Here is a 243,793-nt window from a genome sequence, read left to right on the forward strand (position 1 = left end):
TGTCTGGAGGTATTTTCCAAAACCACAGCACAGGGAAGTGAGTCCCTAACCGAGCCCAGAGACATCAATGCATTGAGAAGGCAGAGATCAGAGTCCTGGGAGGCGAAAGCAGCTAATTTTGTAAGATAGGAGTCAGCTGCACAGAGGGAGAGCAGCCATCAGCGATCAGAAGAAGGATTTCCTGAACTTTCTAGCTGAGAACTGATCTGAACATGTATGTGAAGAAACTACTGACACATAGCTTGGGGAAAAAACTATCAGAAAACAATAAACCAAACAATTCCTGGGGTTCTCATAGAGCTAGGAATAGTTTGTGTTCCCAACAGCCAGAGTGAAAAAAGCCTTCTATTACACAGTTATTGGGTAGAATCCTCAGGAAGAGATCACCTTAATAGTGGAGATAACATAGACTTAGAATAAAGGCTGCTCTCTATGTATCTTAACAAAGTTAAAAGCAAGCTTGAAAGAATCAAACTACTTCCAAGTAAATTAACTGTTCTCAAATTTCTATATGATTTACAGGAGTACAATAAAATATAGCACCCAACAGTATAAAATTCACAATCTTCAGCAGTCAAGCAAAATTTACTAGGCTTACAAAGAAACAGGAAAATATGACCCATAGCCAGGAGAACACTCAATCAATAGAAACAGACCTAGAAATTATAGAGATGATAGTATTAGGAGATAAGGACATTAAAAGAGCTGCTATATGGTCTATATGTTCAAGAAGGTAAAAGAAAACAAGAATATGATGCAGAGAGAAATGGAAGACACACAAAAGATTCAAAAACACCTCTGGAGATTAAAAACACAGTATCTTAAATTAAAAATACACTAGATGTGATTAATTGCAGATTACACACTGCAGAAAAGATCAGTGAACTTGAAGACACAGGAATAAAAACTATCCAAAATGAAAAACTGAGAAAAAAATTAGAAAAAAAATGAACAGAGTATCATGACATGAAGATTAGTATCAGTATTCCAACATATATTTAGATGGGGGTCCCAAATGGGAAGAGAAGCACAGAAAACTATTTATGGAAGCATTGGCTGAAATTTTTCCAAATTTAATGAAAAATATAAATCTATGAAACAAAAAATATCAACACACCCCAAGCAAAATAAAGATGAAACCCTCCAAAGCACATCATAAATGCATTGCTGAATCAGATACAACAAAGGTGACATCACAGCCAATCCCACAGAAATACAAAACATCCTCAGAGACTATGATGAACACCTCTATACACACAAACTAAAAATTCTAGAGGAAATGGATAAATTCCTAGAAACACATTACCTCCCAAAATTGAAAAAGGAAGAAATTGAAACCCTGAAGAGACCAATCCTGAGTTCCAAAATTGAATCAGTAATAAAAAAAACAACCAATCAAAAAAAGCCCTGGACCAGATGGGTTTACAGCCAAATTCTACCAGATATACAAAGAAGAGCTGGTACCAGTCCTACTGAAACTATTCCAAAAAATTGAGGAAGAAGGATTCCTCCCTAACTCATTCTGCAAACCTAGTCAATACCAAAATGTGGCAAAGACACAACAAAAAAGAAAACTACAGCCCAATATCCCTGCTGAACACAAATGCAAATATCCTCAACAAAATACTAGCAAAGCAAATCCAGCAGCACACCAAAAAGTTAATTCACCACAGTCAAGTGGGCTTTATTCCTAGGATGCAAAGTTGTTTAAACATACACAAATCAATAGATGTGTATTAAAAAACAGAATTAAAAACAAAAAACATGTGATCATCTCAATAGATGCAGAAAAAGAATTCAATAAAATCCAATATCTCTTCATAATAATAACAAAGTAGGCATTGAAGGAGCATACCTCAAAATAACAAGACATGGGGTCTTGTTATTCAAACCCAGTTCAAACTCACAGCCAACATCATACTTAATGGGTGAAAGCTGGAAGCATTTGCCCTAAGAACTGGAACAAGACAAGGGTTTCCCATTCAGCATAGTACTGGAAGTCCTAGCAAAAGCAATCAGGCAAAAGAAGGAAAGAAAAGGTATCCAAATTGGAAAAGAAGAAGTCAAATTATCTCTCTTCACTGATGATATGATTCTATACTTAGAAAACCCTAAAGACTTCTTTAAAAGACTCCTAGACTTGATAAACAACTTCAGTAAAGTCTCAGGATACAAAATCCACATAAAAATCATTAGCATTTTACACAGCAATAATATTCAAGTTAACAGCCAAATCATGAATACAATCCCATTTGCAATAGCCACACACAAAAAATAAAATACATAGAAATATGTCTAACCAAAGAGATGAAAGATCTCTACAAGGAGAACTACAAAACACTGATGAAAGAAATCATAAATGACACAAACAAATGGAATAGTATCTGATGCTGATGGATTGGAAGAATTAATATCATTAAAATGTCCACATTGCACAAAGCTGTCTACAGATTCAATGCAATTCCTAACAAAATACCAGTGTCGTTTTTCACAGAAGTAGAAAAAAAAGATCCTAAATTTGGAAACAAAATGGGGCCTGAATAGCCAAAGCAATCCTAAGCAAAAAGAACAAATCTGGAGGCATCACATTGCTCCTCTTCAAATTATACCACAGGGCTATGATAACTAAAATAGCATGGCACTAGTACAAAAATAGACACATAGATCAATGGAACACAATAGAAAATCCAGAAATAAAGCCACACACCTACAACCAAATGATCTTCAACAGATTTGACAAAAATAAACATCCCCAAAAAGGCACCTTATTCACAAAATGGTGCCGGGGAAACTGGGTAGACACAAACAGAAGGACAAAACTGAACCCCTATCTCTCACCATATACAAAAATTAACTCAAGATGGATTAAAGATTTAAATGTAAAACCTTAAAGTATAAAAATTTTAGAAGAAAACACAGAAAATACTCTTCTGGACTTCAGTCTAAGTGAAGAATTTATGATCATGACCCCAAAAGCAAATGCAATAAAACAAAAAATGACAATTGGAACCTAATTAATCTAAAGAATATATGCAGGCCAGGCACGATGGCTCACACCTCTAATCCCAGCATTTTGGGAGGCCAAGGCAGGAGGATCGCTTGAGGCCAGGAGTTCAAGACCAGCCTAGGCAAAATAATGAGATCCTATCTATAAAAAAATTTAAAAATTAGCTGGGCATGGTGGCATTTGTCTGTAGTCCCAACTACTAAGGGGGCTGAGGTGAAAGGATCACTGAGCCTAGGAGTTTGAGGCTGCAGTGAGCCATCGTCTTACCACTACACTCTAGCCTGGGCAACAAAGTGAGACCCTGTCTCAGAAAAAAAGAGACAATAATATATACACAGCAAAAGAAGCTATCAACAGAGTAAACAGACAGCCTACAGAATGGGAGAAAATATTTGCAAAGCACGTATTTGACAAAGGACTAATATCCAGAATTAACAAGTAATTTAAACAAACCAACGAGAACGAGAGAGAAAAAAAAAAAAAAAAACAGCTCCATTAAAAACTAGGCAAAGGGCTGAGCACAGTGGCTCATGCCTAATCCCACCACTTTAGGAGGCTGAAGTGGGTGATCACTTGAGGCCAGGAGTTTGAGACCAGCCTGGCCAACATAGCAAAACCCCATCTCTACTAAAAATACAAAAATTAGCTGGGTGTGATGGTTTACACCTGCAGTCCCAGCTACTCAGGAGGCAGAGGCAGGAGAATCGCTTGAACACGGGTGATGGAAGTTGCAGTGAACCAAGATTGCTCCACTACACTCCAGCCTGGATGACAGAGCGAGACTCCATCTCAAAAAGACAAAACAAAACAGGTCAAAGGACATGAACAGACAATTCTCAAAAGAAGACATACATGTAGCCAACAAGCATGCAAAATGCTGAACATCATTAAGCATCAGAGAAATGCAAATTAAAACCACAATGAGATACCATCTCACACCCGTCAGAATGGCTATTATTAAAAAGTCAAAAAGCAATAAATGTTGGCATGGATGTGGAGAAAAGGGAATGCTTATATGCTGTTGGTGAGAGTGTAAGTTAGTTAAATCTCTATGGAAAACAGTTTCGGTATTTCTCAAAAGACTAAAATTAGGACTATCATTTGGCTCAGCAATCCCATTACTGGGTATATATCCAAAGGAAAATAAACTATTCTACCAAAAACACAACTGTAGTTATATGATTATGATTTACACAATTATATATGCACTATTTATGCTAGCAATGACAGGAATCAACCTAGATGCCCATCAATGGTAGATTGGATAAAGAAAATGTGGTAGATACACACTATGGAAAACTACACAGCCATAAAAAGCAAAATCATGTTCTTTGCAGTAGAATATCCTAAGTGATTTAACACAGAATCAAAAACCAAATATTGCATATTCTCACTTATAAGCAGGAACTACTCATTGGGTACAACAGACATGAGGATGGGAATAAGACACTGGGGGCTCCAAAAGCAGGGAGCCAGGGAGGGAGAAAGGATTGAAAAACTTCCTAATGGATACTGTGCTTGCTATTTGGGTGATGGGATCAATAGAAGCCCAACCCTCAGCATCACACAACATACACTTGTAACAAATCTGCACATGCACCCCATGAATCTAAAATGAAATAATAAATAAATAAATGTATTACTGAAAACTACTGATGAAGACAAAAATCTTAAAGGTAGCCTGAGTGAAAAAAAATACAAGGGTACAAAGATAAGAATAACATCAGACTTCTTGTCAGAAACTGTATAAGCCAGAAGACATGGAACAGCATCCGTAAAGTACTGAAAAGGAAAACAACGAAAACAAAATAAAATCTGCCAATCTAGGATTCATACTGAGTGTAAATATCTTTCAAAAATGAAGATGAGCTGGGCATAGTGGCACACACCTGTAGTCCCAGCTGCTTGGGAGGCTGAGGTTGGAGGATAGCTTGAGCCCAGGAGTGTGAGTCCAGCCTAAGCATAAAGTAAGACCCTGTCTTTTGAAGAAAACAAAATGGAAGATAAATAAAGACTTTTTTAGGCAAATAAAAGCCAAGCCACCTTAACACCAACAGACCCACCTTAAAAAAAAGACATTAGAGGAAGTTTATCAGGCAAGAAGAAAATGATACCAGATGGAAATTTGTTTCTACACAAAGAATGATGCCTCCCTGATCCAAGCAATGGTTAAAATAACAGGATGTTATTGAGATGGAGTCTGACTATGTTGCCCAGGCTGATCTCAAACTCCTGGGCTCAAGCAATCCTCCACCTCAGCCTCCTGAGTAGCTGTGATTACAGGTGCATGCCACTGTGCCTGGCTGGAAATCCTTTTAAACTTAATTAAAGATGATTGGCTAAATTGTGGTGTTTATAATACATGTGAAGTATTGCATAGGACAAAAATAGCACAAAGATGATGGGAAATGGAAGACTATTGTTATCTATTTTAATATTATGTGTGAAGCAATATTACATTATTTGAATAAATACTGTGTAGTGTCTCATGCCTGTAATCCCAGCACTTTGGGAGGCAGAGTTGGAAGGATTGCTTGAGCCCAGGAGTTGAAGACCAGCCTAGACAACAAAGTGAGACTCTGTCTCTACAAAAAATTAAAAATTAGTCAGGTGTGGTTGTGCACACCATAGTCCCATCTACTTGGGAGGCTGAGGTCGGGCGATAGCCTGAGCCCAGAAGGTTGAAGCTACAGTGAGCCATGATCTCACCACTGCACTCCAGCCTGGGCAACAGAGCGAGAACTTGTCTCAACAAAAGTATATTGTAGATCTTTGGAGAAACCAAGAAAAAAATAAAACAAAGAGCTGAAGCTAATACACTATTAGTGGAGACAAAATGAAATACTAAATGTAATTAAACCAGAAGAATGCAGGAAAATAGGCCAAAAAAGGAGCAGAAAACAGATGGGAGAAATAGAAAATAAATAATAAGATGGTAGATTTAAACTCAACCCTGCAATCCTACTTCTTAATTCACACAAAAACTCATAAGCAAACTTATGTAAACTATAAACAAATATCAATCAACTGGTGAATGGATGGACAAAATGTGGGATAGTCGTACAATGAAATATTACACAGCAATAAAAAGGAACAAACTACATATACACACAAGACAGGGATGAATCTCAAAATTATTATGTGAAGGTAAAGAAGCCATCCACAAAACTCTTGTGATTCCATTTACGTGAAGTTGTAGAAAAGGCAAAACTACAGCAACAGACAGATCAGCAGTCGCCAGAATCTGAGTGTGTGTGTGTTAGGGAGAGAGGATTAACTACAAAGGGGCAATGAAGAAACTCTTTGGGGTGATGGAATTGTTCTATTTCTTGACTATGAGGGGAGTTGCACAGCTGTATACATTTGTCAAGACTCATTGAATTGTACATTTAAAATTACCCTTCAATAAAGCTGACATTAAAATGAATTAATGATTTAATAATCACATCTTTAAAAATAGCAAGTTGACATTATAAGTGAGCTAGTAAACACCCTTGAAATAAGACCCCAGTATGGGGAGATAAAGGGTAATTCATTGGAAGAATGTGAGGGAAAAAAAATCAGTAGAATAGCCCATGTTCCAGGAATCCCAGGACTGAGTATATTAATAGAGACCCTAATCCCTTCTCTATAGGAGTCTGTGAAAGTGTCCCTGAGAGCTTTGGCTACTGTCTTATCTAAACAGAAAGAGTGACTTCATTACAGCCACTGTGCTAACTGATTTCATGTTGAAGGCATCAGGTAATATGGCAAGTTGAAATACCCTTGTATTTGCTACCTAGTTCCAAAGAGCAAACAAACAGGCCTCATTGAGCTAATCAAGGCCAACTGGTTTGGGTCTGAAGCAGTCACTGGATTAGGGACAGATGACAAATGCTTTTGAGAGAGATGTGTATAAACCATTTTAGAGCCTGAGGCAGGGCATATCATACTACAAGTGGAGCTGTGTAAAGCATAGCTGGGAAAATGAAGCAAACTTTAAACTAAGGAACAAGTTGGAGTTTATGTCAAATGTAAAGTTAGAAGGAAGCTCTGAAGACACACTTGTCTTCTTGTAAGGCTCATGAAAGAGTTTAGAGGTTAGATAGTTTTAAAACCAGTAAAGCAGGTAAATGCAGTTGACTTTTCATTCTATCTGCTTTTATAGGATCTCTCATTTAACTTATTAATTCTTACTACCTTGTAATTTGTATATTGAATTTTTAAAATAAGAGTAATTCATAAACAAGATAACAATCCTATCTGCTTACATAACATCTCTCATTTAACTATTAATTCTTATTACCTTGTTATCGCTACATTAAAACATTTTTAAATGAAAGTGATGCATGAACAAAATTTTTAAAGACTTGAACAGGCACTGAAATGTATAAGAAGGAAAAGTTAAAGCATCTCTGCCCACACTTATCCCCCTTCTAGAAACATGAATAATATTAAAGTCTCCTGACATTTGCATAAATGTGATCTTTATGTTGTAGCACCTAAAATTTTGACATTTCTTATTGAGTTTTTATATATGTTTATATCATCAGGCATCACTCTGCTTTTCTCTTAGAAACCTTTGCTCTCTCATTTGCCTTGATTGCTATCTACATTCCAGTAAATGACACCCCATTCATTCATATGCTCAAGGCCAAAATGTTGGCATCATTCCTGGTTCTTCTTTTTGTTTTAATTACTCTCTACACTTAAGCCATCAGCAACTCTTTTCAAATCAACTCACAAAATATTTGCAATATTCTACAGCTTCTTACCATATCTGATGCTACCACAGCTAGATCAGAGCCACCATCCCTCTCCTAACTGATCTCTCTGATTCCACTTTTGCCTTTTAAAGCCTTCCTATATGAAATTATGTCCTACTCATGTCAAAAACCCTCTAATAACTTTCTGTTGCACTAGAGTGAAATTCAAGGACTTTTTCATAGTCTACAAAGCCCGCAATCATCTGGCCTTTGTCTACTTCTCTGACTTCCAACTTTTCTCTAGTTCGTTTTAGCAAAACCTGCCTCTGTACTATACTAAAAACAGCTTCAATACATTTGCTTCTCAAGATATTTTTTAGCTTTTGTTTGTTTTTTGCTTTTTATTCTGCCTGAAGTGCTCTTCCTCAAATTCTTGCGAAGCTCACTCTTTTATATCACTCAGTAGTCTGCTTAAATGTCACCTCCTCAGAAATCTCTTGCCCTAAATGTCATCTCATCCCATCACACGATTACTCACGATTCCCTTGCCGTGCTTTATCAGTCTTTCTAGCATTTATCATCACTCGAAAATAATGTATATACGTGTTTTATTGCCTGTGATACACATCAAAATGTTAACTTACTGAGGGCAAGGACATTTTTTAAATCACTAGAGTCACATTCCTAAAGCAGCGCTGGGGTTGGGTGTGGTGGCTCATCCCTGTAGTCCCAGCACTTTGGGAGGCAGAAGCCAGAGGATCATTTGAGCCCAAGAGTTTCAGACCTGGTCTCTACAGAAAGTTTAAAACTTAGCTGAGCATGGCAGCATGTGTCTGTAGTCCCAGCTACATAGGAGGCTGGGAGGCAGAGGTTGCAGTGAACCAAGATCGTATCACTGCACTTCAGCAGCCTGAGTAACAGGGTGAGACGCTATCTCAAGACAAATAAACAAACAACACAATGCCTATCATAAAGCAGGTGCTTAATAAATATTTTTTGAATGAATGAAGCTTGAGCATCTCTACCTATCTAGATAATTTAACGAAGTGTTTCCTACCATTCGTTTTCCTATAATCCTTCTAGACCCTATTACGCTTAACTACCAATAGTCAAATGTTTGGAGACACCCATTGTTTTTCCCTAGCAGAGGCACAAAGAAAGAGCTAATCAGAAATAATTGGACTAGCTCTAGTACTGGTTTTTAAAATATTGCCAACAATCTAACACACTAGAATAGGTGCTTAATTATGTGTTGTAAAAACTTTATCTCGATGTAGGTAAAGAGAAAAACAAAACAAAATATTGTTAATATTTGTATTGTTTGATGTATTCTTTTTAGATGCACAATGCTTTTCTTTCTTTCTCTCTCTCTCTCTTTTTTTTTTTTTCTTTTTTTTTTGAGACAGAGTCTCACTCTGTCACCCAGGCAAGAGTGCAGTGGTAAAATCATAGCTCACTACAACCTTGACCTCACTGGCTTAGGTGATTTTCTCACCTTAGCCCCGCAGATAGCAGTGACTATGGTGCATGCCACTACACCCAGCTAATTTTTTGTGTTTTTAGTAGAAATTGGGGTCTTGCTATATTGGCTAGACTGGTCTTGAACTCCTGGGCTCAAATCATCTGCCCACCTCAGCCTCCCAAAGTGCTGGTATTACAGGCGTGAGCCACCTCTCCCAGCAGTACAACTCATTTCTAAGGAAATCCTGACAAGTGTCTCCCAGTGGAAGGCTGGGCCTATTTGTATTAACCACACATTTGGTTGCTCCAGACAATATCATGGCTTTCACGACTTCAGGGCTGCGGCATTATGGATTAAGTGGGATCACTCTGATCCACTGGATCGCTCGGCTGCTTCTGGAACACTGACAAAGCTACAAACATCTTCAAAGGCCTTTTTAAAATTACAAGGTGAAACCATTTTCTGAGTGCTTATTCATGTTTTTCATGATATAAATGATGATCTTTTCTTCAGACATTATTGCTAATAGATCATTTCAATCCATTTGCATCTGTAAGAATCCATCATACAACCCTTAGAGAAAAATCTTAACCACTTTTTACATTCTCCAATGTGAGCAAATAAGATATGAGATTCAAAATCACCCTTAAGATATTCCATCTTTCTCCCAGGGTTATGTGACAATTTAATTCATTGCCCTGGCCCCATCATTTATTTGGCTTGATGATACCTAGTAATCAAGTAAGACAGCTAATTAAGAAAAAAAAATGTTTCAAGACCATCCTGACTGACACGGTGAAACCCCGTCTCTACTAAAAAATAGAAAAAATTAGCCGGGTGTGGTGGTCAGCACCCATAGTCCCAGCTGCTCGAGAGGCTGAGGCAGGAGAAGGGCATGAACCCGGGAGGCGGAGCTTGCGGTGAGCCGAGATGGCATCAGGGCATTCCAGCCTGGGTGACAAAGTGAGACTCCGTCTCACAAAAAAAAAAAAAGAAAAAAAAAAAAAAAAAGAAAAAAAATGCTACTCTGTTCATGGTTTCCACTGAAATATAGACAATTTAAAAGAATTTAGGACTTCAGTTAAAATATCTATAAGATTTGGGGTTAACAAAATATATGTTAATTTGGATGTTGCTTGCAGGTTTCACACAATAAAGTGATTCTCACTTAACAAGGAAGACAACATAAATTCCTACAAATATTGTAGTAATTTAATTCTAGTAATCACATCTTTACATATAATGCATAATATGCAATATTTTGAAATGCCTGGGTAAAAAGGGGCTAGGACAGCAAGAATGGACACACCAAAGCTGAGTTGTAAACTTCTGCCTTAAGTTTAAAGCATAATGAAATCTGCCTAAAATTGCAATCGCAATAGTACTGGAAGGAAGCAAAAGTGACGCAGTTGAGAATTCATGGAGATTATTTGTAATAGGTTTAAAACCTAATAAAAAAAAAAAACCCAGACTATTTTATTCATATACCTGTTATATCTGGAGACTTGTCAACCGATCCATGTCAAAATTCATGTAATAAATAGGACTTATTAAAGCTAAGCTCTAATGTACTTATGCAATACTCTCATTTGATGTGAGATTAGCTTGGATGTCTGCTTTAATCCTTCTTTCTCCTGGTTGTGGCCCATGCAGACCACTCCTTAAGCCTGAGAGTGTTCTGGGAGCTTGCTGAAACTGTGTGATAAAACTAGGGGCTTCCTTCTGAGCTAGGTACACAACAGGGACTCTATAAATCCTATTCTCTTTCATTATAAATCCCATTCTCTTTCATTTTATATGCCATATAATTCTGTTTCTGAAGTCATGCTTGCATTCAAATTTGGGTGCGGTATTGTCTAATAGTTACTAGAAAGTGCCTTGAGATAAACAGAACATAGCCAGGTTCAGTGGCTCACACCTGTAATCCTGGCACTTTGGGAGGCTGAGGTGGGCAGATCACTTGAGCCCAGGAGTTCAAGACCAGCCTGGGCAACATTGTAAAACCCTGTCTCCACTAAAAATACAAAAAAAAAAAAAAATTAGCCTGACATGGTTCTAGACACCTGTAGTCTCAGCTACTCAGGAGGTTGAGGTGGGAGGATTGCTTGAGCCTGGGAGGTAGAGGCTGCAGTGAGCCAAGGTTGCGCCACTGCACTCCAGCCTGGACAATAGAGCAAAACCCTGTCTCAAAAATAAATAAATAAATAATTTAATTTAAAAAATAGAGCAGATAGAAAAGTTTCTACCCTTGGGTATTTCTTTTGCCTCATGTATATTATAGCTTTCATTAAGAACTTGTTTTTAACTTTCAAAGGAAATAGGGAAAAGTAGTGAGTAGTGGAATAAAAAGATTCTTGGCAACATTATTTTGAAGAACGAATAATTCCATACTAAAAATTCATCAGGTTTGGCCAAATATATAGCTTCTTTCCACTATATAGCACATTACTTCTCTTTCAATAAGGTTCTATTGTTTTTCTTATGTTAAGGGATTTCACAGTTTAGAGAGATTAAGTAGTGAGTCCCACTTGTAATTCTTGGACAGGCCCCAAAAGAAGTAATCTATCTGAAGGAAAAAGAAAAGTTTTGTTTTGTTGATCCATGATTGTATTTATTTAACATTTATTTAAGGATCTATGGGCAAATGTAAACATCACTTCTCTCCTTTTATAAATAAATGTAATTGCACTATATCCCCTCTTATTACTTCGTTCCCTATTTTTCTTTGCACTCTTAGGAAAAATAAACATCAAAAATATCATTTATCTCTTTGAATGTACAGAAATACAGACACCATTTTAAATACTTAGGTAGATGATATATGAAAATGGGAAAGAGAGGTTTGAAATCTTTGGCTTTTACCCATAGACATAAAAGCCAAAGTGCTTGCTATGGTTTGAATGTGTCCTCTAAAACAGAGGTGCCCACCCCCCTAGCCTCTGACGGATACCAATCAGAGGTGTATTGGAGCCAGGCCACAGAGCAGGAGGTAAGGGGAGGCCAGAGAGCATTACCACCTGAGCTCTGCCTCCTTTCAGATCAGCAGCAACATTAGATTCTCACAGAAACACAATCCCTATCATGAACTGAGCATGCAAAGGATATAGGTTGCATGCTCCTTATGAGAATCTATCTAATGCCTGATGATCTGAGGAGGAAGAGTTTCATTGGAAACCATCCCTCCCCTCATTCTACTCCACCCCATCCCCATACCCTCCTCACCACTGCCCCCACTCAACCCTCACTGTCTGTGGAAAAATTATCTTCCATGAAATGGGTCCCTGGTGCCAAAAAGGTTGGGGACTGCTCCTCTAAAAAGCATATTTTGAAAACTTAATCCCCAGTGCAAAAGTGTTCAAAGGTAGGACCTTTAAGAAATGATTAGGGCATGAGGGCTCTACCCTCATGAATGATTAGTGTCACTATCAAGGGACTGCGTTCATTATCCAAACAGTAGATTTGTTATAACTGTGAGTTAGACCCTCTCTTGCACTCTCTCTTTGCCCGTCCACTATGGCGTGATGCAGCACAAAGGCCCTCAGAAGGCCCTCAGCAGATGTGGCCCCACTTCTTGGACTTCACAGCCTCCAAAACCATAAGCCAAATACATTCCTATTTAATCTAAATGACCCAGTCTCAGGTATTCTGTTACAGCAGTAGAAAATGGACTAAGACAGTGCTATAGTTGGAATCTGTAACACAGGAGTCAAAATGAAAGAGTTTGACTCTGAGTGATTATACGGTAAAGTGGTGGTTTCATTTTCCTACCTTTTATCCAGTATGAAAAGACAGGAGAGATTACTCTTTGAATAAAGAAAACTATATTTTTCTTGCATTTAGAAAATTTCCTAAATTCCTACAGCAATCAAACTCCAGTCACTAGTCAGGTAACCTTGGATAAATTACCTAATCTTCCTAAACTTCAGTGTTCTCATTTGTAAGTATGAACAAAATGTATAGCTACTTCATAGGCTTATTGTGAGAATACACATGTAAAACACCTAGCCTAGTGTATTGGACAGAGTAGGTATACAATGAAGAGGACTATTATTCTTTATTATTTCTCTTAAGCCGGCTATGCGAAAGCTTATGTAGTTACCCTGAGAAACACATATGTTTGCTTATTACATAAATATTTAGTGAATACCTACCACGTGTCCATCACTTCCTGATGCTGGGGACATATTAGTGAACAAGACAAACAAATTCTGCCTTCACAGTGCTTATGATCTGAAAGGTAACTTGACATTAAACGATAATTACTCAAATTACCATGTATTTACTAACATAACAAGGGCTGTGAAGGAAAAGTGCAGGTGCTATAAAAGTATAAATACAGTGTGTGGAAATAAGTTTTTCTGAAAACTCAGAGAAGCCTGCCACAGGGAAATGACATTTATACTAAGATCTAAGATCAACAAGACAAATTTATAGGGGTGGCACTGATGGAATATAGTGAAGTAATTAAAATGTATAAATAAAACCACACAAAGGATCTGATTTTCCTGAAGACATTTTTATTTTTTGAAAATGGTAAGGATTATTTGTAAAAATTTCTAAGGGTTCTTACAGATTGAAACTATTATAGGAGTTACTGAGTTGTTAGATTCAATATAAAAATTTTAAAAATTAATCTTACTAAACTTTAGCTTCAATGATGTAATTTACGATATGGAAATGGATAAGGTATTACTTTCTTTGGAGAGTTTTTAAAATTCATTTATATTTTTAGGCATCGTTGTGAAGTGGAAAGAGCATTGAATCACATGTCAGGAGGTCTGGGTTCTATTTTTGACTGTCATTGGTTCACTGGGAAACCACAGGCAAGGCATTTAAACTACAGTTTCCTGTTTCATAAAAGAGGGTATTACTTTCAAAAGCCTGACTTACAGAAGCTAGGTAGAGAAGCACTGACTGCTTAGGTGACAACAGAGTGGGTTGGGGTCAGAGGGTTCCTGATACCTCATTCTTTCACCTAAATATTTGTTTGCTCTTCTTTTCCGGTTTTGTGACAGAAAAAGGACCAGGAGTCTCATTAAGATTGAAAAGAAAGAAAAGAAAAGAAAAGATCAGTAACTTTTTGTTGATAATAATGGGACAAATTAAAACCAAAATGAACAAAACAACCAAAGCAAAGATCTATCATAATAAAAGCCTTAAAAATAGCCTTAAAATTGTAATCAGTTGTTATAACAATGTAGTGCAATAGCAAATTTACCAACAAATAACACCCAGAGTTTCTTCCTCATGTCAGTTAGTACTACTTGCAGGGTTTCATTTGTTAGAAAGTAATATGCTAACCACTCAGATGTTTGTACTTACAATTTTTTCAATGGAAACATTATAAAGAATGATAAGCATTGCATATATGTTCAATGTGTAGGCCACTCTGAGCTAAATATATCATGCTATGATATTGTCAGATAATTTTATTGTCACTTTGTAGGTGGGCTCTACGAAGAAAGTACTTTTCAATTGACTTAGCCAAAGAATTCATGACTAAGACCCCAAAAGCAAGGGCAACAAAAAAATAAATAAATGGGACCTAATTAAACTTAAAAGCTTCTGCACAACAAAAGAAATAATCAGCAGAGTAAACAGAGAACCCACAGAGTGTGAGAAAATCTTCGCAAACTATGCATCCAACAAAGGACTAATATCCAGAATCTACAGGGAACTCAAATCATCAAGCAAAAAACAAATAATCTCATCAAAAAGTGGGCAAAGGACATGAACAGACAATTCTCAAAAGAAGATATATAAACAGCCAACAAACACATTTAAAAATGCTCAACATCATTAATTATCAGGGAAATGCAAATTAAAACCACAATGAGATACCACCTTACTTCTGCAAGAATGGCCACAATTTAAAAGTCAACAAACACTAGATGTTGGCATGGATATGGTGAAAAGGGAACACTTTTACACTGCTGATGAGAATGTAAACTGTTATAACCACTATGGAAAACAGTATGGAGATTCCTTAAAGAACTAAAAGTAGATCTACCATTTGATCCAGGAACTGTACTACTGGGTATCTACCCAAAGGAAAGAAGTCTTTATATGAAAAAGATACAGGCACATGCATGTTTATAGCAGCACAATTCACAATTGCAAAGATATAGAACCAACCTAAGTGCCCATCAACCAACAAGTGGATAAAGAAAATGTTATGTATACACACACACACACACACACACACACCCACCATGGAATACTACTCAGCCACAAAAACAAATGAAATAATGTATTTTGCAGCAACATGGATAGAGCTGGAGGCCATTATTCTATGTGAAGTAACTCGGGAATGGAAAACCAAATATCGTATGTTCTTACTTTTAAGTGGGAGCTAAGCTATTAGGATCCAAAGGCATAAGAATGATATAATGGACTTGGGGACTCGGGGAAGAGGAAGAGGTTGGGGGGTAAGGAATAAAAAAGTTACATATTGAGTACAGTGCACACTGCTCGGCTGAGGGGTGCATCAAAATCTCAGAAACCATCACTAAAGAATTTATTCATGTCTAACATTTAAGTCTCTAATCCATCTTGAATTAATTTTCGTATAAGGAGTAAGGAAAGGATCCAGTTTCAGCTTTCTACTTATGGCTAGCCAATTTTCCCAGCACCATTTATTAAATAGGGAATCCTTTCCCCATTTCTTGTTTCTCTCAGGTTTGTCAAAGATCAGATGGCTGTAGATGTGTGGTATTATTTCTGAGGACTCTGTTCTGTTCCATTGGTCTATATCTCTGTTTTGGTACCAGTACCATGCTGTTTTGGTTACTGTAGTCTTGTAGTATAGTTTTAAGTCAGGTAGCGTGATGCCTCCAGCTTTGTCCTTTTGACTTAGGATTGTCTTGGAGATGCGGGCTCTTTTTTGGTTCCATACCATAAAAATCCTAGAGGAAAACCTAGGTAGTACCATTCAGGACATAGGCATGGGCAAAGACTTCATGTCTAAAACACCAAAAGCAACGGCAGCAAAAGCCAAAATTGACAAATGGGATCTCATTAAACTAAAGAGCTTCTGCACAGCAAAAGAAACTACCATCAGAGTGAACAGGCAACCTACAGAATGGGAGAAAATTTTTGCAATCTACTCATCTGACAAAGGGCTAATATCCAGAACCTACAAAGAACTCAAACAAATTTACAAGAAAAAAACAAACAACCCCATCAAAAAGTGGGCAAAGGATATGAACAGACATTTCTCAAAAGAAGACATTCATACAGCCAACAGACACATGAAAAAATGCTCATCATCACTGGCCATCAGAGAAATGCAAATCAAAACCACAATGAGATACCATCTCACACCAGTTAGAATGGCAATCATTAAAAAGTCAGGAAACAACAGGTGCTGGAGAGGATGTGGAGAAATAGGAACACTTTTACACTGTTGGTGGGATTGTAAACTAGTTCAACCATTATGGAAAACAGTATGGCGATTCCTCAAGGATCTAGAACTAGATGTACCATATGACCCAGCCATCCCATTACTGGGTATATACCCAAAGGATTATAAATTATGCTGCTACAAAGACACATGCACACATATATTTATTGCAGCACTATTCACAATAGCAAAGACTTGGAATCAACCCAAATGTCCATCAGTGACAGATTGGAATAAGAAAATGTGGCACATATACACCATGGAATACTATGCAGCCATCAAAAAGGATGAGTTTGTGTCCTTTGTAGGAACATGGATGCAGCTGGAAACCATCATTCTTAGCAAACTATCACAAGAACAGAAAACCAAACACCGCATGTTCTCACTCATAGGTGGGAACTGAACAATGAGATCACTTGGACTCAGGAAGTGGAACATCACACACTGGGGCCTATCATGGGGAGGGGGGTGGGGGGAGGGATTGCATTGGGAGTTATACCTGATGTAAATGACGAGTTGATGGGTGCAGCACACCAACATGGCACAAGTATACATATGTAACAAACCTGCACGTTATGCACATGTACCCTACTACTTAAAGTATAATAATAATAAATAAAATAAAATAAAATAAAATAAAATAAAATAAAATAAAATAAAAAGAATTTATTCATGTAACCAGGCTGGGCACAGTGGCTCACATCTGTAATCCCACCACTTTGGGAGGCCGAAGTGGGCAGATCATTTGAGGTCAGGAGTTTGAGACCAGCCTGGCCAACATGGTGAGACCTCTATCTCTACTAAAAATACAAAAATTAGCTGGGCATGATGGCACATGCCTGTCGTCCCAGCTACTCAAGAGGTAGGAGAATTGCTTGCCGAGATTGTGCTGCTGCACTCCAGCCTTGGTGGCAGAATGAGACTCCATCTAAAAAAAAAGAACTTATCCATGTAACCAAAACCACCTTCTTTAACCCCAAAATCTGTTGAAATAAACATAAAAGATTAATTATAAAAGAAGGAAGTACTTGTCAATCCATAATGATAGTTATTATGTAGATAAGAAAACAGGCCCAGCAGGGTGGCTTACACCTGTAATCACAACACTTTGGGAGGCCAAGGTGGAATAACTGGAAGGATGTCCTGAGTACAGGAGTTTGAGACCAGCCTGCACATGGTAGCGAGAACTAGTCTCTCTCAAAAGAAAAGAAAAGAAAAGAAAAGAAAAGAAAAAAAATTAGCTGGACAGGATGGCCATACCTGTAATCTCAGCTATTAGGCGGAAGAGTGAGGGGTTAGGGAAAGGGTATTAAGACTGGAGGATCTCTTTGAGCCCAGGAGATTAGGGCTGCAGTAGCTGTAATATCACCACTCTGCTCCAGTCTGGGTGACAGAGCAAGACCCTATATCAATCAATCAATCAGTCAATCAACCAACAAACAAACAGGTAAATCAGAATTTAAAAAAAAGAAGATTGCTAATCTCAGTCTATTTTGTGCTGCTTTTATAACATATACTTATAGATATATAATATAATAACAGAATATCTGAGACTGAGTAATTTATACTGAACAGATATTTATTTGGCTCACAGTTCTCGAGGCTGAGAACTCTAAGACTGGAGGGCCAGATCTAGTGAGAGCCTTCTTGCTGCATCATCACATGGCTGAAAGCAGAAGGGCAAGAGAGCTCACGAGAGAAAGAGAAGGGAAGGGAATCATGCTCATCTTTTTATCAGGAACCCAGTCCCTTGATAATAATATTAATTCATTCATAAGAGCAGAGCCCTCATGACTTAATAATCTACGTCCCACCTCTCAGCACTGCTGGATTGGGCATTGTTTCAACATTTGGACTTCAGGGAACACATTGAAACCATAGCAATTGCCTTAGAATTTGTGGAACTAACCAGTGGATTTTTTAACTTCAAAGCTAAAAAGTGAATTATTTTTGGTGAGATTATTTATTTCCAACATTATATTTGTAAATAAGATAACCAAATGTCATTATTTCAGAGATGTTACTAATACCTAAATTCTACAGCAAGAAAATTCTTCCACACCCCCACCATTCTGTCACTACATAGTCTTCAGTCAACTGTCTTGGAACACACAAGCAGAAGAGGAAGCTATTCTTTACAAATGCGAGAATCAAAATGCGTTGGCAATCAATAAGGGTATAATAAAATGATCTCTAGTATTATTCCTTTGGATAAAATTAATTTTTAAGAATTTGTGTTAGTAGACAGTGATGGAGTTCAAGACACAGTATCCCAGTATATGACACCTTGGCATTTAAGAAAGCAGCAGAAGCAGGAAGGACTCCTTGATCTTCTCCACACTCTTCTCCCATGAAGCAAGCCATAAAAGAATTATCTGACCTTCCTCTGAAGCAGGTTATAAGACCCTTTTGTGAGACGTGCCCTCCCTAAACCTAGAGGAAAGGAATGTCCTTATCTCTGAAGACACAGGGACACAGAGAAGAATCTGAACAAACAGGCCTTGCTAAGTTTCCCCCAGTTTATTACCATTGTATCATACCCCCTTTGTGCAGTCATCCTTCTCTACAACTATCCACTCTTTCATCAAACTTATCAAAAAAATATACTGATTTCCCTTTTTCTTTGGTTCTTCATTTCTGAAGGCTCTTGAGTCACGTAAAACTTAAATAAATTTGAATGCTTCTCTCTTGACAATTTGCTTTTTGTTATAGGTGCTTCAGTCATATTTTAGCCACTGGTGGGAAAAGAAATCTTTTCTCCTTCAGAACAGAGTGGTTGATCAGGTCAAATTCTTATGAATTGGTGAGGGTTTGGCTAGAAAGGAAGCCACATAGAACAAATGAAGGAAGTCATGAAACCTCCAGGCCTGTTGAAAGCTTCTCATTTATTCCTGTTCACAGTATGAGAGAGACCTAATGAAACAGAAATTTTAATACTATGAGAAGTCTTGAAATTGTTTCAATTTTCAATCCTTTGATAAAGAAAAGCTAATACATAATAATAAATTGATAACATACGCATGCACAAAGGAAAGACAGAATCTGTTTTTTTAATCTTACAGAGAAACAAATATTAATAGAGTCAACAAGCCCGGAAAAGATGAAAATGTGTTTTTCTGGTGTTCAACCTGAAAATCTAAGGAAGAACTTTGATTCTTTGGGAAGCCATCCCTTAGAAATTGGGTTACAGCCTAGTCTTTCTTTAACCATCTCATTAAAAACAAACAATCAAACAACTGTGATCTTTTCTCTGAAATCTGGAAAAACAGGAAAAATCTGCGTTTGTGTTTTGCCAGTGTTCAAATCTAAATGACCTGAGGTGTGGTAGATAGCACACCAGAGAGTCAATAGTTGCTCAGTCGGTTGCTTCCTAACCTTCAGCAAGGGGCCTGGGAGTTTCCCTGAAGATGGACGACATTAATTTAAAATGCTACTCGTGTAGGTAAGCTACAACCTTGGAAATGGTATCTCTGGCGGGGCGCGGAGGTTCATGCCTGTAAGCACAGTACTTTGGAAGGCCGAGGCGGATCACGAGGTCAGGAGATGGAAACCATCCTGGCTAACACGGTGAAACCCCGTGTCTACTAAAACTACAGAAATTAGCCAGGCGTGGTGGCGGGCGCCTGTAGTCCCAGCTACTCGGGAGGCTGAGGCAGGAGAATGGAGTGAACCCGGGAGGCGGAGGTTGCAGTGAGCCGAGATGGCGCCACTGTACTCCAGCCTGGGAGACAAAGCAAGACTCTGTCTCACAAAAAAAGAAAAGAAAAAGAAATGGTATCTCTTCACAATAAGGTGTTTTATTAATAGAAAGAAATAGAAATTAGGCATTTCGACAAGGAAGAGTTTGAAACAGCCCTTGTTAGTGTTCTCCAACTGCAGCCTGTGGAAGGTGTGTTAGCAGCATCCTAAATCACTTGCTGAAGTCATCACCCTACAAGGGAATAGTCTATTTGGTTATCCAATGGGATGAGGCTTCTCCTTAACTTCTTGCGCCTCCTTTTACTCTGATTCTATACTCACCGAGCAAACTTCTGACCTAAATTTTAGTTTTCAACTAGACTTCCCTCCTGGAAGTAAAATGACATGAAGATTCAGATTGCTTCACAGGTAACCTTTTAGTGTAAATTAACAAATTCAACTTCTGGGTTTTGTTGTTGTTGTTGTTGTGACAGAGCCTTGCTCTGTCAGCCAGGCTGGAGTGCAGTGGTGTGATCTCGGCTCACTGCAACCTCCGCCTCTCGGGCTCAAGAAATTCTCCTGCCTCAGCCTCCCCAGCAGCTGGGATTACAGGCGTGTGCCATGACGCCTGGCTAATTTTCGTATTTTTAGTAGAGACAGGGTTTCACTATGTTGGCCAGGCTGGTCTCGAACTCCTGACCTCAGGTAATCCTCCTGCCTCAGCCACCCAATATTCTGGGATTACAGGCGTGAGCCACCGCGCCTAACCATCTCTGGGTTTTTTACAAGCTTCTATCTAGCAAGTTTGATTTTTAACATAAATGAGTCCCTGAACATCTGTCTATTTAGTAGTTGGACTAATAAAAGTGAATTTCTGAGCATACTCAGTTTTAAACTGATGGAACTTCACCAAGATTTACTTGCCCTGAGAGTTTCCATTTGGAAAAAAAAAAAAAACAACCTGCCAAACATTTTTTTTAAAACCAACTTTTGAACTTCAATATGGATGAACTGAAACTCACATTCTTTCATTTAACCTGAAAAATAGTTTGTGAAATCTTGACATGTGTAATACTTACGTTTGTTTAAAACTATGTTTAAAACTTTAGTTTAAAGTAATACCAGCACGATCACTTGAAGCCAGGAGTCTGAGAGTAGCCTGGGCAACATAGTGAGACCTTGTCTCAACAACAAAAAATAAATAAAACAAAAATAGCTGGGTGTGGTGTTCCATGCCTGCAATTCTAGCTACTTGGGAGTCTGAGGTGGGAGGATCATTTGACCCCAGGAGATCGAGGCTGCAGTGAGCTATGATCACACCATTGCACTCCAGCCAGGGTGATAGAGCAAGATCCTGTCTCAAAAAAAAAAAAAGAAAAGAAACCAAACAACAATAACAAAAACCCAAAAGTAAATTATATTAATGATGGTAATTATTGAGGCTATTCATTATATTATTCTTGAGTGTTCATTATATTATTCTATTTTGTGTACTTTTGAAAATTTAAAAGGTAAAACCAAAACAAAAAACAAACAAGAAGACATACCAGGAGACTTAAAATCCATCTTCAAAATACTTTCTAAAATGGAGGTAATGTGATTTGTTCTCTGCCTGGATTTTCGGTGTATTTGTCTCCACAACAAGTAAAACTTTAGCTCCAGTTACTTGGGTAATGCTATCAGGTGTCCACCAGCTCTGCCTCTGGCTCTGAGTTCTTTCTGTGCCAGAAGGCACTATATTTGGATCTGGGTATAACAGTTGATACTTTGGCTCCAGTTGTAATGAACCAACTCATTTCTTTTCTAGGAGGGATTGTTACTCATTTGCCCTTGCTAATCATATTGAAGTATTTTTAAAGAGATAGCATTTTTATTTTCCTAGGGGGAATGTGTTTCTGCTGTATTGATGAAAGAATAAGAAGCTGGAATTTTTTTTTTTTTTTTTTTTTTAATGCAAGGTCTGTATCCCCTTGCATGCCAAGGGGATCTCTTGTTCAAAATTTATATATATTTCCATCTTTGGGCTAGAAACACTTTAGTGTTACAGGGTCTAAGTTCCAAAATGATAACACACTGATTTAATTGCCACTATATATATACATTTAATAATACATTTCTAAATAACAAATTTACTAAATAATATAAATTATAAATAATATAAAACTATCTTAAATATAACAAGACAACAAGAATTTGTCAAGCAATCTGACCAGATAAATATAAGGAAAACTAGAAATGTCTTTAGTTTTTTTCCCCCCTAAAGATTAAATCTTCCAGAGAGACTTATCAGTCCAATACATGTTTCAATTGATGTTAATTTGGAAAATGTGGTATTTATTTTGCCTATGTTTTTCACAGTACTCTTTTTGTATTACTTTAACTGGTGTGTTCAGGGTGTTTGTTTAAAAAATTATCAAAATTATCTTTTACCATTTAATATAACTGATTAAGACTGATCTATGAAGACTAATTAAGGTGTGTCTATATCAAGTACTCGGGTTAAATTTTAAAATAAAATAAAATTACATAATTAAAATGTCTTGTAGTTTGGTTTTACCTAGACCAAACTTGTAAATATTTTATTTTTTAGATTTAATTCGGATGATTGGTATTAATGGAACAACCATATATATGTCCTCGTATTTTCCTTCCTAGAAGAAATTCATAGAGAAAACCAAACATTCTGTGAAGATTTAAATTTGGTTTTCCTGCTTTTTCACATACTGAAAAATAAGTTATTATTATCAAGAGCCCCCTTTCTGTAGGAAAGGCTATAAATCTTAAAAGAAATAATGATTTCAGCTTAAACTATTTGAGGAAATATTTTTCACAATCAGGTTTGGGGATTTATCTCCCAATCCTGAAGTGACTTTTATTATAATTAATCATTTTACCCTATTTTAGTTTACCTAATGCTGTGTGTCACTTATGCAAAACATAAAAACAGTCAAGAAAGTTTATGATCCTGAATTAGATCCTGAATCAACTACTCGGGAGGATGAGGCAGGAGAATCGCTTGAACCCGGGAAGCAGAGGTTGCAGTGAACTGTGATAGCGCCACTGCATTCGGGCCTGGTGACAGAGCGAGACTGCGTCTAAAAAAAAAAAAAAAAAGAGAGAGAGAGAATTCCAGAGATACAAACTTCCATAATATACTCTGTAACAGCAGCCATGTATTTTAGTTAAGTTCATATTCATATAGGCAGATTGTCTGGTTTTAAAACCTGGCTTTGCCTATACTAGCTAGATGTACAACTGTGGGCAAGTTACATTAACCCTGTGTCTTCATTTTCTTATCTGAAGAAACTTTAATAGTAAGTACCTAGGTTGCTGTGAGGTTGAAATAAGTCAATATATATGAAGGCTTCGGAAGAGTGTTTAGCTTTTATTAAATGTTATAAGAAATTGTTATGATTCAAAATTCCCATTTGTTCCACAGGTATTTGTTATGTGTATATGAATGTATATAACCAAAGTATGTGTATAAAACAACATTATGTGTATTGATATGTACTAATACTGCTACTCCTAATTTTTAGTTTATTATAAAAGTAAAATATTTTCATAGAAAATTTGGAAAGTATAAAAAGCAAATAGAAGTATAATAAAATGACAGCAAGTTTCACCAACTACAGGACAACTATTGATAACATTTATAGTTGCATTTTTCCATGAATTTTAAAATATAAGCATTAATGAGTAAGATAATATTTAACTGAAAATGGTTATATTTTGTTATTCATACCTAGTAAAACTCCTGTTATTTTGTTCATACCTTTAAATTCTGAGAAGAAGCAGGCATCAAACTTTGGCTAGAGTATTGCTTAGAAAACATTTTGTCATGTGGAATAATCAGATCGTGAAAATATTTAGATTCCAGTTTCATATCCCATAGTTTAAAAAATTGTCTTGCTTACTTCCTTCATCTGTTAACCTTTTCACAGTTGAGAGAAAGTGGCTTTGAGAATATTCCCAGAATTAATTTTACGAAATTAAATGTTGATAGGTATGTGCATATTGCACAGACTGGCAGAATTTGCTGTGATGTGTAAATTAAATCTTATCAGTGGGATAGTCTAGTTTTAGTATATGTTATTGATCCACAATCATTCTTTCATAGTATTCCTGATTTTAGAAACAATTCTATGCTTTAATCAGATTTTTAATGCATTGATTCATCACTCTTAGGACTATATCCCTTACATTTTGGCTAGGAATGACATGCCTTAATGCATTCCACTATGACTATAAATGTGGGTACCTTCCAACCAAAATATTGGTTTCCTTGCTTTCCCAGAGTATATAAATGGATTTTAAAACCAAAAATAGTAGAGGTACTATTTTTCAGGTAGAGAGATTTTCCTGTAAATAAAGCATGTTAAGATTAGGTTTCTCCAAGGATCTTTCTAATCCAAAATGCCACTTTCTTTAAGACCTCATTTGTACATTTGTCTTGTTAATGATGATGTCCTCATAGCCCTGCTATTGATGGAAAGATTCACGGAAAAGCTTCAGAAATTCTAAACCCAGACATGAGAAAGACTATCTAATGAATCAGCAGAGATTAGATCAGTAGTTCAGGACCAAATACCAAATTGAGATTTAAAAGCCAATTAATGGCTGGACGTGTGGTACCTCACGCCTTTAATCCCAGCACTTTGGGAGGGTGAGGCAGACAGATCACAAGGTCAAGAGATCAAGACCATCCTGGCCAACATGGTGAAACCCTGTCTCTACTAAAAATAGAAAAATTAGCTGGGCGTGGTGGCACACATCTGTAGTCACAGCTACTTGGAAGGCTGAGGCAGGAGAATTGCTTGAACCCGGGAGGTGGAGGTTGCAGTGAGCTGAGATTGCGCCACTGCACTCCAGTCTGGCGGCAGATTGAGACTGTCTCAAAAAAACAAATTTGCGATTCAGAATATTCACAGTCGGTACTAGCTCTTTTATTGGTTAGAAAGTTGATGATGCAAAAAAAGAGAAGACATTTATTTCAAGATTTTAAATGATGGTGGCTTATACCATACCACTTTAATGAAAACGCTTCTAAAAACAATAAAGTGCCTAATTTTAAAAGTCAGCCATTTAAAAAATCCAAAAAGCAAAAATTTCAATATTTTTCCAAAAGATGAATTTGCTTTTGACATCACTTATATCTTTGGTGCATGATAGACATTAAATGAGAGTGCATAGCATTTTAGTGATTTATGAAAAGGTGTTGATAATTAAAAGAATCACCCATAATGTGTTAGTCACGGTCTTCAGAGGAAAGCAATGGTATACTCAAATGTGTTTAATTGAAAATAATTTAATAAAGGACTCTGTATAGTGGTATGGGCAGGGTGTTTTCTATTACTACCTTTTATGAGTAAGATCTTTCTAACTGAGCATTATCACAGTGAGCATTCTCTCTGGCCTTTTCTTTCACGTTTTCCTTAACTCCTTAGTAGAAATGTCCAAGGCATTATGATGAGTACATAATGCTAATGAGATAAATGAAAAGCTAATGATCTTCTCATTTGTCTCTTTTTGATATACTAATACAGTGCTTCTCAACTCTTTTCACACCAAGGCAAACTTGGAAACTGGGGAAATGGATGAGGCTTCCAATTCCAGTCTGCCCCACCTCCCAGGTTGAGAAGATTAATTTCTTGGCACAACCAACTAATTGGGAAATTCTGCTCCAGGTCCATTTCTTACTTTAACGTTCTTAAAATACAGTAGTCCCCCCTTATCCGTGTTTTTACTTTCTGCAGTTTCAGTTACTCAGAGTCAACTGCAGTCCAAAAATATTCAATGGAAAAATTCCATTAGAAAAATTCATGTTTTAAATTGCATGCTGTTCTGCGTAGTGTGATGAAATCTCACACCGTCCTGCTCCATCCCACCCAGGACATGAATCATTCCTTTGTCCAGCATATTCATGCTGCATAGACTACCCACGCTGTTAGTCACTTAGCAGCCATCTTGGTTATTAGTTCTACTGTCCCTGTATGGCAGTGCTTATGTTCAAGTAATCCTTATTTTACTTCACAGTGGCCCCAAAGCATAAGAGCAGTGATGCTGGCATTTCAGACATACCAAAGAGAAACCATAAACCACTTTCTTCAAGTGAAAAGGTGAAAATTCCCGACTTAATAAGGAAATAAAAAAATTGTGTGCTGATGTTACTAAGACGCATGAAATTATGAAGGAAAAGGAAATTCATGCATAGTATATGTAGGGTTAGGTACTATTCTGGTTATACGTGTCTACTGGGGGTCTTGAAATGTGTCTTCTGAAGATAAGGGAGGGGTTACTGTAATGTCTTCACATAACAGATTTTTACAATTATTGACACGCATGTTAGTTTCCATCTCATCTCCAAAATTACTCCCACATATTCTCTATCCTCTCAGCCACTCACCAGACTCCTCAGTGAACTGACTTTATTTGAGTAAAACATCTTATGAGGAATATTCCTTTACTTCTGAAATCTCAAGTTTGGGACTCTCTGATACCTTTTTTCAGTGTCCACCCTATCTATCCTTCTTTATTTATACCCCTCACTAACCAACCAATTGCCTTTTTTTTTTCTTACTAGAAACTGCCAGTAAAATGCATAGTTCCTTGCTCCTCTTCATTCAATCAATATCAGTTATGAATACCACCCACCAAACTGAGACTTGAATCCCTGAGGCTAGTTTAAACTTTGCCTTCTTCCTCAATTACACATTTACTCAGTTGCCCTAGGCTTCATGGATCTGCTCTTACAGTCTTTCTCATCCATTTCTCCTTTCCACTCTCTCCGTGCCTGATTTAGTTCTGCCCTTCTCCCAGGTTTCTTTAGTAAACTTTAGAATGACACTGTGCCTTCTATCTTTTCTCCCTAAATTATGAAATGTTTCTTTAGTTATTAGAATAGTTAATGCTTCCTTTCCATTCTAGATTTTAAACTTTAAATGCTCATGAGTGGTTTATTTACCTTCCAGGATTAGGACTTAAAAGATAAATTGACTTAGTAATATAGGAACTTTAAAAAGACTGGCACTTTATAGTTTATTGGGTGCAACTGTAAAAACTTGTCACAGCCATGCCATGTTGTAATTAAGTTTCTGTTATTTCTGAAGTGCTACAAGAGGTTCTGAGTCATAGATTGGATAATAAAATGTTAGAGAAAACATTTATGTGCTTAGGTAAATACTGTGTTTAGATGGAATATTCTTAAAAACTCTTTTTGCTAAATAAGTTAATCTTTTGATCTCCTCCCGCCCGCTCCCCACCCCCAGATTTTCTTTTCCTGGTTATGATAAAATGAAACTTTTCATATGGTTTCCTTTGTGTTCAGTGCCTCATTACTTAGCCCTGTAGCGTTAATGAGGCCAAGGACATTGGTTTGATTTCCCAATGAACCAGTAACTTCTGATCGTCTGTAGTCACAGGCTGTCCTTCAAACATGGCCTACCATTTCATAAATGTTAGTTATGAAGGAAACAGACAAGGGGAGTCAGAATGGCCCCGTGGCAATTTGTTATAAAACAAGTTAAGGCACATGCCCTCCTGGAAGTGGCTCAGGAGTTTCATCTTCCCTTATATACAAATTACTCAGCAGTTATTTTATTTCCATAATTTGGTATGGCTTACACCTCTGTGGCCCTCAGCAGTGTTAGTTTCGAAAACATTCCATCTTCCTCAGGTCTTTGAGCTGGATGGCTTACTGAATTTACCAAGAGACAGTGTGTTGCGATGAAAATAACATGGTTTTTGGACTCAGACCTTTTGCTCTGCTACCATCACTGATTAGTTGTGTGCCCTTGGTTAAATTTCTTAATCTCCAAGTTTCTATTTCTTCCTTTGAAAAAACATCTACTTTATATAGTTGTAAGAATTAAGTAGAATAATGTACATAGGACACTAAGAACATAGTACTTGCATAATGAATGTCAAAGTTCTCTACTTGTTTTTTATAATACATAAATAAATCTAATCAATTGGTTAGGGAAGTTTTCATATGGCTACCATTTATTTAATCCTTACTTGGTGCCAAGCATGCTGTGCAGTGTTTTATATATATTATCTCTATTCCTCATGATAATCTCACAAGGTTATTTACAATTATCATTTCCTTTAAGATGAGGAAACTGAGATAAGTTGCTGCCATCTGTAATGCATGGTTCTTACCTGAGCACAGTTCACAGTAAACCAGAGACACAGCACTATCTCTAGGGAAGTAGTTTTTAAGCATTGCAGTTTAATAATTACCTGGAGGTGGGGAGGGAGTGTTTGTTAAAAATATTCCAAGGGCTCATCTACAAGGATTCTGAGTCCAGAGGGGACCCAGGAAAATGCAATTTTAACCAGCTGTCCATGTCATTTTTATGCAATCGGTCCTTTAGAGGACACTTGGATAAATATCAGTCTACGAAAGACACCTTAATTTGGTTAATTTACTGTATAGCCCAGGATTTAAACTGCAGTAGTAGGAGGAGTTTCAGAGACAGGCTAGCAATTGTGGGGTAAAGTAGAATTTGCATAAGTAAGCAACAGTCTGCCCATTCTCAACTCTTCCTCATCACCTCAAGAGGCTTTTCCTCCGGTGATAACTCCATAGGCTATCTGCAGTTGATGTATTTAAATTAATCTTTTTTGATCCAAGCTCAATTTAACTGTATCAACAGCAAACAGAAGAGGAGGGGCAGAGTTGGGACTCCTAGAGGTTAACTCGAGCCATGGCCCTGTGGAACTGGTGCAAGCTGTAATTGCTTGCAACCTAAATTTTATTATCTATAAATGAGGATGGCATTCATTTTATAAAGTTATTGTAAGGACTACCACATTTCATAGCACATGGTAGGTATTTGTAAATGTTAGCTATTGTTTTTTTTTTTATTTTTGGGTGAGATGTCAAACATGATAACATATATGAGACTCCCTAAATCAGCTCTCACACTAGGAAATACTTTTCCCCAAAGCCATCTTTTGAAAAATGTGGTGAAAGCTATGGACTGGTGCTGTCCAATGAAAATATAATGTAAAGCACATATGTAATTTTACTTATTTTTTTTTTTAGAGACAGGATCTTGCTTTGTCACCCAGGCTGGAGTGCAAAGGCAAGATCATAGTTCATTGCAGCCTTGAACTTCTGGGCTCAGCAATATGAATAGCTGGGACGTGGGACTACAGGCGTATGCCCAGCTAATTTTTTGAATTTTTTGTAGAGATGGGTCTTGCTATGTTGCCCAGGGTAACCTCAAACTCCTGCCCTCAAGCCATCCTCTCCCCTCAGCCTCCCAAAGGCTGATTATAGGTGTCAGCCACTGCACCCTGCTCACATAAGTAATTTTAAATTATCTAGTAGTCACATTTTTTAAAAAAAGGTGAAATTAATTTTAATCAAATCTTATTATTATTACTTTTTTTTTTTGGATGCAGAGTCTTGCTCTGTTGCCCAGGCTGGAGTGCAGTGGCACAGTCTCAGCTCACTGCAATCTCCACCTCCCAGGTTCAAGTGATTCTCCTGCCTCAGCCTCCCAAGTAGCTGGGATAACAGGCATGCACCACCGCCCAGCTAATTTTTGTATTTTTCGTAGAGACAGGGTTTCACCATGTTGGTCAGGCTGATCTCGAACTACTGCCCTCAGCTGACCCACCCGCGTCAGCCTCCCAAAGTGCTGGGATTATAGGCGATAGCCACCGAGCCGGGTCATAATCATGTATCATTTAACCAAACGTAAAATATGATGATTTCAGCATATAATCAATATAAAAATTATTGAGGCATTTTACATTTTTTTTCATACCAAGTCTTCGAAATCCAGTGTGCATTTTATACTTTCAATGTATTTCAATTTGGGCATTACATTTTCAACGGTAAAGTGAAATGTAGTCCTACATTTCACTTCACTTTAGTCCTTAAATGTAGTGCTTAAAAGAAATGTTAACGGCCTGGCGCGGTGGCTTACGCCCCTAATCCGAGCACTTTGGGGGGCCGAGGCAGGTTGGTCACGTGAGGTCAGGAGTTCGAGATCAGGCTGGCCAACATGGTGAAACCCCATCTCTACTAAAAATACAAAAAATTGGCCGGGCTTGGTGGCGCACGCCTGTAATCCCAGCTACTCAGGAGGCTGAGGCAGGGGAATCGCTTGAACCCGGGAGGTGGAGTGGGGCCGAGATCGCACCACTGACTCCAGCCTGGGAGACAGAGCAAGAGTCCATCTCAAAAAAAAAAAAAAAAAAAAAAGTAAAGAAATGTTACCCTGCTTCAGTTTTAAATGTTAAATTACTTAAAATTACGTAAAACAAAAAAATTCATGGTCTCAGTTACGGTAGCTACATTTCAACTGTTTGATAGCCACATGTGGCCAGTGGCTACCGTTAGGGAAAGAGCAGCTTTGGATCTTCACCTTTAGAATTTTGCTTGCACTTCCGGGGGCCGGGGGACTCACAGACCTCATTAAGTTCATCCTTGCTTTATATGCTCCTTGGTTAAGAATTGTCCTTTTCACGTTTTATAAGCCAATTCATAGTGTAAGAGTCTAGTTACTTTCCGTATGTTCACTGAACATTATTCAAGTTTTCTGATGAATGAATTCCTCAGGCGTATCAAGCAACCCTATAGAAGGCTGGAAGGTGGACTATTGATTTGGATTTAGAAAAATAAACTGAAGATACAGTGGTTGAATCACTTTTGGCCGCTGTTATCACTGTCTTCTGGTGTGATGTGTTAACTTCCATCTGTTAGGGTTACCGGTTTTCATCTTCCTGACAGGTAAACTTCTGGGTCTGCACTTTTCAGAGCATGTAAAGCTCTTTCAAAAATAAATAAATAAATAAATAAATAAACAAACAAACAAACGCAGGCAGTAACCACTGAACTTGCATAGATAGAGATTTATCCAAAGTCCCCTTCTATTTTTAGGCAGAACAACTGCTTGCCAATTCAAATTTCTGGAGAGAAAAATGCACCCACTACAAAACGGACGCGCGGAGCCTTAGACCTTTGCCAGGTGGCGCTCAAAATCCGCTAGGACTACTCCCACCGAAACTCGGTAGCGCAATTGTCTTTCCGCAGCTGCTTCAGCCAGCCCCAGCAAGCCCGTGCGCCCGGCTCCGCCGCCGCCTTCCCCGCCCTGGCGCGGCTCTGCTAGGAAGGGCCCAGAGGCGTGACCGGGAGCCGAGGGGCGTGTCCCGGGCCGGGGGTGGGGCGAGGGAGAGCCAGGAGGCGGAAGTTCCCGCGGGCGGTGGGGACGGCGCCCGCACCGCGAGTCACTTGTCAGCCCTTGTCTGAGGCGGAGGCAGCTCCGCGCCGGACCCGAGGTGAGTGGCGGCCGGCCGGCGATGCGCCTCTCGGATCTCGGGAGGGAAGAGGGAAAGAACCGGCAGCTGTGCGCCGAGCGCGAGGAGGGAAGCCAGGTTGGGGACGAGAAGGGAGCGCTCCTCGCGCAGGGATGGCTCCTCAGGTGCTTTCTGGGCGCGGAGCGGTTGAGGTGGGAGAGCGGCTTGGGAAAAGGAGCGCCCGGGAAAGGGCAGCGCTGGAGTCCGCGTGAGGCCAGAGGGCGAGCCCTGGGGTCCCCGCAGCCTGGGCCGACCAGGACCAGCGTAGCGGAGACGGGGACGCGGGAGGGCGCCCGGGGGTAGTGAGGGCCGGCGAGGACTGGCTCCCGGGCACTGCCGCTCCCACCCACCCGGCTGCCGGCGTCGCCGGGCACCACCGTGGCGTCTGGGTGCCCCGTCCTGCGCCAGGCTCTTGGAGGGTAGGAAGCGGGACTCAACGGAAAAGGCGTGTTAGTTTTTCTTTGCTCTCAGGCTACTGAGAAGCATTTATTTCTCTCCCAGATATTTACAGTTTTGTGTAACCTGTTTGGAGGAAACTTCTGCGCGTCCAGAAATAAAGCTTGTTTAAAAAACACATCTGTCATGAACACGAGTTTTGTTAACACTTGAGTACTTGTTGGGGCTTTTGTAAGACTGTGCCTTCGGTGCGTTTGACAATAAGTGGAAAAAGGAAGGGCGTGTGGACAGGGCAGAGCTTGGAAAGAAAATTCGTGGCGGCGCTGGGCAGGGCAGATTTAGGGTGTGATCGCCAGATCCTATCCCAAGTCCGCCTTCCTGACGGGGAGGACGTCTGAACCCGCCTGCCACGGAAACGGCCCGTTCGGTAGCCTTATTTGGCAAACAAGGCTAGGCGTGAATCGCTCCTGGAAAACTGTCCTGTCGGCTGCTTTCATCCTGTGCCTGTGGCTTTAGTTCTTCAGCTCTACCTACATTCTCTCTCCATTGCGGGGAAAGAGAATCTCAAGATATTTCTCTTTAATTTCAGGCCTTTTTTTGGTCACTCTCTGTAGTTCATCTTGAGTTCTCCTCCCCCCCCCCCCCCCCACTAAAGGAGCTGAGATACAAGTATGGGAAATACCAAGCTTCCTTCCCTAGTACTAGAGCAAAGACATTGTTTAGACTTTTCCTAAAAGAAAATCCATAACTATAGAGAAATTCCAACCTTTTCTACGTGTTTGAAAGAGTATGCTGCTATTTCCTGCCTGCTTGGTATTTGAGGAAGGGCTTGGGCACTAATAACCAGATGGAGGAGTCTTGGAAAGGCCAATAAAAATATTGCCATTGCTTGGGGCACAGACTGTTTTAAGCCAAATGAATTCCAAATGAAGCTAGCAGAAGAAGGATCTAGAAATGAACGAACAGTGACTAAAAATGAAATGACACTGGTTTTGTAGTGTGGCTGTGACCTTGCCAGTGCTAGGAATTTTAATAACAAATGAGAGAAGTTAGGAAGGGAATTCCCAAGTAAAGGGAAGTTGCATGTACATGGGTTGATAATCTAAATGAAATACATTTTCTCGTAGGGAAGAATGGGGTCAGAGGAAGTTGAGCCTAACTTTCATATCCTTCCCCAGACACAAGTTAAAGATTAATAAAGGAGGGCAGGTTGGCTGTGAAATATCAGTGGTTTTACACGCTTCTGATTTGTATTATGTCAATATCAGGACAGTCCTTCTATTAGTTTTCTGAAAATCTTCTCTTTTTATAGCGGGAAAGCAATTGAATGATGTGTGGCTCATTATTAGCTTCCCACTAGTAGTTTTTCACCTATATATACAGTTTGACTTCCGGTTTGGCCTTTGGATCTTTTTTAGTGCTCTGTGCCTGTTACTTCAATGCTTGAGTAATGTGTTGTTGCCTTGTAGTTCAGTATACTACCACGCCAATAGAAAAGCTGTTTCGGTTTCTGATACAATTTTCTGTAATTTTTATTTTCCCTGACATAATTTTTCTTTAAAAACCAGGTTTATTTGAAAGTTTTGCCCCATTTTCCCTTTGTGAGAAGAAGGAATGTTTGCTTTAAATATACCTATGGCTCAAATATCTATATCTGCGACTATGAATTTGGGGTGATGGGCTAGAAATCTGAATGGGTTGAAAAAATTTTAAGACAGGTAATATTAGGTGGTGATTTGGTTGAATAGCTTAGATTTTTCCAAGGAAGCATGTTTTTAAAATTATAAAATTACATATCTGTTATGTTTTTAATATTTCTTAAAGAGAGAGAATTATTGTTTCTTAGTATTCCATTAAAACAAAATAAAGCTTCATTCCTCTCCTGCCATTATAACAACCAATAGGAAACTCGCAGTTTTTTTTTTTTTTTTTGCTTTTTAAAAATTATATGAAAGTGCTACTAGGAGAGTCATCACGCACACACAGCAAAACAGGCAAAAGAAAGCACCGAAGCACTGGTTCTTTTCTAAACTGCCAATTCCATTTGAATGCATTAAGCTTAACCCTGCACTTCTGCCGTATTTAGTCATAATCTTATTCACAGAGTAGCAAATGCTTACTCTCTGCCTGGTGAGGTGTGTGTATAAAATAAAAAGCAGATTGTGACTGACATATCACTGTACTAGAGTATTGCCTATCTTTGACTATCTGAAGGAAAAGTAGATATCACTTTAAGTGTGGAAAATACCATGTCCCTATAAGAGGAAATACAAGTTGTAGTTCTTGATTGGAGAGAATAGTTTTGTGCATTGAAAAACAGCTTCTCATTGTAAATAATTTAGTATTTGGAAAGCATGAATGGGAGCCTACTGGTTTGCAGTCTCTTTCACATGTTGGAGTAACTTAGAATTTAAGTAAGTGCGGTTGAAAGACTCTTGTCAATTGCAGACACAAGAATACATGAAGTGGAGGGAAGGAGAAAATAATTTTGAATTCAACCTGAAATAAAATCTTGCTACATTAGTGAAGTATTATAAAGTACTTTGAGTTAAAGTTTGCAGGCAAGAAGCTGCAAAATTGGATTGTAGCAAGTTGTGAAACAGGTTAAGTATCTAGAAATGTATTCTGATACGGAATTTTTAGACCATGGAAATTGCCATGAGTGTAGAAATTTTAATATTAGCTCACAGATTGCTGTTCTTAAACTGAAATTAATGAAGAACTTAATTGAGACTTATTTTCTATATCCTCTCAGCCCCCCAACAAAATACTAAACATAATTTATGTTCTAGGGTTTCAAGTAAACATTTTTGCTAATCATCTGATTTTCTTTCACAGTATATTTCATTTTCTGTCATTGGACTTTGAGCCATTAGAACCATGAGCAACTACAGTGTGTCACTTGTTGGCCCAGCTCCTTGGGGTTTCCGGCTGCAAGGCGGCAAGGATTTCAACATGCCTCTGACAATCTCTAGTGTAAGTAAACTTTACAGATTTTGTTATAGATGTTCATTCAGTGCTTAGTCCTCGGGCTGAGTTGTTTAGTTCTCCGTTGACCTGTACTCTACTTACTGTCATTGTTCCTGGGATGTGATCTTGGCAAATTTGGTTATCTATAATAAAGGATGAGGGGAGTGGATTTAGCAAGGATAACATTTCAATTTAACTTCTTTTCTGTTTTCCCCCATGTTATCAATAATACAATGGAAAAAGCATTTAACTAGGAACAGACTGTAAATTTTTGAGCTGTCCCTAATTTGGGGAATTCTCTGAATCTTAGTTTTTTCATATATAATTTTCGAAGGTCGTGCTATGGGATTTTAATAATCTCTTTCAGTTCCAAAAGCTGTTTATTAAAAACTGTTGATCAAAATTGAATAAAATGATTGTTTTGGAATTATTTCTTCAGCTCACTTTCTAGTGGAGGTGAGAGCCAACGGTAAGTTGGCCAAAAGCTACTTACCCTTGAAGAGGAAATGAAGGACTTAGAGCTCCAACTAGATAGTCAGCCTATGAATAATTGAGATTTGTTTTTTTACCTCATGGATTTAGTTTGAATGTATTCTGTGTATATATTTTAAGGATGTGTTTTCATGATGATGATAGCACTAATGAGAGGAGTAATTACAGCTTCTATTTATTGAGACTTGACTGTATGTCAGGTACTGTTTCGCTTTCATCACCAGTAGGTAATTATTACTATTAATTACTTATATAAGTTTCTAAAAGGTTTGTTTTTGCAGATTCACATAAATATGAATTTCCACTCTTCTTTTACTCAAATGGTAGCATATTATACACACTGTTTTTTTTTGTTTTTTTTTTTGAGATGAAGTTTTGCTGTGTTGCCCAGGGTGGAGTACAATGACTTAATCTCGGGTCACCACAACTTCTACCTCCCGGGTTCAAGCAGTTCTCCTGCCTCAGCCTCCTGAGTAGCTGGGATTACAGGCATGTGCCACCACACCTGGCTAATTTTGTATTTTTGATAGAGACAAGGTTTCTCTATGTTGGTCAGGCTGGTCTCGAACTCCTGACCTCAGGTAATCTGCCCACCTCGGCCTCCCAAAGTGCTAGGATTACAGGCGTGAGCCACCACACCTGGCCCACACTGTTTTATACTTTGCTTTTTTTGCAATAATTCACCCTGGAGATCATTCTCTATTAATATATAAGGAGGTGTGTGTGTGTTTTTAAACAACTGTATAGTTTTCTTTTATAGGGAAAGTGACATTTAACCAATCCCCTACTGAAGAGTATTTATGTCATTTCCATATTACTGTTACAGTGGTGCAGTGAATACCAAATATAAGTACATACATATATATGTGAATATATGTATCTATATCATTTTGAAAGGTTGTGCCAGTTTACACTTTTGTGCAATGCATGAAAATACTATTTTCGTGCCAGTCTTACCAACAGACTTTTGGATTTTTATCAAGTGTTATGAATGCATCATCTCATTTAATTACCATACCAACCTACAAAATAGTGATATTATTCCCATTGTATATAACTGTGCTGTGAGCTCACATGGCTGGTATGGAAGAGCTGGCTTTCCAGCAGTTATGCTGTGCTGCCTCTTTAATAATTCACTTTACCTTAAATTTAGTTAGGTTGTTTCTTTAATCAGATATTTAGAAGATTGTCATTTTGGTTAATAATATACATGTATGTATAAATATATATACACACACATACTTCTGCATCTTATATGTGTATCCAACTTCATTTTGAAAGATTAAAAATAAGTTTTTAATGCCTAACTATCCTCATTAAAATACTGCAGATCCCATTTTACTAATGGAGTTTCCTTTGTTTCTTGGCTATGGATTTTTTGAAGATATCTTTAATTTATCATCAATTTCTGCCTTGATTTCAGTTAATTAGATTTTATAAGGAAATATGTATGTATAATCCAGCCTGCAAGTTTTAACACCTTTCATGGTTGGATGAAATTTTAAATGTAAAGCATCCATGCGAAAATGTGTCATGTGATTTATTCCTGTTTGAGTGAGCTGGTATTTTATTCCTTCTACTGATGATCTATTATGGGAACAGAAGCAATCTTTATTATTGGTTTTTATGTTTTGTTAGCATTTTATATTTTAAATATTCTACTTTAGTTATCTAAATCAAGTTATTATTTAGTTTAAATGCTTACTTTTTAGCAGAAAAAAAAGTTCAGAAACAAATTGACACCTAAATGAGCCAAACTTAATTATCACTTTGTTGTGTGGTAATAGAAATGCAAATAGAGTATGTATGTGAATTTTGTGGTACCGTGCCTTTAAAAAAGTTTCATGTGCTTCAGTTTCCTGGCAGACAGTTTGAGGTACTAGCTCCATGTTGTGATGCTGATACAACAGAACACTGTGTACATACATACGTGCCCTCCCCTGGCACAGAAGAAATGCTTTCCTTGTGTAGACAGAGTGCTAATTAAAGGATTTTGAACATACTGATTAAAAGAGACTATGGTAACAAAGCTGCTGAGTTATTTCTGTTCTCTTACAAAAGTCTCTGCCATCTACTGTGACCTTTTTGGGCCTTGTGCAGTGGGGCATGCAATTCATTCTGGACTGGAGAGGATTGGAAGGGGAGGGGGAGGAGAGAAGGGAATGTTGGCTCAATTGGGCTGCTAGGCTCTTGGCCTTTCATTATAGTTATTTTTAACCCCTTGTGTGGTTTAAATATGCCTGGTAACATTGCCTAATAAAGGTTTGTGTTTAATAACTAATTTATATTGTGGTAAGATTGTTAATGTTATAAATTTTTAACTTACTCTCATCTTAATTAGTTCTTTGGTTATACTTTTTCTGCCTTAATTATGTAAAATTACTGGGATATTACTGGTCATTGGGTTATTTAATTAATAGTATCAAGACACAATTAAAACCTGAAAGTGTGCTTAAAACATGTAATTTAATGATTCACTTACTTTAATAATGCATATGAAATTCCTAGCAAGGTCTGGCAGTCTCTCAATTATCTTTTATAATAATCTTATAAACTTTAAAAAGAAAACTATTTAGAGACTTAAAACATTAAGTATTTAACCCCCATAGTTGTAGGGAACATAGCAGTTATGTTTTTTTTTTTTAACTTACTGTCCATTAAAATTAAGAAAGGAAAAAAAAATCAGAAGTTTGTACTTAGCTAGGAATCTGCATCTTTAGAGTTCAAAACTACAATTTGTCCTCTGATTAGGTATTATTATGTTGAACTCCAAAGGGTCATTTACATTCCTTTGTAACATTGGAGCTCTGGTGTATCGAATTGTGTTTTGAGATAAATAAGCCACTAGCAGGGACTTGAACATTCCATTTTCTTTAGATTTTGTTGTATCAGCACGTGAATATGCTGAATACAACTTGTGTCCTAAAACATTACAAGCTATAACATTTTCACGTTGTACTCAAATTTCTTCATCATCTGTATTGTATGAATTTTGTGTACTGTTTTGTGGGTGGATTTCTAAGATAAGATTGGCAGTTCCTACTAGCTTTTTAAAAAGATCCTCAGGTTGCTGTAGCTGGATGATCACATGTCATTTAATTTCCGATCCTTAAAATGGAGTGCTGGCTACATAAGTTTGCAGACTGTCTTTTTATGACCCTGTATTTATGGAATTGCCCTGAAGCCATGGAATGTGAGGATGGGTTTCATTGTAGCAGTGTGGGTTTGTTGAGTTTTGCCAGTGTATTTTATAACAAGAAATAGGAGACTTGTTGGATAATTCAAGGCTACATTTTGGCCAGTTGATACTCTTCATGATGGAATTATAAGAAAGATTATATATTTGTGAGTAACATCTTTTAAGTTGTTATATCCTAAAGTTGAAATACTCTGCTGTGTGTTACTTTCTCATTATGTTTGGTCTCTTTTCTTCACTGTCAATATTTGGATTACCTGAAGATGGTCTCCCAATTCTCTGTAAACACATTTTAGATGTTTCTTTAAGAGATAAGAATTAGGTCAAACTTTTTAACATCTAAATAACAATGACTTTGATTCTCAAGAGTTAGGGGAGGATAAATTGTTATAAGCTTGGACAAAATTCTAATTGGATTTGAAAAGCAGAAGAAACTTATCATTGCTTGGATTATGGAGCCCTGTTTGGGAGTCTAACACAGAACAAAGAAAGACAGAATTGTGAAACACTTTGCTGTGAATTCATTGATTCAGTAGTTATAGTAATACTTCCTAGAAGCCACTGAAGAAGATACAAAGTGGGGAGTACAAAGGTTGGATGGAAAAGAAATAAGCACAGTGCGGTAGAACTAGACAGTGTTGTAAGACCTGTCACAAGTCAATATTCTATGAAATGACAGATTCTGATAAGTGTTTCTCAGTTTCAGTGGGTGTAAATCTATTGTTCATGGGGGTTGGTTTCCTCTAGGAGAAGTTAATTGAACTGATGCTCAAAGGATGAAATTTAAACACCTCAAAGTCAGCATTTCTCCGTGTTGTCCAGTGCATAGTGAAGATGAAGACTTTTCTTGCCATCGCTTGACTCCAAGTAAAGCTGTGAATATAGTTGAGTGATTCTCCAGACCTGCCAGCTGCAGAGTTTCCCTCCTAGAGGAAGACAGAAAGACTTTCAGTCCTTTCAAGCTGAAATGAGAGAGCCATCCTACCTTGAATAAATGGGCCCATTGTTAATTTTAAGCCCGAGTATTTTCTTTTATATTCCCTCCCAGCTACCCTGTCATTATGCCAAGTTAGAAAATTAGTTTGTATGACTATATGATGTATATTTCATATGTGTGTTCACTTTGCTTTAAAAATATTAATTACTTTTTGTGTAAGGTTCAGAGACCTGTCTTTTCCCATGTGGTAGTTTTATATGTTTTGTGGTCACAAATGCTAGGAATCTCAATATAATTCTGGATAAATTTTTCCGCTCTATGATTTGTAAAGAAATGAAAATCTTATATTTTTTAAATTGAAAATTAGTAGTTTTAGAAAATAGGGGCTTATTTGATTTTAGTAAATGTTGGGCATTTTGAAAAGTTATTAAGAGAAATGTTACTGGTAGGCAGGACTTTTGTATCTTGATGGAGAAAACCGCTGTAGGGTTAGGATAAAATAAGACTAGCAGGCTGGGTGCAGTGGCTCACACCTGTAATCTCAGCATTTGGGGAGGACAAGGTGGGAGGATTACTTGATACCAAGAGTTCAAGGTTACAGTGAGCTGTAATCATGCCATTGTACTCCGGTGTGTGCGACAGAACCAGACCCTGTCTCAAAAAAAAAAAAAAAAAAAAAGAAAGAAAGAAAGAAAAAAAATAGCACTTTAGACCTTGGGAAAGAACATTTTCGTATAACCTATTCATCTACTCATGAGTTAGATATATCTACCTACTTAAATTAATAATAGATGGACAATAGATAATGTACAGCTATATATTGGAATGACCTGGATTTAAATATTAGCTTGAAAATCAGTTCATTAATTTGAGCTTCTGATTTTCTTTGATGTATGGGAATGCTTCTTAAATTAAAAAGTATTATATAGGTAGATATGATTGTTATTAATAATTTGGAGCCTATGAGCTTTCAATTTTTTTTAGAATTTTTGAGGCAAAGAGCTTTTCTTTATGATAGTTGCTAGTCACACTACATTTGAATACACAGTTGAGCAGTGGTCTTTCTCTGTGACATCCTGTTAGCAGTAGTTCTTACCCAGATTTCCCTGTACCACAGGACCAGTTATGTCTTTTTCCCCCAGTTACAACTGTATGGAGGACAAATCAGTTATTATTAAGTTATTTCTAGAAGCAAACGTTGCTTTAGACAAAAAAGGAGTTATTACTTTGACATCTTATGAGAGATAATTATGTTTCAGCTTTGGTAGATGAGACTCTAGGCCTTTATTTCAGTATCTGAGATGCAAAATATATTGAGTATTTGATATAAAATTTGACAAAACTAGATATTAGCATGTGAAATAACAATATGTGGATCTATTTGCAAATAAATGACCTAATGGGAATGAAAAGAGAAAACACTAAATAACTAAAGAGCAGTGACCATAGTGTCTACTGATTCTTTAGGTATTCTGTGTGTTGGGCCACTGTGTAGTCTTGTTGAGAATGCAGGTTTGGTTCCTTAATTAACAGAGAGGGAAAAATCACTTTTCTAGCATACTTTGTTTTTATTAAGAGGTTTTTTAAAAAGGTAATAAACTAAGAATGAACAAAGCAGAGAATATTGAATGAGTATTCCCTTATTCCTTCACCTTCTTTCTTATTTTTTTCTTTCCCGTTGTTTAACTGTAGTTATCTACCCTTCTGTAAATACTTAGATTTCTTTTATAGCTGATGTTGTCACCCATTTTTTATGATAATTACTAAAACAAAGTTCACCAACCTTGTTGACATTTAGTAACCGGGCTCCCAACTGGGCTAAGCAGTTGTAGTAAATGTCCCTAATAGGTATAAATAGAGGAGAGTAAAATGAACTGGAAAAGTTAATAGGAGGGAATGAGAAAGAAAAAGATGAGAGAAGAAAATAAGAAGGACATTTTTAAAAGTCTGCAGCGTTTCAGATTTGTTACTTAAGAAATCTTGATTAAGCCTTCACAAGCTCTCTTCCCTTTAAAGTTTCTTTACTTTTTCTTTTTCTTTTCTTTTTTTTTTTTTTTGAGATGTAGTCTCACTGTCGGCCAGGCTGGAGTGTAGTGGCGTGATCTTGGCTCACTGCAACCTCCACCTCCTGGGTTCAAGCAATTCTCTGCCTCAGCCTCCTGAGTAGCTGGAATTACACGCATTCGCCACCACGCCTGGCTAATTTTTTCATATTTTTAGTAGAGATGGGGTTTCACCATGTTGGCCAGGCTGGTCTCGAACTCCTGACCTTGTGATCCATCTACTTCAGCCTCCCAAAGTGCTGGGATTATAGGCATGAGTCACTGTACCCGGCCTAATTTTCTTTAGGTAAGACATTCATATGGTTCGAAATTTAAAAGATACACGAGCATATAGGGGGAAATGTCTCCTGGTGCCCTACTGTTCATTTCCTCTTCCTGGAAGCAACCTGTGTTAGTAGTATACTTCCAGAGATAATCTGTATAGGTATATCTCCTCCACACCCTCCTTTTAACACAAATAGTATGCTTAACAGAAATACTTATTTTTTTGGCGTTTTGTTCACTGAACCCAACATCAGTAAATATATCTTCATTCCTATTCTACTGCCTCACTGTGTTTGGATTTGTCATAATTTTTTAAATCAGTTCCTATTGATAGACAGTTAGATTTTTTCTAGTCTTGTGACACCGAAGTGTAAGTTTTGCCCGTGTGTGTGTGTATATATATATGTAAACATTTAGATTTTTTTCTAGTCTTTTTGCTTTTACTGACGTTGAATTTAAGTTTTGCCGATATGTGTGTGTATGTATGTATATTTGTCACATAAATTGCTTGAAATGGAATTGCTGAGTCAGAGTGTGTACATTTGTAATTTTGACTGATATTGCCATCTTTATAGAGACACTCGTGCTCACAGTATGCTAGCCTGAGTTTCAACAGACCTTGATCATTTCCAATCAGATGGGCCGGTTTCCACCTGTTTTCTTTTTACAGGGCTCGGTCACAAGTATTTTACAAAGGATTTTTTGTGTTTTTAAGTGGTTTGTTTTCCATTTTGCAAGGGAATCTAGGAAATAAAAACATGCTGCTCTTCTTTAAATGATACCATTTAATTTCTTAGAGATGCCATTTTCTGAATTCTTTCATCCAGAGCTTTTATTAGTAATTATCTCTATCATTTGTTTCCCATTTCCAAACTAACTTCCTCTGTATCTTAACCTGTTACTCCCAATTACGTGGCAAAAGATTTTGTGTTTTTGGCATAGTGCCCCGTCGTAGACTTTTTGGAAAATTAAGCAAATCACATTTAATAGATTCAAAGTTGTTACCTTTGGAGTCTGCTCAGTAGGCTGATACACAGTCGACCCTTGAACAACACAGGGTTTAGGGGCACCAACCCCCTGTGCAGTCAAAAATCCATGTTATAACTTTTGACTTCCCCAGAACTTAGCTACTGATAGCCTACTGTTGACCAGAAGCCTTACCCATAATATAAACAATTGATTAAGGCAAATTTTGTGTGTTATACATATTAAATACTGTATTCTTACAATAAAATAAGCTAGAGAAAACATTATTTAAAAATCATAAGGAAGAGAAAATACATGTACTATTCATTAAGTGGAAGGGAGTCGTCATAAAGGTCTTCATTCTTGTCATCTTCACTTTGAGTAGGCTGAGAAAGAAGAAGAAGAGGAAGGGTTGTTCTTGCTGTCTCAGGGGATGGCAGAGGTAGAATAGGTGGAGGTGGAAGGGAAGCAGGAGAAAGCAGGAGAGGTGGGCACACTTGGTGTAACTTTTATTGAAAAAAAATCTGCCCGTAAGTAGACCCGTGCAGTTCAAATCTGTGTTGTTCAAGGGTCAACTGTATGTATGGTTTTGAATTCCAGTCTTCTCTAGCTCCTTTTATATGATGTGACAAGGAGACTGACCATTATGAGGTGTTCACTATGGTCCGAGGAATGACAAATTTCACCCTTATGAGCCTCAGTGTGTTTTTATTATCAACCTTTATTAGCTAATGGAAGTTAACTGAAATCAGGTAGGTTTATAGAGTATTCTGTAGCATGATGAGTCAGGCATTGCGAAGGTATACTAATGTGTGGCACAAGGTAGTTACTCATTTTAGCCCAGTGTGAGCAGTAGAGTGTATGTGTTGGTAACTATAATAACAAAAAGAGTAAGGATGCCAGGGATGTTTATATTTTTTGTGGTAAAGGTGCGGGAAGGAGGAATTTCCCTTTAGTGTGTTGCTGTAAATGTTAAATATGATGAGAAGAGTTCTGAATTAGAGAAGAATTTGCAACACTTGTTATTTGAATTCTGTGAATTGTTAAGCATTTTTTTCCCCAAAGTCCAGAAATTGATTTAACAATGGCCACTGTACTTCATGATAATTGTCCTGGCTAAATTTTAATCGAAGAAAAGAGAAAGTAGTTATTGTAATGACATTAACAATTCAATGCTGTTTACCATTGATTGGAAGGGATTTAAGTGTTGTGATTCAGTTCCATTGAGATCTAATTAACAGCCCAATATTTTTCAAATGATTTCTGGGATATTAACTTTTGGAAGTGGTAAAATTAAGAGATTTAGTAAGGTTGTATAACACTAGCCAGAGCAGACTATTAGTATGTTTGTTCTGAAAGTATTTTTCTTCTGAGAAAACAGTAGTGGAGGACAAATGTCCTTTAGAAAACAAATGTTTTGTCCCTTAACTAGGACCCCTTAGAAATGTTCTGGAGAAAGAAATTGTATCTAGCTAGCTAGCTATCGTGTTACATGTGTAATTTTCATGATTTTGGTCATTCCTTTGAAGTATCTTTATGCTACTCACTTGCAAATATCCTACAAATGGTTGTTTTGATCTTTTTAGGGTAGACGTCTCTGTTTTGTTTATCTGTACCTCTATCTATTCTGGAAGATTCTGTTTATTTGGTGTCCAGTTCTCTGAATGATTCTTTGATATTTTAGCAGATGAAAGTGTTTCCAAAATTCTTGAATGGCTTATCTTCCTTCAGACTGGTTCCTTATCCTCAGGCTAGCATCTTGACTAGGCAATAATTTTAGAAACCGCTATTTAATATATTACTGCCTTATTTAAGAACTGTATGAGCTTCCCATTATCTTTTGAATTATTACTTAATTTCTCTGGTTGGTTTTCAAGTTGCATATAAATGGGCTCATTTATTATAACTTAAGTTTATAGTCCAGAATGCCAATTTTGAACCCTGAAGTCCTTAGTCTTTTTTTCTTTTTGCATACTACTTTTGTTTATTCTTACCATCCCTGAAGCCCTATCTCTCCCTCAAGGAACACTCATGTATCCTTTGCTCTTTGAAATGTTTGACTATTCCAGTTCAGTTCTGTCTCCTTTCTTTCCTGTATTAAATAATAACAATGATAATAATGAAAATATGCTAATGTTTATTGAACCCTTGTTACTGTTTAAGTCCTGTTCTAGATGTTTTGTACATGTTCAATTATTTAGTTCTCATAACAGCCCCATGGGGAAGTATGATTTTATTTTATTTTATTTTTGTTTTTTTTTTTTTTGAGATGGAGTCTCGCTCTGTCACCAAGGCTATAGTGCAGTGGCATGATCTCGGCTCACTGTAACCTCCACGTCCCGAGTTCAAGCGGTTCTCCTGCCTCAGCCTCCCAAGTAGCTGGGACTACAGGCATGTGCCACCACACCTGGCTAATTTTTGTATTTTTTTTTAGTAGACACGAGGTTTCACCATGTTGGCCAGGATGGTCTCAACCTCCTGACTCCCGCCTCAGCTTATCAAAGTGCTGGGATTACAGGCATGAGCCACCTTGTCTGGCTAGGAAGTATGATTTTAAATCTCTGATTTAGAGATGAAGAAACTGAGGGGCAGAGAGGTTAAGTAACATGCCCAAAGTTACACAGCTAGTAATTGGTTAGGCTCAAGATTTGAAATCAGCCAAACTGAGTAGTAATAATGCATTTACTATTATGCTCTTATTTCCGAGGAATAGATGACAGCTTTCACTAGGGATAGCCAAATTTGTGTGTGTGTGGGTGTGTGTCTGTCTTTTTTTATCCCCCCTTTGTTTTAGAGATGGGGTCTTGCCCTGTCGCATGGCCTGGAGTGCAGTGGCACTATCACAGCTTACTACATCCTTGACCTTCTGGGCTCAAGTGATCTTCCTACCTCTACCTCAGCCTCCCAAGTAGCTGGGACTGCAGGTGCATGCCACCATGCCTGGCTAAATTTTTAACTTTCTGTGGAAACAGGGTCTCATTATGTTGCCCAGGCAACGAACTCCTGACCTCAAGTGATCCTCCCATCTCAGCCTCCCAAAGTGTTGGTATTATAGGCCTGAGCCACTGGGCCAGGTCTGTGTGTTTCTTAACCAGAGAATAGATCCTAGAGAATCGAAAACTTGTATGTATGGGGGTAACTGAGATTATTAACAAACAAACAAACAAAAAAAACTGGTTTCCAGACTGACGTAGTCAGAATCATCAGTGAGACTTTAAAAGTGCAGATTATAGGACTTTGACCCAGACTTTGAATTTAGGATAATTAGGGATTCATTAGTTTCCACATTTTTAACTTGCTTTCTAGATGTTTCTCCTACACCAGTTGGGCTCCATTTTGTGTACTTATGTTTGAGAACCATATATAGCTTTGTTTTTGTAAAAGCAAACAAAACAATTTTATTATAGAGCTTTTGTTACTTAGATCATTTCAGCAAAAAAGTTAAGGGTAAGTTACTTGCAGTCTGAACTGGAGTTGAATAAATAATGTGACAGATCTGCTTTTCTCCAACTGCCAGCCTCTTCCTGGTTTTTCAGAGTTCAGTCACCATAGGTCAAATCTGTTTTAGAAGTAAATGGCAGTTTTAATAATATATGACATCAGGTGTTATGTTTATGATGCTGTAAACACCTTTATGACAAATCAAAGATCTGGAGGACTTTGAAATTGGCATGCTATTTATAATATTTTAATGCTTTAACACTTAATACTGAATGTTAGATTTACCAAAGACTTACAGAGAAATCCTTGGCTATACTAGGTTTTGTTTTATACCTAATGATAAAGTAGTTACATTAAAGTTAAACAAGTTACAGTCTTTTAAGGCCATTGCCAGAGAGAGCAATTCAAATATTTGTACTCCATATTATATTTCACAGCAGTACAGTTTAAATATAATTAATAGTTCATGTATTTTGTTAGATCATGAGCCTCTCTTATCACTCAAGAAAACCCCCGAGTCTTATTTATTTGAGATTACTTTAGAATTCCTAGTACATGTTCAGTAACTATTGATTACTGATCACAGTGGTAATAGAGGACGAATGGGAAGCTGGATTGTGGTTGCAATCAAGTTTCTTCTAGATTTGTTAAGGTGCCTGATTGATAGAATTACCTGATGAAAGTTGTGGGGTTTTTTTTGTTTTTTTGTTTTTTTTTTTTTTGAGATGAGGTCTTGCTCTGTTGCCCAGGTTGGAGTGTGGTGGTGCAATGTTGGCTCACTGCAACCTCCGCTTCCCGGGTTCAAGCAGTTCTCTGCCTCAGCCTCCTGAGTAGCTGGGATTACAGGCACCCACCACCACGCCTGGCTAATTTTTGTATTTTTAGTAGAGACAGAGTTTCATCATCTTGGCCACGCTGGTCTTGAACTCCTGACCTTGTGATCCACCCACGTCAGCCTCCCAAAGTGCTGGGTTTATAGACGTGAGCCACCGCGCCTGGCCTGATGAAACGTTTTAATGAAATGTTTTGGTTTTCCTTGCTTTCAATCCTAATCAGGATTTTAAGTTTCTAGGAAATACCCTAGAGGTTACATTATGTGATAGACCCTCACTTCCCAAGGTAGTCTTCCCATGTGTCAGCCAGGATTTGTTTTTTGTCTTTCTGACCCAACAGTTCTGCTTCTGTTCTTTAGTGCCCTGCACAATAAACATACATGTTTGCATATTACAGCCTTTCAAATAGGTGAATGAGTTATATTTCCCTTTGAGTCTTGTGGATATTCTTTAAGAAGCCATTTCTTCAGATGTTTCTCTCATGACAGGTTCCCTATCTTCACATCCCTTAGCATTTACCTTTAAAAGTAGTTTAGGTTTTAATTGTCTCTTTAAGTCAGCTCCCAGAACTGAACCTAATAACTCAGATATGTTAAGACCAATGCAAAGTTTTAGTGATAAAGTAAGGAAACTGATTTTTGTATGATTCGGTAAGTGGGATTTAGAAGCTGTTCTGAACAATGGGCTTGATGGAACTTTCACTTTTTTCCCTCTGTGCACTTTTTTTTTTTGGTGATAGGGTCTTGCTCTGCCACTCAGGTTGGAGTGCAGTGGCACAATCAGAGCTCCATGCAGCCTTGAACTCTTGGTCTCCAGTGATCCTTCTGCCTTAGCCTCCCAAGTAGCTGGAGCTACAAATGCGCGCCACTGTGCCCAGCTAATGTTTTACATTTTTTTTGTAGAGATGAGCTCTCACTTTGTTGCCCAGGCTGGTCTCAAACACCTGGGCTCAAGTAATCCTCTGGGATTACAGGAATGAACTATGGTATCTGGCATCTGTGCACTTTTGTACTGCTTGAAATTTTTACTATTTCTATGTCTTTTGTTTAAGAGAAGACATGAAAAGAGAAAGAAAACTAAACCTAGTTTATGCTCTGTACATGTGCATATTGAGGCTTGTCTGGATATAATATGGAGATTAGGAGAGCCTAAGAGAAGCAGGTGTTTTTGTTTGTTTTGTTTTTAGGTATGTATGTGTGTGTGGTGTGTGTTTGGATGAGAAATCAAAGGCTCATGAGAATAAATTTAGGAAAAAGATAATTGAAGTATAGTCAAACTTAGTCCTTGCAGATTTTACTGTTACTGCTTACTATCTTTTAGGAGAAGTGGGTAAATTCTCAGTATGGCAGGTTATGTCCTGTTGGTATGGTTTTCTGAATGACCCATGTCAGAGCCTTAAGAAGGGGTGTTAGTCAACATGTATTTATTGATCTCTTACCATGTTCTGGGCCTTGGATATAGAGTATGCTTTTCTATTTTCTGACAAAGGCCACATGGAACATGATATGAAATGTAGGAAGGAGACTGGGCATAGGAGAGGACATAAATGTCATCAGATCTAGGAAAGGAAAAGATGAGCGTTGACCACACAGCCTATGTCGAGATTGCTGGGAACTTCTAGACTAGGATTTATAGAACCCATAGGGCAGACACAGAAGTAGTAGTGGCAGACAGAATCATTTATTCTGTGTCTTTATTGAGTGTCAGCTATGTGCTCTGTATTGTTGTATACACTGAAAATACAGCGATAAACAAAACAAAGTTATGTACCTTATAGTCTAGTAAGGGGGAGTGGTAACTCACAAGTAAAAAAGAAAACACACAAGCAATGTAATTTAATAAGGTGATGTGCCAGAGAATAACTGGAGGAAAGGGATGGGTGTTTAGGGGTAAGAGTTTCATTTTAGATTGGTCAGTCAAGACAGGCCCTCTGACGAGGCAGCATTGACCTAAGAATGAGAACTAATCATGCAAAGAGCTGGGAAAACACATTGCAGGCGTAGAGATTAGCAAGTGCAGGGGCCTTGAGACAGGGAAGAGCTGAGTGTGTTCAAGAAATAGAAAGGAAGCTAGTGTGGCAGCAATGCCGTGAGCAAGGAGGAAAGTGGAGTGAGAATAGGAAGTATGTCCGGTGCCAGGATGAGAGATAAAGAGGTTCCTGGTAATGAGGAGGATAACACTGGAGGCCATGGTAGGACAACTCCTGGGGTTTTTAGATAGATTTTGATTCCTCTGGATTTGAGCTGGGCTAGAGAGAGTGGGTTGCTATTATTGTGATCTTACCATATCTCCAAGGGGCATGTTTCATAAATTGCTTTTGATAGAAATTCCAGGTCAAGAATTAAAAAATTTTTTTTTGAGCAAAGGAATAATTGTATAGCCTTCTGAGGTGACTATTTGGAAGTGAAACACTCATTTTAATATATGTTTGTCTTGAAAATTGTTATAGTTCTAATACATACATGATTATTTGTTGATTAGTTGCACACTGATTACATTTTTCCTATTTTGTGTTCTTTTAATTTTTTTCCTTTTTTTTTTTTTTTTTTTATGAGACAGCGTCTCACTCTGTCACCCAGGCTAGAGTGCAGTGGCGTGATCTCGGCTCACTGCAACCTCCACCTCTTGGGTTCAAGCAATTGTCCTGCCTCAGCCTCCCGAGTAGCTGGTACTACAGGCACATGCCACCGCGCCCGGCTGATTTTTTTGTATTTTTAGTAGGGACAGGGTTTCCCCGTGTTAGCCAGGATGGTTTTGATCTCCTGACCTTGTGATCCACCTGCCTTGGCCTCCCAAAGTGCTGGGATTATATGCATGAGCCACTGCGCCTGGCCTAAATTGTGTTATTTTTATTGTAAGATGCAGCTTGTCTCCCAGATGGCTTCTGTTTTCATTTCCTTGTGATGTTATGACCTTTTCTACTTTAATAAAGAAATGTTGCATACACATTCAGGAGTTGTTTACAAATTATGCTGGTAACACATTTATTAGAATTTGCCTCAAAGATAAAGTGAGTGTTAGGGTATTTATTCTAGGTCAGATCTGTTGAGCTGAAAAAAGTTTTACAATATACCTATTTTTAAAAAAAATATTTTAGCCAATTGGTTGGTTAATATAGCCAATGCCAAGAGTTACATTTTGTATCTGTTTTATTATTTCTAGTGGAGGGTGTGTATAAGTTTTAATACGTTTTTCATTTCTGAACTTTCAGAGAGATCACTTGCTTAGAGTTAATGTCTAGTTTCAGTAAATTCAGATTTTCAGCCTGAAACATATTGTAATTGACAAAAATGTCATCAATATCATATAGTTCTAGGTCCTCAGTAGTAGATAATAATGTCTACATTATGAAGTAGTAAATTATATAACTTCATACTTCATATTTGTATTGGTCTGTTCTCACACTGCTAATAATGTACGAGAGAGTGGGTAATTTATAAAGGAAAGAGGTTTAATTGACTCACAGTTCCACATGGCTGGGGAGGCCTCACAATCATGGTGGAAATGAAGGAGGAGCAAAGTCACATCTTAACATGGCAGCAGTCAAGAGAAGAGATTATGTGCAGGGGAACTCCCCTGTATAACCCCATCAGATTTCATGAGACTTATTCACTGTCATGAGAACAGCATGGCAAAGAACCGCCCCCATCATTTGGTTACCTCCCACTGGGTCCCTCCCGTGACATGTGGGAATTACGGGAGCTACAATTCAAGATTTGGGTGAGAACACAGCCAAGCCATATCAATATTCAAGATCAGCTTTTTATAAATTCAGGGTAGCAAGTTTTTCTGTGAGTTTTGGAGTATAGTTGCAAAATACTACTTTAAAACCAACTTATAAATTACATGTTACATTAAACATAACATAATACACCATAAAGTCTACTTGAGCGATAGTTTTGTAAAAGATTTTATCAGATTTAGAGTAATCTAATAGTGCTTAACTTTCTAGCCTAAAAAAAAAAAAAAACTTCAGTTAACCATGATTATATAGTGATGAATGGTCAAATATCTATAAACATTATATTATCAAAGCTCATATATTAGTATTGTATTTTGTATTGCTTTTTTCATAGCAGTCTTTTAGGATTTATACTTTCTTTCAACATACCACTTTAGGATTACATTTTTAGTGAACTATATTCTACATGCTGTTGATTGTAGTTATTACAAGTGCCAGCCCTGGAACAGAATGCCTGTGTGTGTGCATTGTGCCTCTGTAATTTACCAGCTGTAATACCACTGATCAAATTATTGAACAGTGCCCCAAGTTCTTTACCTGTCAAATAAGGGTAAAAATATTTGCACCATAGGATTGTTGAGAAAATTAAATAAATTAACACTTGTAAGGTTTTTAGAAGTGCCTGGTACATGGTAAGTATTCAGTTAAGGTTACCTAATAACAATGTAAGTTACCTTAAAAGTATTTACTTATAAAGTCCTTATAAGTGCTTATACTTATAAAGACCTTATAAGTATTTACTAGTAATATGTAGTTGAAACAGTTTTGAAACTATTATTGAAATAATATTTCTAGATGCCTCGCTTCTTAGATAATACCATCTTCAAAAATCAATTCTGCTCTTCTTTTTTGAATGTTTTTATGTAGGATTTTCTAGAACCAATTTTTTAAACACACACACACACACACACACACACACACACACACACACACACACCCTGTACTTTCAATTGAATTAATTAGGAAGTCTCTTCTTTATAGTCAGTACATAGTAAATATTTGTTGAATGAGTGGTCCATTTCCTTCTTCCATCTGTCATGGTCTGGCATAAACTCTCAAAGAGATTTGAAGGAGAGTTGGCACCAGTAGTACCTCCAATTAGACATTCTTTCCACAGTGATTGCCATTCAGTGTAGTGTTTTTTTTGTTTGTTTTTTTAGATTCTTTTAAAGTAGCATTATATACAATATTGCTGGTGTTAGGCAGTTGTTGTAGGGAACAGTTTTCTTCTGTAGTGAAGGATGAATTCACAAGAGAGAATATGTAAGTGGAATGAGTGTAGACTAGATGAACTAAGCAATGGATCTGCCATTTGTACTATTGCATTCTAGGTGTTTTTGCAATATCAGCTGCCTCTGGGTAGAGGTCACCATGCTCCTTATCTTGCCATCTTGTATCCCTGGTGGTGGCCAGCTGGACTAGGATGAGTGCCTCCCTAAATGCAGCCTTTATAGATAAAGTTGGGAGATTTGTATGTTGTCACACTAGTTACAACCTCTGTGAATTTTATGAAATAAATTATAAAATTTAGCAACTCTGAGCTTCAGTCATACAAATGTAAATTATTATTGCTCGCTCATTGATTTATTTACTCATTCCGCAAATATTTTTTGAACATTTATTATATGCAGGACATTGTCCTAGGAACTAAAGATACAGCAGTGAATAAAACAAAGTCTGTATCCTCTCAAATCTATGTTTTAGGGAGGTGAAGAAAAGAAAATAAACAAATGGTGATAAAATGGTATGGAGCAAAACAAAGAGGTATAGGGAAAGAGTGACAGTTGCATGGAGGTTACATAATTTGCAGAAGGTGAGCAAATAAGGTCTCACAGATAAGGTGACATTTGAGCAGAGATCTGGATAAAGTCTAGGAATAGTATTCAGGGCAAAGGGTAAAGACCTTGAGGTGAGCATTTGCTTGGCTTGTTCAAGGAACAACAAGGCTCCAATGGCTGGAGTAGACAGAATGAGGGTGAGAATGGCAAGAGATGATTTTATTTTTTGAGACGGAGTCTCACTCTGTCACCCAGGCTGTAGTGCAATGGCGCAGTCTTGGCTCACTGCAAGTTCCGCCTCCCGGGTTCAAGCAATTCTCCTCCCTCAGCCTCCCGAGTAGCTGAGATTACAGGTGTGCGCCACCACGCCAGGCTAATTTTTGTATTTTTAGTAGAGACGGGGTTTCATCATGTTGGTCAAGCTGGTCTCGAACTCCTGACCTCGTGATCCGCCCGCCTCAGCCTCCCAGAGTGCTGGGATTACAGGCATGAGCCCACACCCGGCCCAGATGATTTTAGAGAGCTGAAGGTAGTTACTTCTCAAAATTAGTTGTGTTAAAATCCTGCGCTATGGTTAGTGGATGGGACAGAAGCACTTTTTCCTTGGATTAAAATAAGGTCTTGTCAACATAGTGAGTGTTTTGTTTGTTTTTGGTAAGCGGTAAATATTTTCTCTCAAGTTTGAAGTGTCTGCTGATTGCAATGTTGTTTTATTAAGGACTGATGTTATTAATAGTATTTGAAGTTTTAAAAGATAGTCAGTGGTGATACTTCCATTCTTGGTACTGTTTGATATGTAGGAAGAGTGATTATGAATGAGAAGTGGAGTCACATTAAATACATAGTTCAGTGATAATTTTTATGGAGTGGTGACTAATTTATTTTAATTGCCATCATCCTAACAATAATACTTTAAAAATTAAGGTGAAATAAAATTATTTTTGTCTTTACACCAAGATTTCAGCTTGAAAATGGAGGCTGAGAAATTTTACTATCTTTTGGGTAATCACCAAAGTAACAGGCAGATTATTCTAAGCATATTAGCATGCCGAATGTTTTAGTCTGTTTAGGGATTTGTCAAATAACATTTGAAATTGCTTTTTAAATTTTTCTTTCAGAAGCCTTTCTTGGGAAACTTTGGTGTCATTCAATGGATGATCATTAAAACATTTCATTTACACTTTTTTTATTGTTGTTTTTCTTTTTGTTTGAGACAGAATCTTGCTCTGTCGCCCAAGGTGGAGTGCAGTGGTGTGATCACGGCTCACTGCTACCTCTGCCTCCTGGGTTCAAGTGATTCTCCTGCCTCAGCCTCCCGAGCGGCTGGGATTACAGGCATGCGCCACCACGCCTGACTAATTTTTGTATTTTTAGTAGAGATGGGGTTTCACCATGTTGGCCAGGCTAGTCTCAAACTCCTGACCTCAGGTGATCTGCCCACCTTGGCCTCCCAAAGTGCTGGGATTGCAGGTGTGAGCCACCATGCCTGGCCCATTTACACCTTTTGAAGACAGCTGATTTGTCTGGTGAACTGGTAGCCACAGACCAATTGTCTTGACTTCTGTGGTAGTCATTAGACTATTTTTATTAAAATTTTATTTCTTATTTTTATTTTTTAGAGACAGGGTCTTGCTCTGTCACCAAGGCAGTCATGACCACAGCTCACTGTAATCTCCATCTCTTGGACTCAAGGGATCCTCCCACCTCAGCCTCCCAGGTAGCTGGGATTACAGGCACATGCCACCAGGCGCGGCTAATTTTTTGAAATTTTTTGTAGAGATAGGGTCTTGGTATTTTGACCAGGCTGGTATTGAACTGTTGGACTCAGGCTATTCTCCTGCTTTGGCCTCTCAGAGTGCTGGGATTACAGGCATGAGCCACCAAAGCCAACTGACATTTTCAGTAAAAATAGCTAAGTATTTTCTTGGGAAGGGGCAGTTTTTCCAAATTATTTTTCTTATCAACTTTGATTCCTTAAGTTTTATTATTATTAGACAATTATCTAAGTTATCCCATTGAAAAGTTTTATAATCAACTTTATTACTCTTTGGGTCAATGAAACTTCTGCCCTCCCTTGACCTTTTTTTTTTTTTTACCTAAAAGAGGGGCAAGAAATGCAAGAAATTTTCTCCTCAAAGGAGGTTGCTGTATAAAGGAGGGATTTATTCTAATGGAGAAGTACTTTCTAAATTCAGTTTAATGGTAATGCTCTGAATGCCATGCAGATGATATGCCTCTCTAGAGTTGGTAACAGTTTTAAAACTTAATTTTCAATAATTCTGTTAAAGAAGTACTTTCTTTTTTTTTTTTTTTTTTTAAAGAAGTACTTTCTTCAACACAATTTGGGAGTTGATTTAGCAGGCTTTTTAAGGTCTTGCATTGGGTTTTTAGATAATTCAGGTTTTTTGCAAATAAACAATGGACTCTTGAGTTTCATGGTCAATATGCCCTTCCCTAGAAATGATGATGAGTATTTGCATTAGGGTTAATTCTTTTCAACTTCAAGTTATAATCTTTCTTTAAATGATAATAAAAATAAAAAGTAGTAGGAAAAATGTAGAATGGCGGTTACCAGGGTTAAGGGGCAGGGGGACACAGGGAGTTGTTTAATGAGTATAGTTTCAGTTTTGCAAGATAAAAAGTTCTGGAGTTCTTTTGCACAACAATATGAATATACTTAACATTACTAACTACACATTTTAAAATGGCGTACATCTAAAAATGGTTAAGATGGTTTAAAAAATAGGAGAAAAAATGGTGTCATATTTACCTGGAATTTTACAAATTACCTCGGGGATTTGTTTAATTATGGTAGTATGGTTTCTTAACTAAATTGAACAGATTTACTAGGACATAGCCTCTATATTGCAAGACAGTGTAAAGTTTGTCAGAATTGGCAAATCACCTCCCAGTTCAATAACTATGAGGCAGTTGTGTTATGCCTTCTCTTAAAACATACACAATCACTGTAAAGATTTGGTATAGATTGCTGTTAGGTCGTTTCAGCTGTTAGGTAACTCTTAAAGTTGTATCGTTTCTAAACTAAAAACAAATATGTCATAAATATAATTCATGCCTACATGTCTCATGAGAATAAAGTATGGATGCACTTGATAATTTAGTACTAACTGTTGAACACCCTGAAACCTGATTCTGCACACCCATTATTTCTGATTGTGTATTATTTATAATTACGTACTTTGAATATTTTATCTTGGGTGGATAAGAATGTGACTTTGTTTTTAGTTAACCCAAACCTTTCTGGCCACCTAACAGTAAAGCCTAAAGAATTGTTTTATTTTTATTAAGAGTTAGTTGCTTTCTCTTGCTGTCTTTTTTTGTAAATAATAATTTCTAACTAGAGGAAGAAAATGTAAATTTACTTTTTGATTATAAAAAATTATACATGTATATATTCCAGTTGAAACTGCATAGGAAACAGTGACAACAAAAATGCTAAAAACAAAACAATAAAACTCCCTGCCAAACCTGAAATCCAACTACTGAAAAAACTACTGTGGACATTTTTGTGAATATTTGTGAAAACACTTTTCTGACGTTCTTTATGTAACAGTACACCTTGGATCTTCCTCCATCATGAGTATATAACGACCTTTATCATCCCTTTTTTGGTTGTATGTTGTTCTACAGTGTTGGTTTCATACCTAAATTTTTCCTGCTTATATGTTGATAGTTTAGAGGAGAGGTAACAAATACAGTGATACAAAGGCAGGATATCCCAACTCTTGAGAGTTTGGATTCTGGAGCCAGCCATTGTGGGTTCAAATTGCAGTGATGACACTTTCTTGCTGTGTAACCCAGAGTAAGTTATAAAACTCAAGGTCTCAGTTTTCTTATTTCTTATTTGTTAATAGTTATTAATGGTATGCCTATATTATAGAGTTCCGAACATTATCTGACAGACTATGCAATGTAAATATAAACTGCTGTTAATGTTATTATGGATTCTGTGATTGTTAATATTTTAAGATAGAGATTTAGTGTTTGCTTCAAGCATCTATACATGCCCCTTCCCAGCTTCTGTGTCTTCAAAAGTTTGTGCATGATATTTTTTTTGTGTCTGTTGGAAGGAGATGGGGTGAGGGAAGAGTGGTAGAAAGGAAGTATTAGGTTTAGTGATCTGGGTGGAGTTACTGTTGGCAGTTATCCATTCTTTTCTGGCCATATTGCCGTTGGGGTATCTTGGGTGGCCTTTGACTATAGCTGCTCTCAGTAGAGCCAGCCTTGCTATATCCTGGTGTTTAGGAAATAGTTTTAAAGGTTTTCAACCCAGAGGCAGTAAAAGGGCAATTTAAGTTAATATGAGTTTGTAAATTTTGGCATGCAGTCCAGCTTGGAGATACACTTCTGTAACGTTACAGAACATTTTCTTGATTTGTGTGTTTAAATGTTCTTCAAGTATTGAAAGTGACCTGTGTTATCTGGAGAGACACTTCCTTTTTTTGGAATTGGCCTTTTTGACTTCTCTCCATGGTTTTCTTTAAAAGTTGAAACTTGGAGGAAAAGAGTAAGACTGTGGCTTTTATTTTAAAATAGTTTTTAAAATGGTCAGTAATACAAGAAATGTAATGAAACAAAAAAGTTAAGAAATTTTGGCTTATGGTTTTATATATACAGCTGACTCCTGAGCCACGTGGGTTTGAACTACATGGGTCCATTTATATGAGGATTTTTTACAATAAAAGTTACACCTGCTGTGTTTGCCTGTCCTGCCTCCCCTTCCACCTCCTCCACCTCTTTTGCCTCTGCTACCCCTGAGACAGTAAGACCAATCCCTCCTTTCCTCCTTAGCCTACTTCACATGAAGAAAGATGACAAGGATGAAGATCTTTTTGATGATCCAGTTCCACTTAATGAATAGTGAATATTTCTTCTCTTCCTTATGATTTTTTAAAAATAGAATGATTTCTTTAGCTTACTTTAAGAATATAGTATCAGCTGGGCACAGTGGCTCACGCCTGTAATCCCAGAACTTTGGGAGGCTGAGGCGAGCGGATCATGAGCTCAGGAGTAGACCAGACTGACCAACATGGTGAAACCCTGTCTCTACTAAAAATACAAAAGTTAACCAGGCATGGTGGCTGGCGCCTGTAATCCCAGCTACTTAGGAAGCTGAGGCAGGAGTATTGCTTGAACCCGGGAGGCAGAGTTTGCAGTGAGCCAAGGTCATACCATTGCACTCCAGCCTGGGCAACAGAGCAAGACTCTGTCTCAAAAAAAAAAAGTGTTTGTATATGTAATACAAAATACATGTTAATTGACTGTTTGTGTTACCAGTAAGGCTTCTGGTCAGCAGTAGGTCATTAGTGGTTAAGTTTTTAGGGAGTCAAAAGTTATACATGAATTTTCAACTGCATGGGATTGGGGGTCAGCACATCCAATCCCCACATTGTTCAAGAGTCAACTGTATTTATAAAGTTTTATTTTAGTATAGTCTTTCATGAACCTCCTTAAAAGTCAATGTAAAGTTATTAATCAAGGAAATCTATATTCTACTTATGGCATCAATTCTTTTGTAGTATAATTTAAAATAATATTTGATTTTGTGACTGCTAATTTTTATGTCTACTTATTTTACTTTTGATACCAAGTTAGGCACATAAGCTAAGGGAAGTTATTGTGACCAGCAGAAAATGGTTTTTTAAACTACTATTAGAAATGTACAGGTCATGGCTCAGTTATGCTTGAATTAGGTTATTAAGCAGAAATGGTAGGCCACTTGCTGAAATATATAGAATCAGTGATTTTTTAAGACAGTGCTATTTTTCATTAAAATTATTTTTTTGGTTTAAATGAATCTGGGTTCTGTCCAAAAGAAGGTAGGTGTGCTTGATGTTTTGTTTTTGTTTTTGTTTTTGTTTTTTTTAAGACAGGATCTTGCTCTGTCACACAGGCTGGAGTGCATTGGCGCTTTCACAGCTCATTGCAGCCTTAACCTCCTGAGCTCAAGTGATTTTCCCTCCTCCGCCTTATGAGTAGCTGGGACCACAGGCATGTGCCACCAGGGCTGGATAATTTTTTTTTTTTTTTTGTAAAGATGGGGGTCTCACCGTGTTGCCCAGGCTGGCCTCAAACTCCTGGGCTCAAGCAATCCTCCCACCTCGGCCTTCCAAAGTGTTAGGATTATAGGCATGAGCCGCTGTGCCCAGCCAGTTTTTCATTTTGTTAAACACACCAAAATCACTATTTCAGTATTTTTTTTTCTTGCTCAATTTATTTCCTATTATTGGTTAGACAAAATGGCCCTTTTAGGAATTTTTGTAAGGAGATCTTTGAGATTTCTTTTTTTCTTTTTTTTTTTTGAGACAGGGTCTCACTCTTGTCCAGACTGGAGTGCAGTGGCACAATCATGGCTCACTGCAGCCTCTACCTTCCAGGGCTCAAGTAATCTTCCCACTTTAGCCTCTCAAGTAATTGGGACTACAGGCACATGCCACCATGCCCAGCTGATTTTTATATATTTTTTGTAGGGCTGGCATTTTGCCATGTTGCCCAGGCTGGTCTCAAACTGCTGAGCTCCAGCGATCTGCCTGTTTTGGCCTCCCAAAGTGCTAAGATTACAGGCATGAGCCACTGCACCTGGCCAGAGATCTTTGTATATTGGATTGTTTTAAGGCAAACCATGATGAGAAACGAAACCATTCTTTGATTATTCCATTTTAAGATATACGTGAAATATGGACATAGGTAAAATATTCTATCATATCTTGTGATTTTTTTACATGCTGCTTATTTATCTCTTCTCACCCATATTGTCATCATTTTATGTCTTTGCTTCAATCCTGATTTTTAATCTTGGCAGAAGTATACTGGCAAAAGTTGATGTAAATCTAAGTTTCAAAGTTCTGTGTAACATTTTCCACCGCCTTTCACCAGCTTTCAATTATTTTTGCTCCTGAAGAAAATATCACTAGGGGAAGGAGAGAGAAGGAAAAAGTTAAGGGTTTGAGAGGAACCTAGAGCTAAAGCTTATTTAATAGAAGATCACTAAATCAGCAGCTGTCTTTTTTTGATTCTTTGAAAAAATGTTTTAAATATGACTTCTTTTACCATGATTCCTTTTTAGATAAATGTGGACCATAGAGAATATACATAAGATGGTTAGCGTTAAGTAATTCTAGATCATGGTAATTTACATATCTTAATTTTCTTATTTTTTTCTAAAAAATAAGATGTGGAAAACATTACTTGAGTTACCTGTATTTTCTATTGAAATTTTTATAAGGAGATCTTTGAGACTTTTTCCAAATCAAGGACTTTTCCCAAACCATTAAGGTCTTGATTTGGAAATTAAATGAGTCAGAGTCCAGTTAGGAAAACAAAAACACTAGATGTTTTTAACAGGAAATTTTATTACAAGGCATTGGTAAAATTGGTTTTGGTAGAACAGAGAAATCAAACAGGATATATGGGTATATGGTGGGGCAATCTAGAGATGAGCAACAGCAGGTAACCACTGCCACCCTTAGGGACCCAAAGAGACGATGGGAAGAAGTGGTGTTCCCAGAGCCCAAATGCTGGGTCTTTCTGGCAGGAGTGAAAACTGCAGAGAAGGCATGGGTCTGGAACTGGGTCTACAGAGCCAGGGGCTGATAGACAGGAGGTGAAACCTTGGGGAAGATACCAAAAGGGAGAGAAATATCAAGGCTTTCCCCCTCCTTCTACCCTTCAGACCTCTGCCGTTGCCTCTTATTGGTGGGATGTATCCACAAACCAGAGAGAGGAAGGGAGCCTGAGGAATGTAGTTCTCTGTCATACAGAGAGGGCAGAGAAAAGCAGGGAAAACATGCGAGTGAGGAGACAACTGCCAGCACAGACAATACAAAAAAGGTTTCCTTCCCCCAACCCCAAAACCGATCGGCTTAGTGCTTTTATTTATATCTTCTCTCATGGCTCAAGATCCCTTGTGTAAGAAGGAAATAATTATAATATATGTGGTTTTGGTTTTTATGAACCTTGATATTAAATGATATTAAGCTGTTATTATGTAGTATTTGCTGTGCATATTTCTGCTGGTATCTGCATTTTTGTTGTTTATGTATTTTTGGATATGCAAAAATTTATTGTTTTCATTTGTTCAAATCTTTTCCTTTACATTTTAAAATATCTTAAAAGATTAGGTAGTCATTTCCATTGAAATAATACCCTGTCATTTGCTTTTTCTAACTTTTCAATATTTTCAAACTCTGGAATTCATCTGGAATTAATTTTTATGTGGGGTTTGATGCATTATCTTGATGCTGATAAAGACAGCTTATTCCTTTTTTTTTTTTTGATACGGAGTCTTTCTCTGTTGGTAGGCTGGAGTGCAGTGGCAGGATCTCAGCTCACCGCAACCTCCGCCTCCCTGGTTCAAGCAATCTGACTGCCTCAGCCTCCCGAGTAGCTGGGATTAAAGGCATATGCCACCATGCCCAGCTAATTTTTGTATTTTTAATAGAGATGGGGTATCACCATGTTGGCCAGGCTGGTCTTGATCTCCTGACCTTGTGATCGCCTCCAAAAGCACTGGGATTATAGACATGAGTCCCTGTGCCTGGCCATTATTCTAGTTGTTGTTGTTGTTGTTGTTGTTGTTGAGGCAGAGTCTGTCTCTGTCGCCCAGGCTGGAGTGCAGTGCACTCTATTTTTAATAGAGATGGGGTTTCACCGTGTTAGCCAGGATGGTCTCGATCTCCAATCTCCTAACCTCGTGATCCGCCCACCTTGGCCTCTCGTGATCTGCCTACCTTGGGCACAGGCGTGAGCCACTGTGCCCAGCCCATTATTCCAGTTTTTAAAGCTTACTTATGGTTTGAGATATCTTGGTCTTTTCTCCGTAATGCCTTGTCTGTGCTGGATTTCTTTAAATTTGGTACCAATCTATAGTAATATTCTAAATTTTATTTAAAGTGTTACATTTTCTACTTCCTTAATAGGGTACTTCTATTTTTAATAATCTGTGAAGTGGCTATCCTAAGATATTTTACCTCTCTTTTTTTTTTTTTTTTTTTAAATTAAAAAGTCTAGCATGTCATGTTGTGATTTGGGTTATTTTTTATTTTTTTAAGGAGACAAGATCTTGTTCTGTCACTCAGGCTGGAGTGCAGTGGTGGGATTATAGCTCACTGTAGCTTTGAACTTCTGGGGCTCAAGTGATCCTTCTGCTTCAGCCCCAAAGTGCTGGGATTACAGGTGTGAGCCACTGCACCCAGCCCAGTTTTAGTGACATTTAAGGCCTTTTGAGATTAACTAATAAACGTCTCTGAGTTCAATATTGGTTCGTGCATCTCTGTTATTTGCTTTTTATGTGCAAGTCTGCAAAGAGCTGTCATCATTTTCGCTTTATTTACTTTAGTTTTGGGAGAATGAAATGACTGTTGAATAATGAGTATCTAATAATGAGTTTTGGACTTTGCCTTTTAAAATTAGTTACTGTAATTATATTAACCTGGTAATTGTGGTGTGGATCATTGTCTAAATTTAGTAGATGGGCTGGGCATAGTGGCTTGTTCCTGTAGTTCCTTGCACTTTAGAAGGCCGAGGCAAGAGAACTGCTTGAGTTTGAGACCAGCCTGAGCAACATAGTGAGACCCTGCTTCTAAAAAAAGTTAAAAATTTTTTTGTAGAAGCTGAGCATGGTAGTGTGCGCCTATAGTCCCAGCTACTCAGGAAGCTGAGGCGGGAGGATCACTTGAGCCCAGGAGGTCAAGGCTGCAGTGAGCCATGACCGTGCCACTGCACTCGAGCCTGGGTGACAGACCAAGACCCTGTCACTAAAATGAAATAAAAGAAAGAAAGAAAAAATGTACTAGACAGGGAAGTGAAAGCCAAAATGTTAAGATTAAAAATTATTAATTCTTTTTTATTCCTTGGTGAATTTATTGACTTGTGTTGAGGGTGTTAGAACTCTGAAAGTATCTAAATTAGAGAGGAAATCACTTTTATTTCCTTCTAAAGTGTAGTATATTGTTATAACAGAATGGTTAACTTAGCCCTTTTAAAAAGTTGAGTTGTGTGGGAGGGTGAGTGAGGAGAGAGGAGGTGTTTAAAAATGGCTTATTTATCACAAAAAGTAGCCCCTCAAAATTAGTTTCAAAATAAGAGACTTGTTTTTAATTTCCTTCTGATCATAATTTTAAATTTTAGTATAATTAGTATTAATTAAAAACATACTAAAACAAGCTTAAAAATTTTAATGTGGAAATTTTCAACATTATATAAATAATATATAATAAACCCAATGTACCTATCACTGAGGTTCGAAAGTGCATGGCCAGTTTTATTTTCCAACATAAGATACTCAGTGTTCTCATTTCCCTGATTGTCATTCATAAGTATATACATGTATATGTTTATAATTATTTTTAAAAGTTTGTTTGAATCAGGACCCAAATAAGGTCCATACTTTTGGATGGTTTGTTTCTTAAATCCATTTTAATCTATAAATTTCTCTTCCATAGTACTTTATTTCTTGCAGTTTTATGTTAAAGAAACAGTCATTTGAATTAGGTAAAATAATTTTCTGAGGGATAATTTTAATGTAGAAAAATAGAGATGGTTCGACATCATGTTTTATAGATTTGTCTTTTGTTTACTCCGTTCATGATTATTGCCATATCCCAGATATGTCATTTGCTTAGCTTACTACTTTCATGATTATTACCCTGCTTTTAAAGTTAAAATTCATACTTGATTATCTTCTAATCTTCACATTTGCAGAATCATGGATTTGATGTCTTTGTTATATTTATCTTAGTACAATTCTTCATTCATGTACCATCTAAAATAATCCTGACCACAAATTAGGATACACTGATTTAATGTTAATGTCTCCTCTTCTTTTTATTCCCTCCACTTACCTCTCATGTTGAAATTTAATCAGTTACCCCAAGAGAGACCAATTTGAAACCTTAGATACGTTTCCTGCATGTCTCCAGAAACAAGGTACATTCTGTGCAAAGTATGGTTTTACTAGCACCCTGTTAGTGAAGTGTGTTGCCAATCTGAGATCATGGTTCGGCCAGCTCAGCATTTTTATCTTTCAGGTTCAAATTCCATTACATGTGACATGTAATTTTACAGGGGAACAAGTAAAAACAGGACCCTGCTTCTGGATTCCCATTGAAATAATCAGTTTTTTGTTGATAAATGGAATTAAGTAATAGCTGGAAACATTTTTCTTTCTTTTTTAGAGAAAGTTAAATTTGAAGATGATAAAATTAAGAAGCCAGTGAATTTCTAAGAAGTTTTTAAGAATTTGTGAGGAAGGCATTAAGTTAAATAATTTGAAAATATGAACTTTGGAGGCAAATAGAATTATTAATTTTCATGGATCACTATATATAACTATGTAACGTATGGATTATCTTTGTTTATATGTCAAAATAAATATACTGAAAATAAGAAAACTCTTTTACTTGCATTCTTGGTTGTATCTCATATCACTCTACAAGGAACGATCATCTTCATTTTACAAACTAGGAAACTGAGGGAAGCCCAGAGAAATCATGTGATTTGTCCATAGGTATACAGCCAGTCAGAGGAGATATTAAGAACCATGTAGGGGTTTGTCTTATACTGTAGTAAAAGGACACTGGGTTTGAAGTTGGATGTTCTGGACCTAGTGCTATTTACTACCTTAGCTATATAAGCTTGGATAATTTATTTCAAATCACTGGGCTTCTGTTATGGAAATGCTATAATAAAGGATAATAGAGTACCATGGAAGTTTTGAGGAGAGTAGTTACAATTGTTTGATATTATATACAGAACAAGACCATATTCCTAATATTTATCTTGACATGCGGAGCCTCTATATTGGAGTAATTGGACAATAAGTTGTCTTGGGTAGCTTTATTGAAACCTCATGTGATTAGTCACATGACTACATAAAAGAGAGTGTAGGTGGGTATGAAGGGACTTTCCTCTATCACGTGTGTTTCTGGTATTAAGAGGAGGGGTGTTGGGAAGGAAAGGAGAGGAAGGGGGAAAGAGAAACTGATGTCTTGAGAACAGAGTCACAAGTCAAATACATGCCTAATGGGTATCTGTTACTTGATAGACACTAATGGCAATAGTCTTTATAAGAACAGAAGAAAGTACAGATCTCTACTTTTGTCTGTTTGGCTCTTGCCAAATTCTTCTTTCCTGTTCACCCACCCCTTCTAGTTTCTAAGTTCATTTCTTTTATGCTTTCACCATTTACTCATGTTAGCACTGTAGGAGTCTGACTACAGTATGTCTCTCTTTGGTTATATATTATTATTGTGCTGCAGCTATGTCATCAAGCAATATGATTAGTCTATAAATGAAAGTATTTCACACACTGCATGGCCAATGTAATATATATATAGTTAAGAAATTATGTGAAGTGAGTGAACCACATGGAGTTCTGTTTAGTTCATAAACCTTGTCCATAAGAAATACTATCGGCTGGGCACGGTGGCTCACGCCTATAATCCCAGCATTTGGGAGGCCAAGGCAGGCGGAACACAAGGTCAGGAATTCAAGACCAGCCTGGCCAATGTGGTGAAACCCTGTCTCTACTAAAAATACAAAAATACAAACAAACAAACAAACACCCACTAGCCGGGCATGGTGGCATGTGCCTGTAATCCCAGCTACTCAGGAGTGAGATAGAAGAATCGCTTGAACCTGGGAGGTGGAAGTTGCAGTGAGCCAATATTGCACCACTGCACTGCAGCCTGGGTGACAGAGTGAGACTCTGTCTCAAAAAAAAAAAAAAAATCTAATTTCTGCCACCAGGATATTAGTTAAAATTCTTACATTCCAACCACTCAGTACAGACCTGTAGGTTATCGTCTGCAGACATCTAGCTTAGTATTAGCATTTCTTTCCTCAAAATAGTGTACACATTTTTTTTTTTTTTAATTTGGAGATATAACCAAATAATAAAGGATACTATTAAAAATCCTTTAGCTTTTGGTAAGTTAGGCAAGGTTTTATATGTAGCCTCTACATAAACACTCTCTTCTTATTTATAGGTTTAAGTCTGAGGAGATAAGATAAAGATCTTTCGTGAGTAGGATACATTGAAGTATTAGACTATAAGTGAGCTCTGTAGACTGAAATGCTGAAATGGCTTTTCTCATAAGAAAGTTTTGTGTGACAAACACTGCAATTTGCCTATCAGATACTTTTTATCCCCTTTTTTCTTACTAGAAGTACTGTACTTTTTTGAGCGTGGCAGTGTGCCAGCCTAGGAGATTTGCCTTTGTAGACTCCTTGAGTGCAGTCTTAAGTGGTATTTACTAAGGAATATTTCTATTTCCCTGAGTCAAGTGTTCTTCCATTCCCTTTTGATTTCCTTCTTCCTTTCTGGGAAGTGAACGTGATGCTTGGAATTTCTTGCTACCATATGTGAAAATAAAAAAATAGATGGGGCCAGGCGTGATGGCTCACGCCTGCAATCCCAGCACTTTGGGAGGCTGATTCAGGAGAATTGCTTGGGGCCAGGAATTTGAGACCAACCTGGTCAACAGAGCAAGACCCTATCTCTACAAAAAAAATTTAAAAATTAGCCAGGTGTGGTGATTTATGCCTGTAGTCCCAGCTGCTTGTGAGGCTGAGACAGGAGGATCACTTGAGCCCAGGAGTTCAAGGCTGCAGTGAGCTATAATCATGCCATTGTGCTCCAGCCTGGGCAACAGAGTAAGACCCTCTCTCTCTCTTTTTTTTAATTAATTAATTTATTTATTATACTTTAAGTTCTAGGGTACATGTGCACAACGTGCAGGTTTGTTACATATGTATAGCTGTGCCATGTTGGTGTGCTGCACCCATTAACTCGTCATTTACATTAGGTATATCTCCTAATGCTATCCCTTCCCCCTCCCCCTCCTCACAATAGGACCCGGTGTGTGTCCAAGTGATCTCATTGTTCCCCTTCCTGTGTCCAAGTGATCTCATTGTTCAGTTCCCATCTGTGAGTGAGAACATGCAGTATTTGGTTTTCTGTTCTTGCGATAGTTTGCTGAGAATGATGGTTTCCAGCTGCATCCATGTCCCTACAAAGGACACAAACTCATCCTTTTTTATGGCTGCATAGTATTCCATGGTGTATATGTGCCACATTTTCTTAATCCAGTCTGTCACTGATGGACATTTGAGTTGATTCCAAGTCTTTGCTATTGTGAATAGTGTCGCAATAAACATACGTGTGCATGTGTCTTTATAGCAGCATGACTTATAATCCTTTGGGTATATCCCCAGTAATGGGATGGCTGGGTCAAATGGTATTTCTAGTTCTAGATCCTTGAGGCATCGCCACACTGTTTTCCACAATGGTTGAACTAGTTTACAGTCCCACCAACGGTGTCAAAGTGTTCCTATTTCTCCACATCCTCTCCACCACCTGTTGTTTCCTGATTTTTTTAATGATTGCCATTCTAACTGGTGTGAGATGGTATCTCATTGTGGTTTTGATTTGCATTTCTCTAATGGCAAGTGATGATGAGCATTTTTTCATGTGTCTGTTGGCTGTATGAATGTCTTCTTTTGAGAAGTGTCTGTTCATATCCTTTGCCCACTTTTTGATGAACCGGGTTGTTTGTTTTTTTCTTGTAAATTTGATTGAGTTCTTTGTAGGTTCTGGATATTAGCCCTTTGTCAGATGAGTAGATTGCAAAAATTTTCTCCCATTCTGTAGGTTGCCTGTTCACTCTGATGGTAGTTTCTTTTGCTGTGCAGAAGCTCTTTAGTTTAATTAGATACTATTTGTCAATTTTGGCTTTTGTTGCTGTTGCTTTTGGTGTATTAGACATGAAATCCTTGCCCATGCCTATGTCCTGAATGGTATTACCTAGGTTTTCTTCTAGGGTTTTTATGGTTTTAGGTTTAACATTTAAGTCTCTAATCCATCTTGAATTAATGTTCGTGTAAGAAGTAAGGAAAGGATCCAGTTTCAGCTTTCTACTTATGGCTAGCCAATTTTCCCAGCACCGTTTATTAAATAGGGAATCCTTTCCCCATTTCTTGTCTTTGTCAGGTTTGTCAAAGATCAGATGGCTGTAGATGACCCTCTCTCTTAAAAAAATAAAATAAAATAAAAAGTAGATGAAATCTATGTACATGGGTGGCTGAATAGAAAGAAGGGAGTCTGTGACAATAATGTCATTATGGAGGTGCCCTGAGCTGGTTTCTTTTATTTATACTTCTCTTTACTTGAAGAAAATAACAACTATTCTTTTTTTGGGTTTTTTTGCTATGGGCAGCTGAATGTAGCCCTAATTTTGCTGCCTAAAAAAATTTTGTTACATTATCTCATATCACAGCCTTGTTATTAAAAGGTATCAGTACTGCCCCTCAGCCCCCAATATAGATTTTGTCAGTAGACTTGACCAGTGAAGAACTTGACCAGCTGGAATGAAGAAGTTATGAGAAAAACGCATAATTTCAATGTAATCTGAGCATAAGATATCATCAAGAATCAAGTGATTCAAGACCTCTGTCCTCCTGAGCAGTAAGTTGAAGAAAACCTTGCATCCAGATATGTTCTTACATTTACAGTTAGGTTTCTGTGTATAGTTAGCAACTTTCACACCTATTGCAGCCTGGCCATTCCTTAAGAGATGAAAGGCATTGAGAAAGATGGCATATACATATATCCAAAAAGTCGCTGTGTTTCTCCTTGACAGTGTTAGCGTCCCTGTACTCCCTGTAAAATATTCATTAGGAATGGAGACTCCATTGTGCTTATTGGTAACATGTTACAAGTGTTCAAGAACTGCTTTCTTGACTTGTGTAGCACAGAATCATTCCTACAGTGGTGGTGGGAGTATTCAGGCATTTGTGTGCTTGTGGATAGGCCATTTGTGTTTCTTATGAAACCTGAGAAGGTGTAGAGGAGTCTCTGCAACAGCGTTGCTTGGTTTACCTGTATCGGAATTACCTGAATATCTTAGTAAAAACACAGATTCTTGTGTCTTATTCAAGATTTACCTAATTAGCATATTAGGACTAGGGAGTGGGTCTTAACAAGCAGTACACATGATTTAAGGACAAATGTTTGAGAAATACTGTTTTTGAGCCTTCCTAGATTCCCTCAACTTCCCACTGAAGTTCTTTAAGTTGTGTGTTTGTGTTAATATTATGGTGTTGAATTAACCTATTCCTTTTGGTGAGTGCATCTTTCACTACAGGCATTTGTTGTTGACACTGATGCAGTCTAGCTTGCTGAATGGCGGTTCTGCTTGTGAAATCAACATTTAGATTGATTTTATGTGAGTGTTTAATGTTTGTGGAAAGTACTTTTCTTGCATTAGTTAATATTGTTGAATTGAAATGATCTGTTTTTTAATAAATAGCCAAAGAGCTGTTGTTCCCTTAATGGTGCTTATGTGACTTATAAGATTCATATTCAAGCTCTCCAGCAATTTTTGTTATTTCCATTTTATTGGGAAAATCTTTTTTTCTCCTTTCATTGGTGTTAATTTTTTAGTCACACTTTCCTAAAGTTCTTTATAAATGGAAAAATAATTTTTGAAAGTAAACTATGATATTCTTAAAATAACTTCTACTTTGAATAGATTTTAAAAAATGAGTGTCACTTCTAAACCATACCTTTGTGTTTAAATGCATACCGTAAGTAGCCATGGAACAAACATCGTTTGTTATTTTTTGTTACAAAAATTTCACTTCCAAGTAAAATACATGAGAAAACACATATTTATATTAGCCTAATTCTGTACCTATTTAAAATAGAACACTTAACACATTTTAAAGTGTTTCTACTTTTCGAGTCAGTTCTTTAGCAATGCCAGTTGCAGTTTAGCCTGAAGGTGTTTTTGAGGGTTCCTGGTTGAGCATGTGTTTTGCATTTTCCCTCTCCACCCTCTTTGTTTATTGGACTATTTTAGTCATCATAAAGTGCTTCAATCTTTACTAAAGCAAATGCCATAAAGGATCTGCCTTACAGGCAATTATTTCTCCATGAGTAAGGTGAGGTAGCAGTACTACGGAAGTGAAGTCATTGGGGAGTACAGCTCATCTCCTTTTATGGAAGGTAATTTTGCAGGAAGAATTACTTTGTACGCCACCCATTAACAGGCATTCCAGAAGATACTCCTTTTGGAATGGTCATAAAGGTGTGTTTTCTTCTTTTGATGAACTATAAGTAGCCCTAGAAGATTTGGCACTTCTTCATTCTTGGGTAGTATATGGGCCCTCTTTAATAGTATATTGTCCCTCTTTAGTCGTGGGGGAATAGAATGGCTAACTGAGACAAGTAGCTGTCTTAGCAGCTGTGAACCAGGCCTGTGTCAGTCTGGAACACTCTGTCTCCGGTTCTGGAACTTTATAGGGTATGGGAATGTCTGATGAATTATCTTAGGTTACACAATATGCAGTTCTTTTGAATGCATATACATGTATATTATAAATACTTTGGATAGACACTTGTATTTGAATACTGAGTAGTATATAAATGATGAAGTCATTTTAGAGTTTGACTGCCAGGCAGTTAAAATTTGTTGCTTTATGGTTTTGTCATAATATGATCCTTATTAATTAGGTACGGAATATTCAGAATATTGAGTAGTATCTGGTAACATCTCTTTTATGACATATATATAAATATAAAAATATTTATCTAAAACTTAAGGTTTAATGATATTTATACAATATTAAAACAGTATAGGAGTATACAAAATACAAGGCCTGGCACAGTGGCTCACACTTATAAACCAAGCACTTTGGAAGGCCGAAGTGGAAGAATTGCTTGAGCCCAGGAGTTCAAGAACAGCCTGGGCAACATAGGGAGACCCCATCTCTACAAAATTAAAAAAATAAAATAAAACAAAAACAAAAAATAAAATTTCCTCAGCCTCTTCCAGCCTTCTTCCTTCCCGTATGTAATCTTTCCAGCATTTTTGTCTTCATTTGGATGCTCTAATGTGCACCAACTTCCCCCACAAATACCTGTTGTTCTGCAGCTTTCTTTTTTTTTCTTGAATATATATCATGGGTATGTGTCCAAGTCAGTATATATAGACATTTATCATATTGATGTAACATATTTTATACATCAGAATTTCTACTGATATTGTAATTATTCTTTATATCCAGAAATTTTTAAATGAATGTTTTTGTGGGGTTTTTTTTGCCTAATATATATCTTTATGTGGCTGTAAATAAAAAATCAAATATGAACTGTGGTATAATCTTATTGAGTGTAATAATTTATCTGTAAATTTTAGTTAAAATTAATAAACAATTTGAAAATAACCTAAACATTTTTGTCAACAGTGACTAAAATATTGTAAACTCTGTTTATGAATTTTTTTATATACTTGTTTCTGTATAAAATAATATTCTAATGATTTTAGATTGCATTATAAATATTTTAACCCTTGACATCTGTAAATGTGCTTTCTATTCAATTCTTCTCAAAGTTAAAATAAAAATAAGCTTATTAAAGACTTATAAGTAAAAGAACTAGAATTATATTCCATATACTATATATTATTTATTCATATTACTGAAAATTACTGACTATATCCTTCCATATAACAGTGGAAAAAGAATTGGTTTGGTGACTCAAAGGACTTCATGGTCAAATTAATTGATTTTGGATATTGCATGTATTACCATTTTAAAACTTTAGTTTCTTATTTATTATCCTGTTTTATGTAGACTGATATTAAAATAAGTCAGCATTTCTGATGATTATGTAAATGTTAAATGATAGCAGAAGCCAATTTAGGATTAAACAAAAGTTGTTGTGGCTGATCTGCTAATCACATAATCCAAATGTGAATTGAGAGATGATTCAAGAAGTGATGATTCAAGAAGTTAAATAATACTTTTAAATGATGATTTTTATAAATTGCATTGTTAAGTAATTCAATAAATTAACTTGGGTTTACCCAGAAGAGAGTAGGAGTGCTTTCTTAATATGCCTTTCGGTTCCATGACTGGTTATTTTTATACTGTTATGTGAATGTGAATTTTATACTATAATATAAAATGACTGTATACCATTGTTTCTTATAAACTTTATTTGTCAAAAAGCTCATTATACCCTACCTCTATCATAAAGCAACATATCTATTCCCACTGGGAATTCTCATATGCTAGTGTGGACCTTGTTTGTGTTTACTAACAGAGGGAATCAGGAAGCTCATTGTGGTGGGTGTGCAGCTCAGCGCTTAGATAAGATTCCTCAGAGGTTTTAGTTGCTCTTCATTTATTTTAATCTTTGATATATTAATTGAGAGATACAGTCACTGTTTCATTGTGGGAAAACTGGTGATCATCACCTTATGCAGAGCAAAGCCAAACACTGATTCTGACTGCTAAGGGGATTGATTTAACTGGCACCTAACATTTGTACTTTAGAGAAGAAACTTAACCTTCTTCTAAGCTTTTGAGGTATTCAGGTGTTTGATTAAATCATTTCTTTACAGAGATTTTTATCTCTGACATTGATTATCCTTATCTAATGTTTTAGAGTTGACATTATCATATTATAGAACCTTTACTATTTCCAGTTCTATTTAAATCCCGGGACAGTTTCCTTTTCTTTTTGGACTGAGAACAAATTGAATAGTGAATAATCTCTTTGGAATGTATCTTTAGGGCCTTGTTAACTTGATGAATTCATCACTTTCATATTATATTGCTATTCTTTCATGCCTTTGGAGATTTTCAGTGAAAAGTAAGTTTCACAACCTTTACAACTGAGAAGCGTCAGCTGTGTTTATTTTTTTTTACAGCATTGGTAAGGTGAATGTGCATTTTATCACCTCTGACTCATTGAAGTTAGGGGTTTCTTGTGCCAGAATCAGATAAAGGAAGGAATATCATTTTTATAATAGGATAGAAATCTTTAGCCTACTATAAAATATTCTCACTTTATTTTTAAATAATATTTTTAATTGAGATATCATAATTCTATACTTATGGGGTACAATGTGATGTTTTGATATATGTAAACAATCTGGAATGATTAATGCAATCTAATTAACATATGCCTCTACCTCAATTACTTTTTTTTGTGGCGAAACATTTGAAGTTTATTTTAGTTTTTTCAAATGTACATTATTAATATTGTAGTCATCCTGCTGTGCTATAGGTCTCAAACTTAGTTCTCCTGTCTGTCTGAAACTGTATCCTTTGACCAATAACTTCCTATTCTCTCCCCTCAATGTCCTCCTTTAAATGTAATTTGTATGATAGTCAATGCTGATACACTGTTTTCAGCTTTAAAATTTGTTTTTCTTTTCCTATTTCCCATTAGTTAATGGATAAGAGAGAGGACAAATTTAAATTTATGAAGCAGGATCTTCAATGTGTTTGCTAGCTTGAAAGGTACTCCATATTTTTATTATAAGAGAATGTGTTGGAATTAACTGAGTTTGTGTTGAATTATGCTTTCTCTCTTTTTTTTCTGTCTCCCCATCCTACTTTCTCTCTCTCTCTTTTTTTTTTTTAATTATTATTATACTTTAAGTTCTAGGGTACATGTGCATAACGTGCAGGTTTGTTACATATGTATACTTGTGCCATGTTGGTGTGCTGCACCCATCAACTCGTCAGCACCGATCAACTCGTCATTTAAATCAGGTATAACTCCCAATGCAATCCCTCCCTCCTCTCCCCTCCCCATGATAGGCCCCGGTGTGTGATGTTCCCCTTCCCATGTCCAAGTGATCTCATTGTTCAATTCCCACCTACGAGTGAGAACATGCGGTGTTTGGTTTTCTGTTCTTGCGATAGTTTGCTGAGAATGATGGTTTCCAGCTGCATCCATGTCCCTACAAAGGACACAAACTCATCCTTTTTTATGGCTGCATAGTATTCCATGGTGTATATGTGCTACATTTTCTTAATCCAGTCTGTCACTGGTGGACATTTGGGTTGATTCCAAGTCTTTGCTATTGTGAATAGTGTCGCAATAAACATACGTGTGCATGTGTCTTTATAGCAGCATGACTTATAACCCTTTGGGTATATCCCCAGTAATGGGATGACTGGGTCGTATGGTACTTCTAGTTCTAGATCCTTGAGGAATCGCCATACTGTTTTCCATAATGGTCGAACTAGTTTACAATCCCACCAACCGTGTAAAAGTGTTCCTATTTCTCCACATCCTCTCCACTCTCTCTTGTTGATTGAAATGAATTTATTAGGATCTTCCACATGCAGTGTGTACGCATTGTGGTAGTTTTTAAAATTTAGGTGAAGTTTACATAACATAAAATTAACCATTTTAGTGTGTATAATTCGGTGGCATTTTGGGATTTTCAGTATTGTGCGACCACCTCTATCTAATTACAAAACATTTTCATTACTCCAAGAAGAAACTTGGTACCTATTGAGCATTTACTCCCCATTTCTTCTGGCAAACATCAATCTGTTTTCTGTCTTTATGGATTTACCTATTCTGGGTATTTTGTGTAGATGGAATGGTAGGTGTCCTTTTATGTCTGGCCTTTTTCACTTGCCATAAGGTTTTTGCGGTTCATCTTTATTACAGCATAATACCAGTTTCTTACTCCTTTTTATTGCAGAATAATTTTCCATTGTGTTATCATATGTTTATTAATTCATCAGTTGGTGGTCATTTAGGTAGTTTCCACTTTTTTCCTGCTGCCATGAACATTTGTGCACAATTTTTTGTGTGGACAGATATTTTCATTGCTCTTAGGTATAGACCTAGGAGAATTATTGGGTCATATGGTAATTCTATATTTAACTATTTGAGGAACTGTGAGACTGTTTTGCAAAGTGGATGCACCATTTTACTTCCCACCAGCAGTCTATGAGGATTGCACTTTCTCCATATAAAATGGCAACACTTGTTATGTCTGTAGTCATCTTGGTGAGCATGAAGTGGTATCATTGTGTTTTTGTTTGCATTTTCCTGATGGCTAATGATATTGAGCATCTTTTTATGTGCTTATTGAACATTTGTATATCTTGTTTGGAGAAATTGCTATTCGGATCTTTTGCCTATTTAAAAATTATGATTTTTTTTATTATAGAGTGGTTTTTAAAAACTGTATTCTAGATATAAGTCCCTTTTCATGTACGTGATTTTCTTTCATCCTATGGGTTATCTTTTCATTTTCTTGATGGATTTTTTTTTTTTTTTTTTTTTTTTGAGGTACAGTCTCTCTCTGTCACCCAGGCTAGAGTACAGTGGCAAGATCTCGGCTCACTGCAACCTCCGTCTCTGGGCTTACGTGATCCTGCCACCTCAGCCTGCCGAGTAGCTGGGACTACAGGTGTGTACCACCATGCCTGGATAATTTTTTTTTTTTAACTTTTTGGTGGTGATAGAGTTTCGTCATGTTGCCCAGGTTAGTCTCAATGATCCTTTTAATCACTGAATAATAATTTCTTGAATGTATGATAATTTTTAAAACTCTATACCATAAAGATGATAATTTAGTATTATAAAAGCTGCTGCTTTAGGTATTCTGCAGTCTTATTTGTTAATTTCCTTAGGGTAAACCAAGTGGTATAACTATTGGGGCCAAAAGTTTATGTATTTTTATGTTTTTTGATAATTATTGCTAAAATGCCCTCAAGAAAGATTATACTCCAACAGTGGGAGCATTTGAGAGTCAGAAAAATGTTTAGAAGTATACATTTTTCATAGACTACTGTAATCTGCTTTCTCACTGTATACATTAGGTTTTGACTACATACTTGACTCCAGACTACTTTTTTTTTTTTTTTTGAGACGGGGTCTTGCTCTATCGCCCAGGCTGGAGTGCAGTGGCGCAATCTCGGCTCACTGCAAGCTCCGCCTCCCAGGTTCACGCCATCCTCCTGCCTCAGCCTTCTGAGTAGCTGCGACTACAGGCGCCCACCACCACGCCCGGCTAATTTTTTTGTATTTTTAGTAGAGACGGGGTTTCACCATGTTAGCCAGGATGGTCTCTATCTCCTGACCTTGTGATCTGCCCACTCGGCCTCCCGAAGTGCTGGGATTACAGGCATTGAGCCACCGTGCCCGGCCACACTACTTTCAAATCTTGCAGGTTGGTGTAATTTTTCTCTCCCTGTAATACATGTTCCTTGTGTATTGCTAAGCCTTTTTTTTTCCTTTTCGCAGACAGGATCTCACTGTGTCACCCAGGCTGGAGTGCAGTGGTGTAATTGTAGCTCACTGTAGCCTCTACTTCCTGGGTTCAAGTGATCCTCCCACTTCAGCCTCCCGAGCAGTAGGGACTATCGGCATGCACCACCATGCGTGGTTAATTTTTGTTTTTGTTATTTTTTGGTGGAGATGGGGTCTTGCTCTGTTAGCCAGGCTGGTCTCCAACTCCCAGCCTCAAGCACTCCTCCCATTTCAGCCTCCCAAAGTGTTGGCATTATGGGCTTGAGGCGCTGTGCCCAGCCAAGACTTCTATAGCTGCATTTCTTCATGCTTTTCTGCACATATACCTTGAAATTTCTATTTATTTTTTAAGGCTTCAATCAATATGGCCCTTGTGAATGAAATCTTTCTCAATTTCAACATCTAAATACAAGTTTATCCTGAGCATTCACGAATTTTTTCTTTTTTTTTTTTGTTTGTTTTTTGAGATGGAGTTTCACTCTGGTCGCCCAGCTTGGAGTGCAATGGTATGATCTTGGCTCACTGCAACCCCTTCCTTCTGGGTTCAAGCGATTCTCCTTCCTCAGCTTCTTGAGTAGCTTTGATTACAGGCTCCTGCCAGCATGTCAGGCTAATTTTTGTATTTTTAATAGAGATAGGGTTTTACCATGTTGGCCAGGCTAGTCTCAAACTCCTGACCTCAAGTGATCCACCTGCTTCGGCCTCTCAAAGTGCTGGGATTACAGGTGTGAGCCACCGTGCCTGACCACATTTTTTTTTGTCGTTGTTTTTTGAGGTGGAGTCTCATTCTCTCACCTAGGCTGGAGTGCAGTGGTGCAATCTTGGCTCACTGCAACCTCCACTTTCCTAGTTCAAGCGATTCTCCTGGCTCAGTCTCCCGAGTAGCTGGGATTACAGGTGCACGTCTCCACGCCTGGATAATTTTTTTTGTATTTTGGTACAGATGAGGTTTCACTGCGTTGCCCAGGCTGGTCTTGAACTCCTGAGCAATCCACCCGCATTGGCCTCCCAAAATGTTAGGATTACAGGTGTGAGCCACCGTGCCCTGCCAGACCACATTTTATATATTCGTCACTGAATTCTAGAACTGACCACTGTTTCTGACATATAATAGTGGTTCTCCTTAACACTGACTTAATTATGCTTGGACCTAATCAGATTTCCCGTCAGTATTATATTCTACAGTATATCTTTCATAGTAATACTGTATTAAACTATTAAAAGCTTATTAATTAAAAGCTTATTAAAAGCTTAATAATTAATTAATTAATTATTAAATATAATCCTACTAGGATTATATTAAAGGTTCTACTTATGTTTGTGATTGTACATGACAACAACACACATATTAAAATAATTTATTTGTTTCCGAGTTTTATAATATCTAATGACACAACTGTATAAGCATGGTATTTTACTGTTTAAAATTGTAAAGTATCCTGTTAAACTTTACTTTTAAATTTTTCTTAAGAATTCTTAAGTTGCAGTAACTGTCTATCATAAATTGACCTTAACAACATCTCCTGTTAGGTAGAATGACAAAATTAAAATGGAGCTTAGTTAAAAAGAAAAAAAGGTTTGGCCACTTTGAAGATGAAGTTGCATATGCTAGGAACAGGGATGGTATACTCTATGGTCAGGAAAGGCCTCCCTGCAGAAGTGACTTTTGAGCTATAACTGGAATGGTAAGAAGATCATGATGCATATTACTAAGGACAGAGTCCCACTCCCTAATTCCAGGAAGGGAGGAGGTCCTCAGTGTGGAATGGTTCATGCTTTCCAGGGGGGTACACCCCAGAAGCAAGGCTTGCAGGTGCAGAAGTTCCTCACCTCATATGTGATGTAGTTGCAGAGAATTTCCAATTTTCCTGGAGCTGTGTGAGCTTGAAAGATGACAGTCAATTTGAAAGATGACCATGGACCAATTGCCAGAGGGGTCTTCCTGAATAGCCTGCTATGCGGAGAAACTTCAGGATTTTTGCCTGTCCTGGGGAGAGGGAAGAGAGGAAAGAAAACTCTAACAATGGCTAAAATTGAATTTCCCTCAATTCAGAGGAATGGGGATTTCAGTCAGCTTCATTAAAGAATATGTGATATTTCTTGCCAAAAAACAAAAAAAAGGTTTGGCATTGTAGTTATTTGTCTGTCTACCCTAGGTTTACAGATTCATTCATCAAGCAGCAAAAACAGATGATTTACATATAACCAGTTGTCTAGGAAATTTTTAAAAATTTGAGTCATTTGGACTGTTAAGTAGAAATGAGGTGAATGTATTACTTACTTTGTAGGTAAAAACAAAAATAATTTTGGAATTCTTCTGGAAGTCTTATTAAATTGATGAATATATTAGAGGTCATTTTAATGATGATCAGTACAACTTTTTTTCCAAGTGAAATCTGGGGATTGCTTTATTCCTCTTGCACCTTGAATAGCACTAATACATTAGGTTGAATCATTTAGGGGCTGCTTTGGCTGGCAGACTAATGCCCAGGAAATATCTGGGTGAACAGTTTGCCAGATGCACACTTTATTTATTTATTTGGAGACACGGTCTCACTCTGTTGCCCAGGCTTCGGTGCAGTGGTAGATCTCTGTTCACTGCAGCCTCTGCCGCCCAGGCTCAAGCAGTCCTCCCACCTCTACCTCCCAAGTAGCTGGGACCACAGGTGTGTACTACCATGCCTGGCTAATTTTTATATTTTTTGTAGAGACAGGGTTTTGCCATGTTTCCCAGGCTGGCCTAGAACTCCCAGGCTCACGTTCCAATCTGCTCGCCTTGGCCTTCCAAAGTGCTGGGATTACAGGCATGAGCCTCCCCGCCCAGCCCAGATGCACATTTGACCTAATGAACTGATAATTCACTGCCAGTTTTAGGTTCCATTTGACTTAATCCTAAAAATGAGAGCGTAAGTAGATAACAGCTTGTACACTGAAGTAGTTCCAGAAATATTGGATTTATCTAAAGTTATTTTTTATCATAGTGTAGTTGCCCTGTAAATTTTTATTGATGATAGTACATAAAAAGGCATTAAAGTTTGAGACTTACTGATTTTAGAAGGTTTATGCCAAGCAAGTTTGACACTTTTAAGCTCATACCAAGTGGGTGAATTGTAATGTAAGAATTGCTTAAGACTGTACTTGGGTGCAGTTTTCATTTTTTGTAGGCTGCTTTATGTATGATTCTTTGTCCTATGTATTGTCTATCTCAAAAGAAGGCATTGTAAATGGATGGAATTAAATTAACACTTTTCCTTGATGGCTTTTGTATCCCTAATGATGTTGCTCAGCATTATGAGGGCATGTCTTAACAGTAATATACTTACGATCAGTAAAATCTTTCTGCTTAGTATTTTAATTTTTTTTTTTTTTTTTTTGAGACGGAGTCTCGCTCTGTCGCCCAGGCTGGAGTGCAGTGGCCGGATCTCAGCTCACTGCAAGCTCCGCTTCCTGGGTTTACGCCATTCTCCTGCCTCAGCCTCCCGAGTAGCTGGGACTACAGGCGCCGCCACCTCGCCCGGCTAGTTTTTTGTATTATTTTTAGTAGACACGGGGTTTCACCGTGTTAGCCAGGATGGTCTCGATCTCCTGACCTTGTGATCCGCCTGTCTCGGCCTCCCAAAGTGCTGGGATTACAGGCTTGAGCCACCGCGCCCGGCCCTCTGCTTAGTATTTTAAAGTTGAGAAGATAATTAATTGGTTTTTCATCCTAATAATAATGACTACTTTTTATTTAAAGAGGTGAAAATAATAATTCAGACACCTAATATAAGTATCCTAATAGAGGTAAAAAGTAGAGGAAGGACTTATACTCACTGAACTATATAAAACATGATATAATTATTGATTTTATAATACAAAATTCATTTCCGAAAAGTAAATTGATTATGCTCATCTTTTAAGATATCTTTTTGAGGCTTCCTTGACATTGCTATTGCAGAGAGAAAGGGAAAAAACATCTACATGAAATATTCTATCTTAAAGCCTGTTTGTAGTTTGGTTTGTCTTATGTGCATATCATCAAAAAGATTTATATAGACAGAGTGAAACAGCTTCATTTAAAAAACTGAAATGTTTTGTGTTGACTGTGTGTGAACAATATATTGCCTATTAGAATGTATATCTATCTAATGGGCCATCCTGTAGTTCAAATCTTAGAAGATTTTGGGCCACTGTGAGCTACCAACATTTTTCTCTTTAAAACTACGAGATCAAATGGGTAGCTACGTGCTGGACAGCATCCTTTCTCATCCAAAGCTGAGAAAGCTTTGGATGCTGAGAGAAGGAACTCAGGATACCTGTTTGTAAGGGAAGTTTTAACTTGTTCTGTGTCCTGAGAGGAAAAGCTACACTGTTACATTTGTTGTTGGAAAATCCTTTCTGAAGAACCAAAAGAGTTATTTTCCCACTCCTTAGCTAAACCTAGATATTCAACCAGTAATCCAAATGAGGAAAAGCAGGCTCCTTTGGATTGTACCTGCTGAGGGACACAGGTGTAACATTTATTCCTCATTCAAATTCAGTGGCTAAATTTACATATACTTCCCCAGGAGTGATTGCAGAAGTCTTTCACCCATGGCTGAAAATGAAAAATAAATATATTTAATAGAGATGCTTTTGTGTTTTCATATATTTCATTTACAAAAATTTTCCTGTCATAATGACATATTCACAATTCAGGACCTTCACACATATGTATCTTCTTTTTGAAATTCTTTCTACCTAGCTAACACTTGGACTTTCTGAGGAACTAGACTGGTTGACTCCTAGACTAATTGAGATATACATGTCACTTCTCAAAATACCTTGCATTAAAGAAGTAGCACATTTATGAGAATTGTATTTATATACTGAAATTTTATTATTTCTTTCATTTACTAGTGTTATCACAGTCTAATAGAAAAGTATTTTAGTATTTTCTTTTGAAAATAAGTTTATTATTCATTTTAATAATATAAATCCAGGCTCCTATTAACTAGATTGAAGCTCACATTTCATTTTATAGCATTTTTCACCAAAAAGCAAAAAAATGTTTGTGATCTGATTGAAATCACTATGATGTGTAATGAGAATCAGAACTTCACGGTTGTACGACTTTTGTTGTTGTTTTTTTTGAGACAGAGTGTCACTCTGTCATCAGGCTGGCGTGCAGGCTCACTGCAACCTCCGCCTCCCGGGTTCAAGCAGTTCTCCTGCCTCAGCCTTCCGAGTAGCTGGAATTACAGGTGTGCACCACCATGCCCGGCTAATTTTTGTATTTTTAGTAGGGATGGGGTTTCGCCTTGTTGGCCAGAATGGTCTCCATCTCTTGACCTCGTGATCTGCCTGTCTCAACCTCCCAAAGTGCTGGGATTACAGGCGTGAGCCACTGCGCCCGGCCCGTTATACTGTTTTCATGGAGTAAGACTACCATACATAGTTGAAATTGTGTAATGGTGCTCTTGTGTCTGGTCATTTGTGCACCAGTAACTTGTTAAGTACGTAATCTGTTTCTCATTTTCAGATTCATATGTCTCCTATTCAGTACTCAGGGCTTGTGGTTGTCTGCCTTGTGTTTAGACATACCCAGTAATCTCATTACTTTACAGTGAAGACATTTTATTTTTGGAATGTTCTGAATGTTTCCACACTCTGAACTGTGCTGAGTATTGACATCTTCCTTTCTGGAACTTGCACTCATGGACCATTGTTCTTACCTAGAGGATTATTAGATTCCTGGATCCTCACTGAGACTTTCTAAACCAGGATTCTTGCAATGAGTTTGCATATCCATTTTATAACAGTGCCCTGAGAGATTTTAAAGAGATGGGCAGTGGGGTGGTGGGGACAAAAGCAAAATGTTTTTCCTATTTTCACACCATTCAGCACAACACTTCTGACACTAGATGTGTGGGATATTTCCCCACACACCAAGCAGTCATTTCTCCAGTGGACACCAGCTGGGTGTGCTGCAATTCAATTCTGACACTGCCTACCTGGGGATAGCTTTAGATCTTACATATTGAGGGTTCAGTTCCACAAGACTGCTCCACATTTCAGATGCCAGTCTTAAGTCACTTCTATTTTTTCCTTTTGGAAACAATCTTGCTCCGTCACCCAGGCTGGAGTGCAGTGGCGTGATCTCAGCTCACTGCAACCCCTACCTCCTGGGTTCAGGCGATTCTCGTGCCTCAACCACCCAAGTAGCTGGGATTACAGTTGTGCGCCACCACCATGCCCAGCTAATTTTTGAATTTTTAGTAGAAATAGGGTTTTGTCCTATTGGCCAGGTTGATCTCGAACTCCTAGCCTCAAGTGATCTGCCCACGTCAGCTTCCCAAAGTGCTGGGATTACAGACAGGCATGAGCCATCATGCATGACTGGAAGTCACCTATATTTCTGATCAACTGGCTATCAACTGGTGGATCCCACGACTCCTTCCTTGGGTTCGATTAATTTTCTAGAGATGCTTACAAAACTCAGGGCAACACTTTGTTTACATTTACCGGTTTATTGTAAAAGATATTACAAAACAGTACAGACGAACAGCCAGATGGGAGAGATGCACGGGGCAAGGCACATGAAAAGGGGAACAGCTCTTCTATGCCCTTTCTGGGAGCCACCCTCCAGGTACCTCCATGTGTTCAGCTGTCCAAAAGATCTCCAAATCTAGTCCTTGTGGGTTTTTAAGGAGGCTTCATTATGTAGTTATGATTGCTTAGATCATTGGCCATTGGTGATCAACTCAAACTTCAGTCCCCTTCCCTTCCTGGAGGTTGGAGGTGGGGCTGAAAGTCCCAATCGTCTCATCATACCTTGGTCTTTCTGGTGACCAGCCCCCATCCTGAAGCTACCTGGGGCCCCTAGCCACTATCATCTCATTAGCATACAAAAGACACTTATCATTAAGGGATTTCAAGGATTTTAGGAGCTGTAAGCTAGGAAAGTGGACCAAACATAGTATCACAAATTTTGATCAGCCAAATGTGGGAAGTACTGCTCTGTAAAACACAGTATTTCAGTCTTTTCAACACCATCATATTTAAAGTAATTCCTAGTATGATATAATTTATGGATCTTTCTGTGTTTTGATGGTGATTGCTCCTCTGGTACTGAATTGCAGATAGTATTCTTGATGTCTCAGCTAAATGATTGACAAAATACCTTAGACTGGGTAATTTATACATGACATTATTTTATGGCTCACAGTTCTGGACACTGGGAACTCCAAGATCAATTTGCCAGCAGATTCAGTGTCTCATGAGGGCTCACTTTGCTTCAAGATGGTACCTGTTAGCTGTGCCTCACATGGAGGAAGGGCAAAGAGGCTAACAAGCTTCCTCAGGCCTCTTTTATAAAAATTACTAATTTTATTCATGGGGATGGAGCCCTCATGACCTGATCACCTCCTAAAGGTCCCATGTCTAAATACCAAATTTAAGATTAAGTTTGAATTATGAATTTTGGGGGGAATAAACATTCAGAACATAGCATTCTGTCCCTGTGTGATAGTTAATATTAGGTGTCAACTTGATAGGATTGAAGGATGCCTAGATAGCTGGTAAAGCATTGTTTCTGCATATGTTTGTGAGGGTGTTGGCCAGAGGAGACTGACATTTGAATCAGTGGACTGGAAGAGGAAGATCCACCCTCATTGTAGGTGGGCACCATCCAGTAGGCTGCCAGCACCACTAGAACAAAGCAGGCAGAAGAAGACGGGATTACCTGTCTTGCTGAGGCTTCTGGCTTTCATCTTTCTCCCATGCTGGATGCTTCCTTCTGTTCCTCCTGCCCTTGGACCTCAGACTTCAGGTTCTTGGACCTTTGGACTCTTGGACTTAACACCAGTGGTTTGCTGGGGCTCTTGGGCTTTTGGCCACAGACTGAAGGCTGCTCTGTAGGCTTCTCTGCTTTTGAGGCTTTTGAACTCTGACTGAGCCACTACTGGCCTCTTTCTTCCCCAGCTTTCAGATGGCCTATCGTGGGACTTCATCTTGTGGTCATGTGAGCCAGTTCTCCCCAGTAAACTCCCTTTCACACACACATATGTGTGTGTGTGTGTGTGTGTATATATATATATATTTTTTTTTTTTTCCTGTCCCTCTGGAGAACCCTGACTAACACACCCTCGTCTCCCAAAATTCATGTCCTTGTCACATGCAAAATACATTCATTTCATCCTGGTAGCCCCAAAAGTCTTAACTTGTTCCAGCATCAACTCAAAAATCTGAAATGCAGTCTCATTTAAATATCTAAATCGGGTATGGGTGAGACTCAAGGTATGATTCACCTTGAGGCAAATTGCTCTCCAGCTGTGAACCTGTGAGATCAAACAGGTAATATGCTCGTATATATAATGCAGTCATTATAACCATTTGCTGAAAGAATGGAACCTCATGGCAAACTAATCTAATTCAGACTTTTAAGATTACAGTAAAATATTGGTCTCAGTGTTCAATAATTATCAATAGTTGGTAGTACTGATCATTTTTGGTATACACAAGGAAAGCCCTATATGGATTCTAGATTTACCTGCAACTTCTGGTAGCCATTCTAACAGAAATGGCTTTAGCCTTATCGTTACATTTGAGTGCTTCTGGGCTGTTACTTTGAAGGGCAGAGGTGATTTGATTCATCAAAGCACTAACGTAATGAGTGGGAGAGGATGAATCAGCAGACAGTGTGCTGGAGAAATACTCTGCCAGGCAAACCAAAATCTTGCTCCTCTGCTCCATCACTCCCTCCTTGGTATGAACTTTGCTCAACTGGAAACAGTGACATTGCTTAATAGATTTTCCCTAACTGCTGTCAGCACCCTGCCCTCTGCCAAGCCTAGCATTACCCAGAGCACAGGAACACATGGTCCACCACTTCAGTAGAACAAGAATCTTCAGTATTGCTTCAATTTATTTTACTCTTCGTTTTAAAAAAGAAAAATTAAAAAAAGGGGCACTGACATAAGAACATTTCCTTTCCATTTCTAGCTGCTGTTTGTGATTGTGCATTTGGTTTCTGTAGGGGAAGTAAAACAGCTAGAGTTAAATCAATGCTTTGTGGCAAGAGACCAGAGAGCTAGAAGTGATCTACTAACATTTGGTGCTGTCTTGATAAAAGCCAATTGTGTAGGCTGGCTTATTGGGCAAAAAATAAATAAACTTAGGATTGCAAAAAAAGGTACAGGAAACTTATAAGTGGTATTGGTGGAAGTTCTAAGCTAAACAAAGAGCTGGAAGGAAAAGGCTTCCTTGGAGGTGAGAAACTTGGCTCCTTGGGTCAAGTGATGATGAACCTTGGTTTTGAAAGGCTACAGCTATATAAAGGAGTCTGATGCCATACGTCCTGGGGCTGGAATGGGCTGAAGACTTCCTCATCTTCTCTAAGGGCTAGAACACACTTAGTAGAAAATGCACTGATAGGAGGAACCAGAAGTTGGCAAGCACGGATTTCTTGGAAACAACCTGGCATCCAGGAGTAATAGCACATAATATATACAATCTGTTGTAAAGAATAAAATCACACTAGTTGATGTGGAAGCAGATTATAAACTTAGATTGTTCAGAAGTTATTTATCGTCCTATACTGTGCTCTTTATCATTACTTTAATTGGCAAAAACTGGTTACTTTTGCACCAACCTAATATGACTTTTGGCAGCCTTGCTATCCTTGACTTTCAGTTTTCTTGTTACTTTCTCCCTATGCTGTAGACAGCTTTAATTGCCTGCCATTCCCTGGAAATGGTAGTGTTTTCATATTGACATGTCTTTCACATGGTTTTTGTTTTTGCTTATAGTACATACTTCTTTCCTTTTTTGTTTCTTCAAATTCCAACCCATATTTTATTACTCAAAGCAGTTGTCATCATCTCTTGAGAAACCGTCTTCATGCCTCCAAAGTATATTAGTTGTTCCAGTCTTTGTGTTGATAGCTTGTATACATTTCATCATTATATCATAATGGCCCAGGTTATCTTTTCTCTTTGCTTGTCCCTCTGCCTGGAATGCCTTCTTTCTGGATATCTGCGTTGCACTCTCCTTTACTTTGTTTTGGTCTCTGGTCTCTGTTCAAATGTCACCCCTGCCAGAAGTCTTCCCTGACTACCCAAACTTAAAATAGCATTTCTTGGCATTTTCAGTACCCTTTCTCTGCTCTATTTTTCTTCTGTAGTACATCTTTTACTTCCAGACATTTTATTACATATTTATGTTTATTTGTTGATTTTCTCTTTCCCCCTACTGAATTTAGGTTCCATGAATGCAAGGACCTCATTTTGTTCATTGCTGTATGACGCCATGCCTAGAACAGCCTAGCACATAGTAGATACTTAGCAAGTATTTGTTGAATGATAGAATGAATGAATATTTTATTTCTCCATGTATTAGGTTCTCTAGAGGGACAGAACTAATGGAATATAAATATAAATATAAATATATATATACACACATATATATAAAGGCGAGTGTATTAAGTATTAACTCACACGATCACAAGATCCCACAATAGGCTGTCTACAAGCTGAGGAGCAAGGAGAGCCAGTCCGAGTCCCAAAAATGAAGAACTTGGAGTCTGATGTTTGAGCGCAGGAAGCATCCAGCATGGGAGAAAGATGTAGGCTGGAAGGCTAGGCCAGTCTCTCCTTTTCACGTTTTTCTAGCTGTGCTGGCAGCTGATTAGATGGTGCCCAGCCAGATGAAGCGTGAGTCTGCCTTTACTGTACCACTGACTCAAATGTTAATCTCCTTTGGCAACACCCTCACAGATACACCTAGGATCAATACTTTGAATACTCTGTATCCTTCAGTCCAATGAAGTTGACACCCAGTATTAACCATCACACCCCACTAGTCTAATAGATCATTCTTATAGTCATCAGCATCTGGTACTTATGTAATCACTCAGTAAATATATAGTAAATGAATAAATGTGTAGTTCAGTATTACATGTAAGAGGGCTCAACTGCTACCAGTGGAAAGAAGATTCTTGCCCTTTAGATGAATTCTTTCTAAAGAAAAAATAAGGTCTGAAAAAGTAGGAAAGCTAGATTATTTCCACTCCTGGTTTTATCTGGAATTTTCCACTCCAGTTTTTGGGTTTCTACTGGTGATGTGGTTTTACGTTTTTGAGAAATACCCATGTTTGCTGGAAAAGACAAGAGGAAATTATTTGTAAGATCTGTGTAAGTATTTGCACACCATGGTTTTTTTTTTTTTTTTCCAAATAAATTCTTTGATGACATCCTAGATTTTTTTTTTGTCTGTCTTCATGTGTTTGGAATGGTTCCCCAATCTGCATTCTTAGTGATGTCTGTCTGAAACGTAGTTTACCATGCCCTTTTTTTTTCCTTCCTGTGTATTAGATTATTATACCAAAACCTAGACCTTTTAGTAGTTTTCAGTTTTACTTCTGTATGTTCAAATTTGATTATTGTTCATCTGATAGTCCTAATTTTGTTGCTGTTTTAATCAGTTTTGCAATGATCTTGTCTTTTTCATGTTAGACCTAGAACTGATTTTAACCATTTAATGCTAATCTCAAGAATTCTCTCAGTTATTTTAATATTTTAAAATAAAATAGGGAAATAGGCCGGCCGCGGTGGCTCACACCTGTAATCCTAGCACTTTGGGAGACTGAGGGAGGTGGCTCACTTGAGGTCAGGAGTTCGAGACCAGCCTGACCAACATGGTGAAACCCCATCTCTACTAAAAAAATACAAAAATTAACTGGGCGTGGTGGTGCAAATAAAATAAAATAAGGAAATAAAAATAATATATCTGTAGCAACTGGAGAAGAGTACAAATTTATTGCCCATATGAAAAATGAGTTAGTGTTAATAACTGTTTAGACTAATGAAAAATTGTAAAGTCTATGTAAATATTTATCACCTCTTAGAATTGAAAAGGACGCTAGAAACATTTGATCTAACCATCTTGTACAGCTAAGCAGAATGAGGCCACAGATATAAATGGCTTGCCCAAAGTCACTAGGTTTGTTAGTGGTAATAGTGCTAGAATTGCCCTTAGGTTTCCTTTATAATACTAAGGGTTGCAAGGGCATGGACTGTCAGGCACTTGCATACATAGTTTGTGAAACTATAAATGGCCACAAATATTCTGGCTAGCCACCTAGTATCATAGAACAGAAATTTTAGTGTGCATACCTTTTTATTTTTTTATTTTTTAATTTTTGTGGGTACATAGTAGGTGTATATATTTATCAAGTACCTGAGATGTTTTCGTACAGGCATGAAATGTATAATATTCATATCATGGAGAATCGGGTCTCCATCTCCTGAAGCATTTACCCTTTGTGTTACAAACAATCCAGGAACACTCTTATTTTAAAATGTACAATTATTAACTATAGCTACCCTGTTGTACTATGAAGTTGTCTCATACATTCATTTAAACTGTTTACCCATCAACCATCCCCCCCAACACACACACACACACACACACACACACACACACACACACACACACACTCACTCTCTCACTCCTCTACTACCTTTCCCAGCTGCTGGTAACCATCCTTCTACTCTCTCTGTCAATGAATTCAATTATTTTGGCTTTTTTATTCCACAGGTAAGTGAAAATGTGTTTAGCTTTCTGTGCCTGGTTTTTTAAAACTTAACATAATGATCTCTACTTCCATTCATGTGGTTGCAAATGACAGGATCTCATTCCTTTTTATGGCTGAATAGTACTCCAAAATGTGTATGTATCACATTTTCTTTGTCCATTCACCTGTTGATGGACACTTAGGTTGCCTCCAAATCTTGGCTGTTGTGAATACTGCTGCAACAAACATGAAAGAGTAGATATCTCTTCAATATACTGATTTCCTTTCTTTTAAGTATATACCCAGCAGTGGGATTGCTGGATCATATAGTGGCTCTATTTTTTTTTTTTTTTTTTTAAGATGGAGTCTTGCTGTGTCACCCAGGCTGAAGTGCAGTGGTGCGATCTCAGCTCACTGCAGCCTCCACCTCCCAGGTTCAAGCGATTCTCCTGTCTCAGCCTCCTGAGTAGCTGGGACTACAGGCATGCCCCACCACACCCGGCTAATTTTTGTAATTTTAGTAGAGATGGGGTTTCACCATGTTGGCCCAGATGGTCTCAATCTCCTGACCTCATGATCCACCTGCCTTGGCCTCCCAAAGTTCTGGGATTACAGGCGTGACCCACTGTGCCTGGCCAGTAGCTCTATTTGTAATTTTGAGGAGCCTTTGAACTGTTCTCCATAGTGTTGTACTAATTTACATTCCCACCAACAGTGTACAAGGGTTCCCTTTTCTTGTATTTTGAAGCGTTTGTTATTGCCTGTATTTTGGATAAAAGCCATTTTAACTGGGATGAGATGATATCTCATAGTTTTGATTTGCCTTTCTCTGATGATCAGTGTTGAGCACCTTTTCATATGCTTGTTTGCCATTTGAGAAATGTCTATTCAAATCTTTTGCCAGTTTTTTAATTGGATTTTTAGATTTTTTTTTCCATACAGAGTTGTTTGTCAGAAGGGTAGATTGCAATTTTTTTCTCCTGTTCTGTGTTTTGTCTCTTCACTTTGTTGATGGTTTCCTTTGTTGTGTAGAAACTTTTAAAGTTGATGCGTCCCATTTGTCCATTGCCTATGCTAGTAGGGTATTGCTGAAGAAATTTTTGCCCAGACCAATGTTCTGGAGAGTTTCTCCAGTGTTTTCTTGTAGTAGTTTCATAGTTTGAGGTGTTAGAGTTAAGTCTTTAATCCATTTTGGTTTGATTTTTGTATATGATAAGAGATAGAGGTCTAGTTTCATTCTTCTGCATGTGGATATTCAGTTTTCTCGGCACCATTTATTAAAGAGACTGTCTTTTCCCCAGTGTATGGTGTTGGCAATTCTGTTGAAAATGAGTTTCTTGCAGGTGTGTGGATTTTCTTCTGGGTTCTGTATTCTATTGGTTTTTATTTCTGTTTTTTATCAGTACCATGCTGTTTTGGTTACTATAACGCTGTAGTGTAATTTGAAATAAGATAATGTGATTCCTCCAGTTTTGTTCTTTGTGCTAAGGATAACTTTAGCTATTATGGATCTTTTATGGTTTCATATAAATTTTAGGATTGCTTTTTCTGTTTCTGTGAAGAATGTCATTGGTATTTTGATAGAGATTCTATTGAATTTATAGATTGCTTTGGGTAATATGGACATTTTAACAGTATTGATTCTTTCAATCCATGAACATGGACTATCTTTCCATTTGTTCCTGTCCTCTTCCTTTTCTTTCATCAGCATTTTATAGTTTTCATTGTAGAGATCTTCTTTGGATAAGTTAATTCTGAGGTACTTAATTTAATTTGTGGCTATTGTAAATGGGATTACTTTTTTGGATTGTTCATTTTTGGCATATAGAAATGCTACTGATTTTTGTATGTTGATTTTTTATCCTGCAACTTTACTGAATTTGTTTATTAGTTCTAAATGCTTTTTGTGTGTGTGTGTGGGTTCTACAGGTTTTTCCAAATATAAGATCATATCATCTGCAAATAAGGATAATTTGACTTCTTCCACTCCAATTTGGATATACTTTATATCTTTTTTGTTTGTTTCATTGTTTTAGCTAGGACTTCCAGTACTGTGTTGAGTAAGAGTGATGAAAATGGCCATTCTTGTTATGTTCCAGATTTTAGAGGAAAAATTTTCAGTTTTTCCCCATTCAATATGATACTAGCTGTGGATCTGTCATATATGGCTTTTATTATATTGTGGTATGTTCTTTCTATTCCCAGTTTTTTGAGGGTTTATATCTTGAAGGAATGTTGAATTTTATCAAATGCTTTTTCAGCATCAATTGAAATGATCATATGGTTTTTGTCCTTCATCTTGTTGATATGATGCATCACACTGATTAATTTCCATATGTTTAACCATCCTTGCATCCCAGGGATAAATCCCACTTCGTCAGGATGAATGATATTTCTAATGTATTGTTGAATTCAGTGTGCTAGTATTTTCTTTTTCTTTTTCTTTTTTTTTTTTTGAGACGGAGTCTCGCCCGGTCACCAAGGCTAGAGTGCAGTGGCATGATCTCGGCTCACTGCAAGCTCCACCTCCCGGGTCCACGCCATTCTCCTGCCTTAGCCTCCTGAGTAGCTGGGACTACAGGTGCCCGCCACCAAGCCTGGCTAATTTTTTGTGTTTTTAGTAGAGGCGAGGTTTCACCATGTTGGCCAGGATGTTCTCAATCTCCTGACTTCGTGATCTGCCCTCCTCAGCCTCCCAAAGTTCTGGGATTACAGGCGTGAGCCAATGTGCCCAGCCTCAGTTTGCTAGTATTTTCTTGAGGATTTTTGCATCAATGTTCATCAGAGATATTGGCCTGCAGTTTTCATTTTTTGATGTGTCTTTGTCTGGTTTTGGAATCAGGGTAATACTGGCCTCATATAATGAATTTGAAAATATTCTCTCCTTTTTTACTTTTCAGAACAGTTTAAGTAGGATTGTATTAGTTCTTCAAATGTTTGGTAGACTTCAGCAGCAATGAAGCCACTGGGTCCCAGGCTTCTCTTTACTGGGAGACTTTCTGTTGTGGCTTTGGTCTTATTATTATTGGTCTGTTCAGGTTTTGGATTTCTTCCTGGTTCAGTCTTGGTAAGTTATATGTGTCTAGGAATTTGTCCCTTCTTCTAGATTTTCCGATTTATTGGCTTACAGTTGCTCATAGTAGCCACTAATGATCCTTTGGATTTCTGCAGTATCAGTAGTAATGTCTCCTTTTAAATTTCTGATTTCATTTTTAAATGTGCATACCTTTTAAGAAAGAATTTCTAAAGAAACAGATACATATGCCAAAATAGAAGTATAATATTATTCATTACTTTATGTATAAGAACAAAAAAATTAGGAAGTAACTTAAAAGACTAAATAGTAGCCTGCAAACTTTGATTTGCAGTGTGATAGTTCATCAGATGTTTATTGTGTTTTGTGTTTACATCTGTGTACAATATACCTAAATAGAAATATAAGATACAGTTAGTTTGAGGAGCATTGTATTATGGAGAGTTGTGTACACATTTGAAAAGTGAAATAGTGTAAAACAGTAGATGAGAGAAACAACTTTGCCTCTTCTTTAATCTTTTCTTAGAATTGAAGGTAATGCCTTGTTGGAATAGGCCCTTGTTAAATGTCAATGATTAACATTTTGAAGATTATAGAGGTTTTTAAAAAGCGAATCCCTGTTTTTATAAGCTATACTTACCTCAACATGTGAAATCATGATTTTGCACCATTTGGAAGAAGCATTCTGTTTTAAAAGTTCTGAAATTTTCTTGAGCTTTTGTTTCGAAAATCTTTAGCTTATGGGTTTTGAAAGGCCTGTGATTTTTCCTCCTATCATAGAAGTATGCTGGCGTGGTGGTTACCAACCACACTTAGAGAAACTCTGTTCTCACATTTCATTAAATCGTAAGTTCTTAACATTTTTTTGGTTATAGACGCCTTTGAGAATTTGTGGAAAGTTGTGGTCCCACTCAATGGAAAATACATGCATGCTTGCACAGAATTTGCATACAATTTCAGAAGATTTGTCTCATCATTGAGGGAGAGTTGAAATGTATGATTATCATTGTTAATCCATTCCCAGATATAGTAGATTTGACTAATTTGCTTTTAGTCTTTATAATTATTTGTGACATTTCCTATCATTTCTCTCACTATTCCAGAGTAGACTACATAGAAACACTGATTTCTCTGTAATTAACAAATTTGATTTTCAGATGTTTATGGATGTGTTCTTTTTACAGACTATCATACTTTCACATTTCTAGTAGGATATTCACACATAAACACTTTGGATTTAGACATATATAGATTAGCTGTAAGTCAAAATTGTTAATGAGGCATCTCAGTAGTAAATCACAGTTGATGAAGACGTGTTTCTATTTGTTTGGCCTTTGGTAGAGTAGAGTAAGATGCTGTTTTACTAAATAAGGGCTCATCATAGGAAAGAGACTAGTAGAACAGACCGTGCCATATTGGCAAAAGCCCTGTGTTTGAACTAGATAGCTCCATGACTACATAAGGAAAGAGACATAATTGCCCTCTTCTGTTTGGTTTTATAAGGAATGATGACACATACTTTGAGGTATTCTCCTCATTGCTACCATATAAGGTGTATTCTCTAACTTTTGAGTAAAATTGGCATAACCAAAAGAAGACCCACTGTTAAAGTAAGTACTGCTCATATGAGTCAGGATTACACATTTGCTCACAGAAAGACATCAGTGATTGCTTGTTTTATTTCCCTACCATTCTAATCTACAAAAAGGCATATCATTTTATTTCACAGAAAAAGGTAATAAATCCAAAGCAGTCTCTCTCTGTCTCTCTCTCTTTCTGCTTTTTTAAAAAATTGATATGAGGTCTCGTTTGTTACCCAGGCTGGAGTATGGTAGTGCAATCATGGCTCATTGCAGCCTCGATCTCCTGGGCTCAGGTCATCCTCCTGCCTCAGCCTCCTGAGTAGCTGGGACTACAGGTGCACATACCATGCCCGTCTAAATTTTTTAATTTTTTGTAGAGATAGGGTCTCACTATGCTGCCCAGGCTGGTCTCAAACTCCTGGGCTCAAGCGATCCTCCCACCTCAGTCTCCCAAAGTGCTAGTATTACAGGCATGAACAACTGTGCCCACCCCAGCCTTAGATTTTAAGAGGGATGTTTACATTAGACATCTAAACCGGAGATTGACATTTTAAATGTAGTTGAATAGCATTTGTAGACTGGTCAAAGTGCCAACATTATATGACAACAAATAGTGCAGGACAGAACAATGTTCAGTGCTGAAGTGTAGTATTATAAGGTAGATTAACAAGCACTAGGAAGGTAATAAACCAATTAGGATTTGAAAAAAGCTTTAATGCATACATTGGGGGTGAAAATCAGCACTTCACACATTTTCTTTACTTCTGCTCGCTTCGCTAGTCCCTCAGTTGCTAGTAAAAATTTCACTGGGATTTTCTTTATGTGTGTTATTGAGTGGGTTGAGTAGTACCTATTGTTGGTAGGAAAGCAAGTTACGTGAAAGTTCTCTGTCATAGGTGTAATGCCCACACATTCTTATGTAGGTGTTTTGCAAGGGGATGGTGATGTAAAAAAAACGTCATGTAGTCATGTTTATGGTATCCTGGGAAATATGTGGGAGAGAGATAACTAGAAACTGTCAATAATAGTCTCATATGTCCAGATTCAAATTTTTTATTTAACAGCAGGTACTGGAAAATACATTTTAAAACAAAATTCAAGATTGCTTATTAATTAGATCTTAAGAAAAATAACACTTTTCTCCGTACTTTTTCTGACTCAAGAAAGTCTTGTTTTTCAGATTGATGTAATTTTATTAGCATAATTCTTCAAATTTTGGTAACAGCACTGTTAGAAAAACAACAGCTTCCATTTTCCCATGGTTTGGTTCCCAGGGTTTTTGGACATGGGAAATTTCTGTTAGTGTTTCTTTCTGTAGCTCTCATGTTTATATGTTCCTTTTTTACATTTACTGTGTCTGACGGCATTCCTGCCATACCCATGGTGTTAGGGTCATGTGTTTCCAAGCATTCCATATTTGTTGAAAATATGCAGAAGATTGAAACTTGCCCTTTGATAGTGGCTCATTGTATAGGTACACGTCTCCTACTTGTTGCCTGTAGTACATTATAGGATAATCACCAAAGTAAATTTCTTTCGAATCAGCATAAATTGTTCTACTTAGTAAATATCTGACTATTAAAATGGTGTTACCTGTCTATATTATAAATAATTTCTATTGCTGATGCCTATTTTCTTAATTTGGCAACTGCTGGCTTATTTCCAAGGAAAAGCAAATAGAGGTTTTTGTGTACATTTTGAGTATTTCCTGCGATTTAGAAGGATAAATTTCATATATAGAGAATTCTAAGACCCTGGAGTCACTGTTACGGTTAAACATTGTGCCTCTTTATGGAAAAGCTTAGGGCATATAGGAGCTACATTGAATGATCATATTAAAGAGAAATCTTAGATGGTTAGAGTTATTTAAAATGATACCTGCCATAATGGATTATAATTTTTAAAACTGAAAGCTCTATTGGTTTGTTTGTGATGGAAGTGCTCTCAAGAGGTAATAGCTAAGGGGAAGAGTTAGTGTAGCAGATATATCTAACTCCTTATAAATCCTAAATAACATATTGTTTGTGGATAAGTTTTCCATTTAGTGCACTTTTGAGTTCCTTGTCTAAGTGATCTGCTGTCTTGAGATACTAATATTTTATTTTCAGTATAATTTTATAGAGACACAGTACTACTTTTTCTCTTATTGTTAAAATGATTAGGAACAAATACTGGAACACTGTATTTGGTGGCTAAGCATTTTGGGTAATTTTAGTTATAAATTTTATTTGACAACAATAAATTAATGAGATGTTTAACACACAAGTATTACGGTGAGAAAATTTACTCGAAATCATAGTTACTAATAATATTCATGTATATTATTTTAAATGCAAATCAGAACATAGAATCTTCTCTCTTCTCTAATTGTTATTTTGATGTTCTGTTCAGTTTAAATATTATTTTGTGCATATGTACTTGGATATATATCACACCTAGAGTTAAAGCCTGGATCTTGCTTTCTAACACCTGGGACATCTTTCTTTCCTCATGGTCTTGGTTCCCTCCTCTACCTTCTATACCAATACTCTCGTTTGTTTCCCTCTCTTCTTTTTTTCTTTTATTCCTGTCCTTCTCTGACCTCCAGCTCAAGAGTTCTTCACCAACATTACTTTATTGATTTTTATCCTTTGGCCTTTTGGTACAGTGGCAACACCTAATGCTTCTGAGAAGTGACAAGAGGCTACCATTCTTTAGGAATGGATTTTGGGAAACTCGTAATTGGATAGTAGTAAGCAGGGAAGGGAGATGCAGTGAATTATGCTCTGAATGTGTGGCATATTCATTTCTGTTGCTGAGTGAGGGGAAAGTTAGGCTTAGAGAAGCAGAAGGAAGTTTAAGGAAGGAAGTGAAAAGCCAGAAGGAGGTCTGACCAGTCAGTTTGAAACGCTGTCTTCCCTGCCCTGTATTACCTTGAAGTAGGCTTCCCGCCTATGTGAATTTGTGACATCATGTAAGAATAAACAATAATACTGAACATTTCCAGTGCATTTTGTGGTACATGCTGTCCTGGTATTTTATTTAACCTGCTCAGCGGCTCTGTGAGGCAGGTGGAATTCTAGTCCTCATTTTCAAAGAGCGGAAACTGGGACTTAGAGAGGTCAACTAATTCAGGTCACACAACTAGTAAATGGCAGAGCATGAAGATGAACTCCTATTTGCCTGACCTCAAAGCCTGTGCTCAGTATTGTGGTCTTATTGTTGTATGGACATAGACAAGTTATTTGATCACATTGAAGCTCTGTTTTCCCATCTGTAAAACAGACTACAACTACCTTACAAAAGAGAGGAATGATGAAGCATCCCCAAAGTCCCCGATTTACTGTTCATGCTTGGTAAATATAGTACTGATTACTTCTTCTGGGTCATTTCTTTCTTAGGACAGTAAAACACTATGTGAGAGGAGCTACCTTCCTAAACTGAAAAAAATTTACCTTTGGGTCTTTCCTAGTAAACTAAGATGGGCAAGCTCAAGGCTCTTATTCCATTTTCTTTTACATTCTCCCCCAAACTCCCACAATCTTTCCTATCTGCTTGCTGAAGACTGGACTTCCTTTTCAAGAGAAGACTTCTTGTAATCCATGGTTACAGATAAAAGGGTTAAAATGCAGCTGTTCCTAGGGATGAGTTTTAATCTGAGTACAGATAACTGATATTAGATCCTTTTGTACTGAAGTGAATGGGGAGGCTTAGTAAAGATAACACTCTCTTCAGAAGTATACAGTTTTCTGGTTTTCCTTCATTTCAGCATCAGTGAACAAACCGGAACTCAGAGGCAGTTCCAACATGTACAGCCGTGTGTGCTTGCAACTAAAGTGAGACCACAAAGTAATGTTTTTGAAGAAGCACACCGCTGCAATTAAGTCTGTGGAAAATTGGATAGCAGTACTGAAAAATGCATTTAAAGATCAAAAAGGAAGCATTTGCTTGTGATTAGTTTGATTTATACTGAGCTCCACCCAGGAGCCTCCCACAACTGCTTCCTTCCTACGCTGTGCATTTATGAAATACATACACACTTACAGCTGCCGTGTACAAGATGTACTGATGACAGAAAGTTACTACTGCTTTAAACAAATGCAAGCTATTCAGACTTGAAAAACAGTGAAACAAACAAACAAAAAAGAGCTGTGCAAATAATGAATGACTTTGTAGTCTCTCCTTGGCTGCTTAGATTGATAATGCTACATCCTACCCAATTAAGAGAAAGGCAACATTTATCTTTCTAATGAGTGAACAGATTGAGGAAGTGGTTCTGGAGATAAATGAAGCTCATAGGAGTATTTAGTTAAGTGTTCCTTTTTACAAGTCCTAAATTTGTTTTTCTGTGTATTGGGCATTTCCCACTATATATAGCATTAGTTCAAGCTCATCATGCCCTTAAGTTTACATCATATGAGTAGGAAGCCTGGGTAGAGAATAGTGAAGATGGTTAGAGATTCCAAAAAGACATCAGTGTCGAAAACTCAAGATGATTCATGTTACCAAGCTGAAAAACTGTAAACAAAAAGGAGTTTGTATGGCATTTTAAATATATGTTAAGCCCATGATGGACTTTTGTTTCCATTTGTGGTAATTGGTTGAGAAAGAATTAAGATTCAGTACAGTTAAGTTCTTCCTAATACTTGTTAACAAAGTTACCAAGGAAGCTGTGAAAGTTTTAGAAAACCTACAATATTCCAGGCTCTCGGAGAAGAACAAATTATAAAACATGATCCCTGACCTTATGGAACTTGTTTTGAAGCTGAAAACAGATTGGTGACAAATTATAGCTGGCTTGTATTTTCTTTACATTATAGGAAGCAGAAGACATTTGCAATTTTTCTACTCTCATTTTATAAATAGGGAGTTGATATGATTAGAACTTTCCAGTGCAAGAGGTAATGGGGCCACCATTCGGGAATGTTAAAATGGAAGAAAAGGAGACAAATATGGAGATGTGAAGGTAGGAAAGGTCTGTAGAAAACTCTAGTGGAAGGCAAGTACGCAAGAGCAAGGTGAAAGATGATCAAGACTTGGACTATCATAGGAGAGGAATGGAAGGATGGACAGATCACATTTACATTGTTACATTTAGTAATTTTCCTAGATGTGGTACTTAAGAGGCAGAATCCATGTGGCTATAGGATTCCTGTGCTCCATGATTTGAAAATAAGGGTGACAGAATAAAAGCAGTCCTAGAAAGGAAGGTAATTCTAAGAAATTGGTTTTGAACATCTTGAGATGATAGACTCTCAAGAGATCTAGTATGTAAAGGGAGCAGAATAAGAAAAGTTATCTGGTTATGACATTGTCTTTGATTCCATTATTTTGTTTCTACATTGTTCATTACCTTTATATTACTACTGAACTAGGAGTATTTAAGTTGTTTCTGTTGGGCGCATTTAGAACAAATGCCCATAGATTTCCGTGTTTCTGTTTTAAGGCTACTTTATGTGAGGGTGGTGAGGTAATTTAACTGCTTTCTATTTCTAGTTAATTTTTTGTTTAATGCCTGTCCTTCTTTGCTAAAATAAAATCTAGGATGACTTATGTTTACTTTCTCTCTTTACAAAGATGTCAAATTTTAATTCATTTGTGGATTTTAGTAGGGAATAGATGTCCCTTTGTCTCACAGAAGCCTTCCAGATTTCACTTTTATTGTAGGATCAAACCTGTAACTTTGTATAGGTAGCAGCTCACAGATAAACTTTTAAAACTGGCGGGGACCTTAGAAGTCCTCTTAGATCGTCTGGTGCAGGCCCCACATTTCTCAGATCAGTAATCTGAGATCAAGGGAATGATAATACAGTGATAGCTAACATTTATCCAACTATATTATCTATGTATAATCATTATGATAACCTGATAGCGTAAGTGGAACAACCTTCCCAAAGTCCCAAAGAAAGTGGTGTGTAGCTCGCTTGCTTTCAGAACTGTTTTCTTTAAATGTTTTCTAAAATCATTGGTGTTTTTTTAAACTGTGATAAAATATACATAACATAGAAGTTAACCATGTTTATCATTTTATTTTATTTTTTATTTTTGGGGGGGATGGAGTCTTGCTCTGTTGCCTAAGCCGGAGTGCCGTGGTGCGATCTTGGCCCACTGCAACCTCTGCCTCCCAGGTTCAATCTATTCTCCTGTCTCAGCCTCCTGAGTAGCTGGGAGTACAGGTGTGCGCCACCACGCCTGGCTAATTTTTGTATTTTTGGTTGAGATGGGGTTTCACCATGTTGGCCAGGCTAGTCTGAAACTCCTCACCTCAAGGGATCTGCCTGCCTTGGCCTCCCAAAGTGGTTTATCATTTTAAAATGTGTAATTCAGTTGCATTCACTGAATACAGTCACGGTGTTGTGCAACCTTCTGACTTATCTATTTCTAGAACTTTTTCATCATCTCAAACAGAAACTCTGTATAAGATTTTAGTTTCAAGTACTAGATGAATACTGGTTATTTACTTGCTTTTTCAGGCCTAGTATCTCCCATCCTCCAGCAACTCAGTATTCAGTATGATCTATTGTACTTATTGAATGCTGAGTTGTCATTTGAATTTGAATGGTTTCTTTAATTTGTACTTGTTTCATATTTCTAGGTATCTATGAAAAGTTCACTGTCACTTATCCCAGCGTAATATATGTGCTTCTTTTGGGGCAATGAAATATATACACACGAAATTTGGAGAAGATCAAACTAAATAATGTAAACACACAGACGATTTTATTGAGCAGGAGAAGAAAGACTAAGGACTAAGGACTGTGACACACGCAAAAAAGTCGAGTTGTCTCAGATGCAAAGAGTTTCCCTTCTGCAAATGCCTACAGCAGGAAGCACACCTAGTATAAAAGATATTTGGGCTTGGAATCTGAAAGAATTCAGTCCCCAAACGCTGCATGTGAACTGGACTCGACAGGAAGGATTGTTTAGCAGATCTTCCCTCTCTATTCGTCTTTGTGCTCAAACAAAAATACAGCTGTTAAGAGTTTTAAAAAATTATTTCCAAAAGAGTATAAAAACCCCATTCAGATTGCATTCTTTTTATTCTGCTAAAATGTGAAGTTTCCTTGGCTGCTTCTCTTCCTGATTCATAAAAATCACACAACTACTGTTGCACAATAAAGAAATGGAGAAATGATCAGGGAATCTTTCTCAGAAAATTCGTTGTTTTTTTTTTATATAGAACAAATAAGAATTTAAGAAAATAAACATTTAAATCATTTGAATTTTAACTTTACATGCTAAAATTCTTTACATGTTGAACAAGATAGTTTTGTGTTACTTAGTGTATTAATATGCTTTTGGTATAAGCAAAAGTATAATTTTTATCAGCATTTATTATTCTTTTTCAGAATGACACTCCTAATGAAATGTATTTATTACAGCTAAAAGATGGCGGCAAGGCATCCCAGGCAAATGTAAGAATAGGCGATGTGGTTCTCAGCATTGATGGAATAAGTGCACAAGGAATGACTCATCTTGAAGCCCAGAATAAGATTAAGGGTTGTACAGGCTCTTTGAATATGACTCTGCAAAGGTAAGTTGCTTTCTGTTTGTCCTGAAAGAGAAACCAACATTGAGGAATGTGTTTTTGTGTGTCTGACTCATGGTGTTAACTAAGACTCAGTTTCTGCTGCCATTGTTTCAGGTAAATAAAAAATATAATGGCCCTTAAATTGGATAATTGAGCAGCATGAGAATTGCTGAAAGCTATGAGTTATTTCCCCATCAAAAGGCATGTATTTCCATACTAAGAAAAATTGTGTGGGCCTGTAATCTCGGCACTTTGGGAGGCCAAGGTGGGAGGATTGGTTGAGCTAAGGGGTTTGAGACCAGCTGGGCCAATATAATGAGTGCTTGTCTCTACAAAACATAAAAAAATTAGCCAGGCATGGTGTCATGGGCCTGTAGTCCCAGCTACCCAGGAGGCTGAGGCAGGAGGATTGCTTGAGCCCGGAGGTCAAGGTTGCATGAAGCTCTGATTGTGCCACTGCACTCCAGCCTGAGTGACAGAACAAGATCCTGTCTCAAAAAAAAAAAAAAGAAAGAAAAAGAAATTGTGTATACAGCTTCAGAGAATTCAGGAATTCTTGAAATTTCTCAATGGAGTGCAGGCTAAGAGTTCTTTCTGTTAGGTAAAATTCTGAGCAGTATATTAAAGGATATTCTTTTAGGATATGATTTCGCTTTCGTTAGTTTGTCTTTTTCTCTCTTTTTTTCTGAGTAGAAAAATAATTTTTAATACAGTCCTTTGAAGGCTGGACTTTTTGAACTTACTGCTTTCTAAAGTCACTCTGGCCTCAAATTATAAAATAATTAATCATCACATTGTTTATAATATATCAGGTATTTTGAGGATCCCATCATTTGAAACCTGCACCAAAATCACCTGGAGTGCTTGTTAAAAATACTGATGTCTATACTGAATCCGAATTTCTGGGAGGAAAGACCAGGAGTTATATTTGTTGAACTTCTCTGTGGTTATTATGACTTATAAAGTTTGATCACTGTAGTATCCTGGGCCGAAGGCAAGGGAGGAGAAAGAGGGAATGGAGAGTGATAGAAGGGTAGCTGTGAACCTTCAGCTTTATAATGAAGGTAGTTTGATCATATACGAGGTAGTTGTGGAGGGTTTTAAGCAAATCTTGTTTTTGATGATTACAAAAAGTATTCTGAATTCTATCAGATTTGGAAAACACCACTTTTTCTGCCTCCCCAATCTCTTCCATAATTATATTGCATATAATTATCTAAGTCTTCCATAAATTATCATGTATATTATGAATCTTTAAGAGGGAAATAGGCTGGGCGCTGTGGCTCACACTTGTAATCCCAGGACTTTGGGAGGCCGAGGTGGGTGGATCACCTGAGGTCAGGAGTTTGAGACCAGCCTAGCCGACATGGTAAAACCCAGTCTCTACTATAAATACAAAAATTAGATGGGTGTGGTGGCACATGCCTGTAATCCCAGCTACTTGGGGGCTGAGGCAGGAAAATCACTTGAACTCTAGAGGCAGAGATTATAGTGAGCCGAGATCATGCCGCTGTACTCCAACCTGGGCAATGGAGCGATACTCTGTCGCCGCCGCCCCTCCCCCCCAAAAAAAGTAAAATTGAAAAGAAAGAGGGAAATAAAACCTGGTACCTTCCCAAAGTATTTGTCTATGGAAGCTTTTTCTTGGAGCCCCTCCTAGGAGTCGTGTTTTGTGAAAAACACTTAGGCAGTGCTCTGTGTTTTGCTACTGCTGTCCTAGGGATTGCTAGTGAAAGAATTTCTACAGGGTAAATTATATTTACCTGTCTGAGTGAATATCAATTTGGTATTAAAACTGAAAAGGAAATTGTTTTTACAAACTTAGACTGACTTGGACATACAGATCTATTTTGAGGTATCATGACTTTCTAACCAGTTTCCTCTTTAGGGTCTTTTTAAAAAACTTAGAGAAATTCTTTTCAGTGGGACTGCTGAATCAATGTTTATATGTATTTTAAATTTTGATAGGCTATTAGCTATACATTTTAATGCATAGGAAAGTAGTCAATAAGAAAAGTCATTGGTTATAAAAAAATTTGTTTCATTAGTATTCTTCTGTTCTCTATATTGAGACATGTAACATGAAAGTTGTTCCTAATCAAATGAAAGTAGTCATTTTTAATTTACCAAGTATGAATTTTGAAGGGAAATCAAGAGGTCAAGAAACTTAACTTGTTTGAGATACCAAGAAAGCACAACAAATAGAGATGATGACAGGCTGTTTTACACATTCTAAAACTGAAAGTTTATGAGCTCTTTCATGGGCTGCGTACAATTTCTTTCATACCAGCCTGCTTGTTTCCACATTGTGCTGCTTATTTTATGACTCAGGAACCAGTATCTTATTTTCTATTGAAAACACTTTGGGCCCCATAAGAATAGATAAAAACCAGATGTTGTCCTGTTTGAATGCCTTTCCAATTTATGTAGTCTGCTACTGATTCTAATAAAGATTCTTTTAGGCTGCTTATACAGAATCTAACAAACCAACTTACAAAATCGACTTGTTATAAACATTTGAGTATACTACTTAATCGTATCTTTGTATTTCTAAATAATAGACATTCAAGGACCCAAACTGTTGGGGAGTATTTTAGAGTCATTGTTATTCATTGACATTCTCTTCAAGTTTTTGAACACTTCTTATGTTAGGTAATGTCAGCCTGCTTAGATAGTGTGTGTGGTTAACAAAATTCATAGTATAATATTGACAGTGCTACTGAAGAAATACTTCTGCCTTTTAAGGAAAAAATACAACTTTGAAGAGTTATCTGTGATTCTTCTCTATACCAGGACCATTCTCTCCTCAAATTTTCTCTCTTATATCAAAGTAAGTATGTTTTCCGAGTTTTAACAGCTTTTTTTTTTTTTTTTTTTTTTTTTTTTTTTTTTTGAGACTGAATCTTGCTCTGTCGCCCAGGCTGGAGTGCAGTGGCACCATCTCCTCAGCTCACTGCAGCCTCTACCTCCCGGGTTCAAGGGATTCTCCTACCTCAGCCTCCCGAATAGCTGGGATTACAGGCGCGTGTCACTGTGCCTGGCTGATTTTTTTTTGTATTTTCAGTAGAGATGGGGTTTCATCATGTTATCCAGGCTGGCCTCGAGCTCCTGACCTCAAGTGATCCGCCTGTCTCGGCCTCCCAAACTGCTGGAATTACAGGCATGAGCCACTGCGCCTGGCCTGAACAGCATTCTTTTTTTTTTTGAGACACCTGGGCTGGAGTGCAATGGCACAATCTCAGCTCACTGCACCCTCCACTTCCCAGGTTCAAGCAATTCTCCTACCTCAGCCTCCCAATTAGCTGGGACTACAGGCGCGTGCCACCATACCCAGCTAATTTTTGTATTTTTAGTAGAGATGGGGTTTCACCATGTTGGCCAGGATGGTCTTGATCTCTTGACCTCATGATCTGTCTGCCTGCCTTCTCCTCCCAAAGTGCTGGGATTATAGGTGTGAGCCACCGTGCCCAGCCCTGAACAGCATTCTTTTTTTTTTTTTTTTTTTTGAGGCGGAGTCTTCACTCTGTCGCCCAGGCTGGAGTGCAGTGGCACCATCTCGGCTCACTGCAAGCTCCGCCTCCCGGGTTCGCGCCATTCTCCTGCCTCAGCCTCCGGAGTAGCTGGGACTACAGGCGCCCGCCACCGCGCCCGGCTAATTTTTTGTATTTTAGTAGAGACGGGGTTTCACCGTGTTAGCCAGGATGGTCTCGATCTACTGACCTCGTGATCCGCCCGCCTCGGCCTCCCAAAGTGCAGGGATTACAGGCGTGAGCCACCGCGCCCGGCCTGAACAGCATTCTTAATTGTCCTCTGGTCACTTCTTCATTCCACTTCTCACCAATCAGACTACTCTGAATTCTTCCAAACTGAGTTACCTACAAGAATACTTTCTCAGTGAACTCTTTCCTTCAAAAACTTGAAGTTTTCTGCATGAATATGTACTACCGTCATTTACAGACTTGTCTTAGTCCAATTTCCTAGAGCAGAGTCTGAGATGGGGATTCTTGTCCAAGTGATACAGTAAGGGATTCCTTTAAGTAAGGGAGTGAGTGAAACAGGCTTGGGAAGCAGAAGAAACTGAGATGAGCAAAGGTATGATTTCAGGGGATATCCAGCTTCACTTGATCCAGCAGGAAACCTGGGAACAAAATTGCACCACAGAGTGAGTCTGTCTTGCCTTGTGGCAACGAAACTGTGCTTTTGTACCCCCTTCCTTGTATTTATTAGTTATTAGCTGTCAGCTGTCCTGGAAGTATGTTGTGTGAGTAAACAGAGACGAGGGCTAGGAGGTAGCTTATATTGCTTCCAAAGAAAGTTACTGGTGTGAACCATTAGCAGCAATGGAAGAAACACCTGGGGAATGGGTGTAACAAGCTGTTAGAAGGGTTCCAGGAGATCTAAGCTGGGCATAGACAACAGCACATGCTATGAGATTCTATCGAGACTAATCCCTCTGCTTAGAAGGTCATGTTCTTTGTAATCGAGTCCTCCTCATATTGTCCTCTCCAGATCACCACCACTCATCACTGAATGCCCTCTCTTCCATTTAGGATAGGTTTCTCACTGTCCTTCTCTTGCCTTTATGCCGTGTCATGAAATTCACTTCATCTGAAATGCCTACCACCTGTTCACTGCCAGTGCATGCCTTCACATCCACTAAACCCAAATCGAGTGTCTCCTGCCCACAGTCTGTTCCTACTATTGCACCTCATTCCTTTTTCCCCTTCTGAACTTGTATGAAATAGTTTATGCCATTCAGTTCAGTGTTTAATTATATACTAGGTATAATCAGGAATAACAAGGGCAATTCCATGAGTCTTATACAAATAAACTTAATTAGCTAATAGTCATACCTAGCACTGCCTATGTTATTTACTAATCACTCCGTGTATTATTAGTCCTGGTTCTTCAAGAAGACTCTTTAAGAGCAAAGACTATGTTTTTTTACTCTATTTGTATTTGACAGCATCTTGTATAGTAGTCTATTTTTGATAGGCACTGGTATTATTTCCCAAACTGGGAATCATTTATCTATTTCACTAATACTTCCTGAACTCTTACTATGTGCCAGTCACTCTTGTAGATGCTAGGGACATAGCAGTGAACAAACCAAACAAAAATCTCTGCTTTCATAGTACTGACATTTTAGAGGACTGAGACAGATAATAAACAAGTGAACAGAATATGTAATATATCTTGTGTGGATAAGTGTTATAGGGAAAAATAAAGCATATGAGGGACATAGGGAGCACCTTCTCACTTGGGGTACTCATGCCCCAGATATCCAATAACCTCACTGTGGCTTTCCTTACCACCCCATTTTAAACTGCAATTCCCCAGGGAATTGCATGAGTATCCCAAGCAGAGGGAAGAGCCAGTGTGGTGGCCCTCTGTCAGGGAGGCTGGTATAGCCAAACAGAATGAGTGAAGGCAGACCGGTTAGAAGTAAGGTCAGAGAGGCAGCAGGAAGGGAGTAGAAGTGGCAAGAACTTGTAGAGCCTTGTGGGTCATTGCCTTGTTTGTAATCAAATTTAATTTTTCCTGGGCCTATTAAAACATTGTGAGAAAGCTCTGGGAAGTTATAGCTGGTTGGCCAGGGATCTAGATTAGGGTTTGGGAGATAAATAACTTACAGTTACGGAAAGGAAGGCCAGAGGAAGGAACAGACCAAGTCTCTCCCCACTCAATAGTGGTGGTGCTGCTGTTTCCTGCTAGCACTATAGAAACACTGGATGAGGACCACTGCTGCCAAATTCTGCTCTCCTCCACCTAAGAATTCCCAGGGAGAGAACATAAGAGAGAAAACTCATTTTTTATTTTCAAAAAGAAAATTGCCAGTAATTTTGTTTTAATTTTTTTGCATTGAATATTGTTATATATCTACTAATTTTTAAGAAAATGTATGTGTATATTCAAAATTTGGTTTCATTTTTAGACCCAACCTCAATATCTTAAAATAGGATTTAGATAAGAAAAAGTAAGATAAAGATACTTGCTTGAGTCAGGTGGTTTTGTAACTGTTATTTATGTCTACTTTAATTTGGGGGCATATAATAAAGCAAACACATTTTCTTTCTATGATATCCTAAAAAATAAGACTTGACTCAGTATACTCTGGGTTTCTAATGAATATAGAAGTGTGAATGACTTTATTTTGTCTTTTATCATTGAAAAAAAAATGGAAAATATATAATGTTTTCTGCACCTGAAACTAATTCTAGGAGTACTGCAACTGGACTATAAAAAATTCTACTTAAAATTATTTTTACTCTTCAGGAAGTCAGGCAAATAGCAATGCTAATTTTTAAATGTCAAATATATTTTGCCTGTGATTTTGATCCAAGTCAAAGTGGATCATTTTAAAAATTATTTCAGTTGATACAAGAAGAAAATTACTTTCAAAAGCTTTGATGTCTAATAAATATTAACCATATTAGAACTGGTTTCTGTGAATAAGGGTTTTTTTAATTATTATTAGACTTTAAGTTCTAGGGTACATGTGCACAACGTGCAGGTTTGTTACATATGTATACATATGCCATGTTGATGTGCTGCACCCATTAACTCGTCATTTACATTAGGTATATTTCCTAATGCTATTCCTCCCCCCTCCCCCCTCCCCACAGTAGGACCTGGTGTGTGATGATCCCCTTCCTGTGTCCAAGTGATCTCATTGTTCAATTGCCACCTATGAGTGAGAACATGCGGTATTTGGTTGTCTGTTCTTTCGATAGTTTGCTGAGAATGATGGTTTCCAGCTGCATCCATGTCCCTACAAAGGACACGAACTCATCCTTTTTTATGGCTGCATCGTATTCCATGGTGTATATGTGCCACATTTTCTTAATCCAGTCTGTCACTGGTGGACATTTGGGTTGATTCCAAGTCTTTGCTATTGTGAATAGTGCCGCAATAAATATAACGTGTGCATGTGTTTTTATAGCAGCAGCATGACTTATAATCCTTTGGGTATATCCCCAGTAATGGGATGGCTGGGTCAAATGATATTTCTAGTTCTAGATCCTTGAGGAATCGCCACACTGTTTTCCACAATGGTTAAACTACTTTACAGTCCCACCAACCATGTAAAAGTGTTACTATTTCTCCACATCCTCTCCAGCACCTGTTGTTTCCTGATTTTTTAATGTTAGACCTAAAACCATACAAACCCTAGAAGAAAACCTAGGTAATACCATTCAGGACATAGGCATGGGTACAGACTTCATGTCTAAAACACCAAAAGCAATGGCAACAAAAGCCAAAATTGACCAATGGGATCTAATTAAACTAAAGAGCTTCTGCACAGCAAAAGAAACTACCATCAGAGTGAACAGGCAACCTACAGAATGGGAGAAAATTTTTGCAATCTACTCATCCGACAAAGGGCTAATATGTAGAACCTATAAAGAACTCAATCAAATTTACAAGAAAAAAAACAACCCCTTCAAAAAGTGGGCAAAGGATATGAACAGACACTTCTCAAAAGAAGACATTCAGACAGCCAACAGACACATGAAAAAATGCTCATCATCACTCGCCATCAGATGAATAAGGTTTTTAACTGTTCCATTTATTTCAGTAGTTAGCTACGTAGTAGGACATAAATACACTTGTTACATGCTTATTGTATGATTTAGGGCTGGTGGCTAAACTACTGGGCCTTAATTTTCTAGACTATAAAATGAGGTCATAGGTGATTTATAAATTCCCTTTTTGTAATAAAAATAGTGGTTCTTATTCTGGTTTTTCAACTGTAAATAGATAAGTTCCCTAGAGTTGCTGTTAGATCAAACCAACTTAAGTTTGCTTATTTTGGCTGAGAGAATCAGGAAATTGGACTTTCTTCATTGGAGTTATCTTAAACTGTGCCAGGTTAACAAAGTGACTTGTACTGTTCTGCTCACTTTAAGGTGAAAGGTAGATCAGATGGATATGCAAGCATCATTTATTCATCAGAAAATATAGTACTATGTATTTTTATTCTTATTGTATATTGTTAAATTAATCCTCTTAGAATCACAGAATATATATAGTTTTTCTACCCTTCCTTGTTTCTATATTACTAGTAGTGGCATGTTGTGGTTTTTTAAAATTTTTGTTTCTTGTTCTTCAAACTTCATTTATTGTATAACTTGTTATGATTGGAAGTGAGAGACCGAGAAGAAATGAGTTTTGAAAAATATTGGTGTATTACTCTTTCTGCTTTCCCCTTCTTCTTCATCCTTCAAACAACAAAAAGATTGCCAGAGGTCCAAATACTACTGCTAATAAATGACAGATTGGAGTAATTTAATAGTTACATTGGATTATAAGAGAAAAGAAGAAATAGCTGTTGTACCAGACTGAAGCTATTAGCCATCTTTTGTCTCATTTTAATGGATTGTTTAATATCCCATTACTGTTAGCTTTATGAGTTCAACTCTGATGTTTCTTTCACCAATAGAGTAGAGGCAGGAGTTTAGAAAGTATTTTTTTCGATCGAAGTTTTCAGTTCTCTGTCTGGGATATTTCAGTTCATGTGAATTAAGATATTTAGTTGGATTTTTTTTTCTTTTAACAATTGGAGTTTCACATCATCCTATTTGAAGTTACTTTTTTTTCTCTTTGGTATTTCATGTACTTTTCTAGTGTTTATTCTTCAGTTTAGCTTTTACTACTACTACTTTGCTTATTTGTTTTTAATTCTTAGGTTGGAGGATGACAGTTTTTCAGAAGGACTAAGTCTGATTGATTATATCCCCATCCATCATTAAAATTAGAAACGCTGCTTAGGAAAGGGAAAGAGGACAAACATGTATTGGCATGCTTTGTGAATTTTTTTTTTTTTACATATATCATTAAATCCTTGTATCAATTCATTGAAGAAGAAGTTAGCCTATTTCAGGTGAATATATAATGGCTTAGAGATATCCAACCTTTTGGCTTCCCTGGGCCACATTGGAAGAATAATTGTCTTGGGCCATACATACAATACACTAATACTAGCGATAGCTGATGAGGTTAAAAAAAATCACAAAAAAAATCTCATAATGTTTTAAGAAAGTTTTCAAATTTGTGTTGGGCTGTATTCAAAGCCATCCTGGGCCACATGCAGCCTGTGGGCCACGGGTTGGACAAGCTTGGCCTAGAGAGTTTATGTGACTTGCCTAGCAAACTCAGATCAGTTCAAAGCTTATGCCCTCCTTACTTTCTTTCCTGTGGCAAAGGACTTAATGACTAGTTTCCTTGTATATATTTGATAAGATGGGACAGATGCATAATAGGGGTGACTCTTCCTCTACTTATAAGGAACTGCATCTCTGTTAAAAAGTACTTTTCATTTTTTACTCTCCCCTGTCAGTACTTTGTAATAAAAATTATACCTAAAATTTTTCTGTGTGCTTTAAAAAGACCCTGTATATTAGAGTGAAAGGAAAAGGGGGGAAAAGCTAATAGGTTAATGAGCCACTAGATAGAAACATTCATTTGGATGCTGACTTGTGTATATGGTTTCCCTAAGTCAGAAAGTCATCTTTTATTTTTCTCTCCCAAATTTATAACCCTGTTAACTGCATTTGCTAGTTCATTCCTATGCTTCTATGTATGCATTCTGTGAGTAACTAAAGATTCAGGAATTAAACAAAAATATGTTTTATGTGGCTGACTGCCACAACTACTACTCGAGATCATCATTACAGCAGTTACTACTGTTACTACTTGAGACCTTCATTACAACAGTTACTACGGTTATTCCTTTAGACCATCATTACCAGACTGAATGAAGGGACAGACAAACCTAGAAATGAAAACTTTAGACAAAAGTAACTGTTTTAAAGGAGAGGCTACAATGGAGAAGAAGAGAGAAGAAAAGGGTTCCCTGCTTTAAGCGAAGGCAGCCGCCTAAGCTTCTACAGTCCTTGGTTTTTATTGGGTAACAAGAGTAGGCAGGAGGAGGTATCAATTGGTGAGCTACTTAATTGATCACAGGTTCATATTGTTACTAACAGGCTTCAATTATGCCTAATCATAAGAAACACTTGCGCCTGGGTCGTGACTGCCCTCAGCAGCCCTTCTGGGTGGCAGACACAGTTTGTCAGTTTGCCAACATTCTGCATTTATGAGAAACAGTTTGCTGCTTATTCATATGGCCTCCGGTGGTATACTGACTTGATCACGACCTAACTCTTTCGGCCTCCAACAGTTTTAGGGACGAGGCACTGTGGCTCATGCCTGTAATTCCAGAATTTTGGGAGGCTGAGGTGGGCAGATCATTTGAGGTCAGGAGTTGAAGACCAGCCTGACCAACATGGTGAAACCCCTGTCTCTACTAAAAATACAAAAAAATATTTAGCCAGATGCGGTGGTACGCTCCTGTATTCCCAGCTACTTGGGAGGCTGAGGCAGGAGAATTACTTGAACCTGGGAGGCAGAGGTTGCAGTGAGCCAAGATCACACCACTGCACTCCAGCCTGGGTGACAGAGTGAGACTCCATCTAAAAAAAAAAAAAAAAGAAAATATGTTTTAGGGACTGTTTAGTCAACATCACACTCACTGGAAGAGACCATAATTGTCAATCAACAAATCAATCAGCAGACATAGAAAAGAAGTATTTATCTTATATATCTCTTTTTCTTCAATTCAGTAGGGATAAAGATTGTTGGAAATGGACTGGAAGGCTCATTTTAATTCTGAATAGTCTGTGGTAGTTTGACCATAAACAGATCTGATAAATATGGGTTGGTTAGGGTGTATTTTGTATTGTGAAATTCTTCACTTTCACTTTACATCTTGAAAGTTTTTTTTTTTTTTTTTTAACATATGAAAGTCTTATTTATTTCTCTGAAGGAAAATTTACTTCAATCTATAGTCCTTTGGGAAAGCAATCCCAGGAATAATATGTTTAAACACCTGTTTAGTTTTAAATCTTAAAAATTTTTTTGGGATCACACCTAAAATAGTCTTTGCAAAAGAAAATTTTAATATGTCAAATTTTTAAGGTCCATGAAATAGAGATGTAAAGAAGGTGAATGGCACCGGCATTGGCTTTGAAATTAGGCACACTTGGTCCAAATCCTGGTTTCACCATTTCCTGGCTATGTCACCTTAGGCAGGTTATGTAACTGAGTTTCAGTTAACCACTTGTAAATGGGCACAGTAATACCTGCCTTCCAGGGCTTTTACACAGGTTGAATGAAATAGCCTATGTAAAGAACCTAGGACATAATGAAGATGAGTTTTCTCTCTTCCTGTTTCTCTCCTCAGTTAGTAAGTGAGTATTAGTATGGTATCCATTGTAAAGTACTTCTAGAAGATCATATTTGTTTTGTTTCCTGGCAACAAAAATGGGTGTGACTGAGGGAAACAGGGAGAAACAGAGAGAGGGAAGTCAGTAGGTCATTACCTGACAAAGTCAGAAAGATAATGATGCAAGTTTTAGATGAGAGGATTGCTTAGTCAAATGAGTGATTTTGGGTCATATAAATGTAATTAAAGCTTTTTCAAAGAGTATAGTGGATGCAAACATGTTTACTGCCAGCTAATTACTGCTTTGGTTCAAAATTATTGTCTAAACCAATAATTTATGGCCCATATGGCAGGAAAGATAGTGGCAGCAAAGAGAAACCAGTACACACCTAGTCTTGTTTATTCTGCTAACTTCTCATGTTCATCTTAGAGGAACAATGCAAATGTAATTCTTCTTTGCTGTGGGTTAAGTCAGAAAGAGAAGCAAAAATGTGAGTTTTTCTCTCATTTTATTTTCGTGTATATTCCCTTTAAAGTAATTTTCTGAGTAACATTAAAATCAAGTAAAATTACTAATTTTTTGAACGTGTTTTTCTGATACTTTTAGAAGAAATTTTCTTTTAAAACCCTTCCTCAGTACTATCATTAATTACTGAGGTTTAAAATTTCATAATGTTCATTAAATTTAAACATTTGGACTTTTCCTTCAGATTTACCTTATTACTAGCAGCCATAAGAGGTGGATATGAAGAGATTTATAATCTTTGCCTTTAAATTATTTATAATATCTTCATTGGGATTAGATGAGACAGAATATGCTACAGGGGTTCAAAGGAGAGTTAAAGATCCCATTCTAATGGAAAGCCTTTGTGGAGATGCAGAAACCTGGACTAGGCTTTGAAGAATGAAGTTAAATGAAGTAGCATATGTAAAGAACCTAGGACGTAATAAAGATAAGTTTTCTCTCCTTTCTTCCTGTTTCCCTCCTCAGTTGATAAGTATTAGTATGGTATCTATTGTAAAGTACTTCTAGAAGATCATATTTGTTTTGTTTCTTGGCAACAAAATGGGTGTGACTGAGGAAAAGAGGGAGAAACTGAGAGAGGGAAGTCAGACTTCCCTCTCTGTTTCATACTCAGATGGAGGAATATCCTCTGAAGTAGTATGGAGATGACAGATCCCCAGGCAGATGTTGGGATAACCATGTTGACCAACTGGAAATAGAGAAAAGAATGAAAGAAAAGTGAGGTCAGAATACTAAGCCTTGAAGGGTCTTAGACGCTGAGGTGTTATCGAAAGCTTTATCAGAAAAGTGACATTTTCAGGACCATATTTTGTGAGACTGCTTGGAAGGAGGTGGAGAGAGACGAGAGGCAGGGAGACTAGTCAGGCAAGTATTGCAGTAACCTGGCTTAGTGAGGGCTTGAAAAAGAAAACAGGAGAAATTAGAGAAGTGAGAACTGACCAGTACTTCTGTAAGCCACAGTTGTGTTCTGGATAGATTGTAGAATGAAGAAAGAGTCAGAAGTATCTCAGGATTTTATCCTGCTTAGGCCCAGGCTCAGTGTTCTGTCCCTTTCACCTTCCTCTTGCTCTTCTGCTCGCTGAAGTCTGGCTTTGCTCCTGTCATGTTACTGAAACTGTTTCTCACTAAAATGTATTACAGATTCTGCAAGTTCAATGTGGTCAAAAGTAAGCTCTATGCCTTGTCTTACAAATTTGTGTCTCCTGCCGCTGCACGTATCTTGGTGAATGGCCCCACCATCCACCCCATTACCCAGATCAAAAAGATACCTTCCTCACCTGAACCTCCCACTTTCATCTGTAGCCACCTGTTCATTAGCCTTTGTATATATGTCTCAAAACAGACTAGGAATAGAGTAGAGGAAATTAGTGTGGCATCACAGCATGGTGGTGGAGAGAGGCCCAGCTCCTAGTCATTATGCTTATATCTTGAACGAAAATGTTTAAGATTCGTGTTTCAGCATATACTAATTAAACACTTGCTGTGTAGATCACTGGGGATAGAAAGGAAGTTCTCATACCTGCTCTAGGGCTCACAGTGCTGGGCACTGCTTTGTAACCTTACATAAGGTCCTCTTTTTTTTTTTTTTTTTTTTTAAATGTCAGGTGTTTTATGGACAACCCTTCCCCCATCACATTAAGATAATAATTGTATTTTTAGTAGCTGGAGATTTTATAAATGTTGTATTGCAGTTTTAAATGAAGATGTAGATTTTCTACTTTGATAGACAAGAATCTACATTTATTTAAAAATCCAAATATATTGAAGATTTATTCAGACTTTGTTCATGGATCACTGGTAAACACTTAAAACCATGTGCCAGTTACCTCCAGCTGCCTCAGGTGTGACTTTATATGAGTTGGGATGCACAGACCAAAAATATTTTAAGCCATCTGGGAGTAGAGACAGGGAAGCAGAGATACTCGCAGGGAGGGAGAGACTGAGGAGAGACAGCAAGAGGGCGAGGAGTGTAGCAGAGATAGAAAAATCCCAGGCCGGAAGACAGCTGAAGGAGTAACATGAGAAGATTCTCCTGGCCATATCTGCGTATTAGCAGATTAAAAGGAGCATGATTCTATAACATTGGATTCCACCAAGTTAACCTCACCTTTATTGTCATTTTAAAAATAAAAATAGCTTAATTTCAGTTTTAAAGTGAGAATTACTCCATATTTCCTTGATGAAAAGGAATAGCTGAATAAAATGCGGCGTGCTCACTAATTCAGTGGTAACACAGTCATACCCAACTCTTCAAAAGCAGAAACAGTGTGTATTTATTTGTTACCTACTCCAGTGCCTACCACCATGGCTTGGATGTAGTCATAGAAGATACCAAATATGTATTTATTACCTTGAGTTGTAGAGAATGCTGCTTTTATAAATACAGCACTTTTTACTACTTTTGCCTGGTAAATTTAGAAATCATTAACAAGCTATTAGTGAGGTAAATAGTGACAAGCTGGTCATTGTCCTGTAGTTAATGGCAGCAGTCTCCTTAGAGTTCCACATAAACATTTTTGTCCATAACTCCAGACATTTTTGAAAGGATTGAAATTCAAGTCATTCCCAACTGTTTTCCAGTGGCTGTTGTTGCTATTATAGTCTCAAAGACTGAAATAGCTTAGGCTTTATGTGAGTTGAAAAGTACATGGGAGTGGTTGGCCGTGCAAAACACGGCAGAGTATTTACACTGTCAAACTCTTTTGTTTAATGTATTTTAAAGCCTGCGTTTTCACAGTAAATCATCTTTAAAATAGATTTTCAAATGTTACTGGTCCTACCTAATAAATTTATTTTTACCTGCAGTGATCCCTGTTAATACTCTTTCTCTGAAATTGAAATGCAGATGAAAAATGGTCTCTCATTCATTTTTGTTTGTTTGTTTATGAACTTTTAATTTCTTGGGTAATACAGTAAGGGTTCATTTCCACATCACAGTGAAATTCACAGGGAATAATCCTGCATTCAGATACCTCTCTTACAGTCAAGTCTGCCTTTATCTTGGCTGTTTTGGCTGAAGTTTATAGCACTTTTTCCTGTTACAATGAATGTGAGGGACTTTCCAGATTCTTTTGTTTTACTGGAATTAGGCTTTGAAATAATAGGTTATTTATTAGTCCAGAATGTTTTCTTATCCTGAGAATGTTTCTGGTTCCCAAATTATTCTTAAAACAGAAAAGTATTTTTATGTTTTGAAAGAAATATTTTACCTTTGAAGAGGATTTACACAAATAAATTATAACAATATTCTTGATTCTAAGAACTTTAGATAATAGTATTTCTTCTGAGATATGAGGGAAAAAGTGTTCAAGTTGTTAGGGAAGCAGCTTGTTTTTTAGTATATAGTAGGAATTTAGTAAGTAAAGCATATTAAAGAAAAAATAACTTAAACACTTTAAATTGTTACCTCTAAGAAGTTACTGAGGTAGGAACTTTATATCCATTAGTCATTTAATCTTAATAGCAACTTATTTATTTACTTATTTATTTATCAACTTATTTATTTACTTGTAAGTAAATAAGAGTTCAGAGTTCAATCTCAGATTTGTTTCTCTCAATGTAATGATTTGTCTGCATATATCTTTTTAAGTACAGAAATTTAAAAATATTTTTGTTGCTCAGTAATTATAAATACTTCTTCTCTAAAAGTTGTTTTGCTTTTCCAAATACAACACAGTAAGAATTTTCGCCATTAAATGTATTTCATAGGAGGCAGAGAAAGAGGCAGTTATGAAGACATTTGTTTGATATTCCAGTAATTTCAAATGCCATGGAAACTTCTAGCAAGGAGTCAATGTTCTTTGAAAATTTTTGCTTTATTAGTAGCTTATAAAATATTCCAGTATCAGTATTACCTCATTCGTTTCCTTAGCAGCTTCAGTGTGTGCATTCTCTGCACACTAATACTAATTAAAGTAGCTTTAATACGATCTTCATCTGTGAAATAGTTTGTTAGTTGAATTAAAATACATGGTTAAGTTTGAGTATTGATAACAAACTTCATAAATTCATAGCATTTTAGAGTTTGAAGCAACTCCAGCTATTTACCAGCAGAGCCCTTTGTCTTTATTTATGATTCAGACTTTCATTTTGATTTGTGTAAAAGGTTGCCTACTGTGACAGCTCTGTGACAACTCTGTCACAGTAGTGACCCAGAAATTGGAATTGTGTGGTAGAGGAGGGAAGGAAGAACAGATTGGTATTAACCTGTGATCTTAACCTTTCCACCCTGTTGACCTTGCTTTACTGCTTTCTCCATCTATTTTGTGGACTAATTACAATATTCTTTTAGGTATCCCATCAGTCAGTATCTTATGCTGAGAATGGGAAATTCTGGATTTAGTGGTAAATTGGTTTATAGCAAATACCATAACTGTTAAAGAAACCAGCATGTTTTCCATTTGCTGTAACCTTTTCTTATACTTTCTTTAAGTTGCTTATTTTCCTGAATTTCTTCTTTCTTTAGAGCCTCAAAATCCCTCCACTTGATTCTAGGGTACCAAAATGTCCTCTCTCAACTATGTATATGTAGAGCTTGAATAAACCTTATGTAACTGAATTACAGAAATTGGAAAAGTGTTAATGTAACAACAGATTGGGATGAATGATGATGGTAGGAGAGAGCAGAGTAGCATTGTTTAGTCACTTCAAGTTTGAGATTCTGAAAAGAATTTTCAAAACTAAGGACAGTGATAAAGTTTGCTGGGATCTTCAAGAAGAGAGATCCTAGTTTAGAGGGATTCCATGATTAAAAGACAGGGCAAGTAATAAGTTAGTAGAGTACTCAGTTTTCCCAGGAATCACATGAGATGAACTGGACTGGAGGTTGGGATCAAGCATAGATTAGGAAAAGAAGCATGAAAGGATTGTACAAACCTTAGTAATATGTGAATAAGTAACAAGATGAACAGAGTTCCCCATTACTTGTACTTATATATATCTATGTATAATATATAATTCATACCCCAGAATTCATTTGTAGTGTAGAAAATCTGTCACATGTGCTTTAGGCTGAACTTGTTGGCTAAAGAGGACTTATATGGGAAATGGAAGAATGCAGAAGAGGATTGGGGCCACCCATGATATATAAAGGAAAAAAACACCCTCTTTCCCTCATTTCTTTTCTTTCTCTCTTCTGTAGGCATTTATTTCACTGTAGTAGTATGCCAGGTCTACGCTAGGATTAGGGAATAGGTAGATAAAAGAAATGCACCTCTCAGTTCAAGAAGCTCCTAATGGAAAGAAACAGACATATAAAGTGACAATATTTATAATACAGGTGGATGATTCTCAGAAGGTAGGTATGTACAAGAAGCAACTGGAGCAGAGAGAAAGGAGTGTGGAGAAGTCAGCATGTTCTAGGAGACAATGCATAAACTGAAACTTGAATACAGAATTTTCTAGGTGGTTGATAGGAGGAAGGAGGCCATCCTAGGCAGAGAGGACAGTTTAAGCAAAGATGCACTCAGTTCTGAGAACTTATCAGTAGTTCAGTGGGGCAAAAATACAGATTTTTTGAGGGGACAGGAAGAGTTGGGAGATGGTTAGAGGGTTGGGAGGGTTCAGATTATAAAAAGTCTTAGCTGACATAAGGAAAATTTTGAATTTCGTTTCTAAGTTAGTGGGAAACTGTGGGAGAGTTTTTTATAAGGCAATAATAAAATATATAATAATACTAACAATAATAATACTTATAGAGCAGGTAATGTGTGTCAGACATTCTTTTAAATGCTTAAATATGACTCACTTAATCCTTTCAAGAACTCTGTGAGGCATAGATACTACTATTATTCTTTTAATAAAAATGAGGAAGTAGAGGAGCAGTGTCTAAATAATTTGCCAAAGGTCACACAGCCGGGATGAAAAACACAGGTATTCTGGCTGTGTAATATGTGTAGGGAGGGAAAAAAGAGACCAATCAGAGGAGACTGTTTCACAAGTGTAGATGGGAACTAATGAAGGCCTGGGCGCTAGGAGAGAGTTGGGGTGGAGGAATGAGAGTTCCAGTGATGAGTGTTGAAAGTCCTAAAACTGGTTGAGTGACTTTATTTTGAGCAGCTGTGCTGATCCGTGTCTTATTGTCTCCTTTCCATTGCTTACCTTCCATTTAAAACTCTGTTCTGCTCCTTTTGTTTAGTATTTCCCTTTTCTTGCCTCCCATTAGCAACATAAATATACTCATTCATTTAAAACTTACTTGTCAGTTTTCGGTTGGTATGAGTCTGCATTAATTGTTGTGCAGTTACAAAAAGAAAAAGATACAGAGTACTCATCTTTCAGGAGTATTTGCTATAGTATGACAGCTAAGTCAAAACCTGTAACAGAAGTCAGTATAAGAGAGGTCATCAGAATGATACAAACTTCTAGGAGAACTGTGTGTCATTTGCTTGCATACTTCATCTTCCTTTGTATGTCTAAAACTGTTTGAGACAAATTCGTGTGGGCTGGTGAGATCCCCAGCTTCCTGGTTTCTCTAAGGTCAGAGCTGGAGCCTCGTATGCCATTATACTTTCTCTCTTAGGGATGTAGAATACTTAGTATCTCCTAACATACACCACCGCTTCCCAATTTTCCAATGTCTTGGCCTTAGGAGGAAAAAAAAAATGTCATCCATGTAAAACCTCATTCACACCTGCCACTGGACTGTAAGTTCCCTAAGGCCAAAGGCCATTCCTCTTTTGCTTTCAGTAGTATGCCCTGACATTTTCTGCAAACTTACCACTTGATGTGTGCTAAAATATGTGTTAAACTGAGTGTTGCACCCAATGGATGAAAACTTTGTAAAAGTGCTTTTATCAAGAATTAGGAAACCAAAGTATAGAAATAAATGAAGTTGATAAGCATAAGTTAAAATAAATGAGAAAAATTATTAAAACAAAATTACTTCCTAAAAACAAAGTTTAATGATTATAATTACTAATTTAAAAAAATATACTTACTAAGGCACTAAGTATATTTTTGTAATTCATTTCACAAGGAAGAAAGAACTATGTGACGTTTTCCACCCTGGGAAAATGCAAAAGTGGACAGAATGGTCAGCCCCTCATATATTTTCATTCACTAGTAGTCATTACTCCGATGAAGGTGCTTTGCATACACTGTTTTATCAGATCCTTTTAAAACTCTTTTTGGGTACAATACTAGTTTCCTGTGACTGCTGTATAAATTACCACAAACTGGGGGATTTAAAACAACAGAAATTTATTCTCTCCCAGTTTTGGAGGCAAGTCCCAAATCAAGGTGCTAGCAAGATCACGTTCCCTCTAGGAGAATCCTTCTTTCCTTCCTCCATCTTCAGGTGGCTGTTGGCAGTTCTTTTTTTTTTTTTTTTCCTAATTTTTTAAATTTATAAATAAAAGTTGTATATGTTTATCATGTACAACATGATGTTTTGAAATATGTATATATTGTGGGATGCAAAACCTAGCTAATTAACATATGTATTATCCCACATACCAATTTTTTGGGGTGAGAGCACTTAATATCTATTCTCTCAGCAATTTTTAAGAATATACTACATTGTTATTAAGTATAATCACCATGTTTTACAATGTCTTCTGAACTTACTCCTCCTAACTGAAATTTTATATCCTTTGACCAACATCTCCCCAGCCCACCTCCATCAGTGACCACCGTTCTATTCTGCGCTTCCGTGAGTTCAACTTTGTTAGATTCCACATAGGAGATCATGCGTTATTTGTCCGTGTCTGACTTATTTCACTTAACATAACGTCCTCCAGGTTCATGCACATTTTCACAAATGACATGATTTCCTTCATTTTTAAGGCTGAATAGTATTCCATTGTGTGTGTGTGTGTGTCTGTGTGTGTGTGTTTTCTTTATCCTTGCATTTATTGATGGACACTTAGGTTGATTCCATATTATGGGAGTATAGATATCTCTTCAACATGCTGACTTCATTTCCTTTGAATATATACCAAAGAGTGGGATTGTTGGGTCATATGGTAGTTCTACTTCTAATTTTTTAAAGAACCTCCACACAGTTTTCCGTAATGGTTGTACTAGTTTACATTCCCACTAACAATACATCAAGGGTTTCCTTTTCCTCACATCCTCGCCAACACTTGTGATCATTTTGGCATTCCTTGCAGTTGCATCACTCCGGCCTCTGCCTCTTTGGTCAGCTTGTCTCTTCCTCTTAGTTGGTCTGTGTCCTCTCCTCTTTTGTTTCTTATAAGGACATTCGTCATTGGATTTAGGGTCTACCTGAGTATAATCTGGGATGATCCCATCTCAAGGTTTTAAACTTAATTACATCTGCAAAGACCCTTTTCCCGAATAGGTAACATTCATAGGATCTGGGTATTGGGATATGGACACATCTCTTTGGGGGACCACCATTCAACCCATATAGGTACATATTCTTTTTTGTTTTGTTTTGAAGACAAAAGCATAGATTTATTGAAGCAAAAGTACACTCCACAGAGTGGGAGTGGGCTTGAGCAAGTGGCTCAAGAGTGGTACATATTCTTATTTTACCAATTTTATAGGGATACGTTGAGTAAGTGGTGAAGCTGGCACTGGCCAGGCATTATGACTAGGAGCTATGCATCTCCACCACCACACTGTTATGCCATGCTGATTTATTCTGATTTGTAGAGGGTCTGTTTTGAGGCATTTTCTGTATGAAATCTAGTCCTTTATTTAATTAAGGATGAATTCACTCACTCTGTTGCCCAGGCTGGAGTGCAGTGGCGCAATCTCAGCTCACTACAACCTCCGCCTCTCAGGCTCAAGTGAGTCTCATGCCTTAGCCTCCTTAGTAGCTGGAATTACAGGTATGTACCACAACAGCCAGTTAATATCTGGTCAGTTTTTGCTACTGCTTAGGTAACCTCTGTTTTGGGAAGTATGTGCGTAAGATTTATTGATGAATCTCTTGATGCAAAGATTAGCAGTACCTTGCCATGGTTAAATTGAGCAGAAGAAAAGGCAGTTCACTACTTTGACAACAGCATAGACCTGTTTTTCTGGTTAATGAGACGAATCAGAAATATCAGAGTTCTAAACCTGACTTCATCACTTACTGGCTATGAGGAAGTTACTTCAATTCTGTGGGTTTATCTACCCATAAATTAGGAATTCCTATTTTGTAGTTAGTTTACTTTAAAAAGTTAAGCCTCAGAATTTGAGAGTTTGCCTAAATTAAGCATGTAAATATTTTTAAAAATATAACTCGAATGTCTATGATTTTCTTCAGGCTTATGTATACCTCTAATGTAGCAATAAAACTCTTGGGACCGTTTTTTACATCACACATGATGGTGCTTGCTCCTTTAAATTTTTACAACTCTAATGTCAGCATCTTCTGTTAACCGTATACTCATATGATATCTTTTTAGAAGCCCAAATAATATTTGCTTTGCCTATTTGTGGTATCTCTCTCAACACACAGTAGTTTCACTGTTTGTGTATGTTTTTCTGGAGGGGGGAAAGGATCATTTCTCTTACTTAGTGCCTGACACACATACCAAAAATGGGAAAATTATGAGAAAGAATGTTGCTCAGATCACAACATTGGATTATTGTACTTTTGGCATTTTGTGGCTGATAGCCCCTTCCTAAGAAGATATTTTTGTTAAGGTTGGAGGTCACTGTTTCTTCTTAAGAGCACTGTGTTCCAATTGTGAATAATATTTCCTAGACAGGAAACACAATCATCTTTCATTTTTATAGTCATTTTTTAGTAGATGATTGTTGAGATGGCTGGATGCTGAATAAAACAAACTGCCCTAGTCTAGTTGTTCTCTTATTCTTGTATGCATTTCACACTTGTGTAAGTCTGTTTGTTAAGATCATGGTAGTCAGATGTATTTTTCATCTAATTTCTCATGAAAGGTCTAATATTTTTTCCCAATATATTGTGTTTTCTTGTCCTGTTAAATCATTGACAACTGAGCAGCCTTCAAAAGTGTATTTTCATAAAAGTGTTTTTTGAAATATGTCTTATTTCACGACATTTTATAACAACTCTTAGACTATTGTCTATTCTATTTGTCTTAAGTGGAGCTATTGATTATATAATGCAAAAAGCTGTGAGGTTGTAACTCAGTTCAATACTATTTATAAATATTTGTTTTCCACTTTTGTGCAGATTATACAAATGATGGATATGAAATTTGTTTTGACCATTTATGATGCTTGCTTTGGGAAGAGGATATCCTCATAGAACTGAACATTATGATGGATTTTTAAAATATTCTGACCCAAATGATACTGCATTGTCAGTACTGTCCCTGGTATTAATTTCTCCTGGAGTAGAAAATGCTTTGTTCCTTATTATATCCCATTTAAACCTTACCGCCTACCTCACCCCACCCGGCCCCACACATCTATATACACACAACCTCACTTCTGTTCCAAGCAGAATAGTTTTGCATTGGAAGTAACAGTAAAAAAAAAAAAAAAGGTAAACTTTATCTGGAGAAGCAAATGTAAGTAGTTTTTTTTCCTCTTTACATTCACTTCTAAATTGTTATCAAACAAAAGCTATCAGGAAATCTTTGGAATTTATTACTTTCAAGAAGTTCCAAACAGATTCTTTTTCCTAATACTCTTTAGGGAAATACTTTAATGTGGCTTAATTATCTGTCTGATACTAAATACAAATTAAATTTGCTGTCATCAATAGAAGATATTTTTATTCATAGGTGTTCTTGATTTTTACAATACCTCTTCTATCAACTTGAAGTATTTTTTAAAATATAAAGCTAAATCTACAGTAAGTGGTGCAAAAACACCAGCGATATTAAATTTTTTAACATTAGTGTTTTAATATATATATATTATTTAAAATTTTTAGTTAATATGTTCAACCCTAGCAGTCTTTTGACATTAGGCCCCCCTCCCCAACCTTTTTCAACCTGAATATTCAAGGAATTTAAGGTATTTGAAATTGCATGTGAATTATTTTGTGGTTATATTAATTAACATTGTAACATCTAGGTTTTACACTTAACTGTTAATGATCTTAGGGCTTAAGGAAAAAATAAATATATATCTAAAGTGGCAAAACTTCAGTTATCCCCGAAACCCCAGGACATGGTTAATTCTGAATAACTGAATTTGCTAGGTAAATTGACATCAATTAAAAAAATGCTTACTATAACATTTTCATAAAAGTTTTCCAAAAATTATTTACCTGTGTATTAGTTTCTTTTTCCTGCTGTAACAAATTACCAACTTAGTTGCCAAATCGCACCCCCCAAACCCCCAAGTTTATTGGTTTACAGTTTTGGAGGTTACAGGTCTGAAATGGGCTTCACTAGGCTAAAATTAAGGGGTCGACCTTCCTTCTGAAGGTTCTTGGGGAGAATCATTTCTCTTGCCATTTCCAGTTTCTGGAGACTACCTGCATTCCTTGACTTGCATTCATTTTGTCTTCAAAGGCAACAGTGACTAAGGGGTCTGTCTCACATCACGTCTAACAGTGACTCTTCTTTCTCCCTCTTCCACATTTGAGGGCCCTTGTGATTACAGTAGGCCCACTGGACAATCTAGGATAATCTTCCTATTTTAAGATCATCTAATTAGCAGCCTTAATTCCATCTGGTACCCTAAATTCCCTTCTGCATGTTAATGTAACATATTCATAGGTTCTGGGGATTAGGACAGGGACATCTTTGGGAAGCCATTATTCTATCTAACACATTTTGTCTTCTGAAAGGGTAAATTATGCATACTGAACTGACTATAACAGTGTAGATTATGTGAGATAGGAGGTCTGACTGATGTATTTTGTTACCACCTGTTTGCCAGAATTATATTCAGACTCCTTTCCAGACTTCTCATGTTGGTTGATTGGTTGGTCTTGTAGTTTCCTAGTACTTTATGCAGGTGACTGTACTCCTACATTGTAGAGATTTTCTGTACCAGAGTCATTCAGGACTATTATTGAGAAAATGTCAGTGTTTGCCATCTCTTCTCACTCCTGGTAAGCACAGTGCTATTAAGTGATCTTTTGGTTGTTTCTTTTTTACCAAAAAAAGGCCTGTTCCCATCCTTATCTATCATCAAGTCTCTCACCATTATCGTAGTTGATATATCTTAACATCTACTCATTGAGGGTGCTTTTATGACACTTTTAATTTTACCCTGATTTTCTTGATGCTGACTGTACTCTTTGTTCTTTCACACGTTGTTGTGTGTGCTAGAGAACTTTTTTTTTTCTTAATAAAGAAATGGAAGTTTGAGTAACTTACACAAGGTTACTCATCAATAACTGATTCAGCATTTGAACCCAGGCTACTTAATCCAGAAGAGCCCATACCTACCACTCAAATGGAGTGCCATCCAACATTCATTCTAAACTCTAAGCCTTTACTTTTGAAATCCATTTGTCCTGACATTTTTGAAAAGAGGTCTTTAAGACTAGAAGGAAAATACTTTGAACATAAATTTATTTACTAGCAGGAAGATAGGAGTTAGATGAAATATTTTCATTTTGCCTCACCCTCTTAGAGGTCTACAGCAGGAAATTGGAGAGCTATTGCTGATGTTTTAGTAGATTCAGTAGAAAGTTCATATACATCCAATTTTCAATTTAGAAAGAGATAAGGAATTGGATTGTTTTCATGACATTTTTCTAAGGGAAGATAAGAGAGGAAATAAAGGGGTGAACCAAAAGACATCAGATATAAAGTGCCTGTTTACTCCCTCTGACTGACTCACATTATTCTACTTTAAAAACATGTTAGGAATTCATCTAATCTTCTTTAGGGCACACCCACTTCCCTCTAAGCTTAGTATAGTTCACAGATAAATTGGTCTTTCTCAGCTCACCACTTTTGCTATGTAGTTACCTTGCCAGTGGTGATTTGATGTCCCATGGCTGGCCATGCTCTTCCTCTTCTGTCTCAGTTTCTTCCTTATATGTATAAATAAATACCTGACTCACAAGTGTTTTGCCTAACCCTATGCTTTCCATTGCCTTAGCAATATTTCTTGAGTTGAAAAAGCCATCTAAGGTGCTAAGTTAAAAGAAAAAAAAAAAGCCATATAAGGTACTCAGTATCTACATGAGGTTGTTAATTCATGTTTTGCTTTAATTGGTTACTCTTAAGTTTCCTACATCCTTGGTTTCTAATACTTGTTTGTAGAAAACATCAGTTTTGTGTGTATTTGCTCTTGGTCCTAAAGTTAAGAACACTATACGCAGAGTTAATTGACCTTCATTTGTGTGCTAGCATTCTGGGGTAACATAATGCCTGCCAAGCGTCATATTCTTATATGTGAGGAGGTTCTATATGGAGTAGAGGTTTAGTTGCTAATTAACCTCTGTACCCTTTTTTCTCTGTCTTGATGTATGCATTCTCATTCTCCTGTAGATTGCCTATTTGTATGCATTCCTAGAAAAGGCCTTTGATGGGCAGGATGTCTGTAGGGTTGTTCCCTTCTGAAGGGAATGGTTATACCCTCTGACCTATCAATTCCATTTCTATAAATGTATTGGATAGATATACTCACAAATGTGTAAAATGAAGTATATTTGAAGTAAATTATTAAAGGATTAACAGCAAGCTAAATGTTCATCAGCAGGAAATGGAGTCAATATGTCTTCGTCTGTCTGTATAATGGAACAATATGTATTATTTTTTAAATGAACAGTTTTTGAGCAAATAAAAATAAGCTAAAGTTTAAAATGTTGAGTTAAAAAAGCATAATGTAAAACAGTATGCATAGTATTTGTGTACATTTGTAGATACTGTACACACATGTTAGAGTGCAATTTGGATGAAGTGTTCTGTGCTCAATTAACATAATTTCCCTTTGTCTCACTGGCTCTACTGGCTTTTTTACCAGTAGCAGTTACTTGGGAGTTACCCAACTGCTCAGGAGGCTGAGGCAGGAGAATCACTTGAACCCAGGAAGCAGAGGTTGCAGTGAGCTGAGATTACGCCACTGCACTCCAGCCTGGGTGACAGAACGAGACTCCCGTCTCAAGAAAAAAAAATTCTTATGTTCTGTATAAAATCTTCAATAAAATGATGATACCAGTACCTCATATTTGTATAATGATTTACAGAATAGAAAGCTTCATTTTATATACTTCCTTACATAAGTCAGTGGTGTAGTATCCAGCATACACATAAACACACATATTAAGTATATGGAAGTTATATGGTAATGTAATTTTATATAATTACATAATAATTCAGTAGAATTGTCATCTGAATACATTTTTGTTGTTTGCTCACTTTATAAGGTTTGCTTTAAGACATCTCCCTTGTCTTAAATATTCTTCTCCTAAGCTATGATTGCATATGGATTTTCTATATAAAATATGTTTTATTCTCACTTTTTAGATTCAAGGTTAGGACATTTCTGAAAGATTTATGTATTATCTATTTAGTAGAAATCTTTCAGTTACTTCCCAATGTGTACAGAGTAAGTGAATTAACAGAAAATGAGAAATTTCAAAGACTTAGTCTCAAGCATTTAGCAAATGCCATTGTCCTTGTAAAATTATTTTAAGCTCTATCTGTTGTCACACACTGAATGATGCAAGCAAACAGTGTGGCTTTGGCTAGAGCTTATCATCACTTCTCAGAATAACTTTGGTGTATTATCTCTAGTAGCATTTTAGCTTAGTTGATACAATTCAAAGTACCCATTAGACACACCACAGATTGACTTAAGCTTTGATGACTTGCAAGTCTATAAATAACTCATTTTGGAACTCTAAAAGTTTGGAATTCTGAAACTCCAATTTTGGAATTTTGTGGTGGTCAACTGTAATTCTCCATACTTGAGGAGCAGAAGGGAACAGTTCTGATATCTGCAGTTAATGGTGGTTTTATTTTTCATATTGAAAATTACTGATCATAGTATTTTGGCATCTTCTTGTACAAGCATTGCTAGAAAGAAGGTCATGAAAATAGTATGTAACTTTTCTTTGAAATATACTCACCTGAACTGAGGTTGAGGTCCTTATGGCAATAAAAGTAAATAGATGCAGAAAGAAGTAAGAGAATAGGAAACATGCTAAGAAAAAAGAATAACAGCTTGAACTTAATATACCAATTTAAAATTCAAAAGGAAAGGCAGAGGCCCAAGAAGAGTTTAGAAAATTTTGAAGAACAAGACGAAAAGATATCCAATTATGTATCAAAGTATAAAGCTAAGGACAGTATATAACTGGTGACATGAGGCTATAATCATTGTAATGCCTCTGCTAAAAAAGATCATTTCTATCTCAGGGTTTTATAGCCAGTCTGGTTCTAACTCAGTTAAATCCACAGTTATTTTCAGTGAAGCGATATTATTTATATTTATTAACATTATTTAACAAATTTAGCTTGTTGTATACCTGTTTAATGCCAATAGTGCTGCCAAAGGCTAAGGACAGAAAAATTAGTAGTCTGAAACTACTAGATTGACTCTGTTTGCAAAGAGCCCCATAAATGACTTGTGCTAAAGCTGGACCTGAATAACTTTGTAAGTTTTCAGTAAATCAAAGGGTATCTCTTGGATTCTCCCAAATCAAGACCCTGAGACTTTATTGAGTTTGAAACGCATGAAACAGATTACTGGGTTTCATTGTCAGAGATTTTTAATTCTAGAGTCAAATTTTTTTCACTTCATAGCCCATGTTTTTAACCACAGCCCTGTATTGCTTATTCATTTCATCTCCCCAAATAAATGTTAAGATCTTTGGAAGAAGGAGTCACTTTTTATTCAGCTATGTAGTATCTCTTTCAGTACACGAAAAACTCTTGACACACAGGCAATGCTAAAATATACATAAACATGAGAAATTAAATTGAGGCAAAATAATAATTACCTAACCAGCTACTGTGTCTGGTATATGACGCATAAAGGAAACAAGTGGTCACAACTGAGGTCATCTCAGAAAGAATAGTTTTCCTGTGCAGTTGAGCATAAATTGTTCTCAAAGATGATATGGAGAGGTGGAAGAATGTCTTTTTTTTTTTTTTTTTTTTTTTTTTGGCTTTAGGAAATACATTATTCATTCTCTACAGAAGGACTGATTGGCTTTTTTCCTGTATATGATGAGCTGATTATTAGGCAAAGATATTATGTAGTAAAGTTTACTTAAACTAAGGTAAGATTTTGGACTGTGCCTAATGATTTTGAAGCTTACTTAATCACTGTTCTCAATAGCTACTTAATGCCTAATAAGAGTGTGATTTTGTAGCTAGGATGAGCTGTGGATATATATACAAATTTTTATTACTGCAGTTGTAAAACAAAGACTTTGATGGCTATTTTTTATATATCATCACAGTTAACTATTTTCAGAATCTTGAGAAGTTTAATCTCCTAAGTCTTCTGTTCCATTTAGTGACAACTGTTTTTTGACAATGTAATATATACTCTAGCATAATTTAAAAATATCTACAAGTTATCAAGTTGAGTGGCTGAGAGATTTGTTTAAAGAAATGTGGGCAACATTCTTGTGGTTGGAAAAATAAGGGAAAAATGAAAGTATTGCTTAAAAGCTGTTTTCAAAGCTTGCGTTAGGAAAGGGATTATATGTGAGATTTAGAGTCTTTTTAAAATAAAAAAGCAATAGATTAAATTCCAACTCTATAAATATTGTCTTTATGTTTAAGAGCCTGTAAGAGGCTGCATTAAAATTAATTTCTGATTATGCATATGATCCCAATAGAGAATTCATTGACCAATTGAATGCAGATAAATATAAAAATCTCTTTATAGCAAAGTCTACTCTTGGTAAAATTATATATACTAATATATAAATATAAAGCCCGAATATGAAATTTTTCATAAGAAAAAAATATAAGAAAGTAGAATCATAGAGAAGGAAAAGATCTTTTCCCCTTAGATTTTGCTTCATAAAATTATAGTAGTAGAAATTGATTAAAAAAGAGTGATCTAGTTTTATATGGTGGCAGCAGAAAAAAATATGCGTGTCAGGATAATATCAGGCACATCTATGACATGGTCAGAAACTCTAGAAGGGGCAGGGCAAGATAAAAGTGACTTTGGTAGTCTAGGTTGATTACTGCATCTGAAGCAGGAGAAGAATAGCTAGAAATATAGTGTCAACTAATACAAGAAAAACCCCAGTCATTTCTTTTTTGCTCCTCCCCTTACCTGGTCTCTTTTAGCAGAGGCAACCAATGACTTCTCCTAGTATTTACCTTTATATTTCTAAATACTAACCATCTGCTAACTTTTAAGTTATCAGTTTTATTATTATTATTATTATTATTATTATTATTATTTTGATACAGAGTCTCACTCTGATGCCCAGGCTGGAGTGCAGTGGTAAGATCTCTGCCTCCCAGGTTGAAGCAATTCTCCTGCCACAGCCTCCTGAGTAGCTGAGATTACAGGTGTATGCCACGATGCCCAACTAATTTTTGCATTTTTAATAGAGACAGCATTTAGCCATCTTGGTCAGGCTGGTCTTGAACATCTGACCTCAAGTGATCTGCCTGCTTCGGCCTCCCAATGTGCTGGGATTACAGGCGTGAGCCACTGCACCTGGCCAAATGATCAGTTTTGGTTATTAGCCTCTGACTTCCTTTTGTGATACGTGAAGATTTTACCTTATAATTCTACTTCTCTTGCTATCTTCTCAGTATCATCATTATTTAACAATAAATTTTAAAAATCCATAGTCAACTTTTTTATTCTTATGGCAGTGTAAATATTCAGTGCTGAGCCAAATTATGGGAGAATCCAGTATATCAGAATTCAATAGAGAATCCACAGGGTCCATAAAGAGCACTTGTGGTTATTGTGGGCCCTAAAGAAGTGTGTGAACCACTGCCCCACTCACTATTTGGATTACCTTAGTGTGTCGTGTGGATGGTCCTGCAGCCCATCCCTCCTTGCCAGATTACAGAGCTCTCCATGTGTTATGTTTACCACCTGCATGTTTGAAATCCATTTCTTATCAAGAAATTCAGCTTTCCACAGAGAGTATTATATGGCCATGTCATTGGAGGATGAATAAATTCGGTAAGCTTGTGGGAAATGTGAAAATATTTTCTGAAAATACATTTTTTAAAAATCTCTTCTTTCACATTGTCAGTATATTTATTTACATTGTTCCAGTGTTATCTCCACAGATAATTTGTCTTTGAAAAATGACTATCATAAAAGTCTTTGCCAAGAACGAGCTATTCATCTTGTCTTTTGTTGTTGGACTTTATAATCTTTTGTTGTCTTCATATAATTTTAATTTTATTATTTAAAACTAGTTAATTGGTTTTCTTTACATTGTGCTTTTCCTGAGTACATGGAGTAATCCCTTTTGAGGCCATCTTCAATCCAGAGACAATGAAATCATTTGAGTTTAAGTAACTTTTCAAGCTAATGCTGTTGTTTTCCTTATTCCTTGTTACCTTTTAATAACATTTCTCTTTAAGAAAATATTTAATAGCTATTTTCTGTTTGCGAAACAGTTACACATATATTGAAAAACATTTGGAAGATACAGAAAAAAAGAAATTCATCTGCCCTTTAGAGAAAATAAGCATATTTTGGTAGATATCCATCTAGCCGTTTTTTTCTTCATATATACTCATTTATATATGTATATACACTCATACATACATACATTCATACATATGTATATATAAAGGCACAGATTATACATTCTTTCAAAACATGCTTCAGGAAGATAGGTGTGAACAAGAGAGAAATGGTACCTGCTGCCACGCAACTGCCACACTAGCTAATAAAGGAGCTATTCAGTATACAATCACATAATTCTAATTTTGACAAATGCATATAAGAACATGAACAGTTTTAAGGAAGGAGTAGCATTATCAAATTTGTGAAGAGGTTTTATCAATTGTTTTTAAAGTTTACTTTAAAATATAATAAAATACCTTTGGTATATGCAATGTGTGTGTATAGATACATTCTGTATCTATATATACCTGTATCTATGTCTACCAAATGGTCCTCAATTTACAAAGGTTGACTTATGAATTTTTGACTTTACGATGATGTGAAACCATTTTGTTTTTCACTTTCAGTACAGTGTTCATTAAATAACATGAGGTATTCAATACTTTATTATAAAATAGGCTTTTTGTTAGATGATTTTACCTAACTGTAGGCTAATGTGAGCACATTTCAGGTAGGCTAAGCTAAGCTTTGATGTTTTGTAAGTTAGGTGTGTTAAATGCATTTTTATTTTTATTTTTCTTTTTTTTTTTTTTTTTTTGAGATGGAGTCTTGCTCTGTTGCCCCAGCTGGAGTGCGGTGGCAGAGATCTCTGCTCACTGCAACCTCCGTCTCTCAGGTTCAAGTGATTCTCCCGCCTCAGCCTCTTGAGTAGCTGGGATTACAGGCACGCGCCACTATGCCTGGCTAATTTTTGTATTTTTAGTAGAGATGGGGTTTCGCCATGTTGGCCAGGCTGGTCTTGAACTCCTGACCTTAGGTGATGCGCCTGCTTTGGCTTCTGAAAGTGCTGGAATTACAGGCATGAGCCACCACACCAGCCTAAATGCATTTTTTACTTATGATATTTCCAAGTAAAAATGGGTTTATTGGGACATAACCCTATCGTTAGCCTAGAAGCATCTGTATATAAATGGAGAAAAACTTACTCTGCGATGTATGTAAATTTGTCAATTGTTATTTCATTATAGAATTGTGGTCTGATAGAATTGAATATTAGTGTGAAGAATCCTTGTGCTTTTAACTTTAGTTTATAACCTTTTTCATTTAAATCTTTTATTTCAGCCACTACTGAAGTGCCAGAATAGTGAGATAAATTGTTAATAATGAATTTCCCCATGAAAGTACCATATAATGATTGTAACATTGAAAAGATTCATATTGTAAATACATGGATATCCTGTACCAATTCTATGTTATTTTATTAACTACAAGGTATAGGTATAGGGTAAGATAATTTTCATAGATTTCTTCATTTAATCTTTGGGATAACCCTGTGAGGTAGGTGGTATTAACCTCTTTATAGATGAGGAAACTAATTTAAAGAAGTTAACTAACTTGGGCAAGTTTATTGTTGAGACCTAAGTCTTGCTTGGCTCTAAGTAAAATTCATGCTGTTCTTTATTTTCTTGATATTATGCTGTCTCTTTGTAATGGTGAAGTAGATGCATGGAAATCATTATAGCCATCTCTCAAATGAGCAGACCTAGGCATAGAAAAAAAAGGCTAGCATTTAAGTGTGGTAGAATGGGCAATAAAATAGTAGTCAACCTATTCTTGCTGAATTTCTGTTTTCCTGTCTATATATGAGTGTTCAACTATATCAGAGTCTGTCTTGAGGTATCCTAAGGTGGTGGTACAGCAGCCTAGTAGAGTACATTCTGAGTTTTCTGCCTATACTTGTATTTTAACCAGAGAAGCTTTGCTTTTATTTGTGTTATATACTGAACCTTGAATTATAGTCAAATATGACTAAGAATTATAATACTAACATTGTTGGGGGATAAAAATGTGGGCTTTCTGGTTTTTCTTGTTGCTTTATTTTTTATTCTAGGTGAATTAATAAATCAGTTCCTTATTCCACTGTTCTGTAAAATGAACTGTCATGGTCTTTTTTGTGTGTGTGTTGGGGAGGGGTGGTTAGTAAAAAATTTAATCAGAACTAAGTTATGTTAAGTAGATGTTGATCTTAAATGTTTTTAATGAAACCATGTGTTGGGTCACCTCTGAAAGTAGTTATGATAATTTTTTTTGTCTAAAGCATTTCAGCTATAGGAATGATAAATTTAAGTTGACTAAGTTTTTATGCTCATTATTTTTGGTAAACTAAAGAAAATATAGGATAAGGATTTTGATTAGCCTAGTAAGAAATTGTGATTAGTTTCACATCGACCAACTTACTGTTTTCTATCATGAAACCTGAAAAAAATAAAAAAGATTTTATTATGATCCTTTGATTTCTCAAGCCTTTTCTGAGAATTTTGTGAAATTTCAGAAACTAGTCTAGTTTTCTTAGTATCCAATTTTATTGAACATAGGCTACAGCAAGTATCTAGGTTATAACAGATGTTTTTGGTGGCTCTGAGATGGAAAGTTGTAATTATCTGAACCCGACCTTCTATCTAGTGCTATTTTTACAAGACTGCTTTACTGTCAAACATTTCTTCTATAACTCTGTCTTCTACCCATACTCATCAATATTCTAGCACATTTAACTGCTGATCTCTTTAGAACTCACATAAGGCACAGATTCAACAAGAAGAGCAGCGAATCATGCTACATCTTGTTTTCATTGGAACACTGAAGCATCAGCATATGCCAGTGTTTGCTTTGGGGTAGTTTCCCTAGAAAACAGATCAGTGAGATGCTAAATTGAAATTTTATGTGACAGACGGCTGAAAACAAGGCCGTGGTTGAAAGCCAAACTCTTAGATGTTGTGCATGTCGAAACAGGAACAAAGATTATAATGCAAGTCCAATTTTCCTCAAATATGGATCTCAACATTAATTGTGGTATGCAGCTCACCCACAGCCTTGGGTGTGGTCCATGAATGCAGCTGCTACTCTGTTCTGTAATTATTGTATTTTATTGCCATTATGACTAGGCCTTTGGGTTATAACCATTGATGCAAATGAAAAAGGAAGAAACATGTTGGATACACAGTAATATATGTGTTTTTGGCACTGGCTATTTGTGTCATCATAACTTTTTTTATTCATAGAGCTTAATAGTTGGAAGCACTTGTAGAGAAAATTTTAATATGTTGGATTTTTTTGTGGGGACTAGGAGCAAAGCTTCTTCTCTGGCCAGACTGTGACTGTTTCTTATCTACGTGGACTCCATTGCCAATCATTGTGATGGCTCAGAAGCATCCAAGGCCTACATTGTCCCCCAAACATTGCCTTTGGGGACAAATGCATGTAATTCTAGGTTATGGTGATCCTAGGTGTTGTCCTTGTACCTAGGATTCAGTGAAGGGCCTGGGAGGAATTCAGAAAAGGAGTCATTTAGTTCACCTTGGTGACTCAGCATATAACTGCTTTCTCTTTGATTGAACTTTACAGAAACTAATGTAGCTGCCACCAAACCCTGGTTGTTGCTAATTGGGAAAACTGTTTAGAAGACAGGTGGACTTTAGTTTCACTCTAGGAACTTAGGGGTGATTTTATATATTATGGATAATTTGGACCTGAGTTATTTCATTTCTCATTATTCCCATACTCTCCCATTATTATGGCAGCCAAGAACTGACATTTTTTGAAATAAGTCTGGTGAGGTGGCTTTCACAAAACAGTATTGGGTTTAGTGTCCTAAGTACCTTATTATTATTCTTATAAATACCTTGTTATTACTGTTCCCATCTTACTGAGAGAGGTTAAGTAACTTGCCCCAGGTTGAACAACTAGTAAATGGAGGAGCTAGGGTTAGAATCTGGGCAGTCTGCTTTTAGCTCTGGAATACTAGACATTTTTGAGGCTGTGTTATACTTCTTATCAAATTAACCTGGCTAAGACTTAGGTGTTTGTTTTGTTTTGTTTTGTTTTGTTTTGAGTCTTGGTGTTGCCCTGGCTGGAGTGCTCACTGCAAGCTCTGCCTCCTGGGTTCATACCATTCTCCTGCCTCAGCCTCCTGAGTAGCTGGGACTACAGTCGCCTACCACCACGCCCGGCTAATTTTTTGTATTTTTAGTAGAGACGGGGTTTACATCGTGTTAGCCAGGATGGTCTTGATCTCCTGAACTCGTGATCTGCCCGCCTCGGCCTCCCAAAGTGCTGGGTTTACAGGCATGAGCCACCGCGCCTGGCTGACTTAGATGATTTTTTAAAAATGTACCTATGATTTGCTTGTCTTTGAAGTCAGTATTAGTGTCAGGTTTATTTGCCAGTCTGTGCTGAGTTCCTTCCACCTTGTTACAAATAATATGCTCCTGAGAAAAATAAAATAATTAACTAATATAGACAGATTTTCAGAATGAGGAAGAACACTGCATGATACAGGCTGTGTGGTAGTGCTATTATTCAAGTTCCCTTGGGCTTGAAGAGATCTTGTGGGCCAATTCATCCTTCCCCCTCCTCAAGAACCCCTGATACAGTGATACAGCTTATTCCAGTTAGACGATGCTAATTAAGGGAAAGTTTTTTGAATTAAAAACTCACCATTGGTATTCAGCAAGAACATTTTAGAAAAGCAGCCAAAAGAGTTACAAAATAATTCTGGGAGAAACGGATCATTATCTTGAAAGGAGTCAGTAACTTTGATGCTAGAGTTATATACGTGCTTTTTCGTTTATCATAATTTTTTTAAAGATCACAGCATAGAACATGTGTTTTTTTCTATGCACTGGTTATTATCCTTTGCAACGTCTCAGATCTTTCCGTGACTCTAATAAAAGAGGAAATTAATATGACAGGAATCTGCTATTCCCATTCTCTGGCAGTCTTTTAGGGGATCCTTAGAGCCAAAGTAAGGAAGACTCGGATTAGAGGGTATGTTTTTCTCCTACCAAGGAACCTAATACTTTTCAGATTATTTATCTTAAGAGATAGGCATCAGTGTCTTCACATTTTTACTCATGGCCAAATAGGGGAAATCTCTCTTGTCTAGTTCAGTTTTATAAGCACTTGCTACAGGATGTTATTGTTGGCACAACACATACAGTAATCTATGGTCAGCATTTCTATTCTTCTCAGTAATTTTGATTATGTCAAAAGCAAATTTGGTGACGATGAGCTTTACAGACATGTCCTAGCCAGAGCTCTGTGTTAATTATTGTGTTGTTGGTAGATCTGCTTATTTTATGTCTTTGAGGATATTATTGCATGCAGAATTTTTTAAAAGTTAGAATAGTTTAAAAATAGTTTAATAGTATTTTATGAATGGGCTTTTTCACTGCAATTCATTTGTGACCTCTATTAGCCAGTCATCATGTTTATTATGTGACCTTTGAGGCCTCCAGACCTTTCTGAGATCTCCACCTTTGAGTCAAGGTTGGTGTTTATTAAACTGAGGCTTACATATTCAGGGTTTTTTTGGGTCAAGATCAGCATCCTCTCCCCCCAGCTAGTTTGTTTTGTTTTGTAAATAAAAATAATATACTTTAACGGGTTCCACAGGAAAATATGTATGTTATTGCTTCATACTTGTATTAGGTAGATAAATGATACAAAATGTATTTCTGATACTTGCTGTGATAAAAGTGTGAAAACAGTTTTCTAGGTCAGTGCTGTTTAATCTGTGGGTCCTGGACAGCTACCAGTCTGAACTGTTTGTTCCTGGTCTGCAGGGAGATAAGCACTGAAATTGAGAATAAGCATTTAGGAACTTTTGTAGCAATTTCACATTGCCACAGTTTTCAAGCTTTTTGCTTAGTGGATTTGTCCCATTGAATAAGTATAGTCCAGTTTGGGTGTTGAGCTTCCATGATGAGTAGTAACATACGTTGTGACTTGTGTGTGTTTAGCAGCATTTTAGGTCATTTCCTAATCTATTAGACTCAAAGAGTGGTGGAGAGAGGGTGCATTAATTCTCTTGGGAATTTAAGAAGCTTACCTTTTGGTAAATTAGACATAATGTGTTGCTAATTGGCTGTGGTTTCAGATTTTTTTAACTATAACATAGAAAAGGTATTAGAAGAAGAAGAATATAATTTATGTTTTCTGTGGTTCCCTTGTTAGAGAAAAAGGTACTAATACTTTGTTAATATTGAAAAGCTTTGGAATTCTAATTTAGCTTAAATTTTCAACAAAATCCATTAAATTATCAACAGTAATATAAAAAAGTCTTCTATTATAAACAAAATTCAGTTTTCTATAAACAAAAATAAAGAATATTAATAAACAGTTGAGTGAGTTTCAGTTCTGTGGTGGTATAAATGTGAGATAAATCACAAATAATATAAGAAGTAGTAAAAATAAATATTTGAAAATTTAGCTGGCTTTTAAATTCCTGTTTTTAGATGTAGATATTATTATCACTTTGAATGCCTTGACTTAATTTAATAATATGAGATTTAGTGATAAGGATGTTGGACAAGATTCTACTTTTTAATGAAGGTGAAATTAAAGGCTCATCTTGAAGTTATTAAACAAGGATAGACTTGGCCTATCTATGGCTAAAATAACCACATTTGATCACTAATTTTTAAATTCCTTGACTCTGAATACATCCAGATTTTTAAAAATATCTAAACTCACCCAAAATTATTTTTTAAGTGTTACGTAACTGGAAAAAGCTAAGTTGAGATTATGAAGAATCCTCATTTCATGTGTTTGACACACAAGATAGCAGACTGACTTTGTTTTCCTAATAAGGCTGTGTTGAGTGCTGGAATACTTATCCCCTTAAATTTTATTGAAATACTTAAAAATACTCACTTTACAAAAAAGGTTTGCCATTTAACATGTTTAGCCTGGACAGGAATAGAAAAAGAGATGTGCCTCTGGTATTAGCATAGGACAGGGTGCATATAAAGGTGAACATCAAATAGCATGTCTCATACTTTGAAAAGATGGAAGACAAATTAGATATTTTGTTGTTTTCTATTTGTTCATCACAATACATTTAAGATTTGGGGCAGTTTTTATTCCTTCTCTCTTCCTTTCTTTTAGTAAGTAGGCTTTTACAGATCATATATATATGTATGTGTGTATGTATGTGTGTGTGTATATATATATAGGCTAATTTATTGCTTAACACTGAGATTTGGATTTAACCTTCTTCCAAAATGAAGTACTGCATTTAGCAATACTTTCCTCTTTTTTTCTTTCTTTTTTCTTCTCTTTTCTTTTTTTTTTATTTTTTATTTTTTATTTTGCGACAGAGTCTCACTCTTGTCGCCCAGGCTGGAATGCAGTGGTGCAATCTCGGCTCACTGCAGTCTCCACCTCCCGGGTTCAAGCGATTCTCCTGCTCAGCCTCCTGGGTAGCTGGGACTACAGGTGTGCGCCACCACACCCGGCTAATTTTTGTATTTTTAGTAGAGACAGGGTTTCATCATGTTGGCCAGGATGGTCTAGATCTCCTGACCTTGTGATCTGCCCACCTCAGCCTCCCATAGTGCTGGGATTACAGGTGTGAGCCATCGCACCCGGCCTTAGAAATACTTTTCTATCTTACTCAGAATAAAAGACCAAGTTCTTGTAATGGGTTCATGTACTTTATGTCTTCTGGCCCCCGGCCATCTCTGCAGCTTTATCTCTCACTGCTTTCCCCAGCTTTTCCTGGAACCATTCTAGCCCCACTAGTACATTCCTGCCTCAGGACTTTGCACTCGATATTTGGACTGCCAGGAATTCCATACTTCAGGTTTCTGTTCAGAGTTCACCTCATTAGAGAGGCCTTCTCTGACCCTTTTGTATAAAGTAGTGTGTCCTTTCCTGTGTCTTGCTTTATTATGCCCCATGGCACTTGCTACCATGTGAAATATTTTGCTTGTTAGTCTGCGTCTCTCAAATGGATGATAAGCACCGTCAAAGGAGGAATTTTGTCCCTTTTTTTTTTTGAGACGGAGTCTTGCTCTGTCGCCCAGGCGGGAGTGCAGTGACGCCATCTCGGCTCACTGCAACCTCCACCTCCCAGGTTCAAGCGATTCTCCTGCCTCAGCCTCACAGGTAGCTAGGACTACAGGTGCATGCTGCCATGCCTGGCTAATTTTTTTGTATTTTTAGTAGAGACGGGGTTTCACCGTGCTAGCCAGGATGGTCTTGATCTCCTGGCCTTGTGATCCGCCTGCCTCGGCCTCCCAAAGTGCTGGGATTACAGGCATGAGCCACCGCGCCCAGCCCATCTGTTTTATTACTGTTGCCCCACCTCCTACAATAGAGCCTTCTGTATCATGGGTTTAATAAATATTTGTGGAATTAATTAATAAATTAATGAAATAACAAATTATTTTAAGGAAAAGAGACAGCACGAGTGTTGCCCTTGAACTTAAAGTGATGATGCTGAGTAAAATAATTATCAGTCAGGAATGATAAGTTGATTGGTTAAATAGTTTCTGGTAATGTAGAAGGCCGTAGTAATCCTTAAGGATTAACAGGTTGACAGGAGCTGGATTCTGACTATAACATAAGAGTGTTTGTTTATATGTTTACAAAAGTACAGGCCGATTCAAAAAGAGCTGAACAAAATAAAAAATGTATTATTCAGTGATTAGGTATATACGCAGTTATATGAATGTGTAGTCAAAACAAAATTAGAAAGGAACCATCGTAGTTATTTCTGTAAATCTTGCATGCTCAGTATGCAACGCCCTGTATCATGGGGCACACATCGGTCCTGAAATCTAATTTTATTCTGTTATTGGTAGCATGTCACCATCGATAGTTGTAATGGGGACCATGATGCCACTTCCTTTATTTTCTCAAGACCCACAAGAAGATTATGTGATGTGGTATCTTGTGATCTGCATCACTACTAATGTCAGAAGCTGGTTACTATATCAAATAGAACACCCAATTTAGCACCAGAGCAGATACTCACTAAGGAACCTCCAACCCCATCCTGCTGAAAAATGAAATTATTAGAGATTTCCCGTTGCTGTGGGGAAAAAGTACTCCTCTTTTCCAGAAAAGTAAAGAACAATGGACTGAAACCAGTTCTTTGTTTTTGCATCTACTTACTGAGCTTTCATTGGGAATTTTCTGAAGAACTTACTCTCTTATTTATATGCATGTTGTACAGTCTGTAAAATGTTCAGTCTATAGAGAGGTAGATATATTATGTATCTGTATATATTGATGACACAAAGACATATATATATATTATATACAATGAGTAACTTCTGTGTTTACTTGAATTAAACTGAAAATGACATTCTGTAAACATGTCATTGAAAATGAATAGCTGTTTGTTAATAGAAAGTAGTTATTCATTGTTTGAAGCCATTACTCTCTGAAGTTCTTTACCAAAGTTATATTATAACTTTCTCTTTGATGTTATTCCGGAAGGCAGCTAGAAGGTGGAATGTTAGGGCTGCATATAGGCTTCTGGACGACTTGGGTTCTAATCCGGCTTCTGTCACTTTCATATTCTAAGTTTTGGTCAAATTAGCGTATTTGAGCTTCTGTTTCCTATATTTAAAATGAGAACATACTACTTTGTCAGGAAAAATAAATGAGATAACTTATATAATGGGTCAAGTGAAATTATTGACATTTGGTAGGTACTCTTTAAGTGATATTTTCTTGCTTATCTCTAGGTTTTTTTGTTGTTATTGTTTTCCTTGAAATTGATCCAGTTAGTAATTTGATTCTAACAGTATATAATCAGCCACAGAATAATTTCCAGAACTCCAGAGTCAGGTCATCTGCTTACAGGGAAGGTGCCATCTATCACTGCTTACTTTGTGTCAAGCACTCTACTAGATATGTTACATAAATTACCTCATTCCATCCTCAAAAAGGTTCTGCAAGGGAGGTAACAAATAAACTCGTGTCAACAAATAAACTATGTGGTGCCTAATGCAACCTTTATTCAGCTATTTGTTCTGTTCCTCAAAGAATTCCTGTATCAACAAAGAGTTTCATAAGAGAAGGCCTGAATATGAAAGGCAGGAACTCTGTGTCTCTTTAGGGCTCTAAGCTTTTCTGGAAAGGAAGAAAAAAATAAGTAGTCAAACTTGAGGTTATGAACTGTGCTGACTTATACTACTCTTATCCTGTATATGACCGTCATTCAACATCTGACCTTTATCAAGGTTTTCCTGAAGCAGTTAATTTTATATACATTGTTTAAAGCCTGTGAAATAGAATTTTGAATATGGTTCTGTTATTGATACTTAGTCTCCTAATAGGAATCTTAACTATATGTTTTAAGGGCATTTTAGTAGTGTTACGAAAAGGCCAATAAAATGTAGACTTTTAGTTTTTCAGAGGCAGATAATTTGCTTTGCAAGTTTTATTATTTTTATATTAGTAATGAAGTACTATGTTGGTAAAAATGTATTTTTTATCTACTTGATTGAAGTTGGAAGAGAAAATCTATCAAGTGGAAGTAATTACCTACCATTGGACCTTAGTAAGTTTTCAGAGAGTGCAATTCTAGTACAGTTTCCTGCTTCTTTTTTTTTTTTTTTTTTTTTTTTCATTCCTAAAGGTACTATAATTCATGACTGTTAAAAAATAGAGAGTTTTGGTAGAAAAGAATGGGAGAGAAGGGAATTATACTTGTCAGTCTCTTCCCTTGCGTAAAAATGCAGGGTGCATCCTTTTCACTTGTTCTTTTAGGATTTTAAAAAAAATAATTACTAGTAGCTCCATTTATAGTACGTAGAAGCAGGGATAAAAGACGTCTTTAGCGCTCTTTATCATTTATTAGCAAATGAACTGCAGTGCTGACTAGCAGAGTTACAAATAGTGCTTAAAATATTATTCTAGTCCAATAATATTAAATCTGACCCTTCACCAAACTTCAATATCAGTGCTGTGTGGTATGAATTTCATTTGAATGGGTGATATGGAAGTTCAGATGGATCATCTAAAGAGTTATAAACAGTGTAAACATTTTAGGTAGAGGAGATAAGAAGAATTTAAAGGTAGTGTCCTGCAACCACAGAAGGAATAATACATTTCACTTTCATTTCTTATATCAGTATCTGAACATATTATAATTAGGGCTTTGCATTGTGCAGAATGATTACGAGGTTTAGAGACCAAAAGAGCCATGATCATGTAGAATTACTTACTAGAAAGTTTGTTATAATCGAAACTAGAGGCTGTCAAATGATGGCTTACAGGCCAAATCCTGCCCACCACTTGTTTTTACTGAAGTTTTGTTGGAACACAACCATGGTCACTTATTTAGGTTTTGTCTGTGTCTCTCTACAGTGACAGAGCTGAATAGTTGAGATCATTTGACACACAAAGACTAAAATATTTACTCTCTGGCCCTGTATAATAAAATTTGCCATTTCTTAACAGTGGGACATATAAAATAGATTGTTTGTAGAAAACTCTTTATTGAAATGCTATTTTCACTGTAATGAAATTTTTTCCATAGTAATAATGAATTACTCTTAAATTTGAAATTTCTTTTATTCTTGAATACATCTAAAATTATGCAGTCTCTTCATTCTTTTGATGTAAAAATTTTATAAATACTCTTTAGAAAAATGGGTTTTTTTCTTTAAAGATTCTGAAGTTATTTTTGAGTGTGGAAATGAGGCACAATGGGCAAATGAAATTTTTTTTTCCCTCATAAAACTGTTACTATGGAAATAAATGTAGAATTACAACAATAAATTTTCTCCCTCTGAAATCAAGTAAAATATTGTGAAATTTTGCACATAATTTGAAAACAGCTTTAAGAAAGATGTATGGAAATAAATTATGGGATATATAAAACACTTATTCTTAAAAATATGTCATATACTAATATTTTAAAATAAATATACCTACGGAGATAACAAATTGTCGTGTTTTTGTTGGAATACTTTAGAAGATTGAGGCTTTGACCAAATGAATTTACATGGAATATCACCAGTTCACGAAGTCAATTTGGGGTGTGCCCACAGTGAATTTTGTTTTGGACTTCTTCTTTTTTGGCACATTGAGTGAAATGACATCTTTGTTGATTCTTTTTCTTCTATGACACGATTCTGTATAATTTTGGATTGTGGTTACCTTTAGAGATGACCTGTACCCATATGGAATAAGTGCCCTTCCCACAAAATGGCCCCCTCCATGGTGAGGGGTTAGAAGAGAGGGTGATACTGGAAAGCCATTTTGCTTGGGTTGACACTGATTTTAGAAATTCAAACAATTTGTGCTGAAGAGCAAAGTCTTTGGAGAACATTTGGGATGTTAACTAGTCTCCCACTCCAAACTGGATGGGTGACTTGATAAAGTCATTTTACCCCTTCATTTGTTCGTTTTTTCATTTATTTGTTTTTTGAGATGGAGTCTTGTTAGAGTGCAGTGGCACGATCTCAGCTCACTGCAACCTCTGCCTTCCAGGTTCAAGCAGTTCTCCTGCCTCAGCCTCCTAAGTAGCTGAGACTACAGGCACACACCACCACGTCCAGCTAATTTTTGTATGTTTAGTAGAGATGAGATTTCACCATGTTGGCCAGGCTGGTCTCAAACTCCTGACCTCAGGTGATCTACCCACCTCAGCCTCCCAAAGTGGTGGATTGATTACAGGCACGAGCCAGCATGCCTGTCAATTTTACCCCTTTGCGTTTGAGTTTCTTATCTGTAAAATGAGAAAATGATGCCTAAGTCATGAGATTATCATAAATGAAAAATATAGTATATGGGTATGTGGTTGAGTGCCTGGCACATAGAGTAAATCTAAGACAGCTGTTAGTCTTTGTTTCCACTTACACTACTTAAATTTAAATTTGCTTGAATTGCTTGCTGCTTGACAAAATGCTTGCTTTCTTAGTGATTTACAGGTATTTAAGTATTAATCATTTGAACTTTAAAATAACAAATTGGGGTGATATCACTCATACTCTGCCCTAATACCCTCTTATTTCTCTCTTTGGTTCTCTGGCTTGACTTATATCTGGTTGATGAAAATTTCTTCTCAAACCCTAATAAACTTGCATGGCCACCTGAAAAGGATTATTACAAGAAAAGCACTCACCCTACTTACAGAATTATTATAATTATAATTCTTAGAGAATTATTATAATTAGGTATATTATAATTAGGTATACTTAGAGAAGTATTATAATTATGAAATGGTAACTGCCTGTTCTGGATATGTATTGGAGCCACACTCAATTTAAAATCAAGCACAGGCACAGAGGGCCACTGGTACTCACGTGGGCTAAAGCAATTCTGCTGCTTTGTCTTTTTTCCTTCTTTCTTTGATTCTTCAAAAAGCCTGACCAGCTATGGGTTATTTCTATCTCTCTGTAGGAAAAAAAAAATGTACATATTAGTTCCTATAGTAAGATAGAGAAGATGCAAAGATAGAGCAAAGGAGTGAGAGTATGTGTGAGTGCGTGTGTATGTGAAGAGCACAGTCTTTATAAGCCACAGAGTGTTATGCTGATATTTAACTATTTTGTACTTTTGTTTATAGGAAATAGAATCTTTACTAATCTCAAACCGTTTAGAAAAACCTACTAATACATTGCCATAGTGATTAAATGTTTAAGGTTTGAGTATTTGGGACAGTAGACTAGCTGAGTATGCAAGAAAGTGTGAGGAAACTGTTTAGAAAGACATCCTTCTGCACTCGAGTGCTCACTTTTTTCCTTCTAGAGTTGCTTTGTTATTACAGATTGACAACTTTGCAATTAAAGTGATTAATGATGTACCCTAGTGTTTATGGGTCCCAAGGTCAGTGGATCCAAAGATGGCCATGCTGTGGGAAACTTAGATAAGAGCTCATCTCATAGCAGATGAACCAAACACCCTCCTTTTCTTCTGTATGATTGTTTATGAGTTAAGTATATTAGATGCTTGAGGGAGTCACCAAGACATAATGAGTAATGTGCATAATCTTTATCATTCTAGTTCTGTTGTCTAGTTCCTCATTCTTAAACACTAATGTGAACATTCAGAACCTTATTAACTAAAAAACGTTATTTTATAAAGCAGTTTTAGGAAACTACATTAATTAGTTAAAAACATAACTTAAGTATAACACTGCATTGGGTATTCAAAAGATGCAGTTTAGCTTGATTCATTTGCATCTAATTCTTGATAAGACTGCAGTTTATTCATGGCATAATTTTTCCTATGTGTTATTCTAACTGGTACATCACAATTTTAGTTTTTAATATAGTCAGTTATCACTTAAAACTCCCTTCAACTGTTCAGGTAGAGTTTCTGAAACTGGTTATAATGTATCAGGGATTTTTATTTTGGATACTACTTTTACAGAAGTCAATCAACTTCAGATAGATTGTTCTAGCCACATTGATGGCTTTGTTCTTTGAATTTCATGAACTGAGGATACTACTGGGCTTAAGGCGCTGGTATCTCACCATCATGGCTTACTCCTGAACAGTGGCTTCACACCAGGAGAGTGAACAGTAAGCAAATTGTTGAGCCCATAGCACAAAGCCATTGACAAGATCTCTCTCTGCTGGTTTGAAGCTCACACTACACAAAAGTGACTTGTGATGAACACTGTAGTTCAAAGGGGGTCTGTCATCCCATTGTATATTTGCCAGGATTTGAAGAGAAAAATGTAGGAAGAATTTTTTTCATAGTTATACCTCAATTTTTTAAACATCCTTTAAAAATTTTTGTTTTTATGTAATCTATGACATTGTTAAAGTAAAAGATGCTCAATATTTGAAAAGAAAAGGAAGACAATTACAACAATTCTAATTTTGAGAAATAAGTTTCCTTATTCACATATTAGGATTTTCTCCCCAAGGAATATTAGAAATAGATATATTTCACTTCGGTGAAGGAAATAGGATTTTCCTCCTTAAGCATTGATTAAATTATGCTCTTGGTCTTTTAAACATAAAGTTCAAGAAAGTACTAGTTTGATAAGAAAGATAATTCATATAAGAAAAGGGTTTGAGAATTTTAAAGATTATAATATTTCTTTCCCTTAATTTTGGCCACTTGTAGGAGACTTAATAAACATTTCAGACTTTACAAAGATTTACTCTTTCTTTAAATATTTTTTTAAAATGACATTTCCCGGAGGGTTTTTCTTCTCCTCCTAACTCTAGTCTGGAGAAATGTTTCCTAAATAATGAGTTCTCCTTCAAATGAGCATGGGCAACAATCCACAGTATTTTCTTCTTTAGGCATTTAAAGACTTTGAGAAGGCCTGTTAGCTAAGATGCTTTTAACTTTAATTCCATATTTTCCAGATATGTTTGATAACAGAATCTTTTACGTTTTTGGAAAGTACTTTTCCATGAAATATACTTTGAGAAATACTCTTTTGTATTATAAATGTAGTACACATACATTGTTTTATATAAAATATGGAAAACACACACGAAAGAGAAAAAAATAGCTTTTCAGAGAGAACCTCTCCTAAATGTTCGTGTGTTTCCATCCGTTTTTTTTCCATTTACCAATTATGTATATATGTCATTTTATATATTTTTTTACTTGATATCATAAAGTAAGCATTTTCTCATTCAAGGCAGAATTCTAAGAATTATTTTAATTATTGCATAATGTTTCAGTGTATTATATTAAAATTAATCATTTCCTCTTTGCTGTATATTTAATAGGTGTTTCTAATTTTGCACTATTATAAATTATACTGTGGCAAATGAATACCTTTATACATTGTATTTTTCATATTTCAGATTATTTCCTTCTAATAGATTCCCAGAAGTTATTGTGTCAAAGGACATGATCTTTTTTCAGGGCTTTTAACCAACAAATACCATTTTCCAAAAGAGCTGTATTAATATATAGTTCTTCCCCAATACTGGAAGAAGAATACATTTAGAAGTATTCACAAGCATTATGTATTAACATTAACAAAATCTGTACACAGTTGTTAAGGAAAAGGTGGTATATTTTTATATTTTGTTTCTTGAGAGTTAGTAACAATTGCTTTTTAAAACTAGTGTCTTTGTTATTCATCTGTTTTATAGATTTCATTTGTTATGTATGCTAAATTACCTGAACCACAGTAGTCGTAGTCTCATAAGAATATGTAATTAAATATAAGATTTTTGTAGCTTACTGATCTTTTAAAGTGTAACTAGTACACGTTATAGATTTTTTTTTTTTTTTGAAATGGAGCTTCACTCTTGTCACCCAGGCTGGAGTGCAGTGGCACCATCTCGGCTCACTGCAACTTCCACCTCCCAGGTTCAAGCGATTTTCCTGCCTCAGCCTCCTGAGTAGTTGGGATTACAAGCGCCTGCCCCCATGCCTGGCTAATTTTTGTATTTTTAGTAGAGATAGGGTTTTGCCATGTTGGCCAGGCTTTTCTTGAACACTTGACCTCAGGTGATCCACCTGCCTCAGCCTCCCAAAGTGCTGGGATTGCAGACGTGAGCCACCACACCTGGCCTAGATTTTATATACATATACTGTGTGTTATAAATGTTTTTCCCAGTTTTTTTAATGTAATGTGGATAATTTGATTTCTTCTGTTTACTTCAGTAAGCAAATAGCACACTAAGATGAAGACCATTTAAGCAGAAGTTTCAAAATTTATGTGGCCAAAATTATGTGCTTCTATAAATATTCAAACAGAAGTCAGACAACCCCCTGATTAGCATATAATAAAGTAACTCTAAGGAACCTTCTTTTTTAAGTTTCAAATGATTTTTGACTCATTTGGTGGTTAAACTAGAAGAACCAATTTTTATTGCATCTAATGTCAGTTATTTTATCTGACATTTAATTATTAGCCAGTCCATTTTTTTTTTCTCTGCAAAAAGGTGTTTGCGATTTTAATGTGTAATGGACTCAACCTTGGGATTTTGAAGGCATGTTGCCCCTCTTTCCCTGCTTGCTTGTCTTAGTTCATGTCATTGCACTTCTGAGACTTTATCAGAAGGCAAGCAGGATAAACATTCAAATTTTAGATTTAGATTTTTATGTGTGAATTGAAAATTTCCAGTAGTATTTTTATAGAGCTTTCAGTTAGTAAAATATATTGGGACTCATTTTATGATTTCTCAACAAAATAAAAGGTTAGACTCCAAAATTAATGAAAACTAATCATTCTAATGCTTTTGTTATTGCTAACACTCTAAATTAGCCTGACACCTATAAAAAACTAAGGGGTTTGTTTTTAGAAACATAGAATATATTCATTTTATCTAAGTTTAGTAGCCCAATGACTGTTAAACATCATGTCCTGTTTTTACAAATTGCTTTTATTTTACAAGAAGCACCCCTTGCACCTTGGGGTGCAGATGGAAAATGGATACCATCATCCCTATTGGCAAACTTTCTGTAATGTCTTGGTGGTTTTAATGAGTAGATCCTTGTCTTACTATGAAATTTCACTGTGAAAGGAGGATTCCACTGTTCTTTACTTGAACTTGTTTCCTTTGCTCCTTATAATAACCCTACAAGCTAAAAGAGAAATTGTCTATTAAATAGTACACATGGAAGGTTAGGCAACTTCACAGAGTGTAATCTGTATTGCAGTAACTGAATATTAACATCCATTACTACCTCTCATTAGGTTAGCCAATTCTCAGTGCTTGCCATAGCTAACCAAATTAACTGTTTTTGGAAAATTCAGTTGCTAAAAATGTTGATCAGAGTTCATTATTAGGTGATGCTCATAGAAACCGAATATCCTGTGCTAGTGTATTCTGTTTGTGATCTGTTGTCTTTAAAGTAAAACAAGCTCATGGTTTGTAGCTTAAAATTATCATCACTTATTATTTACCTGCTATGCTTCTATTTCTTGAATTCTGTGCTTGATGTGTTATCCTCCAGCTGGTGTGGTATGAAAGGAATCAAATTGCTACTGGCATATTAAACGTAACATATACCTTAACACTAAGTAAATAGGCTTTAAAACGTTAGAGGCTTTCCCAGTCATTTAGTTCCTGTCCTTGAATACAACCAGTATATTGTTATATTTAACAATTGTGGACCTCAGCTCCATCTTAAGTAATTTACCTACACTTCTTTTGAGGTTTCTTCTCTGAAAAATTAGGATAACGATAGCTTTTACTTGGGTATAGTTAAGATTATAAGAGATAATTTCTCCAAATTAATTATTGTTACTGTTGAGCCCATGCTAACCAAAGGCACAATAATAACATAATACAAAAGCATATATTTAAAATAAAAATTAATTTGAATTTGGAAATATATACATAAATTTTTGTCTTTTTCTTCACTCTCTCTTTTACATACTCATCACTGATGACCTATTACATTCCAGACACTATGCTGATACATATACAGATGGGACATGGTCATTGCCTTTACTGAAATTATAGCCTAGTAGAAGAACTTACAGTTTACTTTTAGCAAAATAAATGTATTAACTTGCATAAACACTTAAGAATAGGAATACAGAATAAATATTCATTCATTGACCCAATTCAACCAGAATGTATTCAGCATCTTCACAGAGACCCAATATCCTGTGGATGTTGTTCATGGATGTTAGGAGAAAAGACAGATACTATTGGAGATAGGAGTCAGATTAGATGGTTGAGGAGCCACTCAAAGATCAGAAGGTCATGTTTATTATACTTTACCCTTTTAGATGGGGGATAGCCTTAACGATTAAACATGGGTGCACTCACAAACAGGATTGATGTTTGTCATTCCTCAGTTGAATGCGTAGAGAACCAGAGACTGCTATTGAATACCTAGTGTGTAAAATGTTGAATCTTGCAGCATTTGATTTACACGAACAAATTGGAAGATTGTGAATAGTAAAAACTATGAATTATGAAACTATAAATTCCAATGATTCAGTATATTAAGGCTTATAATAGTAAAAATTCCATTAAGAAGTCTGCAAGTTTATAAAAATTCATTTTTTTTTTTCTTTTTCTTTCTTTTTTCCCCAGAGCATCTGCTACACCCAAGCCTGAGCCGGTTCCTGTTCAAAAGGTATGTTTCTAAGCTAGCATCCAGGGTATCATTTGATTGTCCTTGCTGAGCTACTGTAATTCCCATTTCTGTCTCAGACCATACTGACATTCATTTAATTTATAGTCTCAGTGCAATTTTCCTTGTAGTTCTTTTCCTTCAGGGATGAGGAGGAAAATGGAGATCAGCACATACCATTTGTAATTATACATGTTATAAAACATTATTTCCAAAGCCATATATTACAATAACTTATGTCAGATTTCCTACATTTCTGTTCATTTTGATGTGCCCATCTTTATCAATATCCATATATTTTCTAAAGAGAATAAATAAGTGGTTACTGAAAATTATTATCACAATAAGTCTTTAATAACATTTTATTAATAAGTGCTTAATTACATTTCAGAGTATTCTTAGGTTATTGGCAAGTATCCATTTTCTTGCATATATGTCTTCAGAATAATTTCAAACTACTATTCATATATATCTGTTTTATGCTTCTGGGTGCTTTCTCCCTAATTTTGTTTGTGCCCATTTATTGAACTACTCATTATACAGATTGAGCATCCCTAATTAGAAAATCCAAAATGCTCCAAAATCCCAAACTTTCTGTGTACTGACATGCTCACATGACCATTGGAGCATTTCAGATTTTGGATTCTTGGATTAGGGATGCTCCTGCATTCTACAAAGATTCAAAAATCTGAGAATATCTGAAATCTGAATGCTTCTGGTCCCAAGCTGTCTACACAAGGGATACTCAACCTGTATTGATTCGTGTGGGCACTAAGCTACTTATTCTTCTCAATTAGTTTTCTTCTTTCTGTAAGATGAATTGACGCTGCGCACGGTGGCTCACGCCCGGATCCCAGCACTTTGGGAGGCCGAGGCGGGCGGATCACGAGGTCAGGAGTTTGAGACCAGCCTGGCTAACACAGTGAAACCCCGTCTCTACTAAAAATATGAAAAAATTAGCCGGGCATGGTGGCACGCACCTGTAGTCCCAGCTAGCCAGGAGGCTGAGGTGGGAGAATCGCTTGAACCCGGGAGGTGGAAATTGCAGTGAGCTGAGATCTCACCACTGTACTCCAGCCTCAGCGACAGAGCAAGACTCCATCTCAAAAAAAAAGGATGAATTGAGATTACCTTTTTTCTTAAAATTAAACAGAGAACCACCATTCTGTGATTTTTCAAAAATTTGATTGATTTTCTTTTGATATGGTAGGGTAGAGTAGGGATTTATTCTTGATCCGAAGTCTAATGCTCTACCTTGGAGTTATCCCCGCTCCTGGGATTTATTCTTGAATGTTGTAGAAGCTTAGTCTGATTTTAACTTTAAATATGTTTTAGAATAAGGATTTGCAAATACAAATTCTGGTAATTTTAGGAGGAGCTGACCTTTCTTACTAGTTGTTTTTTCTTTGGCTGCTGACAATGAGGAAATATTGAAGATTTTTTTTTTCTTCATGTAACTATTAGATATTTATTTTGGAAAAGGAAAAGAATTTTATTCTATCTCTGAATTGTGTCTTAAAACATTCAGAGAGAGAAACGGAGGTGGATTACAGGAAAGAAATGATTTTGTTTTATTTGCTTGCTTTTTAAAGTTTTTTTTTTCACATTCTTTAAGATTATTAATTAGAGCTTGCACATTACTGAGTTAGGTGAAACTTATTCCCTGTTGTTTCTTTTGTTTTGTTTTGTTTTTGTTCGTTTTGTTTTTTAACTTAAAGAGTTATAAATGTGCTGATTCTCCTGCATGAAACAAATAATTCCACTCTGGAGAGAAATTAAACATGTTTGAAAAATGAAACTATGGGCTTTGAAAGATGGAAAGATGGGCTTTGGATATTTTAAAATAAAAAACCACCTCAGTTAGCAATGCTTTTTTTATCGTAGGGTATTTAAAATTTTTTTCTTTGGAGTATACCTAGGTTGAAACTGATGATGGGCTTTACGCTTTCTGATAGTTTTCCTGCTGTATTTCCGAAATATTTTGAAACTACTTTTATTTTTATTTTTAAAAATTATACTTAGTGTGTGCATCTGTGTTATGCATGTTGGGACTAGTTAGCATGCATGCTATGCTTTATCAGCCCATTGTTTTTATTTGGAAATGTGATGTTTGAGCTGCTAACCTGATTGTGTTTGTCTTTTAAAAAATCAGCTCTGTGTTCTTTTTAGTGAAATATATTTTGCATGTGTTTGGTGTGGTTTTGTGTATGTTTATTTTTGTTTTACATAGGGAGAACCTAAAGAAGTAGTTAAACCTGTGCCCATTACATCTCCTGCTGTGTCCAAAGTCACTTCCACAAACAACATGGCCTACAATAAGGCACCACGGCCTTTTGGTTCTGTGTCTTCACCAAAAGTCACATCCATCCCATCACCATCGTCTGCCTTCACCCCAGCCCATGCGACCACTTCATCACATGCTTCCCCTTCACCCGTGGCTGCCGTCACTCCTCCCCCGTTTGCTGCATCTGGACTGCATGCTAATGCCAATCTTAGTGCTGACCAGTCTCCATCTGCACTGAGCGCTGGTAAAACTGCAGTTAATGTCCCACGGCAGCCCACAGTCACCAGCGTGTGTTCCGAGACTTCTCAGGAGCTAGCAGAGGGACAGAGAAGAGGATCCCAGGGTGACAGTAAACAGCAAAATGGGTAGGTGGCTAAGGGTGCTTTCTGCTCTTACCAGAACTCTTCTTTCAGGTAATTTCCAGGAAATAATCTACATTCCCCTCCCCCAAAACCAGCTTTCTTTGAAGGGAGATGAAGTGTTATTTGCCTCATTAACATATGGCTTTTATATACATAGGGTACTTTCTGCAAAGCAATTATCACTTATTCAAAACCTACTTGTGCATTTTGACATGTTCTGAACCATGTAACATCTCTGTAACTCATTTTCTGCAAGTCCTGACACAGCATTGAGCAGCTGGCAGTTATAATGCAAGGCAAATCTTGAATCTTTCTTCCTCAATTTTTTCATCCTTTTAAACAGGCCACCAAAAGTTCAAACAGTGATTACAGTTGTTGTCACCTTATGCAGCTCATCCTAAGGAGAGGGTAAATCATGAATTTGTAAGTGATTTTTTTTCTAGAAAGTAATCTTAGGAAAACCAGTCTACTTTTGACTCATGTCTATATATGAAGCATTAGCTTAGAGCAGAGAGCTAACAACATTGTTTTCAGATAAGTTTAAGTTAGAATTTATTCTTTAAAAGCAGACAGTAATGAAACAAGGCATGCTTAGAAAGCATTAGAAGCAAATTATAAAATTATAAAAATACAATGAATATAAAAATTATATTCATTGTAAAGGTTTTTTAAAATGAGTAAATTTAAACTATTGGACACTAAATATATCATGTTAGCAGAACATTTTGAAAATCTGTTTCATATTGTTTTTCCCTTTCGGGGGTATGTATTTATTTAAAAAATTGGTTGAAGTTATTAACTTATTTGAACTACACATAGTTATAAGATCACACATCTCTCTTTCAGCAACCTTTAATTATTTGTTTATTTATTTTTTTAACACTTCCAGTTCAAATGTAATGTTATCAGATAGGAATTTATGTTGAGGAGCAAGGATTTAAGTTGGCCATGAGAGGTCATGTACAGTATCTTTTTAAAAAATAATTCTTTTCTATAATATAATCCTACTTGCAAAGTAAAAACTAAAGAAGGAAAGAGAGAAAATAATGATGGTCTTTCTGTTCCTTTTGGAATTCAGGGGTGATACTTTAAGGCAGTCATTTATTTAAAATCATTTTGATCAGATTTATTGTGACAAAAATGTACCTTAAAAGGAAAACAAAGGAAAATAGTCTACAGGCCTGGTGATTTTTACCAATGCCAGTTCCCAGGAAAATATAATTAAAATAATTGTGTGGATAGGTCCATTCTCTGAGATAATCCCTTCCAAATGTTAATTCCTGTAATGAAGAGGCTGTGCTTTCTGTAGCACTGCTGCCATGGCAACTTTGGGGCTTTGAAAGAGAAGGTGGCAAAACTCCAGGCTGCTGCTGAGAGAAGGGAGAGCAGGAGCTCTGGAAGAACAGCTCCTGGGCTGTACATACGGTCTCGAGGTTGTGGGTGGCTTTCTAAAGTCCTCTCTCTCTCTCTCTCTCTCTCTCTCTCTCTCATATATATATATATATATATATATATATATATAAAGTCCTCTCTCTCTATATATATAGAGATTTAAATATATACTTATATATATTTAAATATATATATATATATATTTAGAGAGAGAAAGAGAGAGGAAAACTAGTATCCTTCAAAACAGAATGTTATTTTTTCTTTCATGTGAGGAAGAGAAACAGTACGGAGTGTTCAGGTGTAATTTTTTTTTTTTTAAGTATGTTTAAGACAATATATTTTCGAGTAATCAGGGTAGATACCCTGCAAAGAAAGATGCTGTCTGTTAAATGCAAACCACACAGAAGACTAAAACAGAAGTTTATTACGTTTATTAAATTCCAAGTTCAGTAGAAAAACATCCATTGAAGGAAGTGTCTTAACTAAAATCTTTTCTACTAGCACTTCTTGAAATCTCATAAAAAACTCTTCTTAATGGAAAGTTGTAGAGTTAAAAGCAAACTGAGGTTATGGAAAAGTACTGCTTTTAAAACATCTGAAAATACCAAGCTTAAGTTTTGTGTTTTGTAAGCACGGCTTTGGTGATAAAACTTGAAATGATTTAAAGCTTATTATTTTTAAACTGAAACTAGGCAGTATTATAGAGCCTTTATGATGGCTTCTTAATCAATTGACCATGTTTATTAAGCACATGCCTGCTGTCCAGCACTGTGCAAAATTCAGGAGAAAAGAGATTACTACATATTTTGCATCATTTTCAGGCAAGTTACTGCTTTGCATTTGCAAACTGCATATATTTAAAAATAGCTTGATTTTAAAATGTCTAGATGTTAGGACAATAAAAACTTGATTACTCTGAAACTAAAGTGTGTTGTCTGTGAAACTCTGAGACACATTCATTGGTAGTGCCCTTTCTCTCACAATATTTAGATTGTAGAAATAAAAATAAATTACATGCTTTACTAGTCAGTGATGTGTCATTTTGAAGAGTGGGTGTTCTGTGCTGTTAATGGATGCATTTTTTGCATAAGTTGTGAAACTTTTTCTGGAGTCAGTGTCAAACTTGTTACTATTATATTTCCCAGATTTTTATAATGTTGCAAAATACCTACAACAAAACTCTTTTAAAGTCGAGAGTTGTTACTTAATATTAGTTACTTTTTAATTAAAAAAAAAATACATACCAATGACCAAAAATGGTAAGAGTTCAGAAGGATGTAAAGTTAAATGCTTAGGTTGTCTTTTTCCTCAAAGCACCAGGAGGACTATCAGTTTTTAGTTTTTAAGCTAATTTGATAGCTATTCCACACAGATTTGTATAACATTGATAAACATAAGACATAAACAGATGCGTATTAATGAAGCATCATTACTAAGAAATAATTAGATGTTCATCCTAATAGCATGAAATCTGTACATAATGTTGATATTTTTAGAATATTTTAAATTAATAGTATGTAAGCATTCCTGTTTCTTCCTATGAGTAAGGATTAAGGCATGTTAAGAAACTTTAAACCTTTCTTCTGTATGTACAAATTATTGGTCATGACTGGCTGCTTTCTTTACTACTCTCCTTACTCTACTAAGAGCAAAGTGGGACTTTATATTTCAAACTGGAAGGATTGCTGTTTTGCATCAAGTAGTTTAAGTGATTTACGTTTTCCTTTTCCATATATCCTTGCATTATAATGTGCCACTGCTTTCAAGAGGTAAGTCTTTTAGTCTGTTATAATAATTTTAATTTTGTTGGACTGAAATTTCTTCTAACAGCTCCTGTGTGGTATTTTGAAGAACCTGGCCTTGGAAGATTAAAAAAATAATGATAGTGTAGTAATATTTTAAAATACTTTTCTCTTTGCAGAAAACACAAGTGACAAAGTTAGTATCCACATTACTGGAGAGGAAATATGGTGATTTATATATGAGTAAACAGCATGAATGCCTGATTTTTGCAAAATTAAGTTAAATTTTGCAAAAGAGCCATAATTTAGAATAACCACATTTAGTATTTTCAGTAAGCTTGGTTTGTATTGCTATGTTGTGGTGAATTGCTTTATAGTAATAAATAGTAGTGTTTAACATAAGTCATAAAATGTGTGTGGGTTTTGCTATGTATTGGCTTAAAAGAAACAGTGCTTGGGAGAATGTAATTTATATTAGTCGAGACTGGTAGAACACAAAGACAGAAGAGAAAGCATAAACATTTATACAACTAGTGAATAACATGTAAAACTGAGTTGATGTCCAAATCAGTGTCAAAAGCCAATGGTAAGGTCTCTTAAGAACTTTTATGATTTTTCTAGAGAGTTTTAATTCAATGTTGCTGACAGGTTCAGACCTCTATAGGTACAGTTGTGTGTCAGTGGATAGTAGAAAGTCCACATACTTTTGAAATTTGTTAAGAGAGATAAATACCAACTGATTAAATGTCACTATTGGTGTAGATGTTGGGAATCACTATGGTATAACTTTCAAACCTCACTTTTGTGTTCCATTGGTATTGACACTACACTGGCTGATGATTACTAGCTTTAAAAATAGGTAAAAATCGGCCGGGCGCAGTGGCTCAAGCCTGTAATCCCAGCACTTTGGGAGGCCGAGACGGGCGGATCACAAGGTCAGGAGATCGAGACCATCCTGGCTAACACGGTGAAACCCCGTCTCTACTAAAAAATACAAAAACCTAGCTGGGCGAGGTGGCGGGCGTCTGTAGTCCCAGCTACTCGGGAGGCTGAGGCAGGAGAATGGCGTGAACCCGGGAGGCGGAGCTTGCAGTGAGCTGAGATCCGGCCACTGCACTCCAGTCTGGGCGACAAAGCGAGACTCTGTCTCAACAACAACAACAACAACAAAAAATAGGTAAAAATCACATTAGATAAGAACCTAAAATAATTTTTATTAGTTAACTTATAGTTATTCTGAACGTGTACTAAATTTTTTTTTTTTTACCATCATCCTATAAAGTAGAATTGGACATACGAAGTATCTCTCCTGGGACACATCCAAGAGAATCAACTACTGAATTATCAGAGCAACTTCATTCCAGTGTGGCTATGGTCTCACTAATTGAACAGTTTTACGTTTTATATATATAGGAGTATTGCATACCAGTGTAAACATCCCCAAACCCTGTTCTATTTTATGTCCATTTAAAGTTAATTCTTCTGGATGGAGATTTAGGCTAGTTACTAGATTCCAGTGTAAAAATGTTTGACTTGTAAAGGGGGAGAATGGGATTTGGAAAAACAAGCATTTAGGTTAGATAGAATTTTTTTAAATTCAAGATTAAGATTCATTAATCTGTTAGGTATTACTATGCATTGTTCTAGGTGTTTCTAAATGCATTATGTGATTTGGTTCTCTAAACTCTGATGCCAAGAGATTACATACTTTTCTCAAGTCACACATCTTATAAGTAATAGAGCTAAGATTTGAGCCTAGGTCTTTTGAAGCCAAATTTTGATGTGTGTTTCCCTATGTCACCTGCTTGTGATTGGGCTTATTTCTGTAACTTTGGATTCGTATTTATTCTTAATGATTATAGAATTGAATTGAAGCTATATGAATCAGTTGATGTACATATACTACAATTGGGTTAGATACTCCCCCCCCCCTTTTTTTTTTGAGCAGTTGGGTAATCTTTTCCAACAGTAAACCTGTATTTGTGTAGTTTTCAAAGTGTCTTCAAATATGCTAAACATCAACCCTTAGAGGAAGTCTGAAACACAGAGAAATTGTCATTGATTTCACTGTTGAGGAAAATGAGGCTTCTGTAGATTGCAGTTTGCCCAGGGCATGGGGGAAAGTGGGCAGCACAGCCAGAATGAGAAACCAGATCACCTGACTATCATGTTAGCACATTTGCCACTGCTGTGTATTTTGGACTGTTCCATTTGGGCATTTTTTCTAAAATATGTAAAAATATTTGTTTGGCATACTCAAATTGGCACCTTTAGGTTGAAATCAGTCAACCCTGCACTTGCCTGCCCCTCCACCACACCATTGAACATTTACCCCCACTTAATTTCACATTAATATAAAACATTTTTCCTAAACTTTAAAATGTTTAAATATACATCTAAAACTCAACTCTGTTCAGGATGAGATTATTTTGCAAACCTATTTCCCTGCTACTTAAAATAACAAGGCAGAGGAGAGAATACTGTGCATTGTGGCTACAGAAGAGTAAATGCAAGCAAACTATTGAGATCAACTTTATCCTGCATCTCACACTCACTCAGTGTAACTCAACCCTCTCTTGAGTTTATGAAACTGATTTTGATATGTGGAAATATAGCAACACTGACCAGCCTTAGCATTTAAACTGGTAGGCAGTTTTTCTTACTATGTTTGTAGTGAATTGTCACTTACTCTGACTAAACGTCATTGCAGAATTGAAAAATGCTACAGTGTGTTATTTGGCAAACTATACAGTTTATACTTTAGTCTTTTCTATCCCTACTGTAATATGAATGTGTTGTTAATGATTCTGTACTGAAAAGATAGGCTATGTGAATGAATTATGTTTTGAGGTTCTCCTGCTTCAGGTGTTACTAACTTAGTTCCTTTACCATGTCTTACCAGACATGCCTTCTGGGCAATAATTGTGTCACTGATAATGCAGAACTATGGAATTCCCACAAATCACTTCTAAAGTTACTGGAACTTGCTTGTGAATGAGGGTGGTATTAATGAGGGACAGGAGGGAGTAAGAAAATTGAGTGATAGCTCATTATTTGTGATCCATTGTGCTTCCTACATTTTTCATCATAGAAACAAGAAAAAATTCAAATAACAAATTATTCTTCTATAACATATGATTCAAGATAATTCATGTGAGAAATTACACTTGCTATTAATATATACTTCTATTATGTGAGACTGAAAGATTTTTCTCTTACTCTTTTCTGATTTTAAAAGTGATTCTAAAATGATCTGTTTCTGTATTTTACATCTGATTGTTTTCTGTCCTTTGTTAAGAACATAAGAATTTGGATTCATGTTTAAATGATTTTTATAAAACCTTGTGCATTAAAAAAATAGTGGATCTTTCAGTCACTTGATACTTGAAGTAGCATTAATATGTAAAATAGTTTTCAGTGTTTTGTGGGATGGGGGAACAAAAGTGTTGTCTTGATTATAACAGTGTAGTAGAATTTTTACTAACATTTGTTCATTTTTTGTCTGTGTTTACATGATTATTTTGAAGCATGATGTTTGTGTAACATCTTCACTGAAAATCATTGTGTTATGAATTTCATTTTATTTTCTTTTTCTTCTTTTTTCCCCTCTTTGTCTGTTGGTCATCTTCCGGGGAACATCAATGTCTTCTCTTCTCTATCACATCTTTTTTGTGTGTATTATTCTTCCCTCAGTAACCCTGGCACTGTGTAAGTACTTAACCAATGATTCAGTTTGTAATTGTCTCTGTAACTTTCCTTCTTGCTTTCAATTTAATACTACCAGCGAATTTTGTTAGGATTTTCTCATAAGAATTTTCAAAAATGTTAAGGAGCATAAGAAGCATTTTTTTTTTTTATGCTAGAGAATTTCGTATGCATCAGTGGTATGTTTAGAACACCCACACTTCTGTAACTAAAAACTTAGTAAGTTAACCTTCATTGAGATAGATGAGTATTATGGACAGTGTATACCGGAGTTAGAACTGTAGTTTGGGCTTTCCTTTAGTTTATTATTATTATTTTTAATGTTCATATTTTGAAATAAATTACTTGCCCCTGAGAGTAAATTTTACATTCTATACCAAATGTATTTTTTAAAATAAAATTATTGAAATTTTTCTTTTCTTTCATCATAGTTATCACACTCTGGAGTTTCAGAACCAGAAAGCACTAAATGTTTAGAAACTTCATATCATTTGACATAAGACCTTAAGGTGTGGTAAACAACACAAAGAATCTAAGGGGTAGTGTACTTTTTACAAGTGTGTCATAGCTAAAAATGCTACTTAGGTAGTGTCGTTCTATTATTCGTGATATCTGAGCTTGACACCATTGTTTTGTTTTTAGAGATCAAACCTTTTATAGAGGATAAAATAGTCTTACACTTGAAATTAACATCATTTAAGAGCAAACTACACTCAATACTTGTGGAGAAATTTAAAACTATAATAAGTTTAATAGCTGAATATAAAATTTTTCAAGTACTTGCATTAGATAAAGAGTTGTCTGTTTTATGTCTGCCAAAGGCAGTGTGTTTATGAAGAAATCTATGCTTGTTTCCTAATTTTAAAACATTTTGTTCATTTTTAAAAGAACTAGGTTTTGTTCAATATTAGTGGAAGGTCTTTTAGATATTTTATTTGTGGAATCATATGATATTAGCATATTACCACAAGTTATAGTATTTTTTATGATTTTTTGCATAAATATTACTGATTTGTTATTTTGTATATGCAGATTATTCATAGTCTTAAACATGTATTGCAGTTGATTTTCTAGTAATCATAAAAGAATACATTATGATGATCATTACCTCATGTTATATACTGCAGAAAGCACCTTACGTACATTATCTATCTTATTTGTTCTTAAATAACCCCTTAAGATGCAAGTCTTATTTCTCAAATGAGGAAATTGAGCTTAGAGAAATGACTTGCATAAAGCACACACTGAATCTGACTTTAAAGCCAGTGTTACTAACTGTAATTCTATCCTGTTCTTCACTGGAGAAAAGCTTTTCCAGTGTGCTGAGACAGTTTTGGTTATGTAGCTATTAAAATGATAACAGTCATGTGGCCTGCGGATAGCACTATTGTTTTCTCATGGTGAGTTGAACCTAGCAGGTGTTGCCACTCACATCTGACCACATTTATAACACTTTCTGTACTCAGATCTTGTGCCAGTAGTCTCCTAGTCCAGACTCATGTTCCTTTTTCTCTTGAAATTAAACTCATAGCCTCCAAAAATTTGCATTTGCCCTGTTTTGAGGGGGGAGAAGTGGAGACTATTCATTATGCTCAGTATATCATACAGTGTTAAAATACACATTGCAAATTCCTTTGTATTTATGCCCTTTTAAAATAAAAATGAATGTTCATAGCAAACTCAAAGTTCTTGAACTCTGTAGTTTACACATCCTCAGAACACTACTTTGTATGTGATATTCAAGAGACTGACTTTCTAAAGAGTCTTAGAGCCAAGCTTTAAATTCTGATCTTTTAATACCTATTTCAGTAGTTGCTCATATGCCGTACTTCTTCTTCACTGTGCTGATCCCACACATAGCTATCTTTAGGATAGGGAATACCTGTACATATGAATGAGAAAACTGTGGAAAGGAATAGTTTAGACTCTTTTCAAAATTGTATTTGGAATTGCTAGTTTAGCCTCTACTAAACCATACTTGGCTCCTGGGCCTAGTGAAGATTTGATCATTTAATTTCATGAAAGGCAGTACATTCTAGCAGCATATTGATATTAATGGTCGTTGTGAATATAGTCCACATCTATGTTTCATGTGGCATACAATGAACAATACAAATAATTTCAGGAAGTTTGATTTTGACTACTATGGACTTTCATTTTCTAGTTGTTTTCTTTTTTTCTTATCATTTTCCTTTCCTTTTTCTTCATGTTGGAAATCTTTCTTCTGCTGCCTTCCTCTGTCAATTAAAAGGAAAATCCCACCTAAACGGTAATCTTTCTGTTGAATACATTCTAATAGCGTTATTTTATATTAACATTGTAAGTGCAGTTTTTTACTTATAATTTAAAAGGTTTTTTTTTGTTTTCTTTTGTTTTTTTTTTTGTGAGACAGAGTCTCGCTCTGTTGCCCAGGGTGGAGTGCAGGGGCACGATCTTGGCTCACTGCACCCTCCACCTCCCAGGTTCAAGCGATTCTCCTGCCTCAACCTCCCCAGTGGCTGGGACTACAGGCACATGCCACCATGCCCAACTAATTTTTTGTACTTTTAGCAGAGATGGGGTTTCACTGTGTTAAGCCAGGATGGTCTCAATCTCCTGACCTCATGATCCGCCCACCTTGGCCTCCCAAAGTGCTGGGATTACAGGCATGAGCCACCATGCCCAGCCTATTTTAGATAGATCTTTTAAAAAATTGAGACTGAATACACTTGCAAAGCAAACTGTTTATATAAAAGGAACATTGAAGATTAATCATATAAATTATAAATAATTTACTAGAAGATATTTTATCCTTTTAATATAATTTTACAATTAAATTTTTTTTTTTTTTCTCCTTAACCCTAGCCCACCAAGAAAACACATTGTGGAGCGCAATACAGAGTTTTATCATATACCCACTCACAGTGATGCCAGCAAGAAGAGACTGATTGAGGATACTGAAGACTGGCGTCCAAGGACTGGAACAACTCAGTCTCGCTCTTTCCGAATCCTTGCCCAGATCACTGGGACTGAACATTGTAAGTGAACTTCTAGGTGTCCTAATGGATGAGTGTTTTTTTGCCACAGAGAGTAACATTGAGACTGATTGGTAGTTGTTAGAAAATAACCCCGAGACAGTTAGTTTTTAAATTATGCTGTGCATAACATGGGTAATATAAATAAGACCCCAGGCCGGGCGCAGTGGCTCATTCCTGTAATCCCAGCACTTTGGGAGGCCGAGGCAGGAGGATCATGAGGTCATGAGTTGAGACCAGACTAGCCAACATGATGAAACCCTGCCTCTACTAAAAATACAAAAATTAGCCAGGCATCGTGGCAGACACCTGTAATCCCAGCTACTTGGTAGCCTGAGGTAGGAGAATCGTTTGAACCGGGGAGGCAGAGATTGCAGTGAGCTGAGTTCATGCCACTGTACTCCAGACTGAGCTACGGAGGGAGGGGCTCTGTCTCATAAATAAATAAATAAATAAATAAATAAATAAATAAATAAATCACCAGCCCATGAAAAGTATAGACGTAATAGTAGTTGTACTAACTATAGTTTATAGCCAACAACAGGCTACTGTGGAATTCGTTTTAGTGGCTCCATGGAAGTTGAACATTTGATATTGATTGGTGCAGGTAATTGCTTAAGTGATTTTGAAGTTAAACAAAACAAACTGATATTTGGATATTGCTTATTATATTTCAGTGAAAGAATCTGAAGCTGATAATACAAAGAAGGCAAAGTAAGTTCTCTATCTTTTTGTCAATTGAATGTTTTCCTTTCATGAATGGTCTCAATTTGGTTTTTCAGATTGTCAAGTGTAATGGTATGGCATTTCGTCTTTGCAGCTAGAAGCTAAGCATTTAACTTTGGTGCCTTTTGTGTGACCTAAATGTACAACTTGCAGATTTTTAAAGTAGTGGGTATTGTCTGGGTTTTAAGGCGTGTTTTCCTTAGTATTGAAATAAGAAGTGGGCAGAAGGGTGTATTTTGGGGTGCTTTGCTAACAATACATATGTCTGTGAATGTGCTTGTGTGTTGTCTTGCAGTCACTTTATTTTGAGCATAAAAATATATGTTTCCAAGAGGGATCTATGGATTAATTTCTGTATTTCTAAAAATGCTCTACCCTTAAAATCTTTGCCACTTAATAAAGTAGCTATGTGAAATTAAGCTTTTATAAGGCATGTTTTCTGCATGATGGAATTAGTCTAGAACCTTTTTCCTTCTATTTCTTATGACTCTTCTATCACTCTTTTTTTTTTTTTTTTTTTTTCCACAGGGAAAAGATACCCCTTCACGTCTTTAGTCCCAAATACACAAAATTACGTGACTGGCACCATGAAGTTTCAGCACGTGCTCTTAACGTACAGTGATTTATGAGCCTTGTCCCCCAAGCAGCCAGCACATACCTTTTCATTTACTTTTTTTCAACTTCATAGCAAAATCTGTATTAAATTTGCCTTACGAAAAAATAGAACTTTTTCTATACTTTTCTAACAATTTCCTATTGTTGTGAGAAAAGGAAGATGAACATGTTTTATGCTAGCTGGTAGCTCACAAATGTAAAACCAAAAAAAGAAAGAAAGAAAGAATATTAAGGGACTAGATCTGTTCAGTGGATTTGTATCTGTTTTTGTTGTTATTAGGGTAGTAACCTTGGAAAATGAATTATTTTCATAAGTTGAATTTGGTTGGTTGGTTGAAGCAGAGGATAATGAGCAAATAATGTCCTTGTCTAATTTGGAAAATACTTCCTTTATGTTATTAACATTTCCCAAGATTACTTTTTAAGTTTATTATTATGTAACATTCAAGGTTGATTGTAAATTATTCTAAATAAGTAAATATAAGGAGGCAAGAATAAACAGAGAAGACTTTATTAAAGAAGAGTGCACGCAGTGTAGATGTAGGTATCTTTTAAAGTAGGTACTATTCAGGATGGCTCTATGAAGAGGAGGAGGTCCAGATTTGGCTCCTGGAAAAGGAAAGAAGAGAATTTTACCCCATGTGCAATGGAGAAATACAGTATTCTTTGGTTTGGTTGGATTTTCAAATCCTATTTCCTATCAAAGGAAATATCTCTAAGCTAGTGGATGTTTTTAGAGTATAGACAATTTCTAGGTATTAACTAATAAGATATAGAAAAGATAGCTTTGCTTTTTTTAATCAGAAGAACATAAATTATAATATGAATGATTATGAGACATCAGAGAAATATTTTACTTAGTGATATAAACTACTGTGCACTGCTGCTATTCCTAGGAAGCTGTGTTTTGGGCAATACATGGAAGCTAAATATATGACCAGAAATGCTTTCTGCCTTGTAATATAGTGTATTATATATTAGAGCTACATTTAGTAATAAATGCATTTTGAAGTTTGGAAAAGTATTGTAATAAAGTTGCCTTTAACTTAGCTTTGTACTGGTTCTGTTTCCTTGAGGCTAGACACAGTGCCATCCAGGAGTTGTTACAGTATAACTGGGTAAAATAAACAGTTCTCTGACATTTCATTTGGAAAACACTTTTAACTTTGTGAGGTTACTAAAATATGGGTATAAAACATGGCAGGCCAGGCGCAGTGGCTCACGCCTGTAATCCCAGCATTTTGGGAGGCCAAGGCGGGCAAATCACCTGAGGTCGGGAGTTCAAGACCAGACTGACCAACATAGAGAAACCCTGTCTCTACTAAAAATACAAGATTAGCCGGGCGTGTTGGCGCATGTCTGTAATCCCAGGTACTCGGGAGGCTGATGCAGGAAAATCGCTTGAACCTGGGAGGTTCACTAGCAGAGGTTGCGGTGAGCCAAGATCGCACCATTGCATTCCAGTATGGGCAACAAGAGCGAAACTCTATCTCTAAATAAATAAATAAATAAAATGTGGTAAAGGATCATGTTTGATTTTTCCCCCTGAATTACTACAATATGTAGTATCCTATGTGAGTAACATAAGATCAGTTGACTGTTGTGCAATATAGAATTATTATTCGTGTGAAACTACTGCTGAAGGACCTTGCCTGCATTCAAGGGTCTATTTTTATTTTTCCAGGTATTCTTTCACTTTAGTGACATAATAGTCTAGTACAACTGCCTGAGAACTTGGAGAAACTAACATTAATTTTAGATAGTGATTGATAAAATTTGGCCTGCCAAATGCATTTTAAAAATAATTCTAGGATTTATCTATGCTCATTTCTAGTATACCTCATGATATATAAGACATCTTTCTTTTGTCATATTAGTTCTTCTTCAGATACTAAGACAGATGTCCTGCCTGCTTGTGTTTTTATGATGCTGACATCAATCCCAGTTATAACTGTGTCTCTGGCCTCTGTAAGAAAATCTACTTTCTTAGACCAGGCTTTCCTATACCCAGTAATTCTTCCAGGATCCCAAAAGATGATGTTTGAGAAACTATAGAATTAAAACCTCATAAAAATAAATGGTGTGGTTGAGTAAACGTGGTATTTTCCACCAATAATCCAATTTCTAGAATAACTACAGAGTGGACAGAAAGAACGACTCAAAAGAACTTTAGGTAAATGGGAAAAATTTTCCCTAATACAGACAAGAGAACCTGTATAGAGTTACAACTTAAAACAGATGTAATTAAAATAAAAATTTAATACCTTGCTTAATTAAAAATGAAGTATTTAGTATTTCATTGAAAGCACAGACTTAGATAAATGGAATGATCCATACTTGAGTATGAGGACAAATATTCAGCCAGGATCATAAAGGACATTCCATTTGACCCTGTCAGAAGATGAATTCCTGAGCTCAGTGAATCTCCTGGGACATCTTATATTCCTAGCTTAAACACTAGCCAAAAATTATAAAAGCTTCTTGCAAAAATATTATTGTAAATCTGGTGACCTAATTTATGACTTGTTTTTGTTTGTCTCTCTTATACAGACTCTTCATTATAGGCCTGTTTTTAAAGTGAAATTGGGAAGTTGCTCTTAAGAATGTTTTCAACATTTTTTTCTTTCTTTCTTTCTTTCTTTTTTTTAATTTAAGACAGAGCTGTGCTCTGTCACCCAGGCTGGAGTGCAGTGGCGCGATATTGGCTCACTGTAGCTTCACCTCCCAGGTTTGAGTGATTCTTCTGCCTCAGCCTCCTGAGTAGCTGGGATTACAGGCATGCACCTCCATGCCCAGCTAATTTTCATATATTTTTTAGTAGAGACAGGGTTTCGTCATGTTGGCCAGGCTAGTGTCGAACTTCTGACCTCCAGTTATCCGCCTGCCTCAGCCTCCCAAAGTGCTGGGATTATAGACGTGAGCCACCATACCCGGCCTCAACATTTTTTTCTTATAGTGTTTTATTCACAAGACTGAGTGTCTCACACATGGTCCAATGTATTTTTGTTACCTCAAAAATTATAGTATTTGTGGAAACAAAAGCATTCTTTCATGCATCATTGTGCCCTTTAGGAAGGCTCAGATATATAGACATCTTAGAGTTTATTTAATACAAATTGTGGTGTTAGGACACAGAGTAGCAGTTCTTTCTTTTTTTCAAAATTATTCAAAAATATAGAATGAATTGATTTTCCCTCCAGGTATGTAATTTTGTAATTATTGTGTTTCTGATGCGTATTTAAAAATCATATAAATCATAAATATTTACTCATTGCCAGCATTCATTCTTTCAAATGCATAATTGCTGTATATGTAAATGCCAGGCACTAATCAATGTACTAGGGATACAGTAATGAATAACAGATAAATGTATAAGCAAGATGAGCTAAGGTAATTGTGTTACCAAGATAATAAGTTAATATAAAATAAGTATGGCTTAGTCAGGGAAGGATTACTTTAGATTATGTGGACCTCTGAAGAGACAACCTTAATGCCAGCAGCTGGGAGAAAAAAGGAGTCAGCCGTGTGATGACTGGAAGGTGGGGAGACAAGTGTGGAAAGGAGCATGCAAGAACACAGAACAGAAAGGTCATTGTGACTGGAGTCCAGGCTAGGCAGGGAAGCGTGCTAGAACTCCTGTACATAGACAAAACACTTATGTTCCCATTCCTATCCATAACGTTTTAAATGGGAAATTATGATATCATATCTAACTGCTTGCAAATAAAATTAGAAAATGAAGAAGCAGGGAGGGTTCCTGTCAGGCGGCTAATTGCAGTGCACTCACCTAGTTGGTGCCAGCCCTGATTATTAACAATTTAATATTTTTCCTGTTGAGACCCAATGAAGACCTAGAAAAGAGAGGCATAAATATATGTTGATAACATGTATGTAGGGAACACAAACAGAATATCCTACAGAGCATACATAAAACCATACAGAAAATACGAAAACACTTTGATGTATTAAATTTGACATATGATGCTCTTCATAATAGTGATGAATTTGAGGATTTAGCTGCTCTGTAAAATCTTGGCTAGAATTGGCTGGACACTTTCCTTTTGTTTATCCCATTCCAGAAAATTCCTTAAAGCAAGTAAATATTTCCTTGCACATTCTTTCCAAAGTAGGAATTATAGTATTTTTTTTCTTGGTTAGAAGTAGTAAGAAGCAGCAAGTGATAAATTCTGAGTTTTAGACTGAGATTTGTAACTCACTGATTACTTTCTGCCCCCAAGTTTCCACTTCTCTGGAGTTAGAATCTGTGGTAGACACTGTGCTGCCCACTCAGATATCACTTCAGTGGAGGACTTGATACCTCTGCTGATGGGAGTGTGGTAGGCAAACAGCCTTCATGTGCCAGCCCCTTCACAAATCACCTCAGCTGCAGACAGTCCCTCTTCAAGACCCTAGGCTTGGTGGGTCTGCCCACATGCAGTGAACTGATTGATAAGTGGGAAGAGAGGGAAGTAAAAAACCTGGTTATTTCATCCCAATTAAGACCAACTTGAAGGGACCGTTCTAGCTCCAGAGCTGCTGTGGAGTCAGCTGAGGCTGTCCTAAGTTTTGTTTGGCAACTCCACCTCTCCTGCCCATTCCTGCTTCCTTTTCTGTCCTTTCCCCTTCACAGTTATTGACCCTAGAGACATTTCTTAATAAGCATCCTACATGCTAAGCTCTGCTTTCTGGAGAACCTGATCTGCAAAAGAATCATATTTTTGTAGACCCCAGTTTAGACCTCAGTTGCACAGGTTCTCTTTTATTCATCTTCTCGTCACTTTCTTCATCTTGGCCACTTCTTATCTTTTCTCCTTAAATCTTCAACCCAGATCACAAACACAGCATCTAGAAGTCTTCAAAGAAAAGATCAGTTAAGGGAAGACTGAAAGGCATGTGAAAGTCAAAAGGAACATGCATTTACTTTATTTTTTTTGCCTCAAGTTAAGGATGTTTATTTGTTGACTTCATCACAGGCAGCCTAAGAGTAATGAGCCAGCAAATGTATTTAGAAATCAAATATAATCAGAGATATGTGAATGAAGCAATGAAATGAGAAGCTTCAAAATGGGAAATTAGGATTTACCAATTAAATATAATGAACACTTAAAACAGGAAAGCAGAACTTAGAATATTATGATTTTACGTGTTCTAGTCTTCCATATATAGCATTTGGAATCTTATGTATTAGCCATTTAATTTCACTTAATGAATTTTGTGTGAACACACCTGCTGTTTTCTTCACATCCTTAAAAGTTTACTTCTGGTTCTCTTCTGGGGAGATTCTGTTGCCTTTGGAAATGTGTAGGGTAATGTACAGATGTTAAAAGGAAGGAGGATGCTAATGGTGGCTAAATATCTTGTAATGCACTGAAGAATCCCACAGACGGAAGAATCATCCAGCCCAATATACCAGTTGTGTGCTACTGAGAATGACTGGATTGAGTGTAAATATTCCCTTTTCCAAGTTGGTTTTTTTGTTGTTGTTGTTGTTTTTCTTTTTCCTTTTTTTTTTTTTTTTTTTTTGAGACAGAGTCTCGCTTTGTCACCCAGCCTAGAGTGCAGTGGCGCTATCATGGCTCACTGCACCTCGACCTCCCAGGCTCAAGTGATCATCCCACCTCAGTCTCCCAAGTAGCTGGAACTACAGGCACACACCACCACACCTGGCCAATTTTTTGTAGAGGCAGAATTTTGCCATGTTGCCCAAGCTGATCTCGAACTCTTGGCAATCTGCCTGCCTCAGCCTCCCAAAGTCCTGGGATCGTAGGTGTGAGCCATCACATCTAGCCTAGATTTTCTTATTCCTTCCCACAATCATACATTCTCACCTATAGAGCGCCCTCTCCACTGCCCCACCCCACAGTAGAAATAATCTTCTCACCTCTGAACTTACATGCTATATAATTTTTACCTCTCATTTGACACTTACTTTTGTAATTTGTCTTATGGATATTTGTCTACATGTCTTAAGTTTCCAACTAAAGTTTGAGCTCTTTAAAAATGAGAATCTTAGTATAATAGTATAAATTGGAAGGAAAAGGGATTCTAATAGTCATGGTATTTCTTCCTGGATGCAACTGTAGCTGTGTAAGTAAAGGCCTAGCTATTCAATGAAATGACTCATCTTGAAGATGGTTGTTAAGATTATAAAATTCATCTCTGGTAAACTGTTTCTTCAGTTAGAAATACACTGTTGTCAGTCAGCTTAGGCTGCCACAACAAGATACACAGATTGGTTAGTTGGGACAGTAGAAACTTATTATCTCATAGTTCTGGAGACTCTTAAGTTCTAGGTCAAGGTGCCAGCAGAGTTGGTGTCTGTTGAGGCTTCTCCTCATGGTTGTAGATGGCCACTGTCTCACTGTGTCTCCTCACGTGGCTTTTCCTCTGTGGGGGCACAGAGAAAGAGTGAAAGCTCTGGGGTCGCTTTTTCTCATGAGGACATGGTCCCACTTGTATGACCTCATTTAACCTTAATTACCTCTTAAAAGGACCGATCTCAAAATAGTCACATTGCGGGTTAGGGCTCCAACATATGAATACTGGAGGGATACAGTTCGGTCCATAACATACACCAACTGTCTTTGTATACTAATCTTCATTTTGACAGATTATCATTTAAGAAAAAGTTATTCTTAAGTAGAATAATTGACTTGAACCCAATTGGAAGTATTGTTGTCACCTCTCTTTTGGTGCTTCCTTTTTTCCTTTGGATGACCGGTATCTGTCTCCATGTTCTCTTTCCTCAACTAGAGTATATGCTCTTTGAATATAAGAATTTTAGTATGCCCCACCATGTTTGGTACTAAAAGTTACTAATTACATATAATTGCGTATTTCTCCAATTCTCTAATTGTTGAATTTTAGGGAAATTGTTTACAGCATGGCACACACTATCTCTAATGGAATATAAGTTCAATAAAAATATCAAGACATTAAAATATCAAAACATTGATACCTATATTGAAAGTAAAGTGAAACCATACCTAAGTCACTTGAAAGGGGAGTTGTCCTTTGTTGGAGTGATCTAATTGCCAAAAGTTGACATTTTTATCTTGATATTTTCTGTTTGTTAATTAGTTGTGAAAGACTTTTTTTCATTAAATGAACATTTGTTTTTTAATGTCTTCCTTTGTGTTTTTGGTGTGTTTCAACATGAAGAGCATGGTGATTCCTGTGAGGAGAGAATAACAATTTTAAAAATAGGTACATGAAATGCTTAGTTTGTACTCTGAATAGAAATACTAATTGAGAAAATTTTATCATTAATAAGGAAATGTTTAAATTTAAGAATCTAATCTACAACATTGATTTAAAAGAGGCAACAGCCATCTTATCAGTAACATATTAATAATAGAAAGTTATTAATATATGGCCTACCAGAATAGAGAATTATAGGAGACCATAGAAAATTTTATTTAGAGATAATTATGTTACACACGCGCGCGCACACACACACACACACGTTTATGCCGAAAAATCATATTGTCAAAGTGCAATTTAAGTTAAAAAATGTTTTTCTTGATCTCACCACATTCTCGTTTTCTACTGTATTATAATATTAATATCAACCTATGTAGTTTCAAATTTTTAATGCTATATATAAATAAAGTGGCATTTTAGTTTAGCAAAAGGATATCTAAAATAATGATCAAAACTTATTTTTATCAGTCGTTCCTTTATCTCCCTTGCTTAAAGAATGATGGGTTCTGATTTTTCACATATTTATTATGGTTGTATTAGTCTGTTCTCATACTGCTATAAAGAACTACCTGAGACTGGGTAATTTATGAGGAAAAGAGGTTTAATTGACTCATAGTTCCACAGGCTTAGCAGGAATCATGGGTTGGGAGGCCTCAGGAAACTTACAATCATGGTGGAAGGTGAAGGGGAAACTGTACATCTTCACAATGGTGAGCAGGAGAGAGAGAGAAGGGGGAGGTGCCACACACTTTTAAACAACCGGATCTCGTGAGAACAAACTCACTGTCATGAGAATAGCATGGGAAAACCACCCCAATGATCCAGTCACCTCCTGCCAGGTCCCTCCCTCAACACGTAGGGGTTATAATTTGACATGTGATTTGCGTGGGGACACAGAGCCAAACCATATCAATGGTTAAGAATTATAAGGTATGATATGGCTTCCCAATTGTCAAAGAATTAAAATGTTCATTAGGAGAAGAGTGACTGCTTCTCCCTTTAGTAGAAAAACAATTCAAACTCAGGTTACCAGTTACAATACACAAACTGAAACAGTTATGTTGAGGGGGGGAAACCATCTTCTTATAGACTATCTTCTAGCACCAAATAATGTCCACATGATTTCTGGCTGAAGGCCATCAGAATGAAATTTTAGAACTGGAAGAATAGGGTTAAAGTTACTTTATAAGGAGAAACCTATTGCCTTTGTACATTCATTGAAAATTTAGGAAGCATAAATTACATATTTCTGAACATACTGTTTTGTAAGTTTTTTAAGAAAACTTTGTTTGTTAATATTCATTGACCCACACTCAATAGATTAATGAAGAAACAGTTTGCTGACCCATCCCGTGTCTTCATTATTGCTGTGTTTCACAAACATACTGGTCTCTTGTGACATGTCCTTATTAAGTAAGACAACATTAGTTGAGTATATTACCTAAAGCTGCTATTCTTAATAAGCTATGCGAAGAAAGCAGGAATTATTCCCTAGCCTAATACTTGCACATATTTTCATGAAGTAAGAATTAACAATTGGATTTACCCCAAAATATAGAACAGCAAGATACATTTCCACAAAATATGTTTGCCAACCTGTAAAAAAAGACCACGGGTCAAAAAAATGGGTATATGATCAAGTAGTTTTTGTCTCTTGCAAAATAATGGAATATTTCTAATTGATCTTTGATTTTCTGCTGGTTGAGTATACTGTTTTATGCAAATACTGTTTTGCTGACTACAATGTAAAGGTCGCCATCTATTGAACATAAGTAATTACTACACTTCAGTTCCTTGTGAGACTAGTACTTAAAAATTATTGAGGCAAGAAACATAGTTCCTATGTATTTTCATATACAATTGTTTAATTCTCTGTTAATGCTGGAAATATCTGTTGTTGTTGTTTACCAAATTAAACTTGTACTATTAGCACTTACAAAGATCTGTTATTTATAAAAGTGTTCGTAATATGCACAGTTGGCTTTCATAATCCCAGAATATTCACCAAGTTCCTTAGAGGCAGAATTTTGTCAGACCGGTAATTCTTCTCTTGTAATGCTGTTTGGATAAGTTGTTTTCCATTTCACCTTTAGAGAAGTAAATTACACAGAAAATTATTTTATTGAATTAAACCAGAAAATTAAAGAAACTTATCTTTACTAAAACTCAGTATTGAAGAAGACTTCTGCACTTTAGTTTTTTTTTTTTTTTTTTTTTTTACTTCAAAAGAAATCACAACTTTAAAAATTAATTACGAACATTGATAAAAGGCAGTCTTCAAAATCATGGAAGGCTTAATTTCTATCTTTTGCTGTTATTCTATTTTATGTATTTCAGTCACATTGAAGGTTTAAGAAGTCTGAGTTTTTCTACTTTTATATTATGTGAAGGTTTGTTTATTAGAATGATATGATTTTATAAAAGAAAATTGAACCAATATATTACATAATATAGTATAAAGCATATGACAGATAAGGATATTTGGACATCTTCATTTTCCTTTTGGTCAAATTAAAGAACTATCTACAAATTGCATTTATCTTAAAATTAGTCTCACGTGTCCATGTATTCTCTTTTGTGTTTCTCTATTTTTGTATGTATTAAAGGGTATTGTTTGAATGCTACTCCTGTGTCCAACTCAGTAATAAGTGTTCATCTCACAGATGCACCTAACTGACTACTCCCAAAGATTCTGAATTTATATCTTTGAACAGAAGAATGTGTTAAAACTAAGGTGACACCTGTTGCATAATTTTCAAGTTAGTGGTACACACTTATTTTGCCTCTTCACATACTTCATTCTTTATCCTGAAATGCTAGTACTTTTTAAGAAGAAAAAAATTGAGAAGAAATTTCTGAAAGATTTTAATGTCTTCAGGTAGTTGCATATCATTGGTTAGACAGTGAGTGAACTTGAAGCTTTAATACAGAGAAGCAACACTTAAACAAATTTGATGGAATCAAGTTTAGCCTTGGCTTACAACAGTGGAATCACATACTTGTTAAAATCAGCAAAGCTCTTAGCAGGGATGTTGGAGCAGAATCACAGGTATGTTTTAAAAAAGTACACCCACCAACAGTAAAACCAAAAATCCTTTATATATGAAAGGTAAAACAATCAGATAGCATCTATTCAAGGGATAAGTAAAAAAAAGATGTGATGTTGTCAAGGGTGATTGTGAAACTAATAAATGCTCTGTGTTGAAAGACATAGCAAATAAAAATAACCGAAATCCAGATGTTTATTTACATCCTGGAGGGATTTGAAGCCCCAGATAGAAAGTGATTCTAAATGGTTCTCGCTAGCCTCTTTTCCCTAATGACTTACAGTTCAGTGTATGTAGACGACTTACAGATGAGATTCACTGAGTACTATCTGCGTTTGTTTCAAATCCTGTAGGGGAAAGAAAATAGAAGAGTGGTAAAAGGAAAATATAGTACTGATTTTCAAAAAAGAAAAAAAAAGTGAACGTTTAACCATAAACTAATTTGAACTTGAGATCACCTGGAAAAAAGTCAAGCAGGCATTCTGAAAAGCATGGCTAGTGAGCACTGAGAAGAGGAGGGCAGAATTGCCAAGACCCAGAATAAGTTCTCAAGAAACACATCACATCCAACTTAACACATTTTGGATAGACTGGGGGGAGATGTTAATTTTAACAATTAATCAAAGAAAGGCCCTTAAAATTCTTTTGAATTTAATAATGAAATGAGGTTGATAAGTATCATGTTTGTAAATGCATAAAAGGTTGAAGGAGTTTAGCCAAAGAATATTGTTTAAAGGATTAGTGACTTGGATGAGGAGGTCCACAATTTGCTGCCCATATTTGTGAGTACCATGAAGCAGGGAGATACAGCATACATGTTCAGTAACCAGTAAGGTTGGCAAAACTAAATATTAAAGAAGGATTTTTAAAAGAAACCCAGTAAGAGTGAGTCATGTCGTATGGCTCCTAAAATGATAAGCAATAGTTCTGTTTTGCACTAGTAAATCCCACCTGGTGGCATATTATGCTAGTCCTTGACATTAATCTCTGACAATTACATAGATAATCCCAAGAAAATCAACTGAAGACTCACTGAGACAATTAAGCTGTCTTTGGGTGAAAAGCAGTTATATGAGAAGTTGATACTAGATGATAATCTGGGCTGGTTATTTGACCTAAATCCAAGCGGGTCTTTTTCCCTAAACATTCTAGTTTAGTCTCAGGCCTCACTTATTAGCAGTGGCCGCTGCTCATGTTTAGCATATATTATATATAATAAATACATCCAACAAATGTTTATCAGGCACTTATTTGTGCTGGTTTCTAGGAAAATGAAGGTGCTATTATGAACTTAGTCTAGTAGAGCAGACATGCAATGAAAAAGCAAAATAAGGAAAAATACAGTTTTAGGTTATGATATATTCTATAAAGTAATATAGTACAACATCAATATAATGAGGGGAGGGGAAGAGTAAGGTCATTAGACTCTAGTTAGAGAAAAAGATAATTTGAGCTGAAATGTGAGTGCCCTGAAGGAGTCAGTCATGAGGATATGGAGATGTCCTCTCCAGGCAGAAGGAAGAACAAATGCAGAGTCCCTGAGACAGGAGTCAGTTGGTGTGTTTAAGGAACTGAAAAAGAGCCATTATGAATGGGGCATAGTAAATAAGAGAGAAAATGATAAGAGAGTACATGAAGTAGTCAGGGGCCAGATTATTGATTGCCTTGTAGGTTGTGTTAAGGAGTTTAGATTATTTTCCTAATTAAATGAGAGGCCCAATATAGGATTGTAGTCATAGGAGTAAATCTGATGTGTATTTTTAACAGATCACCCTGAATACTATGGAAAATTCATTGTAAGGGAGAAATAATGAAAGCAGGAGACTGTCATGAGTATCCCCATAGTTCAGGCAAGCATTGTAGTGGCTGTGGAGATAGAGAGCATTGGATAGGTTTGTATTTTAGAGGAAGAGCTGATAGGTGTGTAGAAATATTGAGGTGGAGGGTAATGGAGAGTGGAAAATTGGTAAGTCAGTGAATTTGTAAAGAACTAGTTCAGTTGATAAGAGTTAATGAGAATGGTCAGAGTCAATTTGGTACAGTAAAAAAAGCTAATAGAATCAAGAGATAGCAGACTGAGAAAAAAAGGGTCCTTAAAATTTAAATTTCAGAGATGTTGTACTTGTTGATGAAAAATTAAAGGTTATGAATTTTGGAGTGCATGCCTGATGTATTCCAGGTGTAAGGCTTAGCCTTAGAGGAATATATCATTGAAGTGAAGAAGTCAAAGAATTTAATAGTAATATTATTTATTCAGTGATTGTACATGATTATTGAAATAATCATGAGAGATTGTTGGAATGGGGTAAAGAGGAAGGCAGTCAGTAGCTAAAACAAACAGTGGGTGAAGTAGAGACAAGACAGTAGGAAGGCCATATAGTGAATGGTATAGTGAGTCTCCAAGGACTTGGGATTTTAGAGGATCGAAGATGACTGATAGTAGTTAAAACAGTAACGAGGAGCACACTTGCTCTATCTCCAGGTTTATAAGAATAAGGCATATAAAAGAAAAAGCAACCTCTGTTTGAAGAGACTGCAAAGAAGGTATAGTAAAACAGTAAAGGGTTTATGAGGGCTGTGATAGATGGTGAAGTGATTAGATTAGGAGATGAACAAAGCAGTAAAGAAGTAAGAGTCCAGGAGATGCTCGATGACCCAAGGGATTTGACCTTCTGGTTGTGGCAGGTAAACAAGGATAAGTGGGAAGATTGATGGGATTAATCCTCAGAGTCCATTACAGGAAAATGGATACTGGAATGTAAGCTTCATGAAAGCAGGAAATTAAAGTGGACAATAGGATGTGTGAAGGTGCCTGACACAAAGTGGGAATTCAAGTAATTGTTTTTTGTTATTGAATGAATGAGTGAACGCAATGAGTGATTGAATGGGTGCGTTCAGGACATATGATCCAGAATATTTGGTTAGTGAGTGTGTAGCCACTTGGCTATTGTTCTGTAATGCCAACAGGACACTCTCACTGGAGCGTGAGGTACTGTGGTGGCTTTCTCAAGAAATGTGGCCTCTTTAAGGATTCACTGTGGGTGGCTGTTCAGTGGTACACATTCAGACATATTCTTTTATATTTTCAAACAGCTAACTTGACTCAACACTATTCATTAAATAATACATGCCTTTCTCCTCTTTATCCCGAATCTGAAAAATACCTTTATTGTTTATAAATTCTTTTTCTAATATTAGGATTATGTTAAAACTACAAAATGGCAGATTTTTGTTGCATATAAGAAGCTATTTCTAACTAGTATAAATTTTTGAAGTCATGGATCAGAATGATCCAGTGAAGAAATTGGTGATGGAAAGTGAGAGGGCCTAAAGTTAGTGATAAGTGCCCTGCAGTTACTGAGGAAGTCAGGCTTTTATCAGGGGATTGCTCCAAGTGACTTTTAAGTTGTCATTACACCTTAAAATCTTCATATTATATTTGCATTTTGTATAGATATAATACATGCTCATTCTTTACCTGGCTTTAGACCCTATAGAACATTTTCTATGTAGAGATCAAAGAATACTCTAGATAACTAAAGAATTTACAAAATACTAAGTACTGAACACTTAATAATGATAAAATCCGTTATAGGGTGGCAACAGCAGAGAAATGTGTACAAGTTAAGGCAGAGTTTGAAAGATGTGAGAAAATGGAAATTGTCATCAAAAAGCAAACTCTTCCCCTAACACAAATGTCTTAGTTCAAGCTGTTAGAAAAAAAATATCATGGACTGGGTGGCTTAAACAATGGTTATTTCTCATAGTTCTGGAGTCTGGGAAGTCAAGATCCAGGCACCTGTATACTCAGTGTCTGGTGAGGGACTGCTGCTTAGTTCATAGATGATGCCTTCTCACTGTGTCCTCACATGGTAGGAGAGAGGGAGCTCTCTAAGGTATCTCTTATAAGGGACCCCATTCATGAGCGCTGTCTGCCTGTGTGACCTAATCATCTCCCAAAGGCCTCACCTCCTAATACTATCACATAGAGGGTTAGGATTTTGACATATGATTTGGGGGTGGGGGGACACAAACATTCACTGTATAGCAACAAATGGTAAGTTCCAATTCCTTCAGCAATATCCCTTTTTTGTTTCCTTATCTTTTCCTTGCTTAAGTAAGTGGGAAGCTCCTAGAAAAATGATTTCTTTGAGTTAGTCCTTGTTTGCTCTTACAAAAAATCAACCTCATTTATATTTTTTTTAGTAGGGACGGGGTTTTGCCATGTTGACCAGGCTGGTCTCGAACTCCTGACCTCAGGTGATCCACCTGCCTTGGCCTCCCAAAGTGCTGGGATTATAGATGTGAGCCACCGTGCCAGGCCCCTGCAGCCTGGTTTCTGTTCTCCTCATTCCACTGAAGTTATTCTAACCATGGGTGCTAGTACAGTAGCTCCACCATATACCAAACTACTGACTTTAGCATATTACCAAGGATAATTTTAATACCAGCGTTGTAAGATTATTGGGAAGGATTAAATATGATGATACATATTAAGTGATGAAAAAATATATGCTTTTATTATTATAAATTATCATTAATGACCAAGAGCCTGAATTATGGAAGAACTTAGTTTGTTCAAGACATTGAACAGGTAGTCTAATGTGACTGGAGTTCAGTGAACAAAGGGAAAATTGGTGTGGAAAGGTACTTGAGAGGTTGATCATAACAGGTCATTTGGGGATTTGTAGAGCATGTTAAGCATTTTGGGTATTATCCTAACTGCGGTAGGAATTCATTGCAAGGTTTTAATCAAAAGAATGATTTGATAAAATGTGTTTTGTTTTTTCTTAAGGCATGTGGGCTATACTAAACCATGCCAGAAAACACAGGGGCTGGATGGGACAGGATTTGGCAAGAGAGGAAGCAAGAGAGCAGTTAGACAGTTCTTAAATCACTAGTATAAGTTAGTGCTTATCATAGTCTAGATGAGAAAGGGTGGTAGCAGAGAAGTGGGATAGATGGATGGTGTAATGAGAAAAACTTGGGACTATAATGCCCCCCCCAACCTCTGCAAACTGGGAAAACTGGGAAGTTGCCAAGAGACTAAAGAATGACTCAGGCAAGTCCAGCTTGATGAGTAGATGAGTTTATGAGGACTTACATACAGGTCACTACTGGACAGCAGCAGTATGGCTCCAAGAGACCCACAGCACCTCCCATCCCTAGGCTGCTTTTAAGCTAATTTTCTGGCTCTTTGCCATGTGTGTGTATGTGTGTGTTTGTGTGTACGCCGTGTGTGTGTGTGTGTGTGTACGCCCACACATGTGCGTGTGTGCATATAATAGGACTGTTTTCCTTGGTATATTCCCAGCCATGCCTCAGGATGTTTGGGTTCTCAGGGACACCTGCTCCTTGGCTAGGCACCATGGCCGTAGCTAACTGCCTGGCCCTCAAGGTTCAAGCATTGAATATAATACCCTTAAGTAACCTGCTAGGGGACCCGTCACACCACCGATGGATTAAAAATATAAATTTGGAAGTAGAGTCACTGGGACATGGTGAAAGATGATTTGAGATAGAGAGATATTAGAGGTACTAATAACTAAAGGGCAATTCAAAATATGGGCTACTGCTCATAGGGGAGAGCTGGGCTAGATATAAATCTGGACATTAGGTGGTATTGAAGCTACAGGAGAGAGTAATGTCACTAAGAGTACAGAGAAATAAAGCCTAGGACAGAGAACTCTCAGGAAACGGAATAGCCAGTGAAAGAATAATAAAAACAGGCAGGTGAATAGGGTTGAGGCACAGATGACAGGAAAAGAGAAGCAGTAGTCAGTTGAGCCAGACACTAAGTAAAATGAGGAATGCACACAAAACGACAAATACTGTATGATTCCACTGATAGGAAGTATCTAATGTAGTCATCTTTGGGCCAGGTGCGGTGGCTCACGCCTGTAATCCCAGCACTTTGGGAGGTTGGGAGTTTGAGACCAGCCTGACTAACATGGAGAAACCCCGTCTCTACTAAAAATACAAAAATTAACCAGGCGTGGTGGCACGTGCCTGTAATCCCAGCTACTTGGGAGGCTGAGGCAGGAGAATCCTTTGAACCAGGGAGGTGGAGGTTGCAGTGAGCCGGAATCGCACCACTGTACTCCAGCCTGGGTGACAGAGTGCGACTCTTGTCTCCAAAAAAGAATTAAAATAAAGTAGTCATCTTCATAGAAACAGTAGAATGGTGGTGGTTACCACGGGCTAGGTGGAGAGGGTAGGGGTAGTTGTTCAATGGGTATAGAGTTTCGAATATGCAAGATGAAAAACTTTTGGAGATCTCTTCCACAATAATGTGAACATACCTCACACTACTGACTGTGCACTTGAAAATGGTTAAGATAGTAAGTTTCATGTTACGTATTTTTTACCACAGTTTTTAAAATGAGGAATGCACATTGTCCATTGAATTTAGCCACAAAAAGGTCATCAGTGACCTTAGCAAGATGCAGTTTCATAGAGTGTTGGGGATTGGAGTCTAGTTGAGATGACTGAAGACTGACAGTCAAGTGAGTGTACTGTTATTTCAGAGTCTGGCTGGTAAGGGGAATAGGAAAATAGAAGGTAAAGATAGTCTGTTGTTTTTAAGAGAAACTACAGCATTTTAAAAGAGGACTCAAAGCATCCAGTAGAGGAGGAGAGATGGAATAATTGAGGCCACTGAGATTAAGGGAGGAGATGGAGTACACAGCATAAGAATGTTGCTATTGGGCAGTTGTCAGGACTAGGGTATAGAAAAAGAATTCTTCTTACTGGTCCTACAGGATGGTAAGGATGGTAAATTAGTAGATGGACAACTCACACCTGATTTGCTGGACAGATTGTTCACAAGGGACCTTATTGAACAAGTGCAGAGATTGTGCAGAAAAAGACACATTGCATCAATAGCTTTTTGTTCTTGTATCCTGAGAAAAGCAAGCCAAAAGGGAAAGACTTTATCTGGGAAAGAGAAAGTCTTCATACCTCTCTGTGGTGAGAAATGAAAACTCATTTAAGCAAGACAAGGCCAAAAATTTGGCTGCTGCAGATATGCTGTTAATCAGAGCTTCTTCCAACCTAAAAGGAGTAAACATTGGGGAATGTCAGAGTGAGAACGGACACTGATGTTTGTTCCATAGTAAATAAGGTAGTTTAAGATTTTGTCTTAAGTCAGGTTTTAAGAGTTTGGCTAAGCAACGAAGAGATAATCAATATGTGTAACACATGGGAAACCTCCCAAGTGCATTTGCTTGGAAGCATGGAGATCATCTCCAAAGGTGTTTCATGATTTATGTGAAATTTATTCTCAAATGGCACTCAGCTTTTTCCAGTCAGCATATTTCATGGAGATGTTGGAAGACTCAACTTCTCCAAATCCTTTTTCTTTTTTTCTTTTTAATCTGTCCTGTGGTAATATGTAGATATTGATAATAATTCATACGCATATTTTCTTTTTTCCTGAAATATTTGTAATATTTTAATATCATAAAGGACATTTCTTTAAAGGTATTTTTGGAACACTATCCATTCCTTTGAAGTTATCATGTGTCCACTTATGCAAAAATCTGTTTAGTCAGAATTGTGACACAGTCTTTAGAAGGTACAAATGTGTTTCAATATACAAATATTGTGAATTCATTATTGGGAAAAAATAAATTTCAAGCTTTTATTCACAAATATTTGTTAACCTTATGGTAAGCATTTTGTTACACTTCATGTATAATAGTAACTATTGATGTCAGGGAACTTCTAGTCTACTGAGATTGTCTGGATTTAAATAATGACACAAATTGTATAATAATAACAAATTCTATGAGTAAAAAGTACAGACTGCTATGACAGCACATGACAGGGGCAGCTAAGGTGGCTTGGGGAATCAGGGAGGCTTCTGGGAGGAGGTGACGTTTAAACTGAGGCCAGGAGGATGCTTAGGAGTTATCCCAGTGAAGGTGTGGTAGAGCGAGGGCTGTAGACAGTGAGGAGTAGGAGACTGTGCAGAGGCCAGGAGGGGGAAAGAAGCAGGGCCTTTTTCAAAAAGAAATGGAAGGCCCAGTGGACTGGAGCAAGCCAAAGAGAGTGGACAAGCTTCATGACATAATACTGAAGAACAGGTAGCCCAGGATCACTTAGAGCAGGGCTAGACTAAGCAACAGACATGATCACATTTGTATTTTTCAGAGTTCACTCTGGTAGCTATGTGGAGAAGTTATTTTCTAGGACAGGGGTCGCAAATTTTTTTCTGTAAAGGTCCAGATAGGAAATGTACTGGATTTTTCAGGCCATATGGTCTGTCACAATTGGTCAGTTCTCATATCATATGAAAGTAGCCATAGACATATGAAGAATGAACCTGGCTGTGTTCCAGTAAAGTTTCAATAAAACCTTATTTATGGATGCTGAAATTTGAATTTTATATAATTTTTGTGTGTCATCATATTATTATTTTGATTTTCTTAACCATTAACCATTTAAAAATATGAAAACTATTCTTAGGCCATACAAAGACAGGCAGGGCCTGAATTTGGCCAGCATGCCATGGTTTGCTGACCCTTGTTATGGTTCTTATGTTTCTTATTCTCTTAACCTTTCTGCTCTATCTCTTAAATAATGTTTTAGTTCTATCATAACATTTTTCTTCAGCTGTCTACATTTTTTCAACACTCTGGTAAAGGTATGACTAATGTGGAATAAAAAACAGGAATAGAACCTCTCCTTTTCTATTTTTTAATTCATTTGAAAATCAGTGTAAAATGACTGACCATTCTATTTTTTTATCCGCAGACTTTTTTTTTTTTTTAATGGCTAATTTTGTATTTTTCCTGTTTTATTTTTCTTCCCAAAGCTTTATACTTGATGCTTTCTTTTTATTGAACTTAACATTGAGTTTTTCATTTTTTCTTTACCTGGCAATAGTTCTTCTAAAATTTAATTCTGGCATTCTAAATAAAAAATAGTACAGATAACAAAAAATCAAAGTAAAGAATACTCAAAACAAAGCCCTGCGATTGCATGCCACCATCTGTTGTACGAGCAGATAAAATAGTTTGTTTACATCAAGACAAACAACATCCATATAACTTCAGATCTACAAACACAACATTCTGATGTGAACTTTTTGGTTGCTTTCTTATAGGACACTTTTAGGCAGCTGCCTCACAATGTGCTGGAAAACATTATATAGTGGAAATAGTACAGGCAGACCTGGTCCAAATTCCACCTGACCCTTACTAGATGTATGGTATTGGGCAACTTAATTAACTTCTTGGAGCCTAAGTTTTTTTAAAGCATTCAAAATACATAGTCAGTGAATGGGAATTTCCACTTTCTTTTCGCCTGTAAGCATAATATTTTATTACATAGAAGTAGTCATGTTAAAGAATTTGGGGGAAAACAGCCCATATTTTGTGGTGGCAGAAGTGTTGGTTTTTGTTTTAACCATTTGTAGATGTGAAGTAAAAAAAAAAAAACAGTGTTCCCAAAATTGAACTAATAGACATTTAAAAGATGGTATAGATGATAAATGTCTTTTGTACTTTTCATTACTATTTCCTTTGCCTTATATATTTTACTTCTGAAAACTTAGGTTTGACAGTTCTCTGGAAGACCTGCCTAAGAGTGGACCTCACCCACCTGCAACTCCTCAGGTGTTAACCATTGGTAGCCAAGTGGCCATACTTTCTAAAGTAGCAACTACTTATTCTAGGTAGACTTTTCCTTCTTGTTTCTAAATTTCAAAACTGGTAGTGAATTTAAGTATACTAAACTGTTTGAAAAAGAAAAGATGATTGTCGATTACAGAACTGACATCATTAACATATAGACGAGAAAGTTTAGCACTCAGCCTCAAAACAGCACTTCTCACTGCTTTTGTATTTTTATTTTGGTTTAGTTTATAACTTCTAATATAGAATCAAGAAATCTCTTTTATTTATTCACTTTGTGATTGGAAAAGTTAACTTGCTGGCTTTGTCATAAGTCTCCTTTTCTGAATTAGAGCATTTGCCTCAAAGACAGGTAAAGATCATACACAATATGTTACCAGGTGCCCAGCCATTTTCTTAAGATATTCAGATAAGTAACTGCTTATGAGATATCACTAGATTCTGCTGATACTAAATCCTTTTCTATTATTTGTGATACACTATGATGAAAGAAGTTCATTACTGTTTCCTTCCTGGAGCAGAATAAATTAGCTGAATTATTTTTTTAAGTGATTTTTAATAGACTAAAATTTTCTAATTTCTAATTAGATTTTCTAATTCTTATTATTCACCACTACGTCTCCAAATAGTAACCATTGTCTCAAAGATGCAGAGTAATTCAGAAACTCAGAAGTGGAATCACATGATAACTTTATTCTTCCCTTTGACATTCATGCTACCTACCCTGCTCTGCCATTGATAACATCTTTCTTTTCTCTTTCCAGCCCCTGATGTTTTCTTTTCTAACCATTCACGACAGTTGTCAAAACTTAGCCATACAGTTTAGTTTAATGGATAGACTTAGATAGATCAAAAAAATTACTTAATTCTGTGTCATTTTGAAAACATAGCTTGCAACTATTAATTTTTTTTCTAATGGTTTTTGTAAAGTTATAGCCTATGGAACTTGGAAGAATGACTTATCAAATTCTTGTGATAGGAAAAAGAGACTTATGTCAACCCTCATAGTTTCAGACATCTAAGCTCACTTTAACCAGAGGTTGAGTTTGCTACGTAATTACTTTGTGTTGGTGGCCATTGAAAAAAGTGGTCATACTGTAGTGATGATGCTCATTGATAACTTGCACCCATAATGAAGAAGAGAGACTACAAGTTTCACACTATGCATTTTAGACTCTTTTTATTTTACTTAATAACCAATCTGAAAATCATTACAGTCGTAATGATAGGATATTCATTCCTGTCTAGGCATTTGTTCTTTTCTGAAAGGCCAAGGGAGAATTATTATTTTAAGTAATAAATACTTATTAGTTCTGAAGATAAAATGCTATGCCTGCATTTAAAAATGCTTACAGAACTAACTGAAAATAGAAATATGAAACTCAGCAAAAAAGGTGATGTTTTGATCATATTCACTGGAACATCTGTTTATTTTTGCAAAGGTCCTTTCCCTCCTTAAATAGCTTTACTCTCAATATTTTAAACAATTATCTCTTTTCATGTTAATACATATTGCTGCTTCTCAATAAGCAGTCAGTTGTACCTGCTTCTCCTGAAAACATAAGCCTTATTAAAATGTCATGTTGTCAGTGTATATCGTCTCTAACATAAAGCTCGTTATATAGAGGCTTTTTGGGAAAAAACAATTTTTCTTCTTTCTATGCTTATAGAAATTCAAACTTCATGTTTAGATTTATTTTCTGCTAAGTTGTTGGCAAGTCAGTCTTCAAATGTGTGATACAAGGTAATTTTAAATAGGAATACAGTTAGTGAACTTAAATACATTCAAAAGTATTTGTATGTCAAAATCAGCTTTATGGAGGATTATACATCAGCTTTTATCTTCTGAGAGAAATCATAGCAGCAGTAACTAAATGACCTGAACTCCTATTACACTTCTGACACTTCACACTTTTATAATGCCTAGATATTAATATGGAATGGTTACTCTCTTGTATTTATTATGCTACCCTTTCTCACTTTCCTTTTTGTTCCTCTCCTGTTTTTCTTTCCCTACCTGTCAGTTTAAGCAGCTCCACAGGAAATGTGGAAGATTCTTTTGAAGGTTTTCGAAACTTTTCTACCTTCTCTTCTCCTGCTAGATACAGTGCTGCAGTTCTGAGCAGTGCAGCTGCTACTGTGTCTGCTGTTATTGCTGCAAAAACCAGGTAGAACTACACGTGCAGCGTCTGTCTGATGCAATCTCAGCGCTCTTCATTGTCTTACAATTCACCTCAAAGAAAACATATCTGTTTGAAGCAATCATAGCTCTATTGTGAGCTCTTAATTGTGTAGTGGATATTTTAGGTTGTGGATGAATCTCACAGTATTTGTTACTGTTTATTTCTTAAAAATCACCTTTTAATCTCTCCATTGCTGCTATTTATGGATGGTATTTCTCAGTTGCGTGGATTATTACATGTTGTGTGCTTATTGGCACTTGGATTTTTACGATTTTCAGGTTTTATATTTGAAACAATAAAGTATTAATGAGTATTTTAAGTTTCTATTGATTTTATCTTCTCCCACGACCTTTAAAGGGTGATCTGAAGACTACTGTCCCCTAAAAAAATAAAATTGCATCCTTTCCCAAAAAGAAATAAATTGGTTTTATTTTCGTGGTTTGGGGGTTTTAGATAATTTCTATAGTCTTTAGAGCTTCAAATGCTTTCTAAATGATGGCTGTGACCATTTTGGTGAAAATCTAATCAATGTTATATTAATGAGTAAAGCGATAGAATAAACTCTTGGTGCTTCTTTTATCCTCCTTTGCTGCTTTGTGCTTCCCCTCCGTCCTCCTCTCTCTCCCCACCCTCTTTCTCATAAAGGAAATGTTTCAAATCACAGACCTTAAAAACTACTGTCGTCTATTGGTAGTGCGATTTTTGACTTAAAACTCTTTCTAAATGCTTACCAGGCTCTACACTCCTGAAAGATATCACTCGCTCTTGGATGCACTTTGCATCAGTCCTGTCTCCAAGCCTTTAGCTTTTTCCTATCTGCAGTCCTCAAGGAAATCAACTGGCTCTATCCATGTTAAGAAAACAAGGTACTGTGGGAGCAGATATGGCAAGTGGTGGTTTGCTGTTAAGGATACTGCTTTCTCTAACACATCACCACTGTATTAACAGGCCGGGTGACAACATCCTAGAGCTCTAGGGATTTGCGCCCAATTTTGAATTAACTGTAATGTCAATGCCATGCTAATGCACAAGCACAGTATGTCCTATGATTATTAACTCACCTTTTAACCTTTTGTGACATCTTTCCTTAGCATACTTGATGTTTGGTGTGCAATTCCACGTAATTGTACAAGTATTTAAATTGCAGTAGAATTTCTGTCTTTTATTGCATAGATATAGCTGTATTAGAATCTTCAAATGTTTAGTAAGACATACCTTTTGGAAAAATGAAAAATAATAATGATCAATTTTGATTGACTACATATTCTAGTTCTTAAATATGAAGGTTTTGCTTGGAAAAGCAACTTAATTTCCACTATTTGGGAAATGCTAAACACCAAAATAGATTTTTCTATTAAGCTTAAGGATTAAGCCAGAAATTTTTAGGCATAATATAAAAATAAAAATATCACAAGTGTTTACTAAAGATATAAACTCAGTGAAATAACTGTATACAATGATTTTTGACAGAACATAAAATCAGTGGCAAAGTATACAACATACTTAGTGAAAACCTGATATAACTAGGCTATATAACTGATATAACTGATATTGATTAGATGTTTGTATTCTAACCACTGTTATAGAGATTTTTCAATATATTTACCTGGGCCAGGTGCAGTGGCTCATACCTGTAATCCCAGCACTTTGGGAGGCCGAGGCGGACGGATCACGAGGTCAGGAGTTCGAGACCAGCCTGGCCAACATGGTGAAACCCTGTCTCTACTAAAGATACAAAAAATTAGCTGGGTGTGGAGGTGGGTGCCTGTAATCCCAGCTACTCGGAGACTGAGGCAGGAGAATCACTTGAACGCAGGAGGCAGAGGTTGCAGTGAACCGAAATCGTGCCATTGCACTCCAGCCTGGGCGACAGGGCAAGACTCTGTCTCAAAACAACAACAAAATATACATATGTTTATTCTGGGTAACTTTTAAGGGAGGTGTTTAAACAAGGGAGAAAGATGATAGTACATTTTTCTCTAAGACAGCACCTGAAATTATATATTTGCAGAATTGTAAGTGTTCAGGGAGCAGAAGTCTTTCATTGTCAGGGCTGAGATTGTACAGAGGCAGGTTACTGACGTTGCTTAGAGTACGCTTTGAGTACTTGAGTACACTTATACCACATTTTTAGAACCTGGTAAAAGCTATAGATCCTCTCTCCAGAAAAGTACCTGTGTGCATATACATGCAAAAGTGTGCATGCATTTATGGACTGACTGTGCTATCTGTGGCCCCACCTCTAGAGCAAGTATTAGTAGTCATCACCATTGCTTATTAACAGTAGGACACAGACAAAATATAGTTTGATATTGAGAGAGGGAAATGGTTTCTAAAAAGATAGTCTAGTTGGCATTCTGGGGTTTCCTGAGGAGACCCTTGCTAACTTAGTGAGAGGGGTACCCAAAAGACCAGATACATTTTATCTTGTATGAGAGTAATCATAAAATGTGTCAGAGACATTTTATCTTGATTTTTACTTTTGTGTGATAGTAATCTTTAAAAGTGTAAATATAGTATAATACCAAATTTATTTTTTCCATTAAAATATATTTTTCCATTAAAATATATTTCCATTATAATATATGTTAGTACATCATATTTTAAATTTTGGTTTACAAACTCTAAGTTAAAGAATTTTGCTTAGGAAAATATTAAAAATTTTCTTCTAAATATGGAATTCTGGAAGGAAGGACACTCGTTACTCTCTCTACATGTCCAGGTCCTTTAAAGGAGTCCTGACAGAGGAATTCTATAAAATAAACAATTGCTCGTAACTAAGGCCTTTCCAGAAATACTCCTTTCCTGCCATTTCAGAATCTGTATATTAGTATACCATTTTTTGGTAAGACTTTAGCCAAAAACTGTTTAACTTAAACATCGATAATTAAACCTGTGATGTACAGTTGTCTTCTTTAAAATGTAAACATGTAATTAGAATAAGTTACTCTCAAAAGTATTCTTCAAGCAGAGTTTTTCTTTTGAAAATAGACTTAAAATTCCCAAGTGTTCTTAATCTGTATCTGAGCTTTATTTGTTGTAATAGTTAAACAAATGTGGGAAAGGAATGTAAACTCAAGATAAATCAGGTTGCTGACACTGAGAGTTAGCTTTTCTTCCTTTTCTTTTTCCTCATTAGCTCCATCTTGAAAATAAACTTTTGCTCTATTAGTGTATTTGTCTCTATTTTCAGTTTTTGAAAAAATGAAACAAAAATCTTGGTATTCTTAAGATAGAAGTCATATCAATTTATTATTTCATTTCAGTCCTTGTTTATTTGGCAGATTAGTTAAAATAACCATATTTTAATATCAGTATCTGTGGTATCAGCCCAGGGTATTTATGGACTTATACCAATTTCCTCATTAGAATTATTTAGAAAACATTTAAATTTTATTTAGGATTTAGGTACACCTTAAACAATTTAGATTCAGAAAAAACATTTGAATCATGAGTTCAGAAATAAAATAGCAATCTAAGTAACAATGCCATACTATATTAATACATTAATCATTAATTTTAGAAATGTGTTGCTAGTGATTATTGATAATATTTTATTCCCACATATAAAATAATATGGCCAGTGACTTTTAATCCATTCTTTTTTTTTTTTTTTTTTTTTTTTTGAGATGGAGTCTTGCTCTTTCACCCGGCTGGAGAGCAGTGGCGCGATCTCAGCTCACTGCAACCTCCGGGTTCAAGTGATTCTCCTGCCTCAGCCTCCCAAACAGCTGGGACTTCAGGCATGCGCCACCATGCCCAGCTAATTTTTGTATTTTTAGTAGAGATGGGGTTTCACCATATTGTCCAGGATGCTCTCCATCTCTTGACCTCGTGATCCACCCACCTCAGCCTCCCAAAGTGCTAGGATTACAGGCAGGAGCCAACGCGCCCAGCCAATCCTTTCATCTTTAGTACAATGTTTGTTTTTTTACAGAGACGAGGTCTTGCTGTGTTGCCCAGGCTGGTCTCGAACTCCTGGGCTCAAGCAATCCTTCTGCCTTGGCCTCCTAAAGTGCTAGGATTACAGGCATGAACTACTGTGCCAGCCAATACCACATGTTTATGTGTTCTCTTTAAATAGTAGCTAATCGTTAAAATTAGGGGAAAAATGTTTGGTTTTTAGAGGATTGGGCATCATATATTCAGATATGTGATTGTCTAGATAAACCCTAATAGTCTTCCATTACAACATTAAATGGTTCAATTAAATTCTGTCCTCAGAGGAAATTGAACTTCAGATCAATTCTGGATTTAAGCATAAATGGAAAAACTGCCTTAGTAATAACTTAGATTTCTATGAATTCTTTATAGTCTACTCCAAGCCCTTTGTAACTAAAGTACTGTTTAAGATTTAAACATCTTAGGCCTCTGAAAGAGAATGTATACAAACCTCTGTGCAAAAGATATCAAAAACTGAAATTTATTTAGCTTGTATGATACTTACCCTGTGGGAACTTTAAGAAGTATTGTGTGTTTTTAAAACTGAACTGAGGAAGCAAGATTTTGTCTGGGGTCAATACCCTGCCCCCAAATGATCCACAGTACATCCAAGAAGCAAATTTCTGAGTGCAGATGAAGGATGCTTGTTTAGTAAATGTACTTATAGCTAATTTTATTATCACCAAACCAGATATTACAGGATGTAGAAGTAAGAATCTCTTTTATTTCCTGAGCATATACTCTGTGCTGGGCACTGCGCTAAGTAATTTGTATGTATTATCTCATCTCTTATTTCATTATTAACGGTAACCTTGGGATAAAGGTGGTATTTTTATACCATTTTACAGGTGAGGAAATTTGCCAAGTTTAAATAATTTACCTACAGTCACAGTAAAGTCCACAACCTCAGGTACTTTATAATGTAGAGGAGGAGACAAGATGCATAAAGAAGTGACTATTAATAGTAATTTTAAAACAACTATTACAAATCAGTGTAAAATTATATGCCATGCAGGTAACAAATGTCCAGAATTAAAAGGAGTGTCTCTACTGCTGGAGGCTTGAATAATTAAACAAAATAATATATGTTAATTTGAACACAGTGCATGATGCATATTATATTTACTTCTATTATTATTATGGATAAGATGTGGATGGGTGTAGAGAGAGAGTAGGAAGATGTACCTCGTATGTAGAATCTGGAAAAAAAATGTAGAATTGTGGACAGACAGTAGGGGTGGCCAGAATATAGTTTGTATAGCATAGTGATACAATCTAGACTGGTAGATTGTAGTTTTATCTTAGAAGGCTTTGTGTGTCATGCTGAAACATAACTGAGCCTCCCACAGGCTAAATGGCTAAATTCGTTCTGCAGCATTCCATCCTCTGCTTAAGTAGCTTCTGGTGACAGGGCTCTCACAGAAAGCCTCATTAGGCACAGATTTTTTTCCTTTGGAAGATTTTTTATATTAGGAAGCACCTTTTATTGAAGCAAATCCATCTCACTGTAGATTTCACTCCTTGAAATTAGGCAAACAATGTAGTCACATAGAGTGAATCTGCATGTCAGACATTTGAGGATGGCTGTCATGCTTCTCTAGGTTTTTTCATAACCTGGGCTGCTATTACCAGTTCCTTCACCCAAACTATATTAAGCTTGACACTGAATTCCTCTTTTTTAAGTCAGTTTGTCTGGCAGCTCTCCTGGAATTAAATTTTAATTCTTTCAGATGACTACACATTAAATGGTGATGGATTGGGTTTTGTTCTTTCCAGACTATATATTTTTGTTTCATCGATAATTCCTAGCATTGCTTGGTCATAATTTTTTTTTCTTAGAACCATGATTATATACATTATTAATTAGTTTTAAAAATCAAATCTGCAAGAGTAATTTAATCCTAGAATGAAAATGACCTATATATAAGTATTTCAAAAATCATTTCTTTGTGATGAGTAAAAATGTTGAAAATAAGGCTTACTTTTATTTTTTAATATGGTAATTATCCTTTTTATATGTTAAGGTTATATTCTGTGCCTTGGAATTTATGCATAATTATCATATTTAAGTCTCATAGAAATCTTATGAGCAAAATGTTACTCCCACTTAAAGTATAGGTAACTGAGGCTTAGAGAAGTAAAATAATTTGTAAAAGATGCTCATAACCACTATACTCTAATGTTCGAACCCTGATTCCATTAATGCTTTTTGTTGTGTTGCCTTTACTGATAATCGTGTTCAATATTCCCATGAGGGAGGCAGTCTTTGACTTTTTATTTATGATCAAGATTATTAAAGTGCTTAAAGTTTTTTATTATATAGCGTGTTTTATTATCAAGCAGGTTTTCATTTTTTTAATTAAACTGATCAAAAATAATAAAAGCTGATGGCTCTATGACGCTTGATTTAAGAGAACAAGAATAGGGAGCAATATTTCAAGAAAATCATTCGTATAGTTTTTCAAAACTGTTCAGTGTCAGAGGTGCCCCAAGACTACTCCCAGGTTTATTGTTTCACTAGAAGGACTTACAGGGCTCAGCGTATAGTTGCACTCATGACTAAAATTTATTATAGCAAAAGAATACAAAGCAAGATCAGCAAAGGAAAAAGGTGCATGGGACCAAATCTGGAGGAAATGAGGCTCAAGTTTCCAAGAGGCCTCTCCCAGTAGAGTCACATAGGGAGTGCACAATTCCTCCAGCAGCAAGTGTGGCAAGACATGCCAAGCGTTGCTGCCATAGAAGCTCAGTAGAGACCACATACCCAAGGTTTCTTAAGGGCTTATTACATAGGCACCTCGTGGTGAGTTTCTACCAAGATTCTAGACTCTCAAAAGGAAAGCAGATGTTCAACATCAACCGTATTGTTTATCCAAACAGTTAAGGTGCAGAGAGCTACTCTTAGCATTTAGAGAAACTTTTTTTTTTTTTTTTTTAGATGGAGTCTCACTCTGTTGCCCAGGCTGGAGTGCAGTGGCATGACCTCGGCTCACTGCAAGTTCCGCCTCCCTGGTTCAAGCGATTCTCCTGCCTCAGCCTCCTAGTAGCTGGGACTACAGGCGTCCACCACCACACCCAGCTAATTTTTTTGTATTTTTAGTAGAGACGGGGTTTCACCGTGTTAGCCAGGATGGTCTCAATCTCCTGACCTCGTGATCCTCCAGCGTTGGCCTCCCAAAGTGCTGGGATTACAGGTGTGAGCCACCGCTCCCAGCCAGCATTTAGAGAAACTTTTATGTCACTGTTGGCCACAGCTTACCAGCTAAGTTCCTAGATGCCAGTCAAGGGCCAATTTTGCAACTAAGTCTTCTATGAATGGGCAGTCTGGGGCTTACTATGTTAGGTTTTACATAAGATTTAAGAGTTACTGGGGAAATTATAAACTACTGTTCACTTGATAATATGGACAATATTTAATTTGAAATTTATTTTTATTAAAATAATTTCTACTTAATTAAGGGTATTTTATTGAATTTGTTAATATATTACCCTGTCTTTATCAGTCTGTTCCTCCAGCTATTGATTTCAGGTATTGAAATAATTTGAATTTCTGTGTATGGAATTTTTTAAGCAACCAGCATTGAAAAGTTAAGTAGTAGAAAGGTTTTGTTTGTTTGTTTGTTTTTTGTGTTTTTTTTGTTTTGTTTTGAGATGGAGTTTCGCTCTGTCAATGACACGATCTCAGCTCACTGCAGCCTCCGCCTCCCAGGTTCAAGCCGTTCTCCTGCCTCAACCTCCCAGGTAGCTGGGACTACAGGCGTCCACCACCATGCCTAGCTAATTTTTGTAGTTTTAGTAGAGATAGGTGATCTGCCAGACCCGGCTTCACAAAGTGCTGGGATTATAGGTGTGAGCCACCACGCCCAGCCTGAAAGTATTACTTTTAAGTATTATTGTTATACTTTACTTGATAGAAATAACCACTGCTATATATTATATCATACCAAAGCATATATTTTATAATTTAGGCTACCTATAATTATTATTTTTTGGAAATGATGTTATATATAATTATAAATAACAAATGACTTGGTAATAAAGGCCATATGATCTTCAAAACCAAACTGGAACTAGCATAGATAAGCCCTCCTGTTTAAACAGGTAACTCTGGTTGAAAGAAGGTAATGGCAGTCTTGTCTCTTTTTTCCCTTTATTATGAATGCATAACACTGGATGTTCTGTTAGGCAAGGGATGTTGTTTCTTGTTTCTTGTTTTGTGGCCAGTGCATAGCACAACCAACATTTGGCATATAATAGGTGCTTAAATATTTATGAACGAGTGAGTATGTGAGTAGAAGGAGTAACTGGCCTGGGCATGGTGGCTCACACCTGTAATCCCAGTGCTTTGGGAGGCTGAAGTGGGATGATTGCTTGAGGCCAGGAGTTGAAGACCAGCCTGAGGAACATAGTGAGACCCCTGTATCTAAAAAAAAAAGAAGAAGAAGAAGAAGAAGAAGCGTAACTGGGAAGGGGTGAGGTATCAGGGAAATTTTTATCATTTAAAAGATTAATTGTGTAAATTTTCAATAGTCTAATTTCTCGTGGTAGACCTTTTAGAATTTTCAAAGCATAAAACAAATGCAATCTGACTCCCTTTTCTTTTTTTCTGTTTTAAAGAGAGGCAGTCCTTCAGTCATGACTTTAAAGATTTTCTTTTCTAAAACATCAATTAACCAATGGATTTTGATTGATTCATGGATTTTGAAAAGAAAGGATTGTTGCTAAGTTATGTTGCTACCGCTTCACCAAAGATGTTTATTTCCTTTACAGTAACTCTCAGGAGCCTTCTCCACAGTTGACTTCCTCAGTAGCTTCCACACGGAGCATGCCCGAAAGCCTGGACAGCCCAGCCTCCGGCAGACCAGGAGTAGCCAGCCTCACAACTGCAGCTGCCTTCAAGCCTGTAGGATCCACCGGTGTCATCAAGTCACCAAGCTGGCAACGGCCAAACCAAGCAGGTAGCCCAAAAAAATCTCTTAGTTCTTGCTTTTCATAATGAGTGTCATTATGAAAATGTGTTCTGGGATATATGGTAGAATTCACTGGTAAAACCCATTCTCAATAATCTAAGATTTAGAAAGGACTGTCAAGATTAACTATAGCTATTTTTCTCTCTGAGACATCTCATAAACATTCTTTGTGTGTATTTGATACAGTTGCATTTCCTATTCATAATTGTAGGATTGGGCATTTCCTTGTTTCCCAGAATACTCAGGAAGCATGTGTTGAATTGTAAATTTGGGTCTTATTTAATAACAAAATATATTGTTGTAAGGTTATGCTTGGAAATACAACATTTTAGTTTTGATGATACGTACAAATAACCACAGAAACATTATTGCCATCAAACAATTACTGAAGAAAGCATCTTCCAATTCTTGTTCTCACAATTTATGTAGCATAGGGGAAGAAGGACACAGCACTAGAAAGAGCATTTGAGCAGCAGGATGGAACATCTTGGCCTCAGTCTGGAAACCTGAGTTGCCATTGACTTCTACAGATTAACGGCTTTAAATAAAGTCACATAGCCTCTTTGATACCCTCAGTTTTCTGATCTACAAAATGAAGAAAGACTAGCCAGGTGCAGTGGCTCACACCTGTACTCCCAGGACTTTGGGACGCCAAGGCGGGCGGATCACGAGGTCAGGAGATCGAGACCATTCTGGCTAACATGGTGAAACCCCATCTCTACTAAAAATACAAGAAAAATTAGCTGGGTGTGGTGGTGGGCGCCTGTAGTCCCAGCTACTCGGGAGGCTGAGGCAGGAGAATCACTTGAACCCACGAGGCAAAGGTTGCAGTGAGCCGAGTTCACGCCACTGCACTCTAGCCTGGGTGGCGAGTAAGAGTCCGTCTCAAAAAAAAAAAAAAAAAGAAGTAAGAAATATTTCTGTTGTGTTGGAAAGAGGACAGGCCATGGCATACGAGTTAGACTATTTTAGAGGAAAGACTTTTATTACTTCTAAAAACTTAAAATATTTAGTCTAATATTATTAGTCTCTGAAATTTCTGGACTATTAACTGACTTAGCATAACCTATTCTCTTGGGGAAAAAATGCCAAGCTCAGCCCCATACATTTTTTAGTTATTTCTGTTTATTTAAAGCCTATGTATGATGATGAAGATTTTCTGTAATTATTTTGTGCATTTGAATACAGAAAGTAATTTTCAGAAAAATGCTATTGGTATGGTAATTGGAAGCTAACAGGAGAATGTTTTGTAAAAAGCAACGAAAAGACTAAATTTCTGAGGTAGAAACTGAAGAGAAGGCGCAAAGTATATGGACAGTGGAGGACAGAAAGTTTATGTACGGCTTTTGGAAGTTCAGAAGTTTATGGTTAAAATACTGCTCTGCCTCTTAAGTGGAAAGAAAAAATTCATTTCTTTTGAACTCTTGGTGAATATAGAGTACAGCAAAATTACCACAAGAGGGCGATGGAGTGCTTTCTCCAAGCCTAATTAAATTTGTGAGAATAATCAAAGTAGGCCAATATTAGCAAATATAATAATGAGTCACATGGTTAGTATTTAAAACATTATGCTTTTTCTAGAAAATATAAATGAATTTTATATGAGCAAAACTACAACAGTATAAAACATTATACATTATATAACATTATAAAGCAAAATTATAAAAAGATTGTTTTCCTGTTGTGAAGTCACAGTTGAATTACATCATAATTCTTAGCTCAATTTTGAAAATATTTACTGAGCTCTTATTTAATTTATCTTGCTCCAGGTGCTATAAGCAGGCATTTTATCAGTTATTATGTTGTGGCAAAATTAACTTATTTTGTACTATTTTGGACAATTTAAAAATAAATACAAAATTCCCAGCCACTCAAATTCTGCTGCCCTACACAATGGAATACCATATTTTGAAGGCAATAACAACAAAATCATCTCAAAATGTACTGTTAGTCTTAGATAAATAGTTTCAAAAGCTTCCTGATGCAAATGAAAAAGTCTTGATTTAGAAGATGATAGCGGATTCATCATGTGTTCATGCGTTCCTGTTTAAGTTATGGATACCAGCTTAGGTAAATTTGGTTCATTAGATACAAATATATGTATAAAATATTACTATCTTACAAATGTAATGAAATGTTTTTCAAAAATTCAGTCATGAAGTCATGAAGAGCCTTTGTATGTTAGAACACATCAGTTTTCTAGTTTTAGTTTAATCATATACAAAATGAGAATGATTAATTCATTAGAATATAAGCAACGCTTTGAAAGATCTGGACCCATTGTTAATTGAGCCAGTTTTCTGACTGGTGGTGGCCCCCCAAAATAGAAATGCCTACCCTTTGCCGGTATGAATTTCAGAAGGTTAGCATTTTTGTGAGCCTTTTCCCTCTCTCCCTCCCTCCTTTTCACCCTTCCCTCCTTTTTTCCCTCCCTCCCTCACTGTCGCCCAGGCTGGAGTACAGTGGTGGGATCTCAGCTCACTGCAACCTCCGGCCCCCTGGGTTCAAGCAATTCTCCTGCCTCAGCCTCCTGAGTAGCTGGGGCTACAGGCGCCTGCCACCACACCCAGCTAATTTTTGTATTTTTAGTAGAGACGGGGTTTCACCATGTTGGCCAGGCTCAATCTCCTGACCTCATGATCCACCCACCCTGGCCTTCCAAAGTACCGGGATTACAGGCATGAGCCACCACGCCTGGCCTCCATTTCTTTAACTATTAAAATAAAGACCTTAAAAACTTCTCCTATAGCATTCTTGTGAAATCAAATGATATAACTAGGCTGCAGATACTTAGAGGATACTCAGAGGTTAACTTTCTATGCCTTTATTCCTTTTCTTAATGGCATTAATAACTTACATTGTTACCGTCCAAAAACTGGTTCTCATATGACATCCCTGCTTGAAAATGTTTGGGGCTGTCTGCTGCCCACAGTCAAAATGCTTAGCTTCTTAACAGAACTTTTGGTCCCCTTGCAATCTCAGGCCAACCTTCTCCTCCAGCTTCATTTTATAATACTGTTCCCCATAGTCCACTCACACTGAAGTTCATGAGTTCATATCATTCCTTGACACACACTTTTCTGCCTTGTACAAGCTGCTCCTTTGGTTTGAAATGCTTTTCCATCCCTTCTACTCCTGACAAACTTCTCTTTATCCTTTAAGACCAGTTGTTCCCCCTTTGTGAAGCTTTCTTGAGCCCTCTTGTTACCTGTTCTTTTTCAATGCTCCTACAAAATTTCAATAGTCTTTATTATAGCATTCATCTTGTTCATTTTAATTGTTTACATAGGTGTCTTTTATGACTGTTTTTAGATTCCTTTGAGGACAGGGACCAACTCATACTGATCTCTGTTTTATGGCACCTAAACAATGCCTGGCACAGTTTATAGGCCCTCAGTAAATGTCCCCGAGAAAGTGAGTGGGTAGAGAAGTCAGTTGTCTTATTTAGGACATCATACGATCTGAAGGATGCAGAATTCATCTGCCAAGATATTGTTCTGTCCTCTTACCAAACTTGAAATTCCCACCACAGTCATTGAAAAGGTGGGAGCACTGTCTGCCAAAGGCTGCTATTAGAAAATAAGCATGTTGCTAAGGAAAAGGGAGCTCCACTCTCCTTGAAGCATTTAACTCTCTTCAGAATTAAGATTGTGAACATGAGCAGTACTATCACTAGTAATACATTATTTTCAGAAATTAAAAAATAATAATAGTTGTAAAGCCCTATGATAGGAATTTTTTTTTTTCTCAAAAGTATGAGGGCTGGGCACTGTGGCTCACACCTGTAATCCCAATACTGTGGGAGGTTAAGGCAGGAGGATTGCTTGAGGTCAGGAGTTTGAGACCAGCCTGGGTAACATAGTGGGACTCCCATTTCCACAAATTAAAAAAAAAAAAAAAAGTTGGCTGGGCATGTTGGTGCACGCCCATGGTCTTAGCCACTCGGGAGACTGAGATAGGAAGACCTCTTGAGCCTAGGAGGCAAAGGATGCAGTGAGCCAGGATTGTGCCACTGCACTCCAACCTGGGTAACAGAGCTGGACCCCCATCTAAAAAAATGTGATAATTTACTGCATATAAGGAACCAAGCAGTGGAATACAGAGGAAATATTAGGAATGTGGAATCGCCTATTTTGTCGTTGTGGACGAATTAACTTAGATGCAAAGCACCAGTATATAATATAGAAATTATCAAAAAGGTGCAAAGAAGAGTCAAATCAGACTATGAGTCCCAGGTCAGAGGCATGGAGGTGTGGATCAGTGGAAAGGGAAGAAAAAGACTTAAAGTTCTGAGGATACAATCTTGAGGTAAAGTATGTGTTTGTTTATAATGAAGTCCTATTTTATGCAGAAATAATATTTTAATGTTTGTGCCTAAAACAAAATCGCATGTAGTCAACGATGCTTGAACATTTTTAGGAAGAGGCCAATTTGTAGAGGGAGCAACATAGGCGAAAACTGAGAGAATTTGGCTTCGGGTAGGAAAGGCAAGTAGTTCGGTATGTTCAAGACTGTCTAGTGGCCCAGAGAGAAGATTGGGTGGATTAATGGGGGCTTTGAATGTAAGAGTGTGGACTTGATGCTGAAAGGAAACTATTAAAAGATTTATAGGCCGGAAGTGGCAAAATCAGACTTGCATTATTAAAAGATTATTATAGCATTAATGTGTTTAAAAGATCATCATGACTTCATTGTAGAGATAAAGATTGCAGTCCTGGAGACCATTTAAGAAGTTATTCAGGTAATCCAATCTGGAGATATGATAATGAATATTGCACTGGGCAGTGGCAGTGGCAGTGTTTTGGAGACAATTCCCTGGACAGGGTGACTGCAGGGTATTTATACTTTAACCTAACTGGGCTGCTGGTTTTAACCATTGCCCTCCCTGGGAGCTTGACTCCCTATAGAGTATCTATGTATCCTCTGTTAAAACACCAGTGGAGTATTATATTCAGTTTATAGCATATTAGAATGCTACCTTCATACTTTCTTTAATTATGTGTACACACAAGTCCCAGTTGAGGCCTGTTTACTCTCATGTCCCTGGTGTTGACAAGAAATTAGTGGATTTCTTCTTATTATTAAAGGTGTCCATGGAGGCAGGCATTCTACTGAGGAAAATAAAAGCGTATATTGATATTAGTTGATATGATATTATGGCGACATACTCAAGGCAGTAGTATTTTATCATTTAATATTAGACTTTTTTTTTTTTTTGAGACAGAGTCTCGCTCTGTCGCCCAGGCTGGAGTGCAGTGGCTCAATCCCGGCTTGCTGCAAGCTCCGCCTCCCGGGTTCATGCCATTCTCCTGCCTCAGCCTCCCAAGTAGCTGGGACTACAGGCACCCGCCCACACACCCGGCTAATTTTTTTGTATTTTTAGTAGAGACAGGGTTTCACTGTGTTAGCCAGGATGGTCTCGATCTCTTGACCTCGTGATCCGTCCGCCTCGGCCTCCCAGAGTGATGGGATTATAGACGTAAACCACCACGCCCGGCCAATATTAGACATTCTTAACCTCTGATATTCTGTATTGAACAGATACCAATTTCCCTACAGTCTTGTTAAGGCACCATTCCCTTTATGTGAATTAGGTGATAGTATGTAAGCTTTATCTTAGTGATTTGCTTTTCTCTATGAAACAGTTTGGATATGTAGTAAAGACAAAGGCTCTTAATTGACAAGAATGTAAAAACAAAAGTTTATTCTTTTTTAGAATACAAGTTGTTTTGTGTTTTGAAGAAGCATGATACAAGTAAGCTATAAATATAAAAGTTGTGACCATTTGAAGGTCTTTTGGGGACAGTGTAAATTTCTTTTGATCTAACGAAAAGGGGGAAAAACACAAACTTGCTTTTCAAAATAAAAAGTTAGTTAATTTTTGCTTCTGTTGTACCTCATCTGAGGGGTTCTCATCATCCCTATTTGAGGATTGGGAACTCATGAATACAATGGGTGCCTAAAAGGAACAAACCTTTGACATTTCACAGTAGAATGATGACTATCATTGATTAGTAGTAATCATTGTTTTTATAATACTTTCAGTTGTAACAGATATTTTTATAAGAATGCACAATAAGGTAATGTCATTAAAATTTAAAATGTAAATGGGCATTATTTATCTAATGAGGTAACAGCCTCTGAGAAAAGTCAGAAGAATTGTTTACAGTTCTGTAGTGACTTGAACCCAGCTGTTTTGACTCTGAATACTGTATTTTCCTGAGTCACAAGACAATATCAGTGAACATACTTAAAGAGGACTATATCTGTTAGGGATGGGATAGAAAGGATTCTTGCCTTGGATAATAGGGAGCTTCAAGTGACTGGCAACTGCTAAGATCTGTTTCAAGTAACATTTTCTTTGCATCTAAACTCCATTTTTGAAATTTAGATCATTTGGCTAAGATTCTAGTTAATATGCTTTTTTTTTTGTTTTTGATCATACCCTGCTTCTGGTATGTGCTACATTTAGCAATAAAGAAAAGCTTATTTACTTCATTATGGACTGAGCTTTGGAGAGATCTGATATGTTGTTTTGGTGTTTTTTAATTTTTTTTTTTTGAGAAAGACTCAAATATATTTGTGAGATTTGATTAGATCAAAGACTGAATGATGTGCATCTCAGTTATAAGTGGATATAAATTCTATCTTTTATTTGAAGTCTAAGGGAGATAGGGGTGAGAAAGGAAATTACTGTTTCTACAACCATCCCAAATTTCATTGTAGGCTTTGCACTACAGTAATAAATCGAGATAACTAGATTTGCTTAGCTAAGATGGATAGATTTATTGGTTCCATTTTAAAATTTTTATATGAATAAGTAAACTGCTACCAGTTGCGTGTATTTCAGCTCTTCTAATAATGTTTTATTGCCATCTGCTCCCCTGCATTTTGACATCATTAAACTAAACATCCCACTTGCCATAAAGCCCTGACTGGAGCTGTCCATTGTCAAAACTGGGGTGTGAAACATGTAAATATGCCCATCTCCTTACATAACAAGTAGATTTTTGTTTCTGATTCTCGGGAAAAAATAAAAGTTACAACCATTAATTGCCTGTTTTCTTTTCTTCTAATTGTTCCTTCATTGAAATTTATTTCCGTGTTGGAAGCTTTCCAGTGCTGATGCAAGGCATCATCTGTGAAGGCTATTCTTTCTCCCCGTTTTCTTCTCATTCTGAGACTAAAATATTAAACCTTTTATAAGGCAGACATCTATATTTGTTCATATATGCTTTTCATAAAGAATTGTTATTATTAATTGATGCATATGGTCTAAACCAAGGTTTGGCAAACAGTGTTCCTTGGTCACATCTGGCCCACCACTGATTTTTGTGAACGAAGTTTTGTTGGAAAACAGCTACAGTACAGTTGTTTACATATTGTTTATGGCTGATTTCATGCCACAGTGGCAGAGGTGAATAGTTGCAAGAGTCTGTAAGGCCCACGAAGCCTAAAATATTTACTCTCTGGCTCTTTACGGAAAAAGTTTTGTTAACCCTGGTTTTCAAACGCATGAATAAGAATAATGATACTTGATAATTCCGCATAGTAGTTGCAGACTTCATTGACAGCCATCAACACCCTTGGTAGCACTAGTCCTGAGATACTATGATTGCCTATTTGCTTGTCTGTAGTGCCTTTAAGAAGATAAACTCTTTCTGGGCAGATATCTTATCCTTAAATGTATCTTCCACACCAGAAGACTTCTTACATCTAAAACGTTGTATGTACTAAGTAGTTGTTGAATGAGTGGATGTTTTATTTTTTAACTATGTAAGATCTTATGTCAGAGTGTAATAATAATTGACTCTTATAAAGCATTTCTTACCGATTCAAGGAAGTGTAAGTAAACCCTTTTACTACTTTATTTAATCCTCTCACCTTTTGAGGTAGTTATTATTGCTGTTTTACAAATGAGGTAACTTAAGACCCAGAATGCTGACATATTAACATCACAGCTAGAAAGCCCAGAACTAGGAGCCTGTGTATCTTGAAATTTAGATTTTATGCTAGATGTACTTCTTCTTCCACCATAAAATAGCTGACCTACCAATTCTGCTTTTAAAAGATACTAAATTAAAACATAACTTTGAAAAATGATAAAGTATCATTTATTTTGGAGACCTAATGACTTTAATTGAGAGATATCTTAGGGAATTAGTGATAGTAATAGAAATGTAAGGTGTATCCCAGTTTTTATATTTTGCAATAATTTGTATTCATCATTAGAGACGTTGTGGATATTGACATGGAGAAATCTTAAAATTTCTCTCTTTTTTTTTTCCCTGCTTCATTTTTTCCCCCTACATGATTAGAACTCTATTTATATGGTCAACTTAAACCATAGGTACCTTTCTCCTTCATTTCTGAAATTAGGCTGCTTTCTCATTTATATCAATGGTTGAAAATTGGTGGGAAAATGGTAAAAGCCAAACCCATTTAGCTTTCATGTGACTTTGGAAGTAAGACATGTCAGAACTCTAGACATAATATGAGTATAAAATGAGTTTAATGTATGTCCTTATGGTTTTCTCATCCAAATATGAGCAAAATTGTACAAATTTAATATTTTAAATATATTCTAAGCTTACAAAGTCTATATGAGTTTACCATTGATCTTTAGTATTCCTGAGGTCATGAATTATTTCTCAGTTTTGTTTTTGTTTTTTTAAAAATATTTTAATTTTATTCTTTATTTCTTTTTTTTTTTTTTAAGAAAATGAAACACATTGGCCTCCTACAATAAAAGCATAGACTTGTCTTCCCACTCTAAGTGGAAAATGGAACAGTGATATTAAGATGATTTAGAAAATTCTGGGCCAGGCACAGTGGTCCATGCCTGTAATCCCAGCACTTTGGCAGGCCGAGACCGGCGGATCATTAGGTCAGGAGATTGAGACCATTCTGGCTGACATGGTAAAACCCTGTCTCTACTAAAAATACAAAAATAAGCTGGGCGTGGCGCATGCCTGTAGTCCCAGCTACTTGGGAGGCTGAGGCAGGAGGATTGCTTGAACCCGGGAGGCGGAGGTCGCAGTGAGCCAAGGTCGTGCCACTGCACTGAGCAAGACTTAGTTTCAAAAAAAAAAAAGAAAGAAAGAAAATTCTGTGTACATTGTGATAAATAATTTGTTGACTTAATTGAATGCTGGTAGAACCAGATATGTTAAGATCTCATATCTTTATCTTCAAGGTACATACTGGGTCTCTTTTACTTGTGTCTCTGACCAAATGGAAGTTTTCTATATAAGATCAGCTAGGACAAAAAGGCAAGTCGATGTGTACTGAATTTTGATTATGTGTGGTATAAGAAATTAAAAAGAGAACTGAACATAATCCAAGTCCCCACACTCACTTTAATTAAGATATTGTAGATCCAGCTTAATCTGGGTTCTTAAAGTTGAAAGGCTAGTTTGCTAATGGAGGAAGCTAGCCTCCTGAAGCCTCCTGAAGATGTGGACATATTTGATACTTAGCCTTGGTTGCACCTGTTCCAGTGCTTTCTAGTGTGCATACCAGCATTCTCCACTGCTTAGAGAAATGGTAATAGTTTAATCTGTCCAATTTGCTTTTAATCACTGAGTAAAAAAAAAAAGTCCTTGATTTCATTTTTTAAAAATTGCACAAATGTCTCCAGAATGTGCTTTCCTCTGATCCCAGATCTTGGCTTAACTTTCTCCATTTCTGTTGGATATGATTTCATGCCTGGATTATGAAGAGTAGACTGTTGTTTAGGCTTTCAACATAAGGAGCTTGACAGACAAAATGCACATATTCTATGCTTCTCTTGGCCACCATCTGTTTGAGATGGCTGGGGAAGGGGCAGAGAAGAAAGCACTTGCTGCACACAATAGTATGCAAGCATGTTGCCGTGACTGCTACCCAATTTAGTATGTGTAAAATTGCTACCATACCATTGAGAACATATTTCCTGAGATGTTGAATTATAATACTTTATCTCCCCAAGAGTGCCACTTTGATGTAGCCCAGTTATTTATACAAGCACAACATTAGCCTCAGTGTTTTTAACAAGAACATCTCTTGCAGTTGAGCCAGTTGTTTTTCACACCAGAAAATCTCACGTATGATCTCTGCCTTGTTGGGGCTGTCAACATTTGTCTTTTATCAGGGGGACTATCAGTATCCATTGATTTTTTTTTTTTTTTTTTTTTTTTTTTGAGACGGAATCTCCCTCTGTCACTCAGGCTAGAGTCCAGTGGTGCGATCTGGGCTCACTGCAACCTCTGCCTCCTGGGTTCAAGCGATTCTCCTGCCTCAGCCTTCTGGTAGCTAGGATTACAGATGCACACCACCACGTCCGGCTAATTTTTGTATTTTTTCATAGACATAGAGTTTTGCCATGTTGTCCAGGCTGGTCTCAAACTCCTGACCCCAAGTGATACGCCCACCTCAGCCTACCAAAGTGCTGGGATAATAGGTGTGAGCTACTGCACCCAACCTAGTATCCATTGATATTTTCAGTATCAGCCTTTCTTCTGATTTAATGAGAATGAAGTATTATAGGATTTTTAAAATAAGGAATCAAAAAGTTTTTTATGGTTATTTGTAGATTTGTCCCCATAACTTTCTTTGCTGCTTTACCTTAATCCAAATGTAGTAGTTGAAGTATTCACACCGATATGAAGTTTATACAATAAAATAGATTTAGTACTTTAAGGCTGTTTGTCCTTAGCAAAAGTATTACATCTGTAATTATGTTTCTCGTTCTGTTACCCAGGCTGAGGTGCAGTGATGTGATCACAGCCCACTGCAACCTTGAGCTCCTGGACTCAAGTTATCCTCCTGCCTCACACCCCTGAGTAGCTAGGACTATAGGTGCATGCCACCATGCCAAAGTTTTTTTTTTGTTTTTTGTTTTTTTTTGGTAGAGATGGGGGTCTCACTGTGTTGCTGGTCTCAAACTCCAAGCTTCAAGTGAGCCTCCTGCCTCAGTTTCCCAAGGTGCAGGGATTGCAGATGTGAGCCACCACACCTGGCCACATTTCTCTTCTAAAGCAATTTATATAAATTCTCCTAAATGTTTCTCAAAATGTGAAGAATGCAGCCTTTTATCCATATGTTTTATTTCAGGAACTTTGCAGCCATTAATTATAATGGCTAAAAACTTTGGGCAGTCAGGTTTATGGAAATAAGTAGTATTTCTCTAAGAAACTCATATTTTACAGAATACATGAAGGGCTTAAAAGTGATAATCTAAGCTGTTAGAGACTTCAAGGAAAATTTAAAAATAACACCTTCATACATTTTTCCTACATTTGTCCTAGCAGGCTCGGTAAGGAAATTAAAATAGCAGAAATAAATCACCTCAACTATCACTATCCCCTCCTCCAAACTGGTCCAGAAGTGAGTACTACCAGATTTAGATAACATTTAAGGAGCTCTGACTTCATATTTTAATGGATCAAGACATTAACTGGCAAAGAGCTTAGCACACAGTAGGTACATAATAATTATTGATGAATTAATGCATAAGGACATAGTGTTTGGAGTCAAATAGACATGGTTTTGGATCTCGTATTCTCTGCTCCCCTCCACTGGCTTCCATGACATACTCTCCTGGTTTTTCTCCTGCCTCTCTATCAGTCCCTAAGGTATTTGTGTTACTTGCTTTCTGCCTACGGAGCTCTTCTGTTTTTATGCTGTACTTTCCCTGAAATAGTCTCGTTCACCCCCACAGACTCAAATGTCGTCAATAGGTTGGTGACTCTTGAATCAATTCTTCTAGCTTAGGTACTTCTCCTGAGTTCTCATATTCAATAAATGATCTGTACTGGATGGACCACAGGCGCCTCCAACTTGAACATACATGTGCTGTCCTCCACTGTGAATACATGCTTAGCGTAGCATCTGCCTCATTACAGGCTCTTAGCATAAACTTGTGAGTGAAAGATATCTATAGGTAAAGTCAGCATTTTTCCACCTTTCTAGCAGTTATCCCACTATAACATAATTGACTGTTTACTGGCTTATAACCCTCTTTAAACTCAGTAAGGGCAGAAACCATGTTTGTCTTGTTCATATTGGTAGAGCCAGTGCATTGTTTGGTATATAGTAGTTGTTCAGAAAACATTTGCCTTATTTCATGATTCTGCATGTTTTGGGCAAGTTAGTTATCCTTTCAGAGGTTTATATTCTTGATCTGTTAAATAGTTGATAGTACCTTGAAATGTTGTAAAGATGAAACAATTCAGTTATTCACTTTTCAAAACTTTTTACTATAGAAAAATATTCAAATATATGTATCTGCACTCCAGCCTGGGCCACAGAGTGAGACCTTGTCTCTAAAAAAAAAAAAAAAAAAATTAAAGTAGAAACAAACAAAAAAATTACTGTGTTGGGAGATGTGTGGTAGGCAGAATAATGCCCCCTCTACAGATGTCCACGAACACAGAACTTGTGACTATGTTATGTTATATGGCAAAAACGAATTAAGTTTGCAAATGGAGTTAAGATTGCTTATCAATTGACCTTAAAAATGGGGAGATTATCCTGGTTTGACCCAGTGTGATCACAAGGGCCTTCAAAAGTGGAAGAGCAGGGAGGCGGAAGAGAGGATCAGAGTGATACTAGGTGAAAACAATGCAACCCGTGCTTGCTGGCTTTGAAGATGGTGGAAGGGGCTTTGAACCAGAGAACTAGGTAGGCTTAGTTTCCCTAGAGCCTTCAGAAGGAAAAACAGTCCTACCAACACCTTGATTTTGACCCAGTTATATATGTGTAGGATAACTGTTAGGTTTAGGTAATAAACTTGTGTTGTTTTTAAGCCAGTAAGTTATTAGTAATTTGTTACAGTGGCAATAGAAAACTTATGATCAGATAATCAGAAAAAAATTGGAAATTGGGTGTTTTGTGATATTAGGGAATATTTTTAAGTGTGATAATGGTATTATGATTATGTTTTTTAAAAGAGTACTCTTTTAGAGATTATTTTACAGTATAGATTAAATGGCATATCTTGAATTTGCTTCATAATAGTTCAGAGATGGCAGGGGAGCAAGTGGGATATTAGGGAAACGTGACTAATTATGAAGCAATGATTAACAAAGCTTGATTTTTCCATTTATTAAGTTGTACTAGTTTTTCAAATAATGAATTGGTTCCTTAGCATCCTCTACACATAAGCAATGTGGATTTAAAAAAAAAATCCTAGAATCATTGTAAACTCATAGATTTAGCTATATGTGAAGTATTTCAATCCATTGTAGTTCTTATTTTTATTTTTCTTAATGCTCAAACTGTCCCATCTACTTATTCAAGTTATTTTGATGCAACTCTGTGAGTCTTGAACATTTTCCTTGCTTTCTAATTTGACAGGACATTCCAGACTCTCCTTATTCATTTTTTGCTCCAATCCTAGAATCAGCAATTTCCCTAAGACTTCTGGTTCCCTTTAGTAGAAAGACAATAATTCTGGTGCAGGAGTCATTTTTTCTCTGAATAAAGACTTATTGAGCAATATGCCAGGGAATGCTGGGTGCTAGGGATAGAGCAATGAACGAAATAGATGGTATCCCTGACCTCAAGGTATGAGAAGACAGAATAAACAATAAAAAGAATATAACATGAGTGCTGTAGATAAAGAGAAACTGCTGAGGAATATAGGAACTGCTGCTTTGTGGGGAATGGGGTGCTGTTTTGTATAGGATGGTCCAGGAAAGGTACATTGATAATATAGCCTTTGAGTAGAGACCAGAAGGAAGTAAGGGAGCAAGCCATGTGAACAACTGGGGAAAAGATTTCCAGGCAGAGGGAACAGAAAGTACAAAGGCCCTGAATCAGAAGCACGCTGGCCAGTACAGAGGAATAATCAGGAGGCCAGCGTGTCTAGGATATAATGGGCCAGGGATAGAGTGGCAGGAGATCAGGTCAGACAGATAGCAGAGGTCAGATTTTCTAAGACCTTTGGTTTTAGTGCTGGGTTAAACGGTCACTATTGGAGAGTTTTGAACAGAGGAGTATCTGTTCAAAACCCTCCAATTATATACTGACTTCATTTTTACTGACTTTTGTGTTGGTGGCAAGGGTAGAAGCAAGATCTATAGGCAGTCACTGCTCTAATCCAAGCACGAAATGAAGATGGTGGCTTGGACCAAGATGTGCTATGGAGGTGGTGAGACGTCATTATGTGATGTGGTTTTTGTATTATCATGAGCAGTTCATCTCCGAACACCAAACTTTCTCTCCTACTGCTTATGTTTAGCAATACAGAAGCACTACTTCTAATAAGAGTAAGCTGCCTTAGAAGACACTAGCAACATCTGTTATTGTTTAAGTTTATTCTTTGGGATATCATCCCCCATTCCCAGCTGACTTATGTTAAGTTTTCAAGTATAGTTTGACAGAATGTAGTATTTTTTTCACATAGTGTATGTCGGTAGTAAGAATATTTTACTGGTAGTTGGATAATTTTATTTGAACCAAAGAATCAACTGATTAATTTCATGCCTATTCAGGTACAGTCTGGCCAGGTGCTTAATCTATGCATTATAATCCTCACTACTGTCTTTTAAGTGTGTCGGTTTAGAATTAACAGCCGTTATGAACAGGAACAGAGACCAAAAATATCAAATAACCCCCACTTTATTCTTAATCCAGTGAGAAAACATCTGTTTTCAAAAAATTCACACATGTACTACCAGGAACTTGATGGATTTTAATTAATATTTTCTCACTGGAAACTCTAGCAACTCTGTATATTGTGGATTAGGTATATTTTACTGGATAAACTTAACAAATTTATATACTGTATGCTGAGAAAGTTTTCTAATATGTTGCTAGGTTTTCCAGTAAATTTATGTTTATTTATTTAATGATAATTATTGTAATCTTAGGTTTGACTATCATAGTGTTGAAAATCCAAAGAAAAGATTAAATATGAATGTTATCATTCTGAACCTTTAGAAGACTCATAAATAGCAATTCTAAAGTTAACAAAAGAGATTCTTACCAACACTATTGGTTTGGAGAGAAGCTAATGGATTTGAATTTCTAGTTTTCTGGTGGTGAAATGTATTTGGTACAAAAGAAAAAAAAAGTAATTTTCAAACAAACTCCCAGGGAGTAGAGATTAGCCATAAAAGAAGCCAATATTTAATGAAAGTTGCTCAAGTTTAAGGTTAAAAAGGAAATCTTGAGTCAAGAACCAGTTTCCTCCTAATGTTCTCATTGTGACAGTTTCCTGACTTGCTTATTATTCAGTTCAAATAAGTCACAGTTTTTGTGACTTACATTCCTAGATTGTGAAATAGGGCTGATTCAATGCTCCTGTTTAATGTTATCATTAGAACTTAAAAGAAAAAAAAAAAACTGTATTACAAACAAGTAGATTGTCATCCTTAAGCTATCTCTAAAGAGGTGTATTTTTTTTTTTTTTTCTACATAGAAGTAGATGGTTTTTGCAATGGGTTCAATGCATTTGGAGCATTTTAGAGGCCAATGTACTACCCATGGAAGACTGGTTTTCTTTGTATGGTAGTGTAGTTCTCTACAAAATTATAATGGAAGCAGGGCTCATTTATGGTGCTTCCCCTCTCCCAAGACCTCACCCTCTTACACTTCCCTCTTCCCCATAAGCCAAGTGAGCAGAGACTAGGAGGCTGGCACTTGACTGCTCAAAGGTTGCCCATTCCTGTGCTAGAGCGGTGAGAAATTCAGTCTGAAGAAATGAAACATCACTTTATTCATACAGGAAATAACTGTGCCTTGGAAATGTTCAGGACTTGGTAATTAATAGAGCTTGTGTAGCTTTGTGTGCGGGCCAATGTGCTAGCAACGCAGAAACAAATGGAGGTGTGAGAATTTGTTTCATATCCAAAGTGGTTAAAATGGGGCAGTAACAGAAAGCAAGGCTTTTCTTCCCAAGAAAGGAATAGTGGTAGAGCTTAGAGCCTTTTTATGTGTGTTTGAGATACAGTCACATGTTTCACGTTTAAGAATGGCTTCTCATGCTAAATAAGTTAGTTCCCCATATACCTTCTCCTTGAGGCATGGGCCAGATGGATTATGTCCCATTTTACAATGACTGATGGAGAATTACCACACTCTTTTATTGCTAATAGTATCTCAGTGACTTAGTACTTTAGAGCTTATGCATAGATAGTGTGATAAAATAAAGGCATGTGGTAGATGAAAGAGTTTGGCTTTCTTTGAGGTCCGATTTTCAGATTTTCCAATTGGTTACTTTCCCATTCTTTGAAATCCTGAACTTAATCCATATTTTTAAAGTATCCATCTCTATAGTCTTCTTTAAAAAGGCAAAAAAAAAAAAAAAAAAAAAAAAGAGAGAGAGAGAGAAAGAGATTGGGAATATTCATTTTTTCATTTAATTTCATCATTTATTTGTAAGGTAATTTTTGGCTTGGATATAAAGAAGTATATAAAGTTTATACTCATTTTTAAATAATTAATAATTAACTTAGAGAGGAAAAGATATTGACAGGATATTGATAAATAGCTGATAAATTATACATGTGAGGGGTGTTACTTCTAGCTGGGGTGGTCAGAGAAGACTTGGGAGAAGAAAATGAAACTTCTGTGGGCCTTACAGAATGGGAAAACTATGAGTAGCAGTAGAAAAAGGGACACTTCCTTGGCTGAGGGTCACAGAGGCAATGTCTGGTGTGGCATGTTCAAGGGATAGTGAATAAGCTATAGCATAGTTTAAGAGCAGACTCTGGAGCCAGACAGCCCAAGTTCAAGACTTTTACTTGCTATGTGACTTTGGGCAGATTTTTAAACTTCTCTTTGCCTCAGATTCCTCATAAATTTAAAAAGTGGTACTAATACCAAAATCATATGGCTATTGTAAGGATTTAAGAATAGTACCTTCAAGACCAGGCTCATGCCTGTGGTCCTAGCACTTTGGGAGACTGAGACGGGCAGATCACGAGGTCAGGAGTTCAAGACCAGCCTGGCCAACATGGTGAAACTCCATTTCTACTAAAAATACAAAAATTAGCCCAGCGTGGTGGCAGGCGCCTGTAATCCCAGCTACTTGGGAGGCTGAGGCAGGAGAATCGTTTGTACCCTGGAGGCAGAGCTTGCAGTGAGCAGAGATCATACCGTTGCACTCCAGACTGGGCGACAGGGCGAGACTCCGTCTCAAAATAAATAAATAAATAAATAAATAAATAAATAAATAAATACGAGTGCCTTCAAATAGGATTAAATAATTGCACAAGTTAGATATTAAATAACTCTAATTTAGTCTAAAGATGATGGCAGTGATATGTGGGGAAACAGCAAGGACAAGGTTTTACAGAAGATTAGAGTGGGCTCATTGAGGGACTGGACTTTCAGGACTACATATAGTTTGTAATGAGTTACAGAGGCTTTATTTTAGAAGCAGGAACATATGATCAGAGTAGTGTTTTTGGAAAAATAATCTAGCAGAATAGGTAGAAGAGGAGGCTGGCCGCAGAGAGTGGTTAGGAGACTTGCAATAGTCCAGATTTGAGGAATTCAAGACCAGAATTCAAAAGATAGAGGTTGGGTTTGAATTAGAAAGGAAGGACAGACCTGAGAAAGAAACATTTTCTATGAAACAGTTGTTAGAGTCTAGGGAGTAACCCTTGGGGACATAGGAGGCCGAGTTCTGTGCCTGCGTGAGTGGGAGAATGCAAGCATCTAAGGAGTTCTTGGCAAGAGCTGGTCGTATGTACAAGAAGAATAAATATATTTTACATGTCTTGAATTTAAAGATAATAACTGGTGTTAGAGTTGAAAATGCCCTTGAGAATATGTATTTGGTGCTTCAGAAGAAATCAGGCCTGGATATAGAAATTAAAGATGCACAGAGGTAAGAGTTGGGCTGTTTTGGCAAATTAGGTAACAAGAAAGAAAGTAGTGTACTAAGTGAATATTACAACACTTTTCTTCCCCATTTCTATAAGAGAAAGTGTGGGTCTAAGAGAATGGAAGCGTGTTCCTAGTCCAGTTGACTTACTTGAAACATGGGCAATAGTAGAGCTCCCTGGCCTGAAAGTGCCGTTTCATAGATCAAGTGCCAGGCAGCGCACTGTAGAAGATGTGCGAAGTGTCTATAAACGCTGGGTTTCTGGATCTGTAATTGCACATTATTGCAAACAGGCTTTATTCTAGTGAGGGAGAATTATCATATCAATTATCCTAATTAATCTTTCCCAATTCCAACTACACTTTAATATACTGTCAATGTGTTTTTACATATATATGTATATTTATGTAAATACATTCATCTGTATAAATATACTCTTAATTTGTATTATTTGTATGCTTTTCTTAAAAGCTGTTCCTTTTAGGCTACTTTCATATGCACCTTTTCTCTTCCACTAGATTTTAATAGGCCGTGTGTTGGTTTCAATCCTCACTGTTTTCTCATTCATTCACTTCTGTATTGATTCCAGTTTATTTATTCATTCATTCGTTCTCTCCAGGCACTGTTAAGTTGCTAGGGTGCTGAATAAGACATAATTTCTGCCCTCAAGGAGTATACTATCTAGTTAGGGGAAGGAAAGGCACAGAAATAATACAGCAGAAACAGTAATAAAGACATTAGCAGAAAATTATGAGAACACAGAAGAGAAACATTTAATCCAGATTATATGGAAAGGGTTGGGGAGAAATGTAGTTCAGGGAGAGTTTTTGTAGTAGTCAACTTCTGGGCTGAGACTTAAACAATGAAGTAGTGGTTACTAGGTAAATAGGAGGAAGGGTAGAAAATGCCATTACTGATGGTGAAAACAGCCTGAGCATACACAGACCCATTCACAAGAAAAAGTGAGGCAGTTTAGTGTTACTGGAGCATAAAGTGAAAGGCAAAGAGCGGTTAAGATGAATTTGTGGGGCAAGCAGAGACGGGGCATTTGTATGCAGCACATATAAGCAGAGACTACATTCAGGGGTCAAATAGGGAGATCCTTAAATGCTATTGGGTCAGATTTCAGTCTTAGGTGGCAGCTGGGAGGATGAATATAAGGAGGACAAGACATTTTTGGTAGCTGGTCGAGGTTGGTGACATTGAGGATCTAAATTAAGACAGTATTATAGGAATAGGGAAGAGGAGGCAAAGTTAAGAACAGTGTGGAATATCAAAGCAGCAGGACCTATTACTACAAATGTGAGGGAGGAAGGACCAAGGATGCTTCTTATGTAGCTGCCTTCTATTCCTGGGTGACTGGTTGCACAGCCTACTTAGAGAATCCAGGAACAGAGAATATAGTGAGTTAATTTTTGGTTTTGTTATCTTCAACACATTGGGATTTTTAATATATCTATGACTATATTTGGAATTAAATCTAATTAATGGTTAGTAGAGATGTCTAGATCATTAGAAATAACTCACCTTCAATATTTACCTTAACTATATCTCCTCATAGAAGCAGAGGTATGGGTCACCTGAGGTCAGGAGTTGAAGACCAGCCTGACCAACATGGAGAAACCCCGTGTCTACTAAAAATACAAAATTAGCTGGGTGTGGTGGCACATGCCTGTAATCCCAGCTACTCGGGAGGCTGAGGCACGAGAATCACTTAAACCCAGGAGGCGGAGGATGCGGTGAGCCAAGATCGTGCCATTGAACTCCAGCCTGGGCAACAAGAGCGAAACTCTGTCTCAAAAAAAAAAAAAAAAAAAAAAAAATGCAGAGGTAACTCTGCTTTTCTTAAAGCATTCTGTGCATATATCTGTCATAATTCTTTTACTTTGTTGGAATCTTTGGTTTTCTTTCCTATTCACCTACATAGTCACAGCCTAGTGTTTGATTCATAACCTCACTGTAAATGTGAGTGAGTGAATAGCAAGTGAATAGATTATTGTTAAAATAATAATTTCTATTATTTGATTGTTAGGAAAAGTTTATATGTGGCTTATTCTCATTCTGATTCTCTGTTTTAACTCCTAGTGCCTTCCACTGGAAGAATCTCAAACAGCGCCACTTCCTCAGGATCAGTGGCACCAGCCAGCTCAGCTTTGGGACAACCCCAGCCAAGTGCCCAGGACACTTTAGTGCAAAGAGCTGAGCACATTCCAGCAGGGAAACGAACTCCAATGTGCGCCCAGTGTAACCAGGTCATCAGGTTGGTTGTTTTTTGAAATTTTCTTGAAAGTACTTAATATCAATATTAGGGTTTTTTGTTTTTTTTTTTTTTTTTTTTTGCATTTTGAAATATGTGTAATGTAATTAGTGAAAATTTTCTTGCCATAATCCTATAGAGTACTAATTATTGAGTAGATAAATATGAATATCTATCCATTAGAATCTATTTTAATGAAAGGTAATACAGAGGTCTGTGAAAATAAAAGTACTAATTGCATTCGTTGTCAGTTATCAATTCCTATTAGAACTAAGGAAAAAGTGATTAATGTGGCCTTTCAGAGAATAATAACATTTTAAGACTCAAAGGGACCCTGAAAGTCATTTATCCTAATTTTATTATTCTACAAATTATAGAACTGAGGACATTCATTTAGATGAAAAATAACTAGTGACATTAAATAACTTTGAGCCTTAGAGAAAAAGAAGATTGGATTTTTGAGTACACAAGCACTGAAAGGTACCTTCAGACCTGTTCATAAATGTTTTGAATGTTAGATTAGGTAATGACCTGCTTCTTTAAAGTATGTTTTATCCAAATCTATTTATTGTCTCTTAATTACAAGAAGAAAAAGTCTCAGAGATCTTAAGAATGCACTGTACTGCACCTTATTGGATCTCTCAGTATTTCTGAATAAGGGGCTTTTAGAATGTTAGGCAGTGTAGGCACCAATGCTGATTGCAGACATCCCACCCAAAGGACCTTGTTGCACTTCATGAGTTGCCTTGTTGGCAGAAACAAATCATCCTTTGAAGTGATTTCTCAAGCTCTCTTCTTTTAAAATTTATCCTACTTTGAAATAATTGAAACAGTGACTTCTCTAAAGTTGAATAAGGTTAAAACTTAATTGCATTTTCATCTCTTCTATTACATAATTATAGCATAATGTTTCTAGGTAATATTTAAAATGGAGTCAGGAAACCTCAATACTTCATTTAAGAGTCAAATATAAACACCCCTCTCTTTAGCCTACTATTAATTGAATAATATATGTGTCAAGAACATAGCACACAGTATGCCATTCAAAATTGAATAGTTTTTGTTTTATTTTAAAGGTAGTCAATGTTCATTGTGACATTTAAAAAACATAGAAACACAAAAAACAAAAAACAAAGTTTGCACATAATCGCACCTCCCAAGGTAACCGCTATTACTATTTTCTTTCAGACTTTTAAAACATTCACACATAAGGACAGATACTATTTTACAAAAATGGAATCTTAATACAGTATTTTGTAAGCTGTTATTTTTCCTTTAAATAGTATTTTTCAGAGTGAGTACCTGCTTAGTAAGATTTAGCCAGCAGCCGTGGTAGTGGTAATAGTGGGTTTGGGGAGAAAGGGAAAATCAGTAAAGGTTTCCAAAGTCTAGAGCAGTATTCAACACACAGAAGGCATTCAGGAAATATTTAACTACATAGATCATACATGACTCTAGACCCATTCATTCATCATTTAGGCCATAATGTCAATTTGGTTAGTCATTTTCCTGAAAGTACTAGTATGGGGTCCTGTCTTATAGAAATATTTAAACTAATATAAGATCTAGTATGTTGCTCCTTTATCCTAATAAAGAAAACAATGTTTTAATACTACCTGCATTTAGCTGTTATATTTTTGGTTTAATATCGATAAAATAGAAACAAACTCTGACTTGTAACATGGCTTCTGTAAGTTATAGTACTTTGGTTGCCTAGACTTATGCTTGGGGATACTGTATTCTGGATAAAAACACCCTTTGTGGAGACAGGAGTCACTGCTGTTATTTGTATGCTATTGTAAGCAAGTAATTACTGGGTGAGTTAACAAAATGTCATACCACATCAGTTGCTGATTCATGTTGTCTAGTTATCAAATTCCATGATATCATGTAATCACCACTTCTGGCACTTCTAAAAAACTTAGTATGGAGAAAATGTGAAGATCAAAGTAGAAATTACATTCACCACCCCTACCTGCCTTGGTTTTAAATTTAACGCCAGGCCAGGATGCAATTTTAATGCACAATCAGCCTGCCGTGTAAAATAAATATGTGTTATGTTAACATGAGTAGCCATCACTTATTGCTCCCTCATCTGTTAAATGTTATATTGTTCTGGATTATCCAGTACTTGTTATCAGTTAAGCATTAAAGCATCATTTACTAAGGAAGTTAATAGGAATGGGGATTAGTTCATGTCAAGATCATGTAACAGTAATTAACATAGCACATTTGCCTGGTGCTCAAATGCTTAAGCAGCTTGAATCAATTGTGGTCAGTTCAGAGGCCTAGTCAAAGCATAATTCTAGTTATTGGCCTCAGTGTCACTATTACTTACCAAAGCAAGAAGGCTTTAGATCAAGTGACATTCTCTTGGACACCTGTTTTTAAAACAAGCTGCAGTTTCAGGCTTGATACCTTCAGTGTAGACTATTATACCCTGGCAAGCTTGGAGAAGTTTAAATTTATAATTTATATTGTGAGTTTTCTACCATATAATTTATATTGTTTGTACTAATTTATATTGTTTTGTTTTATATTTACTTTTCAATATTTCAAATTTGCCAAAAACCTTTTTTTATGTAAAGGCAAACTAAAGCACATTTTATGTTGTATTTTATTATTATTTTTTTTTTTCAGCAGAGTTGATTGTTTTAGAAAACCTCAGCAATCTGAATGTTAGAACTGAACTGGTTGTCTCTTTATAGAACACATTCAGTTTAAAAATCCGTAATCTTATTTGGATCTAAAGTTTGAAAATTTTTTGGTTTATTTGAATTGTGAAAAGTTTATGGATATTTTGCCTAAATTGTATTATGGAGACATCACTTTAGCTACAAATGAATAGGAAGTTACATTTTAGGAACTTCTGTTAAAGCTTTAAGTTTGCTATGGGACATTTTCAGTCAAATTATGATAGAAGCATCATTTATTTGACTCATACTTGTGAATAGATTGACTGTTGGAGTGCTAGGATAATAGAGAATCATAGAAAATCAGGCAGTTGTAGCCAAAACCATATTTCAGTTTCCCTGGTAGAATGGGGTTTTGAACAATCTAGCTTATTTCTTTAAGTGTTACATGACCATTTGTATTACATGGAGTTAACTGAACTATTTATGTTCAGCTTCTTGACATCTTTGTGAAAGAAGTAAGGGGCTTATAGTGCTTGAATTTATTCTTAAATATGGAATGCTTAAATAGCCACATTACTATTGTTTTGTCTTGGCCTACAGTACATCACCAGAAAAACCATATACAGCCAGTCCATTGTTTGTTCCAGTGAGAGAAAAAAATTTAACATTATTGATTTGTTTTTTGCTCAGTGGTTTTCAGACCTGCTCTGAGGAGCACCATCTCAGTTTACCAAGGAAAAACATGCAGAATTTTTTGCTTGTTTTACTATTTATTTCAGTCTCTGAGCACCCCTTTATTTATAGGTTTTATTTATCATCCCCACTGATTAAGATTTGACTTGAAAATAAAAGGCCTCCTGGCAATGTATTAGCCCTTGTATTTAAGGAAACAACTAAAGACATTGATTAAGACTCATAAGCAAGGCAGAGACCAAGATTTCACTATTTACTGTTGTGAAAGATTAGAAAGAACATAAATGCGCAGCATCTATATAATGTAATTTTCAGATAATAGTTAATGTTAAATGTGTTTTTAGCATATTCCAAATATTGCACTAAGAATTTTGCCTGAATTTTCATGACAACCCTGTGAGACAGTTGCTATGATTATTCGACTTCAAGGTTGAGAAAATTGAGGCACAGAGAAGTTATGTATTTGTTTGAAGTTACATATATAGTAAATAATAGAACCTGAATTTGAGCCCAGATTTGTCTAACTTTAATTTTTTTCATGCTTTTCACTACCACTACATAGGAAATGTTTATAGTATCACATTAATATGGCAAAAATGAAATAAGGAACTCTAAAGTATGATTCCAATTTTGTGTAAAGAAACTATACACCAAGATATGTATTTAAGCCTGATAACAATAAAAATAACTACTATATATTGAACATGATTGGTATCATACCACGAACTTTTGTTTTGTTTTGTTTGAGACGGAGTCTCCCTCTGACACCCAGGCTGGAGTACAGTGGTGCGATCTTGGCTCACTGCAACCTCCAACTCCCGGGTTCAAGTGATTCTGCTGCGTCAGCCTCCCAAGTAGCTGGGACTACAGGCGCTGCCACCATGCCTGGCTAATTTTTTGTATTTTTAGTAGAGATGGGGTTTCACCGTGTTAGCCAGGATGGTCTCGATCTCCTGACCTCATGATCCGCCCGCCTCGGCCTCCCAAAGTGCTGGGATTACAGGCGTGAGCCACCGCAACTGGCCCATTCCAAGAACTTTATTAGTATCATTCTACTGGATCCCCAAAATACCTCCAGAGAATTGACATTATTCTTTTAAAAAAATTTTTTATGTCCATAGGTTTTTGGGGAACAGGTGGTATTTGGTTACATGAGTAAGTTCTTTAGAGGTGATTTGTGAGATTTTGGTGCACCCATCGCCTGAGCAGTATACACTGAACCTAATTTGTAGTCTTTTATCCCTCACCCCCTTCCCATCCTTTCCGCCCAAGTCCTCAAAGTCCATTGTATCATTTTTATGCCTTTGCTTCCTCATAGCTTAGCTCCTACTTACGAGTGAGAACATACGATGTTTGGTTTTCTATTCCTTAGTTACATCACTTAGAATAGTAGTTTCCAGTTCCATCCAGGTTGCTGTGAATGCCATTAATTTATTCTTTTTTATGGCTGAGTAGTATTCCATTGTATTTATATACCACAGTTTCTTTATTCATTGATTGGTGGGCATTTGGGCTGATTCCATATTTTTGCAGTTGTGAATTGTGCTGCTGTAAACATGCATGTGCAAGTATCTTTTTCATATACTGACTTATTTTTCCTGTTAGTAGATATATTCTTATGCCTGTTTTACAGATGGGAATACAGAGACTTAGATTGATTTGCCCAAAGTCACAAAGCTGGTTAAATAGTAGAGCCAGGGCTGGAACCCATCTGTTTGATTCTGAAATACATTCATTAATTCATTAAATATTTATTGAGGGTCCTATAATGAACCAGACACTGTTTTATCCCACTGATTTTAGAAATATAATAGTAAACAATACATATAGCCAGTGTGCTTTAGAAAAAGACCAAAAGAGAACTATACCCCAAAATTAAGAGTTATAATCCCCAGATAACTGGATTTGATGTGATGTTTATTTTCTTCTCTCTCTGACTTCAGTCTTTCTAATTTATTGCACAGGGGTGTGTGTGTTTGTGTGTTTGTGATTAGTAAATATACACACAATGATATATATTACTGTATTAAATCAGAAAAACACCCTCAGTAAACCTGCCATAACTGAAGAGTAAGGCAATGTACTTTTATTCATAGTGTTTGAATGAGAAAGAAGAGAATAGATAATAAACAAGTTGAACAGTTAAATATTCTCATCTCCCCTCTAAAATTATTTTGTACCACATGTAAGTATTCTTAAACTCATATAGGCGACCTAGGGCTCACTTTTCTAGTTTCTCATCTAATACAAGAGTATAAGCAACATTCATTGAGTATTTTGTGTGTCGCTTTCCTTAGGTATCACTGGCACAGAAATCAAAGACATGCTCTTTTTCCTTAAGAAGGTTACTGTTATCAACTGAATTGTCTTCCCAAAACTCATTTGCTGAAATCCCAAATTCCAGTACCTCAGAATGGGACTATATTTGAAGAGGGCATTTGGTCTTTAAAGAGGTAAAATGAGATCAGTAGGGTGGGCCTTAATTAAATTTAACTGGTGTCATTATAAGAGGAAATTGAGACACTGGCACATGCTGAGGGAAGACCATGCGAAGACACATGGAGAAGGTGGCCATCTATACACTAAGGGGAGAGGCCCTCTTGACATCTTGATCTTGAACTTCTAGCTTCCAGAACTGTGAGAAAATAAATTCTTGTTGTTGAAGTCACCCAGTCTGTGGTACTTTGCTAAGGCAGTCCTGGCAAACTAATTCAGTTTATAGTCTAATCAAAAATACAGACAAGCAAATCAACTAACAAATTAATATGCTAAGTCGAATAGAGATACATCTAGGATTACATCGGTGCAAAAAGGAGAGGTGAGGATTATCCAACTTCAACAAACCAATTTATTTTATTTGAAAAGAATGGAAAGCAGTAAGGTTCAGAAGTCTATTCATAATCAAATCAATATTTTGTACAACAAATGTCCATTGAAAACTTCTATGCAAGTTACCATACTGGCACCATGGTATATATTTCTAGCATACCCCAGGCTCACACCAGAACAGATGGGTGTGATTGGAAGGAATCCCACAATCACACTTACCAGTCTCCTTTTAAATTCATCACTACTAATCTCAGGTATGTTCCTTCTTTTCCCTGGGTATATTCTTAATAGTAACGAAAGACTGCTGTTTCTCTAATATGCTTACTTTCCCCCAAAAACCCATTTCACATCTTCTTTCTCCTCAAACTTCTAAAATCTCCTTTCCCATCCTCACTATTAGCTGATGACTTTGATTCCTCTTTCACTTTTTTATGTAGGAAAGGGAACAAAAAAGACATACAACATAGAGAAAATGAATAGCAAAATGCCACTAATAAATCCTACTTTATCAGTAGGTTACATTAAACATAAATAAATCACACACTCCAGCTAAAAGAGAGAGTGAAAGGGTAGATAAAATTACGATCTAACTATAAGTTGTCTGCAAGAGAAACAGTTTAAAATAAAAGATACAAATATGTTACAAGTAAAAGTATAGAAAAAAATTATGCAATTAGTAATCGTAAGAGAGTTGGAATGACTATACTAATATCAGATAAAATCGATGTTAAGACAAAAAAAATTACTAGAGACAGAGTAGTACATTTTATGATAAAAAGTTCAATCCATCAAGAAAATGTGAGTTATAAACATATATTTACCTAACAGCATCAAAATAAGTGAAATAAAAACTGTCAGAATGGAAGGGAGTAATATATATAATTCAGTAGTAATGGTTGGAAACTTCAACACTCCACATTAATTAATGGATATAATTGATGACTGGTCAGAATAGCAAAAAGAATTAGAAAACTTGAACAACACTAAATACCAAGTAGACTTTAACAGGTATCTATAGAACATTCCACTCAGCAACAGCAGAATCCAGCAGAATTGTATATTCTTCTGACGTGTATGTGGAATATTCTCTAGAATAGACCATATGTTAAAACATAAAACAAGTTTCAATAAATTTAAAAGGACTGAAGTCATACAAAGTATGCTCTCTGACCAGAATGGAATGAAATTAGAAATCAGTAACAGAAGAAAATATGGGAAATTCACAAATATGTAGAAATTAAAAAACACACTCCTTAAACTGTCAATGGGTCAGAAAAGAAATCACAAGGGAAACTAGAAAATACTTTAAGCTGAATGAAAATGAAAATATAATATACTAAAACTTATTGAATGCAGCTAAAGCAGTGGTTAGAGGGAAATTGATAGCTGGCAAATGTCTGCATTTAGAAGGAAGAATGATGTCAAATCAGTAATATTGCCTTCTACCTTAAGACTCTAGAGAAATATCAAACTAAATCCAAAACATAGAAGGAAGGCAAGAACAAAGATTACAGCAGAAATGAATGAAATCGAGAATTTAAAAAAATCAATGAAACTACAATTTGGTTCCTTGGAAGGATCAACAAAATTGACAAACATTGGCTAAACTACCAAGAAAAAAAAAAGAAGACTCAAATCACTAAAAATAACACTAAGGTGTCTCACAGGTTTTTGTTTTTTGTTTTTTGTTGTGAGGCCGAGTCTCACTGTGTTTCCCAGGCTGGAATGCAGTGGCGGGATCTCAGCTCACTACAGCCTCCGCCTCCCAAGTTCAAGGGATTCTCCTGCCTCAGCCTCCCCAATAGCTGAGTCCACAGGCCTGCACCACCACGCCCGGCTAATTTTTGTATTTTTAGTAGAGACAGAGTTTCACCATGTTGGCCAGTCTGGCCTCGAACTCCTGGACTCAAGTGATCCGCTCGTCTTGGCCTCCCAAAATGCTGGGATTATGAGCCTCCATGCCCAGCCAGTATCTCACAGTTTCTGTGTCGTGAGCCTGTGGGTTATCTGAGTACCCTGCTCAGAATCTCACCAGGCTGAAATAATGGTATCAGCTGAGCTGAAGTTATCATCTAGAGATCCAGATCTTTTTCCAAGCTCACTCAGGTTGTTGGGCAAATTCAGTTCTTTGCAGCTCTGGGACTGACGTCCTTATAGGCCGTCCCCACCTTAGACAGTTCACAACATAATTGCTTTCTTCCTCAGGGCCAGCAGTAGAGCCTCTCCTGTTGCTTTTTAACTTCTTTTAAGGGCTTACCTGATTAGGTCAGGCCCATCCAGGATGATCTGTCTTTTGATTAACTCAGTATCCACTGATTAGGGGATGTAATTGTTTTTTTGGTTTTGGTTTTGTTTTTTTGTTTTTGTTTTTTTGAGACAGATTCTCACTCTGTCACCCATGCTGGAGTGCAGTGGCGCAATCTTCGTTCACTGCAACCTCCGCCTCCTGGGTTCAAGCTATTCCCCTGCCTCAGCCTGCCAAATAGCTGAGACCTCAGGCACGCGCCACCATGCCTGGCTAATTTTTGTATTTTTGGTAAAGACAAGGTTTTACCATGTTGGCCGGGCTGGTCTCGAACTCCTGGCCTCAAGTGATCCGCCCATCTCAGCCTCCCAAACTTCTGGGATTACAGGCGTGAGCCACCATGCCTAACCTAGGGGATGTAATTGTATCTGCAAAATCTTTTTTGCCATTCAAAGTTATCTAATCACAGAAGTGATACCCCATCATGGTCACAGGTTCTTACCCACACTCATGGAGAGGGTCTTTACTCAAATATCAGAGTGTTCCTGGTCACCTATTTAAATTCTCTGGTTTCATCCCTACTTACCACATATACCATCTTCCTCTCTGCCCTCCCTGCTTTATTTTTCTTGTCAGTCTTTAATATCTAACGTGCCATATATTTTATTTATCTTACGTCATCTCCCTGTCCTATGTTAGCATATAATAAGTTCCATGCAATCAGGGATTTTTTTGGCTTTGTTCCCTGCCAGATTTCCTGTTTCTAGAACAGTGCCTAGCACATACTGCATTTAGTAAATTTTTTCAGTTGATGAACTTTTAAATATTTGTAGAACGTATATTAGTGTTGCCAAATTGAAATTATATCTCACTTGTCTTATTATTGAATTACATTTATCCTGCTTTGCAGATTTTTATTATAATCTCAATAAAAAGAATTGACTGTAGTTGTCTCCAGTAGACTTTTAAAAAATTTTCAATTAAGGTTACCTCCTTTAGAACTTGTTCTCTGTATTCATTATTATGTTTAAACTGATGTTACCTGTGCATTTATTTTTGAGAAGCAAGTCATTTATGCTTTTCAGATATAAAACTATAGGTGGCCTCACAATGCTTTAAATGTAGTATGTTAAAGGACCAAAAGTTAAAGTTGACATTCAATGAAAGAATTATTTTTTTAATGTTCCAAATTGGAAAGTTTGCATATAATCCACTGGAAATGAAGAATTAAGAGTGACAAATACAGTGTTTCCAAATTTTAGGAAGGATTGTTATTGTCTGCAGTTTTGAATATTCTAAGACGATAGTCACTGTGTGTTTAATTCTCTTTTACTCTCTTCCTGCTTGTGTCTTTGTGTGTAAATGTTTGTGAATGTATATATGTGCAGTTTCTCCCAATTATCTTATTTCTATTTCACTCTATTCCTGTGGCTGTGTTGTTCTTTTGCTCATGCCAGGCCCTTCCTAATGTTGGCATGAACAAAACAAAACAAAAACATAAAAGTGGTTTGTACATTTGTATTAGTATATTTAACTAAGTAGAATATCAGATTCTGTTTTTATTCTTGAACATGTCAATTTTTTATAGCTTTGGGAAACTTTTGTTTTTGACTTCTATTGATACAGTAATTTTCAGTCGAATAAAATCTGTTGTGGTTGGGCTTTGAAAAATTCCAGTTTTACAGTTAGTTCGTCATCCATATGATCTTAGGAAAGTTGGCTGATTTCTCTGATGTTTCCTTATCTGCATGTGTATGAAAAAGTTAATTTCTATCACTGGGGTTATTGTGAGAATTAAATAACAAAGGGAAGCAAAAAATAAGCATCGGATTTTGAAGCTAAATCCCAGTTAGGTTGTGCCCGTTGAAATCTGAGTTCCTTTCACATTTGTATTTGTAAGCTTTCCTTTTTCTCTGAACTCTTCCTTGGCATCCTTCCCTACCTTTCCTTTCTTCTCCCCAGCTGCCCCCGCTTTTTGGATAGGTCTCACAGAAGATAAACAGGGTGAAAAGTTTCATGCCGTAGCTCTTCTCTGTCAGCCAACCAAATGCTTTAAATCCCTCCTCGCCCTCCATTTGTCAGTCAACATGTACTTAGTAAGGGCTCACAGGACATCGAGTATTAGAAGAGATAGCTGAATACTTAATTCCACTTTGCAGTTATCCAGGTCTGTCATTCCTGTTCACAAATGGAAACCCAATCCTACTTGGAACAAGAAGAACTTATTTAGTGTTAATCCTGTGTTAATGAATTTGTTAAATTAGTCTTTGCTGACACAGAGAAGAGAACACTTTGCTGTATGTAAAAGCTTCATTTTATTGTTTAATCTATGCTTAATTTCAAGGGCATTGATGGGGAAAGATGCTCTTTCAGGACAGTCAAGAAGTATCAAGTTAGGCCAGTAGTTGCCCTGAGCATGCTTGTTTAAGAGAGCAGATCTGACATGAGCAAGCGTCATTTTCAACTTGTTTTTTAAAGGTGCAATGGGAATTTCTTTACTGTCTAAAATTCCTTTTGCTATTTGAAGGGAACTAATGAAATACTTTAAAATCATCCTTTTAATTGACTATAGTTTTAATTTATGTATTTATAGTGAACTATATCCCAGCAAGTTTGTAGAAAGACTTTTACAGGTATGTGAAATATAATCTTATAAATTACAAAAGGGGAAAAAGAATTAAATTCATGGATAGGCTCATTAAAAATGAAGCTAATGTCCAGACTGGACAACACTAAAATAATGACTTGCCCACTTACCTCTGGTTGGACTGTAAATTTGACTTTAGGCCTTCTAGTAGTCTACCAAAAATGAAAGGTAGTTTTGCAATTTACAATAAGATAAAAATAAGACTATTGCTGAGGAAAAGTATAATAGTTCTTGCTACAAAAATCAGAGAGGAATTTTTCTGAATGAGTCCATGTGAAAATGATGCTGGGTGATCTAACAACACTCCAGCAACAACTTGCAGGAAGAGCAAGGGTGAATTTCATAGAGCTGTGTCCTGTAACAACTATCAGTACAGGCTCATGTATCACAACAAGCACTGTTCGTAAAAGGAATAATCCTGTGGGGTGCAGCAGGCCCAATATGCTGTGATTCACAGAACCCAGTTTTCTGATGATCTGACTTGAATTCAGCACATATTTTAGAAAATCTGGCAAATGGAATGTATTTTCCTTGGTCAGTTATTCTTAAATGTCTTTTTTTCTTCTCAGATGAACTTTGTCAAATATTTGATAGCACTGATAGACATGTTCCAGGAGCAGAGCTTTTCATTTTGTTCCAGGTACATACCAGCACTTATGCTTTAACAGAATGCAGTTTGAAGTTGGATTGACTTCTTTGAAAACTGAGAAGCCAAATAAGAATACTAGCCTCGGCCGGGCGCGGTGGCTCAAGCCTGTAATCCCAGCACTTTGGGAGGCCGAGACGGGCGGATCACGAGGTCAGGAGATCGAGACCATCCTGGCTAACACAGTGAAACCCCGTCTCTACTAAAAAATACAAAAAACTAGCCGGGCGAGGTGGCGGGCGCCTGTAGTCCCAGCTACTCGGGAGGCTGAGGCAGGAGAATGGCGTAAACCCGGGAGGCGGAGCTTGCAGTGAGCCGAGATCCGGCCACTGCGCTCCAGCCTGGGCGACAGAGCAAGACTCTGTCTCAAAAAAAAAAAAAAAAAAAAATAGAATACTAGCCTCAAGAGTCCTTCAGCCTTATGGATGAGCTGAAGATGTGCTCTAGTAAAAAACTCACCCTAGTAAATGGTTTTGAATCTGTTTTAATGTGCACCTAGAGAGTAGCATGAAACCCCAAGGCTCTACCATGCTCTGTGTTATGGTCACAGTAAATTGAGCATGGAAGATTTTTCTTTTCTTTTTTTTTTTTTTCCATACATATATAACCAGTTACCCACCTGGTGGAAAAACACAGGACACTCATCAAACTTTGTCTGGCTTTGAGCAGTGTGATTCCTGGTTTATCTTTGTTGATAAACTACTTGCCAAACATACACTGAGAAAATCAGATGAAGGAACTCGTTGAGTAGGACTGTTATTTTATAAGTCAGTTAAAAATGACGGACCACTTACCAAAAGTAATATAGTCGATTACAGAATCAGTGATCTTTAGCCCTTATTTTCTGGCAGGAATTAGTAAACAAAGGCATTCCTTATTAGTCATAACAAAATTATGGTACCCTAAAGTTTTAAAAATAATGATAATTAACTGCCTATCTCAAACTTAAGAGAATGATATGTACTAGTTTATACAAAATGGCATCATGTTATTAATAAGAAACAAGTTAACAAAAAGTAGGGCTAGAAAATACCCTCTTACATCCCACTTAAAATTTTTAATCACTCATCAAGAGCCTTTCTCCTTTTGTGACTCTTGCAGAATTAGGTGCTGATTCTGAGTAAACATCAATCTGTTGACAAAGAATTTGCAGTGGCAGATAATTATTGAATAGCAAGGTTTATGTTATTGTCAGAATTTTAAAACTGCTCTGACTTTGTGATACTCATTGCTATGACTTCTCCTGTTAATAATCTGCCTAGAAGTCTGGTATCTGATGCTTACTAACAATTACCATGTGGTCGCTTAGGGATGATAAGTGATGTTAATGAGGTCAAAGGCAGAATATCAGTTGACTAGAGTGGCATACTAGAAATCAGGAAATTCAGCTTCTAGCCTTGGCTCGGTCAGTGATTTTATGATATTTGTCATATCTTGTGAACATTCTGTACCTTGGCTTCTCCATCTGTTAAACTGAATTCATAATAACTGTCCTGGTCTATCTCACAGGAATGTTGCATGGACAAATTAGATAAGTGTAAAAGTGCCTTGGAGGTAAAGCTGCTCTATGAATATAAATTAGTGTGATATAGCTACTGAAAAGTATGTTGCAGAGGCTAGAATGGTTAGTCTCTGCAGGCTTCATGACTAGATAAGGGTTCATAATGGATTCCTGCCAAGCAAACCAAGCCCATCTTATCAGTTCATGACCATAAAGTATTTAATGGGGAAAAAAAAAATCTCTTTACAAACATTTGTTACCTTGATACAAATGTGTGTTAAAAATCAGTCATGGTGGGGAGGGGGAAAAGGGAAGTTGGTGCACAGTGGGTATAAAATTTCAATTATGCAAGATGAATAAGTTCTAGGGATCTGCTGTACAACATTGTACCCATAATTAACAATACTACATTGTACTCTTAAAAATCTGTTAAGAGAGTGGATCTCATTGTAAGGGTTCTTACCACAATAAAAGTAAATTTTTGAAATAAATCAGTTATATTTGAATGAAATGAAATCTTTCCGAGTAGTTTCAGACAATCAATAATATCTAGTTTACACTTTCTGTAGTCATTTTGGAGGGTGAGGATTTGATGTGTTTAGTAAAGTTGAGAAATAAGTATATGAAAGAATGTGTGGGGAAGAGAAATGATTGTGGGGAAGAGAAATTGTCTCAGGTAATAGTTACTACTATTTTTAGCACTTGTGACTTACCAAATTGAGATTTTTGTTTGTTTCTTTTATAGAAATGTCAAAGTCTCATCTCTGCCTAAACCATGTATTTTTTTCTGGTTGCCTCATGTTCTGTCACAGTCACAGTTAGCATCCTCATTCTCAATCCTACCCATGGTGCAGACAGATTGCCTCATTTCAGCTCAATAAAACATATCACCAAATTCCCTTAGACAGAAAAAGGGGTGGGGAGTGCCCTTTCTTGAAGGAATCCCTGAAGTACGCCTCTCCCCTTTTCTCTTCACATCAATGCAGAGTCCCACTGTGAATTTACAACACCCAACGCCCATGAGTTCAGTCCTTAGGAAGGAAAATTGAGCAAGTATTTAATTGGTTGGACATTGCATAAAAGAGGTCCTATCCAGGCTAACCCTAGAAACTTTTATTCTCAAACTTGGCCTCTTTTTCTTCTGTCAGAGGACCATTCTTAGTGGCACTGGGGAAATCTTGGCACCCAGAAGAATTCAACTGTGCTCACTGCAAAAATACAATGGCCTACGTTGGATTTGTAGAGGAGAAAGGAGCCCTGTATTGTGAGCTGTGCTATGAGAAATTCTTTGCTCCTGAATGTGGTCGATGCCAAAGGAAGATCCTTGGAGTAAGTAATGGAAACGTTTTTATTCTCAATGAGTTTTAAAGTAGAATAATTTTTTGATATGAAACTCTTCTATCATTTTAACTTTTTATTTTCTTCTTGCTTTATGCCTTCTCTGCTTTCATCACTATTTATTATTGTAAAGCAAAACTAAATAGACCTCTGTGGAAATATATCGGACTCCTGGGGTTAGGTTGTCTTTGGTTTTGTCTCACTGAGTGCTGGCTTGTCTGGTGAAAGTCTAGCCACTGTGGGGAAAAAATAATTTACTGTGGGTGTGCTTCCTCAACAGGAGCCTGTTTGCTCAGGAATGAAGAGGTCGCATAGGACCACACACATCTGAGTTCTCAGAACTGACACCTTCACTGTTTTAAATTAAATTCCATAGCTTTTATAAGAGCAGTATTTCCCCACTTGTCAGAGTTCAAGCACAGGACACTGATTTCATGAAATATATAAAACGTGAGGTTTATAAATGATATATTTTTCTTGAATACATACAATGTTTAAAAATATAATCTCAGTTTTATGAGAGTACACATGTGATGGAAAATTTTTTTTTTCCTTTTTTCGCAAAAAGAGGAGTAATTTAGGAATCAGATACAGTACATAATAAATAATGGTGAATACATGAATTTCTTGCTCTGGAATACCTGGTTTCTAATGAAAAAGTAAGGGCCAGGCATACTTTATGGGTGACTAGGAGCTGGAATCTGATTTCAGAAGAAGCCAAAGTACCTGGCTTCACACAAAAGTTGGAAATGGCCCTGCTGAACTCTAATATACTCTCAATGTGGAAATATGATAATGAAACTCTAATTATTGTTAATTGAGAGAATAGGTAATGTGAATTATTGAGTAGTCTTAAGATATCTCTTAGGATATCCTTAAATATATCTAAAACATTGAAGACACTTAAAATTATATATATGCCACCTGAAATATTTCTAGATTATTAATTTGCGTAATATGTTGGGAACAAAGAAGTGGAAATGGTTCAGACTGTACCTTCCCAAATGATAACAAATAATTAATAGAATATTCATTAATACGGTTTTAGTGTATCCGGGTATTCTGTGAATGCTAGAATAATAAAACAAAGTGAAGTTAGAGTCTTAGACCCAAATAAAGTTCTAGGAAATGGAAATCTCATACTCATTGCTTTGGAGATGGGCCAGAACTGCGAAAGCTTGTCTAGATTGGTTTTTAGTTATTTGATTACCTGTTAAAGACTTGTCTCAAGGATGGAAAGTGAAGAATATTTTGAAAGACTTGGGAGATAGTTTGATTCAATGTACATCTTCTACAGATGTTCATGGTGAATTTTTTGGATCTAAATGTCTGTTTCTTCCCATTGTCCTTCAGTGGTGAACTGTGACAATTTCTATGGCTAATAATTCTGTATTATTTCATTTCATTTTATAAAAGAAAGTAGTTCACGCAAGAACAATTAGAAAACACAAAAAATTTAAATAATAAATTTAAATGACCTAAATATTTACCAGTCACAGATAATTACTGTTAACCGTATGATGTGTTTTTTTCCAGTTTGCTCTTTATCAGTAATTTGTTTACAAAATTGTAACCGTGCTTTATGTATAATATTCTTTTTTGCGATAAATATTATGAAAGAATATTCACTATTCATCAGAAATTATTTTAATGGCTCCATCTGTCTCTCAATACAAAGAAATGATTTCTTATAAAACCAACACCCCAAAACATCTTTTACTAATTAATAGCTGGCCCAAATCTTTTTAACTTGGTATATTTAACCATTGGGCCATTGCTGTCTAGAATATGGTCCAAATTTTAGACATTCGAGTCTGTGCTTAGTGCCATCTTAGCTGATTTCCAAAAGCCTAAATACGTGTTAAACTGATTGGATTATATTATATTATTATATTTTATTACATTGTATACATTTATATACATTATGTACACATAATATATATACAATTTTATATAATTATATACATTTTATTTTATTTTATTTTGTATTTTATTTTTTTTTGAGACTGAGTCTTGCTCTGTCGCCCAGGCTGGAGTGCAGTGGCTGGATCTCGGCTCACTGCAAGCTCCACCTCATGGGTTCACGCTATTCTCCTACCTCAGCCTCCCGAGTAGCTGGGACTACAGGCATCCACCACCACGCCCAGCTAATTTTTTGTATTTTTAGCAGAGACAAGGTTTCATCATGTTAGCCAGGGTGGTCTCTATCTCCTGACCTTGTGATCCGCCCGCCTCGGCCTCCCAAAGTGCTGGGATTACAGGTGTGAGCCACTGCGCCTGGCCCCATTATGTTTTATTGTTATATTATATATAATATTATTGCTTCTAGAAGGCACCAAAGTATAGGTTTGTTTTAATTTTTAAATGCTTCCTCCTTCCCCCAGAACTTTTGCAGATAATACCATAAAACCTTTGTAAGTTAATGTTTCCTGACACCCTTTGAGAAGAAGCAGAAAGTTTTGTAGGAAGCATTTATGAAATGCTTACTTTATTCACTGTACATATAATGTATAAATAACATAGTGATCGTTGTTTAAATTTACTGATTGGCATTTGTAAAGAACACACATCTAAACATGCATCCGTTTAGATGATTTGTGAGTCTGTTCTTAAGTATCTCCTGTTACTTTGAGGGAAAGCTCAAGACAAAAATGAAGTACGTGTGCCTACTTTGGATTAGCTTTACAGGGATTTACTGGTACAGATATTAGAGTAAACATTTATGTATTTATTGTCATCTTCTTTTTTTACATCCAATTATCTTTCTGTAACAGGAAGTCATCAATGCGTTGAAACAAACTTGGCATGTTTCCTGTTTTGTGTGTGTAGCCTGTGGAAAGCCCATTCGGAACAATGTTTTTCACTTGGAGGATGGTGAACCCTATTGTGAGACTGGTAAGATCAGGGAGCCATTTGTTTCTTGAATTTTGAATAAAGGTAAAGCATTAACCCTTATATTACTATAAAGCTCATGAAAATATTAGGCAAAGTTATTTTCTTAATTGTTTTGGGAGCGTTTAGTGTTACTCTAAACATATAGAGAAAACTATGTAGATTTTTTTTTTTTCTTTTGAGACAGAGTCTTACCCTTGTTGCCCAGGCTGGAGTGCAATGGCGTAATCTCGGCTCACTGCAGCTTCTGCCTCCCAGGTTCAAGCAATTCTCCTGCCTCAGCCTCCCAAGTAGCTGGGAATACAGCCATGTGCCACTATGCCCAGCTAATTTTGTATTTTTATTAGAGACAGGGTTCCATCATGTGGGCCAGGCTGGTCTCGAGCTCCTGACCTCAGGTGATCTACCAGCTTCAGCCTCCCAAAGTGCCGGGATTACAGGCATTAGCCACTGTGCCCAGCCCTATATAGACTTTTTAATGTGACTTTGTCAAAACAGATATTCCTAACTTTATTATTAGAATTGAGAATGTAAGCATTACTTAGTAGGAAAAATATTTTGCTTGAATTCCCAATAATTTGTGGATGTAAATTCTACTAAATCATGTACCTTAAGGCCACTTCTTATAGTCCAGTAGTGAATTTTGTAAACATCAGAAATGTTCCACTTTAGAATATGATATTGATTTGCCCTTTAAGGCAACTGCCTTGAAAATAAACTTGAGATCCTTTTTTACTTTTACTGAATGAGAAGGTAATCCTGACTTGGATTGTTCCCTTGGTAAAATGATTTTTAATAAACTAGGCTCTAAGGACCTATCTACTACATTTGTCTTATCACACAAACTCAGAACGTTTCCTTTTCCTTCCCAAAGTCTGTCAGTGAACTTTAATAACATTTATTTATTAATATTGCCCTTACTTAGATATTACTACCACATACAGATTTCAAAATGTAGAACATGTTTCCTTTATCATGCTCTATTCACTACCACTGCATTCTCACTACTTTTATTGTTATTCTACCTCACAGTTCAAAGCTCTGTGCTGAAAGAAGGGGTTATTCCAGAATAATGGAGTTAAAGGAGCAGTCAGCTTCTAAGTTGAAGCTGTACCATAATCATTCAGCCCTTCTTTGCCCACTCAGTATTCTCTTATTTTCATCTTCCTTTCAGTTCCTTAGTTTGAACCAACCTGGATATATTCCAGACTGTCTCCCAGGAACCCCAGAAATTCCAGTGAAGTACCCCATGGGCTGTTTGGGGACAGGTTGGCCACAAGCTGCCTTCCTCGATTCAACCAGAATACTCCACATTTTGTAATTCCACTTAATTTTTCTGAAGAAGGAGTTGGGTTTTTTTGTTTGGTTTTTAGTTTGATTTGTTTGTTTTAGCAGCTTTGGAAGACATTTTGACTAACTGGCAGGTAGCCCCTGTCTAGCCAAAACACAAAACAGTCTAGCCTTAATACCATATTTAATGTATTTGAAGTCAAATTTTAAAAGCCAAATAATTATAGAAAAGGAAAAACATTATTGAATATTTATTTAAATGTCACATCTAACGAACTTGGTCTATTTTTGTTCTTTTTCTTCTTTTAACCCCCAGACGATTTCTTAACCCAGTCTCCTCCATCTCAATAAATAGCCCCACCATCCACTATCCAAAACCCTGCAGGCCGTGTTGGATTCTGCTTTTTCCCCTGTTCTTTCCTTATCCAATCTAAATAGTAAATCCTGGAAGCTCTACCTCCAATGTATATCATATTCATTTATTTCTCTCCATCTCAGCTGTCACTAAACCTAACTTGCTTTCACCCTTTGGGCATTGTAATTGGCACTTAAATGGAATAGCCCCTCCCCTTTCTTCCAACCTCCAAACAGCAGGCACAGAGCAGCTATAGAAATATTTTTTGAAATGTGAATTAGATCAAACTTAAACCCTTTAGTGGCTTCCACTAGAAAGAAATTACACTTTTTTTTTTTTTTTTGAGATGGAGTCTCACTCTGTCACCCAGGCTGGAGTGCAGTGGCCAGATCTCCGCTCACTACAACCTTCACCTCCCGAGTTCAGGTGATTCTTCTGCCTCATCTCCTGAGTAGCTGGGATTACAGGCACCTGCCACCACACCCGGCTAATATTTTTGTATTTTTAGTAGAGATGGGGTTTCACCATGTTGGCCAGGGTAGTGTAGAACTCCTGACCTCAAGTGATCCGCCTGCCTCGGCCTCCTGAAGCGCTGGGATTACAGGCGTGAGCCACCGCGCCCGGCCAGTTACACTCAGAGGGCCTGTTTTGCCATCCTCATCTCCTCTCACCTTACCTTCTGTCACCAGATTCTACCCATACCCAGCCCCAGGGCCTTTTTTTTGAACATGCCGAGACCCTTCCTTCTTTGGAGCTTTTGTGCTTACTGTTTCTTCTAACTTGAATGTTCTTCGTCAGCTTTTCTGTGGCGATTCCTCTTTATTCACGTTTCATTGCAACTATTAACCTCTTCAGAAAGGCCTTTTCTAATTTTCCTTAATAGTGTAGTGACCCCCAATTATTTTATATTAAATTACTATTTTCTTTCCTTCATAGTACTTATCATACTCTGAAATGATTTATTATTTATTTTTTAAATTCAATAAATCATGACATCCTCTTTCCAATGAGAATATGAGCCCCATGAGGAAAGCAACCTCAACTGTCTTCTTCACCACTGTACCCCTGCAGTGCCTTGAGCAATGCCTGGCCCACAGTAGACTGCATGGATTTATGCTGAGCAAATGGTGCTAAGGAATACTAAACATTGACAGTTGCTAAGTAAGGTTAATCAAATTGCAAATTATAGCCGCCTTCCTCTCCAGCTGAGGTTGGATTGACAATGTCAGAGGCCAAAGGCTGAACCATGAGACAACACAGTAGTGAGAGGAGCTGCATAAAAGAAAATTAGGGCAACCAGCCTGGGCAACATGGTGACACCCTGTCTCTACTAAAAATTCAAAAAAATTAGCCAGGTGTGGTGGTGGGCGCCTGTAATCCCGACTGAGGCAGGAGAATCACTTGAACCCGAGAGGTGGACGTTCCAGTGAGCCGAGATCGTGCCACTACACTCCAGCCTGGGCGAGAGGGTGAGACTGTGTCTCAAAAAGACAAAAAAGAAAAGAGAATTAGAGCCAGGCACAGTGACTCAATGCCCTTAATCCCAGCTCTTTGGGAGGCGAGGCAGGAGGATCACTTGAGGCCATGAGTTCAAAACCACCAGGGACAGCCTACGAAGACCCTGTCTCTACAAAAAAAAATTTTTTTTTAATTAGTTGGACTTGGTGGCTTGTACATGTAGTCTCAGCTAGTCGGGAGACAGTGGCAGGAGGATGGCTTGAGCCCAGGAGGTGGAGGCTGCAGTGAACTATGATCATACCACTACACTCAAGCCTAGGTGACAGAGCAAGACCCTGTCTCTCTCCAATGAAAAAAAAAAAAAAGAAAAGAAAAGAAAATTCTAATTTAGTAGTAGAGAAACATCTTTTCAAAACTGCTTTCATTAGAAGGAAATCCTGTTAGTGTTCTTGTAACCGTAATCTATGTCAAGTAAATGGTCTTTTCTGGCTAAGAGTTTTCAACATGAAGTCATAAAATTGAAAGGAAAATACAGCAAAATAAATTGTGGCTAATATTGTTGTGATACAGTCTAGCTAGAAACTCAGTCATAGCACTTGTTCATGATAGTTTCCTGTAACATTTCTTTTTTCTTCCTTGACCAAGTCAGATACGCTATGAAGTTTGCCAATATCAGATTTTATTTTTGATCTCTGTTCATTAGTCTTATTGTTGCTAGTTATTAGACGTCCTTTGTATTTCTTCAGAACAGTCTTGTCTACTGCTAACTGGACACAGAACAGTTCTTTTTTTTTTTTTTTTTTCCTTTGAGACAGAGTCTCACTCTTGTCACGAGGCTGGAGTGCAGTGGCACGATCTTGGCTCACTGCAACCTCCGCCTCCCGGGTTTAAGTGATTCTCATGCGTCAGCCTCCCAAGTAGCTGGGACTACAGGCACGTGCCACCGCGCCCAGCTAATTTTTGTATTTTTTGTAGAGATGGGGTTTCACCATGTTAGCCAGGATGGTCTCAATCTCTTGACCTCGTGGTCTGCCCACCTCGGCCTCCCAAAGTGCTGGGATTACAGGCGTGAGCAACCACGGCCAGCCAGAACAGTTCTTTATATGTATTTAGGCAATTAAGTAGTTGGTGAGAAGTGAGAAGTATTACATGGAAAATTATAATCAAGAATGTTAGGTTGTATAAATAATATTTATACCAAGGGAATCCTAAAACATGCTAAACATATCTTTCAAGCCAAATGTTATACCATCTCCTGAAATTTTTCAAATTCCTAATATCTTTGTCTTCAGCATCTCATCTAATCCTGATTTTCTTGTTGCCATCTAGGAACGATCATTCTAAAACTTCATCGTATTTAACTTATGTCTCTCTGCCCTGCCTCAATACAGATTATTATGCCCTCTTCGGTACTATATGCCATGGATGTGAATTTCCCATAGAAGCTGGTGACATGTTCCTGGAAGCTCTGGGCTACACCTGGCATGACACTTGCTTTGTATGCTCAGTAAGTAATGTCTTATTTCCTAATTAGAGGAGTAAAGTATGGCCAATTCTAGCTTTAGTATTTAATGGAAACATCAGCTCTTGTGTCTTTCAGTCCTTCAAACCTAAAGAAAAATTATTTTTACTTTTTTGTAAATTTCAAAAGTTGTTTATTAAATTTTTTGGCATTTTTGAAATTATTTGGCACACAGTGAGATCCTTAGCCCTTAGAGAAAATATAATTTAATATATTTTTGTCTATAAGGAGAAGCTATGTATTTCTTAAAACAGTAAGATTCCTTTACTTTAAAAAAAAAAAAAAAAAAAAAAAAAAACCTCTGTTACTGGAGTGTTTGTTGTAGTTTTTGGAAATGTTAAGTACTTCTTAAAGTATAAATAAATAATTATAAAAATCGATTCTTGGATTAACACTGGGAATAAACTATATGTTGAGTCATTTCTTAACAATTGCCCCTGGATATTCTTTTCTTTTTGAGACTATGGTCCAATAAACATGTAATAAAGTATTTGCCTATTCATTTGATATTTTAATATGTTTGGTTTTATGTTTAATGATTAGGATGGATTCAAAGATCAAAATATATAGTTTCTAAATGTAGGAAGTAAATATCCAGTAAACGTGCTCTGTTCAGGTGTTTGATTTTTTTAAAATTAGATTTAACATATCTACAGTTTTCAATACCCACTGTACAAAGGGGGCAAAAGTAATGTTAATCGATGCCTAATGATTTCCCCAAACATTACCATTGAACTTTTTATTGTTTACCTCATCCATCTCTTAGACTTCATAAAGTCTATAAAAAGCAAAACTTTTAGCAGATTTACCTTTTCTGTTCTAATAAAGCTGTTCATTCTAATTAACAAAGGCAATAGGAAGAACAAGGAGCTATAAATGTAGATAGTGGACTGACTGTATAATCCTCAGCAGCCAGATATTGGCCTGGTTTTTTGCTATAAGAAACAAACAAAAGATATCTCAGCTTGAACACAAGGCAGCCCTTAAAAAAAAGGTCTCAGGTATGCTGTGCCTGTGTTAACTGGGGGCAAGCTAACGTTGGGCTTGAGAGGATTTGGTAAAGCAAATGAGTCTCTACAACACGAAGCAAAATTAAGATGTTTATAATTTGGGGAGATAAAATATATTTAACGAGCCCTCTTTCTATATTGATTTTTAAGTTAGGGATAAATCTTCCCTCTGGATAAAGAAAAGTGATGATCAGTGCTTTCTATAAATTAGAATACATTCTAGGAAAAAGCTATTTTTCATTGCTTTTGAAAGATTATATCTAATGTCATAGTAACCGTGAAATATTAGGGAGTCTAACTTAACCAACTAAAGTGTTTTGTCATATTATCCAGTGGGAGAAAAAATCACTTTCTCCTTCTCCAGCATACTTGATAAAATCCTTTTAATATCCTCTTAAATAATGCATAATATCCTCTTAAATACTGCTTCTTTTTCAGGTGTGTTGTGAAAGTTTAGAAGGTCAGACCTTTTTCTCCAAGAAGGACAAGCCCCTGTGTAAGAAACATGCTCATTCTGTGAATTTTTGAAAGGCAACAGTTCAAGAGAAGAGAAGAAATTTGAAGAGAAAAAGGAAAATTAAAATTACTAATTTTTAGATTCAATATTTATATGGAGTTTTGAAAAATAATAGTGGCCCTGAAGGAATAAATTCCAGCTTTAAAAACCAAGTCTGAGGAAATATTTGGCTTCATAAAGTAAAGAGACAGTTTGGCATTTATTATTACTTTTTCCTGTATTTTATGCCCATAAAATAACTTTTATAAAAACCAATTTCCTGATGGACTATTAAATTCATCTTAGAATAAATTAGTGAAGAATTTAATTTTAGAATAAATAATCCAATCTGAAATAATTATACCTTCTTTCCTTGTTAGGTAGTTATAAGTAAATCTGCAAAAGGCAATGAAAATGCCTTAAATTTTATCAATAAGAGAATCACTGTATTAAAAAAAAAAACTAATACTTTAAAATAGTAAATAGGATTTTAAACAGAGAATTTTATCAGTAATAGGTGTCAGTTTTTTAAAACTTGCTTGTAGGCCGAGTGCGGTGGCTCACACCTGTAATCCCAGCACTTTGGGAGGCCGAGGTGGGTGGATCACCTGAGAGTCAGGAGTTTGAGACCAGCCTGGCCAACATGGTGAAACCCCATCTCTACTAAAAATACAAAAATTAGCCAGATGCGGTGGCACGTGCCTGTAATCCCAGCTACTCAGGAGGCTGAGGCACGAGAATCACTTGAACCCAGGAGGCAGAGGTTGCAGTGAGCCAAGATCGTACCACTGCACTCCAGCCTGGGTGACAGAGTGAGACTCCATCTCATTAAAAAAAAAAAAAAAAAAATTGCTTGTATATTATTTTTGCCTTACAGTGGATCATTCTAGTAGGAAAGGGCAATGAAATTTTTTATGAAAATGTGTCATGCCAGTAAGAGATGTTATATTCTTTTCTCATTTCTTCCCCACTCAAAAATAAGCTACCATATAGCTTATAAGTCTCAAATTTTTGCCTTTTACTAAAATGTGATTGTTTCTATTCATTGTGTATGCTTCATCACCTATATTGGGCAGATTCTATTTTTTCCCTTCCCTGTGCTAAGATAAAGATTTAATTAAATAATCTTGGCCTCTAATAGTTTTCTGTCTCTTTAGAGAGAATAAATAGAGGGCTGGGTGTGGTGGCTCACGCCTGTGATCCCAGCACTTTGGGAGGCCAAGGCAGGCGAATCATGAGGTCAAGAGATCAAGATCATCATGGCCAACATGGTGAAACCCCATCTCTACTAAAAATACAAAAATGAGCTGGGCATGGTGGGGCGTGCCTGTAGTCCCACATACTTGGGAGGCTGAGGCAGGAAAATCGCTTGAACCCGGGAAACAGAAGTTGCAGTGAGCTGAGATCGTACCACTGCACTCCAGCCTGGTGACAGAGCAAGACTCGTCTCTTTCAAAAAAAAAAAAAAAAGAGAGAGGGAGAGAGAGAGAATAAGTAGAAAGGAATGGGGCTGGGAATTGTGAATCAGAAGATTGTACCCCCCAATTTTTTCAATCCCCTTTTCTCAAATAATAAATTAGTTGAATCAGTTTCTGAATTATGCCACTGGCTGATGAAGAGTTGAGAGCTCTTTGCAGAATAATCTTTTTGTTTCGTTTTGTTTCTTCTTCTACATTTAAAATTTAAAAGATTGGCTTGAGGATGTGATGAAATTGAGACTTATTGTGGTTTTCTCTCAATAATAAGTGAACCAATTTCAAATATGATCACAAAGTTTGAAAGCTCTTATTCACAGAGGTTTGGTAGTGTTGGGAGGGGTGTTTAATTACTCAGATTGGCCTGTTATTTTATTTCCTCCTTTGGGAAAAGAATTATGTAGATACCACATGGAGACAGGGAAACAATTGTGGTAAAACTGTGGATCCTGTTGCTATTTGCCCATTGAGAAAACAGATTCTGGTATTTGATTTGGGTTTTCTCTTTGTTTTCTTTTTGTTTCCAGAATGGATGAAAGTCCATGAACCCCCTAAGTTATAATTTAAATTTGGTTGAGGCAAGGTGCTTTTATAGTTGAGACAGAGCCCTAGGTCCTTCCTGCCCCATCACTCACTTACGACATCACTTCCATTGTGTGCATGTTTGTTATAGAGGAGGTTTTAGGCTACAATATTTGTTTAACCTCCCTAAGAACTTTCAAGGCATCTGTCCTGAAAGCTGTTAATTTATGGTCTAGCAGATTTATATTATATGCAGATAATAATTAACTGGGGATAAAAGAATGGCAAGGGGTGACACAAAGTAGCAAACTGAATACTTCTCCAATAGCAACCCCAAGCTACCTCCTCACCCTGCATCTTGGAGGGAGGCAGGAAATTTCTTTTGAAATAAAGTGCTGGAACTGAATTCTGCATTATTTATCGTTGCTGCTGAAACCACCTACAAAAGACTTGCTGGCTAATGTGCATTGTCATATAATGTACAGTGTCACATCTTTACAGTCTTTTACGTTATAGAATACAAAATAAGTTGATGGTTTTGTTTGGTGTGAGCTTTTTTTGTTTGTTTGTTTAGTTTTGCCTTCATAGGTTATATGCCAAGATAGTATTTGGTAAGTGAATGGCATTTGGATGTTTTCCTCAAAGAATTTTATTTGACCCACATTTCTTATAAAGTTATCTTACATTAAGGATGTCATTTTCATTAGACCTTCTTTCTACATATTATTCATGAAGCATAATGTTGCATTTCTACAAATTTTATGCCTGAAAGGGTAGTATTGCTTCCTAAGATATCATGTTGTCTTTGTGCTTTGTCCAGCTCTTCCGTGGCGAAGCTTTATATCTGTTCCTAAAACAGTTAATCCTGTGAAATAAATATTGAACATAATCCAGAAGAATCTCTGTATTTCCAGTAGGGAATGCCATATTTAATTCACCAGCAGTAATCCTTTAATAACTGGCAGAGCACTTTATTCTTCTGGTGAGCTCCCTGAATATTTATTTTTCTGATTATAAATTTTCTATATTAGTAGCATTTTTTAATTATTACTTCTTCACTATAGAGCATTTACTTTTAGTCTTTCTAGATGTATATTTTGGAATGCTGTACTTGGCATATCATAGATTAAAATCATAATGCATGACTAGAAACTCTTTGGATTTAGTTCCCATTTTAAAATTTTTAGTGATAAGTTTAGATTTATAATCTTTCTCTGGACTTACATGGACAGAATGTTGCCTGCTGAAGTAGCAACCTAAAAAGTAGCCTCTGCTTATGCTTCTACAGTTGGCCCTCCATGTCCATAGGCTTCGCATCTGTGATTCAACCAACTGTGGGTCAAAAATATTTGGGGAAAAAAATGGATGGTTGTGCCTTTACTGAAAATGTACAAACTTTTTTTGTCATTAAGCAATATAGTATAACAACTATATACAAAGCATTTACATTGTATTAGCTATTATAGGTAATCTAGAGATGATTTAAAGTATATGGTAGGATGTGCATAGGTTATATGCAAATACTACACCATTTTCTCTAAGGGACTTGAACATCACGGACTTCAGTATCCTAGGGGGTCCTTGGAATCCATCGCCCATGGGGATACCATAGGACCACTATAGTACCATGTTTATTTCCTATTAAATCAGGTTCCGTTTAGAGTCTAAAACTAAAACCTAATCATTTGGTCACAGTGTAAAAACAAATGGAAATAACAGTTCAGATCTTCAAAATATTAGTGTAGCATTATGTTTAAAATAATCTACAACAAAAATGTACCATTTTCAAGCAGTACTACATTAGGAGCCCTTTTATAGAAAATAATTTCTTCTTTACCCCTGTTCCAGTGTGAATCTAGTATATTCTGTTAACATTTGTGTGGCATTTGAAGTTTGTCATCCCTATTGAAGGGGGGAGACTTTTCAGACATGAAGCAAAAGAAACATACTGAATAGTTTTACACAAATTTGATCTGGCTTCCATTTGTCCCCCTCATTTCCCAAATGTTTAAAGGTATTGGATTTGGATTCTTAATGTATAATTTGCCTTATCTGTTAATCTCTATCTTCTGTCTCTTTAATTTTGTCTATCTGCTGTTTTGCTTTTTGATATATTTTCTAATTAGAAGTCACATGATAAGTATAATCAGTATAGTAATAATACCATAATGTGCACATATTCAATAAATAAATGACTGCATTGTTGTAAATGAACTCTCCTTTTTGTTGTTTTTGGTTGGTGAGTGGTTTCCATCAAGTCATCATGGGAAAAAAATCAAGTTCCATATTCACAGGTTAGGATAGGATGTAATAATTCTCAGAAGAACCCTTCTAGTATGATACTTGCTTATCAAAATGCCTCAGAAACAAAATATTTGAAAACACTGTCACATTTATTGTATTTCTCTCTGTTTTTATGCTGTGCATGTAGAATGTACCCAATGTTTATGAATTAATAGATAAATAAGTTCAATTGTCTTTTTAAAATATTTATTGCTGAAATGATTTATTGGAACAACCTGTCATATCAAACATTATATTAGAACATAATCAAAGAACATAAATCATCCATATTTCCACATTTTGCATTAGATATTGGGATGCTTAATTCATCTCAATCTCATTAGCTGACTGTTCCACAACTAGGTAGGCTCACCTCTTCCTCATTTGTTTATTAGTTTGAGTAAGATTTTTTTCCAACTGTATAAAGACAAATGTTTCTGTTGCACGCTGTATGTTTGGAATAAAAGAGAAATTCAAGTCTATTTGCTCACAGTATATTAAACTCCAGAAGCCAAACTTTTAAGGGCATCAAGTCTGCATCTGACATTTTAATAGCTGCTGTTTGGTTTCTATCAATCACGTCATTGCACATTAAAATGCACCGACAAAATAAGAGATCTGTCATTCCTTCGTTAAGAAACAGTAATCCAGTACAAGATTTATAGGCTTAAGTCTCAACTGTGTGTTCACAATAAATCCCCATTCAGTGCTCAAACCACAGCAAGCCTCCCTGTCGTTCAGTGTTTTCTAGTCAAAATGTCCCCAATATAAGATTATCAAAGGTTTTCTTACAGAACTACATATAAAATCCTTTTCCCAGCAAAAGCTTAATTTGGGTTGGCGGTTTCACTTTTTGAGTAGTCTCAGACAAGATCTTGGTTATATCAGAAACACATAGGTACTGATGTATTATTAGCAGGCCTGGTGTTAATTAGGGAGAATTACCAGAAATAGTTTGCTTCGTGGAAATTTATTGCAGAATCACACTTGACTGATGGCAGAATAGGAGTTGCTGAGAGAGAGCAGCTCCCACTCATAACCACTAATTAATAGGGTGCCAAAATTCCGCAGAGAAAGTTTCATCCCAAGTGTGGGAGCCTCCCAGGGAAAATGGTTCCTTTGCAGTATTTAAAATTTAACAGAGGAAAGGGGCTAGGACACATGGCTACCTAACAGAAATCTCAGACTGATACGGTTTTGTGCTGTACATATGAATGAGAGGATTTAACTCAGTAAGCACCGAGCCCAAATGTTGCCTGTATATTTATCGTGCTAAGGAGATATGCGTATTATTTTTAATGTGGCAAGTGCCTGATTTGCCAAAGTGTTCATTTTCTGAGGAGAATTTACAGCACTGTATACCATTTGTCTATAGTATTATATTACAGAACTTTTGAGTCTGAGATTGAGAATCTGTCTGGGTAAGTGGCAAGATTGCATCAATGATTAATAAGAAAGGTGTGGCCAGCCTTCATACCTTGAACATGGGGTTGGGGAAAAGTGAGATGAATTTTGTGATTT

At 36.6% G+C, this 243,793-nt stretch overlaps 1 protein-coding gene across 19 annotated transcripts; it reads left to right on the forward strand.

The window, feature by feature from the left end:
- The first annotated feature begins 31,480 nt into the window (after window positions 1-31,480).
- Window positions 31,481-242,199, forward strand: PDLIM5 (PDZ and LIM domain 5). Of its 19 annotated transcripts, XM_015138819.3 has the most exons (18): window positions 31,481-31,529; window positions 34,782-34,919; window positions 100,228-100,379; window positions 149,497-149,539; window positions 155,496-155,512; window positions 159,010-159,024; window positions 161,273-161,290; window positions 161,866-162,038; window positions 162,713-162,749; window positions 183,186-183,305; window positions 185,289-185,432; window positions 186,182-186,313; window positions 194,160-194,347; window positions 214,263-214,437; window positions 228,780-228,960; window positions 231,744-231,864; window positions 236,356-236,471; window positions 237,935-242,199. In XM_015138819.3, exons 2-18 carry the CDS (start codon window positions 34,824-34,826, stop codon window positions 238,022-238,024), a joined length of 1,818 nt encoding a protein of 605 aa, XP_014994305.1. In that variant the 5' UTR covers window positions 31,481-31,529; window positions 34,782-34,823; the 3' UTR covers window positions 238,025-242,199. The 19 variants fall into 19 exon arrangements, with proteins under 19 accessions (XP_014994305.1, XP_077858138.1, XP_077858142.1 ...); XM_078002012.1 differs by lacking the exons at window positions 155,496-155,512; window positions 159,010-159,024 and adding an exon at window positions 151,767-152,185 and having other exon boundaries at window positions 31,481-31,672; XM_078002016.1 differs by lacking the exons at window positions 155,496-155,512; window positions 159,010-159,024 and adding an exon at window positions 152,094-152,185 and having other exon boundaries at window positions 31,481-31,672.
- The last annotated feature ends 1,594 nt before the right edge of the window (window positions 242,200-243,793 follow it).

This window comes from Macaca mulatta, chromosome 5 (genome assembly GCF_049350105.2).
Source record: "Macaca mulatta isolate MMU2019108-1 chromosome 5, T2T-MMU8v2.0, whole genome shotgun sequence".
Lineage (NCBI taxonomy): Eukaryota > Metazoa > Chordata > Mammalia > Primates > Cercopithecidae > Macaca > Macaca mulatta.

Bases quoted from the DNA above. Each gene is read 5' to 3' on its own strand.
- PDLIM5 (XM_078002012.1), top strand. From the start codon at position 34,824: ATGAGCAACTACAGTGTGTCACTTGTTGGCCCAGCTCCTTGGGGTTTC. The intron at 149,540-151,766 runs GTATGTTTCTAA...TGTTTTACATAG, and splicing joins AGCCGGTTCCTGTTCAAAAG to GGAGAACCTAAAGAAGTAGT. The intron at 162,750-183,185 runs GTAAGTTCTCTA...CTGAAAACTTAG, and splicing joins GATAATACAAAGAAGGCAAA to GTTTGACAGTTCTCTGGAAG.